The sequence below is a fragment of the Mauremys mutica genome, chromosome 1 (genome assembly GCF_020497125.1).
Source record: "Mauremys mutica isolate MM-2020 ecotype Southern chromosome 1, ASM2049712v1, whole genome shotgun sequence".
In the NCBI taxonomy this organism is placed as follows: domain Eukaryota; kingdom Metazoa; phylum Chordata; order Testudines; family Geoemydidae; genus Mauremys; species Mauremys mutica.
This window is the reverse complement of record NC_059072.1, coordinates 255,882,522-256,146,357: the sequence shown is the minus strand read 5'-3', so window position 1 is coordinate 256,146,357 and position 263,836 is coordinate 255,882,522. Positions and strand designations below refer to the sequence as shown.

Sequence of the window (263,836 nt, the reverse complement as noted above, 5' to 3'; positions counted from 1 at the left end):
GAAATTGTGTGGGTATGAAACAGTCTCTTAAGGACAAAGAATACCAAAGTGGCAAAAAGCAGGGGCCACTCAACCTCTCTTAACATTTTAAACCAATCTCAGACACCAACACTTGATATCCTGATCCACTACTATGAGTCAGAGCCCTGACAACAATCATGGGTGGGGAAAAAACGTATTAGTCAAAAACACGAGTGACCAAAGTCAGCAATGCCTTCTCTGAAGACAGAAATCTGTCCACATCTCTCAAGTGTTTGATAGATCAGCCAGTAGAACAGCTTGGAATTTGTTCCCCTCCCCCCCCCCGCCCCGAAGGAACATTTGATATGTTTTTCCAAAAAAATGAAAACTTTTTATTTTTATTTTTCAGCTATCAAAAACTAAAATTTATGGTAAAAAATACCAAGAACCAAAACATTTTGGCTTGGGTGATTTTGCTTTTTGATTGAGCAGAAAACCAGAATCTTTCAGCAAATTTTTTTTTAATTTTTAAAGAAAAAGAAACCCTATTCCTTCTCCCCAAAAAGGTTTTACAGAATTTTTTTCACAGCTGTAGCAATGACGAAGCCAAGTCAGTCAGTCTGTTCCCGTGGAGCGCCCCCAACGGGGCTGTCCACGTCTATTTATTATAATTGGTTACATAAATTATTTTATTATACGCATGTACAAACTTAAGCTAACGTTTTGCCCCCTCTCCTGATTGGTGCTTTATGCACTGCGTACTTTAGAGATATACACCTAGTCGGCGCTTAATCAGTGTGTCTCCTGACCGGAAGTGTGGGGGGGTGGGAACCACTTCAGCCACTCTAAATATTGGGGGCGGTTTTCCTACCCCCTTAGTGCTTAAGAAGTGTAAAGTTCCTATACACAGCCTTACTGGCTAGTTTTCCAGTAAATAGACTGAATACTAATAATGACTTCCCCATCCCTAATGTCCCATTCCTAGTCAAAATCACTAGAAAAAGTGGCAAAGACTGTACTTCATTAGTATCTATCCTCTGCCAACATTCTGTATCCCTCTCAGTCAAGAATGTGACCAAGCTAAGGGACAGAGATGGCAGCAGAAATAGACATCTTCCATACAGATATGGTCAAATCTCTGTGGTTTGGAAAACTTTTTCACACGGAAGCCTACTTGCAATAAGAAAAAGCTAAGAAGAACAAAGAGGATAAAGGAGACAGAAGGGACATACTGAGGATGAAGAGGGGAAAGAGAGCAGTGAAAGAGAGAGAAGGGAAAACAAAAATGCCAGACAAAAACACGTGACTAAAGTCTAGGAGAGCAGGAGTGGAGCACACTTTGGCTTTGATTCTATTGCTACTCTCAATTTCCTGCATTTTGGTGTCTAGCTATCACAATCACTGTTGCTGTATAACATACCACTTCATCTTTAAACTAGAATAAGAGTAAGTAATAGCTATATATAAACGGGGATATTCTTAAGGAATTCATCATTCGTATCAGGGGCAGCTCCAGGCCCCAGCACGCCAAACGCGTGCTTGGGGTGGCATGCCGCGGGGGGGCGCTCTGCCGGTCACCAGGAGGGCGGCAGGCGGCTCCGGTGGACCTCCCGCAGGCGTGCCTGCGGAGGGTCTGCTGGTCCCACGGCTTCTGTGGGACCAGCGGACCATGGGACCAGCAGACTCTCCGCAGGCACGCCTGCGGGAGGTCCACTGGAGCCGCGGGACCGGCGACCAGCAGAGCGCCTCCCGCGGCATGCCGCCGTGCTTGGGGCGGTGAAATGTCTAGAGCCGCCCCTGATTTGTATTTCAGTGCTTTTATGCAATGGCTCATCGGCTGGCAATTAAAAAAATTGCCTCTAATTGTGCACATGGAAATAAGTGTGTGCAGGAGTTTCTGTGTGCAAAAAGGCTTTTGTGCATGCAAACAGTGCATCTGTACACACAATTGGAGTCTAGGGAAAGGCCAACTGGACATACAGTCCAAAGGGCTAATTTCTAACCTGAGATTTTAAAGGTAATATTTGTTTAAATACAGCTGATGGGGGCAAGAGGTTTTGTTTTGTTTTTTAAAACTTAGTTTCTTTGGCTTTTTTTTTTTAGCAGCATTTAATACAGTTAATCTGTTTTGTGGTATTGTCTGGAATTAGGTTAAACTGGTTTAGTTTTAACTGACATATTCAAGCCAAATATCTGTAAAATTAAATCCTATTAAGAATGGAATGTTATTGATATATCCTAGAATTATTTTGGGCATTTGTCCCTTTCTGATAATTTATTATGTATGAATATTGTGATGGCAGGTGTCACTGTTAAACATAGTCTTCCAAGTTGTTTTCTTTAGTGTGCAAGAAAATGTTCAGTCTTGGGCGGACATGCCATTTAGTTGTTAGTAATTTTAGTTATGTAAAGCTCTGTGTAGAGGAGGTGGCCCTTGGAAAAGGAGCTGTGGGAGCAAGTCAAAGAGTTTGCTGTCTGCCTTGGTCTCTGATTGGTGCCAATTCTTGAGGCAGAGTTGCTCCCTGGGAACCAGGCACTAGGCTGCCATTGCTGAAAGGATTACCTGAATGCTGTTTGACCACCTCTGCTCCAGGACTGGTGTATGTGCAAATAAAAAAGTTGCATTTACCCAGACTCCACTGTGACAGGTCTCCCCGGGGTGCCACCTGGAACTGGGGTACCTCTGAGCCCTCTGACTCACCAGCCTGGGCTCCCTCTCAGCACTGTGTTGCTGTGAACCAGTCCTGCTCTTACACTTTCACCAGCACAGGCAGGGACACACACAGCTGCAGTTGCATACAGGCTTTGGCCAGCCACAGCATGAACCAACAGTAGAGAGGCTGCAGCCAAAATAACCCCCAGCTCCCCATCCTAAGACCCCAGAGCTGTACCATCCTTCCCTGGTCAAAATCCTGACTCAGCTCACCTCTCCCTCAATGTGGAGAGGAATATGCCGAATACACTTGTGTTAAACCGAGCTGAGATTTTCTTCCAACACTTCAGTCGAAAGCACACTGGTTTAGATTAAAACATAAAACAAGTTTATTAACTACAAAAGATAGATTTTAAGTGATTGTAAGTGATAGCAAACAGATCAAAGCAGATTACCTAGTAAATAAACAAAACTGCAAACTAAGCTTAAGATACTAGAAAGAGAGGATATGAATTAGCAATTTCTCACCCTGACTGATGATACAAGCAGGTTTGCAGATTCTCAAGGCACAAGCTGCACTTGCTTTGCAGCTTAGGCTCCCCACCCCCATTCCAAGTCCTTTTCTTCCGGAGCTTCTCTCAGGTGTTGAGTTGTGGAGAAGTGAAGAACAATTCATGATGTCACTCCCTGCCTTATGCAGCTTTTCCATAGGGTGAGAACCCTTTGTTTCAAACTTGGTTCCCAGACCAGTCTGTGGGAAAATACAGGTACCCAAGATGGAGTTCAGAGTCATGTGGTCTGGTCATATGCCTTGCAGAGTCATGGCATTGCAGCCGCCATTATTTACAGACTGGCCAAAACGTTCACAGGAAGGCTAAGCTATTCTACAGCCCATTGTCTTTGTTGATGAGCCATTGGCACTGCCTGGCTTCTTCATGGTTGTACCTGAAAGGCTGGCTGTGGGTGTTTTCCAGAGAAAGCCCATTTGAAATACAGATTCATAGTCAATATTTATAACTTTAGATAAATAATGATACATGCATATAAATAGAATAATCATATTCAGCAAATCATAACTTTTCCAGTGACACGTTGACTGACCCATCTTGTACAAAAGGCATCATAATTATGCCATAATCATATCAATAATATTACTATGATAAATATGGGGCATAGTGTCACACCCACATCACTGGTTTCTCTTGCACTGGGAAGTTAACCTGCAAGTCACTGGAATCTACTGCTCTTGGGCAGATGGGTGATGCTGGTATTGGAATGGGACACAGGTGTCAGAAGAAGATAATATCCTGGATTTATCTTGCAAGCATTTTGCTTTTGTCTTTATAATACTGTCAGATTTCCAAAAGAAAGACAGACCAATGGATTTGTGATATCTAGGATAGATTATAATTTACTATACACCACTATTGCCTGATTTTACAGCCAATGCTAAGAGACTGAAGCTGACATGCTGCAACTAGAGCTCCTATTGCAATGGTCCCCAAACTTTTTACTTTGCACCCCTCCTTATCCCTGTACACACACACACCCCACAGTGGTGTTTGGGAACCAGGGCCGGGGCTGCGACTGAGAGCAGGGCCATGGTTGGGGCCGGGGACTGAGGCTGGAGCTGATATCACAGCTGGACTGGGATCCAGGGGCTGAGACCTGGGCCTAAGCTAAGGATGGGTCTGTGGCTGGGAGAGGGGCTGGGCCAGGAGCAGAGTCGTGGCTGGGCCGTGGTTGGGATTGGAGGCTGGGGGCAAGGCTGGGGCTGGGAGCTGAGCTGCAGCCAAGCTGGCAGCTGGGGCTGTGGACAGGTGTGGGGCTGGAAGCGGAACCACGTCTGGGAGCTGGAGTCAGAAGAGAGCTGGGGGCAGAGTGGGGCTGGGTGGTGCTTCCTCCCCACCCCCTGTGGGGGACTGGCCTGTGCCCCGGTGTACCCCCCTGAATGTTCCTCCATGCTCTCCTCGGGGGCGCACCCCACAGTTTGGGGACCACTGGCCTATTGTATCTGGGGTACCTAATTGTATTTTACTCTAGACAGTCTGTGAATTTATTGGCTGGTCTTAAATATAACTCATTTGTTTGGGGCTTGTGCTTTTTAATGTTTATACCAGGGGTTGGCAACCTCTGGCACACGGCTCGCCAAGGTAAGCACCCTGGCAGGCCGGGCCAGTTTGTTTACCTGCTGCATCGGCAGGTTCGGCTGATCGCGGCTCTCACTGGGCGCGGTTCACCATCCCAGGCCAATGGGGGCGGCGAGAAGTGGCGTGGGCGAGGGATGTGCTGGCCATAGCTTCCCGCCACCCCCATTGGCCTGGGACAGCGAACCACGGCAACTGGGAGCCGTGATCAGCCGAACCTGCTGACGCAGCAGGTAAACAAACTGGCCTGGCCTGCCAGGGTGCTTACCCTGGTGAGCCGCGTGCCAGAGGTTGCCGACCCCTGGTTTATACAACAGAGGTGAGATAAGTTTCTTGACATTTGAAGAAATGAATGTTTTAATTTTTAAATAAAAAAATGAAGTGGAGTGTATGTTAGAGGCAGCTTTTGTGTCTGAACTGCTAGTTACCCAGGGCCATTTTGTAAAGGCAGCTGTATAAATGTATTTTTAGTTTATTATTTTTTATTATTACTTCACTCTTGGCTAGCTCCCAAAATGACTTTTTAGTACTTATACAGCTCCTTCTCTTCTGTGCTTTGCTAAGTGTCTCAGTCAGAGACAGAAGTATGCTAGAATGTATTGAAGCCAAGAAAGCTGAGATAACAAAGGCCATTTCCGTTTTCTGCAGAGAAGAGAGTGAAGATAGCTGGGCCATGTCTACACTGGGGTTTTTAGCCATCAATATGGATATACTGTAGCAAACCCCTAGAGTTTGCCCAGTGGGGCAAATTGCACTTTCTGGGTATAAATAATGTCTTCTCTAAGGGCTTGCACTCATGCAGCTATGCCAGAGGCTAAAATCCTGGGGTAGACAAGGCCTTATTTCAGCATAGCTCCAATGAATGTGTGACAGAGAACAGGAGCATTTCCTGGCACTTGATGTGCAATTGGGGTTAACTTCCAGGGGCGTCCAAACTGGCTCGCAAAAGGCATGTGGCTTTGTTAAAGTTAAAGCACAGCTCGCAGAGCCCTCCCCTGCCCTGCATTCTCTGTTTACCAGACTAGGGGGAGGCGGGGGCTTAGGCCTTTTGCACTGTGGTGGTGTGGTTGGGCTAAGGGCTTCTGCCCAGTGGGGAGTGGGGTCTCGTGGCTTTGGCCCCGCAGGAGTCGGCTGCTGGAGCTTGGGGCTTCAGTCGAACTCATCTTGCTCCTTTCCTTCCATGGGACCTATGGGGAAGGACTGGAAAAATGACTGTTGGGAGACAGAAGAAAAAGACTGCCCTCTGGGATAAATCCAATCCTTATTTAGGCAAAACTCTCATTGAGCTCAGTATGGCATAAGGACTGCACCCTGCATACACTAGTGTTGTTTAATCTAATTGCACGTTGCAATAGAAAATACCACTGGGTCCCATTCTGCCCTGTGCATGGGAGCAAAAGAGACTAAGAAAGGCTATTTTGCAGCAGGGTTTTTTAAATCTATAGACTTAACTGTGTGGTTGGTTAATTAGTTAGCTAACAGTGATTTCAGCAGAGGAGGAGAAAGAGTCTGCATGGATTTCTATAAGCAAGTGGAGGGAAGATGTTGTTGCAGTGCTTTTGACTCAGCAGACTGTATAGATTTGGGTGAGATTAGCTCTCTGGTTGGGAGAGTCAGCAAACCATCTGGTGCCCTAGTTCAGGTGGGGGCCAGACCAATGTAGGCCTCCTGACCACAAAATGAGGAAGCTGTTACCCGGGATGGTGGGGTGGCAGGGGGATGCAGGCCTATCCGCTTCACTGTGTCCCAGCCCGGGGCCCTAAAAGTAGTGGAATGGTCCACCACTGGGTCAGCGGGGAAATCTGATCGCAACATGCTGGCCGACTTGCAATCAGTCACAGAGCTGAACCCCATTCAGCTTCCCTGGGCTCCTTCCTACACTCTCAGTGCAGGGGTACCTGGGTTCTAGGGGTGTCTTCGGTCTTGCTCAAGTAAACAGCAAGTGGCAGCCCCAACAGCTCCTCAGTGTCTGGCAGCTCCAGAAGTCCTTCCGGGTCTCTGGCCCTGTAGCAGCCTCCATCATATCTGGGCTCCAGCAGTGAGAGAGAGACATCCTGCTCCTCTGGCAGCTCTGCCCCAACTGAGTCAGAGGACTGGCCTTTTATAGTTCCAGTTCCTGTTTCTGCTCCGCCCCTCTGCTTCCGGCGGGTGGCCATGGGTATACCAGTTCTGCCCACCAGGGGGTGGCCGCGGGGTGGGAGACCATGCCCCCTCGCTACACAAAGATTTGCTAGAAGATCAGTGCAGCAGGCTAGCTGGAGAGTTTAACTGGTTTGCTTCTAAGCTCTATCTTCTGTTCCTTTGCAATGCCAATGTTCCATTGAAATTGCAGTGGAACAATATATGGCAGTTCTGGCTAGGGCTGCCAATTTTCTAATCACACAAACCCAAACACCCTGGCCCAGCCTCTACTCCGAGGCCCTGCCCCTGCCCTGCCCCTTCTTGGAAGGCTCCGCCCCTGCTCATTCCATCCCCCGTCCCGCGGTTGCTTGCTCTCCCCCACCCTCACTCACTCACTCATTTTCACCTGGCTGGGACAGGGTTGGGGTGTGGGAGGGAGTGAGGGCTCCGGCTGGGGCTCTGGGGTGGGGCTGGGGATGAGGTTTGGGGTGAAGGAGGGGGCTGAGGGGTGAAGCCAAGGGCTTCAGAGTGTGGGAGGAGGCTCAGTGCTGAGGCAGGGGGTTGGGGTGCAGGAGGGGGTGAAGGTTCCAGCTGGGGGTGTGGGCTCTGGGGTGAGACCAGGGATGAGGTTTGGGGTGCAGGAGAGGGCTCTGGATGGGGGCTGAGGGATTCTGAGTGTGATAGGGAGCTATGGGGCAGGGGATTTGGGTGCAGGAGCGGGGTGTGGACTCCAGGAGGGAGTTTTGGTGCGGGAAGGGACTCAGGACTGGGGCAGAAGTTTGGGGTGCAGAAGGGGGTGAGGGGTGTAGGCTCCGGGCGGCGCTTACCTGAGACTCCTCCCAGAAGCAGCGACATGTCCCTCTGGCTCCTAGAGCCAATGGGAGCTGCAGAGCCGGTGCTCGGGGTGGGGGCAGCGTGTGGAGCCTCCGTGGCCGCTTCTACACCTAGAAGCCGGAAGGACATGCCGGCCATTTCCCGGGAGATGTGCGGAACGAGGTAGGGAGCCTGCCAGCTCTGCACTAACTGGACTTTTAATGGCCTAGTCAGCACCGGGTGTTCCGGTCGAAAACTGGACATCTGGCAACCCTAGTTCTGGCCTGTGTTTTGCTTCATGTACCAAGTGCACTGGGCAGAAATGGAGTAATGAAGCTGACCTAAAACTGCTGCCCAACTTCTGAAAGTCTGGTGCTTTATTCTGTCTCTTGCTGTAGGCCGCTCTTATGGATTTTCGGCAGAATATGTCACATATTCCCTCCCCTCCCCACAACAAGGCATCTGTATTCTTGTTTACAGTTCAGAACCTGCTTTCAGACAGACTCTTCTCAGTATCAGCTTCTCCTTCACTCCTTTTCCTGCCAATGCTGCACACTTCCTATGTTTTTAAAACAATCAGAGGGCTAGTCTTTAATTACCAGGAAATCAATCCGTCAGCACGACTGCTTAGTATTCAAAACTTCAAAGGAATAACACGCTGCAGAGATCATATTTTCCTCTTTATATATGCAGGGTTTTTTTAATTCATGGCATATTCATATTATTTGGCTAGGTGAAGGAGTGCTGCACTCCTACTGGCAACTTATTAATATCTCTTTGCCTGGGTTAACAATTCAGACTTAATGATAAGCTCCTCGTTGGCAAACTCATTTATGCTTGATTTTGGGAGCACAAATGGCTGTTATGGAGGAGCAGCTTCCTCTTCATCTGAGCACATCCTGTGTTAGTTAAATGCCTTAATCATAAACATATGTTACAGGAAATATGGTCATAGCACATAGTCTCCTTTTTTCCTTAGACTTATGACTAAAGGGCACAGTCAGTGTTGGTGAGTTTAAAAATTTACATTTCTTGACAGTCATCTTATTTTCAGGTTCTGAACTTTCAGAAAAAAGCATTTCTTGTACTATACATACACACCACTATGACAGCTAAGTATCTGTGCCACAGCGTTATGTACCATTTTAATTAAGGTGAAATGGACTGTGAGATGCATGGGGGAGGTGTTTGTTTGTTTTAATTTTCAGCCTACAAAATGTCTAAGGTTTGAGGCTTAAGGGGGCTGACCCTACACTTTTTTTTTTTCTAAAAAGAAGCTATTTCTGTTTAAATCAGTGGAAGAATGACTTCTGTAAAATGCCTGTGCCCTTCCTGGGACTATATACCAATGCTCTCAAACATAATGGGAGAAGTGTATTTGAACACAAAAATACTGAACTCTTCAAAAGTTCCTTAGGCTATGTCCACACTATCCCTTATGTCAGTGTAACTTATGTCGGTGCTGTGGGGTGTGAATAAGCCACCCCCAAGCGATGTAAGTTACACGGGCCTAAGCGCTGGTGTGGACAGCTACCACCGCTTGTTGGGGGTGGATTAAGTCAATGGGAGATTTCTCTCCCGTTGGCTTAGAGTGGCTACACTAAAGAGCGCTTACAATGGCGAAACTGCACCAATGCAGCTGCACCGCTCTCTAGTGTCGCCATAGCCTCAGTTACAATCTTGTCCAGCTTATGCCTCTAGAGATAAAAGTCTATCACCATATCTGTTTCACAACCCTATTTTCCTTGTGGCTACTTTTGCTTTAAACATTTGTTCTGAGATACAGCTCTGCATATCAGCCTTGGAGTACACTTTCAAAACAACCTTGTGCTTTTTAAGTTACAAGGATACATACAAAATGGAAAATATTAATGTCTTGAGAACAGATTCTGATACTATTACTTGCATAGAGTAGTACCTACTCCATGAGTAATCCCACTGACTTCAGAGGGTCTTCTTGATGAGTAAGGCACTCCTCCATGTCAGTAAGAATATGGAAATCTGATCCATAATATTTAATAATATTTAATACATTACTAATTAAGGTCTACTCTCACAGTTGTTATGCTGGCAAAAATCCCACTAAGTTTAATAGGGACTTTGCCTGAGAAAGCACTGAAGGATTGGGCAGTAGTTATTTACAAGTCAGGTACACTGCACATTCATCACTGCATGCTTAAATAAGCATATCTGAAGTCATATTGCAGGGGTCGGCAACCTTTGGCACACGGCTCGCCAGGGTAAGTACCCTGGCGGGCCGGGCCAGTTTGTTTACCTGCCACATTGGCAGGTTCGGCCAACTGCGGCTCCCACTGGCCGCAGTTTGCCATCCCAGGCCAATGGGGGCTGCGGGAAGCAGTGCGGGCCAAGGGATGTGCTGGCCGTGGCTTCCCGCCACCCCCATTGGCCTGGGACAGTGAACCGCAGCCAGTGGGAGCCGTGGTCGGCCGAACATGCCGACGTGGCAGGTAAACAAACTGGCCCGGCACACCAGGGTGCTTACCCTGGCGAACCATGTGCCAGAGGTTGCCGACCCCTGTCATATTGTGACAGAGCCATACTTCATATTGATATGATTCCTGCCACACCTTTGAAGAAACTACGGTGTTAGCTTAAAGACCATAGGGTAAAGCATGTATCCACTACAGTTTGGTCAACAGAGTTTATGCTGCTTTAATTAAACCGCTGTTGCATGTGCACGCTATGCTCCTTGTGTCTGCAGAGTACATCCACACTAGCAGCTCTTGCATCAACACAGAGAGCAGTGCAGTGTGGGTAGCTATTCCACTGTGCAACTGGCTGCAGGGTGCTTTGGGAAGGGTTTGCAATGCCTCATGGGGCAGGTACAGTGTCACAAGATGCAGGTTTCTCATTGCAGGAGGGAGCAGGATTTCCACCTTAATGATTTTCTCTTTGCTGCCAGAGCAGAGTGACATGATCAGCGGTCAGAACATCCTGGAGCTTTGAAAGGGGAGGCGCTCATGCCTGTGTAGCTGGATGCAGAAGAGTTGAGTTCAAAACAGTGAGCAGAGTGGACACGGTGGGCATTATGGGATACTGGGGAAGGCCAGATATGGCAACATAAGGAAGGGCAGTGTCTACACTGACACTTTGTTGCTTGAACTTTGCTGCAAAAAGCTTTATGCCTCTTGTCATTTTATTTTGTCAGCAAAACAGGAGAATTTGCTGACAAAAGTAGCTTTGTCGTGTGCACACCTCCACTGGTTTGTCAGCAAAGGCTGGCTTTTAGTAACAAACCTGTACAGTGTAAACTCGGCCGAGATCCTGACGTGATCTCTTAGACCTAAATACCTTTGTGGGTCTGGGCCTTAGCTTTTAGTCTGACAGAAGCCTTAGGTCTGGTCCAAACACAAACCTGTGACTTTAAACTGGGCTTGGAAAGCCAGTCAGTTGACTGGTCAAATACTATCAACTGGCCATGTATTATCTAACTCAGGGGTGGGCAAAATTTTTTGGCCTGAGGGCCATATCTGGGTGGAGAAATTGCATGTAGGGCCCTGAAGGTAGGGCAGGGGCAGGGGGCTGGGGTGTGGGAGGGGGTGCGGTATGCAGGAAGGGGTTCAGGGCAAGGGGTTGGGGCACAGGAGAGGTGGTGTACGAGGGGGCTCAGGGCAGGAAGTTGGGGTGCAGGAGGGGCCTCAGGGTATGGGGTTGGGGTGCAGGGTGCAGGAGGGTTTGGGGTGCGGGCTCTGGCCCAGCGCCACTTACCTTGAGTGGCTCTGGGGTGGCAGCGGTGCACAGTGGGGCTAAGGCAGGCTCCCTGCCTGGCCTGGCCCCACTTGCTCCCGGAAGCGGCCAGCACCATGTCCCTGTGGTCCCTAAGGGATGGGGAGCAGAGGGCTCCACGTGCTGCCCTCTCCTGTGGGTACCTCCCCCAAAGCTCCCATTGGCTGTGGTTCCCCGCAATCCCGCAGGCTGGACCCAAAGCCCTGACTGGCCAGATCCGGCACATGGGCTGTAGTTTGCCCATCCCTGATCTAAACAGTCAGATATTCCAGCAAGAATGCCCTGATGTAGGTGGTCGCCTACCTTTTTCGTTGCATCACGGTGCCATTTGTTAGCAAGCCTACTTAAATGTCTTGATCACTCATTTTTCTACATGCTGAGGCCACCTGTTGAGAAAAAGATGAACTAATTGGAAGCTGAGTAACTTGATTGGCTGGAATATTCTCGAACAAATATTGTATGTATGTATTTCTTGATTTGTATACCAGGCCATCAATGTACATGGTTAAAAGATATAGTCCCTGCCACAGAGTTTACAATCTAAACTGATTAGACAAACATACGGAAATGAAGTCTGAATGGAGTGGGGAGGGAAAGGAGGGTTCACAGTCATTAAACTTATTTCCCCAACACAAAGAGATGCACAGCCATTAAGCTGCTTCAAGAGTTGGCCTGCTGCCTACCTAGCATAAATGCACTTTAAAATGATCTTTTGCTTTTATAGTTGCTATGTGTTTTTTATTTCTGTTTAACTTCATTTTTGTTTTGCAACTGTTCAGTCTTGAATAATGTTCCCATTTAAATGCTAACCTAACATTGCTAAGAAGGTAATCATAATAATTATTCTTTCACTTCTTTAGAACTTCATTTCAGTTGAGATATTTATGCCTAATTACAAAAACCAAGGTACTTAACTGAATTATTTTAACTCAGAAAAATGTGAGGCTATGTCTACACCACAAACTTGGGGTGATGCAAGTGTAACCTCTTTGGGGTTTAAAGAGCATGGCCCCTTTAAATCTTTTTCCTGGTGGGGGAAGTGCTGATTGTTCTGGAAGGAGGAAATGCTGTTGGGGGAGCGGGAGCAGAGAGTGAGGGGAGAGTGAAATGGGGGGGCGGGTGTCTGAAGCTCCAGACAGAAGGGTGGCAGCCCACAGGCCCTCACAAAGTGAAGCAGCAGAGAACCTGCCTGATGCTTGGGAAGGACAGAGTGGCTGATGGGGCACCCCAGGACAGGAGCCCGGAGGAGCCCTGTGCCAGGGAGAAATCGCCCGAGAAGGACAGGCTGGAGCTGGACCCAGTATCACGGCTGCCCAGAGCTGCGTGGGGCTGTGAGTACTGGGGCTTGTGACTCTGCACTGGGGACAAGGAGGGAGGCTGCTAGCTAGTTAAGTGGGGAGGTGGTCGCTCTGTGTGGCTTTGCAGAGAGCGGCAGAAAAGGGCACCGGAGGGGTTTGTTGGGGAAAGTTTACTGGCGCCAAAGATGACCAGGAGCACCCACAACTCACTGCCAGATTGGAACTTTGCCCAGGATTCCTGAACTCTGTGTGCAGACACATTGCTCAGTGTCTGCCTTTCCAGACTGTGGTACCATTGGGCCTGTGGGGTCTTGTGTTGAATGTAACCCTGTTTTACTGGTCCCCCTATATTTCCCCCTGTTGTTTTTCTCTTTTCATCCCTCTGTAAATAAATATTTCCCTTTCCTATATTCATTGTACTCTTCCGGTGTGTGTGTGTTCACTCTGGGGGGGTTGGAACAGGTGCCCGGGGGGTGGAAGGGACTTTCCCTGCTGCATTCCTGCGCGCACCTTCTCTTGGCCAGAGCTGCCTGCAGAGCAGACTCCATCTTGGCCTTGAGGGCGCTAAAGTTACACAAGTTACATAAAGCTACCGCAGTTAGTGTATTGCTCATTTGTGTGCCTACTTGGCTGCTTGCGGGCCGAGGGATGTGCTGGCCGCAGCTTCCTGCCACCCCCATTGACCTGGGACGACGAACCATGGCTAGTGGGAGCTGCGATCAGCTGAACCTGCCAATGTGGCAGGTAAACAAACTGGCCTGGCTCGCCAGGGTGCTTACCCTGGCAAGCTGCGTGCCAGAGGTTGCCGACCCCTGTAATAAAACAACAACAGAGAGTGTTGGGAACACTCCCACATCACTCATGGGAAGAAAAATGTTAATGCCCCAAGTCTTAAGCCACTTTCATACTCACACACATACGTCCAGACTGGCCATGTCTGTGTATAATGTCCAGAGAAGGGGGGAAGGTGGACAGGAGATTATCCTGTATACAGCTTGTCCAGAGATACGCTGTGCAATCTCCAACTTGCTTCTGCTCTTGAGAGGCCTGTTCTTTTACGCCCTGGGGTCTCCTGTGGCATCTCTTTTAAAGACCCTTTGCTTGGCATTCCAGTCCAGGCCAGCTGCCTGTGGCTTCTTCAGTGTCCCCAAACCACGCCGGCTCCAGGGACACGAAGCTCGGCTCCGCCTTTTGCTGTTTCGTCTGTATTTTTCATCTCTGCAGCCTCTAAACTTTGTTGGTTTTTTTAACGCTTGGCATGGTCTGTGTCGATTCTTGCCCTTGAATGCAAAGCAGCTTTCTCCTTATCTCTAGGCCAAGCTGCCTTTTCAAGTTCCATTCCCTCCTCTCTTTCAGCTTTAACTAATTGGGAATATAAAGGAGCCGAGGGGTTAACAAAAAATAATTTGGGTAGGGAGGCATCCGGATGCTTTTTAAATCATACACTTTGTGTCTTAGAGAGCACCTCTAAGACGTATGATCCCATTCTAATTGAAGGTACCTTCTAGTGGGAATTGTTTAGATGGATCATCATGCATGTAAAAATTCCAATTCTCTAAGTACCTACAAGTCCTTGGACTAATTTCCACCCATTCTCTAAGCGTGTGGGGGGTGCCCTGTCCGCTGCAGTGGCTCATAAAGCTAAAATTACCACACCGCTCCTCGGGCACTTACACAGGAAAGATTTATCAAGTTTGTTCATGGCCCTCCTACACCCCCTTCAGCAAAGAGCGTCGGCTTGTCTCAGAGTGATGATGCCGCGTACTCTAATTGCCTCTGGTGAGGTGATCAGATCAATCAGTGGCTCATGCAGGGAGGAGAAAGGGAGGGAAGATGGGGTCATACAATCGTAGACCCAGGCAGACCCCTCGCCAGTCATGCTATGCAGAGACAACCCGCCTTGGGTCTGATGTTTTACTGATCCACTAAGATGCAGTCACCAAGCTTGCATTAGAGCAGGGGTTGGCAACCTCTGGCACATGACTCACCAGGGTAAGCCACCTGGCGGGGTGGGCCAGTTTGTTTACCTGTCACGTCGGCGGTTTCACTCGATCGCAGCTCCCACTGGCCGCGGTTCGCCATCCCAGGCCAATGGGGGTGGCGGGAATCCATGGCCAGCACATCCCTCAGCCCGCAGCGCTTCCTGCCACCCCCATTGGTCTGGGACGGCAAACTGCAGCCAGTGGGAGCCACGGTCCGCGAAACCTGCCGACGCGACAGGTAAACAAACTGGCCAGGCCCACCAGGGTGCTTACCCTGGCAAGCTGCGTGCTAGAGGTTGCCTACTCCTGCGTTAGAGATATCCCTGGTCACGAGCTTTTGGCTTTGCAGGGAGCTCTGGGCATCTTTCAGTGACCCTCATTCACACTGGCACACACACACACACACACCAAGGCCTCTGTTCCTTCATACCACAATGCATCGGTTTTCGCCTCTTTTTTTTTTAAATCTTTTTTCCTCTTCTTTTTTGTTTTTCTTTTTATTTTCCATTTTTTTTTATTTCTTTAACCTGAGGGCGTCACCACAACCCCTCTGTCCGGACTGAACACACCTGTATTCTTCTCTGAGGGCGTTACCACAACCCCTCAACTCAAGGGGTCTGACCTAAGCCACACATTGGCTTACCCTGGGGCAACAACACATTTCCCAGCCCCGCGTATGCATATCACTAACCTTATATGGGGCAACCAATTCCCCAGCACCGTTCTGCATCTGATCTTGTTGCATAAGCAAAAGTTCGCATGGCGTGAGCCCAAAGGGACAGACAGCCCCACGGTCAGTCCTCCTCTGATACCCCAATAGAGATTTCAAAAGGTCTCTTATCTCTGAGTTGGTGCCTGGGGTTCGCAGGGGGACGGTCCATAGTAGTGGTCACTGCCTCAGCCGGGCGTAGCCATCCGAGTCACATGGCACCAAATATTGTGGAAGAAATGAACTCCACTCTCAGGTTGGAAGCAACAAAATCAGAGGCAGCTTTATTCAGGACATGCAATTGCAAGGGAAGAACTCAGCTGACAGAGAACATTTCTGCCTCAGTTTCTCCAAAGTACAAGCAAAACCACAAGCATTTATACCTCTTTGTGATGGGCATTAATTAAAAACATCTGCATTTTATTTAGGCTATTTGCTATCTATTCCAGTATTTTCTCACTTTCTCTTCTCAAACATCGTTATCTCAAGACTAGGTCACACTGACTATTCTGCTGTTTTCCACTCGCTTCTGACGTGAGCCCTGCTTCTGCAGGTCTCACAATATTAGGCTAAGACTTGACAGAAACAGTTGCACTGTCTCTGACACTTAAATGGCTGCACTTAAACCCTTTCTTTCTTTCCCTGCTTCCACAGTGTGCTGTTGTTCTCTGGGAAATAGGGGAACAGGGAGCAGTTATGCTAGTGAGAAGCTGAAGGCCAGATATGAAAATCATCAGATCATACCTAGAACTACTAATTTAGATATGTAAGTAGATTAGGAATGTTTAGAAAGATGCGATTAAGTTTATTTCTTTATGGCTTGTGAATGCCTCTGTGCTAACCACAGATGCTTTTGTTTTGCTTGTAACCTTTAAGCTGAACCTCAGGAGAGCCATCTTGATGCTTAATTTTTGTATTTTTTTTTTTAGATCTAGCAAAAAGCCTAAGTTCCAGATGTATTTTCTTTCTTTTTGTTTTTAATAAAATTTACCTTTTTTAAGAACAGGATTGGGTTTTTTTGTGTGTGTGTCCTAAGAGATTTGTGCATATGTTGTTTAATTAGCTGGTGGCAACAGCTGATTTCCTTTTTTTTTCTTTCTCAGCTCTTTCCGTGTGTGTGTGTGTGTGTGTGTGTGTGTGTGTGTGAGAAAGGGCTTGAGGGTACCCCACAGGAAGGAATTCCCAAGTGCGCCTTTCTGGGTTCTCTAAAAAGGGGGTTTTTTGCACTTGGGTGTTGGCAGCATCTACCCATCCAAGGTCAGATAAAAACTGTAACCTTGGAAGTTTAATACCAGACTAGAGTGGCCAGTATTAATTTTTAGAATCCTTGTGGACCCTCACCTTCTGTATTTGAAGTGCCAGAGTGGGGATTCAGCCTTAACAGGGACGTAAGGAAGTCCTAAAATGGAGTTCTCCATTCACTGCAAAGTGAGGCAATCCCATGATTGTAGGTCAAGTATCAGAAGCATTTGTGTTTACTGGCTGAGAAACCCCATTATGTCCTCGTGCATCTCCCCCTCCTTTTCCTGCTGGAATTCCTGGGTATTTCTCCATACTGTCTGCCACATTCACTCTCTAGGCCCTCTGTTCATAGTCTGATGCAGCACTGGCTTGCAGGATCTTGCTGAACATATCCTCTCTAGTCCTCTTCTTTCGCATCCTCATCAGGGTCAGGCATTCCACGAGTGTGCAGCAGCTACAAATAAAAAGAGACAGATGTATCATTGTATTTACAGTCACAATGGAAAGTGAAAGATACCTGTCAAAAGTCCCTTCCCTTATTGCCATAAAAGCTTATAATAAGACGTGCTTGTTGACCCTGCAGCTTTGGAGTGCTTTTGCACAGAACTGCTCTCCAACCCCAGGCATGACAAATATGGCCCGCCAGAGGTGAGGGGGTGGTAGAAAATGAAGAGGGAATTGTTTAGTTGCATGAGACAATACATTTTCGACCCCTACTTCCACGGGTATGAGTACAGGGCAATGGCACTGAGTACTGGCACTATTTTTCACAGGCGGTGGTGATTTTAGCTGATGTCTCACACCCGAGGGTAACATAGGCACAGGCATCCTGAAGCCTCCCATCTCAGGGCCTGCATGCCACTAACCTGATTACTGCAGTGGTGCTTGCCGAAGTCATCGCGGACTGACATGGGAAAGTGTTCTGCCATGGAAGAAGAAATCCCTAGAAAATTTTGAGGAAGGATTGCAGAGTACCCCCATGAAAGTTTCATTGTGAGCTCTCAGAAGGCCTCAAGGGACATCTCTGTGCACATAAACAAACAGTTCTGCTCTGCATGCTCCCCTCCGCTCCAGGGTGTCAGGAAGCAGGGCCTGTAGCAGAGCTAATCAGTACAGCTGGCCTGCAGCAGGCTGCCTAACTGGATGAGCCACCTGATTCACTGGAGGGTCCAGCAAGCCAGCTCTTAAGCCAGCAGCTGCTCACTGGCTGCTCAGTGCTCATGCCAAGCACTGTGCCTGCTCCTGTTCTCTTGTTCCTGCTGCTCCTGCCTCACACCTGGCCTTGTCTCTGTCCTACTCCTGCCTTGAATTGCGCCTGGCCTGTTACCCTGCTTGCTACAGTTCCTGATCTCCAACTTGACTCATGACTTCTGACTCCCCTTCTGACCCTAATCCCTGTTTCAGATGCTTAGTTCCCGATACCTGCTCTGACGACTAGGCCTGATGCCTGCTGTCATGGGGCTGGTACCCCCTCCCGCCCACCACCCCTGGTCACCCTGGGGGAGGGGTAAGGGCATGGTAGCCCCACAGTTAAGTCAATGTGTTTGCACTCAGACATAGGGCTTCGTAGTCCAATGGCCAGGGTCGACAGAACTCTCCTTGTCTTCAGGGAAGTGTGTCCCACTGGCCAGAGTCAACAGGACTCCCCTTGGCAGCAGGGAAGCATGGCCCGGTGGCCAGAGCCAATGGAAGGGGGATTTGGTGGGCCACCTGCAACACACCAACTGCTGCAGGGACACTGGCTAGTCCTTCCCTGGGCAGCCTCCTACCATGGCTCCTGTCGCTGGAGTCAGGGGGCCTTGAGGGTCTCAGGGGGCCTCGGTAGCAGTTGTAGTTTCTCTAGGGCAGCTGCAGATGCCTGTCTGGGCCTCAGCATCTCCTGCTCCCTCAGTCCAGGTGCCTGGCTGCTCCTTGGCTGGAGCCAGCAAGGCACATCATTCCTCCTCAACAGTCCGCCCAGAGTGAGCTAGGCTGCTCCATTTTATACTACAGCAGCGACTGGAGCAGGGTTGAGGGAACCTGGCTTCTGCTGCTAAGAGCACTGTCTTAACCCCTTCTGCTCCGGGGGATGGGGCGGTACACCCCATCACACCTGCCCTCATCCCGGTTACCTGGGAAGTGAAAAGCAGATAACTCTTTGAGTAGCCCTAGGCATTCTGAAGTGTATGTTATGATGTAATACAGATGACTTTACCCCTGTTTGTTGTACTGCTATCTCTTCTTGTATGAGTAAAACAATGAAAAGTTGATACTTGTGTTTCGTTAACTTGGGGTTGAGCCGGGTGCCATCTTTACATTTAAACATTCTAAGGAAAAATGCATGCACGGGCTTACCTGAGGTTCCTTCCCCTTCATTGGGTTCATCCGTGCTCGGCTGGCAGGATTGTGCTGGAGTCTCAAAAAGATCCTGGCTTGTGGCATAGCTGCCTTTCCACCCCCGCCATGTGTCCTGCCACGCCCCCCTTCCTCACTGTTCATGGCAGGGGTCTGTGTCTCAGGCTCCTCAAAGGTACTGGAGCGGCAGGGTGGTGGTGCATCTCTATGGCATGCATCTCTTGGTAAAAGCAGCAGGTCTGGGGCTCAGCATGAGATCTCTTGGCGTGTGGTATACCTGCCGCAGTTCCTTCACTTTCACATGGCACAGCTGCTGATCCCTTTCTTACCCCTTCACCTGCATCCCCTGTACAATTTTTTCACAGATGTCCACATTTCTACAGCTGGTCCATAGAACAAGCCTCACACAGCCTCTTCTTCTCACAGGCCCAGGAGCTTCCCACAGGCAGGAGGACATCTAGTGTGCAGAGCCGGCATGATTGGTTTGGCAGTTGCTCAAAACAATGGAGAGCTGCTAGGTGTGCTCACTAAGCTGGACAATCAGGAAAAGGTATTTCAAAAGTACGTGGGGGTTCTAAAGAGAGGGGTGGCTTCTAATCTCTGTGACCTCTGGGCAGTGGAGTTCATATTTGTGAACAGAACAGACATTGTGGGACAGCTGCTGGAGGACTGTTAGTGTCAACATAGGTCACAGAGTTTTGACACTTGCACTGTGTCAACCATGGGTGGTAGGTGAAGGTGCCGTTAGCCCCCAGCTCCTCTCCCTCTACTCGAGGCCCTGCCCCTCCCTTTCTTCCCCTCCCCCATACAGCCACTGGTCCTGGAGCACTGGGCAGGTGGCGCGGCTGGAGCGCCCCCAGCTCCAGCACTCTTGGCAGGTGGCACGGCCAAAGCAGCCTTAGCCCCGGAGCACCAGGCGGGCGGGTGGTGTGGCTGGAGTGGCCCCAGCCCCAGAGCACCGGGCAAGTGGCATGGCCGGAACAGCCCCAGCCCCAGACTGCTGGCCGGGCGGCGTGGTCCCAGCACCCCCAGTGCTGAGCGGATGGACAGGCATGGCATGATCCCAGCCCCAGTGCCCCCAGTCCTGGGCTTTGTGCACACTGGCCCCAGCCTACCTGCCCAACCTCTTGGCCACAGAAGAGCAGGAAGGGAACTGGAAGCAGGCAGCAGGGGGTTTCGGGGCTGAGCGTGGGCAGGGTCATGCAAGGCTGTTTGGGGAGGCACAGCCTTCTCTTGCCTATACTACCTGCCGCCCATGGTGTCAACCTCAGTAGGTCAACCATGGCTCAAAGTTGCTTGGGCAGGTGGGGTTACTGCCTTGCTGTAACAGTGTGCTTGTGTTGGCTGGAGACAATTTCAGTGTAAACACATGCACAAATAGGTTGACGCAAGACAACTTACATCAACCCAACTTTGTAGTGTAGACCAGGCCCATGGCTAAGTCTATTGGAGACCATAAAGTCTTGCTCTATAGTGTTATTGTTGTTACTATTGTAATAAGTTAGTGCTTTACAATATTTGACCAATATTTGACTGGCCAGTTGGCTAATTATTTTGGACTGGTCAGATGCCCAACCCTATTTTAAATTTGTGCAGTGTCTCTTTGAAGATAAACCCTTATTGACCTCAATAGGCAAAATCCTGAAAGGCACAGAGTACCAGATCATCCCCTCTTGCGATTACACCCACAGGAAGGGTCTGAGGGAAAAACATCCACAAGGTTCCCTTCATGTTGCTCCATAGGGGTGAAAGGAGAGCTAGTGGCCTGCAGAACGGGATGTGAGTCCTGTAGGAAGCCAGGCCATCTGTATGGAGGATCTGTGCCTGCGCAGCAGTGGATCCCCCCATCCCTGCAATTCAGTTGTTGGAACAGCCCTCTATAGGGTCCAACAGAAGGAGGTGGGACACTGCTGGTGGAGGAGGAGAGCCAGCCTCACTTGAAGAATGCTATCTATGTGCAGATTTTGAGGGATGATCCCTGCAAAGGTTGGCCAACACTCCATGAGCATGACTGTTTTCTCACTTAACTGGTGTAAAACTGATGTAATTCCATTCAGTGAATTACTCCTGATTATATGAGACATATCTTTGGAAGCAGAGATATACCTTATTACTTCCACACAGGCTCTAAAGGGATATGATAAGAGGAACACAGTATGTTCAAGCAAAGAGGAAACTGAATTTGTTTGTGTATATTCCAAAAAAATAAAAATAAAAAAAGGCCCTGTATCTAAACAGTGGAGTGAGAAACAGATGTAGCAACAGATGTTAAGGGTGCCTGTGAGTTTCCTTTGTAACCCACTTTTTCCAGTTGCTCATAACTTTCTGAAACTCTCACCTTTTCTGATGAAGTATAATTTATATGGTCTCTGCCAAAGAGACTTAGTTTTTAAGTCTGAGCTAAAGTAGTTCAGCCATTGAGGGGATGAATACACTTTTCTCCATGCTAAAACAAAACAACTACCCCACTTGCAGCCTCTCTTGAACAGCTTTCATGCCAACAGGGCTGCTGGAACAATTTTTTATGGTGAGGGTGCTGAGAACCATTGAACCAACCTGTAAACCCTGTATAGAATGGAAACTGCTTCAAGCGGCACCTCTCGTTCCAGCACCTACGAGTGTCAATATATGGCTAAGAGTAAAAACTAGAAATCTGATAAGGAAATAAAAAAGCTGTTAGTTTCTTGTTGAAATAAAAGGGCAGACCCTGAAGTTGTGTCTGAATGTTTAGTCAGTATTCTCTCATGCAAAACTTCTACTGATTTAAATAGGAGTTTTGCCTGAGTGATCACGTCAGCTATGTTCATTTAATAATCCAGTTTTCCAAAAGTGCCTGAACAGTAGACACAGATTTACATACTGATCGTAATGATGCTAAAAAAAAAGTATACATTGATGACTGGGGTAGAAGTTGGTCTGGCTAATAGTATGATCTAGAACAGGAGAGAATTGTGAGGAGATTGTACAAAGTGTGTTTGATCATGCAGGAGTTGTTCTCAGTTTTTACAGGGATTTTTTTGTACCATTTGCAGTGCATTGTCCTGGTCACTATGTCTACACTGCAGCTGGGAGCAATCTTCCCAGCCTGGGTAGACAGACTTGTTCTAGTGGGGCTCAAGGTAGTGTGCTAAAAATAGTGATGTGGATGTTGCGGCACCAGCGGAGGCTTGGTCTAGGCGCCCGAGCTCACGCCCACCCTAACCCCGGATCTGAGCTCAGGTGGCTAGACTAAGCTTCTGCTGGTGCCACAACATCCACACAGCTATTTTTAGTGCGCTAGCAGGCGTCTGTCTGTCTAGGCTGGGAGGCTCACTCCCAGCTGCAGTGTAGATATAACCTAAGGGTACGTCAATACATAGGATGACCATACGTCCCGTTTTGGCCGGGACAGTCCCTTTTTAAACCCTGTCCCAGCCATCCTGACTTTTTTGGCCAAAGTGGGCATTGGTCCTGTTTGCTCTTGCCAACAAGAGCAAGTGGGACAAATACCCACTTTTGTCAAAGAAGTGGGGTGGGGAGGAACGTGCCGGGGGGCAAGCAGCAATGCCAGCTCTGGCAGGGGAGGAAAAAAGGCTTGGGTAGGGGGCAGGCAGGGATCGAGCGAGCAGCAGTGCCAGCGTCAGCCTCATACAGGGGGCTGGCAAGGGGCAGGCAAGCGGCTTGGGACAGTCCCGCCTGGGGGGCTCAGGTGAACGGCTCGGGCCAGCCCTGTCGAGAGGCGGGAAAGGGCTCAGGCCAGCCCCGCGCCGTGTCCCGTTTCCCTTTGGGAAATATGGCCACCCTATGACAATATAGGGATAAAAAATGCACGACTGACCTGGGTCAGCTGACTCAGGCTCAGGGGGCTTGGGCTCTGGGGCTGAAAAATTGCTGTCCAGACTTTCAGGCTTGGGCAGGAGCGTGAGCTCTGGTACCCTGCAAGCCCAAGCCCAAGTCTACACAGCAATTTTTAGCCTCACAGCCTGAGCTCCCATCAGCTGACCAGGGCCAGCCGTGGCCATGCTGTGGGTCTCTTATCCCTGTGTAGATGTACCCTCAGGCACTTTCTTAAGGTTAAATAAGTAAATCAAGTTGCTTTGGTGGTGCTGTTTCTTCACAGTGGCATTAAACAGTAACACTCAAGCCAAAGCAGTTCAGCAAAGCAGCAGTTAGGGACTTCTGTGTAGTTGTGTCAGGCAGCAAAGGAGGAGGCCCCCACTTAGGTCTTGCCTCTATCTTTCTCTCGTAACCCAGTTTAGTGGTGACGTAAATGGTGTTGTAACTTGCATGCGATATGCACATTTGTTAGAAGAGAGTTCTAGGTGGTAAAACAGCACAGCTTACCCAAATTGGACAAGCAGTGGGTGGAGAAAACAAATGGAACTTGCATGTTGAATAGTGGAAAGGTTGTACCGCTGGAAAAGCAACTAATATGAGGATGCAAGATAAAGTAAGAGAGGGGTCTGGTTTCTTTTCCTACAAAACCCTTTTTGCCTCTGCACATGTCTTGGACACCCGGTGACTGTCAGATTGGTACAGGTTACTCTGCTTTACCATTTACACCCATTTTATGGGGAGCTGGGGGTGGGGGACATAGGCGGTTCTCTGGAGGCAGGGGGTGGGGGAGCCCAGGGGGCGATGGGGAGAGGAGTGGGGGACATAGGGGAGGGTTCTGGGGATCCAGGGCTGAGTTGGGGAGGGGAACATGGGGGATCTCTGGAGGTGGGTGGGTTTGGGAGCCTGGGCAGGGGGATGAGCTGGGGAGCTGGGGAAGGGGCATGGGAGGCTCTGGAGAGCCAGGGGCTGATGGGGGAGGCTGGAACCAGGGAGTGGACTGGGGAGGGCTGGAATGGGGGACATGAGGGTGGAACTTTTGAGTGGCAGACGCATAAGAGGTGGCTCTGGGGGGCTGAAAGATGGGAGGTGGCTTAAGGGAGTCAGTGGAAAGAGGGCTGGGAAGCCAGAAGATGATGGGGGATGGGGTGGAGCCAGGAGCCCTGGACAGGAGATGAGCTTGGGGAGTCAAGGGGGCTGGAGGTAGGGGTTGAGGTAAGAGGCGAGAGCTGGAGAGCCAGAAGATGATTGCAGGGAGGAGGCCAGAGCCATGGGACCAGGGGGTAAGCAGTTGAGTCAGGAAAGTAATGAGGGGAAGGTGGCTGGCGCCAGGGAGTGGCACGGGAAATGGGATGGCATAGGGGAAAGACAGGAGTTGTGGGAAGTAGGGATGGCTGTGTGGCTGGGTGAGTTTCAGCCATCAGAGGTGTTGGGTGGGGGAGCTGAGGGCAGGTATCTAGATGCTGTTGTGATCCATGTTCTCTACATGGGTGGATGTGTGGGGAGCAGTCTTGGTTATTTTCATGTCCATAGGGCTGGGGTACTGGATGCCAACAGGGGGGTTATGTTATCTTTACTCTCTGGTTAGGCAAGAAGAACTTGTGTCACAGCATTGCAGTGAGCCCAGCAGTGTCTCAGATGGCTGTGAAAGGGATTGGTGAGGGTTGCTAGGGGAAGGATGGTGAGGTGTAAAGTTTGTAAATTCAGAAGGCTTGGAGAATTTGTCCAAACTGAAATTCTAGCTGGTTTTGGGTCCCTCAGCCCCCTAATTCATTTATGACCACTTCCAGCAACCCAGAAGGTAGATACTTTGATTTAAAGGTTCTGTATAAACAAAACAAAATGACCCTGGAAAAAACTAGCTTTGTGTTCCTGCTTTCCACTCTGTTGCTGGTGTATTGGAAGCAGCATTCTGAATAGTCCTATTCAGTGTAGCTTCTTGTTTTGAGAAGAAAGCATATTTGAAGTTATATTGAACATTTTTTTGATTCCATCTAAATATTCAGTCATCTCAAGATAAGCACTAGTTCATGTGCACCTGTTGGGAATGGATCACTTGATGATTTCTGACCAAGATCCTTGACACGTAACTTAAACGGTTTGTCACTGCTAAACTGAACAGTTACAATATCAGTTGTCTTGGTGCTATTGAACTGACTATGCAAATAATTAAGAGAAAACTAGACAGTGTTCCTGGGAAAGCCTCTGGTTTCCAAACCTATTTCTACCAGTAAGGTAGGAATCGTATAGTGCCTATAGGCAACCTTCTTATGAAGCCTTTATAATGGTCTGTTGCACTGATCAGACAGGAATTATAAGGGGGGAGAGGGGGGAAATGGCCAGAGACCAAATTGAAAGTTACCTAAATATAAAAGGATTCATGAATTCACTTTGTCATCACACCAGTTAATCCTGGTTGTGTATGTACCTGTAGCATGTTGAAGGTTCATAGGGCTGCAGTGTTTGGGAACTCCTGAATTCAAAGCTAGCCTGATAAAACCTATTTTGCCTCATTTTAAAGTTAGGGTGACCAGACAGCAAATGTGTAAAATCGGGATGGGATGGGGGGTAATAGGAGCCTATATAAGAAAAAGACCCAAAAATCGGGACTGTCGCTATAAAATCATCTGGTCACCTTATTTTAAAGTAGACTTTCTCATCATGACTGCAGAATGCATTTCCATTTCATAGATGTTTCACATAAGGAGCTGGAGTATGACTTCTGGAAACCTACCAAAAGACTTGGTAGCTGTGGCTGCAGAGTTGTCCTTTAAAGTGCACTGTAGCAGGGTGGTCACCCACTCCTGCCTTAAAAGGCTTAAAACAGCCTGGGGAGAGGGCTGTGGCAGGGAAGGAAAAGCGGGGCTGATTGGGGGAAGCAGCCCTCAGCTGGGGGCCATGCCCCAATCAGGCCGCAGCTGGCTTAATGAGGGCCCAGGTGGCCCTTATAAGAGCGCTGGGGCCAGAAGCCAAAAAAGGAGTCTCTCCCTAGCTTGCTGAGGGAGAAGGGCCTGGCTGCTGGGGAGCTGAACAGAGTACCTAAAGTGGAGCAGGGCTGGGGGAAGGCTAGAGGAGCTGGCGGAGCTCAAGCCTGGAAACCCCCCAGGCTGCAGGCCTGGTTAAAGGCTGGAAAGGGTACTGGGGTTGCAGAGGGGCAGCCCAAGGGCAGACCGTGGCAGCAGGTCCAACCCCGCCTTGCCAGTGATGAGTGGCAATTATACTGCAGTCTGCCCCAGTGAATGGGGGCTAGATGGTGACTGGCAGTAGCCTGATACTGAGGTGGGGATAGGGGGTTGGAGGTTCCCTGGGGAGGGGAGACCCAGCAAGACTGTGGGGTCCTGCAAAGGGCTCTCTGGAGTAGGAAATGCTAATTCCCTGGATGACCAGCAGGAGGCACTGCACTGGTGAGTCATCACCCCGTTACATGCACTCAGGAGCGGCGCCAGGGTTTTTGGCGCCCTAGGTGCAGGGCCGGCTCTACCCATTTCGCCGCCGGTCCCGCGGCTTCGGTGGACCTCCCACAGGTGTCCCTGCGGAGGGTCTGCTGGTCCCGGGGCTCCGGTGGACCTGCCGCAGGCGTGCCTGCGGATGCTCCACCGGAGCTGCGGGACCAGCGGACCCTCTGCAGGCACGTCTGCGGGAGGTCCACCGGAGCCGCCTGCCGCCCTCTTGGCAAAATGCCACCCCCCCCACAAATCCTGGCGCCCTAGGCGACTGCCTAGGTCGCCTAAATGGAAGCGCCGGCCCTGCATGCACTTTACATAAAAGCAAAACAAAAAAACCCACACAACTGTCCAAAGCCACAATCCTAGATAAACATAGAAAAAGGAGATGAACATTTTTGAGCCAACTGGAGTTCTTGTAAGACTTTATAATACTGCCTAGTGTGCTTAAGAATGAACCAGAGTACCCCAGTGCTTTGATGGAAGTGTGAGGCTCAAGGGCCACTTGCTGAAGGGTTAATTACCTGTTCACATGCATTATTTTCCACTGGCGTAATTTAATTTACTTCAGTGGAGTTACTCCTGACTTATGCCAATCTAAACTGAGAATCAGGCCCTGTGAATCATCTCTGTTGCATGACAATGACAGAAGCACTGATGGTGGGTCATTGTGTGTGGGTCCTGTGTGGAAATTCAACGTTTTTAATAACCCTCACACTTCTCCTTTGTTAACAATTGTGAAGTAAGCTCACTTTGGCCTTTAAAACATGTAGGGTTATTGGCTCGAGGTGTCTGTAAGGACTTTTTTTAAGCAGTTTGCAAGGTACCCAATGTGTTTGCTTACTGTAGCAGTGCATGTTTCTTCATTTTAACTGAGTGACTTTAAATAGAAACAAAATGGACAGTTGTTGCTAGCAAGGCTGTGAAAACAGAGGGAAGAAAAGCTAAAGGAAATAAAGATGCAGAGCTCATCTGACCAACCATCATCAGTCACACAAACTCTTACTGACTTCAGACCACCTTTGACTGTTTTTTTTTAATCTTCTTGGGAACTATGGATGTGATCTTTTCTCAGGCCTTATCTACACTGGGGATTTGTCCTGATGGCAGCCATTACTGGGCAGCCACTAGCATAGCAGGAGCAGTGCAAACCTGTGCTGTAGATAGGCAACGCTGATATGAATCATGATTTGAACAGGGGTAGCTTACTCTGGTTTCAGTTCATTTCAAAAGCAGTACTTGTGGAGTAAGGTGCTACTGAATGTGAGGAAGGGGGGCAGAAGTGGGTCTTAAGTGATGATGCACAGGACTATAGTCTAAATATAAGCATATGAGGGTCGTGGTGATCCACGAAACACTCATCCCAAGGTAAATGGTGATATTTATTGACTAATCTGTAAACCGTTTCTATCACCTTAACACTTGAGTGCCTTGTGTGTATTAAAAATAAATACAAAGTTGTCAAATTATTCTGCCGCACTAAAAATAGAGACTCCATACGCTCATGTGGTCTGCTTCAAAAATAGTCCAGCGATCAGATGAAAGCTTGACTAAACAAATATATATTACAGTGGGCCCTGATGCTTGCCAAGTATGGTGCCTGGCCGACTGCCAAAGGGAGCAGGTTCCAAAGGCACAGGCTCTCCCCTGAGAATGCCCTGCTGTCAGTCCTGGAGAATGCAACCCCAAAAGCTGACAGCAAGAATGACCCAGCAGATTGCAACTGTTGCAATGGGATATGGGGAGAGTGACAATGGGGCCCATTCCACCTTTGTAATTTGTAAAACATGCCAAATATCACAGTCATTGAGCACAGATACAATTTTATATTAAAAAAAAACCTTTAGAAATCTCACTGACAATTCAAAACACTCCCACATTCCTATCAAATATACTATTAACTCTCTTTCCACCCATCCGCAATCACAGGCAAAAGCCTGAGAGCTATTGCACCATAAACACATTGACTAGGGTGCTGCACACTTCGTTACATTTGAAGCTCATTGCACACCACGGGCTCCCTGCATCCCTCCATTTCCCACATAAACTCCCTGTGTGCCGCCCTCCCATCCCCCTTTATTTTTGCAATCCCCATCTCCTCCCTCATGCCAGGGGTTCTGTGTACTCCCCCCATAGGTGGGTTCCTCATTTTCCCCTCCATGGCAGGGGTTCTGTGTGCTCCCCATTCCCCTCTCTCCCACATGCCAGGCGCTCCGTGTGTGCCCCTGTCCTCCTCCCCCCTTCCATTGTCCTCCCCCCATGCTAGAGGCTCGGGGTGACCCCATTCCCCCGTCTCCCATAGCAGAGACTCTGTCATAGGTTGCCTTGTCCAGTGCAACCCCAGGGGTGAGGGTGGGTATCTGTCTCCTAACAGAAGCAGCAAAGAATCCTGTGGCACCTTATAGACTAACAGACGTTTCGCAGCATGATGCGAAACGTCTGTTAGTCTATAAGGTGCCACAGGATTCTTTGCTGCTTCTACAGAACCAGACTAACACGGCTACCCCTCTGATACCTGTCTCCTAACAGACATCCTTCTCTGGCTGTAGGCACTGCTGTACAGTCAGCTTAGAGAGCAGAGTATAGTCCTCTCGTTGTAAGCCTTTGGCAGGTGGCAAACATAAAACAGGCACAAAACAATCAAAAAATGGTAAGTGTTAACCAAACAACACTGCAGCCCGCAAAACTGTCTAGACTCACCCAGCAGTTCCCCACAAGGTAAGAGGTCCGTAGTCTCTGTAAAAAGGTCTGGGCCCAAAGGAGCCAGGCTGAGCACCCTGGGTTCTAAACAAAAGGGAAAACAAAGTAAAGACAATCCTGTTATTCAGGAGTAAAAGTAATTTAAGGAACTTACCGGTACGCAGGGCTGGGGTCCTGAGCAAGGTGAGAGGAGGGCTCAACTGGAAGGGGCGGGGCTGTGGGCAGAAGGGGCGGGGCCTTTGAATCCCCAGGCCCTTTAAATCACCACCGCTACCCGTGGGCTCCGTCAGCAATTTAAAGGGCCTGGGGCTCCGGCTGCATTAGTGGCAGCCAGGAGTTCTGGGCCCTTTAAATCATCACTGGAGCCCCATGGTAGCGTTAGTTGTGGCTGGGAGCCCTGGGGCTCTGGGTGCGATTTAAAGGGCCTGGGGATCCCGGCTGCTGCCACTACCCCAGGGCTATGGCAGTGGGGCTCTGGTGGCAATTTAAAGTGCCAGGGGCTCCGGCCACTGCCAGGAGCCCAGGGCCCTTTTAAATTGCTGGCCTGGGGAAGTCCTCCCTGCTGGTATGGTTGGCTGTATACCGGCTCTTGCTGGTATGCTGTACTGGACCAGTCCGACTTACTTACACCTCTGCTGTTATTTCTCCAGTGGGTCCAGGTGGCAGAGGCTCTTCAGCCATTTTCCTGGTAGGCAGCCCCTGCTCTGTGAGGCCAGGGAGGTCTCTGCCTCTTGCCTCCTGCTACCTTGTAGGGGGTTGGATCCTCCCCTTTAAGGAGCTGTCCCTCTCCAGGTTTGACAGGCCTCACAGGTTGCACCGGGCTGGGTCTGATTGTGCCTAGAGGAGCTCTTTAATGTAAGAATAGTTATGCTGGGTCAGACCAATGGTCCATCTAGCCCAGCATCCTATCTTCCAGCTGTGGCCAGTGTCAGATGTTTCAGAGGGAATGAACAGAAGAGGGAATTTATTGCATGATCCATCCCCTGTTGTCCAGTCCCAGCTTCCAGCAGTCAGATGTTTAGGGACACCCAATGATCTTGGCTAATAGCCATTGATGTACCTATTCTTCATGAGCTTATTTAATTCTTTTTTTAATCCATTTATACTTTTGACCAGGGGTCGGAAACCTTCGGCATGCAGTCCATCAGGGTAATCCGCTGACGGGCTGCGAGACATTTTGTTTATGTTGATCGTCCACAGGCATGTTCCAGGCCACTGGGAGCTTCAGCTGACTGGCTGCTGCCTGTGACTGCAGCCCTATACCAGATGCTCCTCCAGTTGTGTAAAGAAAAGGACTAATGTGAGAGCTGAGAAGGAAGCAGCAGAAGCACATTTCCAGTGGGAGCAGGGTAGATCTATGGCCAGGTGCTTTTCCCCCGTTCCACTGTTCCTCTATCCCATTTTCTCCCCTCCTAACCTCGCCTGCCACCTCCCTGATAGTGGGGATTTACTCCCCAGGTAGGAAAGCACTGGTTTTAAAATGTATAGATTGTAACCAACAGCTTCAACTCACTCAGAAGCTAGCAGGTGGTCAATGAATAACAAGGAGCACTGGTGTTAGTGCCCATGGTGGCTTACTCCACTTAAGGGGACAGGTCAGATCCTGCACAAATTAAAGCTTCAAGGCTCTTTTTGAAGGTAGCTTTAAGTAGGACACATGGCAATAATATAGCTCTGTGTGATAATACATAAGTGTTGATCATTGTGGGAAGGGTCAGAAAGAAACAGTCTCTAGGTTAAACATACAAAAGGAAAAAATACATTGCTCACGGGTTTCCCAAAACAGCCATTGATCCAATATGACTCCAAGACTGCAAACTATCGACTGTCACCACGATTCTGGATTGACCTTTAGTTAGTCTGCTCCCTTCCAAGGCCCCACCTCTGTGAGGCACAGGAGAACAGAGAGAAGTATAACTGGTCAAAACATCTCGCTGTCTTATCCGGTGATAAACAGGAGGGGTATCAGAACTGAAAATCAAAAAATAGTATCAAGAGAAAACAAAGCAGAAAAAAGAAGAGAAGAAAAATGAATGGGCGTGGGCTAAAACACACCACAGAGTTAAAAACCACAGAAGAGGCACAGTTTGCCTCCTCACTGCCTGTTTTTGGATAACTGCCATATTAACCAACAACAGTCCTAGTGCGGAATATTGGGAACCCCCACTGTTAACCTGTTGTCATGTTGAGAACTGACCATTTATTCCTGCTCTCTGTTTTCTGTCTCTTAGCAAGTTTCTAATCCATGACAGTACTTTACCTGTCATCTCCAAACTAGTTGATTTCCTTAATAACCTCTTGTAAGGGATTTTGTCAAAAGCTTTTTGAAAGTCCAAATAAATTATGTCAACTGCTGCTGCTTTAGCTAATATTTCACTCAAAATGGAATGCTGTAAAAACCGCTGTAAAAAACGCCAGATATCCAACAAATCTGGATTATGTATTTCTCTCTCCCTTAGTCAGGAAGGGACCAGGATGTTTTTAAGTCACGGATTTCCTGTAGGTATCCAAATAGCTTTCTTGTGTAGAGCACAGGAGTTTTAAGATTTCCTAAGCTGGTATATGTGCTATAAATCTCTCTCTAGAATGCTTCCTACACTTTCCATAAGAGAGTAAATGCCCCAATAATTTTTTCAGGTTCTGCATCTGTTTACAAAGGTTGGGCTATTCCAAAAGTTAGCAGAAACATGCCCTATGATTCAGGTAATCTTAGGAAATGTTTAGATGTCAATCTACATATACAAGACAGACACAGGGTGTGGGGAAGGGATAGACAAGAACATACAGGCTGAGCAAACAGAATGATAGTTTGTCAGTGTCATGGAACTGCCAGGATATTTTAAATTTGTAAACAATTTTTGGATGGCATTTTTGTTTATTTTACACTTTATTTTTATTTGTATTAACTACATTATAGGGCAAGGGTAGGAGGGAAGGGAAGATAGGAAGGGATTAGCTAAAATGAAAAAAATAAAGGGAGGCAAGGGGAAAGGGGGAGGAAAGAATGGGAAGAAGATGGAGGGCAGGATGGAGAGGGGCATGGAGGGAAGTAGGAGGCTGAAGTGAAGAGAGTATGAGGGGAAGGGCGATTGGATCCAGCAGCCAATTAGGAGAGGGAAGAGACTGTTCAAAGTGAAAACTGTAGAAAATGGTCTGATGACATGATTCGTTTCCAAAGGTCTCTGTTGATGCTGTCTCTGCAGCTGCTCCTGCTGGCCTGAGTCTCTGGCTGGGTCTACTGTGGAGTTTCTTTTTCTTCTCCTGAGCCCACATGCAGAAGGTGACATATATATAGTATGAAAGTATTTAATGGGGAGATTTTCAAAAGCGCTAGAGCGATTTAGTAGCACAAGGGTCCCACTGACAGCTGAAGGGACTTGGACTCCTAAATATCTTTTAGTCACTTTTGAAATTTTTCCTCTAATGGTTGGAAACATTTTCTTACTGTTTCCTATGCTATTGGCAAGTATGCTCACAGGTTTTCCAGTTAGTTTGGCCATCTATGCTGTTTGCTGAGTAATGAAAATAGCAAATGTTCCAATATTCTTCTGTTGGTTTTTTTTTGGTACCGATATGTTATTTAGCTGCTGTTAAATGGTATGTTGAAGGAGTAAGGAGAAAAGCAAAAGGGAGCAAAAGTTTAACGCTAGCATACATTTTGGAAAAGTTATTAAAGCTCATGTTTTTGAGTTTGACAATCTCTAACTAGAAAGGATTATGAGGGGGACAAACTCTTCTAGGTCTGCCTCATGCAAGATTGCTTGCACCTGCCTGTGAAGCACCTGGTGCTGGCCACTGTCAGAGACAGGATACTGGACTAGATGAGCCTTCAGCAGTTGCTATGTTTCCCATGTGTGTATACAATGAGTTTAGCAGCAACATACAGCCACGTGTGATGGGCCACTAATGATGGAGAGAATCCTGCAACCACAGGGGCCTTGTCTAGGCTAAGAAAACGGATTGTGTTTGAAAATATGTTAGCTACCAAATTCTGAACATAACTTTGCACCTAGAGGACGCTTCAACACTTTGAAAAATGTTGACCTGAAGTTCCTCGACAGGGTCTTGTCTAGACAAGGCCTTAAGCACATGAATAATTTCACTCATAGAAGTAGTTTAACTGAAGTAAATGGGGGAAAAAGGCACAAATACATTATAAACCATTTTGTACAGGTTCCTTTTCAAAATATTTGTAAGTACTTTACACTGGCTTAGCAACTACTACCATAAATTATAATTGTGGAAAGTCACAAAGTAAACCAGTGACACATATGGCAGACATGATGCCTGGAAATGAACATAGCCAGGGAAGCTAACACTTCAGTCACCATACATTAGGGTGACCAGATAGCAAATGTGAGAAATCAGGACAAGGGGTGGGGGGGGAGGTAACAGGAGCCTATATAAGAAAAAGACCCCAAAATCGGGACTGTCCCTATAAAATCGGGACATCTTCACCCTACCATACATTGTTTTAATAACTGGCTTCATTGCTCATATAAACTGCAAGCAAATGAGTAAAATGTCCAAATGGGATCAGTTGGGGCAGGGATATGCTGCCAATGTTCCTAGAAGGAATGCCCATAAAAATGTTCCCCTTTAGCCTTTGATAAAACTCACATTTGATAAAACCCACATGAGCGTACTTGCAGAGAGGACAATGAGGGACTGATGAATCTATTCACTTTTTTCCCCTGTTTAAACAAAAACAATTTGACCACAGCCAAGTGTATTTTTATATGTTTTCCTTTGTTCTTGCAAAAGATGCCAAATTAAAATTGTATATAATATAAAATGCTTATGCAATACACTGTGTTAAACTTGTGTAATTTGAAATAGGCAGATGTGTGTAGCTTTGCGAGGGAGTTTAGGAGTATCCTGCCCTGGTAACGTTTGCAACCAGTTACAATTTGGTACATTCCAAAGACAAAAAATCTATTCTTCAGGAATATTTTTTAAGGGTCACCTGACAATGTTCAGAATGGATCAGCTTTATCAAAAGTGGAGACAGCATCCCAATCCTCTTCTCTGTTTGGTGGTAGAATGTTAATAAGGGTGCACAGAGAGCCCTTCCCAGCACATCGCTGACACTGCGGCTGCACTACCTTGCAGTCGACCCATGAAAATCGAATTAAGTGCTATGCCTCTCGCAGAGCTGCATTACAGAAGTCGACATTAGAAGTGACTTAGGCCGCCGTAAAGGACCCAGTAGTGTAGACACAGACGTTAACAGGTCGACTTAAGGTGGCTTCCTTCGACCTAATTTTTTAGTGTAGACCAGGCCTGACTTGAGCTAACCAATTCTGCTTCTTCAAAAAACTGCAGTTTTCTTGTGGAATTCGTTGTTAAACTATTTCACGAGGTTTCTTTTTCTTCTAGTGCCTGTATGGCTCCAGAAGCAACACTGTCAGTGACTGCTTCAAATGTAATAGTAGTAAAACACCTTCACTTGGAAATATCAAATGATACAAAACCATTATTTATAAATCTGTTCTCTTTTATATGGCCAGTTCAGATTGCAATTGAGTGGCATAAACCAACCCTCCACTAGAGGGCACATACAACATAAACTGTTTGTTCAACGTTAGATCGTTGTTAACGTTACCAAGGTCAAGCACAATACACCATAAACCTATTCCTGATAGATTTATGAGTCCATTCTGCACTGTTTAGGATCCATCTGGTTACATCCTGAATTAAATTGTTTACTCAGCAACTGTTGGCTTGCTGGGTAGTAAAAGAGTACATGGCGCACACACTTATTTGAATGCTAAAAAATCCTGACGGATGCCACGATTTGAAGATCAAATATCCACTTTACCTCTAGGTGAAAAATGCCAGTATAAACATTGCCAGTATTAGCCACCATGTATATTGGGGATGGAGGGGGATTTAAATGGTCTCCCAGACAGTCTGCCTAAATCTGACCGTGGATACTGGGGATGCGTATTAATATGTATATGATTTGCCACTGTGTGCATGGGAACACACATCCCCATGTAATATGTGTGACTATATAATACACACACACACACACATTGTCCCTATTACCTACGCAGGATGCATTTGTACAATAGCTCAGACGTTTGCATTTGCATCCCGCGTGCTGCAGATGCCAAGCTCTGCGAGGCGGCAGCTCCCCACATATGTGCAAGCGGCGCTCGATGCGTGTTACAAAGGGGCCCTGCCCGCAGCAGCTGTGCCCCGAGTGAGCCATGCCCGCCGGAGGGGCGCGGGCTCCGCCGCAGGTTTGTGTGCAGAGAAGGGGCCTCGCGTCTTTTCTTCTCCTCCGGCGGGGCTGTCAGTGATGTCATGCGGAGGCAGCCGCCGCGGCGGGGGGAGGAGGCGCTGCAGGTTCATGTGTGTGTAATGAAAAGGCAGTTGACAAGCTGCCAAAACGCACGAGAGAGAGAAACTGGACCCACTGGATTTCGCAAAGCGAGTCGTCATCTGCAGCAGCTCCATGGCGAGGGAGGAGGGAGCGGCGGCCCCGGCCTCTGCTGCTTCAATGTGAACCCCCGAGCCAGGGGTGGGGGATCCTAGGGGGGGGCACAGGCCAAATACAGCCTCCCGCGGCGCGCGATCGCTTCCCCCCTCGCCGGGATTTACCCTCCGCGCGGCGGCGGCGGCGGCGGCGGCCATGAACTCCGCGGAGCAGACCGTTACATGGCTGATCACCCTGGGCGTGCTGGAGTCGCCCAAAAAGACCATCTCGGACCCCGAGGGGTTTTTGCAATCGTCTCTGAAAGACGGGGTGGTGCTGTGCCGGCTGCTGGACCGCCTGCTCCCGGGCACCATCGATAAAGTAAGTGCACGTTCCTCTGCCCCTCAATCTCACCCCCACCCAGCCAGCCAGCCTTGGCGTGTGTTTGTCCCAGAGAACGAACACCCACACCCACACACACACCATCCCCCCCGCAGCGTGCACGGTCCCACAGGATCTAGGCTCGCGCAGCTCAGCCTGCACCGGGTGCTGAATAATGCATCCACCCTGCAGGGTGTCAGACGCACCCCGGCTCCCGGGGCCGCTGGGCCGGTGACTGCAAAAGCCCAAGGTGCACAACGCGCCTGTGACACTAACGCCGCCCGCTCTGCGGGGGAGGAAAGGGGCGCCCGGGGGGGGGGGGCAAAGCTGAAGCGCCCCAGCCGAGAGCGCGCGGGGCTTGCTGCGCGCAGCCACATGGGCTGAGGAACCCGAGAAGACACGTCCCCGCCCTGATTCCCCTGCCGGGGAGCGAACCGCGCCGGGATTAGATTCACGCGCTTTCCTTTGTGCAGCGAGCCCCCCTCACCCCACCCTGGGAAGCCCGGGCAGCGGCCAAGGAAACGGGCCGCCTCCCCCAGCCCCGCCGCACGGCAACCTCCTCCCGCGGGGAGCGCGGCGAAGGCGCCATTGCCCGGGGCTGGGGGCTGGGGGCAGGGGAGGGGGCGCAGGCAAGGCTGGACTCTAGTAGGTCACGTTTAAAGGGACAGGAGCCTGGGGCGGGCTAGTCCACAGCTATGGAGTCACCCCACAGTGCGAGGGAGAAGAGGAGATGCTGCCCAGTGGATAGGAATGAGGTTATTTTTATGTGGCTGTAATGTGTGAGCCTCAGTCCTGGTGTATTAAAATGGCCAGATAAAAACAATTTCCCAATCAGACGTCGTCCTGCGGGAACCACGTGACATGAGGTTATTTAGGAAAATGCTAAAGAAGAGTGTATTAAATACACACTATGGTCATTATTGGTTCTGAAGTACTGGCAGTGTGCTAGGCGCTGTGAAGACGGAGTCCTTGTTCTGTGTAATTTACAGTCCAAAGCCCCGATTTCATTCCTGTGGGTGCACCTGAATGGAGCCCCAGTGGTTCTGTGCAGGCACAGGGATCCACCCGATTGCAGGATTGGGGCCTAAGTAGAGGTGAACATAAGCAGGGAGAGTGGATGAGACAAGTAGGGTGCTCAAATGGTGAGCTGTGTTAGTACATAGGTTTTGGGGGGTTTTGAGTTTCACAATTTTTGTGAGATTATTTTATAGGGGAGAAAATGCCTCAATATTAAAATCCTAGCTGTATGCGAAGGAGAAATGTATACAGGATCAGATGTATCCGTTTCAGTCTTCCTTTAGGATATTCTAAAACCAGTCCATATAATGTGTGGAATACAAAAAATGTTTCATACAGCACAGGATGCACTGTGACCCAGTCTCAGTAAACATTAGAGGAATGTTTTTAAATACTAGAAATAGTTTTCAGGAGGACTGTTTGTTTTTGTATTGTTTGGGCCTTTTACTGTTTACCTATCACTCAGAAGATCCTACTTTGTTCAAAGTGACATAAAAATGGCATTACAGTTTTATTTTGCATTGTGTGACAAATACAAACATATGGTGTGAAATAACTTCCATGCACCATGTACACATATATACAATAATTCCTCTAGTATTCCAAATAGAGAGGATTTATTCCATGCCCAAAAGAGGCTACAGTACTTGGAATGTTCAAGTTGAAACATCGGGGCTTTATTTACCAATTTTTCTTCAGAATATTAGAGGAATTAGTGTTTGTATGGACACTGTGTTACATATATTATTTTTTCTACAGAGCACATATGCAAACTTTGAGATATATATATATATCAGCACTTAAGTTAAAACTTTGCCTTTATACCATACAAGATAACGAGGAAAAGAATGTTGAAGAGCGTTTGGTGGGCCAATGGGAAACCCCTGTTTTTTAAAATACAGTATGATAAATGAGGCAGAATGGTCTAGTAGTCAAGGCACTGAACTAAAATAGAAGAGATCTGGGTTCAATTCTTGTCTCTGTTACAGACTACTATTACTCTTTATTTGCATTGTCATTGCAGTGGTGCCCAGGGGTCCCCAGTCAGGGATTAGATCCCATTGTGCTAGGCACTGTACGAACACATAACCAAAAAAAAATAAATTTGGACCCTGACCCAAAGAATATGCAATCTAACGATGAGACATGGCAACAAGGGGAAGTGACATACAGAGGGCTGAAGCACAAAATATCAATGAGGTGCATATGAGCAATGTGATAAGCAATGGTCACAGCACATCAGCGAGCTAATCGCTCTGTGCCTCAGTTGCCCATCTGTAAAATGGAGGGGATAGTACTTCCTTTCTCCCATCCTGTATCTTGTCTGTGTTGGATCCAGTGCCGCAGAGATTCACCCCTGGTTTAATTTTCCACACTGTGCGTAATCCCAGAGTAAGTCTTTGCTGGGTCAAAGCTTTAGATTCCTTGGGGCAGGAACTATCTCTTACTATATGTATGTACAGAGCCTCGCACAATGGGGCCCTGAACTTAACTGGGGCCATTAGATGCTACTGTAATATAAATAATAATAATTAAGAAAGTGGAATGGAAGAGAGCATGAGAACAGTATCTTCAGAGAGTGCATGAAGTCTACACGAGTACCACGGAATTGGGGATTGAATTGTTCATGCAAATGATGGTCTTATCTGCCATTTTTATACCAGGTGCCAGAGTAACTAGAACCAGCAAAGTCACACAACTTTTCAGACAGGATGAAACTCACTCACCCATGGAGGGCCCATTCAAGGCTCACCATGACACTTAAGCTCTGTAGTAGGGCTGTGCAGTAAGGCACAGTACTTGGTCCGCTGCATAGAGGGCCATTCAGATTCCCTGGGTGCTGAACTAGCTGTGACTAGGTCTCTGTTAAGGGGACTCAGGAAGAGCCTATTGGACCCACACTTTGATAGATCTAGTGGTTTGGAGCCACTGTCTAGGGCAGTGGTTTTCAACCTGTGGTCCGCGAACCACGGGGAGTCCAGAGACTATGTCGAAGATTTCCACAGGGGTCCGCACCTCCATTCAAAAAATTTTAGGGGTATGCAAATGAAAAGTTGAAAACCACTGGTCTAGGGGGTTGTACAGCAGTTGCAAACACTGTTTCAATTCATTGACTAGAATAGCTGCCATACAGGAGCTGTGGTTTTCTCATTTTGGGGGTGTGTGTGGATTGTATCCCCCTAATCCTCAGATACTTTCCTGAATAAATCCCATTAATTTATTCATTATGGGGGAAGGGATGACTTTCATTCATACTGCATTTGCATATCCAAAAAAACTACACTCAGAAAACTTTACTAATGCTCCATGTCAACATTTTAAAGTTTCTGTTTAAATTCCGAACACATATCACACATTGCCAGCAATAGGAGTTTTGGTGCACAAGAAATGTAGGATTGGCTCCATTTTCTCTAATACTCATTTTGTTTCTTTGTTACTAGAACCATCTGCATGAATACAGAATAGTTGTTTTTAAGAGTTCATGTTCTCCTAGTGTTATCATTCTGTTTGCAGCATTGTTACTACTACCAACAGTAATTAATATAGCATGAGACACATGCAGAGTTCTTTTCAAATCTGGGCCTTGGTACTTTACTCCTTGGCACCCAAAAGCTTACTGACTTAAATGGGCATTTTGGAGGCCCAAGAAATGTAGGATTGGGCCCATAAACTAAGGACTTGTCTACACTACAGAGTTTTGTCAACAAAAGTCAGCTTTCATTGACAAAACAGTGGAGGTGTACACACTACAATGTTCCTTCCACTGACAAAACTCTCCTGCTTTGCCGACAAAATAAAACCACCTTAATGAGAGGCATAAAGCTTTTTGTGGCAAATTATATCGACAAAGGTTCAGTGTAGACACTGAGCTTGGTAATGTTGCTATAAATGGCCTCCTGGAGGTGTCCCACAATGTCCATCCTGACCACTCTGGGCAGCAGTTCGAACTCCGCTGCCCTGCACCTAGGTACACAGGCATCCGCCCCTCCCCCTTTGAAGACCAGGGGATTTTTGAAATTGCACTTCCTGTTTGTTTGGCATGGACAGTTCACATCACATCTTCCCAGCTGATCATGGCTGCTCCCCACAGGAAACGCTGTCCCGCTTGGAGCACACCTGAGTTGTTAGATCTGCTGGCGCTGTGGGGAGAGGAGGCTGTGCAGTCCTAGCTCCGCTCTAGCTGTAGGAACTTTGATACATACAGTCAGATTTCTTGTGGCATGTTGGATAAGAGCTACAACTGGGACACACATCAATGTCATGCAAAGGTAAAGGAGCTGAGGCAGGCGTACCAATAGGCAAGGGAGTCAAACCGTCACTTCGGTGCTGGGCCAAAGATCTGCTGCTTCTATAAGGAAATGGGTGCCATCCTTGGTGGCCATCCCATCTCCACCACCAAGAGCCCTGTGGATAGTTTGGTGGGGCTGGAGACAGTGGACTCAACTCCGATGAGGAAGTGGTGGACGAGGAGGTCGAGTTGGAGGATGATGTGGAGCACCCGGCACTGTCATCCAGTGGTGCGGCGAGTCAGGAACTCTTTTCCACTCTGGAGGGGACTAGCCAGTCCCAGCAGTCTGTCTCTGGCGTGCATGATGCAGGAGAGGGGAGCTCTGGTAAGTGATCTTTTTGAGTTGTTGCTGCTCGGTTATATGAAGTAGAGCGGTCCTTTGCTTTATTATATGGTAGAAATGGGTGACGGGATAGAAATGTACAAGACTAGCTGTGTTGGCGCGTGCCTCATGTTCCCTTGGGCAGCTTTGCAGTGCGGTGGAACAGTGTATTAATGCACACTGAGATTTCACGGGAATCCTTCAGAGAGATCTCTAGGAAGCTTCCCTGGAGGTACTTGCCAATCCTCTGTTGAAGGTTCCTTGGCATAGCTGCTTTGTTCCTTCCCCCATTGTAGGAAATTTCCCCGTGCCAGTCAGTAATCACTTGTACAGTAACCAAAGTGGCACGCAGGCGAGAAGCATAGGGACCTGGTCTGAAGCCACACTCATGCAAGAGATGCACCCTTGCATCCTTCCTTACCCTCAGGAATGAGATATCGTCTTCAATGACTGCTGCCTCTGGAAAATGGTGGTAGAATTTACAATATTGGCCCTAGTCACCTGCAGTGATCCCCTTAAAAAAACGAGACCCTTTGCCCTATCTTGAGCGCCCGCCCCCGCTAACCCGGGCTGAACTCACCATATTTAAGGTGTTCACCGAGCTGTGTGCTTGCCAAAAGAGACAGTGAGAAACTGATTCATATTTTTTATAAGGTGCATTTTACTCTAATGAGTTGATGCGGTGCGTGCACTAAAATTCATGCTTCTGTTTATTGTTTCTTGTGCTTCTGCAGATGTGGACTTCAGTGGAACCCCCTACACACCGGCAGAGCACCTCTGCTAGATAAGGAAGCAACCAAGGAGGTGCAAGGAGTACCTGTTTTGAGAGGTGCTCCAATCCTCAGAGGCCAAAAAACAAGAACGCAGGTTGTGGAGAGAGACTTTAAAAGAAAATGATAAAATAGAGAGGCAGGACAGAAAGGAGAGCCAGGAGTGAATTTTAATGGACCAGGAGCAGATGATAAAAGTGATGGAGGCGCAAACAGAGGTGTTATAGTCCCTAATCACACTGCAGGCAGAATTCATGCATGCTTGACCCCCCTGCAGGTGATACAGAACTGCTTTCCATGCCCTTCCCAAACTCCTCCCACACATTCCTTGCAACTTCCTGGCCCATCTTGGTACCTGGTCACTCCATCTCTTCGGACTGCTTCCAAAATGATATTGGGACTTACACACAGCTATGAGAGCCTACACTGCCCTTCATTGTTATCTCCCTTCCCAGCAAGCTTTTGTGTGTATTGTTTATGGGTATTTAATAAAAACAAACTCGCTGAACGATAACCAATCTTTATTTGTCTCCAAAACACGGTGGTTGTTGCTGGAATGAATACACAGTGGCAATTTAATAATTTGCTGAGTAAAAATCCCAGTCAGGAATCATCAACATTTTAGTGCAAGGTGGCAAGTTAACAGAGCATGGCAGGAGTGCTGTATAGAATGACTCATTACTGGAGCTGATTGTCAGAATGGTGCCTCAAAGCCTCCCTGATTCAGATAGACCCCTCTTGGGTCCCTCTAATAGCCCTGATATCTGGCTGCTCAAAATTAGCCGCAAGGTGATCCACCTTCGCGCTCTACCTGCGGGGAAACTTCTACCTTAGCTTCACAAGTATGGAACACACAGCAGGCTGCTATGACCATGGGAACATTTTCCTCGTTTAGGTCTAACCTGCCATAAAGGCAGCGCCAGCGTGCTTTTAATCTGCCAAAGGCACATTCTATGGTCATTCTGCACCTGCTCAGCCTATTGTTGAAGCACTCCTTGCTGCTGTCTAGGCTTCCTGTGTAAGGCTTCATGAGCCACTGGAGTAAGGGGTAGGCTGGGTACCCCAGGATCACCATGGGCATTTCAATATCCCCACTGGAATCATCTGGTCTGGAAAGAAAGTCCCTGCTTCATGTACAGGCCAGTGTTCCTGAAGATGCATGCATTATGCACCTTCCCTGACCACACCACATTGATGTCAGTGAAACGTCCACGGTGATGAACAAGCGCCTGTAACACTATGGAGAAGTACCCATTCCTATTGATGTACTCCGTCGCAAGGTGGTCTGGTGTCAAAATTGGAATGTGTGTGCCATCTGTCGCCCGTCCGCAGTTGAGGGAAACCCATTTCTGCAAAGCTATCCAATATTTCATGCAAATTGCCAAGAGCCAGGGTCCTTCGTAGCAGGATGTGATTAATGGCCCTTCACACTGGCCTTAATGCAGCCCCAGCGTTGGACTTCCCAACTCCAAACTGATTTGTGATCGACCAGTAGCAGTCTGGAGTTGCCAGCTTCCCCCAGTGATCGCCACACGCTTCTCCACCAAGAAGGCCGCTCTCATTTTGGTGTCCTTGCACTGCAGTGTGAGGGCGAGCACAGCACACAGTTCCAGGAAGATGGCTTTCTGCATCTGAAAGTTCTTCAGCCACTGCTCATCATCCCAGACCTGCATAATGATGCGATCCCACCACTCAGTGCTTGTTTCCCGAGCCCAAAAGTGACGGTCCACTGTGTGCAGCTTCTCCGTGAATGCCAAAAGTAATCTGGTGTTGTTTCTTTCCATGGCACACAGCAGGTCAAACAAATTTGGTCCTCATGATATACTGCAGGACCAGCTGTGATGTTTTCATAACGGGGACTACAATAGTAGAGAGCAGTGCAGGATCCATCCTTTCAGACAGAGAAGGTGGGCGCACAGTAAACAGGGGCTGTTGAAAAATGCTGTGAAACAGTCAGAAGCCCAGGGAATCATGGGATGGAAAAAAACGGCATCATAGGACATTGAGCCCTCACCCATGATGCATTGCAATCCATTCTGCCTTCCCACAGCTCCTAGCTACAGAAGGTGGTGAGTAGCGTGGTGGGATAAATACCCACAGTGCACTGCTCTCTCTGTCAGTGCTAGAGCACCAATAGTGGGCATGCTCTGCTGACAGAATAAGCGTTGTGTGAACATGCACAAACGATATAATTATACCGGTTTTTGATTGTCGGCTTAACTCGCGTTAACAAAATTCTATTGTGGAGACAAGGCCTAAGACTCTTTCACTTCCCCAAAGAGTTAGGATTGTGACTCACTAGGCATAAACAATATGAACAGACCTCATTTTCATGCAAATACCCCTAGTAATTAAAAACAGATGGGACATACAGAAAATAAATGACAGATCAGCAGGAGAGGATCTAAATAGAATGTTTGTCAATCAGCTGCTTTTTAGAAAATGCTTTTAGAAAATAGTATGTATTTAGAAGACATCTGTCTGGGGAGAGGGATTGAGGAGGAAATTACATATAACAGTATTAATACTTTTTAATACCCTGCTTTTAAGGCCTGTGGGCACCATAATAAAAATTAGTGAAAACAGAAGTATAATAAACAAAGGCAGTGTGCCCATTAAAAGGCAAAAAGCTCAAAGAACAGGTTTGTCTTAAGCAGAGAAACAAGTCAATGGATTTTGATACTAGATGGCCTGACCTTTTTGTTTACAGTAAATACACTACCTCATACACAGAATAACAAGGAGAGGTTCCTTTCAGAAAGCTATGGTTAAATTATTTTCACATTAAAACTATATTCCGTCTTCAACACAAGAAGATTCTAAACTTACTAGATTTCAAGAAGTGTAAAATGAAAAAATTAGGAAAGCACTGTTACTATAGATGGTGTCTCTTATTTTTAGGCAGTCGTGAGATCATGTTACTCTCTGCATTTCAGAATAAAACATGTCAATGCTAAACAGAAATTTTAGCATGCTGGTTCTGCTGAAAACTTTGACTTGAATATGAGAAATGAACGAAAGAAAAAACAGTTCTTAAAAGAAAATTGTTACAAGCTTTTGGAGCACATATGTTTATATTGGGGAGCTGTTCTCTTTTAAAGAGTAGGGACCTTATCACATGTATCACCATCAATGTTAGAAATTGGTTGACTGAAAAGCCATGGCTTCAAATTACAGCATTTCAACCACGTGTTTTAAATTAGAGTTACGATGATAGTGGGAGGGAGGGAACTATTCATAAAAGTTGCAGTGGAGATGCCTTTCACTATAGGAAACATTTTCTAAATAAGTTGCTCTATCTCAGACCAGCTGACCCACGTTTGATACTGTATATAAGGATTAAAACTAGAGTGGGAACTTTCCTTGTCATATTTCAGAGTAGCAGCCGTGTTAGTCTGTATCCGCAAAAAGAACAGGAGTACTTGTGGCACCTTAGAGACTTAGTCTCTAAAGTGCCACAAGTACTCCTGTTTTTTTTCCTTGTCATACTCCACTAAGTTTTGTTGTACTTTTGCTTGTAGTTTGATGTCCCTATTTATAAAGAGAATTATTCTAAAGAGACTCTTATTCAGCTAACTGCCAAGTTGAGGAAAAGACGTAGGGATTCCTCATTGTGATCTGGCACCTTTATTGTGCTCCCCCGCAACTAACAGAATCATCCAAAGCACAGGTCTTGGTGTTGATGGGGGACTTCAACTACCCAAACATCTGTTGGGAAAATAATACAGAAGGGCACAACTTATCCAACAAGTTATTGGAACGCATTGGAGACAACTTTTTATTACAAAAGGTAGAGAGGCTGTTCTAGATTTGATTCTGACAAATAGGGAGGAATTGGTTGAGAATTTGAGGGTACAAGGCAACTTGCGTGAAAATGATCTTGAAATGCGAAGTTCATAATTCTAAGGAATAGAAGGAGGGAAAACAGCAGAATAAAGACAAAAGTCTTCAAGAAGGAAGGCTTTAGCAAATTCAGAGAATTGGTCATTGAGAGCCCATGAAGCAAGTCTAAGGGAAAAAAGAGTTCAGAAGAGTTGACGTTTTTTTAAAGAAACATTAAGGGTACAAGAGCAAACTATCTCAGTGCATAGGAAAGATAGGATATATGTTAAGAGACCGCCCAGGCTTAACCAGGAGTTCTTCAGCAAACTCTGAAACTCAAAAAATCATGCAAAAAAGTGGAAACTAGGTCAAATTACAAAGGATGAATATTAAAAAACCCCAACACCACAAGCATGTAGCGGCAAAATTAAAAAGGCTAAAGTACAAAACATGATTAAACTAGCTAGGGACATAAAGGGTAACAAGAAATATTTTACAAATACATTAGAAGCAAGAGGAAGACCAAGACAGAGTAAGGCCATTACTCAGTGAGGAGGGAAAGACAATAATAGAAAACACAGCAACGGCCGAAGTGTTAAATTCCTTTTTTGTTTCAGTTTTCATCAAAAAGGTTGGCAGTGATAGGAAAACTAACATAGTGAACATCAATGTAAATGGGGTAGTATATGAAGCAAAAACAGGGAAAGAACAAGTTAAGAATTACTTAGACAAATTGGATATCTTCAAGTTGCCAGGGCCTGAAGAAATATATCCTAGACTAGTTAAGGAATTGGCTGAAGAGGAGATCTCTGAGCCATTAGCGATTATCTCTGAGAACTCATGGAGGACAGGAGAGACCACAAAGGACTGGAAGAGGGCAAATATAGTACCCTACCTATAAAAAAGGGAATAAGGACAACCCAGGGTATTATAGACCAATCTAACTTTGGTATCCGGAACGATAAAAGAGTAAATAAACAATCAAATTTGTAATCATCTAGAAGATAATAAATTGATAAGTAACAGTCAACATGGATTTGTCAAGAAGAAATCTTGTCAAACCAACCTAATATCCTTTGCTGACAAGGTAAAGAAGACGGTGAGAAGCAGTGGATGTAGTATATCTCTACTTTAGTAAGGCTTTTGAGACTGTCTCACATAAGCCAGCTAGAGAAATATAGTCTAGACGAGCCTACTATAAGGTAGATGCACAACTGATTTGAAAATTGTACTCAGAGAGTAGTTATCAATGGTTCACAGTCACGCTTGAAGGGTATATTGGTGGAATCCCTCAGGGATATGTCCTGTGTCCGATTCTGCTCAATATCTTCATAAATGATTTGGATAATGGCATAGAGAATACACGTATAAAGTTTGTGGACATTACCAAGCTGGGAGGGTTTACAAACATTTGGAGGACAGGATTAGAATTCAAAATGATCTTGACAAGCTGGAGAAATGGTCTGAAATAAATAGGATGAAATTCAGTAAGGACAAACACAAAGTACTTTACTTGCGAAGGAAAGTCAATTGCACAAATACAAAATAGGAAATGACTGCTTAGGAAGGAGTGCTGCAGAAAAAGGTCTGAGCGGTATAGTAGATAACAAATTAAATATGAGCCAATGAGGTAGTACTGTTGCAAAAAAAGTGAACATAATTCTGGGATGTATTAGTGTTGTAATAAAGACATGGGAGGTAATACTTCCATTCTACTCAGCACTGATAAGACCTCACCTGGAGTACTGTGTCCTGTTTTGGGCACCACACTTTGAAAAAGATGTGGATAAACTGGAGAAAGTCCAGAGGAGAGTAACAAAAATGATTAAAGGTCTAGAAAACATGACATATGAGGAAAGGTTGAAAAAATTGGGTTTGTTTAGTGGAGAAAGAGACGACTGAGATGGGGACATGAAAACAGTCTTCAAGTACATAAACATTTGTTATAATAAGAAGGCGATAAATTGTTCCCTATATCTACTGAGGACAGGACAAGAAATAACGGTCTTAAATTGCAGCAAGGGAGATTTAGGTTAGACTTTAAGAAAAACTTCCTAACTGCAAAGGTAATTGATCACTGGTACAAACTACCTAAGGAGGTTGTGGATTTTAAGAACAGGTTAGACAAACACCTGTCAGGGATGGTCTAGACCAGGGGTAGGCAACCTATGGCACGAGTGCCGAAGGTGGCATGCGAGCTGATTTTCAGTGGCACTCATACTGCCCAGGAACTGGTCACCAGTCCAGGGGGCTCTGCATTTTAATTTAATTCTAAATGAAGCTTCTTAAACATTTAAAAAACCTTATTTACTTTACATACAACAAGTGTTTAGTTATATATTATAGACTAATATATAACAGGGGGAGGGATAGCTCAGTGGTTTGTGCATTAGCCTGCCAAACCCATGGTTGTGAGTTTAATCCTTGAGGGGGCCACTTAGGGATCTGGGGCAAAAATCAGTAGCTGGCCCTGCTAGTGAGGGCAGGGGGCTGGACTCAATGACATTTCAGGGTCCTTTCCAGCTCTATGAGATGTAGGTGTTTATTTATTTGTATTTTTTTAAAGAGACCTTCTAAAAACATTAAAATGTATTACTGGCACACAAAACCTTAAATTAGAGTGAATAAATGAAGACTGAGCACAGCACTTCTGAAAGGCTGCCGACCCCTGGTCTAGATAATATTTAGTCCTGTCTCAGTGAAGGGGACTGGACTAGATGACCTGTCGAGGTCCCCTCTAATCCTACATTTCTATGATTCTGTGTAATGGGGTTTCACACGTGGGATGGCTCTTTGAAGCCCTTTGAATAGGAGGCATGCTGGGGAGAGAAGGGGTATGGCTGAAGCCTAGCACGCTTTGGCTGTTATCTGTGGAACAGACCCTAGTGAGTTCCTGAAGCTGAGTGTAAGTTATAGCAACCCTGAAGCTGCTCTGATTTATGTAGGAGGCAGGGCCAGAATACAGGCAGTGCAAAGATGACTTAAAGCCACCTTTGCCACTTTCCCCTTCTGTTCCTGCATCAAGGAAGACGTATAATGGTGGGAAGAGCAGAGTCTGGTTTAGGAAGAATAGATAGCCACTTTTTTGCTGGTTGAGACTCAAGGGAAATTTATACTCATAAGAATTTATTTTCTACATGGGAAAGCTCAGACACCAAAGTAAAATTAATCTGGTTATTTAAAGGGATAATATCAGGATTGAGGGGGCCAATACATTTGAGTCCTCTTAATCCCTTTAGGAGTAAGAGCTCTGGCCTAAATAAATGTCTCGAGTTTTAATTTTGGAACAAAAATAATTTAATTTTCTAATGACCCACAGAAAACAAATGCAGCACTGGGTGTACATTGAATAGGAGCACAAACATTTATGCACAATCACTTCCCACAAAGGGAGCCCAAGCATTCACGCGCAGCTGCTTTCCCTTAACTGTTCTCCTTGCAGGCAGCCCCAGTGATTGGCAAAATGAGAATGATGTTTGAAACCGGTAATGATCATTTGTCTCTGACTTCACACTGAATTCTTGGGGCCACATTTTTCTATCAGTTACGCAAGTCTGAGGACAGAGTCTAGTGTTTTGAGGCTTTGGGAGGAAGAAAGAGAAGGTGGTTAGGAATCAGAAGAGAATGGCATTTGGAGGTGTACTGAGCTAGAAAGCAATGACATTTTTGGTGGGGAAGCCTGGTACTGCTGTACATAGTGTGAGTTTATAGTGCTAGCTGAGAGCAGATTGTGGGGGCACAGACAGTGGAGCAGGTTGGTCCCTGTAACATCAATCAGGGCATCAGAGTATCACCACCTGAGGTCTGTACCATGCAGATTAGCACCAAAAGGATGTTCTGTTCCCCCCCGTTTAAATCCACAGAGAAACACTTTGCAGGCCCACGTCACAGTAGTTGAGAGACATAGCAGGGCTGGACCTAGGGGACAGGAGACATATTTGCGTATTTATGCACATGTGGTCTCTCTCCTGGCAATAGTCCTTACTTACTAGCCTTCCAAGGAGGTTATTTGTGCTTCTGGCAGGAATAATGTGCACCAGGATTCCCTGTGCAGATTAGCTCTGCTTTTGCTGTATTTTGAGGGCTGGTTACCACTTTTCCTGCATTGGCCAGAGTGTGGCCCACATAATTTACTCAGAGAACGTATTTTATTGCCTGTGTTTTACAGCTGCTCCAAAGGCTAACAAAAATGACAGCTTGGTGCTGTTAAGGATTCATTCATAACACATTTAAGGCCCCTTTGTCCCCTTCATCCCTGCGGCTAGAGGGGATGAGATTCTAGCAGACACAGATAGAGGGGTGGTACATTGCCATTTCCACAGTGGCTCCTCTCCATGATTCCCTGGACTTAGGCAACTGTGGCGTCAGCCAAGGAAGCACTGTATGTGTGCCAGAGAAGAAGGGAGCTTTGGTGGCTCTTCTTTGAAAAATGGGTCTTGTCAAGAAGGGTGGGTGTGGCTCTTGAGTAACATCAGGGCTGCTGAGGCCTGGGGAGTCATGGAGAAACCCACCTCCCCAAACAATGAAAATACTGAGTGAGGAAAATACTTTTGTGACAAATACTGCAAGACACAGGTGCTGGCTCCCTAGGTGCTCCAGCCCTGGAATACCACAGAAAAAAATTAGTGGGTGCTTTGCACCCACCGGCAGCCAGCTTCCCCTCCCCACCCCCAGCACCTCCCATCTGCTGCCAGACCTGCTGATCAACTCCTCTCCCGCCCCCCAGCACCTCCCGCCTGCTGCAATCAGCTGTCCCACGGCATGAAGAAGGCGCTGGGGGGGGAGGAGGAGCAGGGACAGGGCACGCTCTGGGGAAGGGGTGGAACTGGGCGGGAGCATAGTGGGGATAGGAAAAGGCAGGGCAGAGGTGGTGCCTTGGGGGAAGGGGTGGGAGTGGGGCTGGGGGTTGAGCACCCCCAGGGAAAGGAGGAAGCTGGTGCCTGTGCTGTGAGACAAATTATTTTATTGGTATTGTTCTCATTCATATTACTTCCCTAGACCCTGGTTGCCACAGTGCTTTCCAGACAGGCCTGGTTCAGCCGTCTCCTTTCCCTGCCAGAAGGGCAGACGGGATCCTCGCTCCTGGGTTCTCAGTTGCCCCAGTGTTACCCAGCTCAAACTCAGATCACCCTCCATCTGTGGGAGGAAAAGAGGTAGCTTTGAGCCAGTATCAGCTGCCTGGCTCCCTAAACCAGCCTACAGTCCTGACTCCTTAACTCACTGGCGGGCAGACCACGGTATGCAGACGCCAGACGTTCAAAAATCAAGCTCAAAAACTTATGAGAATGACTTAAAAAGTGAGATTTTAAAAAATAATACAGTTTGGGTTCTTTTTATTTACTTTCTGGCTTTTGAGCCTGTCGGGGTCACATTTTTCAAGCTTTTCTCCAAAAAATGACTTAAAAAAAAAAAGTTGAGATTTTCATGCAGCCACTTGGTTCTGAAGCAGGGGCTTTAAGAAAAACACAAAATATCATGAGGCTTGTGATAAAATCATGAGAGTTGGCAACCAGTCAGAAATGTACTCCAGCTGGCACCCTTGGGAGCTCCGCTCCCTGGCTCCTGGTCAGATTTGGCAATCCTGGCCTCACTAACAAGATCCAAGCTTGGCTCCATGGAACAGTGTATAGTTCTCTCCAGATCTTGTCGGAGAAGTGCAGTGGTGGTTCCAGTGCCCCATGCTCTCAGAACAAACTGTATGATGTGCTGGATCTGTCCTGCTCTGGATGGGCTGATGGCTGCAAAGGTTGGAAAGAAATCTCCTTTTCCTTCTGGCTATCCTTTTAAGGCCAACGGAGTGGGAGCATAGTTTAATAATCCAAATAGCTCTTCCTTTCAAGGAAACCTGGAGACAAAGAGGCAACTGTGGGCAGGCTGGGGTATGGAGAAGGAAAACAAAATGTGGGGTGCCTGGCTGCTGCAAAAAGGAGAATTCTGCATCCAAAATGTTGAATTTTGCCGCTTCCTTCAAAATTTCAAAATTTGCAGCAAATGTCACTGATCAAGAATCACAGAGCATACCAGTTATGCTAATCTTATCTCTGACCCCAAAGCCAGAGATATCCCCTAACATGTTTGTATAAAATATTTCCATTACAATAAAAAGTCCTTACTTTCAAGTGCCTGAGGGGAGGAAATAGGAATTCATTTGAATGGAAGTTAGGTTGCAAAGTAACAATGAGGCCGTAAATACAACCTACAAGGTGTTAAAATAATGATGAGGGGAACTGGCAGGGCCCCTATATTTATGTTGTGTAACACTTTCCATCATAAAGGAGTCGTGTTACCTTTTCTTTGAGAAGCTCTCACATCTTCAGTGTTTGCAGTGGGCCTTTGATTATAGAATATCAGGGTTGGAAGGGACCTCAGGAGGTCATCTAGTCCAACCCCCTGCTCAAAGCAGGACCAACTCCAACTAAATCATCCCAGCCAGGGCTTTATCAAGCCTGACCTTAAAAACCACTAAGGAAGGAGATTCCACCACCTCCCTGGGTAACCCATTCCAGTGCTTCACCACCTTCCTAGTGAAAAAGTTTTTCCTAATATCCAACCTAAACCTCCCGCATTGCAACTTGAGACCATTACTCCTTGTTCTGTCGGCGGGTACCACTGAGAACAGTCTAGATCCATCCTCTTTGGAACTCCCTTTCAGGTAGTTGAAAGCAGCTATCAAATCCCACCTCGTTCTTCTCTTCTGCAGACTAAATAATCCCAGTTCACGCAGCCTCTCCTCATAAATCATGTGCTCCAGCCCCATAATCATTTTTGTTGCTCTCCACTGGACTCTTTCCAATTTTTCACTGTTCATCAGGGGGAATCGCCCCAGGCTACAGAAGTGCCTTTTCTTTGACCTGTGAAATTCCATTCAGATTTGGCTGAGATATAAAATATTAACAGTTGCCATTTCCCTTCTCTCCTTCCATTCCTCAGGAAAATGTTGTCAGCCTGCCTAAATCATTGAACGTTCTGAGGCTGGGCTCATGCCACCACAAAAGCAGCAGTACACTCTGTAGAGAGAATACCAGGGTACTCCTAGTAGAAGGAGAGGCGCAGGCAGGGAAGATAACTGGGCTGGGCTCTCCTGCTCAATAAACCCTAACGCCTAGGTCATGGCTCCAGTGTCCCTCCAGGGAGGCACCACAGGGGGTAGGATCTCCCTCAACTCCTGGTCTGGGAGAGACAGGCTGGGTTCCTTTCAACCACTCGCTGGAGCAGCAACCCATCAACTTCTCTCCTCACGTGCCAGCTCTGGAAAAATAAACCTTAATCAGCTGGCAGCTAATGTTAGTCCTTGTAGCTCAAGTAGTAGCTGTAATGCTGACAGATGTTATGGTTCATACCCTGCTGATGATTCAGGGTGGGGGTTTCTGACAGCTGTACAAAATAAAAAATCCATACATTTAGAAAATTACAATGTAAAAGTTATTTAGGCTGCAGAGTCAAACATTTGAAAATTAGGAAATGCAAAGGATAAAAGTTGCCAGAACAACCTTAATTTGACTGCCTTGGGTGTAGGCATTAAAATACAGTAATTAATTATACAAACACATACTAATTTTTTCAGAGGACTCCTGCCTCAGTACACAGAATGGAACCACAAGGGGGCAGAATTAAAGTTGCACGGGCAACTGTAAACGTTATATTTCCTAACTTTCAAGAGCTTGACTTTGCAACTTAAATAACATTCTTTGAATGTACTTTTGTGTATAATTTGAACATATATGGAAACAAATGAAAACAAATTTGTTATTAGCTAAAGCTGTCATGGCATCTTTAGTGCATTCTGTTGTGTTTAAGGGCTTGAACCAAAGTCCACTAAAGTCAGATGGAGACTTTCTATTGACTGCAGTGGGATTTGGATCAGACTGCGAAACAGGTATTGAAACACAGTATTTTACTTACTGCACAGTATATTGTGTTTTTTTCTGAATATTGATTAATGTTAGCATGGGTGCAAATTAACAAGGTGAGTTCAAGTTGCTGTGTCAGTCTTAAAGTATAATTTTCTTGCATCAGATTAAATTAAAAACGGGTCCAATTTCTGTTTAAGCCCCATAGAATCAATCTTTTAAGGCTGGCACAGAAGTGCATTGGAGTTTTTAGTAAAATGGTAGTGTCTATCCCTAATTTACTAATGTTGTTATAACTTAGTTTTTCGCTATCTACACTGGCTGTGCTTGAGCCTACATTTTCAGAGCTTTCCCATACAGAAATGCAAGTATGTAGCACACAGTCATTGCTGCATATCTGATACGCATATTATCTCTGCAAACTCTGTGTACACACATGTTCTTATATACTTTCCAGGTCACTTAAAATCAATACTAAAGAACTATAGCACCACAGATGCAATATAGTTTTATCCATAAGATGTGGTAGGACACTGCATTTGAAAAGAGAACTAATTGTTAAGTACATTATTTGTAAAAATGAATGAATTAGGCTGGGATTTTTCAAAAGAGCCTAAAGGAGTTTGGTGCCCAATTCTTGTGAAAAGTCAGTGGAAATTGGGTGCCTAACCATCTTGTACCCCATTGAAAACCCCAACCTACATTTTAAAAAATTAGTTACATATATAAGGGCTGATTCAAAGCCTATTGAAGTCAATGGCAAGAGGATGGACAGCCCTTGTAGTTTTTGGACCAGACTTTCAGGTGCTGTATGTTGCTGATTTACAACAGCCGAGGATCTGGCACTTTAACTGTAGCTGCAGATGCTATTATTATTACTATACGGGAAGAGTCTAATTATTTTCTGAAACCTACCAAGAAGCAGGTGCAGCTTCCTCCTCCCTGGTTGTGGAGGGTGTCTCCCCAGCTCAGCTCTATGGAGTGATCCCTACATGACCCTGTGCAGCAGTCACTGGAGGACTGGGAAAGCCTGGGGGTGCCATGCTGGAGAATCTGCCACTGTGTAGATTCATAAGCACTGATCCCTGCAGAACACGAACACAGGAGCAGGCAGGAGGATAATACAGCTACAATAGTTCCCGCAGAGCTGACGGTCCCAAACTTTTTTTGCTGTGCTCCCCTTCCCCATGGGAGTCACATAACAGGCCCTGGCCACAAAATTCCTCCCATCCGGGGAAAAAAGTGGCTTACCAAGGGCAGCAGGCAGCTCATGCCCAGGGTGGCAGGCTCCATTTTCGGAAGAGTGAATGAACATGTGCCAGTCTGCACTGCTTTGGATCGTTATCAGGCAGAATCCATCATCAGCATGGAAGCATGTCCTATGAAATGGTGGCCAAATCATAAAAGGGCATACGAGTGTTTGGCATATCTGGCACGTAAATACCTTGCAATGCCAGGTACAAAAGTCCCATGCAAATGCCTGTTTTCACTTTCTGGTGACATTGTAAATAAGAAGTGGGCAGCTTTATCGCCCTTAAATGTAAACAAGCTTGTTTGTCTTAGCGATTGGCTGAACAAGAAGTAGGACTGAGTGGACTTGTAGGCTCTAAAGTTTTACATTGTTTTGTTTTTGAGTGCAGTTATATAACAAAAAAAATCTATATTTGTAAGTTGCACTATCACGATAAAGAGATTGCACTACACTACTTGTATGAGGTGAACTGAAAAATACTATTTCTTTTGTTAATCATTTTTACAGTGTGAATATTTGTAATAAAAATAATAATATAAAGTAAGCCCTGTACACTTTGTATTCTGTGTTATAATTGAAATCAATATATTTGAAAATGTAGAAAAACATCTAAAATATTTAATAAATTTCAATTGGTATTCTGTTGTTTAACAGTGATATTAAAACTGTGATTAATCGTGATTAATTTTTTTTGTTAATCACGGGAGTTAACTGTAAATCATAAATAAATAAGCAGTTTGCTCATAAGATAAATAAATGAAATAAGTATATGACTTACTTGGTTCTTCATAGGTATAGCAAAAGTAAGAAGTGGGTCTTCAGGAAGATGTTCATTGCAATTTCTAATGTTCATTCACTAAAATGAGAGTGCTTTCTTTCCATTTTGTAACTATAATAGTCTTCTACACCTATGCCACAGCTCCCCTTACTGTTCCACCTTCCAAATTAAATAATTGTAATGTGTTCAATCTCTTCATGCATGGAAGCTCTACCGTGCCTACTTTGGATATGATCTATCTCTTTTGTGTCCTTTTAGATGAGTTTTTTTGTCTGAAGAGCATAGATGAAGATTCACCAAACTGAATGTAATATTCAGTTTAAGGTGAATATGTACCGTTTATATATATCATGTAGTATTCTATTACTTACCACATTACTCTCCATCTTTTTCATACTAAACTTTTGTTCACTTCTGGATCAGTGCTGTGCATCTAGCAAAAATTCTCATTGAACTATCCATAATAATTTCTGAGCGATTAACACTTAATCAGAACCCATTGTATGGTATAAATTGTCCCTGCTGCACCCAGGGCCGGCTCCAGAGCCCAGCGGAGCGAGCACCCGCCTGGGGCGGCCCTTTCCCGGGGGGGCGGCAGGCGGGTCCGGCGGACCTGCCGCAGTCATGCCTGCGGGAGGTCCACCGGAGCCCCGGGAGCAGCGGACCTGCCGCAGGCATGACTGCGGAGGGGACGCTCGGCCGGCGGCTCCAGTGGACCTCCCACAGGCATGACTGCGGACGGTTCGCTGGTCCGGCGGCTCGGCTGGACCTCCCGCAGGCATGCCTGCGGCAGCTCAACCGGAGCCGCCGGACCAGCGAACCGCCTGCAGCTGCGGGAGGTCCAGCCGAGCCGCGCGACCAGCGGACCCTCCGCAGTCATGCCCGCGGGAGGTCCGCTGCTCCCGCGGCTCGGGGGCGCCTCCCGGGCATGACTGCTTGGGGCGGCCAAATTTGTAGAGCCGCCCCTGGCTGCACCTGCTACATGTTTTACCTTGCACTTATCTCTTTGAATTCCTTTGTGTCGCCCCAATTCCTTAAATATTTGTTAGATCCTTGTGGCATTGCTGTCGTTTCTAATTATTACTATTCTCTGTTATTTGTATCACTGTAATACTTACAAGCCCCACTCAGGGAACCGGGGCCCCATTTGGTAGGTGTTCTACAAACGTAGTGAAAAGACAGTCCCTTGGTTAATAACAGATGGGAATAATCCAATGGGCAAAAGTGGGGAAGGAGGGGGGATGTGATAACAGAATTACAAATATGTTTTTTTCTCAGACTAGGTGTGCACAGTATGTATTCTTTATTAAGCTAAATAATTTTGTGTCATGAACCAATTTTGCTGCCTCTGTTATGCTCCTATCTTCTAAATAATTAGCAAATGTAACTGAACAACATCTTTCTTAATGATTGGTAAGGCAGCCCATTGTTGGCCTCCTTTCACGTTGAGAATTGGCTATTTATTTCTACTGTTTCCTATCCATGTTTTAAATAATCCATGGACAAGACTACTTCTGAGTGTGAGAGGTAAAGTTTCCAGGTTTCCTATAGCTTCTTGTTTGTGCCATTGATCTGACGAACAGTAAAGCAGGGCTTTGAAATGTATTCTCTTTTTTGAGAGAAAAGGAACTGCCTTTTTAAAGAATTGCCAGGGTTTATGAACTGCCTTTCTTCTTTTGAGGGAAGCACAGTTGTCAGCTAGAAAGGTGCATGTTTTTGACATGGATGAGACTTCTGGGCAAATCTAAAACATTCTGAAAATGCCGTATGACCCATGTTTAAACTTCCGGAGGTGGAGGGAATCCTTTGCCATTTTTGCAAAGCCTTGGTTGGCAGTTGTCTCCATACTACCATAGTTGATGGCATCCTTTTTGAGCTCTTTGTTTGTCCTGTTACCAGGTACTGTAGCCACCTATGAGATAATTTCTATGACTTCTGGGCCAGCTACACTGGGTTAGAAGCGACAAAGAGTCCTGTGGCACCTTATAGACTAACAGATGTATTGGAGCATACGCTTTCGTGGGTGAATACCCTGTTTGTCAGATGTATGTAGCATCAGATGTATGCACCTTCCTGAAGTTTTTACAGATCTTCAAGGGCTTAGGGCTTAGAGCGCTGAAGTTTAGATGCAGAAATTTCCAGAGGCAGGTATAAATATACAGGCAAGAATCAGGCTGGAGATAACGAGGTTAGTTCAATCAGGGAGGATGAGGCCCTCTTCTAGCAGTTGAGGTGTGAAAACCAAGGGAGGAGAAACTGCTTTTGTAGTTGGCAAGCCATTCACAGTCTTTGTTTAATCCTGAGCTGATGGTGTCAAATTTGCAGATGAACTGGAGCTCAGCAGTTTCTCTTTGAAGTCTGGTCCTGAAGTTTTTTTGCTTTACATCTGCTATTGTGTGGCCAGGGAGATTGATGTGTTCTCCTACAGGTTTTTGTATATTGCCATTACTAATATCTGACTTGTGTCCATTTGTCCTTTTAAAACTCCTGAATCCTGTGTTTAGCTAGCTGAGGGCCTAGGAATAAGGATTATTGCTTGTTAAAGAGATAATCCTGATTGAGTCACAAGACAAGAATCACTTGATGGATAAGGAATTTGTTTCTTATGAGAGAAACTTGGATTTATAGTGACTTGTTACATGTCATTCTTAGTTTTGCACTGTGCATAGTTTTGGGGGTTCCTTATTATGAAAAGAGATCTTGATAAAATGGAGACAATCTAGAGGAGGATGTAAGAAATGATAAAGGTACGGTGACCATATTTCTCAAAAGGAAAATGGAATACCGTGTGGGGCTAGCCCAAGCCTCTCCTGCTGCACAGGGTTATCCCAAGCCACTTGTCCAAGCCTCCCCTCCCCCATGCAGGGCTGGCCTCCGCTGCTTCCCGAGCCCCATGCAGAGCTGGCCTGAGCCACTTGCCAACTTGGCAAGAGCAAAGCGGACAAATACCCACTTTTGCCAAAAAAAGTCAGGATGGCCAGGACCGGGTTTAAAAAAGGGACTGCCCCAGCCGAAACGGAACGTATAGTTACCGTAGATAAAGGGATTAGAAGATACAAACTATGACTAGAGATTAAGGGAATTTAATATGTATACATTTTCGAGAAAAGACCCAGGGGGGATATGATCATGCTATAAATACTTGAAAGACAACACGGAGAAGAAAATATTTAAGATTGCACAATACAGAGCATAGACATAGGAGAGAAAAGGGAAAGGTAGAGTTTAGGAAACATATTCTAACCATGTGCTCATTTGGGTGATGGAATAATTTACTGAGGGAGTTTGAGGCACTGTCGTTAGAGTTGTCCAAGAGTAAATTAGGAAAAACAATTAGGAGGTGTAATAAACAGTCCACTAATGCAAGAGGGATGAACTTAATGAACCTTTTCAGGCATTTTCTTCTACAGTTGTTTCCTTTTCCAAAGAATTACTTGCTGGGGTTCCTGATCAGTGTGGTGTAGTCCATTATGAAAATGTTCTTGGTTTTAAATTATATTTTTGATTTTCAATAGATATAGAACAGGGGTCAGCAACCTTTCAGAAGTGCTGTGCCGAGTCTTCATTTATTCACTCTAATTTAAGGTTTCGCATGCTGGTAATACATTTTAACATTTTTAGAAGGTCTCTCTCTATAAGACTATATTATATAACTAAACTATTGTTGTATGTAAAGTAAACAAGGTTTTCAAAATGTTTAAGAAGCGTCATTTAAAATTAAATTAAAATGCTGATCTTACGCCGCCAGCCTGCTCAGCTCGCTGCCAGCCTGGGGTTCTGTTCACCTAGGCCAGCAGCGAGCTGAGCAGGGCCTGCGGCAGGGACCCCAGACTTGGGGGGGTGGGTGGGAGTGGTTTCAGGGATCAGGGCAGAAGGCTGTGTGTGTGTGGGGGGTCAAGGGTCAGGGCAGAGGGCTGTGTGTGTGTGTGGGGGGGTCAGGGCAGAGGGCTGGGGTGCTCAGCTCTTAGGGGTGCTCCCACCCCCTGCCCTGAGCGGCTCATGGCAGGGGGCTGAAAGGGATGTGCCCTGTTCCAGCCCCTTCCCCAAGGCTCCGTTCCTACCTCTCTCTGTGTCCTCTACGGAGCTGTGTGCACGCTGCCACTCCTCCCCCTCGCTAGGGCCATCAGCTGATTGGCGCAGGGAAGGAGAGGGGGTGGGCAGGGCCGGCTCTAGACCCCAGCGCGCCAAGCGCGCGCTTGGGGCGGCATGCCGGCGGGAGGGCGGCAGGCGGCTCCGGTGGACCTCCCGCAGGCGTGCCTGCGGAGGGTCCGGTCATCCGGTGGCTCCGCTGGACCTGCCGCAGGCATGCCTGCGGAGGGTCCACTGGTCCCACGGCTCGGGTGGACCTCCCGCAGGCATGCCTGCGGATGCTCCACCGGAGCCGCGGGACCAGCAGACCCTCCGCAGGCACGTCTGCAGGAGGTCCACCAGAGCCGTGGGACTGGCGACTGCCAGAGCACCCCCAGCGGCGTGCCGCCCTGCTTGGGGCGGCGAAATTGCTAGAGCCACCCCTGGGGGCGGGGCAGAAAAGCACCATGCTGGGGGAAGAAGCGGGCGAGGGGGAAGCTTGGCTGCCGCAGAACCAAGCTTCTGCCTCCTGCCCCCACAGGGAAGAGCGGTGGGTGGGGCGGCTGAGTGGGGCTAGCGGCCGGGACCGCGGCAGGCAGCTGCGTGCCACTCAAAATCAGCTCGTGTGCCGTGTTTGGCATGCGTGCCATAGGTTGCCAACCCCTGGTATAGAATATACTCAGTGCATGTAATGCAGAAACACTAAAACCTTTGATTGCTGAAAGATAAGCAAACATGAAAGTAAAAACATTAAGCAGGCAATCATGTCTAATAGAGTATTAGCAAAAACAATAGTTTAAGCACCTTCCTGAAGTTTTTACAGATCTTCAAGGGCTTAGGGCTTAGAGCGCTGAAGTTTAGATGCAGAATTCCCTAAAAATTTAACACGTGGTTTAAACCTCAAATCGGCTTGCTTGATGTCACTTGGATCCTGATCTAAAGGTGTTGGCATTGGTTGTTTTTTATGGTCATTCCCCAATTGCAGGCCGACTTCACTACAATTTAAACTTTAAATCTGGAAGCTCATTGTGACTAAGTATTTCTAATAATTCAGATTTTCGTGATTCAAGCAAATCATCCATTTTTATTGACTTTTACTTAAATTAGCATAGAGCCCAAAATGTCCTTGGCACTGTACAAAGGCACAGTCCCTGCCCAAAAGAACTTGATGTCAGCATTTCAGGAGTTAAATGTTCTAAGGGAAACCTCAAGTCTAATGGAAGAATTATACTTCTGTCTATAGTGCCATAAGCATGCATGACATACACAGATGACTTGGTTTTTTTTTAAAAAGTCACTGCCTAAAGTCGTTTATAATCCAAGGGACAATTGTTGTGTGGTGCTGAGCCCTCTGAACTCCCATTTATGTTGCACTTGCATACAATGTTTTTCCTCCTTCCAAATAGAGCTACGTATTCAGGGCTCAATTCTGCCCATCCTTACTCAAGCTGAGCAGTATCTTACTTGGTACATTTTCCCATTGAAATCAATAGAATTATTTGTGAAGTAAGGTCCTGGTACTGCGAACATTTAAGCACATGCAAAACTTTACTCATGTGAGTTGTTCTATTGAAGCTAATGGGATTGTTTACACAGGTGGAGGTGTGCATGTGCTTATGCATTTACAGGACTGTGTCTAAGCTACCACTCTATGAGTAAGGGGGCTGTAATAAGTGATAATTGGCTGTGGAACACAGACACTTCTGTTTTTAAAAAAATCTTTATTTCAATCAGGTCTTTTCCCTTTGCAAGCTTCAGAAATCACAGCTGTCTGGTAGACTATGGGCAAACAAAGTTAGTTAATAATCTCTGTTAAATTCCACTGTCTGGTGTTAGCTTTTTGATAACTAGTAAAGCACATACTGATGCTTTGCTATAAAGTTTTTCTTGGGATTTCCACTCATGATTTTAAGGTGTAGGGCCACATTCTCCTCTCACATACGGATTGATTTTGAAGTGAAAATTGGAGTCAAATGGAGTGCTGCATACACAACAAAGAGCAGACTACATTATGTTCCCTGATATTAAATTGCATTCTTAATTGACGTTTGAATTAAAGTTTTGTCTGTAGAGCCATTACAAAAATAAAATGAAAAAAAAAGAATTTTGGATGTTGGTTTGGTTCTGAGCCAGCGAACACATTGGGATTTCCAGGTCTTGGTCTTCAGAAATAAAGGACCGGCTCCTACAAGGTACTGAGCACCTCTTGAGAGGCACTGATCACTCTCCTCCCACCTTGAGTTCAACTTTCATTGACTTCAGTGGGAGATGGTGGTGCTCAGCATCTTGCAGGATTAGACATTGTAGCAGACATGATTTCAAATATGGTCTTTTTTACTTGCAGGTAAAGAGTTGTAATGGTACAATCAGTTTTTCATGTGGTCACTATTATCTCTTTACGTTTTTTGTATTGTGTGCTCTGGATGTTTTATCTGCCATTACTGAAAACGATAAAGATCATGCAAATCTGCTCTTTGTTGTCACACATTTCTGTCACTGTTACCCTTGTTTTCACTTGCTTCATTTGTTACACCCACTTGTGTTTTAATTTAGGCACCAATCCTGCAATCTAATCCAAGTGGCCAGATTGCTACACATGTATGGACTCCTTTGATTTCAGTGGGAAATCAATTTAATGGGCCTTTGCACAGGTACAGTGGTCTGTCTGTCTGGCTCAGACTGCAGGACTAGTGCCTTTGGTTGAAAACTCTTTGGGGGCAAGTACCCTCTCTTACACTATATGTTAGTGCCAGCACCCCAATACAATGGGCCTCTGGGTCCTACTTGGGCACTACTGTAAAAATCTGAGTGAGGTGCAGAAGAGCCTGGCTGCATTCACTTTGGGATCTAAGCCCACTCTCTTTGCAGATTCAGTGTGTTTGAAAGAAGCTGTGCAGCAGGAAGTTGTGTTGCACCCAGTATCTTTTCCAAGGCAGGGCTTCCTTTCCACGGGGCTCAGGCAAAGTCGCCGTTTTTTTACAAAGGGAGCAAATTGCGCTGTTAGCGGTATAGGTTTGAGGCACGTTATCTCCCGCCCCCGGCAGGGGCGCTGGGCGGTGGCTGGCTGCCGGCGAGGTTAGTCGCTGATGGTGCTGCCCGCGGAGTTTGTCCAGTAGGTAAAGGCGACCACAGCAGGGCGATTGCCCCGTTCCCGCTTCATGTTGTGCACTGGCCGAAGCCGGCCCGAGCGCCGGGGGCTGGGAGCGCAGCCGGGCCCCGGACCCAGCCTGCCGGGCGGGGAGGCGCCGCCCCGGCCTGGCTCCGGGCTGAGCCCCAGCCTCGGGCTCGGGGGCAGCAGCACCCGGCGCTGCACAGCGGCGGGGGGAGGAGGCGGGGGCCAGGCCCGGCACTTTCCCCGGCCCCTCCCCGGCCCGCACGTGATTTCCTGGCTCCGTGTTTACTTCCCGGGTCAAAGCCCCTCCACGGCCCCCGAGCAGCAGCTGCCGCCGCCGCCTGCGGAGGGAGCAGGGGGTGAGTGGGGCAGGAGCAGCTGGGGGGCAGCAGGGGCCCCCTCGCTCCCCGCGCAGCCCCCTCACCCAGCGCCTCTTCTCTTGCAGGTTTATCCGGAGCCCCGGACCGAGAGCGAGTGTCTGAGCAACATCCGCGAGTTCCTGCGCGGCTGCGGCGCCTCCCTCCGCCTGGAGGTGAGTCTGGGCTGGGCAGTGGGGTTTGGGGCCGGGCTGGGCACGCAGGCTTTTGTGGTGTCCCTGGTGCCCCTTCAATGCTCCGGGCAAGTTGCAGAGCGTGTTCCCTTTCTCCCATACTCCCCCCCCCCCCGATCTTGGGGTTAAATTTCCTGCCTCCAGGGGGGCTGGACCAATTTGTATAGTGGGGGCGCTGAGAGCCATTGAACCAAAGTCTAAACTCTGTATATGATGGAAACCACTTCAAGCCAGGGGGTGCAGTAGCACCCCCTGCCCCGTTAGTCCCAGCACCTAGGCCTGAAGTCAGGGCCGGCTTTAGGAAGTGCGGGGCCCGATTCGAATAGTTTTGACGGGGGCCCAGCAGGAATGACTCACCTGGCGGCGCTCCAGATCTTCGCTCGGGTCTTCTGCGGCACCGAAGGACCCGCTGCCGAAGCCTGGAGCAAGTGAGGGACCAGCTGCCAAAGTGCCACCGAAGACCCGGAGCGCTGCCGGGTGAGTAAAAATTAAAAAGGCGCCTAAGTTAGGTGCTCTTCTTTAGGGCGCGGGGCCCTCTTAGGCACGGGGCCTGATTCGGAGGGATCAGCCTAAAGCCTGCCCCTGCCTGAAGTGATTTATGTTGGCATTTTCTGGTCCTGGGGGATTTCCTAGAGCTACTGGTGGGGTCCTTGGAGTTGCCTGTGGCCCCAGAAGGTGAGGGAGCCATCGAACAGTGATCTGAAAAGGGTTCCTATTTCTGTACGGGGAAGTGGATGCTGCTGGTAGCCGTTGAAGGTAAAACTGATCTGTAAAAGGTGATGAATGTGATGGTGCTACTGTCTTCTCTTGAGTCCAGGCTGAACAAATGACTCAGCGTGGTGCTGGAGTGCACTTTGAAGGGGTTTTTGGGTGAGACGTTATATCAAGTTTCTGATTTCATGTGATCATTCAAGATCCCACTGGCCAGATTCTGATCTGACAAGTTTTGTTTTTCCTACTTAAATTTACTCTCCAAACTGAGTATCAGAGGGGTAGCCGTGTTGGTTAAACTCCTGTTCTCAGGTATTTATTGTAGCTGGGTGCTCTGTTGGGGTATTCATTCCACCATAGAGGTTGCTGCACTTCCGTGGTGGATAAGATAAACTTTGTGTATAGTTAGAGTCCTACCAAATTCACAGCCATGAAGAACACATCACGGACCGTGAAATCTGGTCTCCCCCCTGTGAAATCTGTTTTTTTGTATACTTTTACCTTATACTATACAGATTTCACAAGGGTGACCAGAGTTTCTTAAATTGGGGGTCCTGACACAAAAGGGAGTTGCAGGGAGGTTGCAAGGTTATTTTAGGTGGCGGTTGTGGTATTGCCCCCCTTACTTCTGCGCTGCCTTCACAGATGGGTGGCCAGAGAGCAGCGGCTGTTGGCCAGGTGTCCAGCTCAGAAGGCAGCACCCTGCCAGCAGCAGTGCAGAAGTAAGGGTGGCAATACCATACCATGGTACTTTTACTCCTGCGCTGCTGCCTTCAGAGCTGGGTGGCCGAAGAGTGGCGGCTGCTGACTGAGGGCCCAGGCAGCACTGCAAAAATAAGGGTGGCAACACCATACCATGCCATCCTTACTTCTGTGCTGCTGCCTGCAGAGCTGGGACCCCGGCCAGCAGTCTCCACTCTCCAGCTGCCCAGTTCTGAAAGTAGCGCAGCTGCTAGCTGTAGCACAGAAATAAGGGTCGCAGTACCACAACTCCCTCTACAATAACCTTGTGACGTCCCCCTCCCCAGCTCCTTTTTCGGTCAGGATCCCTACAATTATAACACTGTGAAATTTCAGATTTAAATAGCTGAAATTATGAAATTTACAATTTTTAAAATGCTATGACCGTGAAATTGACCAAAATGGACCCTGAATTTGGTAGGGCCCTATGGTTCATGATTTATTTTAAATGTGTATAATGTATGGGTCCTATGCGATTAAAAACACTGTATACAAAAAGAACAGGAGTACTTGTGGCACCTTAGAGACTAACAAAGAGTTTATTAGAAGTGAGTGCCCATAGCCAGTTTACAGAAGCAGTTAAAATGATATTGTATCTGACTGTAAACAGTATTTACAGGCTCAGAGTAGGCCCTGTGGTGCCTTTTCTAAGGCAGGAGAATTTCCTCTGGTGATGTTTCATGTTGTTTAAAACTGTGATTTTGGATAGACAAAGGGAACACTAACTTCTTGTCTTGTTTCCTCCTCAGAAGTATTGAGGAGTGTGGGAGCGTACTATTTCATTACCTATAAAAGAGAATGGGAGGGATATTTGCAGAAAGTTGCCAAAATTCTGTTCAGTGACTTGATATGATTTGTTTATGGCTTTATTGACATGTAGATATAAAGTTTATTTTAGCAGGTGAAAAGATCCTGCATGTAGTGTTTCAATGATAAAATTCAAGTTGTATTAATTTTGTTTACTAAAACTGCTTTTAGATGATGACTTGTCATATAGGACTTAATTCAGTAAAAGTCCAATGAGTTTTTTGTTTTTTTTGATGTGTAGAATTTAATAAACTCTTAAGGAACCTTACTGCAGGAAGCGGCGCCTGCCCCCATTAGCCTGGAGCGGCGAACCGCGGTAAACAAACTGGCCCGGTCTGCCAGGGGGCTTACCTTGGCATGCTGCGTGCCAAAGGTTGCCAATCCCTGGTCTAACATTTTTAAAAACAATTTAATTATGTTTTAGATAAAATATTTATCATGGGTATTTTCTATATTTCCTTTCCTGTCATTGCAGATTACCAGGATGTTTGCATATCACTTGTAGATTTTGCTATATAACCAATCCCTGGTGCCGTCTGACTTCTTCAGTAATGTCAAAAATTTAATGTTCATGTGACATCACAGTGGGTTGAAATGTCTCCTTAGCCCTGGTGACTGAGAAGCTTTCCGTAGCAATTGAGTGGACCTGCAATAGTTATGTAGAATTTAAACTTTCGTTAGGAAAAAAGTTTTTATCCCATATGGTTATAAAGAATAGCTTCTGAATCTAAATCAATGCAGTGCTGTCTTCATTAATCCATAGATCAGTACAGTGCCTGTGGTGCTGCTCATAGTTTTGCCAAGCAGCAATGGAATGAAATTAGCAAGCTCATGGTCAGTTTTGCTGCTGTTATTCCTAACCCTGGAGGATCAATGAAACTTACAAGGATCATGTTAATTTCTGTGTTTCAGCTTGGAAAAAGTTATCAGTAAAGACAGGCTTTAGAACTCCATTGCCCACCTCTCAACCCTCTTGGGTTTGGTAGAGGGAGAGAGAGAGAAGCTCTTGAAGCTTATCAGCCAGAAGGGGTTGTACAAGGTGAAGTATTAGGTTTATGGACAGTAGTAAGTATTCAGCATTGTCCGCCTTTTCTAGCAGCTGGACATCTCATTAGGGCAGTGTTCATAATGCCTGTTACAGAAAGGCTAAGTGACTAGCCCAAGGTAACACAGGAAGTTGGTGGAAGAGGGAATTGAACCCAGATTTTATACATCCTAGGCTTGTTCCCTAACAACCAGACTGTCCGTCTTTTTCTTTCATGGAGTGCAGTTGTGGGTTTCCCACTCATCTTTTTTATCTATTTAAAGCAAGCAGGAGTTTTAATTTTGTGTGTGCGCTCTGGACATATTATTTTGCAATGTATCTGTAAACTCCAAATGAAGAAAAAACATAGGGGGTTGGGAGGAAACGAAAAGAAAATTAATTTCTAAATCTGAATTTAGAATGGGACTCTGCTTGTGCTGCAGGTCAGCCATGTCACACCTGCTGGGCTAATGGGACTCTGCTCATCAGGTCTTTTCCAGTAAAATAAAGAACAAGAGGTGCAGGACTCTCTTCCAGTTCACCATAATACAAACCTTTCCAGTATAAAAGTTTTTAAAATTGATAAGAAAGGGCCCAGAAACTGCAGAGGGCTCCTTATATTAATCTTCCTGGGACCAAGGGCAGGCTTTTTGGACTTGTAGCCAGAGCTCACAGAGGAGAAAGCTCAGAATCAGTTTTTCTTTTGAGAAGGCGTATTTTTAAACCAGTGTGCAGACTTTATATTTCTCCAGATGAGCTCCTGAAGGGGGAAGCATGGGAGGAAGCGGAAAAGAAGGGGAGTGAGTCCACTCACAAGTAAATATGTCCTGATTTATACTTCCAAAAAGTTCATACAACCCTGAAGTCTGGGTAAAGAAATGGAAAGTGTGCATTTAAAATAACAATAAACCAAGTAAAGCCACTGTAGCAATCCATGCATTTGCTTCTTCCACATTGTGGCTAAAGCTATGCATGCATAATCAGACTCCTTAGTGCCCACACTGCCATTCGAGGTCAGAAGATCTCTGGTCTGGGAGCATGAGAAAGGTTTCCTTATCAGTGGCTGTTGTGGGAGATTGGTTGGGGGAGTAAAAGCAATGAGTTCTAACTCTGTCACAACATCAGCCCTGCCTGAGGCCATGGAAAACCAATCCCCAGGCAAAGAAGGCACTGGATTACCACTCACCAGGCTCTTCAGGAGGGAGACTTTTCAGTGACTATAGAGAGCTGCCATGGAAACCTTTTAAATAAAAATAAACTTTTTTAAAATAAAAACTCAGAAGGCCTTTGTAGCTCAAAAGGAAACATAAACCCTATTACAAGTCTTGTTACTCTTGATCCAACTGAGAATTGTAAGAGGGATAACCAACTAGATGACTGAATATACCAAGTGGCATCAGAGAGAGCGAAGATACTACAGGAAAACCATCTGTATCCTTCAAGCATGCAGGTTGACTCTATATGATGTGGCTCCCCAAATATGGGACAAGTGGCCAGAAGTCTTGAAGTGTTGGATCAATAATATGTTTACAAAATAAATTAAAAAAGCACAGGTAGTGATATACCCAGCCAAGTTTGCACTTCAGAATTAAATGCAGCTACAGACCCCAGGTTATTGACATTCCTCCTTCCCCCAACCAGCTGAAACACAGAAATATCAAGACTGCAATATAACTGCTTCAGGCTGGGGTAAATCAAGGAATCAAGAAGGCTTAAGATTCTTCTCCATCCTCTTCTTATTGTCTGAGTGTTCCAAAGACAGAGGAACAGGTGTTTTGAACACATTCCTCCAGGAGCCACAGTTCAGAATGGAGGACCTAAATTCCACCAAAGCAGCAATTCCCCAAAGGAAGACTTCAGTTTCTCTAGCAACAGATCTGACGAGTACCTATCTACACATTATTATGTGAATCTCCCATAAGATACATCTCTGCTTCACATGCAACTCACAGTGCTATCAATATGCTGCTTTACCGCCTCTCTAAGGGTGTTTCCCAAAGTGCTAGTTACCGTGTTTTATTTGGGCAGAAAAGGGTTCACGTTTATCAATTCTAAGCTGACCTGCTTATTGGAACACTTTTCCTGCAAAAGGTCGAAAGGAGCCACCATGCAGCCCCGATTCTGTTCTGGAATAACATGGATGTGGCAACCCCACTGGGAGCTAAATGACTCTACGCAATTGATATTACTTATCAAAGTTGTCGTAGATAGCAATCTCTACAGATGTTTATCTCTATCAACGGACGGGTTTTAGAAGCTAGTGGTTACAAGTCACAATGTAATAATATTTTCCAGTGACATCTCTCAGGGTGCTTTTTGCCTTGGATCAGAATGATTGTCTCTTGCACCAATACATGTGTCCTCCCCAGAAGTTCCTTAATTTCTGGGTTCCATCATTCCAACTGTCCCTTATCCTGTTGCTAAGGGGTGTTTGGAGGGCATGGTACCTGAGAAAGGGAGAGAGTTAGTGAAGAAATCTGTGCTAGCCGCAAGAGCAGGGAAACTCATTAAGGGAACAGTTTGATCCAGGGTTTATGGAAGAACAGCTCTCCAATATAGTATCAATTGGCTCAAGATTTGCTGTTTCCCCATGGAAAAATTAGTTTAGGACAAGGTGCTAGTAAATAGTGGTTGAAACTGGGAAAAAATAAAATTATTCTTAGATTATACTAATGAAAGTTCCTGACACACATTTAGCAATTTGATACTAGTTTTGCAGTAATATGGTCTGTTTAATTTTTATTCAAGAAAGTAAGATGAAACAAAGCTTCAGCCTAGAGCTGTGTGCTATTGGCTTAGCTACCTCAAACAGCAACTGAAACATATGAACTTGGGAATTCCCCTTCTTTGATAAGTAAACAAAGGAGAATTCCCAGATTCAGAAGCTGAAGTTTCTGTTTGAGGTAAACTGCCTAACTAACTGCCCAGTCCAGTGCTCTGTCTCTTGGGGGTATGGCTACACTTGCAGCTGTACAGCGCTCCCGCGGCAACGCTTTGAAGTGCGAGAGTGGTTGCAGCGCCAGCACTGGGAGAGAGCTCTCCCAGCGCTGCAGGTACTCCACCTCCCCGTGGGGATTAGCTTACAGCGTGGGGGCACTGTTTACACTGGTGCTTTACAGCGCTGTAACTTGCTGTGCTCAGGGGGGTGTTTTTTCAGACCCCTGAGCGAGAAAGTTGCAGCGCTGTAAAGCGCCAGTGTAGCCAAGGCCTTGATCTGGCTAGCTGGAGTGTAACTGCAACCCAACTCAGTGAGTACAGCGACTCACGTCAAAATATTTCAACATGAGCAAAGATGCAAAACCAATTGACCCAATTCATGGCTATTTTGAGAAAGTTAATGAAGATGGTGCAGAAATTGCAAAGCAAAAGTGAGCAGAAAGGCTGCACGAGGAAACATTTTGAAAAAATGCAGTGGAACAACAAAGACACGAGAACCACTGACGTTAGCTCAATGTACGTGTGTATTAGAATCAGTCTCTGCGAATGGAAATACTGATAATACCTGCATTGCCTTTACTAAGTACATCAAAAGAAAGCTGGATCTAGGTCAGCCAAAGAAAACGAGGAGGAAACTGAACTGAAAGAAAAGGTTTGAAAATTGCAGCATTTTTTTATGTAATATTTTCTTTTCCATTATTGAGGATCCAGGAATGGGCGGGTGAGGTTCTGTGGCCTTCAATGTGCAGGAGGGCAGACTAGATGACCACAGTGGTCCCTTTTGACCTTAAAGTCTATGAATCTGAGCCAACTTTTCAAGCATAGATCAGTTGCCTAAAGCCAGGCAACAAAGCATCCAGTCGAAAGCAGGTAGCAGGTGAACTGTTAGATGCGGTTACTGATGGTTTAAAGGTGGAAGCACACAACAAATTACACGGAAAAGCAGTTAAATTAATACAAGATGGCTGGAGTAATGCGCATAATGACCCAGTGACAATTAATGGTGGCTTATGTATCCACAGTTGATAGTAGAAGCAATAAGAAGACTGGAAAGGACTGTGCTACGCTGGCAAGAGAACCCAAAGCAGTAGTCAATAAACAGTATGGTTGTGGTGTTAAGAACTACCTGACAGACAATAAGAAAAAGATCCGAAGTGATTTGGAACAAGAGGATGAGACTTTGGTTATGTATGGACGTGCACTACATTGCAATTTTACTCTTCATTTGAACAACCCTAAATTAACTTCCTAACCTACTTCTTTATGTAGTCACAATTTGAATATATAACTAAAACTAAGGCCCGGTCTACACTACCGGGGGGGTGGGGGTGGGGTCGAACTAAGGTACGCGAACCTTAGTTCGACTGACTTACCCATCCTGACGCCGCGGGATCGAAGTCCGCGGCTCCAAGGTCGACTCCGCCACCGCCGTTCGCGGTGGTGGAGTTCCAGAGTTGACCGGAGCGCATGGGGAGTTCGAACTATTGCGTCTTGATTAGATGCGATAGTTCGAACTCCGAGAAGTCGAACTCTCTGCGTCGACCCGCGCGGTAAGTATAGACCTACCCTAAGTGTATGTGGTGTACATTGATGACGGTAAGCGCCCCCAGTGATCCACCAGCACTTGCATAACCCTGGAGAAGGGTACCTTTTTCGGTTTATGTACTCACTGGGAAGATGGGGTGGTTGCAGGATAGGGACATATGTCCCATCTGTCACCTCACCACAGTTCAGGAACCCCGTTGCTCCAAATCCATTTTCTGTTTCCTGCATATTGCTGAGAATCGCAGTCTGATGCACCAGCGTATGCTTGATGGCCTGGCACACTCGAATGACAGCAGCCCCTACTGTGAATTTTCCAACTCCAGACTGATTTGCTCACTGACCAATAGCAATCCAGTGTTGCAAGCTTCCAGAATGCAATTGCCACTTGCTTCTCTGCTATCAATGCAGCTCTTGTTATTGCTTTGGTCAGTGAAATGCAGAACAAAGTTAGCACAGCAGTCAATATTTCAGGTGGTGTACTGCATGTATACTATTACTTCATCATACATGGAACGTTGGGCCATATGCCATTTCCTGTGTGGAATGTATGCAGGCTACTCTAGATGTATCTTATGTCTGTGGAAAAGCAAATGCTTATACTGCACAAGCAGTCTTTTAAAAATCAAGCTTTGCGTTTGTGGAGTCCCCTGTTTATGGATCTGATTTTTCAAAACCCTGCATGTGCAATTGCATGCCTACTGCTCACATGTAAACATCATGAGTGTATGCACAAAGCAGATGCGTAGCTGTATGCAAAATCCCCTTGCCTTTCATTGGCTATTTGCACCCACACTTCAGATATTTGAGAGAACTTTTGCAAATCATTGTCCTAGACTTCTAAATCGGAGAAATTAGAAATGACTTGGCTCTCTTTTAGATTGTCATTGTTCTACCCTGCACTTTAATATCTTGTTTTACTGTAGGGTGACCAGATGTCCTGTTTTTAAAGGGACAGTCCCATTTTTTTGGGACTTTTTCTTATATAGGTGTCTATTACCTCCCGACCCCCTGTCCCATTTTTTCACAGTTGCTATCTGGTCACCCTAGTTTATGGTATTAACTATCCCTACTTGCCTCCTTTCAATGCCATACACACTGTTTCCCAACCTGCCATTTTTTCCTGTTTTCACTCCTCTCTCATGAGTATGCTCTGTCCAATTTCACTTGATTGCCTTGAATGTTGCGTCCCTCCAGTCCACATCTTTCTTGCCACATCTTTGTGTTTTTTCCGCAGATGGCAGTAGTCCTGTATTCACACCATGTACAGGGTGGAGTGAGAGTACTATAGAATGGGCAGTGGCATGGGAAACAGACAAGCAGGGAATACTGCTGATTAGATAAGGGGAATGAGACACAGACCACCATTGTAGGAGAGAAAAGGACCAGGCAGCTGAGCCGCAGGCTCAGCCCTAAAATATAGATCTCTAAGGCAAGCCAGTGGCTAGCATGTGAACAATGGTATAGCAGAGTTTGAAATAGTATTCCTCAAATAGAGGGCAGCATTTACTAACCCCCCTCTGGGTTTACTTATTTTGTGAGTTTCTGTTCTTTCCAGGTCATCAATGTGGCGGTGTGTGTGTGTGTGTGTGTGTGTGTGTGTAAGATGAGGCTGCAGACAAGTGGAACAGGTTTTTCTAGGTGTGTCTCAGGTTAGAAACAAATCTCCTGGTTTTTCATTTGACGTTTTAATATTTGGGTAAGATAGATTCTGTCATATTGCTGTCTTTGGCTCATCTCAGACACCATCTATGCATGCTGATTCAATCATGCAGTCTTACCCATCTGAGCACTCAGCACCCCCTGAAAATGGTTTGATAATGTTGACTTTATGCTCATCTTTTTACTGTGTATCTGATTGGCATCTTCCAGGCTGCTAAACATAGTATGAATGCTCATAAAAATACCCTTTTCTTCAGCCTCCAAAAGGTTGAAAAGAAAGAATGTTCACTTGAGTTGTTTGCCAGAACTGTAGTTAAGACACACATTAAAGGAAATTTGTACCATAGTAGTAGTTTATTATTATTATTATTATTTATTATTAATTTTTTTTGCAGCATAGCTATCTGAAATAACTTATCCATGGAATGACTGGAATTTCAGTCTTCTGAACCTAATTCAGTTAGTTATGGCCATCATTCTGGAAAATGACGTAATTTATAACACCAACTGTGTGAGAGTCTGTAGCCAGAGATCGTAAAACAGTTCCACTTTGCTGGAGCTAAGCTTTTGATTTAATCAAAGTTTCCAGCAGCATCCTATTGAATGACTTATTGTTTGGCTTTTCAACCTACTTCTAGGGTTGCTTATTTTTTCCATGATGTTTTCCTAAGTAATTTCGTTCTCTTTTATTTGTCGCATCTGTTGTCATTTTGCTTTTTCACATGAGAGCAACCTATAGGACTTTGGAAAGTTGTCAAAGTCCCTAAGCATTTATTGCACATGCACAGAACAAGAAGAGAATAGATAATAACCTGTTAACTCCTGATACTTTGACTTGGGGGGAGGAAGAGTAGGATTAAATCTAGACGCATATGGCATGTTAGAGGAATTGGTATTACCAGCTCTGTTCCAGGTATCCGGCAGACTTGAAACTCACTTAGTGCTCACATGCAGAAGTTTTCGCAGTGGTGTGTAGACTTTGCTAGCAACTGTATTTGCTCAGGACAAGTCTCACCATAATTGTATCCTGCAGCAGGTCATTCTACACCACTGCAGTGCTAGTCTGGACTGAAAGAGCTGGCAGTGTAGGTGCACCAGTGCAGCTAATCCTCCCAGTGCGATCCCATAATGCTCCTGCAATCACTTCAGTTAGAATTCTGATGTCTCAGAGCGCTTATTTTGCTATCTGCCAAGCTACTTGCAGGGGGAAGCCTAAGTTTTAACTCTCCCAATTTAGCATGTGTGTCTTGTCTACGCTAGACTTTTAAGACGGGTTAGTTAGTATGTGTTAGATAGTTGCATAGTTAAATTCTAATGTCCTTTGAGTGTGTTGCAGACACACCAGCCTTCTTCTGCTACTTCACTTTGTACGCAAACTTGACATTATTTGCTACTACGCATAGTTCTGCTTCTCTTCCCACTTCAAATGAGAGAGCACACTCCCTCAGATGTTGCGGGGCACAGTGGCAGAGTTTGACATTTACAAAGCATCTTGCTGAATGTCCCATTGAACGGTTCTAAGACTCGATGGAAAATTAAGTTCTATCTGGATCTACTCTGTCTGTTTTAGTTAAAATGGGGTTCTTGCCCATGTAGCTTGTTGATGCACAAATAATTTTTTACTCGGGCAGTGTCTACACTACAAGCACTGTCATGGCACAGCTGCAGCACCGCTGCGCTATGCGGCTGTAGTGTAAACGCTTCCTGCAGCGACGGAAGGGGTTTTCCTGTTGCTGTACTAAATCCATCTGTCTCAAGAGGTGGTAGCTAGGTTGACAGAAGAGTTCTTCCATCAACCCCAGTGGTGTCTATACTGGGGGTCAGCTTAACTGTCTCTTGGGATGTGTATTTTTCACACCCCTGAGTGATGTAGCTAGGCTGACCTAACTTTTAGGTGTAGACCAGGCCTCATTGTGACCCCTTGTTCTCCAATGTCACCTCCCTCCACTCTTCAGCATTACCTTAACATCCCACCTAGTCTATCCTATCGTATAGTCCTGGTCTCCTGTTTAATATGTAGCTCCAACAACACATGCTAACTACTCTACTGTGCCCCCCTCCCCCTCCTTTTAGCATTAGAGGCCCTGTTCTGATCACACCACTGACTTCAGATGGAGTTGCATCAGAGTTATATGAGTGTACCGGAGATCAGCCTAACATGTTTCTTGTTTTGGCTCACTAAATGACTGAATATTTTAGCCATTTATGCCTTCATGTTGATTTACATGATGGATGGTAAGAGTTTATAAGTACATAATAGTTTCATGCATTTCCATGAGTTTTTTCTTTTTTGAAATTGTATTTAAATGATATGTTTTCAGTATGACTTCCCTTTCCCCATTAGGGCTTCTTGTGCTTTTGATGTATATCAAAGGATAACCCTGAATCACCTGCAGAAGTCCCATTAATGTCAGTTGTGTCTATGAACCGAGAGCAATATATAGCCTGTAATTTGTAAGATCACTCCTAGGCATGGTAGAATGAATTCAGGATAGTGTTTCAGCCTTAATTCTGAATTTCCTTTGTTGTAAGTGGTAGTGTACATCATAATTGTAACACCCCTACCCCCCCCCCCCAAACCCAACCAAACAAAAAGAAAACACCCCATTGACACTTGTTAGTGTAAGATCATACATGGAGTTATTTTTCCTATATTCCTCTGTCTCTTACCATCTCTAGGTCAGTGCTCATCTTGACATTGACTGGTAGCTGTTTTTTGAAGAAGTACTAGAGATTAACCCATATCAACATTTTCTAAATGGTTTATGTGAATTCAAGTTCTGGGTCTGGTTCTGTTCAATATCTTCATCAATGATTTATAAGTACACACTCTATGCCATTATCTACCTCACTCGATGGTGTTCTTCACCTTCAGCTGGGGTTTTGATATTGGTTTCACCTTCCCTACTATTTTTTTCGAATTATAAAACCTACCAGCTGACAAATCAGAGTTATGGGTTATTTGCTGTTAAGTCTGCAATAGCCAATTGCTCAGGAAAGTCTTCCCTTCTTAGAGGGCAACACTGCCCCCAAATATCCCCTGGACAAATGAATTAGCAGTTCTTTGAGATCCTACAGTTTTTGTGTGTGTTCATTTGGCTGTTTCTGTTCACTGTAATCTGCCAGAGATTTTAATCTGTTCTGAATTTCTCTCTTTCATAAACTGTGGCATAAAATTCCCTGGAGAACTTTTATCACTAGTTATAGGCAGGATCTCAGTTCTCTTAGCTCAGTGTTTCTTGGCATCTTAGTTGAATTTGCCCTGTTCTGGATTGTAAAGTTTGAATGGTTACGTTGCTCCCCAGTGGTTCAGCAGTCCGACACCCTTTCCTTTTAGTCAGTGCCCATAGTGAGCTTCCTTGCCTCAAGAGACTTGTAAAATGCCTTTCATGTGTCTGGTTGCTTTCCAGCTACTACTGTTTTGTCTCTGGTACCGCTGTCATGCAATCCTTCAGCTTTTATCCATCTCAGATCTTGACAAAACTCTGGTAGCTGCTCACTTCTGGAAGAACAGGATCTTGTTAATTTCCTACCTTCACTGGCTGGTTCATGCATCTCATTTTTAAAAACTTTACCATTTACCACATCTTAGTTGTAGTGCTGGAACCTGTTCATAGCTATGAAACTGGACAAGAGCATGCTCATCCCACCTCAGAACATCATCTTTCTGAGTCTACTTGTGCAGTGGCTTTGAGAGACTCCATGCGTGCTGTGCTTTTAGTTTCTGGCACTTTAACAAGGATCTTAATTTTCTTCCTGAACACAGTGAATTCTTCCCATCTGCAAGAAGACTGTTCGGTAACACTTATTTTTGTATTTGTATGATTATTGCTGCATTTTAAAATATCCTTTAAATAGCTTTCCTTTTTCCCTTGCTCTATATTTGTCAGGGCTTATGCATTCCATCTCCTCATAAACCAATCCTGTCCTATGTCAGAAATGTGGAAATAATTTTCGTGTCTCTCCCCCCCCCCCCCAGTTAGTAATCTAAATGTTTTGTTTCAGAAGGTGTAGGAAGTAGCCAGGGGATAGCCAGTTTAGACTTCATGCTGATTAACAGTGAGGAATTTGTTGCAAATCTGAAGGTTGAAGGTAACTTGGGTGAAAGTGATCAGAAATGATAGATGTAATGATTCTAAGGAAAGGAAGGAGCGAGAGCAGCAGATTAAGGGAACAACAGTAAACTATCCCCATTTGAAGGAAAGACTGGAAGAATAGTAAGAGGCCAATATGGCTGTATTAGGAGCTCTTTAATGACCTGACAATCAAAAGAGAATCCTACCAAAAGTGGAAATTTGCGGGATGGAGTACAAAAGAATAGCATAATAGGGACAAAATTAAAAAAGTGAAGGCACAAAATGAGTTACCCCTAGCCAGGGTGATAAAAGCAATAAGAAGAGGTTACAGTACACTGGGAGCAAGAGAGACTAAGTAATCCTGAGGGAATTCTGCACCAAAAAAGTAAAAATCCTGAGCACAGTATTTGAAAATCATGCAAAATTCTGTAAATTTTATTTGTTAATAAATAAATGTGGAGATTCCAGCATGGGAATGGGAAGCACAGGCCACTGGCGGCATGGAGTCAGGAGATGGCCCTGCAATCCCCCCAGCCCCAGGGCAGGGACTTGGTGGTGAGGGTACACCGGACCCTGACACAGCACAAGAGCTGGGCCTGCCTCAGAAACACTCCAGGGCCCTGCCCCTCTGTGCCAGGAGCACCAGATGTGGGCAGGCAGGCTCAGCCTATCTGGATCCAAGTGTGCAGGGGCTTAGTGTGGGTGGAATCCAGGTGTGGGGTGAGATGGTTCTGGGTGGGGCAGTCTGGGTGTGGGCAGCTCAGTGGGGGGTCCAGATGCTGCGTGGAATCTGGATGCACAAGGGTTCATTGGGGATTTCAAGTGCAAAGGCAGTAGGACTCTGCAGGGGGTTCTAGGTGATGGTAGTTGGGGCTCAGCAGGAGGGCTCTGAGTTTGGGGGCATGAGGGTCAGCAGGGGGGGTCTGGGCAGGTTCAGTGGGGGGCGTCGTGGGTTCTGGGGCTTGGTGAGGTGGGGGTCTGGGTGCAGCTGGTTGGGGCTCAGTAGGGTGAGGGTCCAAGTGCAGGGAGCTTGTCAGGTTGGCCGGGGGGTGAGGCTCATCAGAGTGTGGGTTTGATGGGCCTGCTTAACAGGAGAGCCCCAGCTGCTGCCGGGACACCCTATACCAGGCTCCCACTCTCCCACACAATTCCCCTATACCCTTGATTTCCCCTTTCTCTATCCCCACTGCACCCTATCCCCCCTCACTCCCACATCACCGTCCTCCTGCCCTATCCCACCCTCTTTCCTTGCCACTCCCTCTTCCCCCCCACCTGGCCCCTCTTATCCTGCCCCACCGCGGGCACTCACTGTTGTACAGAAAACAGGATGGCTCCCAACACACAGAGGAGGAGCATGACTGGTGCTAGGACCCAAGAGGCAGTGTCCAACTTCAGAATCAGTGGAGCCAAGCAGCGCCCTCCTTCAGCTGGGCATCTCTGCATTTGCAGAAATGGTGTGGGGGAAGGGCGGGGGGAGCCAATGGCATGTGACCCCGCATTCCCCCCCGCCTCACCTTTATGGGGGGGCAATATCCCACCCCCAAACTACACCTCCCCATCCCTACCCCCACCCCCACATGGCTTCCCTTTCTTTCCTTGTCTCTTTCTGCAGGGAAGCAAATGAATTCTGCACACGCGCAGTGGCACAGAATCCGCCTACATGTAACTACAGTGTAACAGGATCAGGACTCACCACCGCTGGCGCCTCCTGCTGGTTGCTCCAGGAATTAGCTCTTGTCAGCTGTGGAGCGCCCTCTGTGCGTGGGGTGTCACTCATTGTCTGCTCTGCTGATTTGGGAACCGCATTGCTCCCCGCTTGGCAGTGTCCGCTTCAGGACACTGCCCTCTGGCAGCTCCCACTACTCCATTCTCACCCCTTCCGGGGTGGGGTGGGTAATGACAGTCCTTTGGCTTGCACCTGCCTTAGTGGCCAACTCCAACCCCAAAGTCTAGCCCCTCACCTCAGGGCAAGTTGCAGTCTGTCTCAGCCACACTCCTCTGTGGCCAGGTGCAGTGCAAGTGGGGGGACCCGGGCCCACCCGCAACTCCGGTCCCAACCCAGGGACCCTCTAGCGGCAGCCTCTCTCTGCCCTCCTCTCCCCTCTTGTCTGCCTATCTTCCCTGGGCCACTTCCTCTTTGGCCCCGTGCACCTTGTCGACCCTTTTTAGTAGGGGCCGCAGCCTGGCAGGTAACTGGGCCGGAGCTCTCCTCTACTCCTCAGAGCCTGCCCAGCACTGCTCTGCTCTGCTCTGTCCAAGGTGCTACCTCCTTACCTCAAGAGCCAGTCAGGGCAGTCTCTCCCTTGTTAGTCAGGGAGAGACTGCCCTCTCCTTTGCTAGGCACCCTTTATATAGGGCCCAGCCCAGCCCCGATTCCCTGCCTCTTTCTTTGCCCTGATTGGCTCTCCACAGGCCTTTGCTGATTGGCTGCTGGTCTGCGCGGCCTCTCTGGCCTGTTCCAGCCCTTTTTCTCATGGAGTGGGCTACACAAGGAAAATGTAGGTCCTCTGCTTAGGTAAGGAAGGAGAGTTAATAACTGATGACATCAAGGAGGCTGTGGTGCTTAATGCCTTTTTTTGCTTCAGTCTTCACTAAAAAGTTTAATCATTACCAGACACTCGTCAGAAAAAACAAGAGGGAAGAAGTGCAAGCCAAAATAGGGAAAGACCAGATTAAAGAATATTTAGATAAATTAGATGTACTCAAGTTGGCAGAGCCTGATTAAGTTCATCCTCGGGTACTTAATTAACTAGCTGAAGCAATCTCAGAACTGTTAGCAACCATATTTGAGAACTCATTGAGTGTGAGTGCGATCCCAGAGGACTGAAAAAGGGAAAACCATAATACCTACCTTTAAGAAGGTGAAAAAGGTTACCCAGGGAATTTTAGACCAGCCAGCCTAACTTCAATACCTGGAAAGATTCTAGAACAAATTATTAAACAGTCAATTTGTAAGCTCCTAGAGGATGATAGAGTAACAAAACGTAGCCAAAATGGATTTGTCAAGAGAAAATCATGCCGAATGAACCTAATGTACTTCTTTGACAGTGTTACTGGCCTAGTGGATGGGGGGAGAAGCAGTTGATGTGATATCTTGATTTTAGTGAGATTTTTGATATAGTCCAACATGATATTCTCATAAGCAAACTAGATGAAATTACTATACAGTGGATGCACAACTGGTTTAAAAAACCATACTCAGTAGTTATCAATAGTTCGCTGTCAACCTGGAAAGGCCTATCTAGTGGGATCCCTCAGGTGCCAACTCCTGGGTTTGGTACTATTCAATATTTTCTTTGAATGGATAACAGAGTGGAGAGCAAAATTTGTGGCTGATGCCAAGCTGGGAGGGGTTGCAAGCACTTTGGAGGACAGGATTAGAATTCAGAACAGCCTTGACAAATCAGAGAACTGGTCTGAAATCGCAAGATGAAATTCAATAAAGAAAAGTGCAAATACTTAGGAAGGAAAAATCAAATGCACAACTACAAAATGGAGGATAACTAGTTAGGCAGTAGTACTGCTAAAAAGGATCTGGAGGTTATAGTGGATCGCAAACTGAATATAAATCAACAATGTGGTGCAATTGGAGGGGAAAAAACCAGTGTCATTCTGGGATATATTAACAGGCGTGTCATACGTAAAACATGGGAGGTAATTGTCCTGCTCTACTCAACACTGGTGAAGGCTCAGCTGGAGTACTCTGTCCAATTTTAGGTGCCACACTTTAGGAAAGCTGTGAACAAATTGGAGAGAGTGCAAAGGAGAGAAACAACCGGATAAAAGATTTTGAAAACCTGATCCATGAGGAAAGGTTAAAAAAAAACCCCAAGTGAGCATATTTAGTCTTGAGAAAAGAAAATGGAGGGAGGGGGATCTGATAAGACTTCATATGTGTTAAGGGCTGTGATAAAGAGGATGGTGATCAGTTGTTCTTCATGTCTGTGGAAGGTAGGACAAGAAGTAATGGGCTTAATTTGCAGAAAGGGAGATTTAGTTTAGATATTAGAAAATTTTTCTAACTTTAAGGATAGTTAAGTACCTGAATAGGCTTCCAAGGAAGGTTTTGGAATCTCTGTCAATGAAGGTTTTTAAGAACAGGTTAGATAAACATCTGTGAGGGATGGTCTAGGTTTACTTGGTCATGTGTCCCTGCAGGACTAGGTGATCTCTCGAGGTCTCTTCCAGCCCTACTTTTCTATGATTCTATGAACAGAATTACCTTACTGTATAATTTTTCTTGTTTCCACAGTTGTTGATACATTGAAAGACATCTTAATGTATAATAAAATTACTTGGGGTCAGGATGTGAGCCTCTTACTCAAATTGGGAGGCGGAGTTACCCGCATGAGAAGCTGTATTGAAGTTAATGGGACTGCTTGCATGTGTAATTACCCACCAGTGTAAGTAAGGGGCTCACATTTATTCTGCTGAAGGTATTTATGTGACCCTCACTATTGCAATATATGAGTTCCTCACAGACTTGAATGTGTTTATCCTCACAACACCTCTGTGAAGTAGGAAAGTGTTTTTTATCCCATTTTACAGATGGGGAAGTGAGGTACAAAGAGACTGTGACTTGCTTAAGGTCACACATGAAATCTGTGGCCACAGTCCGACTCTGATCCATTATGGCAAATATTTTGTTCCTGTGTTTGAGGTGTGAATATGTAACTACTCTTAGTTTAGTTGATATGTTCCCATTCTTTGCATTGTGTAACAAATCTAAAATTAATTTTTTAAAAGCCCCCCAAAATGAGACAACTTCTTGTTTGTCTTTTTTTTTTTTTTAAACCATTCTTCCTAATTGTTGGTTTCCTAAAACATAGCTTTAAAGTTTCCTCTTATGTCCATAGCAGAATCTGTATTCTGACTCCTGGCCCTTATAAAAGTATGGTGAGTTTTTCCTCAGTTCAGCCACTAATGAACAATAGTTTATATTGCAGAAACAGCATGTACATACATGATTGGGCATATATTTATATTCAGGACGAGCATGCTGAACTGAATGAGCAAGAAGACTATTTTCTCTCATTGCTGGAGACCAGCTGGGTGGTTTGTTTCTCTAATCTTAAGAGTTTATGATTGACAGAGTCCAGTCATATGTTTTGATTTGTGTTACAGTTATATCTGGTCTGTTTGAGGTAACATGATTCTTTTTATGAGCACAAATTTTTGTACCTGTGTTTAAAAAATGGCTTTGTAATTGTTTCTGTTCTTGTGTGTATTTGTTTTGCATTAACCCCCCCCCCTTGTTTTCCAACTTTATTTAGACATTTGTTTTATAACATTATCCAGACTGTGGAAGAAATCTTGATTTTTTTTTTTTTTTTTAATAAAATATATCTGTTCTATCAGACATTATCTCTGGGAAGCTGCCTGTGACTGATTCATACTGCTTTATGCTTTCAGATTGGAAATAGGGTCATGAAAATTTCACAGAAATCGTCTTGCTTTTTAGACATAGAATTAATTCTGACATTAATTACCAGAGACAGAGGGAGTGCTCTTGGCCCCACAGTTGTACCCAGGAGAAGCCCAGTGTATAACAAAGACCTCTAAATTTCAGACCTGTCTTCCCTTCTGTCGGGGGTGTGTGTGTGTGGGGTTCTCCTTCAATCAGGATAATGTTCATACTCCTCTCCAATTATTCCAGTTGCTTCCCCCAACCTTCTTGCATTACCTCAGTCGTGTCTGGATTGAGTTTTAGCCAGCTTGCTGTCATTCAGACTCTGAACTTGTACAGACACTGGGTCATTTATTTCACTGTGTTGGCAGGATTGGAGTGATACAGGCATACATGGTTATTGTCAACATGCTGAAGGCATTATAGCCTGTGTATCCATGCTAACCCTTCCAATGGCCTTTTATACATGTTAAACGGGATGGCTGACAAGATGGAACCCTGTGGGTACTCAACATGGGAAAAACTTTGGGGCAGATGATCAATTCCCCAAAACTACCTTCTGGGACCTTACATTCAAATGAATACACCTACTCAAGAGGGACTCCATTCACACCTGCCAGATGATAAATTTAGAAGAACGAGCATGAAGACTTAATCTAATTTCAGATGAGAATAATCAGACAGTGCTACCAGTTCAATTTCTGTCCCAGACCCAGGCCTACAAACCTGAGAGAGAGTCTGAGGACACCAGATTTGCCCTGCTATAATCTTTTTCCTCCAGCTTATCCCAACAAGGCAAATTGAACACAGGTGGGTTGCTAGCAACATTACCAGCATCAAGAGATGATTTCTTGAGCAGAGGTCTCACAACATCTTTAATAAAAAGCGACTGATATTCTCATCCCTTTTCCTCCTGTAACTCAGTACCTTTGACAAACTGGCCACTTCTGTTGAGGAGCCTCAGTATTTGGGAGTCCAAGTTTAGGTGCCTAGGTTTGAAAAAATTGGCCTGGAGTTTTATTAAATAGGATTCTGTATCTAATACTAATTACAATGTTGGTCGTTAGCCACCATGTGCTTTTAAGTGTTTGTGCCATGCAGTGGCTGAAGATAACATTGATGTTAAGGTGGCAGCCTGTGTTTAGCAAAAGACTTACTGACAAGTTTAATAGTAACATACACATGCTGCATTCTCTGTCAGCATAGGTGTTTTTATCACTTATGCGGCCAAGACAGCACATTCATTCTCTGGGCTAGAGACAAGATTTTATATCTCTCTCAAGGGACTTGCTGCTGTTTTTTTTGTGCAAAGAAGCACTAACAGTCTCCAAAAGTCCAGCTGTGGGTGAGTTGCTGTGATCTTTTAGTGGAGGGTAGAGGGAAGTACTGGAGTAGGAAGGACCTTTCTTCCCTGTTCTCAATGTGTTGGGAAAATGTATACTTACTAAATTAAGTGCCTAGTTTTGATCCCCAGTACATGCAGTTGTTACATGAGTGAGAACGTCATCAAAACAGATACACACCCAGGTCCAAACACTCCATTTAAAGGTGGGACGAAAAAGGAAAGAGATCTCAATATCTTCAATTTAATGCATCAAAATACTGTAATTTACTGCATTTCTGCTCTACTTCCAACAACTTCTCTCTTCCCCCCATTTTCAACCTTTTTCCAGTGGACCAAAACCTAAAGTAGGATCCATGCCTGTATCTTTAGGAACGAGAAGTACCTTTGACTTCTAATAGTATTCCTTACACTCCACCACTATAATGTTCATATTTTTATCTTGGTGTCAGACAGGTTGACAGGATTTGTGTATTTTGTTAACGTATTGAGACAGAAAACATCAACTGTACCTGGAGCGTTATGCATGACAGCTGTCTTAGTGTGGTCCAAGGTGAAATAGACAGTCACGATGTGGCACAATGCCTGTTTACAAAAGCATAAGAAATACATGATAGAAATGTCATTTATTTTGTTCTCTATTTCTAGAGAAAGTTTGTGAAGCAAGATGATGTGGTAACCGTTGTTTGATCAGAATGTTGTCCTCATGGAGTGAAGGCCATTTTAGGTCTGATCACTTGTCTGTCCAAAGGAAATCAGATTATTTTTTAAAAGACTGAATCAATTTTAAGATTCTCTTGTATAAATGTTGTATCACTGATATGTGTGCAGTCATGCCACCATGTTATAAGCTAAACAATGTGAGGCTGAGTCATTGCTCTGCTAGGAGACCTCCAAGGCACACCTGGGTGTGCTGCAAGACATGGAATTAATGATTCTGCATGTGGCATTCTTTCCATTGAGTCAATATTAAACTAATTCCACAGCGTGGTGTTAGGCGGCTCTGAGCTGCTCAAGACACTGATTTTTCAGATGAGATCTAAAACTGAGGTCCTACCACTTTCACAAATTAAACATTCAGTGCACACGTTTTTGTTTGCAAGAGGAGGATTCTTAGGCCTAGTGTTCTAGTCAAATTACAACTCCGGCAATTGCATTCTGACAACCACATTCCACTGGAAAAAATATCCTTTAACTCTTGCCTTAAATAATTTTGTAGTGTTGTTGCAAACTGTTAAGTGTTTACGGTATTTTACCGTAGCTACATTTCAGAGGTGGATGAGATTATCCCTGTGGGCACTATTTTAAATTTATAAAGCAATTTGCAATGCATCTGGATTAAGGTGTGACTCTGTTTGTTTATTATAATTAGCCGAGCAGGTAGGTGCTTGAAGATGCTGAGGCTTTTTCATGTGAAAGTACAAATGCAGTTGCATTCTCAAACCTTTCTTCACTTTTTTTTTTAATCTTATGTCTCCTTTGCTTCTTCCAACAACTCTAAGCCTAGTAAGACTTGAAATATTCTTGAAAGATTGTTTCAGTTTTAGGTTTCAAAGAAAGTCTACTAAGAACTCACTTTAAAATACCAAGAAAGCCCTCCTGCAAACCTGACAATGCCATTTTAAGGGCCTAGCTGCAAACAAAGATTCAGAAAACCTAGGCAGTTGTATTGTCTGTGTCTGAGAGGGGAATCTGATGCTACCTGAAGTCTGCCCAAATTACATTTTCTGGAGCCATCCATGCTGGAGTTCACAAATGCAAGTTGTAAAGCGTGCCTTCAATACTTTCACTAATGTTAAAATTTGACCTGGGGTTTGCCACCCTTTATGCAATAAAATATAACTTAGCATTTAAACCTGCAAATATGTGCCACATAATTGATATAGCTAGTAGAATCCTAATGCTAAAGACAGTTGGAAAAGTAGCTTGGGTTTTGGCAATGTGAATTACTGAAATCAAAGTGATTTAAATTGCCAATTTTAATCATGATTTGAATCAGCAATCAGGAAACCTTCATTTAAATCATCGATTTTATTTGTACTTTTTAGTTACTTTCCTTAAAAAAGGGTTGATTCTCATTGGCTGGTAACCATTAAATCATGTGATTTGCAATTAAATATAACTTTTACACTAAATTTGGTGCTACTTTTTGTTTAACAAGGATGATAAACTAGTTATACAGATTTAAGCAATTACATCTCTTATATTTATTCAGATTCTTAATTTTTCAATTTTTGATTGTAAGAAAATGGTGAATGCATTTCTTATTTACTAGATAATTTTCTACTTGTGATTCATGTCAAACTCAATGAAAATGCATAAAATCATTTAGTTTTTTAATTGATTAAAACCATCTTAAATGTGCTGATAAGAAAAAAATTTATGTATCAAAACATCTTTGCCGTTTAAAACTACTGTAATTGTTTATTAAACAAAGGAAGCATTATCCATAACTAGTGAGTTGAACTGGTTGTTTCTGGTCACCATGCTTTTCAAGATTTCAGTAGATGTCATCCTCTCAGGCCTCATTTTGATTTATAGATTGGAAGAGGAGAGCAAGCATTCCTGCTTTTTCAACTCCCAGTTGATTTCTAATGTTTAAAGAACTAGTAATTGAACTGAATATTTGAATCAACTGAAATGAAGGAAACATTCTTTCTGCACCTGCAGAAGAGGCTACTGCTGTCAAAAGCTGGCTTAGCACGTCAACAAACTCTGGTTCCAGATGCATGTTGTAATGCTTCTTGGGGCACCCAGGGCTGAGAGTGACCTTGTTGCCACCACCCACCAGTGTGAGAGGGTTTTACCTGTGCCAGCTGAGTGTTAGCTCATTACACAACCAGTCACTCAAGCACTCTTTCTGGGCTGTACCAGCCCTGCCTTTTCACTGCAGGTTGACAACCAAGGAAGGCTTCCCAGTCCTGGAACCCCTTCAAAGTGTCCCCTTGTGATGTCCAGCCTCCAGTCACTGGATGGACCCATAGAAATTCCAGATCCTATATTTCCAAAAATCCCAGTTTTACCTTAAACTACCACTCCTGCATACACCTAGCACTTGAGTTCAATTACATTCAAATATAGGGGGATTTAATCAAGAAAGAATGGAGATTCAAAACAAATGTGATTGATAAATACAAATGGTTACATACAGAACAAAATAATAAAATGTGAACTAGGGCCTATATGTATTAATAGTTATCTTCCCTATCTAATAAAGTGGATTCTCACCCCCAAAGTTCAGTCTTTTGCAGTGCTTGCTTGCCCTAAGGAGTTTCATGAAGCACTCCCACTCATTAAGGTATTTCCTCAGTAGATGGATCTGTAGTGTCTTTCTCCATCTTGTGATATCCTGAAGTAGTTTTGTCTTCTATTCACACAGAGGGATCCCCTCACTGTCATGTTATCCTTCTCAAGTGGTGTTGATGTTGATGGTTTCTTTGCTGGTTTTCATTGACTTTTCTGGGGTGGTGCAAAGGTAGACAGTTGAGCAATCCATTAGATAATTGGCTAGCCAGGGAGAGGTGACAATTCAAATGGGCCATCACTGAGCCATTATTCCCTGGTGACTCACCTTCACTCCAAGACCATAAGGGCATAATTTTCAGTATGGTCCTATTATTCCTTAAATATTACTCATACATACCTCTCACAATGACTGAGTATTGATAAGGTACAACCTTTCAGTAGAGACCTCAAATGCTGCCCTTTGTGGATAAATACCATGGAAGTGATGTATTAGGTGTAGTGAGTTTGTCAGGTCTAAGACAGGAGTTGCTTGGAAAGAATGGTGAACCCTTTGCCAGTTGTCACCATGGGCCTCTTTGTCACCAGTGACGACTTCTAGTTCAGTGGTTTGACTTCCTTTAAAGTTTGGCAGCAAACATGTACTGCTTAATTTTTTTTTTGTATTTAATTTGTTATTTTAATACAGTATAATAATTTTAAGCCTTAACATGAGTTGTGAATTTCAAATTTAATTTTAAATAGGTTTATTTAATTTAAACTTTTTTTAAATCAGATTTTTTTATTTTTATGTGCTTATTTAAATCATTCATTTTTATCCACCCTGCGACTGGAAGGGCTTTAACAGAGAATTTTCAGATGGCTTTAAAAAAAATGAAATTTCTCACCTCACTACAGTACCTCTTGAATTTTTGTTTAGTGTGTACCAATATGTACATTTTGTCTACGTAGTCTGTATTTGTATTGCCTACTCCTGTAGATTTCTTAAAGATGTATTACTAAATATTGGAATTAAAACTGTTTAGGTTTTGCAATGCGTTAATGCAATGAAGTTTTACCTCTGAAGAACTGGATTTATATCTGGGTGAGATTTTATCCTAGGTTCTCTCCCCCCCTCCCCATCTGATGTTTGCACACATGAAACAATGTTACATTTTAATACTAATTTTTTTTTTTAGCTACAAAACCATGTGGCACTCCTACGCTGAATCTGCCTGGCCTCCCAGTCACATATAACTCCTCTTTTTTTTTCTTCTTTTAAAAAAAAGTCTTATGAGTCTCAACTTCTTGCAGCTAATTAGCAGATGTGGGTGGGAGCGGTGTTCCTCATGTCATATCCCAGCAAATTGTCGTCACCATCTCTTCTTTCCCCTGTCTCTGTTCCTGTTGTCTTGGTTCCCTTTTTTCCTTGTCTGTCTGCCTCTTTTTTTTGTTTTTGTTTTCCCTTCTGGGCTGCTCAAGGTTATGCGCTGTTCAGGGTGGGAGCTGTCACTTGTTGGCTAAAAGAGGCCAGCTACGTTTGTGTTCTCAAAGGCTGCTGTGAATGGTAGGGGAAGAAAGAGAAGCTTGGGCAGAGGGACTTCTGTCCTAGGCTACAGTCTTGCACACCTGGTCTGCTCCCAAGGCAGGACGCATTAGTGGCATCTGCAGGAGCAGAGTCAGAACAAAAAGTGGCTTTCAGGGAGCCACCAAGACAGCTGGTCCAAGAAAAAAAAAAAAAAAGGCAGGGAGTGGGGAAGGAATAGGAATTCTGGGAGGGGCTGAGAGGGATTTTTTTCTTGGTGGCTTTTTATCAGTATCACCATTTTCAAACATTCAGGTATTTTTTCCCCAGCAGCTCCAGCCTAGCTGCTGCTTTAGTTTCAGCCACCAGAACATATTTGCAATGTGGAGAGGAAAATAATGAAAAGGACAGGTCACTCAGAACAATCTGGGTCCCCTTGTAAATGGGCCCAAGCAAATGATGATGATGTGGTTTTTTTTGTATTGCCAAATGTAAAGTCAGACATCTAGGAACAAAGATTGCAGGCTTTACTTACAGGAGTGGGGAACTCTTTCTTGGGAAGCAGAGAGTTTGCATAAGGGTCGGGAGTCATGATAGATAATTAGCTGAATGAGAGAGCCACAGCATTGCACTGGGCAAAACGGGCAGATGTGATCCGTAGCTGTATAAATGGGAATACTGATTAGGAAATAGAGGATATTTTACATCTGTATTTAACACTGGTACAATTGCTATTGGAATACTGTGTTCAGGGTGGATTTGATTTAAATCAAGTTGATTTAAATCATTAGTCAGGAAGACTTGATTTAATCATGAATTTCTACATAAAAGTACATTCTTGTTGATTGTTATAACCTCAATACATATTCTTCAGAACTCAGAGATAGATGTAGGTTTCATTTTTAGAAGGTACACACTATACATTTTTAAAGTGATTTATTTTTAAAACTTTTTTCAGATTAGTTTTACAGCTATATCAGAAAATGAATGATTGTTTGATTATTTCATTTACCAAAGGTAATTGAAGCAGATACTTATGAAGTCATTGGGAGGTGAACTATCTCCAATTCAATAGATTAATCATTAATATTTGGAGGATTTTCTTGCTATGATGTATTAGGAGGAGAACATCACCAGACAGACATTTAAATTGTTTTATTTAACTAAAACAACAATGTTGTGTATTCTGGATTTTTTTCTTCAGCAGCAAACATAATATTTTAACAAAACAAGCATATGAATGTTAAAATTTAGTTAAACATTCAAGTATTTTAAAATCAGGTTTGTTTTAGTTAATTGTTTTAAAAACAGTTAAATGAAATATTAAGATATCTATGTCAGCCAGGTCAACATGAGAAATTTAAAATATTGGCTTCTGCTGCTAACTCAGTCATCTTCACCTTCATTTTCCTATTTGTTCATAATCTGGAAAAGAAAAATAAGATTTCCTGATTTTTCAGGTCCCAAACAATTTCTTAATTTGGAATGAATTAGTCCAAAGGAAGAAAATATTCTTTCAACACCAGCAGAAGAAGCTACTGCTGTTAAAAGTGAGATTATCACTTCAACAGCCTCTGAATCCAAGTGCTTACATGACTTCCACCAGTTCACTGATGTGACTTTCTTAAAACATCATCAGCAAACATCTATATCTTGATTGGTTCACCCTTAGCTCTGAAGTTTCTTATAGTTGGCATTATGGAGGGATGATTGCTGGATGTCCATGTCATAGCCATCTCCTCCTTTTCAGCAGTTAAGGTTTGACCCTGGTACCGAGTTTTGAGAATATTTGCAAGAAAATGAGCTAGAGATAGATTTGTCCCATTTGTTTTTTTAGTGCTTGTAATTTAACTCTGTCATTGCATATTTCTCTTTTTAAGATCTCACTCAGTTCCTTCCAAATTTCAACAGCTTCAGCAATAAAACAGCCATTTCCCTGCATTTTGTTCAAGGCTACAGAAATAGGCTTCAGGGTACTCAGCATGTGTTCAACATTTCTCTTAAGCCCAGTCTTGAGAACTTTGGCTGTGACAGTGCCATCTATTTTTTCACTATTTTGTTCACAAACTGTCATTGGATTAGGCCAGTTCTTGATATAGTGCTCAAAAGAGTCCACTACTGAGTTCCATTGCACATTTTGTGGGAGAGTTAGCTTTGTTCCTCCCACATTTTTTCGGAGCAGCTGCTGCAAAGTGGTTGTTAACAGAAGTATTTTGCAATTTTAACAACATTAGCCTTTATTTCTGGAACACTGAAGTCTTTGGCTAGGAGGTGCATCAAATGAGCCCTGCTCAAATGATTGTTATTAGCTTGGGACTCTCTCCTAAATATTTTCTTCTCATCTTGGATACATTTGCAGCATTGTCTGTGACCAAGATGCGTACTAGACATTTGCATTTTTTTCCCCACAGTTTGTTATAGCTTTTACTGCTACTTCTTGTAAGTATTCTGCTGTGTGTGCATTTCCTGATGTATCAATTGTTTCTGTAAGGAAGACATTCCCTTCTTCTGTTGTCACAAAGCACATACAACAGGATCATTGTGGACATTGCTCCACCCATCAAGACTCAGGTTAACAATTTTACCCTCTAGACCTTTTGCACACTGCTCAATTTCTCTTTCATAATCTTTATCCAGAAATTTGCCTGCGACATCTGCTCTGTTGGGTGGACTATATCCTGGTCTTAATGACTGAACCATATTAATGAAGTGTGGGTTCTCAATCATACGGAAAGGAGAGTTTGTTGCACAAACAAACCGGGCAATTTTTTCATCAGTTACTTTTTGTAATCTGCTGGTTCTTATCACAAACTTATCTGTGTTTGTTTCTGGATGGTGGAAATTTTTTTTCTTTTTGCTACAGGTGATATACTGTGGCTCTGTGACATACATGGTGTGACTGAAACACTATCATTGGCAGATAACTCTGAAAGTATAGAAAATGATGGTGATCTTGAAGGTGGATAATCTTCAGAATCCTGTATGTTGAGGATGGATTCTCCTAAACAAAATAAGTCAATGCTGTTATTTAACTATTATTACCATATTGCTCCTTCAGTATAACTCATTGCATTCACTGACACTCAGTACTACTTTAAAGGTGAAATTGTAAAAGGAAGATCTGCTTATTTCAGCTATTTATTTTTTTATCACAACTGCATCTAAAATGCTAGTACCATAGAGTAACAACTATATTTTTTGCTCAAACATGAGAATTCAAGAATAATGCAGAAAGAAGACAGGCAGTTCTTAAGAAAGAAGTATGAAATAAAGTTTACCAACCTGAAGATCCTGCATGTTCAGACATGTTCCTTTCATCATCTTCAGTGCAGCTTCCTCTTGAGAAGGAACATGTCTCATGGTGTTGTTTTATTTGGGCAACCAAGGCTTGCATGTCTTTGTTGCACTGTTTGCATTTTGCACGCATGCCTGTCTTACCCACCGGTAGAGGAACTTCATTAAAATATTCCCAAACTGCGCCTCTTTTATGGTCTGCTGCCATTATAGGTTTTCCCTTCTAGTGAGAATGGTATGGTAGATCTCAAATCAATGAAGGCTACGCAGTCAGAAAGACCTCAGGACTTCTGGAATATGCTGCTCAAGCAGTTTCACTTTTGTTTCTACTGCCTGTCCTTCCTTTCTCACATTTATCTCCAGACTTCTTCTTGACCAGATCTATTCCGTCCCCAACAATCTTCTATTCATTGAACTTTTTGAAACTTAGCACTTTTAGAGAGAGGTAAGGGATTGACTCTGTGTACACAAATTTGCAGAGGGTCAATAGGGTTGAGGTCTGTTATTTCTCACCTCTTTAAATAAATAGTATATAAACATTTTTGCTGTTGACAAGCATGTTATCTCTGGAGACACAAATCCAGAGTTTGAGAACTGCAAAACTAAACATCTCTGATGGTATCTTCTAGACTGAGCACTGAGTCTTATTCGGTAGATAGAAAGATTAACCTAAATAATCTATACAGAAACCCCTGGAACCCCATAAGATTGGGTTCCTAATCCATGAATTTTTGGAACTCATTTACAAAACTTTTCTTAAACATTACATGAATATATTGTCTCATACTATAGAATTAGAATTTATAATCCCTATTCTATGATGAGATATCTTTGAGCCATAACGTATCTTAATTAAAACTACTAAAACTATCTTTAGGTTTTTTCCTCAAAAAGCATTTTATCAAAAAAATCTAATTTTAAATTTAAAAAAATCCTTTCTTAAAAGTTAAAAAAAAAAAAAAAAAAAAAGGCCTCAATACAGAAGCAGGGTCCTTTGTCACGTACTGTCTTGGCAAAACAGCAATTTTGATATGCCCCTGGAGAACCCCACACCTCTCTGCAATTCATTCTGCTTCTCATCATTTTACAGTGCTTGGTGTGAGATTGCCTTGGATTACTGAGTACCAGATACCGTCAGACAGTTAATCCAATTTTCCACTGGGTCCCCTCACTTCCCTCCCCCTCCCCACTCTCCCTTTGGGGACCTCTCTCACAAGAACTCCTGTAGCAGGGGGAAAAAAAAACCTTTCTTTTTTCCCCCCTCCCCTAAAAGAAGGATTATAGAGGAACTTCCTCCACAACATCAAGGGAAGGGGTTCTGCTCCAGATATTTCCTGATACCCAAGAAGGGAGACTGTGTGAGACCTGTTCTGGACCTCAGAAACCTCAACAGATTTACAAATAATGTTCAAGTTCAGGATGTCACTATGGGACTGTCATTGTTCAGCCCCATCCAAGGCATCTTCCTGCAGTAGGCCACAGCATGACAGGTCTGTGTGCCTCAGTTTCCCTTCTTCTGAGTCTCCAGAAAAAGTCCCCCGAGTCTCCCCAAATATAAATACAGCCCTTGTGGGTTTAACTTATTACAAAGGTCCCACAACCATAGTCCAGAATCCCCCTTGCACAGTCCAAAAAGTACACGCCACCAGTGCTGGCACTAGGCATAAGCAGACTAAGCAATTACTTGGGACCCTGAGCAGCTCAAGGGGCCCCTCCATTCACTTTTTTTTAATGTGTTGTGTGTATGGGAGACTCCTCAAAATATTTCTGCTTAGGGCCCCTAATGGGCTAGCACTGCCTCTGCATGCAACATACAGCCCTGGCACCCCTCCTCATGCCTTGGCTCTCCAGCGCAGCCCTGGTGTCTGTCACCCCACACCGAGTCTCCAGTGCAGCCGTCTTCTGTCCTTGTATCATGACCGCCACACGAGTCCTTTCAAGTGGAGTGCAAACCCGCTCTTCCCAGCTGGAACACCTCTCTGCTACGAGCAGCCTTGCCAGGGGAGCATCCCTCACTGTTCCCTTGGTTCCAGCTCTCAGGCCCTGGAGATGTCTCCTCTGCTCCCCTGCCTTTAGCCATCTCTGCCCTTAACTGTGGCGCTCTTGCTTAGAACCAGCAGGCAGCTCTCTCTGCTTCTCCCCCTGTCTTCAGCCCTGTGGACCTGATTCAGGCTTGGGTGCACCAGCCAGCACATTCCTCCTGCTGCTATCCTGCCTTCAGCCTTCTCCCAGGTCCCAGACATATAGTCTCTTAGCCAATTCCTCCCTCTTCCCAGGGAGGGTCTGCAGAGAACTTGCTACGCTCGGTAGCGTTCGCCAGAGAGCTCCTCCAGTCCCCTGAATGACTCTCCAGGACTCCTGACCTTTATAGCCTCTGATGCTGCCCCACCCTCTTCATTGGCTAAATGGGAGTACCTGTGCTGGCACAGGGGAGCTGGAACTAGTTTATTTACAGGGACCAGCCGCACTGACAGGGACATTATGCCTCTAAACTTAAATGTTACTGTAACAGGATGATCTACCCCTTTAATAGCAGGTATTGCCAACTTGAAAGATCTAGAAGCTTCTTACCTGCCGGGGGTACAGAATGACCTACCAGACCATCTGAGCCAGGGGTGGGCAAACTTTTTGACCCGAGGGCCACATCTGGGTATGGAAATTGTATGCTAGGCCATGAATGCTCACGAAATTGGGGGTTGGTGTGTGAGAGGGCTTGAGGGATCTGGCTGGTGGTGCAGGCTCTGGGGTGGGGCCAGAAATGAGGAGTTCAGGGTGCAGGAGGGGGCTCTGGGCTGGGGCAGGGGGTTGGGGTGCGGGGAGGGGAGGAGTGAGGGCTCCGGCTGGGGGTGTGGGCTGGGGGTGCAGGAGGTTGCTCCAGGCTGGTTTGGAGGGCAGGAAGAGGATCAGGGCTGAGGCAGGGGGTTGGGGCGTGAGGGGGGGCAGGGGTGCAGGCTTTAGGCGGTGCTTACCTCAAGCAGCTCCCTGAAGCAGCAGCATGTTCCCTCTCCAGCTCATATGCAGAAGCGCAGCCAGGCAGCTCTGCATGCTGCCTTGTTCGCAGGTGCCGCCCCTGCAGCTCCTATTGGCCGCAGTTCCCGGCCAATGAGATCTGCGGGGGGAGTGCTTGGGATGGGGGCAGCATGTGGAGCCCCCTGGCTGCCCCTACATGTAGGAGCCATATGGGGGACATGCTGCTGCTTCTGGGAGCCGTGCAGAGCGGGGCAAGCCCCGGACCACGCTCCCCAGCAGGAGCTTGATGGCCGGATTAAAACATCCAGAGGGCCGGATGTGGCCCCTGGGCTGTAGTTTGACCACCCCTTACCTAAGCAGATGGTTTATGATTCACCATGAGTGGTCTTTTTGTTCAGTTGTGGCCAAATACATCTTCCACTGGTGGGGGTTTCCCCAGATAGCCCTATTTGCAACGAAGTCCATTTGACAGTGTCAGCATTTCTGCTCCCTATGGGGTCACGGTCCAAGTTCCATCATAAACATGTTTTTTTTTATGATGTTGTCAGGTAGGCTCCTCTATGCTTCCCCACCAGTCACGCTCATTCACAAGGTATTACTAAAGATAAGATAGGACCAGGCCAGAGTCATACTTATTATCTCCGTATAGGCCCATCAGCACTTGTTCTCCGCTCTCCTGGTACTGTCAGTGATATCTCCAATTTCTGTTCCACTAGATTTGAACCTAATCCTCCAGTATCATGGTCTCCTACTCCACTCGCGCCTACAATCAGTTCACTTACCTGCATGGCTAGATACTCCAACTCCATGGCTAGATATTGTAGAGCAGGCCTACTGGAAGACATTCAAGAGATCCTGCTAAATAGTAGAAAGCCTTCTACAAGTGCTACTTTCCTCTCTAAGTGGAAGTGTTTTCATACTCGCCAGTATGAAGTATCACTGACCTGTTCTTCAGCTCAACATATTGTGGACTACTTGTCATATCTGAAACACCAAGGTTTTGCAGTGAGTTCCATCATCTGGAAGCTATTCCAGTGTTCCAGTCTAAAGTGGACAATCACTTTATTTTTTCCAATGACATATGCATAAGATTTTTAAAAGGCTTAGTCAGATTATACCCTCAGAGTCAAGACCCAGTTCCCTGCAGGATCTAAATTTAAGGTTGTCAAGTATTAGGTTATCCATCTGAGCTTGTTTCCGTTCTCTGCTGCAGCAATCAATGAAGGTGGTGTTTTTGGTGGACGTTACCTTGGCCAGAAGAGTAGGGTAATTATAGGCATTAATGTCGGGGTTTCCATATACAATCTTTTTTTTTTTTTTTTTTTTAAGGACAAGTTTTACTTGTGTCCTCATCCGAAGTTCATCCCAAAGGTGGTTTCTTCTTTACACATCAAGCAATTTATTTGCCCGTATTTTACCCAAAGCCACATACGAGCAGAAAGGAACAGCGTTTGCATATCTTGAACGTCAGGCGATCTTTAGCATTTTATCTGGACAGAATCAGGCACTTTCATAAATCCTCCCAGCTGTTTGTAGCAATGGTGGACAGAATAAGAGGTTGGTCAGTGTCCATCCAGAGACTTTCTTCCTGGATTGTATCCTGTATGCGCATGTAATATGGCTTGGCTAATGTTGCTCTGTCAGACAGAGTCACAGCTCATTTGATGAGGCCACAATCGGCCTCAGCAACCTTTCTGGCACAAATTCCAATTGCTGACATTTGTAGAGTGGCAGTCTGGTCCTCTGTGCACACATTTGTCTCCTACTATGCTGTGGCTCAAGACTCCAGAGTCTATGTTAGAGTTGGATGAGTTTTTCTCCAATCTAGATCCCGATCCCACCTCCTATTCTTACTACTTCCGGGTCACCAGGAGTGGAATGCACTTGTGCAGTCACTCAAATTAAAAATGGTTACTAACTTGTTCCATAACTGTTGTTGTTTGATATGTGTTGCACATGTCTGTTTCATGACTCATCCGCCTGTCCTTCTGTATCTGAGTTCCAGCAAGAAGGAATGGAGGGGTGGGGGGTTAAGGCCTAGTGCTGCATCGCAGCAGGAGGAGTTTGAGCCAACCAACAGGTACCGCTGAGGGGAAAAAGTTTCTGATGGCCATGCGCTGGGTGCACTGACACTGAGTGGCATGGACACGTGCAACATGTCTCAAAGAACAGTAGTTACAGAACAGGTTAGTAACTGTATTTTGTCATGGCTAGACAGCCTTTATAAGGGCTGCTTTGCTTCTAGTAAAATTATGTATTACTCACCAGCAAAACCTTCCTCTATCTTCTCATTGTCTGTCTGTCTTCCTGTGAAGTCATACAGACTAGATGTGCTTCCTAGTTACAGTTTCTAGATGATGATATGCATGCTGGAATGACCCATTAAATTGTTCCCGATATCCCATATAAGTCTCGGCATAACAGGAAACTTAAGGCTTTTTTATTTCCTGCTATTCTTGAGTTAAACTAGTTTTGGTGCAGAGCTTTTTGCTGTAGGAGAATCCACAATGAAGGTGAGCTTAAATATACTTATGCTTTTTATTTGAGACTTGCATAAATTTGTTTTCCAACCTTTGTCCACATTTTTAAACTGTATTTTTAAGAAAGAGAAGTTAATTCTTTATATTTGATCTAATGTCTGCCTAGGGCATAAATTCTGACGCTGTTGATTTACATGGCAGGATAGAAGCAGAGAATTCTTGTTCCTCAGTGAATAATGAACATGGGCTCATCTTTATGAGCAAAAGAGGTACTTTTTACTTAAAAAAAAAATTAGGAAAGTTGAAATTGAGTCACTATTTGTAAGCAATACCCTCCCATCCTTTTATTTTAATTACTGCCTTAATAAAACAGTCCTTCCGTGTGGTACCAGGTTATAAGCATTTCTGATGTCTACTTATTGTTAGAATCCCCAGTCCAACAGAGGGTTCTGAAAGCACAAATTATAGTCATATTGAAGTCAATAGGACTCTGTGTGGGAGTCAGAGTGTGCTCTTGTGGATCCTCTTATAGGATCAGCACACTGTAGTTTCATACCTCTATTACACTTCGTAATTTATGTCCACGTAAAAGCTACCTCAGTAAACACATACTTGCAGGAAGCGTGAATCTTTGTAACTCTTTTGGCACTCTTTATTTTTCCAAATTGGATGCCAAATTTTAAAAAAAAACCAAACACACACATCAGCAAGTTGATTTCAAGTAGAATATATACAACCTATGTCGTCCTCTTAATACTGTGTCATCCTGGTGTCCTTTTTTCTTTTCTCTTTAGCTTGAAATGCAACTTTGCCAAAAGGGCAAAATCAACAAATTCTCTGTTCCCTTCTTATAGAGGCTGGCAGTGTCTCGTCCACTTACATTGTATATTATGTATGTAAATGTTGGGTTTTTTTTAATACTTTATCTCATGTTTCATAGTTGGCATCACAGACTCGCAGCTGGGGGATACTTGAGAGTCCCTTATTATTTCTTCCAACTTCAAATAAGCCTATGTGTCCTTTGAATTGTCTCTGGTATGGTGATATTTAAAGAAGAGGTTCTCTGGGATATTTTATACAAGTTGTCCTTGCTTGGAGGACTTTAGTACTTAGCTACTGACTAACAGCTTGATTCTGTAGGCACACAGAGCTCTTGAGCCTTGACTACACCAGGGGCTCCCAGTCTTCCCAGACTACTGTACCCCTTTCACGAATCTGATGTCCTGAGTACCCCAAGTTTCACCTCGCTTAAATACGACTTGCTTTCAAAATCAGACATAAAAATACAAAAGCGTCACAGCCACACTATTCCTGACACATTGCTTATGTTCTCATTTTTACCATATAATTATAAAATAAATCAGTTGGAATATAAATATTGTACTTACATTTCAGTGTGCAGTATATAGAGCAGTATAAACCAGTCATTGCCTGTATGAAATTTTAGTTTGTACTGACTTCGCTAGTGCTTTTTGTGTAGCCTGTTGTAAAACCAGGAAAAATCTAGATGAGTTGCTGTACCCCGTGGAAGACCTCTGCATACCGCCAAGGTTGAGCACCACTGCACTACACTATGAAAATGATCCATTGCTAACAACTGGTGTCAGCACCAGTGCAGCTAAACTGGAGCTGAACGCTGTTGGGCTGCACGTAGAGTCAAGGACAAGCTCTTGTTTTGGCAGCCTTTTTTTATTTTTTTTGGTAATCTAAGCAACAGTGCAGCTAAGAACATCTTAAATATAGTGACTCCTTTACAAAAGACTTTCTTTCTTAAGAGACTGCCTGGCTAACACAACCTCCAAAATCTGTTCCACCTTTATTAGAAAATCAGCCAAACCAGCGGTTCTCAAACTGTAGGTTGGGACCCCAAAGTGGGTCGCGACCCCATTTTAATGGGGTCACCAGGGCTGGTGTTAGACTTGCTGGGACCCAGGGCCGAACCCGAAACCCGAGCCCCACCGCCTGGAGCCCAAGCAAAAGGGCTGCAGCCCTGGGCAGCAGGGCTCAGGTTACAGGCCCCCTGCCTGGGGATGAAGCCCGTGGGCTTTGGCTTTGCCTCTCGAGGCGGTGGGATTTGGGCTTTGGCCCTGCCCCCGCTCGGGGCAGCAGGGCTTGTGTGGCCTCAAGCTTCGGTCCCCCCTCCTGGGGTCATGTAGTAATTTTTGTTGTCAGAAGGGAGTCAGTGCAATGAAGTTTTGAGAATCCCGGAGCTAAAAAACTGCGTTGTCAGTTCCATAAATGGTCACTTGAGATAAGTTTCAGTCTGCCTGACTTGCATGTCTTCTCATTTCTCAATTCCTCTCTCCTTCTCTTCCCCTGCCGTGAAAACACATGATCTTTTCATTTCCCTTCTATCTGAGTTCTCTCTTTGGAGGTACAGACTCTTTCTGACATGCCTGTGGGGTGGGTATCTTATCAGGAAAATAAACAGGAGCTTGTTGACTTTGTAGATAAAAACTGCTGTGCTGCAGGAGACTGAGATTCTCTCCCTGTCTTACATCAGACAGAGCAACTGTAATAGTGCTGGCATTGTTCTCTTTCTGATCTTGCGCATGAGAATTCCATAACTCCTTTCAACATGAATAGGGTCATGTGCAAGATCTGTTTTCATGAGGTTTTGGTTAAGTTTTACCATTACCTCAAGCAAATGTTCGGGGTCATTTTTGTCTGCAAATCCAGATGTTTCATGTCCTCACCTAGTTCTGCAAAGTTTCAAGTGTGTTTTGTCTACTGAATAATTATATTTAATTACGGATTTTGTGAATTTAAATTCCTCTCCAATAGTTCCTCTCCAATAATTAAAAAATTTTTTTTTTGTCCGAATGTGATTTAGCTGCTAAGTTCCAGTGATTTGACTGTTCAGAACAGAAAACTTTATTGATGCATTGTCTGGGGGCTCATGTCTTCTGTGTTTTTGTAGAGCAAAGTGTTTTATGAACTCTCGTGTGTGTGTGTGTGTGTGTATGTAGTATGTATACATACATTAATTAGTCATCACTGTAGTGGAAGCATGTCTCAGGTAAAACACAGCAGCCATTTAACAGTACAGTAAGAATAGATTTAAAATTTTTATTGAAGCTAATGTTAGAATTATATAATACACAAGTTAAGGTTAAAGTTATATAATACACAAGTTAAGTGTACACATGTACACTCTGTACATCTGCGTATAGTGCTTAAATTATCCAAAAGTACAAAGTTTGGTTTAAAAGTCATATAGTACATATATTACATAATCAGGAATAACTCAACTTTAGATTAATAAATTTAACCATGCAGTTTAGATGTTAGCATCCAAATATTCTGGTACCCTCAAGAGAATTTTAATACAGAGAGTTGGTTGTAGAAAACAGATATAATAATGAGTGTAGATTGTCCCTCAGTAACTGAGCATTTAGGATAGGTTGTCCCTCAGTAGATATAATCCATCAGAGAAGTATTCCAGTTAGTTTCCCAGCTGCTTCTCAGTGGCACTCCAGCTCATCTTTCCTGGTATTGCTGATGTCCGGTGATGTGTTCTGGATAGATGTCCTTCAACCACTTGATGGTGTCCGATACCATGAGTTGCTGCATCAGCCGAGCGTAGTGCTGATTCCGCATTCCTGCTCATTACTGGGGTCCCATGCACCCAAGGGATCAGCGTGTGTGTTCAAACCTCGTAATCCCCCATCAGATACGATGGGAAGAATAACTTTTTCTGCTTGAAAACTATAGAGAGAATCTAGGTAGGCAAACTGTAATTGCCAAAGCTGGACCAATTCTGCATCATTATAATTAACACTCGGCTATCTTAAACTCCCACTTCCATATCTCACTGTGCCCAAATAGAACTATCTGTACCCTGTCTGTAGTTTAAAATAAAATAAAAACATGCACACTAATTCTTACCTTGTAGCTTTAAAAAAAAACAGTACAAAAATTTGGTAAGAAGTGTTTGTTTTTCTCATTACTGGTAACTGTAGACTTGCCTAGCTTTTAGTAGTATTTTCTCGGTAACTGGTGTCCTAATGTTATTTTCATGTTCCTTTTCAGACTTTTGACGCAAATGATCTGTATCAGGGCCAGAACTTCAGCAAGGTTCTCAGCTCCCTAGTTGCTCTAAATAAAGTAACTGCAGGTAAGTAAAATCTGTTCTGCTTTGATGCATTCTGTGGGGAAGGGGATCTATGATATCATCCTTAAGCAGCTCGGATAAATTAATATAATTGACATTTCCAAAAATGCTGCCAATGGTCATTTTGCAGAGATGCTTTCTCTTTATATTTTCTTCATCTTCCCATGTATTAGTCTTGCATTGTTTTAAAGGAGCTTGTAAGGATTTGTCAGGGTTTTTTTAGAGGAGGTTTCAGTGAAGTAAATGTGGAGGTTTTTAATTATTTTTTTTTTTTAAAAAGTACCTGATCAGTGTGTTTATTTCTTTAGATGCTAGAAACATACACATTGGGTCCAGTCCTGCAATCTTCACACAAGGGGTCAATTTTACTGGTGTGACTAACTTAATTGAAGTAAATGATACCACTCACATGAATAAGGTTTGCAGGATTGGACTGATTGCCACTAAAGACTTTCTCCTTCCTTTTTAAGTTTCTTTCTGATCCTGCGTGGAGTCCATAATCCTATATTTATGACAGGACACTATTTTGTCACGAAAATGTTACGAAGTAATCATTAGGTCATCATATTAGGTATCAAAACAAGGAAGAGAAGACGAGCTTTAGGACAAAAGGCCCTTATTTAAACACTCCAAACTTTTAAGGAGATAAAAGGTTTATATAATGGATGTAAAGAGGAATCAGCCGTAAATGAATTTTCCTTAGTATGACAGTAACTCTTCAAATTCAGTTTCTCATTTTTCATTGTGCTCATTGTTATGTCCATGGCATAAACATATAGAAGTTAGATAGAAAGTAGCAACATACTTTATTTCTTAGAAATCAGAACAATAACACAAGAACCCTAAAACAGACACAAAATAGTCTGCTCCCTAATACAGAGAGGCACGATCCACCCCACCTTACTATATAGGCTTCCTGTCTGTCTGCAGACTAAGTCAGAGGTCGCACTCTTCCCTGTAGAGCTCCCAAACTTGCAAGCAGAACTAGGAAACACCCTCTCCCCCACTCTGAAAGTAATGGACTGCAGTTCCAACGCAGCCCTCAATATACCACACTCATTTGTTGTATTACAAAAGGAAAATTGTGTTTTTGTTTTACATCAGAAAATATTTTTATTGCACTGGTTTAGTAGATTAGTAAGAACATTTAGGACCAGATATTCAGCTGGTGTAAACCAGCATAGCTTCTATGAAGTCACCAGGTGACCTTCAGTCTAAGTCACAAGTGTGAATGTGGACCATTTCAGTATTCCTTTAAAGTTGCTACCATCCAGTGGCTATGGTCGTCTGTGTGTTAAATACCGTACATTGGTGCTCATGTTTCAAAAGGGAGAACAAAGACTGGATGCTCATTCAAGCTGAACTGTCCTTTTACTTGTAGAAGTGGCCAGAGCTGTTAAATATCTGAGGCTGGCTCCTCGTCCAAACAGTTGCTTTTCCTATTTTGATGGGGAAAATATGAGGGAGGCACTCTAGGCAGTATTTCAATGGTTAATCACGGTGGACTGCTGTCATGATCTCCAATGAGTTCTTAATAGTAATTAATATGTAGCTGGTGTATAACACTTTTCAGTAGACCTCAGAGGAGGTCAGTATCAGCCCCATTTTACAGATGGGGAAACTGAGGCACAGGGCGGTGACGTGACTTGCCAGTGTTCACCCAGCAGGCCAGTGGCAAGAATAGAACCCATGTCTCCGGAGTCCCAGTCTAGTGCTCTAGCCATTAGGCCACACTGCCTCCCTCAAAGACTCTTAACCATACAGCCCTTTCCAAGAGCACAGTTCCCAGCCTACCCACAGGCACAAGGATATGGCTAGAGTACTAGTCAGTGAGATAGAATGCTACTATGCAAACACTCACTCCAACCGTATTTCTATAACCACACATGAGGTGGGGATTAGGTGGGGATTAGCACACTCCAGGCAATGTCCTATGATCACAGATTACATTGCAGGAAGATAGGAAAAACTCTAAGGGGATAGAGGAGAATCAGGGATGGGGAAAAGTTGAAGGAGTGAAAGTATAAGGTGGTGAGAGTCTATGCAAACGAGGTAATTTTATCAAATATGCAAATTACAGTATTCCATCAACTTCTGTATTTGTGCAAGTTTAGCAGAAACTTTTTTTCAAAAGATTTTAGTGGAAAAATGACTTTTCTATGGAGCATTTTTTGCAGCATTTAATTTGTTTCCACTAACTCAAAAATTGGGGGGGGAAATGAGCCTCCTATTTTTTCCCCTTTTTCTATTATTTTTCTTTTTGCCTTTTCCCTTTTTGCAGTGGCTGAAAATAATTGTTTCTTGTCCATTTTTGAAAATAATTTTTTTTTTCAGTTTTGCAAAAGAAAATGGGGCAGGGGGAATTAAAAAAAATCATGAACAAATTAAACACAAAATTGATCAATTTTTCAAATCCTGGAAACTACGAAACAATTTCAAACTTTTGAAAATTGTAAAGAATTATTTTCCTTTTTTTGTCAGCTCAATGTACCAGATATGAGTGGTCCCTCCTGTTTGGCATTGGGGAAATATGGACAGGGCATTCTGGCACTGCCCTTGCTGTCGTGTACTGGATAATATTTTGCAATGGAAAAATAGAGAGTGACAGGCATTCCATAGGCTGTCCAAACTAAACTAAAAAAAGAAAAGAAAATTGAAAACATTATCAGCAAAGCGAATGTTATCATAATCTTTACAATATGGATACAAGAAACTTTTAGTTATATTAAAGATATTATGCAAGTACCACACCAGAGCAAAACTGCAATGTTTTCTTATGATATGGTAGTTGCAGATCTCAGCAAAAGTCCTGACCCTGTTTTCATGGAAGAGATAATTTCAGGACGCAGCACACATCTCTTAAAAACAGGATTTCCAGATAAGAGGGTTTCAAAGTGGTCTTCCCACCACATTCAATACAGGCTGGATAACAAAGCAATATATTAAAGAGGAAATACCTGATGATCTCCATTTGCAAAGCAGGAAGTGGGGGGTAGGGATTTCCATCTGGAAACAGAGATGAACTGCCTCCAGGTTTACCACTGGATTTCCTCTGCTTCAGTTCATTTGCAAATACAAATATATGTTTTCTTTTTTCATGGTAATATATGCATCACAAAGACATTTCAGGTCACTGTTATCCTTTCTTTAAAATATCTTGGTCTCTGACAGTCCTCATATCTGGAATTTTAAAGTTGACTATAAGGAGTATTAAAATAACTAAGACAACTACATTTGTAGTGAACTTGTGATCCATAAGTGAAATGTTCTATCTTGTGAAATGTTGTCTAGTCCCTCGTGCTTCCAATGTATCATAAAAAAAAATTAGAGTTTAGGCATACTACAAATGGAAGAAAACCTCAAACCTATTTTAAGCTCTTATATTAACACAGCGATTAAAAAAAGAAAAACAAATTAGCGTAGGAAATTTCTAAACTGTTGGGAAGGGAAGCAAATGAAGAGGTTTAAAAAAGCAAACAAAAAGCCCACCACCACAACACCCTTCCACCCCCAGCAACAGCCTAAACCTCGGCGGAGAGAAAAAGGAGACAAATTAATATAGAAAAAAGGAGCAGTGGATAATGTTATTTTTTTAATTAAATGATGAATGGGCAGAAATAAAGGGTGTGGATGAAGAACTAAATGAGCAAAATCCAGGTATCAAAGAGAGAAGGAGTGGGTGAGAGGAAGAGGGCAAAGAAACAGATACAGCTTGCTTAAATATAGGCAAAAATAATGTATTTGAGTTTCTTTTGACTATCAACTGAAAAGATGTTGGTTATTAGACTCTCTTTAATTGGACTGGTAGCGGATAGAAAATGAGAAATACTCTCAATCCTTTCTCTCCTCCTAAAATCTTGGACTCCATCCCCCACCCTTCCTGACCTCCATAAGAATGTGTATGAAGAAAACTGCCACTGTCACAAGAGATTAGATTAAATTAGCCCCTTTGTAAGTAGTGGGAGTTGATTGAAGATTGAATTATGGCTCGAATCACTTGAAATCATGTAACCGGTGTAAGTATTAAGCATAGTTTTTAATTGACATTCTAATGTACCTTGTTTTGTTTGAATAAATATTTTAACTTCAGAAATATGTTTTCATAACGGAAAAGGGCTGGTATGAATTTTTTTCCAAAATCTTTAATTTTCTGAAAATATAATAGGGGAAATTAGTTAGTTTTCATTGTCCAGGTCAATGACTGACTACATTATGGTTGTGTGAAGTTTTTTTCTTTTTTCTTTTTAGGCCAAGATTTTCAAACTTGTGTGCTTAAGACTGAACACCTAAATCCATATTTAGGTATATTTGATCTTATTTCTTGTGTTCAGAGGTATTGAGCACCCACAAATTCCATGGTTCTGCTTTAGGCACTCAAGCTTGATCTTGGTGTGTAAAAAGTGTATATAATTTCTGCAATTCTAGTATTTTGCTGTCATCTCTACAGACATTGGACTAGGAAGTGATTCCGTATGTGCACGACCTTCATCTCATCGGATAAAATCTTTTGATTCCCTTGGATCCCAGTCTTTGCACAGTAGAACTTCAAAACTCTTTCAGGGACAGTATCGAAGTTTGGTAAGTTCTGCTGGAATTTAATCATGTTCAAGGATTTTTTTTTCTTCTTATCAATCTGGATTAAAACAGTTTTGCAAGCCAAAATGGGTGAACCCAATTTCACGAGTCCTTGACTGCTCTTTTGCTCTTGCATACATGTAACTGGTGCCTCAGAAGTTATGCTATGTTTCAGTGGCCTTTTTTTTTCATTCTCTTCTGAAATAGTCAGTCTTCTGCATGCTCGCAGCCAGAAGTATTTCTATTGTAACACTAAGCACTTGTTGTTGTATGAATGTGTACATATTTTTTCATTTATTTCTTTTTTTTTTAAATAAAGAATCGCCTCTCAAAAGGGCAAATTTTCCATCTCCGCCAATGGGGGACTGTGTCATCCCAACTCTCCAGGGTTTCCAACGGAAGGGAGCCGCCTCTAAAGCTTTGCTCACTCAATCCCAGAGAAGGCAGTTTGGAAGATCTCCCAGCCACTTAGCAGTTTTGGCAGCCTTGTACACTGAGACCCTGAGTCCCAGTTTTCTGAGCGCGCACACACACACACACACACTCACTCTCTCTCTCTCTCTCCATACACAGAACCACGTTTCGGGTATACACATCTTAAGAATCTGTGTTGCAACACTTAATATGGGGTTTGCCACCAAATTGAGAATCTCATAGTTAACAGACTTGTAGCTTTACTGGATACACAGAGGACAAGAGACTGCTAACAACAGCACAGTCCTCAAATAGCTCCTAGTTCCTTCTTATCCCCAAAGTATGGTGGCCTGAGAGGGTCTGTCTTTGTGTACTTGTAATAACTGATTCCTCAGCAATAGCTATAGGATCACTGTGATACTATGTGAGTGTACTGTGTATATATCACATGTTCTGAGCAGTTGACTTCCGACTATGTTTTGAACACATTATAGTCAGTGTATAGTAAAAAAAAGTACCCTCTTGCAGGTGGGGACATGTGAGACCAGGTTCAATTTTTTCAAGCTTTTTCTTAAAACTCCACTGTGGGAACATCAGTTGCAGGACATCCCAACCCAGTGGAATTCTAGTTATAAGACTCCTAATTACTGAAGCCATGGTATGAAAACTGACTTGGTCTGTCTAGGAATATACAGCCTGTCCTGTAAAGAAGGTAGTGGTAGTTATTGGCTGGCTTGGCCATTGGACTCACTTTCAGATTTAGAGAGAGCAAATGTGGAGACATGCCACAAAACACACTGGGCTGTATGGGCTGCCCTCGCCACTGGTTTTCCAAAATCAGGTTGTCCAGCAGAGAAGTCATATATCAAAATGTACCTTCCTGTTCTGACACTTCCAGGGGGAACCTGGCGTTGTGAGACATCTCACTGTCACCTGCCCTTCACGTGAGGAAGCCTTGTCTGTGCCTGCTGGGGGTCAGCTCCCCAATTCTGGTGGCCCCAAGCACTCTCTCCTAGGCTTCCCAGACCTCTCAGTCTCTACAGGTTAGTGATAGGCACACTCCAACCCTCAAGCCCTCTGAGTGTTATCCTCCTTTCATGAGCCACACACGCTGTCAGCTTGCCTCATGGATGAAGGATCCAGTGTGGCGCTTGGCACTCCAAGATATACCCAAACAATCCATTGTCTTTATTTTAAAGTAGGACATGCTCCTGCTCTTTGTTCCATCCTGTAGACTTCCTCTGTTGTAGATTTTGCAATGTCTTACTGTATGTGGCTCAGTATGTAAACGGGCATACTCTGTAAGGCATACGATACACAAATGACCAGACAGTGAGAGAGTTATGTTATCTCCTGCCTGAAAGAAACATTCCCGAGGTATGTCACCTTCTGGTGGAGTTAAACCAGGTCAAGATCTTAAGAATCTTTTCTTTTCAGTATTGATACTTAACTCCTTAAATATTATCTGTACCTATGTTTTGCATGATTATGCCAACCAGTGGGCTACTGGCTCTCAGAGATCTCACATGCTACCTTTCAGTGAACTAGTACGCATTCATCCAACCCAGGGGATCTCTGTATAGGCCTGTATAGGAAAAAAAATCTGCATGATCATGGGGAACTTCCATTTGAATCACACATGCTGGTGGTCTCATGCTTCCAGTATTAAAACAGCCTGGGAACTTCTAAATATTATAGATGATAGTTTCCTAACTCAGAAAATGAAGCATTAGATCTCCTCTTGACAGATACAGAGGATCTGGAGTTGATTACATTTATAATGTGCAAACAGAATGAAGTCCATACCAGTGGTATATATACTTCCATACTTTAAAAGGATTAACTTCACAAAACTGAAAATAATTACGAGCCAAATCAGCTAGGAGGAAAATGTAATCAGAAAAATGTGAAGGATAATTGGGAATTGTTTAAGAATATGTAACCAAATATCCCAAAAGCCACAATCCCACAACTGAGAAAGAAGGCCATATTGGTTTAAAAAAAAAAAGAATTGGTTTAGAGGGTAAGTGAAGGCAGCGCTCAAAATGGAAGAATTGGGAATTTGATAGTCATGAATATAAATCAGAAGGTATAAATGAGAGAAAATTGACACAAGCAGAACTCTATAGTCAGCAGAGTTAAGGAAAATGATGAGTTTTTAAGTATACGAGGAACAAAAATAATACTAACAGTGGTATTGTTCCATTAGTAGATGTAAATGGTGGAATTATCCATAATAATGCAGAGAAAGTAGCAATGTTCAATAAATATTTGTTCTGTATTTGGAGAAAAAACAGATGATGATGTCATATAACAGCATTCTTTCCATTCCACTAGTATTTCAAGAGGATGTTAAACAGCAGCTACTAAAAATTAGATCTTTATAAATTATCAGGTTCATATAACTTGTAGCCAAGCATTTTAGAAAAGCAGTCTTGAGGATCTTGCTGGACCAACATGTTGAGTTTTTTCCAATAAGACTTGGAACACCAGGCTAGAAGACTGGAAAAAAGATTACTCTTTTTAAATATTGGAACATTAACAGGATGACCTAAATGATTATAAGCCTGTCAGTCTGATATAGATCCCAGGTGAGACAATGGAGTGGCTAACAAGGGAGTTGATTAATAAAGAATTAAAGAAGTGTCATATAATTCATGCCAATCAGCATGAGTTTATGGAAAATAGATCCTGTCAAACTAATTTGTTACTGTTTTTTTGCTGAGGTGACATGATTGATAAAGGTAATAGTGCTGATGTACAATACTTAGATGTCAGTAAGGCATTTTGCTTGGTAGTGTATGACGCCGATTTAAAAAAAAAAAGAGAGCCTAGAAAGATATAAAATTAACATAGGCCACATTAAATGGATTAAAAAATGGCTAACTGATGGGTCTCAAAAATGCAGTTGTAAATGAGGAATAGTATTTGAGCAGGTGTGTTTCTAGTGGCCCTATGCTGTTTAACATTTTTATCAGTTACCTGGAAGAAAATGTAAAAACATCACTGATAAAGCTTGCTGATGACGCACAAACTGGGGGAGTGGTAAATAATGAATACACTGATACAGACAGATCCAGATTGCTTGGTAAGCTGGGTGTAAACAAACAATATGCGTTTTAATATGGCCAAATATAAATGCATACATCTAGAAACAATGTAGGCCGTACTTACAAAAGGGAGAGTCTATCTTGGGAAGCAGTGATTCTGAAAAAGATCTGGGGGTCATAATGGATAATCAGGTGAACATGAGCTGTGGCCAAAAGAGCTAATACAGTCCCGGGATGCATAAACAGGATAATCTTGAGTAGGAATAGACAAGTTATTTTACCTCTTTGTTTGGCGCTGGTGCGACCACTGCTGGAATACTGTGTTCAGTTCTGGTGTCCACAATTGAAGAAGGATATTGATAAATTGGAGATGGTTCAGAGAAGAACTGTGAGAATGATTAAAGGATAAGAAAACATGTTTTATAGTGATTGACTCAGGGACCTCACTCTGTTTAGCTTATCAAAGAGAAGGTTAAGGGATGACTTGATGAGTTTATCATTACCTATATGAGGAACAAATACTTAATAATGGGCAGAGAACGGAGCAGAGAACAGTGTAATATGATCTAGTGGCTGGAAGTTGAAGCTAGAGAAATTCAGACTGCAATTAAGGCATACATTTTTAATGGTGAGAATAATTAGCCATTGGAACAATTTACTGACACTCATGGTGAATTTTTATGCCATTGTCATTATTAAAACATAGTTGCAATGATAATTTAAGTCCCATCCCAATTCTAGGCCTTCCAGAGCCTCTAAACAAATTTTATTCTGGAGCAGTCTCTGTTAGTCTTCGACATAAGAACAATAGCAAAAAAAATGTTCTGTAATTATACCAAAAACAACTGAAAGGCAAACACTTTGACAAGAAGGTTGCAGCCATTGAAACGAATAACATACACTCATAGACTTTAAGACTAGAAGTGTGACCTCCTGCACATCCCCAGGCTACAGAATTTCACCCACCCACTCCTCTGATAGGCCCATAATTTATGATTGAGTTACTGAAGACCTGAAATCTTGATTTAAAGACTTCAAGTTATAGGCACCAACCATTTACACTAGTTCAAACCAGCAAATGGCCCATGCCCCATGCTGTAGAAGAAGGCAAAAAAAACAACAACAACAACCCAGGGTCTCTGCCAATCCGACCTGGGGGAAGATTCCTTCCTGACCCCAAATTTGGTGATCAGTTAGACCCTGAGCACATGGGTGAGACCCATCAGCCAGATATCTGGGAAAGAATTTTCTGTAGTAACTCAGAGCCCTCCCCATCTAGTGCCCTATCTCTGGCCATTGGAGGTACTTGCTATTTTTAGGCAGTCACATTATATTATGTCCTCCGTGAATTTATCAAGCTCAGTCCTGAAACAAGTTAGGTTCCTCTCACCCCCTCTTCTCCCCTGGGAACTGCCTTGCATGTGGCACAAATCAAACAGAAATGATTGAAACACTTCACCCTGCATTTACTCCTCCAGTTAGATTTAAAGTTGCAGGTTTGCTAAAAGATGCTGCAAGTGAGGGAACAGAGGAAAAAAGAATCAGCACTGATACTAATGCAAGATGGTTAGTTGAATACAAACTATGACCTGATAATGGCTATAAGCATCCATATAGGCAAATATTGTTACTACTTACTGCCATTGATTCTGTGTCTCAAAATAAATCCACTAACTATTGTGTCCAGGTTTTTGTGAAAGCACCATCCCAGAAAGCAGAGGAAAAATATGACCAGGATGTGACTACCATTTGCTCAAACAATGAAAATAGAATGAAAAAAAGAGACTTAAACTTCTGAGCCGAGGACTATTTAATATCAGTGAGGAAGAAGTAACACCTAATACAAACCTAAAACACATTGTGAATGTTCCAAAATACATCTGCAATAGTCATTCTTATGTTTGAAGAATGGCTGTTTTAATAAATGTATCACACAGTAATTGTGTTACTTCCAATAAACCTTTGTGGGTTTTTTCCAGAGCAGGGTTGTCATGATTTTCCCCAGTTTAACTAGAATTCAAACACTTCAATCCAAACACTCCAGGTCTGAATCTCCTAATATGATGTATTACAGAAATAAGTTTGAGATGCAAACACTGACATAAATCTAAACGTTAAGATTTTGGTTCGGGTCCATCTGTTTTCCCTTCCTCACCCCTCCAGTCTCGGTCTTGGAAAGAACATTTTTCCATGAAGCAGTTCTGTTTCTTGGTAGTTGTAGGGTTACCACACTTCCGGGTTTTCCCAGACATGACCTCTTTTTTGGTCCTCCGATCTCTTGAAATGTGAAGAAATGTCTGGGATTTTTTCCTTGCTCGTGGTAGATCAGAGAGACCCATCTCCGGAGGGCCATAGCTAGGCTCTTTAGCTCCTGGGGCTAGCAAGGGGAGGGGTAGCTCAGTGGTTTGAGCATTGGCCTGCTAAACCCAGCATTGGGAGTTCAGTCCTTGAGGGGGCCGCTTAGGGATCTGGGGCAAAATCAGTACTTGGTCCTGCTAGTGAAGGTGGGGGCTGGACTCGATGACCTTCTGGGGTCCCTTCCAGTTCTATGAGATAGGTATATGCGAGCTCCCTGCCTTTGAGTCCCTGTCATTATTCCACTCCCGTGGCTTTGCACCCTGGATCCCACTTGCCCTGGCCTGGTTACGGCCCTTTGTTTCCTCCACGCTCCAATTGGCCCCTCCCCTTTATCCACAGCTGCTGGATCCTACCTGGCCTGCCAGGTAAGTGGAGCTGGCCAGCACCTCTCAGCTGGGCTGCCTGCCCCACTGCTGAGCTTCAGAGCTAGGCCTCAGCACCCCCGCAGGGAGGTGCTGACTGATGGGCTGGTGCTGTGTCCTGGGCCTGTACCAGCCATCCTGCCACTGTGTCAGGGAGCGCAACACTGCCCCTTACTTAGAGTATGAGGCTGTATGCACTGCCCTCCAGCACCCCCCAAATAATGCCTCCAGCAACACCCTTGAATACCCCTTCCCAGTACACACATGCCCCCCTAGAGCCCACCAACTGTACTGCCCCCGGCTCCCCTTCTCTTTCCCCCGGCAGTGTCTTCTGTTTGGGAACTTGAAACAGGGTAACCCTAGGTAGTTTCCAAAGACATTTTCAATTTGTGCTATTCATAGAGATCTTGAATCTGATCTTTGAAGAGCACAAATCTTCTTCATTTTACTTTTGTTGGCCGTGTCTGATTCTAAGAAGTCTGAGTGGGATAAAGTACTGCCTAGATTGATAGACACAAATCACAGAAATACAATGGCGAGATAGATGAACCCTTGCATATTGGGGTCTGCAGGTCTTGTTGTACAGCTTCTGATAAAAATGGTGTTTTAATTTTAATATGGTTCTTTTTGATGAAGAGACTTGTATATTGGTCATGAAATAACCCTTATGCACCTAAAGTTCTGTCCTTCATTTACGTTTTCACTTTTTAGGACATGACAGATAACAGCAATCATCAGCTGGTGGTGAGAGCAAAATTCAGTTTTCAACAGACCAATGAAGATGAACTTTCTTTTGCAAAAGGAGACATTATTCATGTTACGAGAGTGGAAGAAGGAGGCTGGTGGGAAGGGACTCACAATGGCAAAACAGGATGGTTTCCTAGTAACTATGTCCGAGAAATAAAATCAAATGGTAAGTCTGAAAGAGTGCATATTTGCAAAATGTGATTCTTGGCTTTCAAGAAGAGATGGAAATAACTGATTATGTTTCCTAATGCTAATGAATGTGTGATTAGTGTTCAGTATGTACACTCAATCTGTCCCAGCCATAAGAATCCTTAATTCTTACAAATTATTAACACAGTTTTTGTTCCTAGATTGAGTGCATGGGGGAGGAACATTTTTCAAGGAGCAGAGAGAGTGCGCTATAGAGATGTAGACATATCTTTGTTTGTATCCACTATATTTACAATCACGTTTGCCTTTGTCACCTATAACTATTGATTTAAGTATTGTGGAGGGGTGTGTGTGTGTGTTAGGTGGGGGTTTGTTCTGGTGTTGACTTCTGTTATTGATCAATAACTTTTCCAGGGAGGCTCTTCACGTTCTCTACTAAAATCTTACCATCTACCTAGGCTGGTTAGTACATAGATGTTTCGTGGAAATTATTATAGACTATCGCGGTTGGAAGGGACCTCAGGAGGTCATCTAGTCTAACACCTGCTCAAAGCAGGACCAATCCCCAGACAGCTTTTTGCCCCAGATCCCTAAACGGCCCCGTCCAGGATTGAACTCACAACCCTGGGCTTAGCAGGCCAATGCTCAAACCACTGAGCCATCCCTCCCCCCCTTTATGGTTTTTTAATTATTGGCCACTGCATGGACAACCCTTAACTTTTAATGTTCTGTACTTTGCATATAATATCTAAAGAAGCCAGAGTGTTCTTAAAAGATAATCTCCAACAATATGGAATTGAAAGTTTTAAATGGAACATGTCGTATTTTTCATAAAACATTTATCTTTTTGAAGTAAGTATGAATAATCGTATTTCTATGCTGCTAGCTATATATTTTAAGCATGCCTTTGTACATTTTCAAAATGATTCTTACTGCTGTCTTCCTGCTCAAAATATGCATATTATTTTGAGAGGAGACAGGCTTTCTATTTCATTGTGTATTTCAATAAATTATCTGCATACACTGGATTTTTTTTATATACATTTTTTATACAGTGTAAAGGGAAAAATACTAGTGAGCATGCACACACACACATTTAATATTTGTAAATTTTGGGCAAGATTAGCTTCTTTAGACAGAAGGATAACTTGTTAGTTAAATTTGGATGCGTGTTATGATATACATGTAACCGGTCCCATCTGTCACACTGATTTTTATATGAAATCTCTCTTCTTCCTTTAAATAAATTTCCTTTTCATTTTATAATTGAGGTCAAGTGCTGTGTGTCATACAGGCGTGGTGGTCTAAGGTAAAACTGATAAACTGAGATACGCTATTCCTTTGGGAACAGAGGATCTGGGATTTCTGTGTGCATCCAGTGATCAGGGACTGGATTCCACAGGGAGCCACTTTGAAGGGGTGCATCTCTTACCAGCCTTGTCTCTGCCTTGCAGGTGGGCTTATGCACATATTCCCCATGATTTAAGAGGGAGAGTGCTTGAGTAGCTGATAGGCTGATTTTGTTAGGGAGTTAACACCCATGCAATATAGGTTGTGCCCTACCAAATTCATGGTCCATTTTGGTCAATTTCACAGCCAGGGGATTCTAAAATTAATCACTGTAACTGTGAGGGGTCCTAACCCAAAATGCGGTCAGGGTGAGAGGGTTCACAAGGCTATTGGGATTGCTACCCTTTCTTCTGCTGGCAAGGGTGCTGCCTTCAGAGCTGGGCAGTCAGAGAGGAAGGCTGCTGGCAGGGCGACCAGCTGTAAAGCCAGCATCACCTCCAGAAGCAGTGCAGAAGTGAGGGTCGCAGGATATGGGGGATGGGTTACTATTGATCTGGTTTTCCTGGCAGTCTCCTGTCCCAGTGGGGGGCTGACAGTTGGGGCTGCAGCCTCCCCATGTGGGGGTTATAGTTCCCACTGCAGCTTCGTGGGGCGGGGGGAGGCAACAGCTGGAGCCGTCCGAGCTTCCTGCAACTGGAGGAGATCCCAAAGGTGGGTCTAATCCATCCCAGGAACAGCCTCTGCAGGGGAAGAGGAAGTCTCCTCCCTTCCCATCCTCAGCGGATTAGCAGCTGGAGCTCTGCAGGGCAGAAGCCCTAGCTGGGTGCCATGTTTCACAGGGGAGATTAGATTTCACAGTCATGAATTTGGTAGGGCCCTAAAAATATGCAAGACTGCCTGATGCTGGAGGCAGGTGGTAGCAAGTTGACTGTTAGCCCTGAGTACCCCCGAAAAAGTCACAGTGGCGTAGTCGGCGGGATCGGTACCCTGTTTGCTAGCTAACCAAAAATCGCTCTTCCAGCATTTATAAGCCAGAAACTCGGAGATTCAGAAGTAAAAAGGTTGGAAACAAATAAAGTAAAGGTTGGAGTTTATTAATTTGTTTATTTAGGATAAAGGAAATAAATTATAAGATGAGTAAATAGAATAAATGGCAAAGAGATCAGACTGATTAACCCAAAGGGGACTGAGCTCAAGGGATTAACAGGCTTAGAGGACCAAGATGACACAGTTCTCAGTGAGGCAGCCAAAAAGGTGAGTTGTTTTCCCCCCTCCCTCCTGAGGGGTACAGAGGAATGTTTGGGGAGCAAGCGATGACACCAGATGTTGGGCCTGGGGCTCTCAGGCTCAGCCCAGGCAGCGGGCCTCAGGCTCTTAACTACAGCCCCAAGTGGTGGGCTTCAGGGAGACTCGGGCCAGCTCTGTGCGGTGTTGCATTTTTCCTTGGGAAATATGGTCACCCTATGTAGGGGTCTCCATTAAAATGGTATCAAATTACACCAGAGGAATGTCGCCTCAAATTCAGAAACCTCAAAAAAGTTGATATGTTAAGTCATGGGGAATATGACGGTAGATTATTTGGGAACATGGATAAAGAGTAAAGATGCAGACAGCCATGATGAGTTGATAGATCAGTTTCTCCAGCAGCAGTTCTTTGAGGTTGGCTCTGAGGAAATGTGAACTGCTGTGTGGGAAGAAGCTCCAGCACTAGTGGAAGCAGCGGCGGAAACAGCTGACTTGTACAAACGAGAGACTATTCAGGGAACTCAGGCTGCACAGGGAAGGCCGGAAACCTGGAGTAAAAGTGGATTCCCAGTTTGTCTGTGGGAATACAGAAGGGATTGAGGGAGCCAAGTCCACACTGCCTCAGTACTGGTCTCCTCCTAGTAACTCTAGTTATTGGACCCCAGCCAAAGAAGGTTTTACTCTTGGTTCCCTTGATCACATGAAAAGGCAATGCCCTAAGTATGGGGGTTCCAAGTTCATTCCCCAACCTATCCGGGTTAATGCAGCTCCCCTTGAGTCAGACTTCAGTGGTGGCAGAGGGAGCCCTGTTTAATGTTGTCAGGTCTGTCTTCATGGAGGGAGACAAAAGAGTTCATTAAAATGCCAAAGTACATGGTAAAGTGTGTCGTGGTGGTGAGACACTGGTGCTCAGATTTCCCTGGTCAGGAGGGATATGATTCAGTGGGGAGTAGTATGCTTCCTGAGGAGAGGTGAAGCTGCTAGCTTTAGGACAGATACAATACTTTTAGCCTGCATCAGATTGGCATGGCAAAGTTTAAGGGATACTTTTGAAGGTGGGGCTTCTTGAGAATTTACCATCTGATGCATTGGTTGAGAATGATGTAATCTCACTGCCCAAAGCTGTTGATTTTGTGACCTGTAGTAAAAGGGAGTATGTCCCTAAGTACACAGAGTAACCACTGAGGAGGGAAAAGGGAGCGGAAGCTGCTTCCCCCTTATCAGCAGAGAGAGGTACGCCTCTACCTCGATATAGCGCTGTTATAGGTGAAACCGTGGTGGATCAAAGCAAGTTCGATATAATGGAGTGTGCAGCCCCGCCCCGCCGGAGCACTGTCATATAGGGTTGCGTTATATCGGGGTAGAGGTGTAGTTTATCACAAGGGCAGAGGGAGGGAGGGTCTTTTTCACCTGCGACAGCTCTCTTTTGAAAGCAAAAGCTTATAGATTTTTGCTACAGAGCAGGATGCAGACCCCTCCCTAGAAAGCATAAAAGCGGCTGTCTTCAATAATGCCCCAGATAAAGAGAACAAGGGAAAGCTCTTTCAGGAGAGGGAAGGGTGTGCAGAGAAGACCTGATCGGGGGGGAAAAATAAAAGTTCTGGGGAACCCTACAAACAATTGTTTGTGCCCTCAGAGCATCATGTGAAGTTAATGTTACTAGTCCACAATTGTCCTGTTGCAGGTCATTTGGGTGCAGAGAGGACATATGGAAGGTTAAAGAAAATTTTTTATTGGCCTGATATTCAAAATAAGGTAAAGGAATACTACAGCATTTGTGACTTATGTCAGAAATGGAAAAAGCCTGTGGGACGCTGCAAGGGTCCCTTGCATCCCTTGCCAATAATCAAGGAAACATTTCACACTGTTGCCGTGGACATGAGAGGCCCACTATCCAAGGCTACCCAGAGAGGAAAAAAGAGTATATTGGTGGTAGTGGATTTTGTCACTAGGGGCATGTCTACACTACAAAGTTAAGTCGATTTAAGGCAGCTTACGTCGACCTAACTATGTAAGCGTACACACTACAGTGTTCGTCCCGCTGCTGTAGCTCGCCCGCTATGCTGACCTAGTAAATCCACCTCGAGGAGCGGCATAAGGCTTAGGTCAATGTAGTTCGGGCTTTGCTGTGTCTCTATAGAAACCAAGTGTCTGTTGGCTGTCAGGGTGGCTGACAGCCAAAGCAGTGAAATTGACAAGAATTCTGCTGGTAGGGTTCCTGTTTTGAAATTGGGTGGAGGGTGTTCCAACTGTGAGCCCAGCAGTGCTGACCGCTGCAGCCTCACTGCCTGGTGCTGAGAGCCTGCGGTGTGGGCTCCCCACAGAGGTCCCAGCTGGAGCCTGTCTGGAGCCAGGGCTGGGCTTTCAGTTCTCTGCTGTGCATGGAGCTCCCAGCTGAAGCCTGGCTGCCCCCCAGGCACTCAGCTCCTCACTCCGCATGGAGCTCCCTCCTGGGAACAGAGAATCTGGGATTTCTGTGTGTATCCAGTGGTCAGGGACTGAGTACTTGTAAAAGTATATATATGCTTTAAAGTTTGTAAAAAAAAGATAAATGTATATTTGTTGAAATTTATGCTGAAGTCAGGGATGAAACTAGTCTCTAATCTTTGATATAGGAAATGTTAGATCTTAACTTGTAATACCGCCCTTGTATAGTACGTAGCGTGTGAGAGAAGAGAGATCTGGAGGGAAAGGTAGAACAATATGGAATTACATGGGATTAAATCTGAGATTAAATTTTGGTTGTTGCCTCTTCTGATTTGCAATTCAGTTGCTAACTGCACTGTAATTAGTGTGATGTTCAGTTTAGGGTGGTTAACGAAACTAACACCTGTATGGTGCATCATATGATCTGCAAAGAAAAAAAGAATCTGCTGCCTAATTTTCTTGCTATATGATGTGCAAAGAAAGTCTGAACTTGCCGTTTTAACATGAGAAAAATCACGTTTTGTTTACTCTCTGGAGAAATAATAGGATTACATCTTTGCAGATTTCAAGAAAGGAAATCTATCAGTTGAGAAGGGAAATTATTTTTATTTTCATAGACTCATAGAAGGGTATGTCTACACTAGAAACGTAAGTTGAACTATATTAGGTCGACTTGCAGCCACCACAGTAATCACTATGGTGGTGCATGTCCACACTATGCTCCTTGGGTCGGTGGTGTGCGTCTTCACCATGAGCGCTCCCACCAATCTAAGAGGGGCAGTGGGGGAGCTGAGAGCCCCATCTTTCAGCTCCATTGGCAGCTCCCTGCTGGGAGCCTGGCTACCCCACAGGCTTCCAGTGGGCTAGCCCCTCTTTCTCTCCCCTGTTTTCTGTTGGGAGCAGGGGAAGCCGCCTGGGGCTTCTTGCTTCCCTGTTCCTTGCCAGGAGTGGGGGGAAAACTGCCCAGGGCTTCTTGCCCCCGGGGAGTGAGGTTCAGCTGCCCCGGCTTCTCAGCCTCGCCTCTCTTGCTCTCTGCTGGGAGTCGGGCAGCCTCATCAATTTCATGGCCCCCAGCACAGAGCCCTGAAATTGACAAGACAGGCAACAGCCCATGCAAGGGACACTGTGTCTACACAGACGCTGTGTCGCCCTAACTACACTGATGTAAGCACTACGCCTCTTGTGGAGGTGGAGTTATTATGTCATAGGGCACTTATATCATCAGGACAAGGCTGTAGTGTAGATGCTGACATAATTAGGTCGACATAAGCTGCCTTATGTCAACCTAACTGTGTAGTGTAAACCAGCCTATAGAAATGTAGGGCTGGAACAGGCTTTGAGAGGTTGTCTAGTTCAGCTTCCTGCATTGAGGCAGGACCAAGTAAAGGTAGATCATCCCTGGCAGATGTTTGCCTAACATGTTCTTAAACCTCCCATGATGGGGACTCCACAACCTCCTGTGGAAGCCTGTTCCAGTGCTTAACTATCCTTATAGATAGAAGGTTTTTCCTAGTATCTAACTGAAATCTCCCTTGCTGCAAATTAAACCCGCTACTTCTTGTCCCACCTTCAGTGAACATAGAGAACAATTGATCAACTCTTAACATATTTGAAGACTCTTATCAGGTCCCCTCAGTCTGTTCTCAAGACTAAACATGCCCAGTTTTTTAAAATCTTTCCTCATGAGTCAGGTTTTCTAAGTCTCTTGTCATTTTTGTTGCTGTCCTCTGGATTCTCTCTTCAATTTTTCCATATCTTTCTGTGACGAGTCCACTGCCCCGTACCTCTTCCTGGGCCTGCTGGCTGTCCCAATAAAGTGCAGAGAGGCCTCCAGTTATGCAGCACCCGTGGCTTTATTTACACACACAGTTCTCCCACCACCAGTGTTAAGCTATATACAAAGCTTGCAGGGTTAGTTCCCTCTTTTCCTGCAGTCAGCCTGCAGCTAGGAGACTGACCTTTTCCTGGCTGGCTTTTCTGCTGGCTCCCAGCCCTTATGACTGCTGGCTTGTCAGCCCGCAGGTGGAGCCAATCCACAGACCAGGCATCAAGTCTGTTTCATCAGCGCCAACCTATTTCTCTTCATTGGAGCTGGCTGAGCAGGGGAAATTAAGTGCTTTTGCACCAACCCCCTGCCACACTTTCCTAAAGTGTGGTACCCAGAACTGGACACGGTACTCCAGCTAAGGGCCTGACTAGGGCTGAGTAGAGCAGGACAATTACCTCTCTTGTCTTACATATGACACTCAGGTTAATATACCCTAGAATATTAGCCTTTTTCACAACTGTGTCATACTGTTGACTCAAATTCAATTATTGATCACCGTAACCCCCCAGGTCCTTTTCAGCAATACTGTTGCCTCACCGGTTATTCTCCATTTTGTCATTGCAGTTTTAAAACTGTTTTTGGCATCTTGTCTGAGAAAAAACAAAAAGCAGGTTTTGTTTCTGTCAGAAAAACGAACCCCCTTTATACTTTTGTTTACACTTTAAAGAATCAAAAAGAAGGGCACATATTTCCTCCCCTCCCCCGCCCTTTGGTCCCCTTTAAAGTCTACATAGTACTTATTTTTCTTCCAAGAGATATTTTGAGCAGCAGATAGCAAGTTATTTGAAGTGAGAGACTATCCTTATTTTCATCCCTCTGTGTAACTAATACATATGATGGGGCAAAAAAGATTTGCTGGATAAAAAGATTTACTGGGTAGCGTTATTTTATAGCATGTCTTTTTTGTTTAAAAAAAAATCACAAAAGTGAACTTGAGAAGGTGCGAAATGTGTCATTTCACATCAGGGTGGATTTAATTTAAATCATTTAAATCACTAGTCAGGAAGACACGATTTCTACATAAAAGTGCATTCTTGTTGATTGTTATAACCTTAATACATATTCTTTACAACTCAGATAGATGTAGGTTTCATTTTTAGAAGTTACACACTAAAGATTTTTGAAGTGATTTATTTTGAAAACTTTTCAGATTAGTCTTACAGCTATATCAGAAAATGAATGATTGGTTATTTCATTTTTCAAAGGTAATTGAAGCAGATATTTATGAAGTCATTGGGAGGTGAACTATCTCCAATTCAACAGGTTAATCATTAATATTTGGAGGATTTTCTTGCTATGCTGTATTAGGAGGGAGAACATCACCAGACAGACATTTAAGTTGTTAAAACAACAACAACATTACGTATTCTGGATTTTTTTCTTCAACTGCAAACATACAATATTTTTACAAAACAAGCATATGAATTTTTGAATTTAGTTAAACATTCAAGTTTAAGATCAAGTTTGTTTTTGTTAAAATTGTTTTAAACTAAAATAGTTAATGAAATATTTTTATAAAATGAAACAAAAAAAAATTAATCTATGTCAGCCAGGTCAACATGAGAAACTTAAAATATTGGCTTCTGCAGCTAAATCAGTCGTCTTCACCTTCATTTTCCTGTTTGTTCATAATCTGGAAAAGAAAAATAAGCTTTCCTGATTTTTCAGGTCCCAAACGATTTCTCAATTTGGAATGAATTAGTCCAAAGGAAGAAAATATTCTTTCGACGCCGGCAGAAGAAGCTACTGCTGTTAAAAGTGAGATTATCACTTCAACAGCCTCTGAATCCAAGTGCTTACATGACTTCCACCAGTTCACTGGTGTGACTTTAAAACATCATCATCAAACATCTATTTCTTGAATGGCTCACCCTTAGTTCTGAAGTTTCTTATAGTTGGCATTATGGAGGGATGATTGCTGGATGTCCATGTCATAGCCATCTCCTCCTCTTCAGCAGTTAAGGTTTGATCCTGGTACTGAGTTTTGAGAATATTTGCAAGAAAATGAGCTGGAGCTGGATTTGTCCCATTTGTTTTTTTAGTGCTTGTAATTTAACTCTGTCATTGTATATTTCTCTTTTTAAGATCTCACTCAGTTCCTTCCAAATTTCAACAGCTTCAGCAATAAAACAGCTATTTCCCTGCATTTTGTTCAAGGCTACATAAATAGGCTTCAGGGTACTCAGCATGTGTTCAACATTTCTCTTAAGCCCTGTGGCACGGCGACTCCTCACTGGCGCAGCACCTCCTGCTGGTTGTCCAGTGAATTAGCTTTTTCCAGCCCAGAGCGCCCTCTGCAGACTGGTGTCTCTCCTGCCACTGGTCCCGTGTCCTTTCCAGACCCTGGTGCCTTTTTATGCCCCCACAGTAACCCACAATCTAGGCCCCCTCCCATCCAGGGGAACCCCCAACCTCCTATCCTCTCCTTGCCTCAGTGGCTACTGCTAGTCATTGTCTAGCCCCCACTTCCTGGGGCAGGCTGTAGTCTATAAACCACCCATCATCGGCAAGGGGGGTTGGACCAGCTGCCTCTGCCTAGATCTGGGCTGCCCCTCTGCAGCCCCAGTACCCTTTTGTGGGCCCTTAACTTGGCCTGCAGCCTGGGGCTTTGCTAGGCTGGAGTTTCCCAGCTCCCTCTGCCCTTCCCCAGCACTGCTCCACCTCAGGGACCCTGCTCAGCAGCCAGGTCCTTCCCTCTCAAAAGCTAGAGAGGGAGTGTTGTTTTAGCCTCTGGCCCTCAGACCTCTTATAGGGCCAGCTGTGGCCTGATTGGGGCATGACCCCACCTTTGGCTGCCTTTCCCATCAGCCTAGTCTTTGGCTCGCAGCCCCAGCCCTCTCCCAGGTCTGGCTGTAACCTTTTCAGGACCTACAAGCACAATCTTGAGAACTTTTACTGTGACAGTGCCATCTATTTTTTCACGATTTTGTTCACAAACTGTCGTCAGATTAGGCCAGTTCTTGATATAGTGCTCAAAACAGTCCACTACTGAGTTCCATCGCACATCTTGTGGAAGAATTACCTTGGTTCCTCCCACTTTTTTCAGAGCAGCTGCTGCAAAGTGGTTGTTATGGAAGTATTTTGCAATTTTAACAAAATTAGCCTTTATTTCTGGAACATTGAAGTGTTTGGCTAGGAGGTGCATCAAATGAGCACTGCAACTGTATGTTATTAGCTTGGGACTCTCTTCTAAATAATTTCTTCTCATCTTGGAAACATTTGCAGCATTGTCTGTGACCAAGCTGCGTACTAGACATTTGAATTTTTTTTCACAGTTTGTTATAGCTTTTACTGCTACTTCTTGTAAGTATTCTGCTGTGTGTGCATTTCCTGATGTATCAATTGTTTCTGTAAGGAAGACATTCCCTTCTTCTGTTGTCACAAAGCACATACAACAGAATCATTGTGGACATTGCTCCACCCATCAAGACTCAGGTTAACAATTTTACCCTCTAGACCTTTTGCACACTGCTCAATTTCTCTTTCATAATCTTTATCCAGCAATTTGCCTGCGACATCTGCTGTGTTGGATGGACTGTATCCTGGTCTTAATGATTGAACGATGTTAATGAAGTGTGGGTTCTCAATCATACGGAAAGGAGAGTTTGTTGCATAAACAAACCGGGCAATTTTTTCATCAATTACCTCTTTTTGTAATCTGCTGGTTCTTATCACAAACTTATCTATGATTGTTTCTGGATGATGGAGTTTTTTTTTCTTTTTGCTACAGGTGATATACTGTGGCTCTGTGACATACATGATGTGACTGAAACACTGTCATTGGCAGATAACTCTGAAAGTATAGAAAATGATGGTGATCTTGAAGGTGGATAGTCTTTAGAATGCTGTATGTTGAGGATGGATTCTCCTAAACAAAATAAGTCAATGCTGTTATTTAACTATTATTACCCTACTGCTCCTTCAGTATAACTCATTGTATTCACTGACACTCAGTACTACTGTATTTTAAAGGAAAACTGTAACAGGAAGATCTGCCTATTTCAGCTATTTATTTTTTATCACAACTGCATCTAAAATGATAGTACCATAGAGTAATAACTATATATTTTTGCTCAAACATGAGAATTCAAGAACAGTCCAGAAAGAAGACAGGCAGCCCTTAAGAAAGAAGTATGAAATAAAAAAGTTTACCAACCTGAAGATCCTGCATGTTCAGACATATTCCTTTCATCAACATTACATGAATATATTGTCTGATACTATAGAATTATAATTTATAATCCCTATTCCATGATGAGATACATTATAGCTCAAAGATATCTTAATTGAAACTATTTTTAGATAGGTTTTTTCCTTAAAAAGCATTTTATCAAAAAAATCCAATTTTAAATTAAAAAAAAATCTGATTTAAAAAAAATCATTTGATTTTTATCCACCCTGTTTCACATAGGCAGTGATGTGTCTTGTATAGTAAAAGGATAGATCTGGAGACTTGTTTTAAGACAGTGGTCCCCAACCTTTTTGTGGCCAGTAGCACATTCATGTTTTCAGAAGAGTGTGGCGGGCGCCAACAATTTTTAAGGCTTATTTTGTATTTGTACGTTAAATAATACGAAACACATCATATTTAATATTACATAATATATGAATCCAGAGAGAAGCCAGAAGCCGGAGAGAAGCCGTGAGGACAGAGAACACCGGTGCCTGCAGCCCCGGAGTACTCTGTCCCCAGCAGGCGCGGGGCCCCGGCTTCTCTCCCCTGCTGGGCACTAGTCGGGCCCCGCGCCTGCTAGGGCAGGGCTGGCTTTAGGTTTTTGGCCGCCCCAAGCAAAAACATTTTTGGCTGCCCCCTACCCCAGCCCTGGGCTCTCCCCCACATGCACCCAAATTCACATGGAAGGCATAGGGACTAACCCTCAAACCTTGTACCCAGAAAGGGATGGGGATCTAGTAAAGAGGGTTCAGGCAGAGGAGCGGGTGTGGGGGTGGTTGGGGGCTCTACACTGGCAGAGCAGCGGGGTGTGATGTACTCGCGGAGGAGGAGAGGGGGTATCAGGAGGGTTGCGGGAGAAGAGATGCAGGGGAAGGGTGAGGTGCGGGAGGAGAGGGCTGGGGGAGAGGTGCGGGTGAAGGGAGAGTACAAGGGGAAGGGGTGCGGCGAAGGAGCGATGGGGGGAGGTACAAGTGAAGAGGCTGCGAGCGGGATGGGGGGTGCAAGGGGTGAGAGGGGTAGGTGCTGACAGCTGCTTCCTGAGCCCCGTGCAGGCAGAGCCGAGAGGATGGACACTGACCCCCAGGTGCCCGAGCCGCGGGGGTCCCCGGGCGGGGCAGTATCCCCCACTGCCCTGCTCAGAGCCAGGCTCTGCCTCTCCCCACTCGTGGCACTGTGGGGGCCCGAGCCAAGCAGTGTGGGGCTGAGGTGGGGGAGGTGCGCAGCAGGCTGGGTCTGGGGGCAGGAGGGGGCAGCTCCCTGGCAGCTCGGGCTGCCCAGCCACTCACTCCATCAGTGCGCGAGCTGGGATCCGTGCCCCCTACCCAGCCCAGCCCAGCAGTGCCCTGCACAGCCCACTCGGGTGGGGAAACGCCACGCTGCCCTGGGGAGACTCACTGCAGCAGCAGTGGCAGTAGCGGTGGTGGCAGCAGGACCCCTCCTACCGTCCCTGCATCCCGGGCCCCGCTTCCCTCCCTCCCCGGCTCCTCACACACTCTGGGAGCCCCTCTCACTGCCACAGCCCGGGCTCTGGCTCGCCAGCGGCAGGGCTCTTGCCAGGGCTGGCTCCCAGCTTTTTGCAGCCCCGGAGTTCTCTGTCCCTGGCAGGTGCGGGGACGCGGCTTCTGTCCTCTGCTGGGCACTAGGCGGGCGCACATAAATGCCCCGGCGGGCGCCATGGTGCCTGCGGGCACCACGTTGGGGACCACTGTTTTAAGACATGGTTAATTTGAGATGAATAAAAAATCATACTTGGCAATGATACAAGTACTTACATGTGACTGTCATCTGATTCACAGATCTTTAATCAATCGTGCAATCACTCGGTAAAACTTTAATGTTCTTTTCTAATTACACCCGAAATAAAAAAAAAATACTCTGTAGTCAGATGCTGGACACGCTTAGTTATGTAGCATACTCATTTCCAAGGGAAAAAAAGCATGGCCATGTCTCACCTGCCTATGAACTGTTACTGGACATGACCCTGTAAGCTTTCTCTTATGGAAACCTTTTAGGATTGGTACCATTTGGCATTGATCACTCTCACAGCGAGTTGACATAAGGGAAGACAGTAGAAGCAATAAAAATCATGTTTTTCTCTCCATGCTATTTCCATAGTATGTTCTATCTTAATGTTTGTTGTCCAACAGCTGTTCTTCACTTGTATGGTTTGCTTCTTCCCGTTGCCTTCATTTGTGCACTAGTTCTTCTGATTGTTTTGCTGTAGCAGAGATATTGCTTGCTTGTTCTTTCATTCAAATTCTTAGCCTTGGAGACAGCACTGTATCCAGGCTGTAATAGTGAGGAGAGAAGGTCTGGTTTTATCAAACTTTATTTTTATGCACTGCTGACTTACTGAATATTTTTTTTTACTTTTCCTGCCACTCTGTTCCCATAAAATATCTTTACCTCTTTCTGTTTCTAAAATTTAAGCTGCTACTTAGATTCGTTTTCAGATCAGCTGTAGACTTATCAAGTAGATTTGTTGAGCACTTACAATGCGCTTGGTGCTGTACAAACATATAAGGAAACTAGGAATTTAACTCTAGTGTAGGTGTAAATAGAACAGTTAACACACACAGTCTAGTGATAGGAATTTAAGATAACAAAATCTTGCAGAAGTTGAGGTTGAAATGTTTTGCTGAAGAAGTGTGTTCTGGAGGGCAAGGAGATAATTTGCCCCATGACAATAAACCTGAGGTCATCTTGTCCAACCCCCCTGCTCAAAGCAGGGCCAATCCACAGACAGATTTTTGCCCCAGACCCCTAAATGGCTCCCCTCAAGGACTGAGCTCACAACCCTGGGTTTAGCAGGCCAATGCACAAACCACTGAGCTATCCCTTCCCCTCTTTGTTTCAGACAGTCTGAGATGTTTTATGTGCTTTTATAGAAGGTTATTCAAATAGTCTTCCTAGCTGTGATCATGAGCATGAGGGTGAGCATTTCTACTCTATGTAACAGGTACTATGGGCTATAACAAGAATGTGGGGGGTAGGTGCTGGGGGGGGGGAGTTTTGAGTTTACTTGAAGCTTAAAGAAAATGTTTTAATCAGGCTCTTGGAAGTAGGTCTCTGATGATAATGATGATTACTGGTGCGAGCTCTCTATTTAAGCAGAATTAGATAGGAAGGAATATAATTCTTGGTTACTCAGAATGGAAACTTCAGTAACAAGTGACCTCTTTGTCCCATCCTTGTTCTAGATTTGAGTGCTGGGTCAGATGCTAGTTTCTATGCGATTTGGTTTTTAGATTTTTACATATTTTCACTGAGAGTGGAACTGGGACTTACAAAACTGGGACCTGGGGGGGTTGAGTCTTATCAAGAAATGGTCTCTGAGTCTGTTCATTATGACAGGAGGCTCACACACGCAGGAGGTTATGACATTCAGTGCTGTATGACACATAATAATGAGGGGAGTGTTACCTGGTGACAAGTGTCGGACAGGATACCAGGGTATTTTTCCTGGCTCTGACACCATCTCACTTGGTGAATTACTGGATTTGCTTGGGTGAATTATATATCCTCTGTCTGTTTCGCCATATGTTTAATAAGGCTGGTACCTACGGTGAGTCCCGATTCAATTGTGGAAAGGGTCTTGCCAGTCACTGCCCCCCATATCACTCCCTGCCCCACGCATCCTAGAAGCACCCGCCCCAACCAGAGTCATGGAGCGGGGGGGAAGGGGCAGTTTGCCCCATGTCCCCATTTAAGAGGATCCTCAAACCCAGTGGCGTTATGACATGCACTGGGTCATGGCACCACTTGAGTTTAGCATGGCCTCCCCTCCATCATGATAGAGGGGGGCAGGCCAAACCTACATGGTGTTGTGACCTTGTGTGCTGGGTCTCAACACCCAGTAGCCAGGCCCAGCACTGCGGGACAAGAGCCATTGCCGCAAGTGAGTGTGAAGTGGGCTTGTTCTCCAATCACCTCTGCCTCCTCAGGGCCTCCCCTGCTAGCCTGGGCTACAGGGCTGGGGAAAACTGAGTAGGTAGCTGAGGGGGCCTAGCTGGGGAGGGGAGAGGGAAATGGAGTTGGGCGGGGGTACTAGTAGTGTGGAAAGCATGTAATGGTTTGTTTTTTCTTTTTTCTTTTGTGTTTGAATTACTTAAGAAAGTGTGTGTGTGTGTGTGTGTGTGTACGTATATTTACACACACATTCTTTACATGTAAAGATGGGTCCCCAAAAAAGACAAAATAAATGTGGTGGGTTGGCTTAGTAAAAAGTTTTGGAACCACTGTGTTAATAAATTATGCATCATAATGTTTTTTAACATTATGGAGGGAGGGATAGCTCAGTGGTTTGAGCATTGCCCTGCTAAACCAAGGGTTGGGAGTTCAATCCTTGAGGGAACTACTTAGGGATCTAGAGCAAAAATCAGTACTTGGTCCTGCTAGTGAAGGCAGGGGGCTGGACTTGATGACCTTTCAAGGTCCCTTCCAGCTCTTTGAGATTGGTATATCTCCCATTATTTGAGATCCTCTGATGAAAGAGGCCACAAAAATGAAAAGTTTAGTTATTTATGATTATTCATACTAAGAAAGTAATTTAATTTCACACTTCCTTGCTTCCACCTCCACATGCTGCATCACCCCGTTGGTCATTTCCATTGTGGCTCTTTTTATACTCTCTTATGAAGCAAGGCACTGACCAGAGGCAGAATACCAGAAGTGATTTGACAGCTCATCTGATGTGCTATGTCAAATCCTATATTTCTAGAGTAGGGATCAGCAACCTTTGGCCCGCGGCCCACCAGAGTAAGCCCCCTGGTGGGCCGGGCCGGTTTGTTTACCTGCTGCATCCGCAGGTTCGGCAGGTAAACAGCCCGGCCCACCAGGGGGCTAACCCTGGTGGGCCGCATGCCAAAGGTTGCCGATCCCTGTTCTAGAGTTAAACAAATCCTATATTTTAAAAGGTTTTAAAAGTTGAATTTGTTTAGGGCTGTTCACTCAAAATACCAAGTGATTTGGGAATATCTGAATTTGATCCTATGGCTCTATGGTTAATTGATAAGAATTGTTTTAGCTGAGTAGTTCATAGTCTGAAATTCTAATTATTTATGTATTCCAACAAAAATCTCTAGTACCTTACAGCAGTTTTTTAAAGAGAAAAGTAAAATTGGGAAAGTAATGTATTTTTACTTACTTGAATGGGCATTTGACCAGTCAAAAAAATAGTTGGTTGATTGGTCTAATTTTATCAAATTAATGTAAAAAGTGGTCAAATATTTTAAAGCACTAATTTATTAGAACAGTAACATCAGTAACAAAAAGAGCAAAACTTTATGGTCATAGTAGGCTTAGCCATAGATACTTAGGCCTAATTTAAAAAAAAAGTTATTTCATAACTGAGTTGTTTTAACTCAGAAAAATTGAAACACAATGAAGTTCTAAAAAATGAAAATAATTATTACTACTTTTTTATCAATGTTAGGCTAGCATTTAAATGTGAACATTATTCAAGGGTGAACAGTTACAAAAAGGAAAGAAAAATTAAATTAAATTAAACAAATGTAACAGCTAAAAAAGAAAAGTCATTTTGAAATGCACTTATGGTAGGTAAGCAGCAGGCCAACTCTCTTAGCAGCTTAACGACTGTGCATCTTTTCTCTTTGTTGGGGGAGGAGTTTTAATGACCGTGAACTTTCCACTCTCTTCCTCACTCCCTTCTGGCTTAATTTCTATGGCTATGTCTACACTGTAGTTATAAACCTGTGGCTGGGCCCATGTTAGCTGACTTGGGCTCGGGCTGCAGGGCTTTTTAATTGGAGCATAGACTTCTAGGCTCACGATGTAACCCTGTGAGGTTGGGGGGCGGGGTGTCCTAGAGCTCAGGCTACTGCTGTCTGAGACTGTATAAACAGCCCCACAGCCCAAGGAACACAAGCCTGAATCAAGTGTCTGACTGCAGTGTAGATATACCCTATGTTTGTCTAATCAGTTTAGACTGTAAGTTTTTTTAGGCAGGAACTGTGTCTTTAAAATGTAAACCAGCATGTATGTTAATGTCCTGGTATACAAGTGAAGATATCTATACACACACCCATGCAATGTTAGTTCCAGAAGATTGCAGCCAGTCAAGATGCTTAACTCTCATCTGATCACCTTTTTCCTAACAGGTGGCATTAGCATATGGTATAGTGAATGATCAAGGAAGGCATTTAAGTAGTCTTGTTAACAGATGGCACCAAGATGAAATGAAAAAAGGTAGGCTGCTGCCTACATCAGGGCATTCTCGCTGGAATATTTTTTAATAATTAAGCATGGACTACAAATAGGTGATCAATGGACACTATTTGTCTGCTCAGTTCACCAGCTTGCCAAGCTTATGTGATGTAGCATGAGGTTGTAGAGTTTCTCTTGGAGTTCTTTGGAGAAAAATTTGATGATATCCTCATATTCTTGGGTGCATTGAGGTATGGGATTTTCTTTGAGTTCTTTATAGTAAATGGTGTCGGAGAGTACATCTATACTGGATAAAAAATCAGTGGTAGTGCGTCTCAGAGCCCGGTCAATTGACTCGAGCTCACAGGGATCAGGCTCTGCAGCTAAAAATAGCCGTGTACATGTTTGGGCTGGAGACCAGCCCCAACAGCGACACTGTCGTTTTTAGCCCCACAGCCTGAGTCCCATGAGCCTAAGTCAGCTGACCTGGGCCAGCTGCGGCCATGTCGTGGGTCTTTTATTGCAGTGTAGATGTACACCGAGAGAGTTGTTGGTTGGGCTCGTCAGCACTGTTGGGACCACGATGGTGCTCCCTTTGTCTGCTGGTTTGATCGCTATTTGGTGGTTGGATTTCAGAGACTCTGTAGCTGTCCTCTCAGTAGCAGTGAGATTGTGGTGGATGTGATGTTTTGTTAAGGATTTCACAGTCATCACAACCAATCACCCTGCACTGAAACCTAGCTTGTGAATTCCTCATTTTGTAGTTGTGGATTGAGTTTTCCTTTCTAAGTTTAGTACTTCGCATTTATCTTTATTAAATTTCATCTTGTTGAATTCAGACGAATTCTCCAATTTGTCATGGTCATTTTGAATTTTAATCCCATCCTCCTGAGTGCTTGCAGCCTCTCCCAACTTGCTGTCATCTGCACATTTTATAAGCAGGTTTTCCACTCCGTTATACAAGTCATTAATGGAAGTATTGAATAGTACCAGACTCAGGACTGACCCCTGCAAGACCCCACTTGATATGTCCTTCCAGTTTGACAGCGAATCATTGATATTTGAATACAGTCTTTCAACCAGCTGTACACTGCGTTATAGTAATTTCATCTGGAATCAATTTCCCTAGTTCTTATGAGAATGTCATGTGGGACTGTGTCAAAAGCTGTACTAAAATCAACATATACCAATCTATTGCTTCTCCCATCTACTAGACCAGTAACCCCGTCGAAGAAGAAAATTATGTTGGTTTGGTATAATTTGTCCTTGACCTTGTATTCCTATTCTCCTCTAGGTGCTTACATGCTTATTGTTTAATAATTTGTTCCAGTATCTGGGCTGACTGGTCTGTAATTCCCTGGGTCCTCTTCATTTCCCCCCTTTAAAGCTAGCTACTGTGTTTGCCCTTTTCTAGTCTTCTGGAACCTCACCTATCTTCTGTGAGTTCTCAAAGATAATAGCTAATAGTTCGGCGGTTGTTTCAGCTAGTTATTTAACTACCCTAGGATGAATTTCATCAGGCCTTTCTGACTTCAGTACATCTAACTTACCTAATTGTTCTTTAACCTGTTCTCCCCTATTTTGACTTACGTTCCTTCCCCTTTATTGTTAATATTGTGTTGTGTGCTCACCATTAATCTTTTTAGTGAAGACTGAAGCAAAATAGGCATTAAACACCTCAACCTTCTTGGTGTTATTTGTTACTAGCTCTCCGCTGTTAAGTAGAAGTACCTATACTTTCCTTCATCCCTCTCTTGCTTCTAATGTGTTTAAAGAACCTCTTCTTATTGCCTTGTATATCCCTTACCAGGTATAACTCATTTGGTGCCTTAGCTTTTCTGATTTTTGTCTCTACGTGGTTGTGCTATTCTCATGGACGCATTGCTAAGGAGTAGAACATGTTTCCCTGAGGTCATAGCAAAGAACTACAAAGAAAGATTTGAGGGACAAAGCTACCACTTGCACCAAATCCTGCAGTCAGGCCAAAGCGTGCACATGGCAGCTGTGCGGTGCGAAGGCAAAAGAGTATCTCATCACCTCTTCACTCAGCCTAATCCTGGGGATGCTGTGTGCATGGCCAGGCCTTGGGCATAATGCACAGCAGCCTGTGGATGGCTATAATGTAACAGCTGCTGTCCAGCCCCAAAGCCACAGCTGGGTATTGGTTCAGCATGGTCTGCCCTGGCCCACACCCCTTTTCCTCTTGAAACTTCCTCCCGGATGGCAGTGTGATGGGGAGTAGCAAAAGAGCCACTTGAGAATCCCCCTCCCATGCCTGGTTTATCCAACTCAATGGCAGATTCCTCATGTGATGTAAGGTGCTGCTCTGCATCTGAGAGTCTCCTCCCAGATTCTTAAAAATCAACTAACCAGAATTAAAGTTAAATTTTAAATCAAATATATTTGAGTTAAAGCTTGACTGAACAGAAGAGTTTGTCTTCAAAATAGAGGCATGCCTAGATTTTCAGTAGGAGTGTTTTGATCCTACTACAGTTCATCTCAGACAATCAGTCATTTTACTATCTAGTATTAATAACTAAAGTACTTGTCTGAAGTCTGCGTATAAAACAAGTCTGGTTTAATAAGTGAAAGGAGCATCATGTCCAGATGAATAAAGCCTTTTTACAGTATAATTGGCAATTGCTAAAAGAGCACACTCATTCAGATCTGTTACATCAGTCGTGCACGAGGTCAGGGGGAAACTCTACTGTACATCCCATCTTCTGATTTGGCGGCGAGCAGCTTTATATTTGAAATTCTTGCATCCCACTAGTGTTAAATCAGAGGAGTGGTAGAAGGAGGGTTGGGAGTGTTTGTTTTGTGTCTGTATGTACTGCTGAGAGAGGCAATTCTCAGAACAGCTCATTAAGTGATTCGGTCTTGTGCTGCAAGCTGTCAGGACAGTCATTTTAATCTTGCAGACATATGTTGTCTCTCTACAGAGAGCATAATTGAGGAATAGATTCTTTACTGGGTTGCATTTTTCGGGGATGTTGTTTGGGGTTTTCTTTGTTTTGTTTATTTTTGGAAAATTGCACATATTCTGTGTTGATGGAGAAATTATTTTCAGCTGAAGAGGCATTTGTTTTACATAGATAAGTGTAATTAATATTCCAGAAGATCATCTGGTAAATCATTTTATTTCTCTACTAACTTGTACAATTTTTTATATTTTATTTTAACAAACTACAAGTATAGTAAAGTTAGACTTTTTTGTGAATTCTGCTTGTATCCATTTTAATTCAGTGAAAGGAAAAGTAATTTACTGCTTTTGTCTAAACATATGACCCCTTCTAGACTACTGCAAATGTCTAATTTTAAAATCACAGCCTGCCTGTGATAGTGTGTTCACTTTTCAAAAGATATTGTGGTCAAGTTAATCTGATTGGCTGAAATCCTGGTCCCAATGAAGTTAATGGGAGTTTTGCCATTGACTTCAGTGGCGCTGGACATTCATTTTTGTGAACATATACACCATTTTGATCGTGCATTCGTAAGTAAGACTTGACTTAAACACATCTCTGTACATTTCTCAGGAAAGCATTGTTTCCACTGTATCGCATTTCAATGATCTTAGAGCAGCTTGTTTGACCTCTAGTGTTGAACTATGAAATTGCATCCCACTGACAAAACATTTTACATTTCAGAAAAACCAGTCTCCCCCAAATCAGGAACACTGAAGAGTCCTCCCAAAGGTTTTGATACGTCTGCAATTAGCAAAAGCTATTACAATGTGGTGAGTGATCCCTTTCCTTATTCTGAATTGTATATAATAGAACCACAATAATTTGCTCACTTTAGAATCTGTATAAAAAGTGCCACCTCTTAGCCAAAATTAAAAAGCCAAGCGCTGTAGTGAATTTTCACATTACCAAGGCCTTCATTATTTTTACAAAATATACTATTGTACATTTATGAATATGCTGTAAAGTGTGACCATAAAGCAGTTGAACTAAACAGTGTCAGAGTAAGTGAAGAAAGTTTATTTCTGGAGTGCATTTTATACTTTTTTTGTTCACTTGTTAATTTGCAAAAATCAGCTATTTGCAGTAAATCTCTTCCGGTCATTTTAAATTAACAAGGTTTTACTTTGGTTTAAGACAAAGGGCAAATAAAGAGGTGAAACATTTCGGCAGAGAAGTTTCTTGTCCTCCCTGTCTACTTTGCTGTGCTCTTTAATCAACCTACGTAACTGAGTAATGAGCTGCTGGGACCTCTCATTTACACCGTTTATCTGAACTTTCAGAAACAGGAAATGTGTAGACCGAGATGGTTAACCTTTAATAGATTTTATATATTTTCTTAGCATATTACTGACATTTCTTTAGTAGATACAAGGTATAATATTAAAAAACTCTTGGTATTTTTTTTTAATGAATACAATAGGTTTAATCCCTTATTTATAAAATATGGGTACTTATGGAAGTTCTGTCATCTTGTTTACAATGAACACATTTATCATTTTTGTTAACTACTGCTCTTTGCTGATGTCAAAACATCAAGTCTTTTTCTTTGATTCAGCTATTATTTTTTTTATGTGTTAATATATTTTCAGCAGGGCTCTTAAAGTAGAGACTATAGTTATTAGTTTGATTTTCTTATGTTTTGTGAAGAAGTAGGACCACCTCGAAGAATGCAATGATTGTACATAGCTCAGTTATTTGAAACACACACACACTCTCTCTCTCTCTCTCTCTCTCTCTCTCTCACCCTAGATCAGGGATTCTCAAACTTTTTCTTCCTGAGGTTCCCTCAACATGCTATAAAAATGCTAGAGCCCAGCAGGGTGCAGGGAGGGGGGTAGTGGGGCCCATTTTGGGCTTCAGCTGTAGGGGAGGAGGGGCGCTTGGGCATAAGCATAGTTTGATTTCTATATCTGGGGAGCAGGCTCAGGCCAGCTCCACGTGGCAGGGTCCAGGGAGGCAGCGCAATCTCCATCCCCTGAGTCACTTCAGCAGGCCCCCCGACCTGTCTGGCGTGAGGGGGGAGCGCACAACCAAAAATTATAATTCAAAGGGGCGGGGGGCTCAGCTCAAAAAGTTTGAAAACTGTTCAAGGTGCAGGCTGGAAGATAGCTAGGGGCTGTGTGCAGGCAGGGGAGTAGCTCAGGGTGCAGGCAGGAGGGTAGCTAGGGGCTGTGTGCAGGCAGGGGAGTAGCTCAGGGTGCAGGGAGGTGGGTAGCTAGGGGCTGTGTGCAGGCAGGGGGTAGCTCAGGGTGCAGGGAGGGGGGTAGCTAGGGGCTGTGTGCAGGCAGGGGGTAGCTCAGGGTGCAGGCAGGAGGGTAGCTAGGGGCTGTGTGCAGGCAGGGGGTAGCTCAGGGTGCAGGGAGGGGGGTAGCTAGGGGCTGTGCGCAGGCAGGGGGTAGCTCAGGGTGCAGGGAGGGGGGTAGCTAGGGGCTGTGCGCAGGCAGGGGGTAGCTCAGGGTGCAGGCAGGAGGGTAGCTAGGGGCTGTGTGCAGGCAGGGGGTAGCTCAGGGTGCAGGCAGGGGGGTAGCTAGGGGCTGTGCACAGGCAGGGGGTAGCTCAGGGTGCAGGGAGGGGGGTAGCTAGGGGCTGTGCCGAGGCAGGGGGTAGCTCAGGGTGCAGGGAGGGGGGTAGCTAGGGGCTGTGTGCAGGCAGGGGGTAGCTCAGGGTGCAGGGAGGGGGTAGCTCAGGGTGCAGGGAGGAGATAGCTAGGGGCTGTGCGCAGGCAGGGGGTAGCTCAGGGTGCAGGGAGGGGGTAGCTAGGGGCTGTGCGCAGGCAGGGGGTAGCTCAGGGTCCAGGGAGGGGGGTAGCTAGGGGCTGTGCGCAGGCAGGGGGTAGCTCAGGGTGCAGGGAGGGGGGTAGCTCAGGGTGTAGGGAGGGGGGTAGCTAGGGGCTGTGCGCAGGCAGGGGGTAGCTCAGGGTGCAGGGAGGGGGGTAGCTAGGGGCTGTGTGCAGGCAGGGGGTAGCTCAGGGTGCAGGGAGGGGGTAGCTCAGGGTGCAGGGAGGGGGGTAGCTAGGGGCTGTGCGCAGGCAAGGGGTAGCTCAGGGTGCAGGCAGGAGGGTAGCTAGGGGCTGTGTGCAGGCAGGGGAGTTGCCCAGGGTGCAGGGAGGGGGGTAGCTCGGGGCTTTGTGCTAGGAGGGCCCCCCACTGTGGTCACTGCTCCCTGAGGGCTCTGCCGGCCATGGAGCTGGGTCCCCCCCTCCCCCCCCCCGGCGGCTCTTACCGGCTGCATGAGCAGTCAGAGGGGTCTGGGAACTAAGGAGCAGCCACAGCCCCACGTACCGGCAGCAGACGGAGGAGATGGGGCAGGACCACATCACCCACTCTGTGGTACCAGCCAGGGCAGCAGCCCGGCCCCACATTGCTGGGCTGTGGCTTCCTGCCTCCAACCTGCCCGGGGGCAGAGCCTCAGGGGGTCAGGGAGAGGGGGTGGGGATGGAGCCACCTCTGGGGCTGCCCCAGCTCTGGTTACTGCACTGCTGTTTGCGGGGGAAGAAGGGGGAGAGAGGCAACGTCTTCGTGCCTCTCCCAAACTCCACCCGGGGGCTCAGGTCAGGGCTCTGGGGCACGCGGACCCCCTGAAACCAGCTTTAAACCAGACCCTCGGTTGAGAACCACTGCACTAGAGTGCCTCTATCAATAGTTAATATTATTGGGAATGGATGGCTGCTGATGGATCATGTATTGCATTCGATACCTGCTAGCCAGGATGAAAAATAACGGTTCTGCCATTTACCCTCTGCAATCTGAAGGAATCATACTTGTTTATAGATCTAAATGTAACATGACAATCAACTTGCTATTTAATAATTTCTTAAAATGTGTAAAGGTATGTAATCTTAAATACAAAACTTCAAAAAATTGGCAATGTTGCTGTTGGTTTTTAAAACATTGTTCACTTTTCACTCCTGTTAATGTTAAAATTTTTAGCTGTAAAGTGATTTTCTCGATACCATCTCATGGAAATGTGCATGATCCTGTTACGGTTTGAAGTTGTCAGTAAGCTAGTGCCATTTCTCTTAGCCTCTTCTCTCTTATCTCCAGCTATTTTATTTCATTTTGTTGGGTCTAGATAGTTAGTTGATGTGAAAATGAAAAAGGTGGAAGGAAAAAAATCTGACTCAGTTTCACAATAATGTATTCAGATTTTTGTTCCAGCCATTTTATGATCCACAAATGGGCCGCTTGAGAAAGGGCTGGCTTTGTTCAAAGTATGGGAGAAGGGGAAGGGGGGGCGGGGCTGGGGCAGATTACCTATCTTATCTTTTTTGATTCAGAAATTCAAACTTTGACCAAGTTAAATTCCAAAATTTTTATTTTCAAAATTGCAATTTTTACACCCAAATAGGACCAGAGATGTTTTTCATGAAATCATGCTTTGTTCTTCAGTGACCTTAGGCACAAGGTAATGGGTCTGTCAACATGGCAGCCTTTACTTAGAATACATTTTGCATTTACTGAGGATTAATCCTTCTAAAGTTATTAGAGTATAAACATTTATGTTCAACAGAGGTGCAACCTGTATCTCTCTAGTTTTATTTCTTCATAAATAGTAGTAAATGGTACTTTAATATTGGCAGAGACTAAAGGGAAAAGAATAATCAAGGTATGAAATTCAGTTTTCTAGACTTTGACTAAATCTTTTAGAAGCTAGTATCTAAGCCTCCCTTTGAAATAAGGATATAAATAAAGCTCAGCATTCTTTGCAGTTGTGCTGTTAGTTTACATCACATACATTTTGGTTTTTTGGGCACGTCTAGTTTTTTTTTAAAGTTATTTTCACTCTGCTTGTTGCTCTGTGTTGTTTTGATCAGCATTTTAGATTTATTACTAGTGTTTTAATTAGTATGAAGTTTTCAAATATGAACATAAATCAAAATTTGACCTGGTTGAAGCTTTCCGAAAATTTTATCTTGGGAATGAAACTTCATTCATAAATAATAAATACTTTTACAATTTGTCAATCTGTATTAGGGATAAAATCCCCCCTCCACGGAAAGCTGACGTAAATGGACTCTTCATGGGGCAAATTACATGGGAGTTAAGATTGGGAATCATTGCTTAACCTATGGACAGGGTGTGACAATGCCAATAGACCCATACCCACTGTTCCAACCTCTGGTCTTGAACAAGATTGCCCTAAAATCTTAGCTCTTGTATGGGTGTTTTGAAACTGGCAAGCTTGGATGTGGTGGTGCTTGTGGGATTCTAGTAATGTATTGATGCATGGTGGGAATCTCCAAGGAAATATGGTAGAGGTCTATAAAATCATGACTGGTGTGGAGAAAGTAAATAAGGAAATGTTATTTACTCCTTCTCAGGACACAAGAACTAGGGTCGCCAAATGAAATTAATAGGCAGTAGGTTTAAATCAAACAAAAGGAAGTATTTTTTTCCACACAACACACAGACAACTTGTGGAATTCCTTATCAGAGGATGTTGGAAAGGCCAAGACTATAACAGGGTTCAAAAAAGAACTAGATAAATTCATGAAGGATAGGTCCATCAATGACCATTAGCCAGGATGGGCAGGGATGGTGTCCCTAGCCTCTGTTTGACAGAAGCTGGAAATGGGCCACAGGGGATGGATCACTTGATGATTACCTGTTCTGTTCATTCCCTCAGGCACCTAGCATTGGCCATTGTCGGAAGACAGGATACTGGGCTAGATTGATCTTTGGTCTGACCCAGTATGGCTGTTCTTATGTTCAAGCCTCACAGTAGGCTTTTGGAGAAAGAGTTGTGATACTAGACAGTCCTCATGGAAGGAAGAAGGAGTCAAAGTACAGTTTAGAGCAAGCTCAGAATATGGTGGGTGAAACTTTGCCAACTCCTCTTCCAGGATGGGACTGGACAGTGGAAAATCTCATAATCTGATGACCTGGGGGCTCTTTCCACAATATTCCACTCACTCCTCCCTGAGCATGTTATTTTATTTTATCAATTTATAGAGCACCATCTGCAATTAATAAACTCTTATCATACACTCTGATCTCAAAGTAAGTTTGATTTAGTACATATTGCACTATGTAATTGAGTATGCAGGACAAGATGTGTGCTTGGCAGGAGAATATATAAATAATAAATAGCAGAGAATTATTTTGATGCAAAGCCCGTCCATCTTGGCATATAAATACTAAAGAACTACATAATCTGAACCAGATGTAGAATTAACAATGAAATAAATTACTTTAAACGAAAGATAAATAAGTAACCATGCTGCAAAGTGGGCATGTTATCACATGACATCCCTGTAGGACAGGCTTTTAAAAAAATAAATTATTTGTACTTTCACATTTTGCTAGTTGACCATTATAGAATAATAAAGCTTAATGTGTCAAGTTTTATTTCTCTATTATGTAAGTCTATAAGCTAATTGTCTACTATATGCAGATAGCACAAATTCAAGTAGAGGATTTCTAGTGACTCTTTTAGGGGTGGAAAAGGAGGTAAAGAAATAGTTCACTTTCTGACTCTAATTTTCCATTATTTGTTCCTATATGCTTTAAAATGAGAGTCCCTCTATAAGGCTAAACTTTCCAAGCTGCATCAGCTGGTATTTGCACGTGCAAAACGCCAAGTACCCTTTGTTTGCTTGTAGATGTGGAATTTGTGCATGTGTAACATTTGCATGCTCTGCTTAGGAGCCCATGTTTGAGGATGTGGCTTGTCGAGTTCCAGTGATGCAAGCAAATTACACAATGATTCTTATTCGTTATAATGAGGGGATGTTTTAGATGAGTGATGTTAGTTGTGTGACAAAATGGGAACGTGCCGCATGTCCCTAACGTTGTAATGAAATCTGACTTTCTTTTCATGTGGTTTGAAAGTTGCTCAGTTCTATGTAGGTCATTTAAATCCATTTTTGGGTGATAGTTTTTGCCTTAGGGAGGTTACTGGGTTTTGTGTGACAGAACTGTTAACCACGCTTGATTTTTCCATGCCTTGTGACTAAGGGAAAGCTTGCACTGGATGAGCTCAGCTTTGTATGCCATTCATTAGTGTTATGTATTGTAAAAGCTGCCCTTTCAATGAAAACGACCCGTTCCTTTGGTACCCAGACTTATCTGTGCAAATGTTGTGATGGAGCTTTGAGAACAAGGTCTTTGAGGTCTAATGGGGTCTTGCAGCAGCCAGAACATGCAGAAAGCAGGAAAGGCAAGAAAGGTGATTATTAGAGAATACAGGCATGATGGTGAGATTAGGAATTCAGAAGTGCTCTGGAGAGGCACTGTAAATACTCATACTTGTAATATGGAGCACTTTATAGAACTTTACATCTTCAAAGTGCTGTACAGACATTTAATCCTCACAACTTCTTTGTGAGGTAGGTAAGTAATACTGAAAGTTGCTGGGGATAGGGTGACACAGAAAAATGGCATTTAGAGCTCTGTGAACCAGGTTTTAAAAAAATTCTTCTCAAAGTAGAAACAAAAATGCCGTTTACAATGACAGTCATCACTGTTTATGCAGACAGGAAAGTCAACTAAAGGAGAAGTTTAATATATTTTAAATGACTTTTAATAATATGTGCATGTCTAATAGCATTGCATCGCACCACTAAAGTTTTGGAATGATTTAAAGCAAAGTAGGTGAATGTGATAACTCATCTTTTTGAGTAGGGCTTTACAGCACAGTGATATTTACTGTTCAATGCATTTCAGTTTCCTGGGGGTATTGCTGAATATTGATTCTTTAAAATGTTGAAATATTTGCTGCCTTTTTAAATGATTTTTTCCCCCCAAAAATCAAGCAATCTGTGTACAGGTTAATATTATTTAGTCGTCAGATTTTCAGGCAGTTATTATGTCATGAAACAGAATGTACATTCAGAGTATTTGCTGTGTCTTAGAGACTACCATGGTATTGAGGCTTTTTTCAAGTCTCCTGCAGATTTCTTTCACTTTGGTACTGGAGCACTTTATAAAATGGTTCAGTGCTTCAACAGGCTGGCATGTTCTTGTTATTGGTTCATCTCCTTCCTTCCCCTCAGCTTTGGAAAGTTTTGTGTGTGTACATTCTGTTTTATGGGAAAACCATATTGGAAAATTAATTTTGGAGTTAGCCCTGAGAGGGCAAATGGCTATATGTATTATGCATTTTATTTTAGCACTCTTTTTGTTATATTTTTGCATGAATCCTTGTTCACTCTTGTTTTGTGATTCTGTAAGGGTCAGCTATTGTTTTATCTTTGTTTAGTCCCTTTCCAAATACATTAAAACTAATAAGTTTATTCCCACTTACAGTTTGTGCACTAACGTTGTACTGTATGTGCTAGCTGCCCAATTAATAGCTAATGCTTTCTCTGTGGCATTCCTCTGACATGGTGTCTTGAAGAATGGAGACATTTTAATCTTTGGGTCAGGATTCAGAGTTCCAACAAGAGAATGAACTCGAAAGTGGTCCCTTTTCCTTCAGATGAATAGAACCATTCAGAGAATAAAGCAGAATTCAATGACACCAATGAAAGAAACAGTGAATTCTTCATTTTAAATAGTTCAGATGTCATTTGTTTCATCAGGTTTGCATTTAGACATGAATGGCTTTTTTATGTCTTAAAACAGAGTATAGACTACAACAGTGAATAATGCATTTAGTGCAGTCCTTATTATAAATGATAAAATTAGACATTAATATAGACAAATATAACACACAAGAGAGAAAGTAATGTGGCATCTTACATGCAATGCATTAAGTCACAGAACTATCCAGAACACATCCATGTTACATTGGTATACGTAAAATAAGAACAAATCTAATTGTGATTCTGTAAAGCAGAAAAGCTTAAAAATTGGCCTGTTTCCTTGCATATAAAATATTCTAACAAATGTAGAGAAGTATATTTAATTCAGACAGGAAAGGCCATTCTGTTGCTGAATTGCCAGTGAGTAAAATCAAGTTCATGTTCTGTACTGTGCGTGTCTGTTGACATTTTGGAGACAATGAAACCTGTCTGAAGGGGCTACAAAACAGTGGTTGCTTAACAAAGGAGGGCCTTCTACTATAAATGCATCAGGTCAAGGAAACAATGCCATGCTCTGGGTGTCCCTAAACCCCGGACTGCTAGAAGCTGGGACTGGATGGTAGGGTGGATTCCTTGATAAATGTCCATGTTCTGTTCACTCCCTCTGAAACATCTTGCACTGGCCACTGTTGGAAGACAGGAACTGGGCTGGATGGATCATTGGTAAGGCTGCGAGTCTGTCACGGAGGTCACAGATTTTGTGACTTTTCATGATCTCTGTGACTTTTACAGTGGCTTTTACAGTGGCCTGAACTGAGCATGTACTTAGATTTCCAGAAAGCCTTTGACAAGGTCCCTCACCAAAGGCTCTTACGTAAATTAAGCTGTCATGGGATAAAAGGGAAGGTCCTTTCATGGATTGAGAACTGGTTAAAGGACAGGGAACAAAGGGTAGGAATTAATGGTAAATTCTCAGAATGGAGAGGGGTAACTAGTGGTGTTCCCCAAGGGTCAGTCCTAGGACCAATCCTATTCAATTTATTCATAAATGATCTGGAGAAAGGGGTAAACAGTGAGGTGGCAAAGTTTGCAGATGATACTAAACTGCTCAAGATAGTTAAGACCAAAGCAGATTGTGAAGAACTTCAAAAAGATCTCACAAAACTAAGTGATTGGGCAACAAAATGGCAAATGAAATTTAATGTGGATAAATGTAAAGTAATGCACATTGGAAAAAATAACCCCAACTATACATACAACATGATGGGGGCTAATTTAGCTACGAGTCAGGAAAAAGATCTTGGAGTCATCGTGGATAGTTCTCTGAAGATGTCCACGCAGTGTGCAGAGGCGGTCAAAAAAGCAAACAGGATGTTAGGAATCATTAAAAAGGGGATAGAAAATAAGACTGAGAATATATTATTGCCCTTATATAAATCCATGGTACGCCCACATCTCGAATACTGTGTACAGATGTGGTCTCCTCACCTCAAAAAAGATATTCTAGCACTAGAAAAGGTTCAGAAGAGGGCAACTAAAATGATTAGGGGTTTGGAGAGGGTCCCATACGAGGAAAGATTAAAGAGGCTAGGACTCTTCAGCTTGGAAAAGAGAAGACTAAGGGGGGATATGATAGAGGTATCGAGAAAGTGGATAAGGAAAAGTTATTTACTTATTCCCATAATACAAGAACTAGGGGTCACCAAATGAAATTAATAGGCAGCAGGTTTAAAACAAATAAAAGGAAGTTCTTCTTCACGCAGCGCACAGTCAACTTGTGGAACTCCTTACCTGAGGAGGTAGTGAAGGCTAGGACTATAACAATGTTTAAAAGGGGACTGGATAAATTCATGGTGGCTAAGTCCATAAATGGCTATTAGCTAGGATGGGTAAGAATGGTGTCCCTAGCCTCTGTTTGTCAGAGGATGGAGATGGATGGCAGGAGAGAGATCACTTGATCATTGCCTGTTAGGTTCACTCCCTCTGGGGCACCTGGCATTGGCCACTGTCGGTAGACAGATACTGGGCTAGATGGACCTTTGGTCTGACCCGGTACGGCCGTTCTTATGTTCTTATGTTCTTATGAGCAGCCGCGGGGCCAGCAGCAGCAGTTTGGGTGTGTGGGCTAGGGGTAGAGGGGTGCTTTTCTCAGGGTGGGGGGCTCTCCGTCTCCCACTGGCATGGCCCTGCAGCTCCTAGGCGGAGGGGCCAGGGGGTTTCCGTGTGCTGGCCGCGCCCACATGCCCTCCCCTCACAGCTCCCATTGGCTGCAGTTCCTGGACAGGTGGGAGCTGCGCAGCTGGTGCTTGTGGCAGGAGCAGCATACGAAGCCCCCTGGCCCTTCCGCTACCTAGGAGCTGCAGGGGCATGAGGCGGAGCTGGGTAGGGAGCCTGCGAGCCCCACCAAACCCCCCCCCCCAGCACCAGCATGGTCCCAGACCGCCTTCCCCAGCACCCGCGGCCTCTCAGGACGTGTGTCGTTGTTCTCCCTCCCCCCCCCCCCAAGTTTTAGTTAGGGGTATATAGTAAAAGTCATGTACAGGTCATGGGCTCTGAATTTTAGTTTATTGCCCGTGACCTCTCCATGACTTTTACTAAAAATACCTGTGACTAAAACGTAGCCTTAATCACTGGTCTCACCCAGTATGGCCGTTCTTATGTTCTTAGAACCGAGCAGAATACATTTTAGGATATTTTGGGGCAGTCTCTTTGGAGGAGGTTGCCTAATAAAGAATGATCTCCTGTATACATTGCAAGTTATTCTAAATTACTGCTGTTGATTTACATGTGGTAATGTGACGTAAAAAACAAGCATTTGCCATATTGTTTCTTTGTTTTATGTCTGAAACTGTGGTAACTTTTCTGCAGCAGTTTACTGCTGTTACATTCACATTCAGTCAACATGCTGTAATGTATTTTTAAACAGAATTATCTTAAAATAATCATGTTGTCTATTTAAAATTTACCTGCGGTCCTCCAAGACACAGAATTGCACTTCCAAGTAAACTCAGTAACAAATTTTGAGTCAAGATTAGGTGACTCCATTGGTCTTAATCATTAAGATTGAGGAAATAATCCCAGTAGAAAAATAGATGGCAACAAGGGACTCAAAAGACTAGTGCTCACTTCTGGTACTTTTTGTAATTTTCTGATAACCCCTCAACCGGTTTAAAGTGTATAGAAGCAATAATATTCTCCTACTTTTGAAAAAGCTCGGTGTGTAGGTATTTAAATTCTACAGGAAACATTGTTGCTAAGTATAATGAAACCTTCCTTTGGGCTTACTCCTTTTGTGGTACATAGACATCTGAAGGAAAAGCGTTTTTCATAGCTGCACTGTGTAATATTTAACAACTCATTGTCAGTGTATGAATCTAATTCAGTATCTGATTATTAGCTCTTTGTGTAAGCTTTATGGTCTTACAGTATACTAGTTACAGTAAATACTAAAAAGAATATTTCAAAAAAGTTTTAATCTTTTGTAATGTCTCTTTGAAAATAACAATAGTAGTCACTAATTGTCATATTTATTGTAGGTGCTACAAAATATTTTAGAAACAGAAAATGAATATGCTAAGGAACTACAGACAATGCTTTCAAACTACTTGCGACCGTTACAAGTCAGTGAAAAGTATGTGAGTTTTTTGTTTTCTTTTAAATTAACTAAGGCTTAGATTTTGTTTTTCATATGATCAAAACTTCTGTTTTACAAGCTTTTCAGTTAAGTAGATGCTTGGCATTGAAATGTTTGCCTATAATCTCTTCGACTTTGATTGTAAGATCATTGGTGCAGGGTCTGTCTTTTTGTCCTCTTTGTCCAGTGCCCAGCACAGTAGGGTCCTGATCCATGATCAGGGCTTCTAGGCGCTATGGTAATGCAAATAAATAATAATAGTAAATATAGATTTGACAACAAAAATGTGATTTTGAGGAAAGCAGAAATAGAAGTAAAATTATATGTAGGTTGGTTTTTTGAGTTTGCAGCTGCTTACTGAGCTTTATTTTTCTTGGCTCCAGATTAAACTCTGCAAATACTTCATATTTAATGGGAAACCTGGAAGAAATCAGTTCTTACCAGCAGATGCTTGTACAGTCATTAGAAGAATGCACCAAGTAAGTACAAACAGGCTGCAGAATTAAAGTTGGGATGTTCTTTCTTCTGCATATTCTGGGGGACACTGTTGTTTCTGGAAAATGAAACTTTCATTTTTCAGTGCTGTCATCCCAAGGATTGGTTCATCTTTTTACAGCAATCTAGGCTTGAAATGCCTCTTTACTTTGTCACTTCACTTCTGTTACCGAGTTCTGTGGGTGCCAATACAATGGTTGCTGAATTTTGGAGGTCACTTAAATGAAATGTTTCGCATGTACATATTGTAATTCTTCATGCATTTTGACAGTTAAGATATTATATATCAATTAATAAGAGAGGAGAATACCAATCTCCCTTACACAAGGCAGCTCCTTTACCATATAATAATGCCAGTTTGCGGACTTCTGACATATAGATTAGTGTGATGATTTTCAGCATTTAAACTTACATGAAGATAATTATTTAGACTTTTCTATCTGATTTAAACTGTAGTAGACCACCTTCCTGTAATGTCCTTTATTTCCTGTTCTTGCTACTTAAAATAATGCTATTGTGTAATATATTGAGACCATAATGGATGCTGGTAGGTGGGCAGAGGAAACAGTGCCCCAGGACTACAGAAAATTGCAAATATTTTATATTAAATTCTCCTCATAAACACATTGGCAATGCCAACTTGTATTTTCAATTTAATTTTCATCCTAGTGTACTGACTTGAGTTGCTGACTTCCTGCTGTTTCAATCCAATCCATCATAACTCCTGTAGTGTAGAAGAATGCCTGCCATGATGTCTTGATTTTTGTCAACTTGCCATGTTGTTTTGGCTGGCAAACCTGCTCTACAAACTGATAGCAGCTTCTAGGCTCAAAATAGGTTTACCATTTTATTTTTTGGCAGGAACCTTAAGGTTTCATCGTTCAGGCACTTCGTGTTGCAGTGTACAATGAAAAGATGTGATGTACACAAATGACCAAATGCAGACACTCTGCCAGAAATTTTAAATAGTTTTTATGTTATAGTATTGCGAGCCTAAATAATGTGACATATTGACATGCCTGAGAATGGAAATAAATTGACTATCACTTCCTCTTTTCAAGTAGGGTCATTTTTTTTCCTGCCCTTTGAGTTGCTTGCAAAAGGTTCATTGGTTTGTATCTCAACAACAGATATTTTCCAGTGCATTGTTAGGTGTCTTTTCAGGCATCTTTCCGTCTAACTTGTTTAATCCTGCTACTGGTGTAAATTAGATTATTACAAAACACACACGCCTTAGCCGCTTGATAAAGTTGTGGTTTGTTGTAGGATTTTTTAGCATGGCAAAATCTCCAGTGTTTTGGAACCTAATCTTTGCAGGGTAGTTTGTTTTTTTGTTTGCAGCATTCTGGAAGTTTCTCTTGTGTTCTATAGAAGGTTTGTCCTCCTTAAACTTGTCTCCAGACACTTATATTACAGCATAGGCAATGTGGTTCCCCACAGACATTTCTTGTCTGGCTGCCTGGGCAGTTGGTGCCATCAGACAAATTCTTTTAAGGTTACTTCTCTCTTCATCAGTAAAGTGCAGTATTTGAAGGGATCCTAACAAACCTACACCTCAGGACTCTTCCTAGTGCTAGATTTAAATTAAGTTAAACTATTCTGTCTCTACAGATTTTGCCCAGCCTGTCGTCTCATTTTCGTTTAATTGAATAATATCTAAGGGAAGTGAGAATATGATTATTGGGTGGAGCTGAGTGAGATCCACAAACTGTCTCTGAAATACACTTAACTTTGTGTGTGTGAGGAAGAGAGGGAGGGAGGGAGGAGTAGAGGGGCCAGTAAGGGTGATGGTTGAAGAGGGATGGCTTTAACTGAAACCTTCTCATAGTCATGAAGGAAACCTTGAAAATGTGAATTGAATTGTAAACTAATAGAGTTCTTCCTGAGTTTGTAGGCAGCCTAAAACGATAGCTTGGAGCAGTGTGAAATGCCTCTCTACATTTCTCTCAATGAGTTATTAATTGTGAAACCTAAACATGACACTATAAACATCAACAACCACTTAATGCAGTGGTCCCCAAACTTTTGAGGGTCGCTCCCCCCCCCTTACCTGTGGGGGGAGGGGGTTCTGGACAGGGGTAGGGGGGCTGAGGCTGGGGCCGCAGCTGGGGGTGGGTTTGAGGCTGTGGTGGGGGCTGGCAGCTGGACCTGCAGCCAGGTGGGGTTTTGCCCCCGGCCCCGCCCCCAGCCTTGGCCCTGGGCCAGGAACGGAGCCACAGCCAGCAGCCGAGGCTGGGGACAGGGACAGGAGCCGGGGACACGGCTGGGTGCAGGACCAGAGCAGAGCTAGGGGCAGAGCAGGGCCCATGGGAGCTGGCCTAGACCCTGCCACACCCTGTCAGATGTTCCTCTGTGCCCCCTGGGGGGTGCGCCCCACAGTTTGGGGACCTCTGAGTTAATGTGTTTATTCCACGATCCCAAACAGCATCCTCGATGCATAAGCTAGAAAAGTGAATGGGTTACCAACTGCCTCATATAGTGTGTTGTGTGTTAATTAGCTCATGTCAGTGGGGAATGAATAGTCTAATATTACAATGCTTCTAAAAATGTACAGTAGAGAATAATTTAATGGTCTTTTGGTAAAAGTACAGAATGTGTGAGGGGAAGGTACAGGTAATTTGATGTCGTTGTGTGGAAAAATTATCAAAAATGTATCAGTTAAACAGAAAACAATATTGAGAGAGACAGAGAAATCCTTTTTCAGCAGCAATTCAGGGGGTGAGGGGTGGCCTGTTGCCTAAAAACATTGTTAGTGGCATGTCAGTTTCCTGATAAAGACCAAGCCTATGTGGCTTTGAAATAATGTGAAAAAAATTATGCTGTAGTTAATGATTATTTTTGTTGCTTCACTATATGTCCTTATACTTGGATAGGAATGTTGATTTTACTCATATTAACGGTATGACCCTCTTATTAAGAAAGTCATCTTCAGTCAGAACTATGTTAACGTGAACAAGGAACCTTTTAGTTTGCACCTGCAGTGTCCACTTGGGGGAATTGTGGGGCAGTGTAGACAATCCTGAAGGCTACTACTTTTGAACATATCCCCCTCATAATGTTTCAAACATTCTGTTATCTATTTGCATCCTTCCTCCCACCCCACCAAGTTTATATATAATCGTTTTTATATTATTTTCTATTTAACTACCATACCTTAAATGGAATGTTTTTAGATTATCGCAAATCCACATAGGATGCTAACAGGGTGACATGCTTGTACTCCCACGAGGATGCAGAAGTCTGCTGTTGAGTCATCTTGGTATTAGGTGCTTTGAGATTTTTGCTGAGAACTCTGAGGTTAGATCAGATGCATAGGAGCTGCATAGGAGTGCTCTGGGGCTGGTGTACTCACAGAAAGAAAATAATTGGTGCTCGGCACTCACCAGCCACCCGCTGATCAACTGTTTGGTGGCCCCCACCAATCAGCTGTTTGGTGGCGGGTGTGAGGCGCTGGGGAGAGGGGCAGGAAGAGGCAGAGCTGGGGTGGGGCCTTAGGGGAATGGGTGAAGTGGGGGCGGATCCTCGGAGTGGAAGGGGGCTGGGGCACCCACCCAGAAAAATGGAAGTTGGTGCTTGTGATCAGATGTGTTCAATTAACTCCAGATTAGACGTATTAGAGGAAACATGGGTCCAGACAGAAAAAGTGCTACAAGGAAATCCACAAGAACAGCTGTTATTTCTTCAAACGGTTGAGGGATGCACCCCTTTCCCTCAGAAGCTAGCTGAGGAGGGCAGACAGGCGTCTCAGTTATTCTCCGAAGTCGTTGTGACTGTTTGGGGTACTGTCTGTACCACTTCTGAACTGTGCATGACTTTATGAAATTGCATCATGAACTTACTGTCATGGAAAGCCTGTAAGTATGTGGATCAGCCATGAATTAGCAAAGTTGTGTCCTGCTTCTGCCTGGCCAGAGACAATAGTGAGGGATCAGCCCACAAGGATGGTCTGTTCAGAGTAAAACAGGTTGGGACAGTGGGTTTGTTCTAGCTGGGAAAAAATGCTTCCTCCTCTTGTATGAAGAGAAGGGGATTTGGAAGCAGTGGAGAGTTCCCAGGAGGTAGAATGAAAGAAGCAGAAGTGTATTAAGGGACTCATAGGAAGGAACTAGGGGAGAGAGCCATTTTATACCAGATTAAGGTGAGGGAGGCACAGCAGGGGCAGGGTAGGTAGGCAAAGGGGTAGAGGACCCTGGCTGTCTGCCTGGACCTGGATGGTTGCACAAGGGAAGGGTGAAGTAGGAAGTGAGGGATGTTTTATGATTTCAGATGTTGATTTTACTGTATGCTTTGTACTATCTTGTGCTTTACATGAGTAAGGATACAAAGAGCATAAACTGGGCAAAGTGTGTGTGCTCTGTGCCTCACCAACTGCTGGGTACACCTGAGAGAGTTCAGTTGTAAACCCGAAGCTTGCCACCTTTGGGGTGCAGTTCTGGGAGAGGGGTGTGTTTTAAATACCAGCGAGCCTGAAGCACAGGCGCTGACTTTCTGATTTTCCGCGGGGTGCTCCACCCCCACTCCGTCCCCGGCCCTATCCCCACTCCACCCCTTCCCCTAAAGCCCCACCCTGCCTCTTCCCGCCCTGCCCCCTCCCTGAGCGCACCCCGCCATAGAAGAATGGTGCCTCCCCATACGGGGGGGAGGAGGGGCAATCTAAAGGGAAAGTCACATGATCGGTCATTCATCCCAGTCCCACCCCCAGCAACCCCCACACACCCAGCCCGGGGCCACCGCGCTCTCCCCGCCGCACATTACCTGTAGGGGGGCGCTCTGTCCTTCTGCTGCACCTGCCCCCCCAGCATGTTCCGCCGCCCTCCATGGTGGGAGGGAGTCCGAGCGGGGAACTGCCTGTTTGGGGCAGTGGTTGGGCTCTGTCCAGGCTCCAGGAACTTGGAGATCCAGAGTGGCAGAGGCTTGGATTCCCATCACAGCAGTCTTGGTAGGCAGTGGTGCTGGAACTAGTGCTGGGGTTGCTGCCGCACCCCCTGGCTTGAAGTAGTAATAACACACCAAATACATGGGTTCCATCATCAGCACCCCCACTGTAAAATGTGTGCCTGCTAGTGGGTGGCCAGGAATGGGGGCTCACTAGGATCTGTGACAGTCAGAAGTTTTTGTTTTTCTGTTTAAATAGGTTCAGTCTCAGGTTGTTATGGCTGTGGGAAAAAAAACTTAAAAATATGAAATGAGTGCAGCTTATGCAGCTGCATCTTCTGGAGCTTGCAGAATGCCTGAAATAACAGCTCCATTCATTTAGGGGGTGTTAGCTCACATGCCAGTCTTAAGACTTTTAATGTCTACATTGCTTTGATAGGAAGCGAAGTAGTTAACGTATACTATACAGATCTACACATTTCAGTCTGAGTAACTGCTTTTTTAGGATTGGATTTTTAACTCCACACAGTGGCCCTGAAATGGGGCGCAGTTGGTTTTATTTTCCTAAAGGAGGGGTCAGTTTTCAAAAATTTGAGAGACACTGGTTAGGCTGTAGTACGTTTGTAGTGTTTAGTTATCATTAAAGCCACACTCTGAGAAGTGCGTGGTGTGCGTGTCTATGTGTATGTAAGTGTAAATGTTCGGGGGCTTGTAGTATATGTTATCTTTCATAGCAGGATTGGGATGTTACTTCTAACACCAGGAAGGTGACCCACTGCTAATCACTATTTTCAGAAACAGGCTTCTTACCTGCTGCTGAAAGTGTTTTAACTGCTACTGTTGATAGGACAAAATTGTTTTTAGCACCATTACAGAAAACAGTTTTGAGGTTTGGTGAAAATGATGTTCTCCCTACGCTAGCTGTTAAACTATTGTCAGCACTGGGCCAAATGCTAATAATGGGTCATTTTCCTAATGCTTACCAGAGAGCCCGTGTTGCTTTGGAGTAATAGGAAATTCTGAATTTTAACATTGTGTTCCATTTCACTGACATTTTTAAAAAGCTACAGAATATATAGCCAGAGGAAAAGGGTTGCAGACTATTCATTTCACTCTGATTAAAGAGCCATACAGTAACTTTATTGTGTTTTAGTTTAAATTTTTCCCCATAGTGCTGTAAACTTACACAGCATGTTAGATTGGAGCAAAGAACATGTCTTAAAGAGTTTACAAGCTGAGCGAGACAAGGTGTACAATTCAGGGGAAGACACGTTTCTCAGTAACTGTTCAGGGAAATGGAAGAATATTGATGAGGAGACTGCTGGAAGAAGTGAACTTAAGTGTCAAGAGCAAGCACATCTTGTAATGACGATGAAAAATTTTACCCCATCTACAATATCAGTAAAGTTTTTAGCACCAGTTCAGGAGAAACCAATTTATTTTGACAACCACTTCCAACAGGTCAGTTTTCTAGTTGAGACAAAATTTAATTTTCCAACTTTTTTTTTTAAATTGAAAGTATATCATTTTCTCCCAGAATAACAACACATGCCTGTCAATAAAATGTATTTTTTAGGTAGGATGTAAATTGTTATAATATTATTATTGCGAGCAGGCCTGCTGGTAGTCAGTGAAGGAAAAAAGAAATTGAACTGGTGAATCTGGACTCTTTCCCCCTAATTCCCATCAATGTATATTTCCTCAAATTGAAATGACTTTACAATTTAAAGGGAGTTAGTATAATTATTCTGTTGCTCATTAATATTTTCCAGGGATCAAACTAATGAATATTAATATTGTGAAGTGAAATATTCAAAGTAAGGAAGTGACAAAGATAAGATTACCCACACAACCTTAACTTTGCCCCCTTTGTGTGTATGCATTATTAGAATTCAGGGCCTGATTCTTCACTGGGTTACCCCAAATTTACACGGTTAACTTCAAGGCATGTACACTCCAGCCGCTTGCTAATAGAAGGTGTCAAGTATCAGAGGGGTAGCCGTGTTAGTCTGGTTCATGCTACAAAACGTCTGTTAGTCTATAAGGTGCCACAGGATTCTTTGCTGCTTGCTAATAGAAATTTGAGAGAGAATTATGCAAAAAAAGTTATTAAAAGTGTATTATGCCTGTATGTGATATAACTGTTATATCTCTCTGACATATCTAAACAGATCTTGACCAAGACATTGTGAAAAGAAATTTTCTTCTTCGAGTGATTGCTCCTATGCATTCCAGTTAGGTGTGCGCGCTGCGCGTGCACGGCATCTCGGAACTTTTTTACCCTAGCAACACCGGCGGGCCGGCTGGCGCCCCCTGGAGTGGCGCCACTATGGCGCTAAATATATACCCCAGCCGGCCCGTCCGCTCCTCAGTTCCTTCTTACCGCCCGTGACGGCCAGTTGGAACTGTGGAGTGCTTTTCGTTCTCCACGATCCCTAGCGTTCACATCTTTCTTGTATATAGTTAGTTTAGTAGTTAGTTTACAGTTTTAGACATAGTTAGTGTATATAGATAAGGTGAAAGGGGGGGGGTTTCCCCTTTTACCGCACCCGGTGCGGGCTCATGCCCAAGGCACCGGGCTTTAAGCCCTGTGCGGCGTGCCAGAAGCCTATGCCCATCGGAGACCCGCACGACGCCTGTCTCCGCTGCCTGGGCGAGGGGCACAGAACGGACAAGTGTTCGATCTGCTCGACTTTTAAACCACGGACCCGGAAAGAGCGGGATATCCGCCTGAAGCATATCCTAATGGAAGCGTCGCTTCAACCTCCGGCACCGTCTGCGCCGGCACCGCGAACTGCCTCGGTGCAGAGCGCACCGGCGGCACCGAGCCGCTCCACCTCCGCGGCACCGTCGATACAGAAAGCGACCGCGAAGTCGCGGCACCGCTCGCTTTCGCCGGCGAGAAAGCAGAGACTGGTGAAGGCAATAGCTCAGGCCCGCTCTGAGGACTCTGCAAGAGCGGTTGCACAGCTTGCGGCCCCCGCGGCGCCCGTGCACAAGCCGTGCACCGGACCCTTGACTCCGGCGCCGCCACGCTCCCCGGTACCGTCCGCGGTTGAGCCCCGGCTACCATCAACGCCGGAGACATTCACCTCCACAAGAGACCTGATCCAGCTCATAGAGGCACCGGGCCTCCGGCCCCCGGCACCGCCGGTGCGGGCCGTCGTGTCCACGGGGAAGCCGGCTAGAATGACCCGGCCACCGTCCCTGGACAGGCAGCATGGACGACGGTCCCGGTCCCGGTCCCGGTCCCGGTCCCGCGGCAGGTCTCCATCCAGGCGCTCGCGATCTCGGCACCGCTCGCCTTCGCGGTACCGATCGCCATCAAAACGTCGGTCGCAGTCCCGGTACCGCTCGTCATCGCGGTACCGGTTGTACTCCCGACGCCGCTCGAGATCCAGGTCGCCATCGCGCCGGCACCATCAGAGATCGCCGTCCCGGCGCTGCTCTCGGCACTGCGACTCGCGCGGACGTTCGTGGCACCGTCGATCTCAATCCAGGTCGAGCTCCCGGCACCGGTCGAGCTCCCGGCACCGGTCGAGCTCCCGGCACCGTGGCGGACATCACTCCCGGTCGCCTTCCCGGTACCGACGGGAGCAACCTCGCGCTTCTTTGCCATCCGGGGACAGACTGCCCCATTCGGCAGCACACTCTGCCAGCGCTTCGGCACCGCCGTGGCCTTCTCGACCCGCGTCGGTCGCTTCGGCGTGCCGCCCACCCCACGAGACCATCCTCAAGGGGCACAACCGTGGGGCTTTTGGGTTCCATGGGGCCAATACGAGGCCCAGGGGGTGCCTTTTCCACCGAGGCCCCCCGCGTCAGAGCGCAAAGTCCCAGAGGCGACGGTGTCCAGACCGGCCCCTTCGACTCCAGCGGCGGATGCTGTAGCATCGGAGTCCCAAGACCACTCGCAGCCCGCACCCCCCGACGGGCAGGTGGCGGGACCATCTTCGGAGACGGTGGTCCAGGGGTTGTCCTCCTCGTCCTCGCCTGATGAGGCGGTGGCCGGTGCAGCAACAAAGGAGCCTCCCCCTATTGATGTGAGAGCTCACCAGGACCTCCTTCGTCGTGTGGCAACGGCGATGGCCTTGCCCATAGAGAAAGTGCACGAGGACGAGGACCCTATCACCAACGTGGTAGAGGCTGACATGCCAGTGCGAGTTGCACTGCCGTTTGTACGGACGGTGCAGAAGAACGCCACCGCTATCTGGCAGACGCCGGCGTCCGTGCCCCCTACAGCCCGTGGTGTTGAGCGAAAGTACTCTGTCCCTCCCACGGGCTATGAGTACTTGTATATACATCCGACCCCGGACTCCCTGGTAGTCCAGTCGGTTAATGACAGGGAGCGGCACGGTCAACCGGCTGCGGCACCTAAGTCAAAGGACGCAAAGCGTATGGACCTGGTAGGCCGGAAGGTCTATTCTGCAGGAGGCCTGCAAATGAGGATTGCCAACCAAATGGTCCTCCTGACGTCCCTGGCGAAATTTACCGAGCTCCTGCCGACAGCCTCCCGACAGGAATTCACGGCCATGTTGGAGGAGGGAAGGAGGTCATCTAGATCCTCAATTTTAGCTGCCCTCGACGCTGCGGACTCGGGTGCGAGGACCTTGGCCTCCGGGGTCACGATGCGGCGTATTGCCTGGCTACAGTCTTCCACTCTGCCGCCGGAGGTCCAATATACGTTACAGGACCTCCCCTTTGATACTAAAGGGTTGTTCTCTGAGAAGACGGATTCTAGGATCCAAACTTTAAAGGACGGCCGTATCGCGATACGCACGTTAGGCATGCATACGCCAGCGACGCAGCGTAGGCCATTCCGTCCACAGCCCTCCCGACCGGCCTACCAGTCCCGGTATCGCCCTTACAACAGCCGACGTCCGGCCCAAAATCGCTGTCGTCCATCCGGCAACCGCCACAACCAGGGCCAGGCCGCTTCGAAGGCCCCGCAGGGGGCTAAACAGGCCTTTTGATGGGACGCTCGAGGGCGGCCCATCACTCTCCCTTCCGGATCCTTCCCCTCTGTTTTTCAACCGCCTATCCCATTTCTTTTCGGCGTGGTCCCGATTAACAACGGACAACTGGGTGCTCCAAACAGTCCAGTCGGGATACCGCCTGCAATTTGTTTCGCCCCCTCCTTCCCACCCACCCTCCCTGTCCCTCTTCAGGGACCCCTCTCACGAGCAAGTCCTCATACAAGAGGTCCAGTCTCTGTTGAGCGTGGGTGCCATAGAAGCAGTGCCTCAAGACAGGCGGGGCAGGGGATTCTATTCCCGTTATTTTCTCATCCCCAAGGCGAAAGGCGGACCATCATTCCCTCTCTGGATCCGGGAGACTGGTTTGCCGCCCTCGACATGAAGGACGCATACTTCCATGTCACGATCTACCCTCCCCATCGTCGTTACCTTCGGTTTCTGGTCAACGACACCCACTACCAGTTTGCAGTGTTGCCGTTCGGACTTTCCACCGCCTCGAGGGTGTTTACCAAGTGCATGGCGGTAGTCGCCGCAGCCCTCCGTCGTCGTCAGATGCACGTTTACCCGTATCTCGACGACTGGCTGGTTCGAGGTCAGTCCCAGCAACTTGTGATGGACCACATGGCAGAAATCCTGTCTCTCTTTCAGCAACTCGGCCTTCTCATCAACACCGAGAAGTCCACTTTGATTCCGACGCAGCGGGTGGAGTTCATCGGAGCGGTCCTCGACTCCACACTGGCCAGAGCCTGCCTCCCTCACGCTCGGCACCAGTCGATGGTCTCCATCATCCGGGACCTCGTCGCCTTCCCTACCACGACGGTGCGCTCCTGCCTCCGCCTCCTGGGCCACATGGCCTCGTGCACGTATGTCACCGCCTACGCGCGACTCCACCTTCGTCCGTTCCAGTCGTGGATCGCATCGGTGTACCGGCCACACCGAGACCCCATCGACATGGTGGTCACGGTCACCAGGACGACCCTCGAGTCCCTCAACTGGTGGCTCGACCCGGAAGTCGTGTGTGCAGGAGTTCCGTTCCGCCCTCCTCGGCCGTCCGTCACTCTGACCACGGATGCCTCAGCACTCGGTTGGGGGGCCCACCTGGGCGATCTCCACACGCAGGGCCAGTGGTCGGCGCAGGAGCTCGCCCTCCACATCAATGTTCGCGAGCTGCGCGCCATCCGCCTGGCCTGTCGCACCTTCTGCACCCACCTGCAAGGCCATTGTGCGACAGTGTTTACGGACAACACCACCGCGATGTTCTACGTAAACAAGCAGGGCGGAGCCCGCTCCTCCCTCCTCTGCAAGGAAGCGATACTCCTGTGGGACTTCTGCGTGACCCACTCCATTCACCTGGAAGCGTCCTTTCTTCCGGGAGTGCAGAACACGCTGGCCGACCATCTCAGCAGGTCGTTCCTCTCCCACGAGTGGTCCCTCCGTCCAGACGTTGCCCACACAATCTTCCGGAGGTGGGGGTTTCCCCAAGTAGACCTATTCGCCTCCAAGGAGAACAGGAAGTGCCACCTGTTTTGCTCATTCCAGGGTCGCTCGCCGGGCTCCCTGTCGGACGCCTTCCTTTTCCCCTGGACGGATCGCCTCCTCTACGCCTTCCCTCCGTTCCCGCTCGTGCACCGAGTGCTCCTGAAGCTTCGGAGGGACAGAGCTCACGTCATTCTGATCGCGCCGGCCTGGCCGAGGCAGCACTGGTATACCCTGCTGCTCGAGCTCTCCGTTCGGGAACCCATCCCCCTCCCGTTGTGGCCGGACCTCATCACCCAGGACTTCGGCAGACTCCACCATCCCAACCTGCAGTCCCTCCATCTGACAGCTTGGTACCTGAGTGGCTGACTCACGCGGAGAGAGGCTGTTCTGCTGCAGTTCAACAAGTCCTGCTCGAGAGCAGAAAGCCTTCCACTCGCTCCACTTACCTAGCGAAGTGGAAGAGATTTGCACTCTGGTGTGATCATCGAGGTCTTAATCCATTCCTGGTCCCGGTCCCTACCATCCTGGACTACCTCTGGCGCCTTAAGGAGCAAGGTCTGGCGGTCTCCTCCTTGAGAGTCCACCTGGCAGCGGTATCTGCCTTTCTTCCCTCCGTGGAAGGGCGCTCCATCTTCTCGAACCCGATGGTTTCCCGCTTCCTCAAGGGCCTGGACCGCTTGTACCCGCCGGTGCGGCGCCCGGCCCCGACCTGGGATTTGAATCTCGTCTTGGCCAAACTGATGGGTCCTCCTTTCGAGCCCTTAGCCACGTGCTCCCTGCTATACCTCTCTTGGAAGACGGCCTTCCTCGTCGCTATTACATCAGCGAGACGAGTCTCGGAGCTTCGCGCTCTAACGGTCAACCCGCCATACACGGTCTTTCATGGGGACAAGGTGCAGCTTCGCCCTCATCCGGCCTTCCTCCCGAAGGTAGTGTCAGCTTTCCATCTCAACCAGGAGATCTTCCTCCCGGTGTTCTACCCGAAGCCACATGCCTCGCCTCGGGAACAGCAGCTGCATACCCTCGACGTCCGCAGAGCGCTCGCTTTCTACATCGAGCGGACTAAGCCCTTCCGGCGTTCGCCCCAGCTGTTCGTAGCGGTTGCTGACCGCATGAAGGGAGAGCCGATATCCGCCCAGCGGATTTCCTCATGGGTTACAGCGTGTATCCGGACCTGCTATGAGCTGGCTCGCGTACCACCAGGCCGCGTCACTGCACACTCGACGAGGGCGCAGGCCTCATCTGTTGCCTTCCTGGCCAACGTTCCGATCCAGGACATCTGTCGAGCGGCCACCTGGTCTTCGGTCCACACCTTCGCCTCCCATTACGCGTTGGTGCAGCAGTCTCGAGACGACGCAGCCTTCGGCTCCGCGGTATTATACTCCGCCACGTCTCACTCCGACCCCACCACCTAGGTAAGGCTTGGGAATCACCTAACTGGAATGCATAGGAGCAATCACTCGAAGAAGAAAAGACGGTTACTCACCTGTAGTAACTGTTGTTCTTCGAGATGTGTTGCTCCTATCCATTCCAGACCCGCCCTCCTTCCCCACTGTCGGAGTAGCCGGCAAGAAGGAACTGAGGAGCGGACGGGCCGGCTGGGGTATATATTTAGCGCCATAGCGGCGCCACTCCAGGGGGCGCCAGCCGGCCTGCCGGTGTTGCTAGGGTAAAAAAGTTCCGAGATGCCGTGCACGCGCGGCGCGCACACCTAACTGGAATGGATAGGAGCAACACATCTCGAAGAACAACAGTTACTACAGGTGAGTAACCGTCTTTTCCTCCTAAAGGGCTGACTCCCTGACAAATTTCAACTTTGTTGCCCATGCTGAGGCTAAAGCAATTTAAAAAAAATCTCTTTTAAAAATGGCTAAATTGTTTTTGTTGAAACTTTTCAGCCAAATTCACCCTCACACAGAAACCAAACACGGGAAATTCCAGCCTAAAAAGTAAACGATTGAAAAGGTTTATGAGCAACTGACAAAGGCCTTAACTACAGTAGAAAGTTTTAGGGGCGCCCAGACGATTCAGGGGGCCTGGGGCAAAGCAATTCTGGGGGCCCCTTCCATAAAAAAAAGTTGCAATACTATAGAATACTATATTCTCGTGGGGGGCCCTGCAGGGCCTGGGGCCTGGGACAAATTGCCCCACTTGCTCCCCCCGAGCGGCCCTGGAAAGTTGTACCACTTTACAACTTGTTGTTAAAGCAGTACAACCCCGCTAGTGTAAACACAGTTATATCTGTGTAAAGGTGCTTTATACCAGTATAACTATTCCACTGAGGGGAGAGGGGTAACTATACCAGTGTAAGGCACCTTTATGCTGATATAGCTACATCCATACTAGGGCTTGTCCAAATATAACAATATTGGCAAAAATATCACACCCCTGACCAACATTATCATACCAGTACAACTTTGATGTGACGATCCCACCAAAGACTACCTTTAATGATAAGTAAGGCTGCAAGTCTTTTTCATGTGAGGTCACAGATTCCAGCATGGATTGCAGCAGTGGCAGGGCCCCTGGCCACCCCCTGCCCAGAGCAGTAGCAGTGGTGGCAGGGCCCCGGGCCATTCCCCCACCCCAGCAGCTGGGGGGCCTGGAGTGCCCCCCTCTTCCCTCCCCCCCCCCCCCCGGATCAGCAGCATCCCCAGAAGCGCGCGCGTACACACACAACACAACACACCCCAGCACCTAAGATTTAATTAGGGGTATTTTTAGTAAAAGTAATGGACAGGTCACCAGCCTGGGACTTTTTGGTTATTGCCTGTGACCTGTCCATGACTTTTACTAAAAATACCCATGACTAAATCGTAGCCTTAATTATAAGTGTCACTATACATTCTGCCTACAGTATAGCTTTGCATAGCAGGATATGGAGATTACAGGGTAGAAGCATTGGGAGAGGAAGATATTTGTAGTTACTGATTCTAGGATAGACTGATCGTTGTAGAGTAATTTTAAATGAAGTGGGTTGAGGTCACATTTCTCAAAGTGTAACATGTTCTTGCTGCTTAAGTCTTTGGTTTTGTCTTGATAGTGTTACTATAATTTAATCTTCCTTTATGTTACTTACTTTAGGTTGCCTGAAGCTCAGCAAAGGGTCGGCGGATGCTTTCTAAATTTAATGCCACAAATGAAAAACTTATACCTTGCATACTGTGCCAACCACCCGTCAGCAGTAAATGTTCTCACAGAACACAGGTATGTTTATTTTATATTTAATTAAAACTCCTACAGAAAAAGTGATTAAAAATAAGTAGTATGTATTTTTTTTAAAAAGCTGATAGGTGCACTTGAAATATCCTACAGCCTTGTTTGGTGAGTACACAGAGCATTGTAGCCTGTTTTAACCAAACCAAAGCTATTTTGCGCAGCCAGGACCATTGTATCACTCATCGGAAAACTATTATTTGAGAAGATTTTTATAACATAAAGAATGCACATAAACTGTGAACATGTGAAGGAAACCATAGTACATATTATCTTAGTTTTGAGAGCATCTGTGTGAATATGTTGATTTTTAATCAGTCTGGCATGACTGATTTTGGTTTCTGTAACTTTCTTCTGTCTGCCATCTGTATCTTAACCTTTGAAGAGTTGTGTTGGAGAACTAACCTTTCAGCTTCTGAAAGACCAAGTGCAGGACTAGAGTCTAATCTCAGATGCATAAGCATAAACCACCACATGCCTTGAAAAAATTGCTACCTTTCCACACACACGTGCAATGCTAATTTTTCAATACAGTAAGAGGTGGTATACATTTCCACATATTGGAATTAGAACTTGGATCTTACATTTTGAGAGCAATTCATTTGCATGGAGAAAGCATTCAGAAAATGTTAACTTAATAGTCAGTTCTGAAAACATTTATATTTATTTTCAACTTCACTCTAATGAGCAAGTCCAGTGAAGTCAATGTGATGATTTATGTGACTGTAGGTAATATGTGCATAGGTGTTGCAGGATCAGGGCCTTAATTTTGCACAGTTTACAAAATGAGCACCTCTTGTTTGTCAGAAATAAGGGTTTGAGGTAACATGACTACCTTTAGCTGCTGAGGTTTTTTGGCTATTCATGTACAGCACAGTTGCAGGCACCATGTCTTACAGAGGGAGAAAGTTTGGAGCTAGACTGTTGCTTTTAAGCCGCAGCCAGCACTTGAGTAAAGGTGGGGGAGCTGTCCTGCAACTGGATCTCCTCCTAAGGATTCCTGAGAAGCAAATGCTGTGGCAGTTGTTCTAATAATTTTTCAAGGGACTGAGTGTGTGTTCGCCTTGGAACTCTGAGAAGCTTTGGTGGCTGCTGTGGGCATGAGTCAGAGAACTATAGCCACCGTACTCCACCCTTCTCCATGAAGTTAGAAGCCATAGGGGAGCTACCAGGGAGCACAGCCTGTACTCCCCCCCCGAATTTTTGCCCTAGGCAATGAGCCAGGGAAAAGGCTCTTTACACCTTCTCCATCTTCCCTGTGCAAAGTCAGGCATGACTGAGGCCTTCATTTTCAACAATATTAGTTTTTCAGTAATATGTTCTATGGTCTAGTCATGCCTCTTATTCATTCACAATCATGTAAAATATACACCTTTGAATCATTTGATACAGCTGATCTGTCCCCAACTTCCTCATTACCTAAGGTTTTCCAACTTTTTGTGTGTGTGAAAGAACAAATTGAAATGTTACAGTGAAAGCAACAGTGACAGAGTACTCTGTGTGGGAGGTGAGGAGGAAGGAAAACGAAACAAAATGTATAAAATGCTGTAATTTTTTTTTCTTGCTGGTGATTAGTTTCAGCAGGCATTCTCTGTATAATGTGAAGTATTCAGACACACGCGTCCAGGATTTTTAATAATCTTGTTCAGCCTAAGGACTTTCTCACATTTTCTGCTAAGTAGTTGGTGCCTCTGCCATCTTCCCACATTCCAGGTTGGGATTCCATGTAAATAGGATGTGGTAATTGATAGCAAAGTGAACAGATACATTTCTTAAGATTTGGCTATGCGTAGGGGAAAGATTTATCCAGTGCTTCTGGAAGATATCACCCAGGTAAAAGATACTGCAGTCACTTTCTGGTCTGTAAAATCAACTTTATGAATCCCTATAGGAGTCATCATAAATATCATAGAACAATTAAATAATACACTGTAGACATGCAGTTAGTTTCAAGGTAATCTTGCAAAGGGAAGCAAGTCCTGATGAATGAGCTCTTGTCATATTATCTGTTTGAATTAGATGTGTCAATGGAAATGTTAACCCTGGATTTGTAATTGCATCCTTTAGTGGCTTAGAGTGGGTCATCCCTTTCAGTCTCTGAAGGAGGCCACTCCACCTTGCTATGCCACCTAACGGCTGACAGTCTGTTGCCAGGGGGTTAGCACAGTGTCAGCAAAAAGTCTTGGCACCTGGCCCCTAGGTATGGGGCAGGGCAATTGGCAGTCTTTAGCCCAGCTCCCTTGCTGGGGCAGACAGCAAACACAGACAGGGTGTCCAGCCTATGGTGGGGAGGCTGCCACTCCAGGGGTGGGGTTGGCAGCAGGGAGGTAGGGGGCCCAGCTCCACCCTACTTCACCGCCTCCCTGCCCAGGGCCCTACCAGTAGCGAGTGGTCCTGCCACTGGGTCAACGTGGATCCTGCCAGAACACGCTGACTCTGGTTTTGACAACACAGACAGACTAATGTCTGGTTTCCCTGGGCTACTTCCTACCCCCTACTTGTTCGAAGGGCTCCGTTGCTCGAGGGTCCTCAGTCTCTTCGGGGTACTCGGCAGCTGGTATTCCCAGCAGCTCCTTGAGGTATTCGTCGAGCGGCAGTCTCGACAGCTCCTCGGGGTATTCGGCCGATGGCAGCCTCAGCAATTCCCCTCCCTCAGGGTCCTCATCCAGGGCAGGGGTTGGCATAGCTCAGTCCCTGGCCCAAGGCCCAGCAGCAAGGCAGAGGCATCCAACTCCTTCCCTGGCTCTGGACCAACTGAGCTGGAGACCCCACCTCTTATACTTCCTGTTCTGCCCCTCTGCTTCCAACACAAGGGGCAGGCCCAGCCTGGCTCTGCCCACTAGTGGGCAGGGAGTGGTTCGTCCCTGTGAGTCTCGGTGGGCGGTCTCTCCACCTAGCTACACCTCCATTTAAAATTTTAAGTGCTTTTTCTTTTATTAAACACAGCAATAGCAGACCGCAATGTATGCCATCAAAATACTTTTTTCAAAATCTGCCATAAAGAAGCAAGAAGTTACATTTAAACAGTGCAGCTCCAAAACTGTTCACCTCTCTTATAGAACAGAAATCCCTTAGATTATAAAACTTCAAGGTTTGGAAACATGTCTCTTTCTGCCTTGAGTGTCACTGAACATACTGATTGCACAAAGTAAAAATATATAAATATGTAAAAATTCTAATAATGCCATCTATTGTCTCCTAGGCCTGGTCTACACTACGCGTTTATACCGAATTTAGCAGCATTAAACCGATTTAACCCTGCACCCGTCCACACAACGAAGCCCTTTATATCGATAAAAAGGGCTCTTAAAACCGATTTCTGTACTCCTCCCCGATGAGGGGAGTAGCGCTGAAATCGGTATTGCCATGTGAGATTAGGGTTAGTGTGGCCGCAATTCGACGGTATTGGCCTCTGGGCAGTATCCCACAGTGCACCATTGTGACCGCTCTGGCAAGCAGTCTGAACTCGGATGCACTGGCCAGGTAGACAGGAAAACCCCCCTTGAACTTTTGAATTTAATTTCCTATTTGCCCAGCGTGGAGCGCTGATCAGCACGGGTGGCCATGCAGTCACAAATCCAAAAAGAGCTCCAGCATGGACTGTACGGGAGATACTGGATCAGATCGCTGTATGGGGAGACAAATCTGTTCTATCAGAGCTCCGTTCCAGAAGATGAAATGCCAAAGCATTTGAAAAAATCTCCAGGCTATGATAGACCGAGGCCACAGCAGGGACTCAACACTTTGCTGTGTGACAAGCGTAACGGAAAGCCAAAGAATCAAATGGACGCTCATGGAAGGAGGGAGGGGGGACTGAGGACTCAAGCTATCCCACAGTTCCTGCAGTCTCCGAAAAGCATTTGCATTCTTGGCTGAGCTCCCAATGCCTGAAGGGTCAAAAACATTGTCGCAGTGGTTCAGGGAATATGTCGTCAATTTACCTCCCCTTCCCCCCTCAAAGAAAAGGGAAAAAAATCGTTTCTCGCCTCTTTTCAATGTCACCGTATGTCTACTGGATGCTGCTGGTAGACGGGGTGCTGCAGCGCTAAACAGCAGCATCCTCTCCCCTCCCCTCCCCGGTGGCAGACGGTACGGTACAATATGACTGATAGCCGTCCTCGTCATCATCCTGTGAGTGCTCCTGGCTGGCCACGGTGAGGTAGGCCGGGGGCGCCTGGGCAAAAATGGGAATGACTCCCGGTCATTCCCTTCTTTAAGCTTTGTGTCCTGGAGATTCAGTCCTGGCCGATGGTGCAATAGGGCTGGTAACCGTCCTCATCATAGCAGCTGGAGGCTGAGCTCCTCCTCCCCCCCCGTTTCATGTCTAATGGAGATTCTGGACTATCATAGCAGCGGGAGGCTGTGCTCCTCTCCCCCCCCACCCTTTAATGATTAATGGAGATGTCCTGCCTGGAATATCATAGCAGCTGGAGGCTGCCTCCCACTCATTTTATCTCACTAACAAGTCAGTGTTTCTTATTCCTGCATTCTTTATTACTTCATCACACAAATGGGGGGATAATTGCCACGGTAGCCCAAGAGGGGTGTGGGAGGAGGGAAGCAACGGGTGGGGTTGTTGCAGGGGCACCCCCTAGAATGGCATGCAGCTCATCATTTCTGCGGGATATCTGGGGTTCTGACCCGGAGCGGCTGTGCTCTCTGGTTCTCTAGTAGACTTGCCCCATATTCTAGCCAGGACTAACTCTATTTTTAGACAAAACATAAAGAAGGGAATGACCTGGGAAGTCATTCCCATTTTTGTCCATGCGCCCCCAGCTGACCTCAGCGAGGCCAGCCAGGAGCACCCATGACAGCAGCAGACGGTACAATATGACTGGTAACTGTCATCGCCAATTTTCAAAGCAGCAGACGGTGCAATAGGGCTGGTAACCGTCTCTGCTACCTTGCAAAGGCAAATGAATGCTGCTGTGTAGCACTGCAGTACCGCGTCTGTCAGCAGCATCCAGTACACATACGGTGACAGTGAAAAAAGGCTAAATGGGCTCCATGGTTACCATGCTATGGCATCTGCCAGGGCAATCCAGAGAAAAAGGGCGTGAAATGATTGTCTTTCATTGTTTTCACGGAGGAAGGATTGAGTGACGACATTTACTCAGAATCACCCGCGACAATGATTTTTGCCCCATCGGGCATTGTGATCTCAACCCAGAATTCCAATGGGTGGGGGAGACTGCAGGAACTATGGGATAGCTAGGATAGCTACTCACAGTGCAACGCTCTGGAAATCGATGCTAGCCTCGGTACATGGATGCACACCGTCGAATTAATGTGCTTAGTGTGGCCGCGTGCACTCTACTTTATACAATCTATTTTTAAAAAATGGTTTCTGTAAAATCAGAATAATCCCGTAGTGTAGACATACCCCTAGTTACATAGAACTTTTTCTGTTGATATAAAGATCTGTGCGAGATGTTTAGTTTACACTGAGGGATAGCAGCATCTAAAACAGTAAATGAGGGAACTTCATTACAATTATTAAATGCCAAAAACTAGGTTAAGATTGCACAGTTAAATTTACACTAAATCAGAGAATGGAAAAGTTAAGATTGCAAAAGCAATGCTCAGTTGCATTGCAAAGCCTGTATATGTTTATGGTATGTATTTAACAGAAGAAACATGAATATTATTGAGCTATACATTTAACAAGAAAAAGGTAGAGAATATTACATGTGTACTCTGAATTCATTCACTGACTTTTGGGATTTGAATTGTATATTGTGCAACTGATTTAATAGTATTTGAGAGAGAAAAATGGAAAATGGCTTGGAACTAACACCCTACAGCTTTTCCATCAGAGATTGTACCCTCCTTGCACTCAGCCTCTGTGCACTTGAGTAACTAAACACTTGTGCATAGCGCTTGCCTACAAAATGGTCCACTTCATGTGCTCAGTATACAATTTTAAAGTCATAACTTTTGCTACGTAAAAAAAAACTAAAACAAGTTTTCTGCAAATTTATCAAAGCCACTGGTCCTCAAAGAGGACTAAGTCCATGCCAAGTTATAAAAAAAATTTAGGATATTCTTACTGTTGCTAAGACTTTTTAAAAGGATTATTTTAATTGTTAAAAATGGTATTTTTTTCACTTCTTTGTTTTTTTGTGAAGGATTTTGTTCTAGCTTTGAAAAAATATAATGATAAAAATTGATCAGGAAGAAGTTCATCCATAAAGGTGAATTTTTCATAGTCACAAACATGCAAAAATATGGGTTATAATAGAAACCATTTTACCGCCTTCATTGTAGCATTTGTACCAGTTGAATGAAATAATATCAAGATCATACGATAAGTGTCCATCCAGTCCTTTTGAAGGAAACATTAGGTAGCTGGCTACTACTGCTTCATATTTCAAAAGAAATATCAAGCTGTAAATTGCAGTGAGCTGGTATCCTGATGCCTGTTAAAATTCAACTAAAGTATTAAGGTATGGAGATACAGTTGAGGTGAACACTGCCAAAATATATATGTTAAAACACCACTTTCCCATCAGGACATACATTGGCTTTAATTTCCTTGAATGTTCAGCATGCAATTCAGACTAGCGTTATTGAGTTAATTCTTCTAGCCCCAATGTCGAGAGCAGCTCCCCTTGCTGTGATTTTTTTTGGGTCACTCTTATATTCTCGTCGCTGAAACCCATCTCCTTGTGTTTATCTTAGTCTGAAGTCATACCAATTTTTAAGAAGTGGGGGCTTCAAACCTGATCCTATTAAAGCTAAAAGGGGTGTTGCCGTTTACTTCAGTGGGAGCAGGACTGAGACCTATATATGTGCTTAGTTTTTCGTCATTTATGTCAGATGTTGAGAACGTCTGTTGGCTTGCGCTCAGTCATCCCTCAAATCTTGGAGGGGAGGTTCCATAGAGGCTCAGAAGGGAGGAAGTCTACGAGAGTTTTGAGGCTGCATCTATGTTTTGAAGAGATGGAGAAGATTTATAAGGCCTAATCCTCAAAGGTGGTGAGCACCCTCAATTCCCACTGAGGACAGTGGAAGGAGAAGGTGCTCTGCCCCTTTCAGGGTCACATGCATTTCAGGCTTCAGTCCAACAAATGAAAAAAATAAGCTAATTCAGATTTCTTTAACGCACAGTATAAAAAACTGTTGAGTCCTATTGGAGGCATTTCCAACATCTAGCACACTCTTCACTCGTTTGATCATCCGTTTCCTGCTTCATGCTGGTGTACCCTCTTTTATTCACACCAACAGACTTCTTGCTCTCTAGAAATGTAGTGTAGTCTGGGTGAAGAGTAATTTTTCAAGCATCAGTTGAAAAAAGAGAGAGAGAGCGAGAAAATGACAAGATTTATTTTAAAGGTACATTGAGTGGAGTTAACCTGCTGTTTGCACCAGCCACTGTAAATTCCAGTCTGTATCACTTCCTGTTCATGTTCTTCATAGTTTTCTTCTTAGTCACATATAGATAGCATCAGCATGAAAAGAGGCTTTTTTGTACAGTTACGGTATTGAAATATAGGATGCAAACAATAAACGACTGTTTAAAAAAGCTTTGGGGTAGTTTGTCTGCCTTTTTTTTTTTTATATTATTACTTTCATTGTGAATGAAAGAGTCTTGTTCAAATTTACAAAGCCACAAACATACATTGTTCTTCTTTTCTCTCAATTCAAAGTACTAAAGTCGTCAAAAATAAACCATTGAAATAAATGAAAATAAAAACCTGAATCCTAAATTTTCATGAATGAATGTGCAAAAATGGGGGCAATATCTCGTGTAATGCATGCTTAAGTATGACTGCTGGGCCATCTGTTCTTGAGTTATTGCTTGCTTTCAGACAAGAACTCTCACTTTTCACCTCCTCCATTAAGTTTGGACAGTCTAAACTAGTCCTGTTATTCTGTTTCAGTTGTGGGAGTGTAACTTTATCCAAGCATTAGGATCGCTAACCAAGGTATTATTCCTCCAGTGAATACCGTTCTTTGTGAAATTGGGCCAGTGTTTTTATATGCCACAAAAAAAGATTACTTCAGAGCCATCAGCTTCTTTCCCAGGAATAAACCTAACCAGGATTTTTCTTAAAAATTTCCTGAGTCTTTGTTCAGGGGGGAATTTATCAGCTTCAGTTTTTTTTAATCTATACAAATAATGAGTAAGCTGACTAAGTACAAGCTTAGAGGAAAAAAATATTTCCCTGTAATTTTTCTGTTTACATTGTATGTTTGACAGTGCTTTGCAGGAATTTTACGCATGTGTATAAACCCCTTAGCTACTCTCATGTATAATGTCAACAAGGGAGAGAAAAAAATATTAAAAATAGGAAATTATTATTTTAGAACTACGGGGTCTAGATTTTTTTTTTAAATTAAAGATATACCAATCTCCTAGAACTGGATGGGACCTTGAAAGGTCATTGAGTCCAGCCCCCTGCCTTCACTTGCAGGACCAATTTTTGCCCCAGATCCCTAAGTGGCCCCCTCAAGAATTGAACTCACAACCCTGGGTTTAGTAGGCCAATGCTCAAACCACTGAGCTATCCCTTCCCCCCATATCCAGCTGATGAGATGCAGGTGTCTCACCAGAAAGTTCAATCTTTTGATACGGATTAGATTTTTAAAGGATGCAGTCAACTTAGACAAGTTTTGATGAACTCTCTGACATGAAGACTATGTTGGAAATCAGTACTTCATATTCTCCCTCATTTCCCCTCTCCTTGTCTGCTACTCTTGTCTCTCACTTTTAGTGCCTGCTAGCATCCTCTAAGTTCCCTTCTTCCTCTCCACCTTATCCCTTAATGATCTTGTCTGCGTGGCTTCATTTCAGTGGGAGTTGAGTGTCTAACTCCCTTAGGCTCCTTTGAAAATCCCATCCCCATATGGTGGACATTTATGTATTTGGAGACATTGTTGTTAGATAAACAGAAAATTTCCAGCTCCAGGGGGAGGTATTTGAATGTATATAGAAGTAGCAGTAAAGTGAGGGATATTTAAAGATGCATATTCAATGCCTGCTAAGTAGCATTGGCCTTTAATGAGACTACTTACATACATTACTGTACATTGATAACTTGCTTGTCTTGTGAGGGAAGGCGCTGGGGGAAGAAGCAGGGGAATGGAGCAAAATAAGAAAAAGGGAGAGGGAGGGCAGGAAAAGTGGAGGTAAAGAATGGAGACATAATTGTCAGGGAAGGGAATGGACAGGAAAAATAGTCAAGACGTGGCATCTGTCTTATCGGAGGCATGAGGGGATGTGTGTGGGCCTGGAGAGTCCAAGCCACCAAATATATTGTGAGAGAAACTCCAGCAAAAAAGCCCAAGGAGAATTAATGTAAAAAAGAAGCAGGGAGCTGGAGTTGGACCTTTAAATGGCCTATCCATAAACTGAAGGAAACATAACCTATGGGGGGGGGGGGAGGAGTGATGACATCTTTAAAAAGAAAAATCGCTTTAAGTGTTACACTCAGTCATTATTGTGTAATTGTTCTGAAGAAATATGAGAGGCATAACCTTAATATAACATTAAGCATGTGAGTGTCCAGTGTGATATATGTATTTAAACTTGTGAACAATGGACTGAAAAAAATAAAAGAATTTTTGCTCATATTAAAAAACCAAACAAACTACAGTTTCCTTTATTAGATAGTGAATAGCGCATAATCTCAAAATAAATGGAAAAAAGACAGAATAACATTTTCAATACCGAAAATTATTTAAAGGCCCCAAAAGAAGCCAGAATCATTATTATTATTATAAATATGTTTACCTTGTTTCTTTGCCAGTGCAAAACTTAAACTTAATGAGTCGATTTTCAATGGTAGATGAAATTATCCTTAATTTAAAGTTTTTAAAAGATATGCAAAACAATATCAATTTTTTTTAGATCTTGTGACTTCAGCTTTATTGGATCATGCCTGTCAAGCATTTGCTGTATTTATACTTTACATCCTCACCTTAATAGCAGTTTGGATAAAGCTGTGGAGCTTGAACATTAGTTACTCCAAATAATTGGAGCGTGGAATAGGGATAAGTTTGAGTCAGAAAACTCTTTGTACCTCCTCCGCTTTGTGTATCCCAGAGCCTGCAAGCGTGCAAGCTGATGTCATACTCTAAGCAACAGTCCCAGAGTAAGGAGCTCTTTTGAGAAATTCAGCACTAGAGAAGTAGAAGCTGTAAGACTTAGGTTCATTAAGTGAGCCAAGGTCTTGCTGTAACGTTGTCAGAATGCGATGTTTATGTGCAGTCTTCAGACCCCTCAGCAGTGAGAGTTCATGTTCTATCTACTATAAACAACAATCTGCTTCAGAAGTGTAAGTTTAAAAAAAAAGTCTTAAAAGTACATGTTTAGCTCTTGTTTTTTGTGTCTGATATATTGTGTAGCTTTTTCTGCCCTCCAAATTAGTATAGGCAGTCTGAACTTTGAGTGATTCTTTCTTGTTTTAGCTTTTTTCTCATCTGTTTTGTAAAACTGCCTGTTTTGTAACTGTTGAGTCTGTTATGGAGCTATACGTACTAAGGTGTGAATATTGATAAATTTTAAAGACAGAAGTAGTACTGCTAATTTCTAAAAACATTGCTAAGATAGCCTTAGTTTGAACCGCAGACCTTAGCATAGCAATTGTAACGATCACTTTATAGAACAAAGGCCTCCAGTATGCTTTTATTCATATACTAATTCTGTAAAATGACACAGGTAGCATATTGAAATAACCCTATTTGTTGTTCTTCAAAAGCAGGTATTCATGATCAGTTATTCTGAATAAATCATAGGTTTGATCATTTAGCCTTTCTAAAAATATACATTATTCCAAAAGCATAATTGTTACTTTGTGCTCAGTTAAATGATGCTTCTTTTTGTGTGTGCTCTGCTTCTTAACTGTGTCATTTCAGTAACTACAGAGGCAATACACTGTGCTAAACTTGTAAGTGCCAGTTAAAATTGCATGATATGAAAGAGCCATTGTCTTTGTCGAAACAGCTGTGATCTTGAGCTAACGGCATTGATTTTAGTTCTCATGATCCGGTGAAAAAGTAAATAAAACTGATGTATGACCTGCAGTTTGTTCCCCAGTTCCAGTAGTATTGTGTTCCAACATTGAAAAATATGTTGGATAAACAAGGCATATTTCACTGAAAGTAGATTGTTCTGTTATCTGAATGAAGTTCCATTTTGTTTGCATTGTCTTTATCAGACATGAAGAATCCAAGGATATTCATGAAACTGCACATGTAGGAGACTCTTTGATGGGCTTGAACAGACTCCTAATAGGGTCTGCATGATAGAACGTTTTTGTCTGAATAATTCAGTTTCAGTTACATTAAAATAATAATGTTGTACTCGTCTTTTAAAATCCTGCTGTTTGTACAAGTTAGCATGACAAATCTTACAAGACTAAAGTTTAGAGAAGTACTGTGTGAAAGAAAACATTGTCATTTTAGAAATGTTAGGAGCAAAACAGTGTAATTCAATTATAATTACATCTATTAGCACCACTTTATTAAATGGTCTTTTGATGCTTCCGTTAATAAACGTATTTTTCCAAGTTTTGAATCTGTTTAAAATTCGTTTAGGTTTAAAACTTGTGTTCTCATGCTTTGAGCAAATAAACTGATGCAACACTCTGCAAGATATCTTTTGTTTTGAAGAACAGAGACTAACTCAGAAAATACTGTTGAAGTCAACAAATACAGGAAGGAATCACAAAGCATACTATGGAAAAAGTTAAGGATAATATATGTCTTTATTTCAGATGTTATGGGTTTGTATGGGGCAGTATTTCATACTGGCTCTTCCCCAATACTCTGCCAAATCTGTGGCCCATTGAAACCTCCATGGTGCCAAAGTCAGACACAATTGGAACAATAGTATTTTCTCCCAAAATATTTGGCCAGCACAAGGAGCAGAAGTTTGTGTTTTGGTGGTGGGAAAGGGATTCAGTGATCATAATTGCTCTATAGTAAGAGGACCTGGTAAGTAAGGGACTTACTTGAAGATGTACTTGAAGATGGATCAGCAAATATTATTTATATTATGCCATCAAATGTAAACAACTGTGTGCAGTGCCTATAATGTGCTGAATGATGAGGGGCAAGGATTCGTGTATAGTATAATCTAAAGGTACATGTTGGTGCTGTACAGACCAATACGATACAGCTGAAAGAGTGGGCTGTGATCTTTGTAGTTGGAATGCATCATGGAACAGATGAGGTTTTTTGAGGAGCAAAGGGAGGCTGCCCAAACATTGAATTGGATAGTGTTACATGAAGTGGGGTGGAGGAGCAGACAATGTGGAGGAAGTAATTTATAAGGGGGGAGGAGCAGGACAAAGAAGGTAGATAGCATTCATAAATGGGGAGAACAAGATCTGAGTAAAGAGGTAAATAACAGGTTTAAGCATTTGTCTGATATTCAATAAAGGAAATAGCTATCATTTTGTTCATATTTAGATAAAGGTCACTTATGTATAGTGCAGTGTTTCTCAAATTGGGGTCTCTGCTTGTGTAGAGAGAGCCCCTGGTGGGCCGGGTCAGTTTGTTTACCTGCCTCGTCCGCAAGTCCGGCCGATCATGGCTCCCACTGGCCGCGGTTCGCTGCTCCAGGCCAATGGGAGCTGCTGGCAGCGGCGTGGGCGGAGGAACTTACTGGCTGCCACTTCCAGCAGCCCCCATTGGCCTGCAGCGGCGAACCGCGGCCAGTGGGAGCCGCAATCAGCCGGACCTGCAGACAGGGCAGGTAAACAAACTGGCCCGGCCCGCCAGGAGCTTTCCCTACATAAGCGGCGATCCCAGTTTGAGAAACACTGGTATAGTGCCATCCAGGGGTATGCATGGCATTGTCCAGGCAAGTATGAAGACATAGTTTCCCTTCCAAATGGAGTTTATACTGAGTCTAGAACTAGTAAGTAACAAAACTGCTGGTATGGAAAGGCTATAGACTTTCCGTAGCTGCTAATGGAAATTTTACATAAGATCAATTTTTGACAATCTCACCCTTGCTAACTTGTTTGACTCTAAATTGTTTTGTATTTGGGACAGGAATTGAGCCTTATTTTTGTTTGGAAAACATAATAACACATCTTGAGTACTATCAGACACAAATAATAATCAGTTACTAAAATCAATGTGATTTTATGCCAGGTTAGACATTGTTCTGGGAAGTTTAAGGCAGGTCTGATGAGGCATTCTGGAGAATCACATATTAAAATCAGGTATCTCTGCTTCTTGAAAACGTTCAGAAAGTAGTTTTATTTAAATTATTTATCAATTTTGCCTTGTTATAACTCCAACACAGTTTGGCCTTGAAACCTCTCATTAGTCTGAATCTATTGGGTTGGAATTGGGTTTTTTTGTTTGTTTGTTTTTTGTTGTTCTTGTTGTATTTTTACCAAGGACTTGTTTGTGCATTTAACTGATTTTGGGAGACATGGGGAGTTGATGATGCTGCAGGTCTTGAACCCAAGCCCATGAGGTTGTCAAGTGAGAATGTTACCCCCTGCCAAGGGTTCTGGAACTGGGGGAGGGGGCCATGGCCCTTCCACTTTTCTCTACAGGCCTCCCCACACTAGTCTCCCCCGGCCAAGCTGGCAGCTGGAGCCTGGGTGGAGAGCCCGGGCAGCATGGGGCGCTGCACCGCGGACCCTCCACCTGCCCAGGATGGGGTGGAGGGGCGAGAGCAGCCTCCAGCCCATGTTCCTGCCTCTCGGCCCCCCACCCAGGGCCGTACCACAGCTCCCCACAGCTGACTGGCCATGTGGCTCTTACCATGGCTGGGCTGCGGCTCCAAGGCCCCATCCCCCAGTGAGAGATGGGTCATGGAGAGCCCATGGGCAGCTGTAGGGAGCCACAAACCCTGAACCTTTTTGGAATGCTCCACCACAGCTGCCCCCTGCACTACCACACTGCAAGGTCACATAAGGGAACTGATCTAACACCCCAAAGGCAGAGGCTGTACCTACTGATTCAGCTGGGTCAGGTGACTAGCAACGGACTGCTGATTGGACCAGGCATAAAGCTTCCTGTCCCACCTCTTGTCTGACCAGCTAGTCACTAGGCCAGGTGCTGACTAGATCCTTGAGAACAACTTTCTCCTTTCTTATCTGCTTTCCTCTCCTTGCTTGTGTTATCACACCTTGATCCTAGTTCCTGTCTCCTCACATGGTTTCTGCTTCTTGCTCCTGGTTCCTGTGTCCCTGCCCTAATTCCAGTGACTTACTCTGGCCTGACCCTTAGCATGACTTCTGACCCCAATTCCAACCTACCCCTTGGTGTGACCCTGGCACTGACACTGCGTGTGTCTCCTGACTCTGACTCTGGATTCACCCTTGATATGGCTTCAGACTCTGGCTTTGACCTTTGGTGTGACTTCTGACGTTGACCCTGACTCCGCCCCGGCTCTGATCACTAGTTCAGACTGCCCAGTTACAGGACCTGATAGTGACTAATTAGTTATTTAAAAGAAATTCATTTGGGAACCCCAGTAATTCCAAAATCCACATGTCAACTTTCAGGGAATTTAGGTACAAAACGTTACAGAGAAAACATAAAAATAATACAAGAATCTGCATGCATGCTAATAAGCTTATCAGAATTCATCCGAGCTCTCTCAAGCGCTCTGGCAAGTGTAGTCTTTTAATACATCACCCTGTGGATATCCTTGTATTACAAGTTCATCAGAGTTTCATCTCGGAACGATAAAAAATAAATAAAAATACATATTTTGTATTTGAATTACTTCTTGTTTATTTTCATCTCTTGCTGGCTCAGGCAAAATTCCCTTGAGCAGAAGGATCAGAATAATCAAGAGTCTAATTTATTTTTCATCTGTTGATAATTAATTCTTCATTTGTTTAAATATTTTGCATGTGCAGTGAGGAACTAGGAGAATTTATGGAAATGAAAGGTGCCAACAGCCCTGGGATCCTTGTATTGACCACTGGCCTCAGCAAACCTTTCATGCGCCTGGATAAATACCCCACGTTACTCAAAGAGCTTGAAAGGCACATGGAGGTATATCTTATCAGCATTTATGTTCCATCTTAATGATGATTTGACAACAGTTATTTTAAAGGTACATGTCAAGCATGTTGGGTCCCAAATTGTGTTCCTTGTCTCTCCTTCTCTCCTTTCTGCCTTCTGAACAGTGCTCCAGTCATTTAAAAACAAAAAAAAAAGCGGGGGGGGGGGGGGAGAAGAAAGCACTATCACTCATAAAGTGATAGTATTGGAGGTATCAGAACACCATGAAAAGTGCCAAAATGGCATTTCGGCACGACTTGAGCCCTGCTTCTAAAATAAGGAGAGGCAATAGGCTTACAACTCAGTGTAATCAGATTAACTGAAAAACTCAATAAGCGTAAAGCAAAACCCACTTAGGAATCTGAATTTCTCACTGATTGATCTGATCCACAAGATCTCCAGGTGGATTGTGTTCTGAACCTGTCTCCTAAAAACTGTAATTAAGACTATTCTAGGTTTTACCTTACAAAAAAGGATTTTTTTTCATAGTAGTGGTCTAGTCGTTCAAACGCTCCCTACTTGATCTAGTCTCACTTACTTCCGTTGGACTATGCCTGACAATGAGACCTGGAAGTATTCTAATGTGGTGGTGTTTGAAGGGCCTAAATTTGCATTTAAATGTTTTATTTAAAAAAAAATTGAGGGGGTGGAGTTGGTGTGTCATGTCTATGATTTGCCAGCTCTGATAGTGTTCCATGTTAACATAACCTGAAAAGAAGAGCGTGGTTTAATTGTGACAATAGGAAAGAGCAATATAAGAGTAAGATGTATGTTAGCCTTTTTAAAGGAGTACCAATGGCAGAAACTTAAGTTTGCAAGTAATCTGTTGAAATCTAAGACAGGTATATTTTTCCAGACACTGCCTCATGGGTTCATGAAAGAATAGTGGTAGTAGTAACATCATGAGAGTTTCTGCATTCTTGCTACAAGTGTTATATCAATGGAAGAAGGCATCGAAGAGGGCAGAAAGAGGAGAACAAAAAGGGTTGTTATAAAGTTGTCTATACTGTAGTTACTCTGCCTCCTAGGAAACATTTCGTTACCATCACCGGGAATTACAGTACTATTGTTTTTGTCTTTAGGATTATCATCCTGATCGACCAGACATTCAGAAATCCATGACAGCCTTCAAAAACCTTTCCGTAAGAATTCTGAAGAGTAGATGTGTATTTATTTGGGAGAGTGCTTGCTAATTTCATGCCCTGTAAAAGTTAATATTTTGACATGTGAAATCTTTAGAAATGTAGGGCTTGATGCTATGCTCAGGCCAGGGCCGGCTCCAGGGTTTTTGCTGCCCCAAGCGGTGGTGGGGGAAAAAAAAAAAAAGCTGCGATCGGTGGCACTTCAGGTCTACCGTCGCTTCATTCTTTGGTGGCAGGTCCTTCCCTCCAAGAGGGACTGCGGGACTCGCCGCCGAATTGCCACCAAAGAGCTGGACATGCCACCCCTTCCTCTTGGCCACCCCAAGCACCTGCTTGCTGAGCTGGTGCCTGGAGCCGGCCCTGGCTCAGGCATAGTGAAGTGTGTGGGAGGTGTCTTCTGGCAGCCTGTTCCAGCTCCTTCATTCTTGTTTGCTCAGCCCCACTGGAAATTAAGGCAGTACATTAGCAACCCTAACTTAATATCAGTTGAAAATTAGGTGTAGCAGAGCTCTGCTTTATCCCCTGCCTTTCCAGTCCACTCCTTGCTCCCAGATCATCCCTTTTTTAGCTTTACACCAGAAGAGGCCTCATCTGCACCAAGAACTTGTCTCTGGCCTCCTCCAGCCAGTTTATGGCCTCTTTGTGCCACTTAGGGAATGTGGCGATAGTGGGCTAAGGAGTCCAGCCTATAGTGTACATCCGTAGTGCAAGGGCACTAGAGTAAAAATGAGCATTACATCACTGAAGCCCAGAATGGACGAGCTGAGAGGCTTCTGATGATGGGGATTAAGACCTGTCAGTTCTAACGTGGGTATGCAAGCAAAGAAATAAGAGGTGTGCTTGTTAGTGACATATGTGTGCAACCCACTAACACTGTTTGTAGCTACTAAAATAGTCAGCATTGTGTGTTTCCTGTTGGATGGGGCTGTGCCATTAGTGTGACTTTGTTATATATATTTTGTGGCCACTGTGAGACCTGGGGTCCCTTTTTGTTGGGTTTTGTAAAAACAAGTAGGAGGAAACAGTCCCTTCCCCCCAAGAGTTTCAGCCCAGATGAGACAAGTGGGTGAACACACAGCAGAAAGGATAAGGGAGGGGGTGTGAATTAGATCTGTATTCCTGCTTTCTGCTGGGCTAGCCGGTTATTGTTTGGGAGTGAATAGTAGGCATAACATTAGAAGTGGCTCTGTAGGAGAGCCTTGAAGAAGAACAAGGTGGTGACTTTTTAAAGGGATGTTGAGATCATTAAATTAAGAGAAAAGTAGTAGTTTTGTAATTAACAATGTTCACACAGACACCACCTTATTAGCACCTTCCCTATCTTTAACAGGCACAATGTCAAGAAGTACGGAAAAGAAAAGAACTTGAACTCCAAATACTGACAGAAGCCATCCGCTGCTGGGAGGGAGAGGACATTAAAACATTGGGCAATGTAATTTACATGTCCCAGGTCATGATTCAGTGTGCTGGAAGTGAGGTAACGCAGTTCAAGTTTTCATTAAATATTTTTCTGTTCCACTCTTGCAATTACAATTAACAATGAATAATGGATTGTACGTGGTAGAAACAAGAAGACCACTCCAACAAAAAAAATATAGACTAAACAAATTTTATGTAGTATTTTGTTTAACCTAAGTGTCCTTATAAACGGGGGAAACTACTTTAAGATGTACAAGCTCAGCTAAAAGCTGACTAAATCGTATAGCCAGATAGAGTTGTTGGAAACATTATAAAGTCTTAAGGAGTTAAGTGCAAACTAAAGAGAATTTTCTCTGTGTATTGGTTACATCACAAAATAATTTGCCACAGTAGCTATTACTATATGTAAAGACAATTTGGAAATACTTATTTTATGTTGCTGTTGTCCGAGACATACTCCTCCTTGGTTGATGGGGGTTTTGGACACCTTCCTCAAATATTAAATATTAAAAAGACAAAAATCAGGGGACTGAGTGACTCTGGGGAATTGTAATGCCTTTCACCTTGAGATCATTGGTTTAATGCCAGCTCTGCTTTGTAGTGATCGGAAATCTTTACTTTCTGACCCATGTGCAGTGTCCTATATAAAATAGTTGAAGATCGTTGTCTCAGTTTCCTAATACACAAGCAACCACGTCACAAAACCCATCACCACAGTTGACACTAATTGACAGTCTTGTTGGCAGAGAGGCCAAAGAACTGACTGGACCTGAATTATGAGTTACTCTCTAGAGGTGGTCTCTGTGTCACGATTGAGGCTGGACCTATAGCAAACTAAATTGAAATGGGAAGGCAGGGGAAAACTCAGGAGTGGGGTTGCAAAGTTTTTGCATAGAAAAATGTAAAATATCAGATGCACTATCCTGAATTTTAGAAGATTTTAAAACCATTTAAAATCAAAGCTTGCACCAAAAAAAGTAATGGTAGAAATCCAGATTTCTGCCATAGGGCAACTTGCCACTGTAGCAGGTTAGGTTCTTTTATAGCACTCATAAACATATGTCTTACCCAACAAAACCCCAGACTCCCTCAGATACTCTCATATGTTTTATCTCTTATCAAATGCATATGAAAACATTGGGCTGGATCCTCAGCTCAGGTCACTTAGCTTATTGGCCATGAATTTAAAGTAGCTATGCAGTTTATCCCAACTGAGGAACTGGCCCATAGTATACACAGATATTGAAAAACTCCATTTAGAATACTTTGGATTAAGAGAACTTTTAGGAGGGGCAGAGAGGGGAAAATGGTAAATATTTTGCTTAAAAAGAAAGACAACTCCTAAACAGAGAGAGCTAGCATGAATGGAATGTCTCATATGCAACAGGAATCCCTTGAGTGGCAGTATAGTCGGTTGCTACTGTTGAGGTTTATTTCTTCAAGTAACTTGCATTATAAAAACCTGAATACAAGAGCTTCTCACAAACCTTTTTGAACAGAAAATTGAGTGCCGTTTGATTCCTCTTATTGCTGAGCACATATAGGTTTAATGTTGCTAAAAGTACAGTAGTATTGGTACTACACCAGTGAATGTTTTTAAATAAAAAAAAAGTTAGGGTCTACTGCCTTATATTTATTTTTTTTTAATTATTTTCTTTGTTTTTTCATAAGGAAAAGAATGAAAGATATCTTCTTCTCTTCCCTAATCTTTTGCTTATGTTGTCTGCCAGCCCTAGGATGAGTGGGTTTATCTATCAGGTAAAACAGATGTTTTAACCGTGGTTATTTACAGCAAACTTAAAAAAAGCTTTCTAAACTTCTTTTCACTTCTCTTTCTATATGTATTCAGTCTGTATATGTATTCTGAGAGGCAGAATTGTCCAGCTATTGGGATCCTGGACTGAGAGTCAGGAGACCTAAGTTCTGTTTCTGCCACTGATCTGCTATATGAACGTAGGCGAGTAACTTCATCTCTGTCCTATTGTTTCCCCACTACTGATACTTTCTTTTGTTAAGTGCTGTTAGATTTATAAAGGAAAACGTGATATAAGAGCTTATTAATAATAATACATAAACTGTTAAGCATCCAGGTTGAGAAGTCAAGCACTCAGAAGTCAGGAAATGCCAAAATTAAGGTTGCCCACGCAACCTTCATTCAGTCTCCTTACGTGTATGCATTATGGTGCAGTCTTTAATTCTGTAATTACATACTATTTTTTTCCCCAGCTGTCCCCTTTTTCATTCAGTGTTTTTTATAGTCCACATTCACAGTGTGGCCCCAGGCCTTATTTAACATTCACTGTCCAAATTCTGTACTGCATAAAAAATTAACAACTTCCGTATGGGTGTTTCTGTGATGCTGTCACCATAATAACCGAGTGCTTAACAGTCATTAATGAATTTATCTTCACAATATCCCAGTGAAGTGAGGTAGACACCTAAGACTGAATTTACTTCGCATTATACAACACACATGTTCGAAGCTCAGCTTCCATTGACTTCAGTTGCAGCAGCGAGTGCTCAGCATTTCTGTAAATCTGGCCCCTGGTGTCTCATGTTAGGCACACTGAAAATAAGGAACATGCAGTTGGTGACCTCCTTTGAAAAGTTTGGTTATTCTTTGTGTGGTGAGCCCAATGGCTATTCACTGTGGGTGTGCACACTCTGCAGGCACTCAAGACAGGAAGATTCTTTTCTAGCAGTGGGCATTGGGCCGTGCCTACACGCTGCACCTCCTTGTGCTCCGAACTAAGGACTGACCGCCTCTCCAGTTCCTTTCTACTGCTCATGGTACAAGATGGAACTTCACCAGTGTCCTCGGCTTTGTTAGTGTTCCTGCCTTCAACTCAGGTTTCTTTGTAAACAGTTATTTTCTGTAGTTAATTAGTTAAATAATGTAGTTAGTTAGTTTGAGGTTAGTTTCCTGGCTTCAGTTCCTGTTTGGGCTGCCCTCCGGTCTTCCTGGTTAGCGATTCCCAGGCCTCCTGCCTGTACTGTCTTGGGAGTCTCATATTCCGCCAAGTGCGAACTTTGTTGTTCTTTCCAACCTTGTCTGGAACAATCTCACAAATTCCAAGTTAGGAGGCATCTCATGGATCTCTCCATGAAGCCACAGCCAGACCCTGGGACTTCTGACTTCCCTGTCCATTGGTGTGATCTCCCTGTTAGCACTCCTCCAGACCCGGCGCTTCCCAGTCCTGGGTTATCTGAGTCCAGACTTAAGCTTGCATCCGAAGAAGTGGGTATTCACCCACGAAAGCTCATGCTGCAAAACGTCTGTTAGTCTATAAGGTGCCACAGGATTCTTTGCTGCTTCTACAGAACCAGACTAACACGGCTACCCCTCTGATACCAGACTTAAGCTGTCTAGCAAGCAGAGACGAGAGAACAGAAAGGAAAAACAGCCTCATAAGAAGTGAGAGAAATCCCCTCCTAAATTCTCTAAGAGATCTGCCTTCCTTCTACCCCTTCTAAGTCAGGCACAGAAACTTTGTGCCCCAGTATGGGTGTGTCTGGAGCTCCCTGGGAGCATCGGCCAGCAGTACTGAGAGCCAGGACACCCAAACACCGTCCCACTTATGTAAGGGAATGTGCAAAGCATCAGCAAAGGAGAGGAGAGAGTGGTCAACCTCTGCACAAGTAGTTCTGCACTGCAAGAAGAAGAGGGATTTGCCACTGCCAACAGCTACTGCCATCCCAAATCTGTACCATTGGACCTATCTGTCCATAGAAGCCCCTCCTGTTCTCCACTGGGAGTCAGAAGTCCCAGGGTCTGGCTGTGGCTTCATGGAGAGCTCCGTCAGATACGTCCTAATTTGGAATTTGAGAGATGGCTGCATGCAAGGTTGGAAAGGACCTAATGGTGGAGTTGCTGCTTCTCTCAGATCTGGTAATCTCCAAACAGCTTCCTACACAGTTGGTATGCCACTCACCAGTCCCTTCCACCAGCCGTGGCATCAAGCTCCCACTACCAGTAATGCACCACTCACCAATTCCATCTGCCAGCCGTGGCATATCAAGACATGTGGTAAAAAAGGCTCCACCCGTGGATGCTGAGGACTCTTATTCCTCTAGTGAGTTTGCAAGAGAGGATGATGCACTGGCCATTCCAGTGGTCTCAAGCCAATACACTAGCCCGACGGGGGTTCCAGAGTCTCATGGGTGCCCTGTCGCCTCCCACAAGTCATACTGTCGGGCTCGGGACCAGAGATACTCCCACATGAGGATTACCTCTGTGCCCATACAACCCTACATTCTTGTCCTATTAGGGTGCTCTGGATCCTTACAGTAGGCCTTTTGGCTACATGGGATTGGAGCAGGAATATGGTCAGAGATCACCTCAGTGGAAGAGCCCCAATTCCCTCATGAGCTCTATGAGGAAGAACAGCCCAACCAGCGAGTACTGCCCAAACCAGCTATGGTTCATCCTATTCATCTCCCCCCTTCTCCACCTAATAATTATACCTCTTGAAGAGGCTCAATGTACAGGTTCTTCTGGAGGAAGTTCAGGACCTTACACAAGCTTCTAGACATTCTCCAGCTACAAGCCCTGTCGAGGTGGCACTTCCCATCAAAAAAGGCCATACTTGAATTGTCTGAGGCTGTTTGGCACACTCCAGCAGCCTACGCCCCAACTCCAAAAAGGACATTGAAAAGATACTTTGTTTAACCTAAATGGGGGACACAATATCTGTTTTTTTCCACCACATCCCAAATTCACCGGTGTACAGGCTGTTACAGAGCACAGTTGTCTATACTAGCTTTGGTCTTCCCCTTCCGAGAAGAGTGCAAGAATAACTGGACCGTCTCAGGAGAAAGAATTTCTCTTCCACCAGCTTACTATTTTTGATAGTATAATATGACATTATTAATTATCATAACCTGAGTTCACTAGCATACTTTCTCATGAGCTCAGATCAAAGTTTCAGGCTATCCTGGATGGGAGGAAGCTCATAGCCTAGTTGTTCCTCCAGGCATCATTAAATGTAGTTGATACCACTTCCCGCTCCATGACAACTTCGGTAGTCATCAGGTGGGCTTCTGGGTTTAGTTCCCTGGGGTTCCCTAAAAATGTCCGAGCAACAGTGGAAGATTTCCTCTTCTGTTCAGGGGAAAAAAAGGATGAATCATTTCACTTATTCCTGGGCTACCCTCCGATCCCTAGGGATTTTACGCTCCAGTTCCTTGGAGGAAGTACTCTAAACCACCTCCTTACAGACAGCATCCCACTCCCTAGCCCTTTCTCCATCAATGGGCTTATGAGCCACCCAGGACTGGCTGACATTGCTTATGAGCCACCCCTGTCATTAATTCCTCCTCATCAGCAACCCTTGCCAAGAAGTCATTTTGATGGGATCATCGAGAGCCACTAGCCTGTCACCACTCAGCTGGATACTCCCACCCACTTTGGTGGCCGCCTGTTCTGCTTCTTCCCAGTGTGGCAACATAGCAGACAAGATGGTCCTGGAGATCATCTCCATGGGTACATGACAGAATTTACTTCTGTCCCTACACTCAAATCCCCTTCCCCATCCCTCTTCAGGGACTCATCTGATGAGAGTTTTCTCAGATAGGCTCCCATCTTCAGCTAGGAGCCATAGACCCCATCCCTCTTCAAGGTTTCTATTTGAGATACTTCCTCGTTCCCAAGAAAAAGGGCAGATAGACCCATCCTAGGATTTCAAACTTCTGAACATCTTCATAGCCATTTGAGATTAAGGGATGACCATCCTAGTCTCTACAATCCCCTCCCTCAACAAAGGCGACCCATTTGCAGTTCTCGATTTGAAAGAAGCCTATTTTCATATAGACATGCCCCCGTCCAGAAGAAGTTCCTGTGCTTTACGGTGGGCCTAGATCATTACCAGTACAGAGTCCTTCCCTTCAGTCTCTTGATGGCCCCAAGGGCATTAATGAAGGTACTCTCTGTGGTAGCAGCACACTTGCATTGCCAGGGCAGCCTCGTGTTTCCTTATCTTGATGACTGACTTCTCGCAGAGTAATCATCTCAGGAAGTCCAGTAGACTCCCTCCTCAGCTTCTTGCAGTCCTTAGGGCTTCAAGTAAAGCTAGAAAAAGTCCACTTCAGTTAGAGTGCCTCTGGGCTTGACTTCAGTCAGAGCTTGCTTACCTCAGGACAGGTTCCTCATGATGACAGACCTCCTTGCCCAGCTCTGACTAAATCCCCAAACGACAGCTTGTCCTGTCTGGTCCTTCTCGACCATATGAGCGGCTGCATGTACAGAACACCCTTCCCTAGGCTCCTTCTTCGTGCTTTCAGGAATGGCTATGCACATTATAAGTGAGTTGTGAACCCTCAGATCATTCTGTCTTTCACCTGGTGGGAAAACGAGAAAGTCCCTTCTATCATTAAAGAAACTAATCAGATGCAGTCTTCCTGCTAGATTGGGGAGCACTTCTGGACAACCAAGTAGCGCAAGGTTCTTGGACCCAACAGGAATCTGAGCTACACATCAGTCTACCTGAACTTTGAGTAGTGCAGGAGGCTTGCAGAAGGTTTCTGCCTTTCCTACATTTCTGTTGTGTTCTGGTCATGTTGCACAACTTAACCACAGTTTTATACATAAACAAGCACAGGGGGTCGCGAGGTCTGCCCATGTTTGCACAGAGGCCATCAGGCTCTGGAATCGGCGCCCCTGACACCAGGTCACCCTCTCAGCAGTGCACTTTCCCAGAATAATGAACACCTTAGCAGACAGTCTCAGCAGACACTTCCACAGGCAGCACTATTGGAAGCTTCACAGTTCAGTGGTACTGAACATCTTCCAGCTTGCGGGGTCAGGGAGGAGTCACCATCATGGGACTTCTTTGCACTCCAGGTAAACAAGAAGTATCCAGCCTATTGGTCCTGTGCTGCTCAAGGGCACATTTCCAGAGGGGATTCATTTCTGGTTCAGTGATGAGAGTCACTAATGTATTCTTTTCCTCTTGCCTCCCTCTTACTTTGAGTCCTGAACAAGTTTAAACAGGACAAATTGACAATGATTCTGGCAGCACCTACATGGCTGAAATAGTTTTGGTTTACCAGCATCCTCCAGATGTCCATGTGTCCATGCATCTGCTTGCACAGTTGCTGAACCTCCTGACTCAGGATAAAGGGAGAACCATTCATCCCAGCCTGACATCCATTTACCTCGCAGCTTAGTGTTTGGATCGGCATCAAGCATGGAAATATTGTGCTCAGAAACTGGTGAGTTCATTCTCAAAACAGCAGAAAGGCTTCCACAAGAAAATACTATCCTGCTAAGTGGAAGAGATTCTCTATCTGGTGCATCGCCAGGTAGCTCCACTAGACTCTGGAATCTGTGCCATCTTGAAATATCTGATCTCCCTCCAGTCACTGGGACTATCCAGTAGTTTGTTGCACATGCATCTGGCAGTCATCAGTGCTTTCCATCCTCTAACAGATATTCACCCACCCTACAACTATGAGGTTTCTAAAAGGTCTAGTCCGAACCTTCCCTCCAGTATCAGCACTGAGTCCTAACTGAGACCTCCATCTACTTCTGTCAGCATTTATGAATCTACCATTCAAGCCCTTAGCCCCCACTCCTTTCCCCATCTTTCCATGGAAAGTAGCCTTCCTAATGGGAATTACTTCTGCTTGGAGAATAGGGGAGCTTGTGATGCTTATGGCAGACACTCCCTATATGGTGTTCATAGGGATAAAGTGTCCCTAAGGTTACTTCTCAAGATCATCACAAAGGTTCCTCCAAATTCCACCTGAATCAGATCACACATCTACTGGTGTTCTACACAAAACCTAACGTCACTAGAGAAGACAGAACCCTTAATTCTTTGGTTGTTCATGGAGCTGTTAACTTCTATCTGCAATGAACAAAGCTCCTTAGAAAATTCCCAAGATTGTTCATCTCCTTCACTGAATGGATGAAATTTTATCACAAAGGCTGTTGAAATGGATTTTGGGCTGTATTTGGCTGCGTTTTGAACAAATGGAAACCCGTCCTCCTCAAGGGGTGAGGGCTCATTTGAATACAGCTCATGCTACCTCTGTAGCTTTTCTCCAATGTGCACCTCTCCAAAAATCTGTAGAATGGCAACATGGTGCTTACTACGCACCTTTACCAGGCACTATGCAGTGGTCTAGATTACCTCAGCAGATATATCCTTTGATTCAACAGTCCTGTCCGTATTCTGTTGTGCAGCACGGGTCCTCACACCCTCCTCCTCAATTCTTGTGAGTTGCCTACAGTGAATAACCATAGGGACCAGTGTTTGAAAAAGCAAAAATAGGTGGATATTTGTGGAATTTCCATTTGTGTATATACTTATTTACACTGGAAACCTGATTCTAAGAGTTCGTCATCCAGTTAGCACACAGAAACATACCACGTGGCCTATATATCCCATCAAAATAGCTCAGATGTTGAATACTGAATACTTGAATGAGCTACAGACCAAAAATTATGTGCAGAAATTAGTGAATCATCTTAATTTAATATTAAGTAAACATGAGAACTGCAATCTGCTTGCAGACCATTTTGGGTCAGAAAAAGAAGTGTACTTTGTTGACTATGTTATTCACTGTGAATCACGTGCCCAGTTCTGTTTAAAACCTTGGTACTCTTGCATAAAGTGATGTTATAGCCTTTGATGACAAGAAGGGACAGGTCCTCAGTTTTACATGTCATCAGAAAGACACCTCCACTGTATCATAGGGTCTGCTGGCATCATGCTGGTGTCTTGGTTCAGTACAGTCTCAGATAGAAGTTCCATCTATAGTACTGAATTATCAGCTTCACTAAGTATGGAACATGGGTGGAAATATGTGTTCCTAGTAGGTCTCAAATCCACAGCTGGTCAAAGTCCTCTCTTGGTGAATTTGCATTGTAATGTATTTACATGCACTACCCATAGCTTGGGCAGATTTCAGATTGACTTATGATATTAAGCCCAGAAGTTGTCCTTGGCACAAAAAGCTATGTAATTTGGTTATTTTTCCATGGAATTTTAAATATTATTGCTGATCTAATGTGTGCGTTTCAATTTACTGGTTTATCATCTGTTTGCCTTTTTGAATTATGCATATTTTAAATGTATATATGTTTAGCTATTAAACATCTTTGGGTTTTTAAAAAGAAAAAGAAAAAAAACATGTTATGACTTTTCTAGGGAAAACTGCCAATGACAGGAATGACCATCACAAAGCTAGAAGACAGTGAAAATCACAAAAATGCATTTGAAATAGCAGGTAATGTTCATGAGCATTTCTATTGATTTGTTTTTGTTTATCATAGAAACATAGGGTTGGAAGGGACCTCAGGAGGTCATCTAGTCCATCCACAGCGCTGAGGCAGGATTAAATACAACTCGATCATCCCAGTTCATCTTACCTGTTCTTTAAAACCTCCAATGATGGGGATTCCACAGCCTTCCTAGGTTTAAAATTAAAAAATAAAAGACTGCCCATCGCAGCTGTGTGTGCCCTTGACACTCAGTTTATTTTGTATAATTTTAACTCCACAGTTCTCTCCTGTGTACCCCAAGCAGCACATTTCATATTAAACATAAGCCCCCATGCTGCCCCTGTCCCCTCAACACAATTGCCTAGACCCTCACAAATCTTTTCTCCCCCTCTTCCCTTTAAAAGCAAGGACGAAAAGACAAGCCTTGCAGCCTGTCTCTAACAGTCAGCAAATTCAGGCTACTACTTGGGACCAAGAAAGGAAGAAAATTCTAGAGGGTCTCTGACAGAGAACTTTCTACCAGAAGCAAACTCCCATCACCAAGGGCCTCAGCTCAGGTTTCTCCACTGGTGGTTTGTCGTGAGGAGAGAGGCAGTTGCTTAGATATATTCCTGGCCATTTACTGTTTTATAGGTCAACACCAACAGCTTACAATTGCCCCAGAAACCAAAAGGATCCAGTGCAGGTTACTGAAGACAAGTTTTATGTGCTCACAGGAAAATATACTGAATAGCAAGTGGGCTGCTCTGCTAAATTCTCCACCTTCAATTTCTGGGTAAATTTAAGATGTAGCCCAAAGTAGATTCTATTGAAATAGTTTAATCTCAGGGGGATGAAGATGTCATGAGGGTCACATGGTCTACAGCCAAAAGAATGATTACAACCTCCTGGCTATATGATGAGGGAGAAAAAGCCAAAGCTAGTTATTGCTGCTACCAATTGCTGCTTTCAGAGGCAGCTGAAAATCTAACCTCACATACCTCGTAGCAAACCAGAACAACCAAGGACCGCCCACCCACCCACCCTCTCGCTCGCTCTCTTCTCAGCTAGCGGCACTGACGTTGTCCTCCTAATGCCCTCCAGTTGTTTCCCCCCAGGTGACCAACTCTCACCCCAGTTTTATTATCTAGATTAAGTGTCAGGCAGCCAGACTCCCTTAAACATTGAGTAGTGCAATCAACTGTTCTAGCCAGGTCAAATGAAATGGAAACTCTAAACTGTATCATCCGCATGCTGAAGATTCAGCAATCCATGTCTCCTCACTAACTGTGTGCCTTAATCTTGTGGTTCTGTAACTGTATAGAGTCTAGGGAGAAACTATAAGGTTAGATGCTATATGCAGAGTTGTAGCCATGTCGGTCCCAGGATAATAAAGAGTCAAGATAGGTGAAGTAATATTTTTTATTAGATGCTGTTTTTTGATTGATTGTTTTTGGTGGAGGGGCCTCATCTGTGTTTCCCAATAGAGACCAAGGTAACTTTAATTGCTAGATCAATTTCTTTGCATAAACTTTCCTTAATAAAGATTGCAAAATGGCCTGTGTCTATAAAGACAGACATCTGAAGAAAAATCTATCACAGTTAGGAAAGGGGTTGAAATATCATTCCTTTGGACAGAAATTACACTTTTAAGTCTTTGTTCAGCCCTTAGGTACTACAAGGATTCAGTGCGTGACAAAAACCGATTACTATTTTAGTGTTTCTAAAGAATAAAGTTACGTTGTTTTTTAGACTTTCTAAATCTTGTGTTTTCTTCTAGGAAATATGATTGAGCGGATATTAGTATCATGTAACAACCAACAAGATTTGCATGAATGGGTGGATCATCTGCAGAAGCAAACCAAAGTTACAACTGTTGGGAATCCCACTATTAAACCTCATTCTGTGCCATCTCATACCGTAAGAAATACTTTAGTCATAGGGGCTGAAACAAACAAGCATTTTCTTGAGTTGTTTTGAGAAAGATTATCTGGATTATGAATCTCATACTACTGTGTAAATCATTCTAATTTTTTTTTTCACCAGTAACAGGAACCAGATGTTTTAATTGACCCAATTTGTTGTTTACCCAATTTGCTTTATATAGTTTCAAAATTAGAAGAAAGGTTTGGTCACTCGTGCACAGATACAAAATATATTAATGTAATTTAACAGTTTGGCTTCAGGAGATGAAAAAGAAAACCCTCAGGAAATTTGTGGTTAAGGCTGAGACTCCATCTCTAGCTTTTTGTTGTTATGCCTGAATATTGCATTTGATATTTTCCTTTAATTGTCCTTAGAATAATGGGTTATACTGCATCACGATGGCAAAGCAGGTTAAGACTGGTGTGGAAACCTTTTTTCATCATAACATTTTTTTCTGATTAAAAATGCTTCTTTTTCAAAATGTTGTTTTTGATGAAAGTGTTGATTTTGGCTAATGTTTCTGCAGGGCAAAGAAACTTCTAAATGAAAAAAAAAAAGTTAGGGTATGTCTACACTACGAAATTAGGTTGATTTTATAGAAGTCGATCTTTAGAAAGCGATTTTATACAGTCGATTGTGTATGTCCCCACTAAGCGCATTAAGTCTGCGGAGTGTGTCCTCAATACCATGGCTAGTATCGACTCATGGAGTGGTGCGCTGTGGGTAGCTATCCCACAATCCCCGCAGTCTCTTCTGCCCAATGGAATTCTGGGTTAAGCTCCCAATGCCTGATGGGGCAAAAACATTGTCGCATATGGTTTTGGGTACATGTTGTCAGTTTCCCCTCCCTCCATGAAAGCAATGGCAGACAATCCTCTCGCGCATCTTTTCCTGGGTTACCTGTGCAGAAGCCATAGCATGGCAAGCATGGAGCCCACTCAGCTCACCGCTGCTGTTGTGAGCATAGCAAACACCTTGCGCATTATCCTGCAGTATGTGCAGAACCTGGCTAGGAACTGCCAGCATGAGGAGGATTTTGATGAGGGCATGGACACAGACGTTCCTGAAAGCACGGGATGTGGCAGTTGGGACATTATGGCGGCAGAGGGGTAGGTTGATACAGTGGAACGCCGATTCTGGGCCAGGCAAACAAGCAAAGACTGGTGGGACCGCATAGTGTTGCAAGTATGGGATGATTCCGAGTGGCTGCGAAACTTTTTCATGCATAAGACCACTTTCCTGGAACTTTGTGAGTTGCTTTCCCCGGCCCTAAAGCACAGGAATACCAAGATGGGAGCTGCCCTGACAGTTGAGAAGCGAGTGGCGATAGCCCTGTGGAAGCTTGCAACACCTGACTGCTACTGGTCAGTTGGGAATCTATTTGGAGTGGGCGAACCTACTGTGGGGGCTGCTGTGATCCAGGTAGCCAATGCAATCATTGACGTTCTGTTATCAAGGGTAGTGACTCTGGGAAATGTGCAGGTCATAGTGGATGGCTTTGCTGCAATGGGATTCCCTAACTGTGATGGGGCGATAGAACGCATATCCTTATTTTGGCACCGGACTACCTTGCCAACCAGTACGTAAACCGCAAGGGGTACTTCTGAATGGCACTGCAAGCACTGGTGGATCACAAGGGATGTTTCACCGACATCAACGTGGGATGGCTGAGAAAGGTGCATGACGCTCGCATCTTTAGCAACTCTGGGCTTTTTGAACAGCTGCAAGAAGGGACTTACTTCCCAGACCCGAAAATTACTGTTGGGGATGTTGAAATGCCAATAGTTATCCTTGGAGACTCAGCCTACCCCTTGCTCCCATGGCTCATGGAGCCGTACACAGACAGCCTAGATAGTACTAAGGAGCAGTTCAACTATAGTCTGAGCAAGTGCAGAATGGTGGTAGGCTGTGCTTTTGGACATTTAAAAGCTCGCTGGCGCTGTTTGCTGACTAGGTTAGACCTCAGTGCAACCAGTATTCCCATTGTTATTGCTGCTTGCTGTGTGCTCCATAATATCTGTGAGAGTAAGGGGGAGATGTTTATGGCAGGGTGGAAGGTTGAGGCAAATCGCCTGGTGGCTGATTTTGAGCAGCCAGACACCAGGGCGATTAGAAGAGCACAGCTAGGCGCGCTGCGCATCAGAGAGTCTTTGAAAACCAGTTTCACGACTGGTCAGGCTACGGTGTGACAGTTGTTTGTGTTTCTCCTTGATGCAAACCCGCCCCCTTTGTTGATTTTAATTCCCTCCCCCTTTCGATCACAAAGGAAATAAAGTCACTGTTGTTTTGAAACCATGCATTCTTCTTTATTAATTAAAAAAAAAGTGAGATAACTGACCAGGTAGCCCAGGTGGGGTGGGGGAGGAAGGAAGGACAAGGCCACATTGCTTATTGTAGCCACATTACAAATCAAAACTGTTTGAATGACAGCCTTCTGTTGCTTGGGCCATCCTCTGGAGTGGAGTGGCTGGGTGCCTGGAGCCTCTTCCCTCCCACATTCTTGGGTGTCTGGGTGAGGAGGATATGGAAGTTGGGGAGGAGGGGAGGTGGTTATACAGTGGATGCAGCGGTGGTCTCTGCTCTCGTTGCCTTTCCTGCAGCTCCACCAGACTCCTGAGCATGTCCGTTTGCTCCCCCATTAGCCTCAGCATCACCGCCTGCCTCTTCTCATCGTGCTCACTTAATGCTTTCCTGTCCTCTGCCACTGAATGCCTCCACTGTGCTCTGTCAGTGCGGGAGGACTGCATGAGCTCGGAAAACATGTCATCGCGAGTGCTTTTTTTTCGCCTTCTAATGTGATAACCTCAGGGACAGAGATGATAGGGGGAGTGGAGATACATTTGCATCTGCGGGGAGATAAAAAGGGAGAGTAGAATTTAAGAAGATACATTTCTGAGAACAAAAGAGAGACTCTTTCACAGTGAATCAAGCAATTCACAGCAGACAGCACATGTGCTTTAGGTACAAGGTCGCATTTTGCCTTTTATATTGGGCACCTTCCGGTCTGGTGACACATCACACATGGCTGGGCAACAGAATTTGGTTTCCAAGCAGCCACGGTAAGCCAAAGGGTACGCAGGGTTGGCTTCTTCTGCCTTCATAACATGTGGGAATGGTTTCAAAGAGCAGCGCCCTCCTTTCCCATAGCAAGCAATGCCAGTTGGGTTTGCCATTTAAAAGGAGGGGCTGCGGTTTTCAGGTGGATGTGCAGCACACCCCTCCCCCCACCCCACAGTGGGGCTATTCTCTGGGATGAGCCCTTCACCCCTCTCCGCCTTCCCCCCACTCCCCCCACGTGGCTATTCTCAGGGATCTCTTTTAACCAAGCACAAACAGCCCAGCATGAACAGGGTCCTTTTACTGTTCCGTTACAAAAATTCCCCTATTTCAACCAGGTGACCATGAATGATATCACTCTCCTGAGGCTAACACAGAAAGATATAGACCGAATGTTGCTTGAATGCAACCAAAACCCAGGACCATTCGCTGCCATGCTTTGTGCTGCAATGATTCCAGAGTACTTGCTGCTGTCTTGGCGTGGTAAAGTGTCCTACCATGAAGGACGAAATAAGGCAGCCCTCTCCAGAAACCTTCTGAAAAGGCTTTCAGAATACCTCCAGGAGAGCTTCATGGAGATGTCCCTGGAGGATTCCTGCTTCATCCCCAGACACGTTAACAGACTTTTCCAGTAGCTGTACTGGCCGCAAATGCATCCCAAGTCATCAGGGCAAATCAAATATTAAACACAATTGCTTTTAAACCCTGTAGTGTAGTTACAAATGTGCACTCACCAGAGGTGCCTTCTCTGGCTTCAGGGTCGGGGATCCCGCCTTGGGAGGGTATTGGCCCCAGGGTGATGAAAAGGTCCTTGCTGCGGGGAGAACGTATTCTCCACTTCCCTACTGCGCATTCTCCTCCTCCTCATCCACAAAATCCTCCTCCCTGTTGCGTGAGACTCTCCCCTTGCAGGTGTCCACAGACAGTAGTGGTAGGGTCCCCCCCTAGAATGCCATGCAGTTGGTCATAGAAGCGGCTTGTATGGGGCTCTGACCAGAGCGACCATTTGCCTCCTTTGTCTTTTGGTAGGCTTGCCTGAGCTCCTTAACTTTCACACGGCAGTGCCGTGTATGCCTGTTGTAGCGCCTCTCCAACATACCGTGTGCGATTTTGGCATATATGTTAGCATTTCTTCTTTTTGATTGGCGTTCGGCCTGCACAAATTCTTCTCCCCATACAGCAATCAGATCCAGTGTCTCCCATTCGGTCAGTGCTGGAGCTTGTTTGAGATTCTGGGACTGCATGGTCACCTGTGCTGCTGCGTTCGCCACACTGACCAAACAGAAAATGAAATTCAAAATTTCCCGGGGCTTTTCCTGTATACCTGGCTAGTGCATCGGAGTTGAAAGTGCTGTCCAGAGCGGTCACATTGGAGCACTCTGGGATAGCTCCTGGAGGTCAATACCGTCAAATTGCGTTTGCACTACCCCAAATTTGACCCAGCCAGGTCGATTTTAGCGCTACTCCCCTCACTGTGGAGGAGTACAGAAGTCGATTTTAAGAGTTCTTTAGGTCGATGGAACGGGGTTGGTTGTGTAGACGCATTGTTTATAAAATTGACCTAATGCGGCTAAATTCGACTTAACCTCGTAGTGTAGACCAGGGCTTAGTTTTGAAAAACCTTACGTTTGGGAAATTCTGAAGTATCATTTTTAATTATAATTTATTTTATAGCTTTTTTCATTTGTATATTATTTTTACATCATTTCATAATATGTCAGTAAGAGCCATGCACAATTTACATTGCTGTTTTTGACGTGTCATAATATGACATTCTGTTCTTATTTTAAATTTTATGTTAACTATTATATTTCATGTATTTTATTTGTGTCAGATTGTTTCATTACAACACAGAGGAGACACTTGGACCTAGAAAAGAAGATAAAATGTTTTGGTCTGCATTAAGTAGCAGCTGTCTACAATGATTTTAAAAATAAAATATAAAATAAGATATTTCAACTATTATGCCATATTATGATGTTAATAGTAGTACTAGTGGACATGTTATGAAATAATGGAAAAATAATGGGAAAATGGAGAACATGTTAACAAAATTTGTAACAAAATTCTGAAATGAAAAAGTATTAAACTGATTTGCAGGCAATTTGGAAAATATTTGTTTTTGTTCTGATTCAGTTCAAAAACTAATTTCCAAATGTTGCCACAAACCAGAACTTTTGAGTTTCAATCTGCTCTGCAGGTAATTTCCTGGCAATTCTAAATTTGAGTGAGCTAAGCTAAATTGTTCTTTTGCGCTCACTCTTTAAATGTGAAGCGTGAAAGGGGTGTGAGCAAAGATTTCCTAGCTGTTGCGGTTCAATACATACTGTTTGTGCGGTAGACAATAATAGTTTCTTGAATGAAATTATGTTCTGTTGTGTCAATAATTATTATTCAGCTTTTAAAACTGTGCTAGTTGGAGCTGTAATAAATAGAAATGTTAGGTAGCCAGTGTAAATGATTTTCTGTTTTTGAAAATTACTTTTTAATTTGGCAGCTTCCTTCTCATCCAGTAACACCATCCAGCAAACATTCAGACAGCAAACCAATACCACTGACTCCTGCATACCACACTCTTCCACATCTTTCACATCATGGGACTCCACATACCACTATAAACTGGGGACCTCTGGAACCTCCTAAAACTCCCAAACCTTGGAGCTTGAGCTGTTTACGACCTGCACCTCCACTACGGCCTTCAGCAGCTCTCTGTTATAAAGAGGTGAGGTACTGGAACCCAGAAATGTTACCATAAAAGTACAGGACTACACTAAGAGGTGTAACTCAGTTCTTTTCATATCATGATCTTCTATAGTTCTGTATGTGTGTTTATATTGTGTATGTTTTCACTTCTTAATTTAAGTTAACACTGAAACAGTGGTAATTGATTAGTGCCCACTTGTATTCATTATTATTATTATCATCATCATCATCTGTTGGGCAGATGGAGTGGAAATCCTCTGCATTCATGCATCCCTATCTGAGCCATGAAGATTTTCTCCTACTTTTTTTTCCCCTACTTCCCATATACCTAGTTCTCTATATCCTGCTCCACTTTTACCATCCCTCTGGTACGATAGGGCGCAAGAAACACCTTTTGCAGTGAGACAATGCTATTTTAAAATTGTCCAGTCAGTGTCATGAGTGAGCAAAGTGAGACATTCTCTCAGTAACCCCAGAGATCAAAGTGTTGCCACTGCTTGCTGGTGAATGGAGAAAGAGTCCAGAATCAGCAATCTAACCGGCATTTCCTACTGCACCGGAGTCTCAAATAATTTTGAATATCTACAATTGTTATGACTAATTTCATTCCTGAATATTAAACTGTTGTTTACATGCACTTAGTAAACCTTTAAATTTAATCCTAGAAGTTATAGAATATGACTTTTTGTGCATCAACTTCAAATTATGGTATCATTTATGATGACGCGTAATGATTCTTTGTTCTTTTTTTATACCCCACCCCGCATCCTTTAATGTTGCAGGGCTGTACAACATTATTTTTATTAAGCCACAAAAGGATGGCAGTGGTAGACAAACTTGTTCTTATCACTAAATTTTGCCTGTCTGTAAAAATGAAGAATATTTAAAATGTTTGGTTTATGCAGAATTTGGTGGTGCATGTAATTTGATGACAGAGGCAGCTGTGTCTAGTAAATTAAGCCAGAGATTCTATTACTGACTTGCTGTGAGACCATGGGTAACTCACAGCCACTTTGTCTCTCTGTTTACAAGCTGTAAAATGGGGGAAATAGGGATTAGTCATTTTGGTAAAGCATGCTGAGATCCCGTGATGGGGGTGCACTAGAAAAGGACAAGGTAATAGGTATATATCAGAAAAGTAGTATACTTTATTCAGAAGCAATATTAAACTTGTGTTGAAAAGCTTGTTTCATGCATTGTCATGGTTCTGATTTAAAGTTAAGAACAGTTCCCAGAGGAGTTTGCACAATTGTTCCTGCAACTATCTTGAGTGTGCATGCAGGAGATGAGTTTTTATGGGCAGAAATTTGAATTTTTTGCAAGCACACAAATTGTGCTCTCTGTTTAAAAAATGGGGTCAATCTTTTGTCATGAAACACTTAGCAAAAAACCCCAAAAGGAATATGGGGAGAGCGATGGCCTTTAATTTGAAGGTTAAACATGTTGGTTTAATTACTACATTAGCGTATTCAGCTGCAGTGCATGTTGATCTTTTAAATTAAATATAAGTGAATTTCTTTCATGCTTTGGTATGTATAACATTTATTTAATTCTTAAATGTGGCAAAATTTCACTCATCTTTACAGTGCTTAGTATATGACTGAATGTTTGAAACCTATCTTCATCCTCATTGGTCTTTGTCCTGCTCATTCATCTTTTCACTTTCTTGTTCTACACATGTATAGAGGCTGTCTTGTATTCTGAAGGTAAGGGGTAGATCAGTATGTATTTTGTATCCCTATACACTAGCATGACTCACTATAGAGTGGAAGTGTTGAATCTCTGTCACAGTATTCTTTTGCTGTACTTCTCTCTGTTCAAAGCTATAACAAGCACTCTTCAAATTTTGATTTAAAGAAATAGATGTGTATAACCTACCAACCTTCCACCTTAGGGCTTGTTTTATCTGCTTCTAAATAAGATGGGTCTACCTCTCAGAAGTTAAGAAAAATACTTTGTGTTCCACTTGCCATTGTTCCCTTTGCTCTAGTTCCCAGACAGCCTGCATACTTACAGAAGCATTGCTGTGTATTTCTGTTAATAGGACTAGAAGAATAACATGCAAACAGCCAGTGGGGTTGGGGGGAATAAATGGATTCAAGTAAACCTGAAATATGCCAAAAATAATATCAGCCAGCAAAATTTTGATGTAACTTTATAAGATTTTTACAATTAACAGCTACTTAAACACAAATTAAAATTTCAGCATTTGGAATCTTTTTTCAAAAAAAAAAGCTTTACTTTTTCTTTTCTTTTCACCCAGGATCTCAGTAAAAGCCCTAAAACCATGAAAAAGCTGCTTCCCAAGCGCAAGCCTGAACGGAAGCCATCAGACGAAGAGTTTGCACTGAGAAAAAGTAAGAAATATCTATGTATTCACGAGATGCTAGTGTATAAAAAAATAAATTTGCAGAGAAATGGATGATATATTTTTTTCCCAATGAAAGTTGCAATTTTCAATTTTCTCTAGGTACCAATACTTCTAGTTTGCTGTTTATATTAATTAGCAACAAGCAATAAATAAATAAATAAATAATAGGAATGGTTTCTTCTGAAATGATCTCAATATACTGGAAAATCATTTCTTAACTCTCTGGTTAAATTTTTACTCTGTCAGTACCTTCATGAAGTGAAAGAAAGTACTGTAAATTTGAGTACAGTAACTTTAGGTCTGTGAAGAGCAATTTAGAGTTTAAAAATAGTATCCTACCTTCCCAAGGTATAATTAAGTATGTAGACTATTGATTGTTTTCAAAGTTCCCATTGAGTTGGAGATTTGAAAGCAGATACCTACAGGTCCTGGTACTGACACTGATGTCTTTCAGGGTAGGTCATTTTTAGGTCTAACAACTGAACTGATATTTCCTTAGAAATGGGGTATTTTCTGTATGTCATTTATCTATGACAGAAGTCAGTGAAAAATCTGGACTGTCCTGTTCCATAGGCTGTAACAAAGCTAGAGAAGTTTCCAAGGAACAAGATGGGTTTATAGATAATAAATATCATAAAGAACAAAAGCTTAAGCAAGTATAGAGGGAGCATTGGCAGCATAATAGAAGTGTGGGGGAGTAGGAAGGATGAAGGAAAAGATAAATGTTAATAACTGTGTTATCCAGGTGGGAAAAAAGTCTTTATTCTACCATCTTAACTTCAGTCCAGTTCTGTCTGTTTAGTGTGTACTAATATATCCTGATTCACATGTGTGAATGGATAAGTAACATTTGTGATAACAGGGGTCTGTGCGGTGCTTAAAATAATTAAGCCATTTAGATTGAACTAGTTCATGTACTCAAACCACATTTGCTTTCCTCAGTTTTTGTTTACTTCTGTATCCTTAAGTTGTGGGCTTCTTAGAAGAGAGACCTGTCTATCTTGAGTTTATGGAACATGTGAAGCACATAGTGAATGCTGTCATAAAGAATCACCATACTTTGAGTTGAGAAGGAATTTTTCCCATGACACACTGTGACGAGTTCGGTCACAGAGATCCCCATGGGACTGTCACTTGATGTGCTGAAATTACCTCTGAGCCCGTTTTCCCTGCCAGCTTGGGACTTCCAGAACCCTGTCTTGTTGAACCAAACACACTAGCCTGCTGCAACACAGACCCAGGGTCTGGTCCACGTTTCCAAAGCTGCAGACTTAACTGAAAACAGCTCAGCAGGTTACTTATCTCCAGCACGCAGACACACAGCTCCCAATGGGATCCAAACCTCAAATATATCCGTTTTACTCTGTATAAAGCTTATACAGGGTAAATTCATCAATTGTCTGCCCTCTATAACACTGATAGAGAGAGATGCACAGCTATTTGCTCCCCCAGGTATTAATCACTTAACCTGGGTTCGTTAATAAACAAAAGTGATTTTATTAAGTATAAAAAGTAGGATTTAAGTGGTTTCAAGTAATAACAGAGCAAAGCAAGTCACCAAGGAAAATAAAGCAAAATCACGCGAGTCTAAGCCTAATACATTAAAAAGCTGATTACAGGCAATATCTCACCCTCACAGATGTTGCAACAAGCCTCTTTCAGAGACTAGACTCCTTCCTAGTCTGGGCCCAGTCCTTTCCCCAGTACAGTCCTTGTTAGTTCCAGCAGACATCCTAGGTGGAAAGCAGTGGCTTTCTCATGACTGACTACCTTTGTCCTGCTTCACCCCCTTTTATACCTTTGGCAAAAAGTGGGAATTTTTTGTCTCTCTGGGTCCCCACCCCTCCTAAATGAAAAAGTGCCAGATTTAAGATGAATTCCAGTATCAGGTGACATGATCACATGTCCTGTGAGACCCCAGCCTCCATTCTTCCTGGGCTGACCTACAGGTACACAGGAAGGTTTGCAAGTAAACAGAGCCATTTACAGTTAATTGATTGTGAAGCACTCTTAATGGCTTCCACTTAATATGTTTACATCAGTAATTCAAGTTTATATCCTGTTCTCCTAACTTCAGACATAGAAATAATACATGCAAACAAATAGGATGAACACACTCAGTAGATTATAAGGTTTGTAATGATACCTTACAAGAGACCTTTTGCATAAAGCATATTCCAGTTACATCGTATTCACATTCATAAGCATATTTTCATAACGCATGTGGAGTGCAACATCACAGACACTTGCTGAATACAGTGGGAGCTTTCTCTTCCCCTAGGATGTGTTGTGGATTTCCTATGGTAGGAATTTAGGTTAGTGAAGGGAATGATACGTTGTTTACATGTGTTGATGGAAACTTTAGTTGAGTAGTATGTGGGTGTGGATAGCTGACTTGTTTCACTTGCAAGTTTCCTTGCATGGGCTATAAAGCTCTGGCTGTTTGTTTTTAATGTGACAGCTGCATAAGCAAGCATCCCTCTCACTAGAACCTTGCATAAGGATGGAATGAAAGACAGTGGAGAAGACATAAGGCCTCCTCAAGAAAGGACCTTGTTACCAAGCACTGATACAGGGCCTCCCATGAAGAAACTTGTTCCTTCCTTTTTTACATATACATATAGTTAGAGAGTTCCAGGTTTGAGCTTTTCCAATAAAAGTTGTGGCTTTGGCCTTTTAAACCAATTCCAGAGTGTTGTCTTCTACATCATACCAAGACATCTTGTCAATGTCCTTACTATAGATTGGCCCAATAAAATATTTTAGAAGTTAGTTTTGTTATTGCATTCTGTGGTGGTTGTAACTGAATACAGGATATAGACGGCCCTTTAAGGAATCCACATTGTGTGAGTTTGTTTGAAGTAGTTTTAATATAATTTTATTAAGCAAGTTAAAAGAAACTTGTTGGGAGTCTAGGAAACTAAATACTCTGGCCAACACTTCGAAATTTTAATGGGAACTGTGAGAATGCCTTTGCAACTCTGAATATCCAAGCCATTATTTGTTTAGGTGTTTAAATATGGCATTTGATGCTAAACAGTAATTAACTAAATTTGAAAATATTGGCCTATATGGTTTTGAATATAATTTTTGATTTATGGCAAAAAAATTTTTTTTGAAAATTTAGAAAGCCTGAAACAGATTATAATATACAATGGTCATCATTTGACCACAATATTTTCTTCTTTAGAAGCGATTCTTTTCCTTCTGTCTTTCCACTTTAAGAACATAAGGACAGCCATAGTGGGTCAGACCAATGGGTCCATCTAGCCCAGTGTCCTGTCTTCTGACATTGGCCAGTGCTGGATGCTTCAGAGAGAACAAACAGAACAGGGCATTTATCGAGTGATCCATCCACTGTCATCCAGTCCCAGCTTCTGGGAGTCAGAGGTTTAGGGACCCATCAGTCTTGGCTAATAGCCATTGATGGACTTGTCCTCCATGAACTTAACCAGTTCTTTTTTTTGAACCCTGTTACAGATTTGGCCTTGGCAATGAGTTCCACAGGTTTACTGGGCGTTGTGTGAAGTACTTCCTTTTGTTTGTTTTAAACCTTCTGTCCATTAATTTCATTGGGTGATCCCTGCCTCTTGTGTGAGGTGAAGGGGTAAATAACACTTCCCTATGCACTTTCTCCACACCATTCATGATTTTATGGACCTCTATCATCTCTCCCCTTAGTTGTTTCTTTTCTCAACTAAACAGTCAGTCTTTTTAATCTTTCCTCATATGAAAGCTGCTAATTATTTTTGTTGTCCTTCTCTGTACCTTTTCTAATTCGAATATATCTTTTTTGAGATGGGGTGACCAGAACTGTACATCAGGGTGTGGGTGTACTATAGATTTATATAATGGCATTATGATAGTTTCTGTCTTATTATCTACCCCTTTCCTAATGCTTCCCTTTTTGACTGCTGCTGCACACTGAGCTGGCATTTTCAGAGTTTACATAATGACACCAAGATTTCTTTCTTGAGTGGCAACAGCTAATATAGACCACATCATTTTGTCTGTTTAGCTGGGATTATTTTTTCCAGTGTGCATTATGTTGCATTTATCAACATTAAATTTCACCTGCCATTTTGTTGCTCTGTCACTCAGTTTTGTGAGATCCCTTTGTAACTCTCTGCAGTGAGCTTTGGACTTAACTATCCTGAGTAATTTTGTATCATCTGCAAATTTTGCCACCTCACTGGTCACTCACTTTTCCAGATCATTTATGAATATGTTGAACAGCACAGGTCACAGTACAAATCCTTATTTAACTCTTTCCATTGTGAAAACTGACCATTTATCAATACCCTTTGTTTCCTATCTTTTTAACCAGTTACTGATCCACGAGCGGACCTTTCCTCTTATCCCAGGACTGCTTACTTTGCTTAAGAGCCTTTGGAGTCAAAAGCTTTCTGGAAGTCCAGAAACTGGATCACCCTTGTCTACGTGCTTGTTGACCCCCTCAAACAATTCTAATAGATTAGTGAGGCATGATTTCCCTTTACAAAAGCTGTGTTGACTCTTCCCTAACAAATCATGTTCATCTGTATGTCTGATAATTCTGTTCTTTACTATAGTTTCAACCAAATTGCCTGGTACTGTAGTTAGTCTTACCAGCCTGTAATGTAATGTCTGGAGCCTTTTTTAAAATCGGCATTATATTAGCTACTCTGTAGTCATCTGGAATGGAGGCTGATTTAAGCAATAGGTTACAAACCACAATTAGCAGTTCTTTAGTTTCATATTTGAGTTCCTTCAGTTTATCAGTTCATTCCAAAATCTGCTCTATTGACACCGCAGTCTGGGACAGTTCGTCAGATTTGTTGCCTAATAAGAATGATTTGAGCGTAGGAATCTCCCTCACATCCCTCTTCAGTGAAGACCAATGGAAAGAATTCATTTAGCTTCTCCACAATGGCCTTATCTTCCTTGAGTGCTCCTTTAGCATCTTGATAATCAAGTGGCCTCACTGATTGTGGCTTTCTGCTTCTGATGTACTTTAAAAAAATTTAGTTACTTTTTTTGCTTTTTGCTAGTTGCTCTTCAAATTCATTTTTTGCCTTCCTAATTAGACTTTTATATTTACATGCCAGAGTTATGCTCCTTTCTATTTTCCTCAGTAGGATTTGACGTCCAGTTTTTAAAGGATACTTTTTTGTCTCTAACCACCTCTTTCGCTCTGCTGTTTAATAATGGTGGCATTTTTGGTCCTCTTGCTGTTTTTATTATTATTTGGCATATACATAGAGTTTGAGCCTCTATTATAATGTTTATAAATAGTTTCCATGCAGCTTCCTTTCACTTTTGTGACTGTTCCTTTTAATTTCTGTTTAACTAGACTCTTCATTTTTGTGTAGTTTTCTCTTTGAAGTTAAATCCTACTGTGGTGGATTTCTTTGGTATTTTCACCCCTACAGGGATGTTAAATTTAATTACATTATGGTCACTATTACCAAGCAGTTCAGCTATATTCACCTCTTGGACCAGATCCTGTGCTCCAGTTAGGACTAAATCAAAAATTGCCTCTCCTCTTGTGGGTTCCATGACTCGCTGCTCCAAGAAGCAGTCATTTAGGGTGTCTATAAATTTAATCTCTACATCCTGTCATGAGGTGACATTTACCCAATCACTATGGGGATAGTTAAATCCCCCATTATTATTGGGTTTTCTGGTTTTGTAGTCTCTCTAATGTCCCTGACGTTATACAGTCACTGTTACCATCTTGGTCAGGTGTTTGGTAGTATATTTCTACTGTTTATACTCTTATTATTCAAGCATGGAATGTCTATACATAGAGATTCTGTGGTAAAGTTTGATTCATTTAAGATTTTTCTATATTTGACTCTATTTTTTCTTTCACATAGAGTGCCAGTCTTCCCCCCACTGTGACCCACTCAGTTAATTCCTATATATTTTGTACCCTGATATTACCGGTTCCCATTAATTGTCATTCCACCAAGTTTCTGTGATGACTATTATATCAGTAGTCTCATTCAATACTAGACACTCAATTTCACCCCAGTATTTAGACTTTCTATTTGATATTGTTAAAACAAGATTTGCTTTATCCCCTCCGCATCGTCACAAGACTTTCATTCTGGACTGATCAAATAAGAGTCATTCCTTTTTATTTAAATCTACTGTCCTCTCAAAATCTTCAAAGCAAAAGAGAGTAATGGTTCCCCATAGTACAAAATAAGTTGGTGCTGTTTTTTGTTCTCTCAGTCTTCCCAGATCACAGAAGAGAACATTTTGGGAAATCTTTTTTTTAATCAGATTCTGCTGAATAATAGGTAAGCAATAGAAGCTCATTCTTTAATGTGACTGTTTTGTTCTGTTATATCAACACATGGCAATGACATTTTTATCCAAGTGAATTGTATATCTTTACTGATATTTTTATTTTAAATCAATTTTAAAGGACATATACAACATAATTACATCAGACCATTTTTCTTGTTACTCTTTAAATTTACAAAGCATACTTCCTTTAAGTATTTATCTTACAGATTGTAGCGCTTACTACTGCTTCCCAGTAGTAAAATATTAATTACTAGTACTAACTGTTTGATACAGTGGGCTAGTTAGAGATGCAGAAGCCACATAATTTAAAAACAATTGTAACATCCTTTTCATTACTATGCCTTTTAAGTGAGTGGTATGATGGTTACAGATGGGCTGATGGGGGTGGGAAATGGATCTGTGATCTTAAAATGCCTTTGTATTTCACTTTTATGCCATTTAAAAGCAGTTATGTCACAAACTTGATTATTTGAGGAGAATGTGAGAAATAAAGAATTAAAATATGGAAGAAAGGATAGAATAGAACTGAAAAACAAACAAGTCACTACTAATCTGACCATCTTTTAATTTCAAGAACTGCTGAAACATAAATGTTTTAATCTGTCACAGCTGCTATAATTAGGAATAGAAATGAAGCAATGTTGAGAAACAATGCTGAATTTGACGTGTTCTGACCAATGGAGATCAGTTAAGTAATAAAGAAACTTCTGCAATGCAGTCCCAATACAACAGATCCCATCAGATATTTGTGTGGAACTTCAGTAGTCACCAGCATGCTGTTGTCCTTGAGTGTTAATTGCGCTTTGAACAAATAAATCAGATACGTGAGATGTATCAACCAAATACTTCCATGAACCTGGGTATAATGTAAGAAAGTTAATGCCTACATAATTACTAGTTCTCCATCTCTACTGTACAAAACAGTACAATGGTGTTACACCCTGCATAGAGGAATTGCTTTGCTGACAGATTTTTTCCATTTATTAAAAAAGGGAAATCGTTTTGGAATAGGTGAGAAATGTTTGTATATCTTAAACGTTATTGGGAAACTATCATGTTGCTATGAGCTCTTCTTAGTGGTGTTTGCAAACAGTCATCACTGGTGGATATTCTATAGAGTACTGTTTGGTTGTGATCATAAATAATTGAAAATAAAAATGGGAATTTCTGGATGTCTTGCCTGCTAGGAGAAGATTGCTGACTTTGAAAGACCTTCATATGCTCTCAGTGAAAATCTTCAAGGCCAATGGTATATAAAGCTTTGTGGGGATGGGAAAAAATGGATGGAAATTTAAAAACAAACCAACCAACCTTGGTGAAATTCTGGCTCCACTGAAGTCAAGACTTAAAAACTCCCATTTACTTCAAACGTGGTCAGAATTTCACGCCCTATTCTTAGCTGAAGCAGCTTTGATAAAAGGATCTAGTTGAAGCCCAGGAAGAACAGATTTAGCTTCACATGGATTTTCTTTTAATTAACTCCAAAGCAACTATTCATAGAACTTTGTATCTGGAATGTTTTCTCTGCTCTAAGCTCTGCTAAGAAACCTAACAAGCTTCACTTAACACAGTCTGAAAATAGTTGTCAGATGCTGTCAAATTTCACAAAAGTACTCATACGGTAAGTGGCACTTTTCCTGATGGCCACAAGACTGAAATTGTACAACAGTATATGTTGTAATATTATGCTGAGTTTAATTTTCAGAATGCTAGACTTCCTTTCATAGTATTGCTTTGGAAAAATTGTATGATTGTTTCACTTGTGAACCCTAATAAAGACTTAGTTATTGAACTACATGATGCTCTGATTTATTTACTAGAAGATAATATTCTATTCCTTGTGTTTCTCTAATTAAACTGTGATATGAATTAAGATGCAACTAATAACTGTTTGGGTATACTTTTTGTGTCTGATTGGTGTTTGCATAATACCATAGAGGGAAGACGTGCTTCTTCAAAACACTTAAATTCCACATAGCTCTCTTTGAAAAGAAACAGAAAGGGGCAGCTTTAAAATATTTAGAAACCTTCTTTTGGTATGGCTTAATTTCCCAGTTTTGAGGTGTCTTTCAATACATTTTATAACAACATTTAAGTATATATTTGTTTTTTTTTAAACTCTTTTCGCTCATTGAAACTCACTCCAGAATATAGATTAAGGTATCAGCTACAATTTGTGGGGGTAATACATAGAATCACTGAGCTGAACCTTAGTTGAATTATCTGGTACTTGTCTCTAGGCGTTAAACGACTTTACAATTACATGACTGGCTTAATAACTAGAGCCATGGTAAAGATTTATTTTTCTGTTGACTTCAGGTACAGCTGCATTGGAAGAAGATGCTCAGATTCTTAAGGTCATTGAAGCTTACTGCACAAGTGCCAAAACGCGCCAAACACTAAATTCAAGTAAGTTAGAAAAGGCTGAATTAATTAACCAAAATGCTATTTAGATACATAACAAAAACAGTGGTGGGTCCCAACACTGCAAATAATGGGATGTGTCCTAAGAAAATCAGCCTTTGGAGTGGGTCTCGACGTGGGGTGCTTGAGCACTCTACTTAGAGCATCAGAAGCCCTGCCTGAGGTCCAATTTTGGTGAATATAATCCATATTACTAAATTTGCCATGGCATGAAACCTGTATGCACCAAGGAATGGGAAGTGTCTGGATTTAATGACACTTGCAATACACTTTCTTGAGAGAAAATGGTAAGTGTGGAGGTAAAAGGAAGAGCAATATTCATTTCAGATTTTGGGGCTATATCTGCTTTATGCCTGTGATGGTTCTGTTCAACAAGATACATGTTTTACTCAAGGGCTTCTGGGAAACCTTCACTCCTGTTGTGGAAGGGTAAATGGGGCAATAAAGTTTTCCTTGCCACTAGCTGTTCAATATTTACTATTACAAATTTTAATCCTCTCTTATAATAATTTCAGGGAGCAACTGTTAATTTTCTTAGATCTCTGTGTTGGGTAAGGTTGCCATTCTCAGTTTTTCAAATTTACATTCAGCTAATTGGTACTTACAGTGCACATCCTCACTTAATCTAAAACAAGGCTGAAGTTGTGGAGGTTCTTTGTGTTGTAAGTAAAACACTCCACATAGGGGAATCCACCAGCATGCATTAACATTTATGTAAGGGAGGAGAGCATGCTGTTCAGTTTTCTCCAATTTGCACAGTTTTGCCATTGAATATAAACCTTGTTTAGGAATTATATCTCTGGTATGCTGTAAAATGATCCTAAAATAGTTAGTGATTTTATTATTGTCAGCAATTATTAGTGTGGACATTGTAAATAACTCACTGCCCATTTAAATTGTTTAATTTCCAAGTATTTGTCAGTGTTTATTACCAAAACAGTTTTTTGTGCATACTTTATTTCCAAGCAAAAACATTTTATACTGGCAATTGGAAAGTCACAAAATATGACTTGAAATTTAGTGCACAAATTCTTTAACACATGTGCAGTTGCCTGCCTTCTCATCACCTTGAAAAATCCTACGTTGCATGCAAATATACTTAATATTGGAATTTGGCTTTTTGTATGAAGGAAGAATTTATTGCAAGGTTATTTCATGTATGTTTTTAATTTTCATTTACATTGTTTCAAGCTAAAATGTGTACGAAAAGGGACTCTTCAGGTCTGTCTTTGTGATCCATTTTATCAAGTTCTAAGTCTTCCAGGTGATAAAATTGAAGTAATTTATTAGCTCATCCCTGTTTTGGACTGGTTTCAGTTTCCACAAATTTGATTTTAGCCCTATGATCATTCTGTTTTATTGTGGCTTACCTGGTAAAAATGAAAGAAACAAGTTTACTGTTTAAAATTGTAAAGATAAATTATGGAACAAAATAAGGCTAAATTAAACTGTTGCTATTTTAAATGTCACAACTGTGCTCAGTTGGTGCTGATCATTTTTCAAAGATAATCTGACAAGAAATGGTTTGTGAAACATTTAGTTTTTAATTATGCAGTTGTGTGTGTACACAGAAACACATACAACCGATGCGAAGTATATTTTTGCTTTTTCCCCCCTATTTTTCCCTTTCTATGTATATTTAAGAAATATACATAGTGCAGTAGATATCATTACATACATCAAAAGTCAACAGCTTTTATTTGCATTTAACCGTACTAAGAAACAGCTGAAGTATCAGTTACATGCACGACCTCTTCTCTTGTAAAGGCTGGGTATTGGCATTAAAATTTTAGATTTTCTACCATTCCATGTCTAGCTTTCCATCAGAGGTGGATAAACTCCATTTGGTGCTGGGATTGCTTCTGTAAGAGTAACCGTGCATTCAAAAATTACCAGACAGTTTATTAAAATTTTCACATTCTTTTTGTACCCCTTTCTTACCTCTGTGTTCACATTCTGCCTGTCCCTCACAGCGCTGATTTGGCAATTCTTCTAGTAGCACCTTCTGTTTGGCATCCAGGAGGTGCTGCTTTTGGAAGTGCAAATTCAGCACGGCTAGGGCACCAGTGGATTGGAAGGCAGTGACGTCAGAGGTAGGACAGCAGCTTTTTGTTACTACTTGGGGGGAAAAGAGGTTTTGTTTTTTTTAAATCTGGAGAGATTATGGGGCAATAGAAATGAAGAGACGAGAATGAAGGGTGGGGCTTTCCCTTCTTATAAATCTGGTCTTTTGCTGTGCATTCTTTCTTGCTCTCAGAAAAATAGGTTAGTTCTCTAGGTAAGGGTTTAACATCATTAGTAACACAACGTGTGTAGTAGCTCACATTATGGCCACCTACAGTTTCAGTTTCCAAATATTTCCAGGCATTTACCTTTCATAAGCAAAAACCCAGCTTCAAAATAGAAATAGAAGAGAGAAAGCATTTTTATACCCCCTTGTTCACCCTAAACATTTTACAGTGATTATATTGAGAAGGTAAGTTTAGACACAGTCATGAAAATGACTACTGTGGATAGCTAGTCTTGGCAGGGAGGTAACTGGAAATAGTACAGTAAGTCTAAAATATTTTAAAGTATTTTGGAGTTGATCTGAGATAACTACTGTGGCTTGCAACATTTGATTAGCCCTATCAACTTTGCATTTTGTAAAAAGATTTCCAGATGATTTGTTATAGCTAAGTTGTAGCTGTGCTCCTCCCCTTTCAAATTTCTCTGTTAACTAGAGTTGACTGTCCTGTTCATAATAATAATCAAAGAATCTCAGGGGTACTCAGGTCAGGACATATATTTTCAATAAAACTGCTCAAAATTTAAAACAAATTAAAAAATTAGATTGTGACCGTTCAAAAGTTATTACATGCCAAGTGTAATTTTTACATCAAACCCAACCAAAAATAAGAATAAAGCTTTGCTGCCTTTTTAACAATATTTTCTCTTTTCCTTCTCTTCCCATCACCTTTTGCTTTTGTTTTCATGTGTTTTGGTTGTGGCTATTCCTTACGTTCCCCTCCTCATCCCACCTCTGCCTATCCACATCCACCATTTCATTTCACCCGTACATCCTTAGCATGGCAAGGCACTGACCTGATGCATAATCACGTCTTGGCTGATGATGACCAATCAAGTCTAGACTCCTTGGGTCGTCGCAGTAGCCTTTCTCGTTTGGAGCCTTCAGACCTCTCAGAAGACTCTGACTATGACAGTATATGGACAGCCCATAGTTACAGAATGGGGTCTACATCTCGTAAGAGCTGTTGCTCATATATCTCTCACCAGAACTAATGCACTTCTGAGCTTTTCTTAACAAATGCTTGTTGTATCACAGCCTGCTTTTCTTAGATGTTTTCTTGCTGTTCCTTGTCTCTTCAATGTGATATTTTAACAACTTTTGAGAGCATTTCTGATATTTCAATTGTACCTCGTGGGAGGCTCTATTGCCAATTTAATACATATACAATTAAGTCATTCTAAATCGAGAGTGTATATCCTGCTAAGGATATTATACCTTTAGGGTTTTTTAAAAGTGACAGCCATTGATTTGTAGCTCTGAATAGACTGTTTTTTGACTTGGTCAGTGTAGCAACAATTCCCCCCCCCCTCCCCCCGATACAGCACGTTTTTGTATTTTGTACTGAAACCATACTGGTTTGTGAGCTAAGTGCCAGCAATATGGAACTACTTTAGCCTTATAGTGGTCTAATTTTCTATGTATTATAAACACAAGGTATAAAGCAGGGAGAACAAGAGAAAATAATTTTTAAAATACGCAGTACAAGAACTGTAAAATGATTCAGATACTCCTTTATCTGGGCAATCTGTATGGCAGAGTGTTTGATAATCTATGAAAATGTTTATATTGCTGTCTTTTTTTTTCATTGCTTAGACATGGATGAAGAATATACATTTTTCACAAGTTAAGCAGTTGTCTTAAAGACCTGGAACTCTGTGTTGTTAAATGCAGTGTATAGTTCACTCTGCCAGTAGTCATACTGTCACTTTACTGCATGTAGTAGTGTGGAAGGTTCCAGGTTTTAGATGCTGATCTGCCTAGTAAAATGCACAACTATCAATAAATCATCGGTCCTTCTCTATGAAAACCACAAAATCCAATCTGAAAAAAAAATTCAGAAAGGTTACCATTATGAAAGCTTGAGTGTTCAGAATCTGAAACTGTTGGTATAATTGTGGTCAAAATGGGTTGTAGGAAGTCCTTAAAAGTAGAATGCCTGGCTTTGGTTTTCACAGTCTGGATACATCTGAGACATGTATTTATTGTGTTTTGTAGTTGCTCTCATAAGCACATTGGTTTTCAGCAACCAGCTCTTCATTCAGAGTAACTTTAGCTTTGACACATTATCTATTCAGTTCCGAATGTGACACAATATATATTCTGCACCTGGGACGTTGGTGGGGGAAAGTTGTGTTCTGTATTGTGGATAACATAATTGGAATTGAAATGAAACCTTTCTGTATTCTAAATCCTTATTAGCATTAGCATTAAGAAAACAGCCGCATCCTAAAAGGGTGATAACATTTTTTTGCTTTCCTTAAAGATTTCTTTGTATTTCAAACATGTACAGTGCTCAGTGTTCTGATATCACTGTATGAACAAATTAAGATAGGTGCAATTGTTGCTGCCTGGGAATTTGATCATACTGTTTACAAGTCCTGAGGCAATAGTAAACTCCTGCAGGTGATTTAAGCAGGAAACCAATGGTTACACATGAACGATCCCACAAGGATGTCAAAATGGACAAGGTGTCTTAGAAGCAGTTCATATCCAAAACTTCACTATTAGTTTTAAGTGTTTGATAATCTACTTGTTACTGTAGCTAATGAAAATTGAGATGCTTATCAGAAAGAAATTTCAGGGGTTTATTATTGTACTAGTCATTTTATTGTGGCGACAAGGTACATGTATGCACTGTATCTAATTTTAACTAGGAAAAATTGCTGAGGGGACAAATATATGGTGTATGTACTCTATGCTATATCAGACAATACCTCTGTAAACCACTTAGCTTTCATTTTTATTTTAAAAGTCACATAGAGGATTCACTTCCGATTTATAATGCTGAAAGCATGGATCATTTTTTTCCCCTGATTTTCTTTTTTTTAAGCAGTAGTGTTCTGGTGGAATAATAATGATGTTTTCTGCACTGGTTAAATGCCTGTTCATTTACATAATACTACTATGTTACATATATTATGTACTGTAAATATTATAAGTTTTTGAAATAGTTGCTGCACTTAAACTTTCCTTTATCACACAAAATAATGCTTTTGTTACCCAGATCTGAAGATTTTATTGACTTTCTATGCACCAAAGCTTTGACAGTTTACCACCATTAATTATTGTAGCAGTTAAATCAATAACTGTCATCAGAATGATGTTATTTTATGATGATGATCTTCAGTGCCAACATCACTGCAGAATTAAAAATCATTGCATTTTCAATGTTACAGATCACTAGCTATTGTCAACTAATCAGAAGTATTAATGCAAGAAGTTTAAAAAATACCAGTGTGAAAATGATGGTATTCAGTCCAAAGGTTCAGTGTTTCTATTTTTGTGGAACTTTAGTCATGCTAATAATAGTACCTTATGTTTATGCAATTCTGTAAAATATATGTGTACAGTTAGTACTATACTGAAAGAATGCAGAATCTGAATTAGAAGGTAGGTTTAAGCCATTGTCAGCTCCTTTTCATGTGGCTTAAATGGTGTTTCCATTAAATGAGTATTTAACATAAATTGACACCAAGCTATATTAATTGTGTTTTTTGCATAATCTTGCCAAAACACAGTAATGTGTATATAGTGACGTAAAACATTGACAGATCTATATATTGTGCATTTCATTTGTGAATGGGAAAAGCCATCTTTAGTAGATGACTGACTTTTGAAAATACAAACTGGATGTATATCTAAATGTTGCATTGTATTGTACAGTATGCCTATTATTGTTTGTGATGCATATAGCAATTAAGTGTTTTGTTTTATAAAAAAAAAAAGACATCTGTTATGTACAGTTGAAATAAATTTTGCATTTGCTAGCCTGTGACTAATATTTAATCATTATACAGGGGAAAAGACAGCATAACTCACAATTTCACATTTGTTGTTTGGCTTTTCTGAAAGTAGCATATTAAAATGAAAGCCAAATGCTAAAATAAGAGAACCAACCTGCTTTAGTGAAGGTGTTCATGTATGATTTGTGTGTGATGTAATCTAGACAGTCTAATGTAATCCATCATAGTACAAGTTATTCTTTGTCCTGCTGATTTTTTCTTCTTCTTTTAAAACTTTCCATCTCTAGAGATATTGTCATCTAGAGAACATGTTTCCCATTTCCATTTATGGAAGTAGTGTTTCCCCCCTTAATATGAGAGGACTTAAATTGAAAACAGGCTAAACAGTTGCTCAGGAGAAAATTGGATCAGTTTTAAAAAAGACTGAATAAAATATGCAGAGGGCCTGGCACACAAGTACAAATTAGTGCATATAATCTGTGGTCTTAAAGTTTTGCTACTAATGTAGCAATTCTTTTCTAGTCCCATAGCCGTCTAACTGAATGGTGAGCATAATCCTTTCTGATGAACATCTGTATCAATTAGGGAAATGTGGGGAATTCTGTATGTAAAGTAAGTACTCTTTGTATATGCTTTGAAATTTTTTCTTAGGGCTCTTCATACTGTCATTATTCCAAAAGTAGAAAGCCCCTTATTTAGTATTACTCCATTCATATATACCAGCTGTGCGTCCTGTTATTTTTTCCATGGATTTACTTGTGTCTATAAACTCTTTAAAATTGGTTCTACTCCAAAAAATGACTGAATTTGACATATTGGCATACAAATAAAATGATGGGTTTTTAGTTCCCAGCCCTACAAACTCAACCTGTGATCAGAAAGTCATGCTAGGTTCTTTCTTACTCATGCATAACCACCAGCAACAAAGTTTCTTCATGTCAGATTCTGTCTTTAGCTAATAACTACACCTGTGCAGCCCCTTTGTGCCTAAGCTTATCGCAACCTAGTAGTTTTCAATGGTATTTGATACGTTAGACTTAGGGAAAATTTTAGCTCTGCAGTTGGAACCTGGTTAACAATTCAGTTGATGCACAAGAAAGCACAGACTGCAGCTCACTCTTTTTTAGATTTGTTAGGGCTAACAGATTCTTCACAGTAGAACACTCTGTAAAGTTTGTTCAATGGGCAACTGGGTACCTGATTTGACAGCAATATCTATCTGTGTTAATGATTAGAATGTGAATAATGCAATGAAAAATTGAACATTTAAAGTGTGCACTGGTCTAATTTGCACGTGAATATACCACAAGTGTACCTGCAAATGGCCAGTTAGATATCTAACTAGTAGGGCTGTCAAGCGATTAAATAAACGAACTGCGATTAATCACAGTTTTAATCACACTGCTAAACAATAATAGAATACCATTTATTTAAATATTTGGATGTTTTCTACATTTTCAAACGTATTGATTTCAATTACAACACAATACCAAGTTACAGTGCTCACTTTATATTATTTTTTATTACAAATATTTGCACTGTGAAAAAGATGAGTATTTCAATTCACCTCATACAAGTACTGTAGTGCAAGCTCTTTATCGTGAAAGTATAACTTACAAATGTAGATTTTTTTTTAACACAACTGCACTCAAAAATAAAACAGTGTAAAACTTTAGAGCAGTGTTTCTCAAACTTTTTATGCGGGTGACCTCAGTTGGACTTGAAAAAAATCATGACACCACCCACTAGAAAAAAATTGTGATCCCTTACATTCAGCCTCTTGGGGCACAAGCCTTCGGCCCCCCTAGGTGTGTGGGCCTTTGGCCCCCGCTGACTCTGAAGTCCAATTAATGGATTAAAAATATTTATGCCTTAATCATGCTGTGAATTAATCCTTAATTGACAGGCCTAGTGCAAAGTGAAAGGTCATGGGGACTTATCGAAGTGACGAAGGATTGTTTCAGTTGATGACTATGAGCTGTCAATGTGATGCAGCTGTGAAAAAGGCTAATTCAGTCCTAGCATGCATCAGGCAAAGTATTTCCAACAGAGACAGGGAAGTGTTACTACCATTGTACCAGGCTCTGGTGAGACCTCATCTGGAATACTGGGTGCAATTCGGGTCTCCCATGTTTAACAAAAAGATGATTTCAAACTGGAACAGGTTCAGAGAAGGGATGCTAGGATGATCAGAGGAATGGAGAAACTACCTTACAAGAGGAGACTTAAGGACCTTGGCTGGGGTAGCCTAATCAAATGAAGGCTGAAGAGCGATATGATTACTCTGTATAAATACATCAGAGAGAGAAACGTCAGGGAGAGAGATGTGCTATTTAAGTTAAGGGCCAGTGGTTGTACAAGAACAAATGGATATAAACTGGCCATCAACAAGTTTATGCTTGAAGTTAGATGAAAGTATCTAACCATCAGAGAAGTGAAGTTCTGGAACAGCCCTCCAAGGGGAGTAGTGGGGGCAAAAAAAACACTTATTTCAAGACTGAGCTTGATAAGTAGGGCTGTCAAGAGATTTAAAAAAATTAGTCTAGATTAATCACAGTTTTTGATTGCATATAAAGATGGTTATATGTAGCTATTGCAGGGCTAAGTTCCAATACCATCGAAGTATTTCAAGTCTGCAGTACCACCTACATACTAAACATGCTCTTGCCTCCAGATCTTGTGCTACAGATAACATACCAACAGCAAATGAATCCCATCAGCCATAACAGAGTACGCTTACAGAGTTTGTTTGATCCAGGGGCTTGTAGCGATCCTGAAAGTACAACAGCTTAACCAATGCTATTGCAAAGTGGATAGCTATGAACTGCAGACCACTCAACATTGTAAACAACAGAGAGCTGAGAGATGTTATTCAAATTTCATCTTCCAATCAGTCATACACCTTTCCCTCCCAAGGAGCCATTCCATCATGAATACATGACCTGTATTACAACAAGAAGACCACAAAGTTGGAGCTTCTGAAAAATGCCCTAGCTGTTGCTTTGACTGGTGATCGCTGGACATCCTTGAGCAATCACAGCTATCTTGGAGTCACAGCACACCTGATTGATACTGGATGGACACTGCAATCATTTGCTTTATCAGTAACGCATACTGAAGAGAGACATCATGCTGAAACATGTGTAGAGTGTTTCTGGGATGTTGTGAAATAATGGAATATTCAAGAACAGGTAACAACAATCAGTACTAACAGTGCAATGAAAACTGTGATTACTTTTTTTAATTGCGATAAATTTGTTTTGAGTTAATTGCTGAGTTAACTGCAGTTAATCGACAGCCCTATTAACTAGACCTTGAAACTCAAGCCCAGCAACTCTATTAGTAGATATTTTTAAAAGAATTTCTTAGAATAGAATTTTTTTTCCATTCTATTAAAAATCAGATCTTGTAGAAAGAGATGTAGAAAACAAGAATGTCTGGCATTAATGTGAAAACTGTACAGTTACAAAAGATTTAGATCAGTGTAAAAGTCTGCTCCCTCGCCACTTTTTTTTTTGCCATTGAAAATATGAAAAGCTAAAGACAGAATGAAATCTGTACAAGTTGTTCAGTCCAGTCATCAATGATACTCCCAATTTATGCCATTATTGTAAATTAACAGCTGTTAAACTATAGTGTATATTGAGTATTTGTCTCTTAATATTTTTTTTAAACTATTTTAGTTAAACCAGTCCAAGGACTGAGTCTAGGAAAAGGCCTAATATGTGGTTATTACAAAAGTTTACCTTTTATTTTCAACCTTGCACTTTCCTTTTAAAATATAATTTGTTATGTTTGCATTTATCAAGACACCCTCATATAGTGTGCCTAATGTCAGATTCAAAACCAACCGTCAGACACATCTCCGAGGCAGCTTCTTTGAAGACAGTGGAGCTGCATCGTATATCAATGTGTTCTTGCATGTGTCTTTTTGTAGTCCATCCCAATAGCATTAACAATAGGTGCAGTTGGACGCCAGGGAGAACTCCGGTGAATTCCACTCTGCATTCTGGCTTTCCTTTGGAGTTGTGCTAAATGGTCATGATGTCCTGCTGGTTTTAGAGTGAGATCAACTGGCCATTTTTGTCATGTGGATGTCTCAGGGGCTCTTAATATGAGTGGCCATAGGCTGTTGCTTGATGAATGTTCCAGATGTGTCTGAAAATGCCCTCCCATGTGAATAATCCATGCCTAGAAGATGTCAGTCAGTGTTGACTAAAAGCACTGTGATCACTGAGGGAATGTGATATGTGCATTCTGCAAGTATATATCTTCCTTTCCCATGTTAACAGAGTGTGCATCTGAAGTCTCTTAATACTGCATAGAGTACCATGAATGAGCTGATGTACAGATGTACTTCTCTTACCTTGTGGATTCTAGAAGTGGAACCTGTGCCTTGGAGGATATCGCTAGAAGGAAGCATCAGAGCTGCTTCATCCTCAGCCCTGGAAAAAACAGAAGTCTTGCTGCTGGGTAGAAGCTTGTGTCTCTCCTTGTTGACAGAGGTTGTGTGTGTTTGGGTGTAGTGAATTGAGTTCATAATCCTGGCATAACTTTCAACTCTGCGTTTTCTGTGTCAGGCAGTGTTGGGCTTTTTTTCAGTTGTACAGTTTTGCATCATGTATGCTCTAATTTTATTTTGTGACAGTCATCTCAATAGTAAAACATGCCATCAGGATACGTGCCTTAATTGTAATTTGTTCACAGGAAGGGTAAGGCAGCTTCACTATATACAACTTGTTCAGAATGCAGTAACGTTTGCTCGGACATTTTAAACAGCCATGATTATATTATACTCTTGAGGGCATTTTGCACCAAAATATTAAAAATTCTGCACACAATATTTTAAAATTATGCAAAATTCTATAATTTTTATTTGTTAATAATTGCAGAGGCTCCAGCATGGCAGTGGGGAGCACAGGCCACTGGCTGCACAAAGATGGGAGATCACCCTGCAGTGTCCTCACCACCCACCCCGGAGACACTGACTCAGTGGTGAGGCTGCACCTCACCCTGACACAGTACAAGGCCTGGGCCTGCCTCAGAAACACCCTGGGGCTGTGGCCCTCTGCGCCAGGCACACCAGGTGTGGGACAGGCAGGCTCAACCAGGCAGGATCCAAGTGTGGAGGGGCTCATTGTGGGGTGATCCAGGTGTGGCGTGAGAGGATTCTGTGTGGGGCAATCTGGGTGCAGGCAGCTCAGTGGGGGATTTAGGTGTGGGGGGATCTGGATGCAAAGAGGCTCGTTTGTGGGGGAAGAGGTTCCAAGTGCAAGGGCAATGGGTCTCTGCAGGTGCTTCCGGGCAAAAGTTTTTGGTGCTCAGCGGAGGGATATGCGTGTGGGGCGTCTCAGTATGGGGGTCTAGATGCTGGGGGAGTGGGGCTTGGTGGGGTGGAGATCTGGGTGCAGCTAATTGTGGGTCAGTGGTGTGGGAGTCTAGATGTCGGGGCTCAGGGTGATGCAGAGGGGTGGGAGTTTGAGTGTAGGGAGCTCAGTGGGGGAAGGTCTGGGTGCAGGGGGCTCCAGATGCAGGGGTTGAGGTTCAATGGAGTGAGGTTTGGGTATGGGGTTCTGGGTATGCGGGGTGAGGCTTGGTGGGAGTGCCTGGGTATGGGACATCCAGATGCATGGGGATTGGGCGGATTGGGGAGCAGCTCCCTGCACAGTGACCCCTCCCCCTGCAGCTGAGGAGCAATGGGGGCAGGATGCAGGGGAGGATGCTGAGCTTCCTGCAGCTGGGGGAGGTTTCTGGCAGTGGGTCTGATAGAGCCCCAGCTACTCCTTGCAGGGGAAGAGGAATTCCCATCCTCTCCTACCTTTGGCCCAGCTGGGACTAGCAGCTGATTCCAGCTCAGGGTAGGAGCCACTGGCTGGGGTGTCCCCAGCCCTGAAGTGATTTACCTCTTCTCTGAGTGCCTGAAATGATGTACCTATGCAACTAGGGAGTGGCGTGTGACTACTCTTGCAGCTTCTCTTTGCTTCCCTGTCAGAAACTCATTTTTCTGTGGGGAAGAAAAGAAATCGGGGAGGGCGGGGGGCATGAATTCTGTGCACGTGCTGTGGTGCAGAATTCCCTCGGGAGTAATATTACAAGTTTCCTGCACTTTTGCAATGGCTGCCTAATAATGTTTGGATTGATATTTTTCTTTATTTAAATTGGGATTTTGGAGCTTTAAGAACCGAAATAGCGTAGACCTGGCTATGTTGTAGATCTTTGTCTGGATATATATCTGACTATGAAACTACTGTCCTTTTTGGAATATCAGTAATCTCATCTCAGGTGAGCAGTTGTGGTCTGCTGCTGGATTGCCTCACCTCCCCACGCTCCCCAACATCTGTTTCACTTACCTCCCTCCCCACTTCTAAAAATAATTAGGAATTTTAAAAATTACTTCAAAGGTGGGATTTTTGTTTGTTTGTTTTTCAATTATGACCTCTTTTGCCCTTATCTACTACTCATGGGTTTTGGTCAGCATTTTTGTACTACACCACACCAGTTTGCATTGAGCTCTTTTTGAGATTTCAGAGGGTTTGTTTTATGTATATATTGCATTGTAATGGTTTTCAATTTACACCAGGCCAGTATGTCATCATGAAAGTGTTTTATTTATAAATGTCCCGATCTGGCAGAGTGCAAGTGTGTAATTGTACTTACTTGAGAAGTCCTGTTGACTTCAGTGGGACAGTTCACAAATGCAGTTTTGTACAAACATTTTTGCTGGGAAGGTCCCAGTTATTATTACGTTTTAAAGAATGAAAATAACAGGTTACTGCTGTTATAGATTCCGTCTTTAAAGTTTAAAAGACTTGGGGTGAGATTCTTTGTTGTGCCTCTAAGGTGTAATTTGAACAGGCCTCTTAGGTCTGCCATATAGGTGCAGCACTGCTGCATCTTTACAATGCTGCATGCTTCAGCTCAGCCTCACCCAACACACCCCTCCTGCCCCCAGCCCCACTCCATAGGCATGCCCCCTATGCCATAGGCATGCTCCCTATGCCATAGCTTGCAAGGAGGTCATCTGAAAACAGTCTGGAGAGGGGCTGAGGATTTATTCACTCTTGGCCTTTGAGATTTTCAAAGACCTTCGGGGGATTTAGCCACACACCCGCCATTAACAAAGTTAGATTTTCTGGTTGAGATAAAAACTTATTTCAAATGGAAATTTACAAGTAAATGTAGCAAAGTCAATATGGTTTCTCTTTTAAAATAAAATCATCAGGGCAATAAAACAGTTTAATAGAGATTTGCATTTTTCTCTTGTAGGTTATTGCATCAAATCTGTACTTTCTGCAAATACTGTATAAGTCGCCCTACTAAAATGTTTTTAGTACAGGTTGAAAAATTTTTGTTTCTTCATACCTCTATTAATATTCTATCAGCAGGTGTTTGTGAAGTGCAAATAGAATATGACAGGCTGAAATACAAAATTACTTTTTTTCATGGGAACAAGATAAACACAGCTATCTGAGGCCAGAGCGGTGAGAGCCGCATGGTGGCAACAATAAAAAGCAATTACAACATTAGGAAGCTTGTCAATGCAATAAGAATGACAATGAAGCTCTTGATGTTCTGACTTCATCATTATTATTCACTCTGGCCCACAAAAGACCAGTGACATGGGAATAGTTTATATTTTTCATAACTGGTATACGTGTGTGTGTGTGTGCGCGTGTGTACAGTGTTTATTAATGTGAACATTTTCTTTTTTATAAAATGTGATTTAAATTTTACTTCAGCATTCTACACCCCAGTGTCACAAGGTATTTTCTATGTGGTCTGTTTCAGATTTTATATACACATATGGTTATCTATGATGAATATATATATATGTGTGTGTGTGTGTGTGTGTGTGTAGATTATACATGGATTAGATATGGTATTTGTGAAATAGCTATATTATATTTGTTATAATGTTATAACAAATGTTATATATAACAAATATAATGTTATAACATACAAATGTTATATTTGTAACATTTTCTGGTTTTAGCTGTCTTTCTCCCCATGCCATCCCCACCCCTCCAAAGGCCCGATATCACTGCGTCCTTATTTCCAGCAGAGAGACTTGGATGCAGCTCCGTCTAGAGATAAATGCTTCATTCCTTCAACTAGGTAAAGGGAGTCACTGGAGACAAATACAAGACATTCCTCTTTCCCAAGTAAACACCACCCTCTGTCCCTACTGGCTTGGGGTGCTAAAAACTGACACTCAGACCCAAACTCCGATGCTGCTAGATCATTAGTCTAGCCTCTTACAATTATTTTTACCTCATTGCTGCACAATAGCCTGACATATCACAATTAGCCTGACCTACCTCAGGCAATTCCCCAGCTTATTAGTTATTGATAAGCACAAGACAAATAATTTTTGCATCAGTCAAAATTATGATGAACAATGCCGGTACAGAAATTTCTTTCACCACATACGCAGAGCGCTGCTGTGCCTATGTTTCAAGTCACTCCTTCCTTGCAAAATTATGATTTTTCTTATTGTATAACAGCATGAGTTCATTTTTAAACAGTATTTGACCCTTTTTTATTATATAGGATTTACGGTTGTTTAGGACCAGATTCTGCTCTCCGATCCTTTTCTTGTGATTCTTATTGTATAGAAATGTGAATCTACTGTTAGTTCCTCAGTGCCTGCCGAAGGACTGTTCCCACTGATTTAACTGATTGCCCTCATTTACTGAAAAGTAGTTTGAGCCTTTCTGTATCACTAAGCAGGGGTCTATTTTTCTCCTGTTGGCTTATTTGTTCTCAGAACATATGACTGCAGTGGTTTGATAGTTAATGTCTTTCATTGGGCTCACGTTCTTCAACATGATTTGCCCTGTGTTTAGAGATTACAGCATTTTGTTACCATCTGTGAAGCAAAGGCAACATTATAATGAAGCAGCTGGTCATCAAGAATGAGCAAATTTCCACTAACAGAAGTGCTCCCCACAATTCACATTTATTGGGTGTAAACTGAAATCATGCTGAAATTAATACATTCCTGGTTAGAGGAAGACCATGATAATGAACTGGGAAATGAGTGGGTATTGTCTATAATTTCATAGTTGACATTTTGGGTAAATATACAACAGCTCCAAAGCTTTATCAACTTTATTTAACTAAACATGTAGTTCTAAACAAATGCTTAGGAAGCATTTTATTTACAAACCTTTTTGAAAAATGCTAGTAATTTGTTGCAGCCTAATTAAGTATCATTTCTAGAACAGTTTGCTTCATGAAAGACACATGCCTTCAAAGCAGCACAGTATCTGTTCAGAGCCACCTGTTTCACAATTTACACTAATTATCTTAGAGATGCATCATTTTGGAATCATAATAAAATGTTCTTTGTAAAATGGTGCTGGAGGAGATGTGTTTTGAGATTGTTGTGAAATCATTTTTTCCCTTATAGTTAACGGGTTTTATATTTTTTTTAACTGTGTACTTTGTATAATGATTTTAATAATGTAATTTGGTAATTTATATGAGTTAAAAAGTACCATCTTTTATTTATTTATGTATAAATGATGTTATCTGTAAACTTCTCAGATGTATAAAGAATAGTTGCTTTCTGGAAAACAAAATTTCAAATCTTTTCATTTTTTCTTGCTACTCCCACTCCTAAGTGATTGATTTCATTTGTGCCCTGAAACTGCAGTTTCAGCATTTGATCTCACTTCTCACTGGTGTAGCTATTGATTTTGCTGGAGTTACTCCTGATTTATACTGGTGTAAATAAGTTCAGAATTAGCCCTAAAGGCTTGACTGCAATTTGTTTATATACACACATAAAACTCTTATTTACCTCACTGCGGTGAATCCATATGAATCTTACAAATTCAGATATTTTTCTGTGCCTTGATCTCTGGACAGCATCACCACTGACAACACCGGGGAATTCCACCACCAACAAAAATGAAAAAAATGAGTCAGATTTAAAAAAAAAAAATTCCAGAGTCTACAGAAAAACATTGTTAAAGAACTAAAGGATATAAGTCAATAGCTGTGTGTTCATGAGAAAAACAATTTAAAGCAAATACTTGGTTCATAAAGTGTGTCATGCATTATAGAGGTGAAACAATAATCTCTTGAAAGTCCTCTGGTGTTGTTTGCATGTTATTCATTTTGTAATTTATTTATTTTTGTAATAGGTTCCCGTAAAGAGTCTGCTCCCCAAGTGCTGCTTCCAGAGGAAGAGAAAATTATTGTAGAAGAAACAAAAAGCAATGGTCAGACTGTGATCGAAGAAAAGTAAGAAAATGTCTACATTTAAAACAGTAAATTTCACACTTGCACAAAAGTAATTTGTGTGATTATACTTGACTGTGAAGTTGTATTTCTGTTTATTCTGTAGCAGTAGGTTTAACAGCAGTAGTGATACAGTGGAGGTTTTTTTGCTGGTTATTCATAGCGTACACTACCAGCTGAAAATCGATCAATTTTGTTGTCTTTCCTTTAGTGTCGAATCGCAGGCTTCTTTCTAACTGTATTTATTTTACAGTGTATATAACTTAATTTACTAGGCATGCATGGTGTTTTAGACACAAATAAAATTACATCAATTATGCTAGATGTTATAAATACGATGACAGGTCCTTTTCCTAAGGAGTTTTCCTGGCTGGTTTATGTCTTAAGAAGACTGGGGGGGAGGGATAGCTCAGTGGGTTTGAGCATTGGCCTGCTAAATCCAGGGTTGTGAGTTCAATCCTTGAGGGGGCCACTTAAGGATCTGGGGCAAAATTGGTCCTGCTAGTGAAGGCAGGGGGCTGGACTCAATGACCTTTCAAGGTCCCTTCCAGTTCTAGGAGATTGGTATATCTCCAATTATTAGATTAGAATGTATAACATTACACAAAGGGTTGGGGAAGTATTAGGAGCTATCTGGGTCTTTTGCTTCATGATTTTTCATTTTTCACATGTTGAATTTTATTGCCTGGTACTTAATGCCTTTTAATAATATATACATCTGTTAATCCATTTACACTTTATGAAATGATTGTAATAGATCTTAATCTTCTATTTTAGAAGCCTTGTTGATACAGTATATGCATTAAAGGATGAAGTACAGGAATTACGACAGGTTGGTAAATAATGCATACTGTGTTTTATCAACACTTATGGATGGCAGGGGAGGGTGCGGATTGTATGTTGTAGTTGCAGCTGATAATAATTTAAATAATTTAAATAATTATTAAAGTTAGTAGGATTAAGTTTTTTTTTTCAGTAGCAGGGTTAGGACTTGATTCAGAATCTTCAGCTTTTAGTCCAAAAAAGGAGGTCTATCCCAGTTGAATTAAAAAAAATGTAGTTTAGAAACCGAGGGAAGATAATACAAAACAAAAACATAAACCCAGGAGAAAGGAGTTAGGTGTATTATCTCCGTGAGTTGACTGAGTGAAACGTGCCCTGTTTTCAAACTGCAGCAATTTGTGACATATTGGGCAGAAATTTAAAATACTATAAAAGTTTACCAACTGAAAAATAGAAAAAGAAAAAAAACAAAGATACTGGTACTCAGACTATAATAACCTCAGTGATTTAAATATGTCTGATTCTATTTAGGCCTTTATCCCTTCTCCCGTCCCCCCCGCCCCCCCCCCCCCCCAGCACTTGAGCACCTCCTTTTGATCAATTCTTATATCTTCTCATTTCAGGAGATGAAGAGCCATTTTCCTTTCCTTTCCTTCACTTATTGTCATGTGACCGCTATTCAAAAATCATTCATGCCACAAGTTAGCTCAGATATTATTTTATCCCATCGGTGAGACATCTTGCAGAATTCCCCTTGAGAAACTAGCATGGAACTTGCAACTAGAGCTGTCTAAATAACTGATTTTTGTTTGTTTGTTTGCTGGCCATTCAAAAAAATGAAAAGAAAATTAAAATTAGCTTTGGGTCAACCCAAAACCTAAAATTTTTCAAAATTTTCAGTGATCCAAACAGTTGAAAAAAATTAAGGTTAAACAAAATACTTACTTTGACCTGAAACAAAATGGTTGGTTTCTTTATTGAGCTTTAAACCTTTTAAAAATAAAATTGATGTAAATTTCTTTAAAAAAAACATTTAGAATGAAAATGTTTCATTTAGTAACATTTATTTATTTTTTCCCAGAATTTATGGGGAAGGTTTCCCCCCCCCAAATTTGGCAAATTGAACACGAATTTGCAAAATGTTTTGATCTATCTGAATCTGCAATTTTTATGGCAAAAAAAAATAATAAAAAAAGAAAGTTTCAGACATAAGATTTCACCCAGGTGTACTTGCAGATGCTTTCTTTCATTGTGGGTCCACATTTTCAGTGCTTCACCTACAGGTAAGAAGGCATATGGAAGCTTAATAACCGGGAAAGGCTGGTACAAAATAAAGTCTGTTCAGACCCGGGGAGGCCCTGATCTGTGGTTGGGGCCCCAACCTGCTACCACAGTCTGAGTACTAAATAATACCCATAGCTTAAGCAGACCACTCACTTGCTTTAGTCCTTTGCTGAAACAAGGCTTAAGTGTACACATTCCTTATAGCAGATAACCCAGGTTAGCACTGATCTTGATTGTATTACTGGAAAAAATGTTCTTGTAGATGTATTTATATCTGTTGTGTACCTGCCATGGTCCTTGGGCTGTTCCAATCCTCCTCTCTGTATCTTACAAGTCAGCCCACACTTTCAAGGTTACAAGGTCTTTTATTGTTTGGGGGTAACCATAGAATCTCTGGGTTCTTAAAAAATCTTGATTGGCTGTGCCTACCTAAAAGAAGATAGATGTAAAAAAAAAAGTATTGCAAGTATATGCTTATCATTTTCTGGGCATTCTCAAGAATCAAATACTGTCAAGCTATCTTTGCTAAACTCTAATGGATAGAACTGTCTACATCAGACCTGTGCACTTACTTAAAGCCATGGTTGCCCTTCTGCTACCACTTCCTAGGAGGGCCCGGTGCAATTTATCTGGTCTCCTAGTCAGACACATTTTCACTGGAGCTGTTAAAAATGTAACCAACACACAGAATCAGTTCTATTTGAGAAGTCCCAACTGTTGTTCTCTGCTGCTGCACATCTGCATTCCTTAATGTGCAGGTGGGTAAAAAGCCATTAAATTAGCCCCTTTTCCCTATATGTAAAGTAGTTAAGTGATCTTTGCTTCCAGTGCTAGAGACTATTAGATGAAATCTCCCTTCCGGTGTACCACAAAACAGGTTTTTAACCTAGCTGATTCAATTATATACATATAAATATGAATCTGTATTCTCTGTCTCTTTCAAAATTTTTGTTCCAGAACAAATGAAATAGCCACCTACCGTATGTCTCCATAAATATCACAATTGCTGTGTAAAATAAAATGTTTGGGGGGGTTTGGGTTGATTTCAACATATAAAGAATGCCTATCCCAGGCTCTAGGCACCTTTGATGGACCATTCAAAATACAATTAAATTAAGACAAAACATCAAAAGTAAACTAGCAGCATTTCTCTGCACCAAAGCAGCAGGTCCACAAAACAAAAATGTCTCACGTTAACTCCTGCAGAACTCTCAATGGCCCTAGATAAAAATCTGCATCCTCACCTGGTGTCACCCCAATACCCCAGGCCTCTCCAAATAGATGGACTTTTCAGGTAGTCTAATAGTTAACAAATCTGGTCTATTTCTGAGTAATGGGGGACTGAATTCCAAAGTCAAGGGGCCCACATGGAGAACACCCTGCTAATGTTTTCCTCTCTCACACACCTTGGGAGTTCCCTTGAAGGCCCCTACTGTGGCAGTGTCATATAGGGAGAGGGGTGATCCCTAAGCTAGGCAAGTCTCAGGGAACATAGGGCTTTATACTAGGTAGGAATCAAGAATTTAAACTTCATCTGGAAACCCACATCTGGATTCCAGACCACTGGTTTCATGTACTCATGGTGAGGTACACCACTTAAGAAGTGGGTGCCACCCTCCTTACCACCTTCGGTTTCTAAGCTATTTCAGATCATAGCACCAAGTAGAGCATACTACTTATAGTCCAATCTTGACGTGACAAAAGATAGAAGTGTGGTCTTTATCTGAGAGAAAAGATTTCACTCCCAACTGATGCAGATGGGGGGGGAAAAAGCAGTTACTGCTCACTGCCACTATATAATCATCTGATAGATGCTGAGAGTACAGTGAGATGTCCAGATTGCAAATCTGAATGACAAACAGCAGACACACACCCTCGTTCTTGGGGGCTTTAATGGAATCCTTGTTGTATCCTCTGGTTGCTTCTCCCAGCCCCTACCAATATTAGTCTCCACTGGATTGAATGATGTAAGGCAGGGGTCGGCAACCTCTGACACGTGGCTCACCAGGGTAAGCACGCTGGTGGGCCGGGGCCAGTTTGTTTACCTGCCGCATCCGCAGGGTTTGGCCGATCGCGGCTCCCACTGGCCGCAGTTCGCCGTTCCAGGCCAATGGGGGCGGCGGGAAGCTATGGCCAGCACATCCCTCGGCCTGCGGCACTTCCTGCCGCCCCCAATGGCATGGAACGGTGAACTGCGGCCAGTGGGAGCCGCGATCGGCCGCACCTGCCGACGCGGCAGGTAAACAAACTGGCCTGGCCAGCCAGGGTGCTTACCCTGGCGAGCCGCGTGCCAGAGGTTGCCGACCCCTGATGTAAGCATTAGTATCATTCAGTTGGTAGCATCCTTACTTATGGCCCCAAAGGTTGTGGGTTGAAGTTTCAAACACAGGGCAAAATGCTGGGACTTGGACTCACAATCAGGTGGTGAAACTGCAATTAGAGGAGCTGTCTTTCAGGTAATACCTCAGTCCTCTTTGTTTGACTGGTGGTTGTCTAGCTGGAAGTGAAGTCACAGAGCACGTGTCAGAAAGAATAATAGTTAATGTCAGTGTCCTGACCAATAGAGCAATTTAGATTTCCCAGTAAAGCAAATTAAAGCTTGTGTGAGCTCTACAGTAGTGTTTTAGGTTTGTGAAACTTATTTCAGTGTGTAGAGTTCAATGTAAAGAAGTTTGAAATACCAGAAGGCATAAGTGGTTCTTACACGTTTTTTCATTCTAATTTTTTTTATTTCATTCTCTTTCTATTTTATTACAAATATATTCCATAGTAGTTATTTATGTGCTTAAACTCTCACAAGGGACTTGAAAACTATTTTCCATTTTTGACTTGTTTCCAATAATAACTATGTATGAGAGAGAGAAGCATTTTAGTTTTCATTAGGCATTTCTGCTTCACTGTACCAAGTAATTGTGTACCAAGTAATTGTGTAAGTAACTTTTGAATATTGAATAAGTATAACACAAAATAGCTGCATCAGGCAGCAAAATCTGTAACAGACTTTTATTTAAAAGAGCCCTCACTGCCCTTCAATTAGCAGCATGCACTTTGGTGAGGAAAGATCAGTTTGTTGTTGAAAAAAGTTACCAAAAACTATTTGTCCTCTGTTTAACAGGATAACAAAAAGATGAAGAAATCTTTAGAAGAAGAACAAAGAGCTCGCAAGGACCTGGAAAAGCTTGTTAGGAAAGTGTTAAAGAACATGAATGATCCTTCTTGGGATGAAACCAATTTATAACTAATTTACCATTGTTTTTCTTTCTATTGAAAGACCAGTTGTCAAATCACGCTGGGAAGCCTTCTGACTAGTCAGTGTTGCTTCAAGAGCACTACAAAGCAGGATTTAACTGGATCTAGTGATTTTTTTTGCTTGTAACGTATACAAACAAGTCAAACCTTTCAACTGAAGCAATCTATAAGTGTGGAGACCATGGATCCTGAACTTTACAAAACTTAATTTGTTTTCATCTAAATTACCTCATTCTGCAGAATGTGCAGCAGCTGACTAAAAGTCCATGTTTTTCAGTGGCTTTTTAATTAAATATATATATTTTTCTTGTAAATATCTGTAATTTTGAATGCCTACGTGATTGATGTATCAGGGCTGATACAATGTTATACTGTACTTTTCCCCCATTATTATAATTGTCACAAGTTTTAGAAATAACAGTACACTCTCACCTCAGAAAGATCAGAGTTCTTTGATGCTGTGTTTGGATCATTTGTAGGTTTGTTTCAAATTACCCTACTCATATCACATGCACAAATCTACAAAACCTATTTTTTCTTATTGACCAATGTATTTAAATCATTTAATTAACATTATTTATGTCTGTGCAAACATTTAAACACAGTTTTAAATGCTTTTCAGTATTAAATCAAAAAATGATACAATAAATTGTGGATTGACACCATTTTTTGTTTCATTCTAATGGCCCCATGACATATTTATTTACACTTGTTTGGAGCACTACTAATATACAACACTATTTTGGCCAATTAAAGACTGATGTCCTTGCTTGCTTTTTTATGACTGATTTTTAGGTGTTTATGTACTACATTTTCTATTGTTGTGCATGTACTTTAATTTACACTGGCTGATAATTTCAAAAAAAAAATCCTAATCTCGATTTTGTGAATAAAAATGCTATTTATTTTATGGTCACGATAATCAAACAAACTAAATAGGCCACTCAGGTTAGGCCAGCCTAATTCTGTTCTTCCTTTAGTAGGCAGGATATTTTTATTCAGAACACCCTCAGTGGAAGAATAGTCTGTCGGTCCCCATCCCCTTCTCTTATCACATGTAAAACAATATTGTTTCCATCACAGCATGTATAAACAAAAGAAAATTTAGAAATAAGGTTTGTATTTACAATTGGCCTTTTTGTGGCATCTGTTATACTAATAAGTGTGTTTTGTAATTTGTAGCTCTGGCAGATTGGAAGCTCAGCAATGCATCCAGTGGGCACCACTAAAAACATTCATCCCGTAGGTTTTATAACGGCAGTAACTGCAGTGTCTTCCTAGATTTAGAATAGAAGACACTACAGAACTGCAGCTGGTGCCCTTTTTAAGGATCTTATTCAAAGCTCATTGAAGTTAATAGTAAGACTCCCACTGACTTCAATAAGCTTTGGATCAAGCACTAGGAGACACAAATTTCTGCTCTGTTTTAGTCATCAGATTAGAGGAGAGAGGTGTATCCTCCTCTCACGTGATGTGTTCCAACTCTCGGGTCTTTTTTTCAGCGGACATCAGCCAGAAATGGAGGTACAGCGTAACCACCTGTACATCAGGTTCAAGCACTGGCTTTATCATTGTTATAAAAAAGGCCTTAACCTTTACTCAAGTTGTTCCATGACTTTAGTGGTACTTATTGTAGCCCTGATTCAGCAAAGCACTTAAGCATGTGCTGAACTTTAAGCTTGGACTTACGTCCCACTGACTTCAAACTGACGTAGACGCTTAAGGTCTTTGTTGAAGCAGAGCCCAAATGAAGGCAAATAGAATTAATTTGTTTCTTGTTTACATTTATTACTCATTAATATTTTTATCTGATAAACCATTTTAAAAGTAGAATGGATGGTGTTTCTCACAATTTTTCACAGGGCTCATGCACTGTTATGTCCTATTTTAGCAAGATGACTGTTAGAGTTCGCTCTGAAAAGTCCATTTTATCTACAAACTTCATTTTTCATATACAATTTTCAATTAATCTCTGTTGAAAAGTGAATTTTCAAATTGCTTGGCCGAGAAAAATGGATGGAGATTCTTTTAACAATAGATAGGTTAAAAATATCATCACTTAACAATACAAGGGATTAAATTAATAGCTTGGGAACCTAATGTTAGGGATCTGCATGTCCATTTAGATCCCTAAGTGACCATTTTAGACATCTAAATATATTTTTAGGTACTTAATTCCATGTGCTCACATTTGAAAATTGGTCCCCTGTCCCATATTCTTAAAGGAACAGATTGAGAAAAAGTTAAAGCATTCAGGTGTGTGAGAGATTTTTAGATATCTTCCCAAAGGCTGACTACTAATTACAATGTCTTATCTTGAAGTTATTTCCTGTTGCTGAATTCAAACCAAAATGTTGGGCTGATATATTTAATTAGTCTTTTTTGTTTAGCAGAATTTATATCAATACTTTAAAAAGAGTAAGCTAAGTGATGCTAAACATCACAAATTCATCATGTTTTTTTCTGAATTCAGATTTGGGAATAGCAATGCGATTTGAGTTTTGTTCAGGTATGCTGAAGTTGTAAAGTTCAGGCATTGAAATCCAAGTGACTTACTCAGCCGTTATTTTAGTGTGAATTTTAATTTTCTGTTGAGTACCCGTGAAAAGACATTCCAGAGGAAAGACAAAGGAAGACATTTAATCTAGCGGCATCTAGCAAATTTTAACTCAGGAACAACTTCCATCATAACATGATCTTATTTTACATTGTATTGTAAAGAGTAGCATTGCTGTGTAAATTTGCTGACAGTACATGTGAGCTCTAATGATGATTTTTACTTTAACAGTACCCCCATATTGGTATCTTACTGAATATGCCTTTGATATTAGAATTAAGCAGTTAATATGATCATGATTTAATGACTGGTTGATTAAAATGAATTGGGATGAGGAAATTGGTATTAAAAAACAAGAACAACAAAAGGCTAATACAGTATGTTGCATTTTGTCCTTAGCTCTACAACAGAGAGCAAGATCAGGGTTTTGGGAACCAAGAAATGTCTAGATAACTTTTTTTCTTCTAAAATTTGTTATACTGTATAAAGATTGTAAATTTCACTGTGTGACCTTCTGAATTGTTGGGAACATACGCATGGATAAATGGGGCACTGTTATTTAACTTATTAAAGGGTTGTTTCTTTGCTCTCATCATTTAGGGATGAGGAAGTGAAGCCATTTCTTATCCTATAGATGTGAAGCACTTTCAGTTCTAAACTGTTCAAAAATGTAGCATAACATTACTGTGTACTTAAAATGATGTATGTGCTTGTTTGTTTCACCATATCATGACATCTTAAAAATTAAACAACTGACTGCCTTTGTATAAACCTTCTTTATGCCAATCATTTAAGGAATCTAGGGTATCCATTTACAATAATTGTGGAGAAATTCAACCATAGATTAGATCACAGATAATGTCCTGATACTGACTACTACAATTTTTATATCACTTTGTTGTAATTAAACAATGATATTTTCCACCTACACCATGAAGAGTTAAATTTCATCTAGTGTGTGATGTATGATTTTAATATGAAGGAAAACTTTTTAGCTTTCTTACTGCCTTTATTGATACACATTTTCATAAAATATAATTTCAGATATTTGTATATAATTCAGTCTGCTATCCTGAAAAAAATACCTTTGCCTGTTTGGATTAGAATGGTCTTCAGCATGGAAAGCCAATTTTAAGCATTCTCAACTTGCCATTTTGAGACAAGGATACAAGATAACAAACAAGGGGGGCTGCTTGGTAGGTCTATCATAAACTAAATGTGTTGGGATATCTTTCATACCAAGAACATCAACTGATTTGCACAATCTGTCTGGGATAGGGCAGGGGAAAGTGTGAGTGATTATTTAATTATCAAAGGTTGGGGCTAACTTCAAATTTTTAACTTCCTTTGGACACCCCCAAAACAAGCCAATCTTTCTGAAGTTTCACAGGATGCATCTAATCCCAGGGAAGCTTTTCTAGGAAGTATAGTTTAAAAAAAAAAAGAGAATTTTAAAGTTAGTATTATTAAATTTGTGCCTGAAGTTCACTTTAATTGTTTTTCCTTTCTGGCTCGTTCTAACTTCAGAAATGGCTTGTCCTACCAACTCCAAGTGTATTTTGTTGCTGAGAAGTGCCTTTCCACCTTCTTTTTAATTGGGGGTGGGGTGGGTGTGAGGTGGGCAAGTCTCAAAAATAAACAGTATACAAAACCTTACACAAAGGCCCCAATCTGTTACATGTTTAATTTATGGGACTCCATGCATTAACTCAAATTGGACTACTTACATGAGTAAAGTTAGTCCTGTATGTTTGCAGTATTGGGACCTAAGGTAGGCATAGAAGGAATTAACGAGGTGCTTGTTACCATAGGGGTATAAATAGAAAACACAGGAAGGATAGAGATGGGATCCTGAAGAGAAGTGGAAATGTTCTTTCCCAAGCTAGCCAAACAAATATGAACTTGGAAACTGGCCACCTTGCTCTTTGTTTAATGGATTATGATGCAATTATTAAACATTTCTCAGCCATCCTTAGAATTTCTCTCAATTTACATTTTGTCCAAGCAGCTGAAGTTCATGTTTCATAAATTTGTGAAATGCATTTTCTGAACATTTTTGAGCATTTCATGAATATTTAGATTTAAGACGTTGTTAGACTTTTACTAAGCATTTTTCCAAATGCTTGGGAGCAGTTTGCAAGGATGTGACTGTAGATAGCTGGAAGAAACAGCTGCTGCCCCAAAACATGCATGTCATTCATAAGTTTACAGTCTTATCGGTACTGTGGGAAAATACGTTGTTGAATAGGGGAGCATAAGGAACTGGGGAGAATGGCAATGAAGGGGGGGCTTGGAGGGCCAAAGAGGAGGTTGGGGGAACATGGAGGTGAGGTGAAGTTGAGCAGTTGTAGGGACGGGACTTGGGGTGGCTATGTTGAGCATGGAGTTGGGGGAAGGGAAATTTAAAGGGGCTGGTGGAGAGGCTGGAATTTTGTATCCTGCTACCAGCACAGAGCTGGAACACCAGCCTCTGATCTAGGGTAGAATGGCTTGTTAGTGAGCAGGATCCAAATCTCAGTTTGGAGGGATACATGGAGCCTGGATCCAGATCCAAATTAACTTTCTGATCTTGCAGGTAGTTTGGATACACATCCAAATTTCCCGGTTCAGGACCAACTCTAATTTTTCTGTAGTCACAAAGGAATTAGAGTTGACTGTTTTAGTAATTGCTGTGATTAACTAGATTGTTTGTCCTGTTTCTGACACTATAATGCAGTTTTCAGCTGTACACAATTGCTTCAACTAGAGCCACCAGATCCTTAGTGTCCTGATTGATTGATTCTTTCTCCTATCTGGGAGCATGACAGTGGTTGGGCTGTGGCTGTGAGAGCTGCTCCCTGAACTTTTTCAGTGATTACAAACTAAAAGCAAGAATTTGATAAACCATCTGTAAAAACTCAAGGGTTTAATACTAGGCATGGACTCTACCAAAACCCTCAGCTATTTGACTTCACACCAACATATCATTTCAACCATTATTAGAGGTTTATTGCCTATCGAGCTGCCTGTAATACTTGTGCATTCGATATAGGTGGATGGTGAGGCCTGTCAGCAGTGCTTTCACAGCAGTGGGGAGTCCCAAGTATCATTTCTTTGCCCTGGTCTACACGTAGCCCCTAATTCGAACTAGGGTACGCGAATTCAGCTACGTGAATAACGTAGCTGAATTCGAACTACCCTAGTTCGAAAACTTACCCGTCCAGACGGCGGGGAAGCGAACTCCGCGGCTCCAGGGTCGACTCCGGCAACTCCTCCTGCCGCGGTGGAGTACCGGAGTTCGAACTAGCGCTTCTGGAGTTCGAACTATCGCGTCTAGATCAGACGCGATAGTTCGAACTCCGAGCAGTCGAACTCGCCGCGTCGACCGTCCCGGTAAGTATAGACATGGCCTTAGTCACCTTCAGACTGCTGCTCAATAAACAATTCTCACTAAACTTGATATAGCTCTGTCCAGGAAGTATTAAGCAGGATAAGCTTTTTTTATAGCTGACTGTGGGCTGTTTTCTCTGCAATGTGGAGCTGCATTTCCACCCCCTGCATTTCACCTTTAATCCCCTTGGCAGCAATAAGTGGCACTCTTGCTGCGTGGCGCGGAGCACTTCCTGCAAGCTGACGTCAGTGCTGGGAGAGTTCAGGCCCTTGCAGCACTGGGCCTTTTTGTCTTCCCAGTGGGACTTGCGAACTGGCTGAGGTCACTGTCAATGCTTCTTTGTACGTTACATGGCCTGGGGGTTCTTTAAGCACCCAACTGAGGCAGTAACACGCACTCCATTTTACCAGAAGGCAAACAGGAGTGAAGAAATGAGCTGATGGTTATAGTTCAGTCCCTGGGGCACAAGTGTTCAAAGTACAATATACACTCCTCACAGTGAGCCTCCTTGTTGCCAATCTCAGCAGAGAAGCCAAGGACTCAACAGCTGTGGAAAGCAGACTAACCTGTTACTACTTTAAATAAAGGGGATGGATACTGAGGGGGAAGCTTGTACAGCTTCTATTTATGTTGTACCAGTTTTGTGGTAACCAGAGAACTTCAGTCTCTGGCCTTTGCCCATACAAGTCACTTGTGTGCACACGTTTTGCTCACTCCCACGCATATGCACAAACGACAGCATTTAGAAGCACAAAGATATTTGGTTTTGGCTTGCACATCACTGGTGGACAGAAATCGTCGGATGTGTATACATTGTATGATTTGCATTCCCCAAGGCACAGAACACAAAACATACAGCTCTTCTTGCCTTTTTCAGTTGCAGATTATTAGATTGTTTAAAGTTTTGTAACATTTAATTAACCAGATTTTATTTGGAAACAAACATGGATAACATTTAACTTTAAAAAATGACTGCTAGGGAACCATTCCATTGAAAAAAAGCTTCTGTACAATCTGATTATTCAGGATGATTTCTGTTCATTTAGACTGTTGTGTTTTATCACGGTACATCACTTAAATATAGTCAATTATGCTTGCAATAATTATATCACATAGAATGGGTTTAGGTACACCTGATTTGAGAAATTCTTGCATATGGTGGGGGAAAATAACATGGTAAATAAAAAAAAAACATTAAGTAAAACAACAGAGGCTACATTTGTGTGATGCTGGATGCATCCAGGTAGCCAAGCTTGACTCAAGGTGCTCCCATGAGAGGTTAGATGGCAGAGGGAGTCTCCTCCTTTGTGATGCAGAAGCAATGGAGACATTCTGAAACTGCTAGTTCAGCCATGAGGCAGCTATCGATGTCTCCAATGCTGGGTTCCTGCTCGTACTGGGAGTCAGTGGTCAAATCAACCCGCATACTGACAAATTGACTGGCCCTTGCCCCAAAGCTGAACTTCTTCTGGACAGGAGCAGAGAAAAGGGAGTTCAGGGAGCCACTGGGGGGACTGAGCTCTGCAGTATGGATGAAATAAATCAGGTCCGCAGGAAAACAGTCAAAATTAGTGTCTTTCCTCCATTCGTTTGATAGAGAAAAAGTGGTGTTCTTTGAGTTTGCTGCAACTCCTGGGCTCTCCCTCCACAGCAACTGTGGTGTTATGAACCCCTTCCATCGCTGGAAGCTGCTTAGATACCATGGTGATGAGCGTGTTAGGGAAACCTAGCTAGATGCCAACTGACAGAAGGGCTAGGGTCGGTCTGGATTCTCTCAATCAGTTTGGTAGATTTTAGTGAGGGGAAGATCTGGGAGCTAATGTATTTGGGATTGTTGCTTTGGGGGGTGGGGAGGTAGGGAAGGAGCAGGAGAGGTAAGGGGTAAAGTATTTTACGCAGGGATTATCACGTGTCACTGCCAGAGGTGAATTTTTTTGTAGGGAGCTCCTTATTAAAGGTTTGGCTGCAGAACATTGGCCTCGTTGTTTCCTTCTGAAGACTGAGTCGTCTGTTCTCTTGTCATGCCAACTTGTGTCTGCATTTTCCTGTTCGATTCCTCTTCTGAATCATGCTCCAGCCTTCCGCTCCCCAGGCAAACCAGGATTGTGACAACACAGGGAGCCTGCTGTGATGTCACATTCTCTGGTTGCTCACAGCTGTGGGTGAGATGGAAGGAGGCTGCATCTTGGCAGGCAGGAAGTGAGTGGGAAAGAAGAAAGATCTGCCTGACTGTGAGCACTAGATTGCTGTCTGCCTGCTGAATTGCCCACAAATATGTCCTTCTCTTTGACTTTTTGAATGCTTTCATTTGCCATACAGAAGACTGGGCTAGAAAACTCTTTCAGCTGTCTTCATGCCTTTCCACAAACTTTTCTCTTTAGTGCTGCCAACAAAAAGGCTTTGGGTACCTGGACTGAATCCCCAGTTTATTTTTGTCCTGTATTTTCTCACAGTGTGCTGTCTTCCATGTTCATTTGTTAAATTTCCCCCTAACTCAGACAGTAAAATGAAATCTGCACCTTTTGTTCATTTGTTAAAGAAAAGATCTACACATTTTCTGCGGCATGGATTTGCAGGTAAGATGATGGACTGAATTTGTATGTTTTTGCTAATAAATGTACTGTTGCCCCTTTGACCCGAGCAATAAGCCATTATCTGAGTCTAGGGCTGAACTGTTTCCATTAGGAGGAGGAATTGATACCAGCCAAGTATTTCTTTTGTTTAATCCTGTTTATTTATGAAGAGTGTACAAAGGCCTGTTTCTCTGAACACAGTAGCAACAAACAGCAACAGTCAGTTTCCTTGCTTATAAATCCCCAGGTCTGCATTTCCAGTCAGTTCTGTGCCCAAGGAGCGCTCTGTCAATGCTTCCCCCCAGGGCCACGCTCAAGACTGTTTCTCTCACTTTCTGCTGGTTTTCTCCTCTCTCACGCACAGCTTGCCTAACAATCACCTAGCATTTGCAACCAGTCCCAGGAAAAACCCTCACACTACATTGTTTAGCCTTGCTTAGGCTTTGCCTTGTGGGCCATTGCTTTGGGTGGTGGCTTCTGTTGTTTCCAGCTACCTCACTACACATAAAGGGGTTTCATAGATCCTTCTGTGAATGGGGTACTTAGCTCTCCCATCAGGTCTGTGATTGTCCATAGATCAAAGATCCACTTGCTGGCAGTGATTAACACCTTCAAGCACAACAGTATTTTACAGAACATGAAAGCCCACTTCATAGTTTATTGAAGTGCTCAAATAGTTCAAGTAATAACTCTCTAGGCAATAATGTGTCAAGATGTAAGATTATTCAGGATACTGGGGTACCTTGAGAGTGTTTTTAAGTATTTGGACTAGCATCATGATCTAGCTACTTATTGTTAATACTTGAGGTAAGCCACATTGGTGCACATTCTTTTCCACCAATGCAGTGGCTACACTAGAATTTGCACTGCTGCAAAAAACCCTAGTGTAGACAAGGCCTTATTTACACATACAGTGTTTCAGAGGTGATGAGCAAATTTACAAACCTGGCAAGTGTGAAAGCTCAGGGTGAAACAGAACACTTAGGTTCTTATCAGAAGGGGCATATAGCTATATCAGGGATCAGCAACCTCTGGCACGTGGCTCTGCTCTATAGGCATGTAGAGCAGAGGTTCTCAAACTGTGGTCCGCGGATCACTGGTGGTCCATGGATAGCTCCCTCTAAGGTGTGCGCCTGGGCGGCTGCACATGAGAGAGTGAAGGGCCACCCACCTAAGTAGTGGAGCTGCGCCGGTGTGACTCCACTAATTAGGTGCCTGGCCCCGGAGAAGATGCACATGTAGGGTGAGGTAGTGGCCTTGGAGTGAATGGGGGTAGGTAGGAGGGGGCAGTGGGGTGAGAAAAGGGGGGTGGGAGGAATTTGGGACGTGCAAGGCTGCAGTGGCCAGAGAAAGAGGCAACTTTCCCCAGCTCCAGGGCTGCGGCTGCTGGGGAGAGACCCCTCCTTCCCAGCCCCAGCTCGGGGGCTGCCGCGGCGGGGGAGAGAGGGCACATCCATCGCATTACAAAGGTAAGACTATTGATATTAAAATACAAGTTGTGTGCTTTATTTGTAGAATGAAAATGTTTATTATTGTTGGTTTTTTATATAGTGCTTTTATCCAAAGCGCTTTACAATAGTTAGCTAACGGTACAAATAACATTTGGCAAGATCATTAAGTGGTCCGCCAAGACCCTCAGTAATTTTCAAGTGGTCCACAGGAAAAAAAAAAAAAGTTTGAGAACCACTGCAATAGAGAACTCACACAGACTTGATTATACCCAAATGCGCAATGAAGCCAGCTCCTCTGCTACTACCAGTTCAGACAAGAGAGTGCTTAACCCATGCAATCCCCTTAGGTCACCGTCCGGGAGTGGTGGTTGTAGCTGGCCCCTCTATGGGCTTCTCTACATGCAAAGTTGCCGTGGTTTAACTAAAGATGTGATTTCAAATGGATTTAGTTACACTGGTGCAAAAGGCTGTATGGATATGCTCACATAGATATCACCCTGGCTAATGTTGACTTAGCTAACCTGCAATAATTCAGTCCTAAATGAAATAAAAGTGTGCACATAGGGATTTGTAATGGTTTAACGAAATGAGCTTAAATACAAGGTTTACGTTAAACCAGTGTAATTTCTGTGTGTAAACAGGGCCTATGACTAGCCTTTTTATGGAGAGTTTCATATCAAGCATTTGCATTAATCACACTTTTGCCACAATGCTGTTTACGAGGTCGAGGTAGTGATTTGGTGGTTGAGGTTTCTGCCTCTACTTGCTAGTAGAATGTACAGTTTTTGGTGTGGTGAGTTGAAGGGAAATTACCACGGAATAAGAAGTTTGAGGATGAAGCAGTGAATAAACAAGAGGGTTGAACAGCTGAGGGATTACATACAAAAAAATTACCTTAAAAAAAGGTTATGGTTTCAAAGTCAAGCCCTCAAAAGCTAAGAAATGCCAGAATTAAGGTTGCATGTGTAACCTTCATTTAACCCCCTTGTGGATATGCATTAGGATATAGTCTATTTACATAAAGGCTCCATATCCTAGTCTCCTGAGATTTTCAGAGGGATGGCAAAAGGCAGATATCCCCGATAAAGGCCCACTCACTGGCAAATTTTGAGTTACTTCTCCAAAGCATGGGGATGCTAGAGCTTCTCCTTATACAAGTTGTAACATTGTTTTGCCTGTCTTAAAAACATTCTATTTTTTTCCTAACCTTGTTTTAGAAACAGCTGAACTGTTTTTGCTGCAGATTTAAAACATAAATAAAAATTCAGCCTTCTGCAGATACCCGGCATGGGAAATTTCAGCCTGCAGAGTTAAAGTTTGACAAAGTTATAAGCAACTGAAAACAGAATCTTATAATGGGAAGTGTCCCGCAACCTTAACTACAGGCATTGCTGCCTGCAATCAAGCTTTCATGCATATAGAAATATATCGAAGAGAGAGAGAGTGAGTACTAGGGAGATGGGAGTTGAAAAAGACTGACCCTAGTGAGATGCTGCAGTGGAGATGTCTCCAGCTGAGGAGTGTGTATTGACAAAAGAAATGATTGCAAAGGTTGAAGCACAACCAGAACTAAGTGCCTGAGATGCGTATGAACGTATTTTTTGTGGGTTTTGGCAGCTGTCATAGGGTGATTTCCCCCCTGGGAGTCCTCTAGCATCAGGCCATGGCACAAAAAGTGCACCCAGCCTCTGTTTCTCTTTGGTTTGGCCATAAAAGGATGATAGTTTCTCGGTGTTTGATATAAAGCCATTATATAGATATTCCTCAAAAGCTTTGTAGTAAAACCATTCTCTAGTTCCCCCTATAAACACATAAAGACAGTGGTTTTCCAGTCCCCTTTCCAGGGACATCATGTTTGAATCACCCAGCCAAGAGTCAGTAGCAGCAATTTGTTCCCAGTTCCTTTTGCCCCGAATCCAGGGTCCCACTCACCAGCCCATCCATCTGAGACTGACCAGACTCTTTTACAATGGCCCTTGTCATGGGGCAAGCACACCCTGCCTCCTCTTGGGGCGGGATGAGGGTAATTATCTCCCCACCACTGAGTTCATATGATCACCCCTTGTCTCAGGATAGGGTGGCCTAGGGGTGAAAGTCAATATGGCTGCCCTCTCTCAGGGCTGTATGGCCTAGAAACCAGAGGCAGTATGGCTGCTCTGTTCAGCAGAACTGTGTGGCCTAGTGGCCAGAGTCAGTATAGTTGTCCTGTTTGGTAGGGCTGTGTGGCACAATGGCCAGAGTCAGTGTAATGGCCCTCTTCAGTAAGGTTGTGTGGCCTGCCGGCCAGCCAGGACAGTGGGAGGGTGGCTACAGGTGGGTGGCTGCCAGGTAGGGGGACCCAAGCTCCCCCATCCCACCAGGTCCCAGCTCAGGACGTGACAGTGGCAAGTATGCTCATCACTGGGTCAGCGGGGAATCAGCCCAAAACATGCTGACACCACTCAGTATAATGACCAGTCCCCCTGAGCTACTTCCTACTCTGTCCCTGTGCAGTGGTCCTGGCATCTCTGGGGTCTCTGGTCTCCTCTGTCTGTGCAGCTCTTAGCAGCTCCGTCAATCCTTGGGCATCCTCCAGGTTCTCAGCATCTACTGCCTGGGGCTTCAGTGACTCTCCGGCTGGAGCCTGCAGCATGCATCCTCCCTCTTCGGGCAGTTCATTGTTCCTGGCCAATGGGAGCTGCGGGAAGCCACAGCCAGCTCGTCCCTGTGACCCGCCGCTTCCCGCAGCTCCCATTGGCCGGGAACAATGAACCGCGGCCACGGGGAGCTGCAGGGGGCTGTGCCTGTGGATGGTCAACATCAGCAAAATGTCTTGCAGCCCGCAATCAGATTGATGGGCCGCATGTTGACCACCACTGACCTACATACTTTTAAAAATCTGGGTCTTAGTCTGTTTTCGTTGCTGAATCTTTTACATTTAAAAAAAATAATCACAGAAAAAAAAAGCTGTGTATTATTTGGAAAGTTGTAAAGCATATTCTCTTTCTGCTATGTGTAGCACACCTAAAATCTGCCTATGCACACTGTAAATCAGGCTCTTTGTGCAAGCTGCATAGATGTTATAAATAGTTGAGGAGCTCCCCCTGGTGGCTATTAAGTATAAGTCTGCCTTCGGTGAAATCAAGCACATTAAAATGTGCAGATAAATGTAACTTTTTGGGTAGATTGAGCTCCTTGAGTCGAACAAAGGGAACGTTAAGGGGTGACTTGATCAGTTGATAAATATGTATATGGGGAACAAATTATTTGATAAGGAGCTCTTCAATCTAGCAGAGAAAGTTATAACATGATCCAATGGCTGGAAGTTGAAGCTAGACAAATTCAGACTGGAAATAAGGTGTAAAGTTGTAAGAGTGAGAATAATTAAATCTGGGACAACTTACCAAGTATTGTGGTGGGTTCTCCCTCACTGGAAATTTTAAAATCAAGACTGGATGTTTTTCTAAAATGTTTTAGGAATCGTTTGGGGGAAATGCTATGCCCTGGTTTGTATAAAAAGTCAGAATAGATTATCACAATGGTCCCTTCTGGACTTGGAATCAAGGCATATTTGTAAATCAGCTGGAAAATAGTTCAACAAAATGATCTGAACATTTACAGAAAATCCAAAATATTGTGGTAAATATATTATGATTCCTCATCGAGTCTCTTCCTCTGGTAGATAATCTGGGCTGCCAGTGCTGCTCACTTTGAAGTGTTTAGCCAGATAGGCCAAAATAAGAAATGTTGAGGCAGTGGAAGAGCTATGTAGTGCTCAGATACTCAAGAACAAGTCTGCTGAAATTCAACAGGCTCTCTGCTACCCAGGTAGCCTAGTGCCAGCAATTATCACTGAAAAGCCATACATAGCTACTGCTTCAATATGCCATTGAAAAATATCATCTCTAGTGGAAATACTAGGCACTGAGATACTGTGGTGATAAGGGTCATTAAAATACGTAGACAGTTTAGAGGGGAAGCAATAATTGGGGTTCTTGTTGGAAGGGAAAAGACTGAACGGATGGGTAGATGATTGAAATTACCGTCTCATCCACTGAAGCCAGGGTTCTAGGCACGTTGGATGGGTGCAATAGGGAGTTGCACAGCTACTGTTACCTGTTTCAGAGGTAAAGACAAGGCTTAATTATGCAGGACTCAGTCTTTCAAAGGCAATAAAATTAGCCCATATCTTCTGGCTGAGCTAGAGCATATCCTTTAGAAAGATATCTAGTCTTGATTTACATGTTTCAAGTGATGGAGGATCCACCATTTCCCTTGGTAAATTGTTCCAATAGTTAATCACCCCACTGTTTAAAAATTGTGCTTTATTTCTTCTTTGTCATGATTGTCCAGGGCCCTTGCAGTGCTGATGTGCTAATGTTCAATTCTTATGTGATTTGCAGTGTATGTGAAGCAACACTGATTCAATGAGCAACCATACAAATATCTTTCATAAGCCTGGGATCATTTTAAAAATATTTTTGAGGAAGACTGCAACAACAATGGTATTTGAAAACAGGATTTTGAATTCCCATTATGCACCATGATTATGAACAGATAGATGTGAGCAAATCCATGAATCTGGGCTATGGATGCTTCCAATTATGTTTTATTATAAAACTTCTATTGAGATGAATGTTGGTTTGTTTTAATTTATAAGTGTTTTTCTTTTTATTAGTGCTTGTTTTGTAGCTGGGAAGTGTCTATGGTTCATTCTGCTTGTTCTTTTCCATCCTATTATGAAGTATTTACCATGTAGTCCATTTGATATGTCTGTATATAGGAGTCTTTTTTATTTCAGAATTTTTATTACCTTGTCAAAATGATTTTGACTCACATTTCCACTTTATAATACAAACCCCTAAACCCCTTCTTACTGCAAATGTTGAATTTATTGAAAATGTCATTTACCAGGAAATGTCTTGGTTTTCTTTCTTTCTTTCTTTCAAAATTAGTCTTCTCCTGTAGTACATCACATATTCATTATCTATCTTTTCTGTCAAAATTGGAATAAAAAATTTCTATCTCATTATATGCACTTAAAATTTTAAAAAAGAAAATCCCCTGATATGGATAATTTAAACTTGGAGTACATTTAAATTTGAAATAATTATACATTACAAACTGAATTCCAAAATTTCTGTTGTATTCAGTCCCTGTCTTCTGCTTCAGTGCACAGAGTACTCAGACGGGCACTGGCAGAAGTCTTATTTTGTTTGCTTATAAATTTAATTTATTCTATATCTTAGCTAAATTTTCCCTTTTAATGGTGTAATGAAAAATGCTACTTTCAATAGAATTACATTAAAAGCTAATGTTAAGTCTGGTGCTTTATTTTTCGTGTTTTGTTTTTTTTGTAGTATGTGAGCTTCCTCTTTATGAAATATGTTCCCAAAATGTATCAAGAGTCCAGTGTTCAGTATTAGGATGTTGCTTCCATAAACAAATTTGCTACAGGAAAGCGGTGCCATGTAAGTATTTAGAATAGCAATATGATATACTCCTCGTTTGTAATTTTAAAGTGACCTTAACTCTCCTTTTGTGTACCTTGCCCAAATCTCGCATTCCTCAGGTGGCAGGATTTGGGAGCAAGTTGTGAGCCTGGCCCAAGGCCAAGTGATATGAACAAGAGTCTTTCCATTGACTTGGTTAATATCAGGATGCCGTTGAAACTTACCTACCTGTTTTTAATATGCATATTAATCCACCTACTTTAAATTTAAAAATATTACTAGGTCAGAAATACACATACATTATTCAAATTGGCAATGACATTCACAAGGCAAAACAAGCCTTGAATGACCTTATCTATGATGGGGATCTTAATATAATATTTCCCGCATTGAAGAGAAATTGCATTTAAAGCTTTGCTTGTATTACAAGGTGTATTAATTTTAGCTGTGCTAATTATGTATTGTTGCTCACACAGTTTGGTAAAACACTTGAAATCACATATGAAGGCCTTCACTACTGCTTCACATATTAATTTGGCAAAGGTGTCACCTTGACTATAATATATGTACTAAAATAATATGTATTATCTGCACCATATATACATTAGTATTCACTAAGCACAAATAACATAGCGGTTATTTAGCCTAAATTGACCTATAGCTTTACTATAATCCTATTCTCTTGTGCTAAGTATCCTATAATGCCTTGCATTAGCTGAAGTAAGCTTTGGCATAAGCAGATTGGAAACTTGTCAAAAATCAAGATACGTTTGTTCTCTGTCTTAGTACAAGCTAGGGAAGTACCTTCATGGACCGCTCCCTGAAATGCTAGTAGCCAAAAGACAGGCAAGGAAGGAACAGACCAAGAAGTTAGGGAACTGGGATAAACAGGCTGGATTTTAGAGACATGTAAAGAGATGTGTAACTCAAATCATCAGGTAAATAAAACCAGCTGAAATGTGTAACTTTGGGAGCACACCTTCTGTGTGAGGTGAATTAATTTCACTACATAAGCTGGCTTTCTGGAGACTGGTGTGGCACACATCTTTTTCCTGTACTATATTATTGGTTTATAGCAATAAATTTAATGGACATTGGTTATTTTGTCTCTTGAGTATATTTTATAGTGAACCAAAGTGTGGTCAAGCAATTGACTATACCATTTATTAACAAAGTGACCTCCATGGATCTGTTGTGACAGGTAGTGATGTGCCAGCTTTCTCTAACTGTAGGTCTGACACAATATATGATTTTTGAGGGAGATACTACAATCCCAGATTACATAAGAAATCCCTGCATGTAAGACCTAGATACTAAATTATGCATGTTATTAATCTTTGAGAAATCTGCTAATTTGGAGGAGAATTAAGGATTGTGGCCATAGCTGTTTCAGTCCCCTTCACCATTATGTTTATGTTTATATTCTGCAATTGGTACCCTGAATTTTTTAGACTTATTTACATTTCTGAGAATTCAGCTCTGGTTTCAGCTTCCTATACTTAAAACCACAGCACTAGAAGATGACATGTTAGAAATGAGAGAAGTGTTATGGACAAGATAGGTAGAAAATAACATGGACCGAAAAATCATAAAATAGGGTTGCAAAAATGTAAGGAAAGAAATTTGAAGCACATGCTTAATGGGGGGGGGAAAAATCTTGAAATGACTAATGCCAGAAGACATAAAGGTGAGATAGTGGACTGAAAATAGCCTCTGCCTCTATGGTTGTGGTACTCCTGTCATACAGACTGTTTTTACGTGATTCTATGACACCTTGAATGTTGTGTTAGAAGGACCTCATTGTCAGAAAGGTACGGTCAAAGGTATGAGAGAGATAAGGTGGGTGAGGGAATAACTTTTATTGGACCAGCTTCTTCTGGTGGAAGAGACCAGCTTCACAAAGCTCTTCTTCAGGTCTGGAAAATATTAATCAGAGTATCACTGCTAAATACAAGGTGGCACAATTGTTAAGCATTAAGGGTTAACATATGTTGCTGGAGACCACATAAAATGAAGTGGGCAATTAACACCTCTGCAGTCATAGGACAAAGGAGGAGTAGGTTACAAATTGTTGTAATAAGCCATAAAACAAGTGTCTCTGAGTCTAGCATGCTTAATGTCTAGCACAGCCTCCTTCAGAACACCACCCTTGCCACCATGGATGTCACCTCCCTGTACTTCAATGTCCCTCACCACAAATATCTACAAGACAATGGACCCCACTCAGACATCCACCCCAAACACATCATCAGATTCAACCATTTCATCCTCAGCCGCAACAACTTTACATTTAACAACACACACTTTGTCCAAACCATGGGAACAGCCATGAGTATTAGGATGGCTCCCCAATATGCCAACCTTTTCATAGGCCACCTTGAAGAAGAATTTCTGGACAAATGCAAAATGAAACCAATGATATACCTAAAATACACTGATGGTGTTTTCATCCTCTGGACAGAGGACCTAAATTCCCTCACAATGTTCCATAACAACTTCAACAACCACCACCCATCCATCAGATTCTCTCTAGAACACACCCTGACCAGCATCAATTTCCTGGACACTAAGATCAGCTTCACAATGGAACCTTACAGACAACTATATACAAGAAACCCACGGATCACCACACTTACTTCCACAGATCCAGTAACCACCTCAGACACACCAAGAAATCTGTTATCTACAGCCAGGTACTCAGATACCACAGAATATGCTACCAGGTGAAACGCCGGAATACACACCTTAAAATGTAAGAGCATAAGAATAGTCATACTGGGGCTGACCAATGAGCCTTCTAGTCCAGTATCTTATCTTATGACAGCAGCTGGTGGCAGGTGCTTCAGAGGGAATGAACACAACAAGGCAATTATTGAGTGATCCATACTCTGTCATTCATTTCCAGTTTCTGAGAGTCAAGGATTTATGGACATCCAGAGCATGGGGTTGCATCCCTGACCATTTAATAGCCATTGAGGACCTATCCCCCATAAATTTATCTAATTCTTTTTTGCACCCAGTTATAATTTTGGCCTCCACAATGAGTTCCACAGGTAGACGGTGCATTGTGTCAAGAAGTATTTTCTTATTTCTTATTTCTTATATTTCTGTCTATTAATTTTATTGGGGGACCATTGGTTCTTGTCTTAAGTAAAAGGGTAAATAACATTTCCCTGTTCACTTTCACCACACCATTCATGATGTTACAGACCTCCCTTAGTCATCTCTTTTCTAAGAGGAACAGTCCCAGTCTTTTTAATCTCTCCTCATATGGAAGTTGATCCATACCCCCTAATCATTTTTGTTGTCCTTCTCTGTACTTTTTCTAATTCTAATATATCTTTTTTGAAATGGAGACAGCCAGAACTGCACACAGTATTCAAGGTGTGGGCACCCCATGGATTTATGTAATAACACTATGATATTTTCTAGTTTAGTATCTATCCCTTTCCTAATGATTCCTAGCATTGTGTTAGCTCATTTAACTTTTCTGTGCCTCACTCTGCTCCCTCACCACACTCACAGTGGTTGTCCTTGATCAGTGAGGACCCAGGGTTCAGAAGTGCATCTGTGTGAGTTCACCTCCCACCCAGGGAAGAAGGCACCTGGCTTTCTCCACCATCTGAGCACTTGCTCTGGCGGGTTGCCTCACCAACTGCTGTTCCTTGCTGCCTGGCTACCCTGCCAGCCATTGTTCCTGGCAGCCACACCAGTTGACTGCTTGCCACTTTCACCAGCCACTCCCACCAGCCACCCATGCTGTGACCTCTGTAGGTCAGTCTCTTCATGATTTTTAATTCTCAGCAGGGTGGGCAGAAACACTGCCCCAGCACAAATGATTACTTAAAATAACAAAAGGCTTCTAATGAACCTATTTAGCTCTGTCTTTGAACACTGGGGAGGAACAGGTTAAACCAGATCAGGGACCCTTAGGGAGAGTCCAGACCTGCTGGCTGAGACACCTGTTCCTTTTACTTTCACAGGGGTCTGGCATTCAAGCTCCTGGCTTAGCAAGTTCCTTTCAGCTGAGGATGACCCCTCAATCAGGACAAGCTCAGTACAGTTCTACTCCTCTTTAGTCATACAATGAAGATAACAACATTGCATTACTCCTGCATTCAGTATTAAAGTGATCTGTAACTCAACACCAGCCAAAGCTGATCACTTGGACCCACACAGCTCCTGTCTGCTGGATACTTATGCAGAGTAGGTGTGTTCATGTAAATACAGTTTGGTCCTGAAGTCTCTCTCCCTCCCCAGCTAGGTGCCAGGTGAGAGTTCATTCAGACCCTGCTTACAGTATAATAGGGAAAACTGCCTTCACCAAACAAGGACACTTCACCACAGCAGCAGATCGCATCATGAAATGGACCACCCAAATACTTCAAGAGAACCTGCTTCAATATATTAAAAAAAACCCACCTCTAACTGCATACCCTAATTGTCACCTACCACTTCACACTGGAACCCATATGGGGGATCATCAAACAATTATAACCCATTGATTGGGACCCCATCTGGAAAGACCTCTTTCCTGAACCCTCTCTTCTGGTCTTCAAACAACCCCCACCAATGCCAATTTCATCACCAGAAACAAGCTCCCCACAGATCAGGATAGAAACTCAAACCAGCACCAGACCCAGCCAGAACAACAGTTGCAAAACCTGCAGACATATCTCCAGTTCTACAAATAGCAACACCCCTCATAACACACCTTTCAAGATCCATGGGTCCTACACAACATGTGGTGTGCTGCATCATGGACCAGACCACCCAAATACCCTGAAAGAACCTGCTTCAATACAGAAATACACCTCCCTCTGACCACACACCCCTACCACTCCACATTGGAACCCCTACAGGGTATCATCAAACAACTACAACTCATACTTGATGGGGACCCCATCCTGAAAGAAATTTTTCCTGAACCCCCTCTTCTGGCCTTCAGACAATCCTCCCAGACTCTCAAAGCTCGTCATCAGACACAAGCTCCCCACAGACCAAGACACACCAACTCCATGTGTTCCCTACAAGAACAATAGATGCAAAACCTGTAGACATATAGCCACTGCTACAATGATCAATAACCCCAGAATACACCTTTCCAGATCCATAGGTCCTACATATACCTGTAAAACATGTGGTGTACCTTATCCAGTGCATCAATTTCCACAACTATGTGTTTGAAACCAGACAATCACTACACTCTCAAATGCAGTCACACAGAAAAATAAGACAAAAATTCCCTATTACCCAACAGCGAATACTTTTCACAAAGTGATCACTATATATGATTTCTCAGTCCTCGTCCTCAAAGTAAACCTGCACAACACCTTCGAATGATGAGTCTTGGAACTTAAATTCATATCTCTGCTAGATACTAAAAATTCTGGACTAAACAGAGAAACTGGTTGTATGGCTCATTACAAGAATTTGTAACCTACTAACCCTCCTTTGTCCTATGCCTGCAAAGGTGATAATTGTGCACTTCATTTTAAGTGATCTTCTGCAATTTATGTTAACCCCTTATGCTTAACAATCTGTCCCACCTTGTATTTAGCTGTGACGCTGATTGCTTTTTCCTGGCCCAAAGAAGAGCCCTGTGAAGCTTGAAAGCTTGTATCTTCCACCAACAAAAGCTGTTCTAATAGAAGATATTACTTCATGCACCTTGTCTCCTGGGACCAACATGGCTACAATAGCACTGCAAACAATGGCGGAAAATGGTCAAAGGTATTCAGAGAGGCAATAATGAACTTTTTAATGGGACTAGATGCATTGATTTACCATGGACCATTAAGCAAGCTAAATATGAATAGCTTGGCTAAGTGACAACTAAGTGTGAGAGGAATCTGAAAATACTATAGAAAAGTTTAACACCAAGAAGGGAGAGGATTTTTTTTTATTTTAACAATAATAAAATGGAGAGGGAGTATGTGTGATAAACAGGGGGAATGGAATGGAACAAAACTAAGAAAAGGGACATTTGGGATCCATGTTGAGAAAAGCTTTCTGATAGTGACATCGTTTAGCCTGTGAAATAACGGAAGTGGTGGAATCACTTTTACTAGGTAGATTTAAATCTAGACTGGGCAAAAGGCTAGTAAACATACAGCTGGAGATGATCCTGTATTAACAGCAGGGGATGGACTAGCTGACCTAATTTTCCATTTCTAGATACTTTTCATTTGAAGACTCTCTGCCCCTACATGCTGTTTGTTTTTTACATGATTTTATCTTCCTCCTTCCCTCCAGCCCACGTATGTTTGCTCCAGTCCTTCATCCTGATAATTTGGTCTGCACTTTGTGAAAAATAGCTTTTCTACTTCTCCCTGTTTATTTTCAGTGACCTAGGGATGAACGCTCCCCTGTAGCAACAGGTACACTATAACCCTGTGGATTTTTTTCCTAGAGGTGCAGGCAGCAGGGTTCAAGACACCTTTAACATAAGGGTTCAATAGAAGCCTTGCCAACGTAGGCCTCTTGAGAACGTGCTGAACCGGGCACATCTCCTTATTGGAGCTGATTGGAACATTTTGCAACAAACTTTTTGTTGGAAAACGCTGATTCATCAAAATTAAAACTTTTCCCTTGAATATCTAATTGTACAATAATTGTAACTTCCAACAGAGTTCTGGTCAGAATAAACTACTTTCTTAAAAATTTGTTCTGGGTGAGTGTATATACATTTATTGTAATACCTTGGGAGTTCAAACACATTGCCATCAATGGCTACTGTACGTCTACATGTCTGAGAAAAGGTATGAAGGGGAATTCCTTTAAAAATTGGCTGCATTTTGAAGTTGTTTTCGTGTCTTCTTTGCAAATCAAAGGAGAGAGGTAAAGAATAATCTTTTAAAAAGGTAAACTAATCCGGATTCTTAGTTTAATGGCGTCAATACTCAGCAGAAAAATCGAGACTCCAAACAGTAGCTTCTGAGACCAGCTGAGTGTCTTAGACCTTACAAAGAAGAGCACATATAGACTGCAAAAAGCTGCTGGTATTTCAAAGATTAGTGCATGCAGTTAGTACAGAACTCTCCATGCTGTTCCTGTATTTAATCTGCAGGCTGTCCCAAGTAGTATTTAAAGAAGAAGAAAAAATCTGTGACAGCTTTAGATGACACTAAAGTGCAATTATTTTTCAGCATACATGCAAGTGTTCATCATCTTGATACTACTCATCATGGGATCCTTCATTTTATTTGTATTCCACAGGTGAGTACTTTGATGTTATAAAATCAATTTAATTGTTTTGACTCGGACAATATCAAATGAAAATGCCCCATAACTTGATTCAAAATACATGGGAATTTTGTCAGGTGCTGAGGCATTTGATTTACAGGCAAGACTGTTAGTCGCCCAGGGAATGTTCAGTGAACACCACTGTGTTTCAGAGAATTATCTATAGTATGAACCACAACAAAACTATTTTGAACACCTTAATGTGCGATGTAAGCTTGATGGTGATTCGTTGAGACTAACTCCTCTCAGTCATGAAGAAAGGGTGACAGAGGTTGATTACAACTCTATACCACTGAAGGAGGGATTGAGAGAAATTATAGAAGACTTGTGATATTAAGGAAGTCTAGGTTAAATCTCTCTCTTTTTTGTGCTTTATATAAAAGCTTTGAATACATGAACAAAGATCTGCAAACAAGCAGAAAGCCAGATGGTGATCATAGTATGCATTTATTTTAAAGACTTAAGCTTTTAGGAATATAGGAAGCCTAAAGAAATTAACCCTTCTATGAGCCATTTCAATTCCTTGTAAAACCAGCTTGTGTCCAGGTACAGAAGTGCTCCAGCTGGCTTATGTGCATACTCATTAGGATTAGACTTATTCCAAGCAAATGCAGAAGGTAATAAAAATGGTTTGTATTGAAATAGTACAGATAGTTGTCCTACCGGGCACCAGAGGCCTTTTCAAATCTCTCAGAATCTATTGCTTCTGGGAGATATGCCAAGAACTGTGGGAAATGGTATCCTGAGATCATTGCAACTGACGCAGTTTAGAGAAGGATGACAGGACGGTCTTATTCCATCTTGACAGAAGATATTGGTAGCCTCCTAGGAGCTGCAGGTGAATTACTTCTGAATCACTATGGGAGGCATGGTTCATTAGATTTCACCCTGTACATAAGAAAGATGAGAATAGCCTCTGGGGAGATGAAGCCAGAGTCTGAGTAGACTGGTCCTAAGGAGAAATAGTCCCATATGGCCAGCTCAGATTAGAGAGAAGGCTTAGGCTAGGGTCTGTATAATATTACTTTTGATTTACCTTTTCTGTGGTGACTTTCTGATTCATTACAACAAGTGTGTAGGTTGTTGGAGTTGTCTGGAGTATCCACCTGTTTAGTGGCCTATAGCTGGCCGACATTTTAGGGTGAGAAAGGATGGTTAAAACACTGGACTGGGACTTAGAGGATCAGGGTTTTGTGCACAGCACTACCATTGTCTTGTTGTGTGACAAGTGACAAGTCACTTAATGTCTCCAGGTGCAGTTCTCCATTTGTACCTTACCTAACAGGAGTGAGGAGACATTTATGTCTCTCTAATGTTTGTGAGGGACTAAGAAGTTCTGGTGATATGGGCCATATGAGTACCTAGATAGAAAGCTGAGGAGAAGGAGAAAGCTGTGCTCCAAGAAGTGTGAATTTAAATTGAGAGAGCCCTGTATCTCTTAGGTAAGTGTAACATCAAACTTCAATACTTTTAAGCTTGTTTACTTGACATAAAAACCTAGAAATATAGTGTATATAGGGTCTGTAATATATAACCAATTTCTTCTGTTTAGAAAGGGCATTAAGAGAATTTTCAACACAGCCGTCACCTCATCAAAAGCTTTGTAAGCATCTAGAATATTTAGTTAAACCTGATCACTTATCAAAATGTGTCACTTGCATTATTTGGCTTACTCAAGCAAATCAGCCTTGAATAGTTAGTTGCTCTATCAGCACAATTCACTTAACCTTGGTTTTCTGACAGATTGCCTGCAGCTTCATTAATTATAATCTGGGAACAGAGAAGGGTAAATAATCAAACAACTCCCTGATGTTTTTAGATTTATTTCTGATGCAGCTGATGTGTAGGAAATGATATGATTTGGTACCTAAGGTTCATTTGATCCATTAAGGCAAAATATATGATCATTATCACTCCGTGCCTCAAGTTGGAAGGGTAGAAAATTAGACAATTAAGGACTCAAGTAGCGAAAGAGAAGAAACATAAATACAATGGAATGATCTAAAATAATGAAACACTTTTGGTAATTCCATTTGTTCTGGGGAATGCTTTTGCAGGAAGGGCCCCTCCTCTTGCCCCAGTGCCTTGTTCTGCTGTGGCATCTACAGCCTTCTCACTATTAAGAGCAGCTGGGCATTGTCATGAATTCTGACCTAAAGGGACTGATCACGTGTTCAAGAAAAACAAACATCAACCAGTTGAGAGCCTTATATGGTGTTCTCCCCCATTCATTCAAAAAACACCAACCTCTCAGATAGCTTCTCTGATAAATTCTAGTAGAGGATTTTCCTGTGAATATACTGAGGAAAATGCTCTCTGCCATGTTCAGTGGGTGGATGGCAAAGAGCTTTCTTTTTTTGTCAAATTTCCCCTCTTCCACACAAGTTCTGCCCTGGGAATAGTAACGCAGAGGGCTGGATTTGATGGTCTGTTACATTCACTTGAGTTTTAAACAGCTAGAGCATGATCCAGAATTCTGGGCCCCCCAAACCCAGAGCCCCTTCCTGAACTCCAAACCCCTCATCCCCGGCCCCACCCTAGAACCTGCACCCCAGCCCAGAACCTTGACCCCCCCCACACCCTAACCCCCTGCCCAAGCCTTGAGCCCCCCCAAACCCAGAGCCCCCTCCCACATCCCAAACCCCTCATCCCCAGCTCCGTTGGGACATTGGCATCAACAATTTTCTTCAACTGGGTCACCAGACAAAAAGTTTGAAAACCACTGCCCTAACCAACACCTCTTTGCCTTCATCTAGAACAGGAGTTGGCAACCTTTCAGAAGTGCTGTGCCGAGTCTTCATTTATTCATTCTAATTTAAGGTTTCGTGTGCCAGTAATACATTTTAACGTTTTTAAAAGGTCTCTTTCTATAAGTCTGTAATATAGAACTAAACTATTGTTGTATGTAAAGTAAATAAGTTTTTTAAAATGTTTAAGAAGCTTCATTTAAAATTAAATTAAAATGCAGAGCCCCCCAGATCAGTGGCCAGGACCCGGGCAGTGTGAGTGCCACTGAAAATAAGCTTGCATGCTGCCTTTGGCACGCGTGCCATAGGTTGCCTACCCCTGATCTAGAACCCTCTTCCCTTATTACTAGAGGGAATCTTTCTTTATCCATTACAAACACTTGTATAAAAACTAAACATACATCTTTACGTACCTTCAGTGATAGCCATACTATGAGTGTGTTTTCCATGTAGTCAGAACACCCTTGTGGCAGGGCTATTATTTTGTCCAGCCTCTTAGCCAGTGTTAGAAACCTGCCTAAAGATGCTGAAGTCCTGGTGATAAATACTTGTGGCAGATGTGATTCATTAACTCCAACTGGGATAAAGGTAGCTGGAGTCTTTTCTGGAGGCAGGAATCTAGGGGACAGCCATGCTCAGGGACATGTATGTTATGTTGCTGGTTTTGTATTACCAGTTAAGGCAGACTCAAGACAGGGAGGTGAACTGGGGCATTGACTCAAGGCCTGGGTGTTGTGTTGCAGAAAGAGAGGAGTCTCATCTTGTACCACCTTGTACAGTACCACACTGACCCAGAGTGGTGGTAATACTTTGCGCTGTTCATCTTCAAAGCACTCTATAAATATGAATTGCTAATCCTCCTTCCGTCCCTGTGAAGTAGAGTGGTTAGTATAATCATACTCCCTCCTCTATAGACCCGGAAACAATGACTTGCTCAGGACCCCAGCGGGAGTTGTTTCTGAGGAAGAATTAGAATTCAGCATTCCTGGCTCAAAATTCCATGCCCTAAGTAAGAGACAATGCTCCTTTCTCTCCCTGCATGTAGTCTGAAGTGTGCTGTTAAACTAATAATGCTATAACAATTACATCAGGAAATCATTTCATTTAGCTTCTTGGTAGAGAAAAGGAGAAGAAAGAACATGAGTCAACAGAAAAATACCCCAGAACTGTATCCCACTGCTACTGATTTTAATGAAGAAGACAAAGAGCAACTACATGAAAAAAAAATTAGCTCTGCTGATTCAAAAAGTAAGGCCATATTTTTATTACACTAAGTTGTCACGGAGTGTGGGGGAGCCAGGCCCTGCACCCCCGGTCTCCCTGCCGATTCACCAGGACTCTCAGCCAGCCAGTAAAGCAGAAGGTTTATTTAGACAACAGGAACACAGTCCAACACAGGTCTTGCAGGCACAGATAACCGGATTCCCCCGGTTAGCCCCATCTTGGGGGGCCTCACAGCCCCCCCTCCCTGAGGATCAGAGTTCGGTCTCCCTGCCTCCCCTCTCTTCTTCAGCCAACTTCAGTCTGTCAGTCCCCTCCGGCCCCTCCTCTCTCCCCAGCCTCCTTCCTTTGTCTCTGCCCTGGCCAGAGGTGTCACCTCCCCTCCCCCAGGCCCAGTTCAGCTCACAGTTTGAATTCCTGCATCTCACCTAAACCTCTGGCTCTCCCCTCCCCCACACAGACAGTCTGTGCTTCCTACTCCATTACACCAGTATAATGGATATACCTGGAGACTCTCATTGCATGTTGTGCAGTAGCGCTGCTTGAAAAGTAAAAGAAATTGCTGTATAGAAGAATGCTAGGTTGATGTAAAAGCATGAGATTGGGCAAATGGAAAGGAGGGTAGGAGAACAGAGTTGGAGAAACAAGTAACACTGCAAACACTTAAATGAGAAGCTCTCCACTAACGGACTAAGTTAATTTTCGCGGAAGCACTTCTAGTACTGTCTAGCTTAGAGGGCAAAAGACCAGAACTGGGAACTGACCCAGGTTTCCTGGTTAGTGCACAGCATTACCGTTGGATCACCAAACTGGCCCAGTCTGTAAAATCATAACAAATGTCATGGTTGCATTCCAACTTTCCTCTGGCTGGGCTATGGCAGTGTCTGTTAAAATTTTTAAAAAAGTTAATATAGTGCTCTCCAAGGTACCATATTGTCAGCAACGGACACCAAAGTCCACTACTGTGGTGCCATAGTGTCTTGATCTTTTCCTGAGCGGGGGCCTGTTCTTTTTAAAACTTTCACTGCAGGACCATAAAACAGCTGAGAAATTCCAATTTTTGCTCACTGCTTGAAATGAGTTTATGTTCTCAGTCAAATGACTGTCACCAAAACACATTGTCAAACTTGGCGCTAACTGACAAAACTTTCAATGCTGTCACTAGGGCAACGCTTGCATAGCTTCCCATGCCAGTCAAGCATTATTTAATTTGAACTGACACAGAGACTGAGCTTCCCTCTTTCACCCAGAGGTGGTCCTTTCATGTTGTTCAAAGGGGATTTGTGGTGAAGCTCATATTGCCACTGCCCATGCTGTATATCTTCTATGGCTAAACTCTTGCATTACATAAGCATCAAGCTGACTTTAACCGATTACCTACTGTATGTTTAACTGTTGCAAGCTGAAGTAAGTAATAAGGCTATTGCTATTTTTACAATGCGATCTTTTTGCATAAGGTGAAAGTCAAAATGCTGGTGAAGATGAATGAAAGATGGTACTGGAAGAACTGGAATAAGAAAAAAAAGATCCAGTGGTAATATGGAGTTGTGGTATTGTACATTCCTCCATTTTGCACAGTGCATCTTATTGTATAACACTCACTAGAGCTCTCCTAAAATATTCTTTACAACAATACATTTTGTTTAATGTTTCATTATATACTTTATTTGACATGTTGTAACTGGCAATAGGGGAGGGAGACTTTTGGAAAGCGTTTCTTGGTCAATTAGGAGTAAGTCCCTGTATGAAAGAGTTTAAACAGGAGCGGTGCCAGAAGCGGCGCCGCCGAAGAAGGACCCTCCACCGAAATGCCGCAGGGGCGACAGCGGCAGTCATTGAGTTGCTCAATTACCTGCTGCTGTTTTCCATGGCACATTGGCATAAGGTCCTTCTTCAGCAGCACGACGGGAGCGGAACCGGAAGCTCCCGTGCGCCCCGTGGGGAGCGCACAAAATGCCGCCCCCCGAATCCTGGCGCCCTAGGCAACCGCCTAGGGTCGCCTAATGGAAGCACCGGCCCTGAGTTTAAAGCAAAACTTCCCAAATTGGTTGTCATTGTGTGTTGACTTCAGAGGGGTTTGGACCAGGCCCTTACCTAGGAGCTATTGGGCTCAGCGGTGTCAGATGCCCACTGGAACCTGCACTTTACTGTTACAATATTAGACCAATTTCTCTGTGGTCTGGGGGGCACTGTGACTCTGGCCTGATTTTACTACAAAAATCATCCTTTTAAGTATTCCTTGAACACACATGTGTAGAGGGAGAAAAAGCACCATTAAAATGAATGGAAATCAAGAGATGAGTGTTTTTTTCATTTTGGAAATGTTTTCATTCCCGGTCAGCAAAGTCTTTCAGAGGGCAAAAAGGTGGGTTTTAAAAGTCTCCTGCTGATACTAAAAGTCTTCCTTGGGGAGAACAGTCAATTTGTTGTGCTCGTCGTGGCAATGACTTTGTGAGGTTTGATATTTTCCAGAGCTGACTTAGACAGAAGCCAAAAAGATAGCGTAATAGTTGCAGGACAAGCTGCATCTTTCCCCGCCCCCTCTCAGAATGCATCCCTTCAGGTGCCCGGCTTCATACCTTCATATATCTTGGGACAGAATTTTGCAGTTCTCCCATTCCTCAGCCAGACCCCGGGCTACGGTACCTTATGTATCCATGGTTGTTACCCCATAGGTCCAGCTGAGTTTGGGCACCTTGTAGTTGTTCCCTTTAGGTGTGTGACCAGTGGTACGCAGTGATGAGGCAACCTTATTGAACCAAAGCACAGTCTATTTTATTAGTTGGATTTTAAAACAACCGCCCATGTGCATGTCTATCTCTTAGCTGAAGCCCGGCCTTCCTGTGATGGTGACCTAAGCAGGCCTAGGTTCTCCAGACACCCCAGCTTTGTCTCAGTCTGGTTCCCCTGAACAACTGGAATCTTTGAATCTATGAATCTACTGCTCCTCTCTTGAGAGTTTGTGCTTATTTAAATGCTGCTACAGTTGTTCCTTGCCATTCATGGACCTTTCCTTCCCTGCTCAAAACCAGTTTTATAAGTTGACTGGAGACTGAGGCAAAAATCATCAAAACGAATAGTTCTGCTTTGTCCCTTAACAACTCAAAAATGTTAATGTCTTGAACCATATTTTCCCTTCCTGCCTGTTTTTCCAGGCAACCTCCTATTGGAAATAAACCAATATATTCATACGGTAAACATCTCAATAACCAGGCCAAAATGCAGCATTCATAAATTATCTCAGGACGGCTTACAATAAATCAATGACAGGGTTGCCTCTGTGGCACTCTCCTGTGGCCTATCAGGGCATGATTCACCCAGTTGCGAGTCTCCGCTGGTCTGTTACTTTCTCTGTGAGGCCCTCTGGTCTTTAGTCCTACCCCTTTTAGGTTGTTACGGTCCAAAGCAAATCAGGAACTAAAAACACAACTCAAAAAGGGTTGTCTGAACCTTCAATGGGAACCTGCCCTTCTAGCTAGGACTTGTCTCAAAACAGTCCATGCTTCTGTTGATCCTCAAGGATCTGGGTGTCCCTATTGGCAGAGGCTTATTTGCCTGGTAAGCTAGCTCAATCTCTGTGTTGCAACCAGGCTAAATCTGAAACTGAATCCCACCCTTCCAAAAATTACCTCTGAGGGGAGGGAGGGTGTGTGTGTGTGTGTGTTAGAGAGTGAGTCTGCCTCGCACTCACCCTTGTCTTGTGGGGCTGGACCCAGCTTCCTGATCCAGGCATTGTGACCTGGTGTGTGGTGTCTCAGTGCCACTCAGGTTTGGCCTGATGGAGGGGTGGACAGGACAACCCTGAGTGGTACTGCGACCCAGTGTGCCAGGTCACAATGCCATTTGGTTTGGGGGCCCTCTTAAATGGAGGGCCCAGGGCAAACTGCCTGTTTTGGCCCTCTCCCCCTCCGGGCAGCTCTGGTGGTCAGCCCTGAAGTGAGCTAGGTCTTGTCTTTTTAACTCCCCTCTCCAGACCTGACCTTTGGTGCAGGTGTAGCAGGGCAAGGCCAACTGTATCTACAGGTTCTCCTTAACCTTCTGGTTGTCAGGGTGGGGCCCATCTGTTCCATCACACATGGTTAGGGAAGAAGAAGAAGAAGAACAAAGTGGGTACAAAAATGACATGCAAAGGACAGGGAATATCCAAAATTCCAAATATTAAATGTTGTTTAGCATCCAGCTGATCTAGTGGCAGTGGTCCAATGTCATCAGTGGTCAGGTTGTGACTTGGATATATATATATCCCCAGAGTCCACAGCCAAAGACATTCCCAAGGTGAGGGTGGTGTGTGTTATCTCCCAAAGCTCCAGAAGATGCTACTTGGAAATATGCCAGTACTTTTGTGACAGTTCTTTGGGTATCCAGGACTGTGAGTCACCTTGTTAACCACTCCCTCCAGTGAGCGGGAGACTTTTTTGTGCTTCACTGGTTGTCCACTCCCTGACACCACCAGCTTGTTAGTCACACAAGCACTCTCTTCTGGGCTATGCCAACCCTTACTTTGAAGCATTCCCTTGTAGTGTCCAGCCTCTTCTCCATTGAACAGTCACAGAAATACTGGGTCTGTTGTCCCTCAGGGAACAATGTACATACCAGCTTAAATGATTCAACTCGTGATCAGCGCCTTGTATAATACCACAAAACTGAGATATATTTATAGTGGAAAACAACAACAATAAAGAATTATCAAATATTCAAGACATAGCGAGTGAGGATAATGGAAACTAAAGAGTTACATATAAAACAATCATAATACAGTGCACTTTTTAGAGCCTAAACTTGGTAGGCTATTCTTCTGTCTAAACTAAGACATTTATCTCACCCTAATGTCCTCTGCAGTGTTTCAGCTCAGCCTGGTGGAGATCCAATTTTCATGAATATAATCACACTGCCAGATTACTTCCTAGGTGCAGAGTAAAGGGGTATCTCCTTGCTTTCCGTTTATATCCCCAAAGTTCATTGTCCACCTCTTGGACAGTGGGTTGTTTTTTATAAGCCCCTGCTTCTTTCCTGTTGATTTCACACACCCCTGTTGATTTTGTATGTAGATGACAGCTATTATGTTGGTGTACAATGCTTAATTTACATGCCAGCTGATAGGCAAATAAAAGCCTGTTGTCTGACAGAAAACCTATTTGTCACCTCTACCTTAATACAGACTTTAAAACACATTTTAAGTATACATACACAGCTCCTTACATAGTATCTGTACATACATTTCACAACAATTTTGATGACTGGCATGATCCTCACTTTCATTTAATATCTCCTATGACATACTTTGGTGAACCAGAATGTACATACCAGATCAGGTTATTATAATCCCCTTGCCAGTTAGCACTAAATCTAAAAATGTCAAAAAGAGGTGTGATTGAACATCACTGTCCTTTCTGTGTAACCCATGAACAGTTTTTGGGTGTTCTATATATACACACTTCCTCTCATTTTAATAGCATCTTGGTCCATTGCTAAAAAACTATGCTGTAACCTCACCAGAAGCCTTGAAAACATCAGTTCAAAAAATCCACAGTGCCTTTAGTTTAGACACATTAGTTTGCATCATTCAGACTCCAACTTATGCTTACTGTGGGAAAGTTCCTCCTCTACCTTGGTGGGTCCTGCGCTTATTGGCGGATTTGCTAGCCTCAGAGATCCTCCCCTTTGGTGGAACCCACAGTCCAGGTCAACTCCTCCTGTGTCTGATCAGGAGTTGGGAGGTTTGGGGGGAACCCAGACCCGCCCTCTACTCTGGGTTCCATCCCAGGGCCCTGTGGATTGCAGCTGTCTATAGTGCCTCCTGTAACAGCTGCATGACAGCTACAACTCCCTGGGCTACTTCCCCATGGCCTCTTCCAAACACCTTCTTTATCCTCACCACAGGACCTTCCTCCTGGTGTCTGATAATGCTTGTACTCCTTAGTCCTCCAGCAGCACACCCTCTCCCTCTCAGCTCCTTGCGCCTCTTGCTCCCAGCTCCTCACACCTGCACCACAAACTGAAGTGAGCTCCTTTTTAAACCCAGGTGCCCTGATTAGCCTGCCTTGATTGGCTGCAGGTGTTCTAATCAGCCTGTCTGCCTTAATTGGTTCTAGCACGTTCCTGATTACTCTAGTGCAGCCCCTGCTCTGGTCACTCAGGGAACAGAAAACTACTCATCCAGTGACCAGTATATTTGCCCTCTACCAGACTCCTGTACCCCACTGGTCTGGGTCTGTCACATTATGTTATAAATGCTTTTGAGGGGTTCTGTGAGAAAAATAGCATGTAGTCATATCATTTAAGTCTAGGGTTGAGATTTTCAAAGCTGACCTAGGGGATTTAGACACACAACTCCTATTGAACTAGTCAGTTTTGGAAATGCCAATCCATATCAAAATGCATGCTCACCTGGGGCCAGAATGAAACCCTCTGACATTTCTGGATGAGTGCTTGACTTTGTAATCTTAATATTCTTTTAACATATTTTTGTATGTGATAAACATACATTGCACCACGATACCTCTTTGCTTATTTGAATATAAAAGTTTCTTTACTTTCTGGTATAGAAAAACTTGATATCTACAGTTAGTTCATAAAATTTTTTGCATCTACATGTTAAGATAAGCAATGTCCATGAGACCCAGGGCTAAATGCTACAACTAAATTTTGCGCCGCTATGTGTGCACAGAATTCATGTCCTCTGCAGATTTCTTTGCTTCCCTGCAGAAAAATGACCGATGGGGAAGCAAAGAGAAGCCACAAGACAGATCTCACACCCCTCCCCAGCAGCGTAGGCATGTTGGTTCAGGCACCCGGAGCAGCCAGCAGACAGGTAAATCACTGGGTATAGGGGGATGGGACTGGGGATGCCCTGGCCGGTGACTCCTACCCTGCACTTGGCTCAGCTGCTAGTCCCGGCTGGGCTGGGAGTGAGGGAGGACAGGACTTGCTCTTCCCCTGCAAGGAGTGGTCTGGGCTGGGTCAGAAACCTCCACCAACTGCAGGAAGCTCTGCCCCCACCCTTCCTGCCCTTGTCGCTCCTCAGTCATGGGTGGAGGGGGTCACTGTGACAGGTTGGATCCCCTTGGGAGCTGCCACCCAATGTGCCAAGACTACCTCTGCTCCTGCTTTCCCTGCCAGCCTGGGACCCCAGCACCCTGTCTTGCTGAGCCAGACATACTCGTCTGCTCCAACAAAGACCCAGGGTCTGAATTACTTGCCCCAAAGCTGCAGGTTTACCTGAAAGCAGCTAACAGAAGTGATCCTGTCTTTAACACTTAGATGCCCAACTCCCAATGGGGTCTAAACTCAAATCAATTTTATCCTGTATAAAGCTTATACAATAGTAACAGACTCTCCACCCCCCAGGATACTTGAAATAAACTGGAACAAAGGACAGTGTGCAAGGGGTGGGAGTGATTTCTGGACTCAGGCTAAAAGGAGATTAGTCTGTAAAAGGCAGCATCCTGGAACTGGTAAGGATCTTATCTGTATTCAGTTTGATTAGACATAGATTTGCGCATTTTATTTTATTTTGCTTGGTGACTTACTTTGTTCTGTCTGTTACTACTTGGAACCACTTAAATCCTACTTTCTGTGTTTAATAAAATCACTTTTTACTTATTAGTTAACTCAGAGTATGTATTAATACCTTGGGGAGCAAACAGCTGTGCCTATCTCTCTATCAGTGTTATAGAGGGCGAACAATTTATGAGTTTACCCTGTATAAGCTTTATACAGGGTAAAACAGATTTATTTGGATTTAGACCCCATTGGGAGTTGGGCATCTGAGTGTTAAAGGCAGGAACATTTCTGTGAGCTGCTTTCAGTTAGGTCTGCAGCTTTGGGGCAAGTAATTCAGACCCTGGGTCTGTGTTGGAGCAGATGGGAGTGTCTGGCTCAGCAAGACAGGGTGCTGGGGTCCTGAGCTGGCAGGGAAAGCAGGGGTAGAAGTAGTCTTGGCACATTGGGAACTGCCACCCAAGGGGGTTTCTGTGATCCAACCCGTCAGTCACTGTACGGGAAGCTGCTCCTCTGTCCGCCCAAACTCCATGCATCTGGACCCATCATGCCCTGTCCCCACTGCTGAGCCTCACCCCCATGCAGCCAGAACCCCCCACTGAAGCCCCTCCACCTGAACCCCCACCTCACCAAGCCTCACCCCCTGCATCTGGAGCCCCCTTGCACCCAGACTCCCCTGCTGAGCCCCATTCCCCACGGATCCAGACCACCATTTTTACCAAGCCCCACTGCCCCTGCATCCAGACACACATCACTGCACCCATCCCGCCTTCTGCTGAGCCCCCCACAAACTCCCACCCCACTGAGCCCCATCCCCCTGCACTTGGACCACCTCAAGGAGTCTCTCTCACCAAGAAGTCCCCCCTCCCTTGCACCTGGACCTTACACCCCGCTAAACTCCACTCCTCTGCATCCAGACCCCTGTGAAACCCCTCCCACCTGCATCTGGACCCCTACCCCTGGACCCAGCCCATCCCCTGCTGAGTTCCCTGCCACTAGAACCCCCACCCCAACAATCCCCATTCCCTTGCAGATGGTCCACCACCCGATTGAGCTCCATCTCCCCACACCCAGACCCCCTTGCTGAGCCCCAAATACCATCACCTGGGTCCCATTGCCCCTGCACCAGGAACCCCCAATGTGTCCCTGTGCATCCAGATTCCCCCCACCCCCACCACTGAGCTGCCCACACCCAGATTGGCCCACACAGAACCCTCTCACCCCACACCTGTATACCGCCACACTAAGCCCCTCAACAGTTGGATCTAGGGTGACCAGATGTCCCGATTTAATAGGGACAGTCCTGATTTTTGGGTCTTTTTCTTATATAGGCTTCTATTACCCCCCACCCCCTGTCCTGATATTTCACACTTGCTGTCTGGTCATCCTACTTGGATCCTGCTGGCCTGAGCCTGTCTGCCCACACCTGGTGCACCTGGCATGGAGGGGCAGAGCCTCTGGGGCATTTCTGGGGCAGGCCTGGCCCTTGTGCTGTGTCAGGATCTGGTGATCTTCTGCCTCCATTCAGCCAGTGGCCTGTGCTCCTCACTGCTATGCTGGAGCCTCCACATTTATTTGACAAATAAAATTTGCAGAATTTTAAAATTTTGTGCTCAGAATTTTTAATTTTTTTGGCATAGAATTTAATTTTTGATGCAGAATTCCCTCAGGAGTAAACTATACAGACACATTGTCATTATCTTTACTGAGTACCTTCTTTTGCCTTTTATAAATCTTACATTCTGGCTACCTTAAATTCATTTTAATCTGATCTTTCAATTCAATACATGATTTTTAATGTGTGAGTGGCAGAACAGTGTGGCATAGTAATGATACTTGGCACATTATAAAGTGACTTTTATTAAAGCTTCACAAAGCATTTTGCAAACATTAATGAATTTATCCTCATGATATAGGGAAATATTATTATCCCTGAATTACAGATGCGTAATTTCTCTGAGAGAGGGTAAGTGTCTTGTGCAAGGTCATACAGGAAGCCTTTGGCAGAGCTACTGAATCCCACTCGTGTGTCTTGACTACTAAACTACTCTTCCTTCCAGATTTTTTATGATACGGAGAAGAAAGGTTCTTTGGGAGCAGTAAAACCCCACTGTTGTCTTTGGTTTGCAAGTATTTATTGTTGAATGTCTCTTTTTTTCCCCATCTGTGTGTTTGACTAGGTGCACGTGGGGTTTAAAACATTGGATAACACATGTTGACAATTGAACAAGAGCTAGGTGACTATGAGGGGCTTGCCTCCTTTTAAAAATGTTTTACCAGGCATTCTCCACACATTAGAGTTGTTCAAAAATGCCGTTTGTGAACCAGATGTTCAGTGACCAGCTGATAATTATAACGCTGGGTAGCGCTGTGCACTTGTTTGGGGGAGGAAAAGTACTCAGAAACATTGATTCTCACAGCATCCTTTTGAAGAAGGGAAATAAACTGTACTTCAGAGAGCCTGCAATGATTTTAGTTTCCCTAGGGATCACCTAGACTGGCTCCCAGTCCTAGTATTTGTGTTTGAATCTAAGTCAATAAGCCAATGTTTCTTGAAAATTCTGAAATCGAGTTATTTCTTATTCCTCCATGGGGATTCTGAGGAGGATCAGGAGCTACTAAACCCACATTAGATTAGTATTGGTCCATCTGTTGAATGATTAATAGTGTTTCAGCCATTAACACTACGCTTTAGACTTCCCTGAATAAGGGAAGGGAATATCACATAATCTTTATTTTGCTCAATTTGTGAGTAGTGAGTCTTAAATTTGTGACTGTTTTAAAGTGCTGCAAAATTCTCAGAAGGTGCTGGGTGTAACCTAAAAAAAATCTGATGCTGACAAAGAGAATTACTGGGAAATGAAGACAAGAAGCCTGTGCAGGCAGGAGTGACTGGGAATGGAAGTTGGCCTGGGGGGCAAAACCTGGGACTGGATGGGAAAGGAGACTGGGACGAGTAACCTTAAATTGGGAGAGGATTAAGGGGAGATTGAGATTGGATGAGGAGCTCAGAGGCTGGGACTGAGACTGGAACTGGGCTGAGGGGAAGACTAAAAGGATCAGATGCAGAGCCAGGGTGGACTGGGACTAGTTGGGCAAGAAGATTGGGACTGGGATGAGGAGCCAGAGAAGACTGGAGGAAGAGACAGGACTGGGATAGAAAGAGGCTTGAAGGGTCTGAGGGGTCTTGAGCTACTAAAACACACTCTCACCAGATTCCTGAGTCTCACCATTCCTCTGCTGTCAGCAAATATGCGCGAAACCCAGTGTCACAG

General features: G+C 43.4%; 2 protein-coding genes across 6 annotated transcripts; both read left to right on the top strand.

Moving 5' to 3' along the window:
• The first annotated feature begins 35,132 nt into the window (after positions 1–35,132).
• Positions 35,133–229,793, top strand: ARHGEF7 (Rho guanine nucleotide exchange factor 7). Of its 5 annotated transcripts, XM_045007703.1 has the most exons (22): positions 35,133–35,768; positions 62,494–62,580; positions 100,371–100,455; positions 104,900–105,030; positions 111,923–112,124; positions 132,885–132,973; positions 144,204–144,298; positions 144,685–144,780; positions 159,208–159,330; positions 174,177–174,315; positions 175,407–175,466; positions 176,797–176,943; positions 178,557–178,643; positions 186,038–186,116; positions 187,871–188,010; positions 193,571–193,795; positions 196,040–196,133; positions 204,764–204,853; positions 207,936–208,112; positions 221,053–221,152; positions 221,927–221,981; positions 226,332–229,793. In XM_045007703.1, exons 1-22 carry the CDS (start codon positions 35,604–35,606, stop codon positions 226,452–226,454), a joined length of 2,589 nt encoding a protein of 862 aa, XP_044863638.1. In that variant the 5' UTR covers positions 35,133–35,603; the 3' UTR covers positions 226,455–229,793. The 5 variants fall into 5 exon arrangements, with proteins under 5 accessions (XP_044863638.1, XP_044863608.1, XP_044863622.1 ...); XM_045007673.1 differs by lacking the exon at positions 207,936–208,112 and having other exon boundaries at positions 35,138–35,768; XM_045007687.1 differs by lacking the exons at positions 35,133–35,768; positions 207,936–208,112 and adding an exon at positions 62,300–62,407 and having other exon boundaries at positions 62,493–62,580.
• A 4,756-nt stretch (positions 229,794–234,549) lies between these two features.
• Positions 234,550–254,683, top strand: TEX29 (testis expressed 29). The gene is made up of 5 exons (XM_045002611.1): positions 234,550–234,968; positions 241,756–241,866; positions 248,997–249,066; positions 252,949–253,088; positions 254,519–254,683. Exons 1-5 carry the CDS (start codon positions 234,746–234,748, stop codon positions 254,548–254,550), a joined length of 576 nt encoding a protein of 191 aa, XP_044858546.1. The 5' UTR covers positions 234,550–234,745; the 3' UTR covers positions 254,551–254,683.
• The last annotated feature ends 9,153 nt before the right edge of the window (positions 254,684–263,836 follow it).

Coding starts and splice junctions, on each gene's coding strand:
- ARHGEF7 (XM_045007703.1), top strand. CDS start 35,604: ATGAACTCCGCGGAGCAGACCGTTACATGGCTGATCACCCTGGGCGTG. Junction 105,031..111,922: donor AGGGACAGTATCGAAGTTTG/GTAAGTTCTGCT, acceptor TTCACTTTTTAG/GACATGACAGATAACAGCAA. Junction 174,316..175,406: donor AGCTTGAAAGGCACATGGAG/GTATATCTTATC, acceptor TTTTGTCTTTAG/GATTATCATCCTGATCGACC.
- TEX29 (XM_045002611.1), top strand. CDS start 234,746: ATGCCTTTCCACAAACTTTTCTCTTTAGTGCTGCCAACAAAAAGGCTT. Junction 234,969..241,755: donor TCTGCGGCATGGATTTGCAG/GTAAGATGATGG, acceptor TTTTTTTTGTAG/TATGTGAGCTTCCTCTTTAT. Junction 241,867..248,996: donor CTACAGGAAAGCGGTGCCAT/GTAAGTATTTAG, acceptor ATTATTTTTCAG/CATACATGCAAGTGTTCATC.